At 44.7% G+C, this 253,824-nt stretch overlaps 8 protein-coding genes across 10 annotated transcripts in view; 5 read left to right on the top strand and 3 right to left on the bottom strand.

Annotated features, from left to right (window-relative positions):
• PLK1 (polo like kinase 1) overlaps window positions 1-5,300 on the bottom strand; it is an 11,861-nt gene extending 6,561 nt beyond the window's left edge. Inside the window, exons 1-4 of the mRNA XM_040257862.1 lie at window positions 3,713-5,300; window positions 2,884-3,052; window positions 1,341-1,485; window positions 288-381 (exon numbers count right to left, since the gene is read on the bottom strand). Of these exons, the coding sequence (XP_040113796.1) occupies window positions 288-381; window positions 1,341-1,485; window positions 2,884-3,052; window positions 3,713-4,114 (810 nt within the window). The 5' untranslated portion in view covers window positions 4,115-5,300. The remainder of the gene's footprint in view (window positions 1-287; window positions 382-1,340; window positions 1,486-2,883; window positions 3,053-3,712) is intronic.
• Window positions 5,301-16,266: 10,966 nt separating this feature from the next.
• DCTN5 (dynactin subunit 5) lies at window positions 16,267-45,051 on the bottom strand. The gene is made up of 6 exons (XM_040257871.1): window positions 44,861-45,051; window positions 44,039-44,107; window positions 29,162-29,280; window positions 26,083-26,194; window positions 20,727-20,829; window positions 16,267-17,638 (listed from the first exon to the last, which is right to left on the bottom strand). Exons 1-6 carry the CDS (start codon window positions 44,906-44,908, stop codon window positions 17,541-17,543), a joined length of 549 nt encoding a protein of 182 aa, XP_040113805.1. The 5' UTR covers window positions 44,909-45,051; the 3' UTR covers window positions 16,267-17,540.
• Window positions 45,052-45,137: 86 nt separating this feature from the next.
• PALB2 (partner and localizer of BRCA2) lies at window positions 45,138-69,775 on the top strand. Of its 3 annotated transcripts, XM_040257835.1 has the most exons (13): window positions 45,138-45,340; window positions 47,611-47,670; window positions 47,805-47,907; window positions 50,199-51,689; window positions 54,496-55,310; window positions 55,643-55,714; window positions 57,856-58,017; window positions 59,069-59,154; window positions 59,414-59,575; window positions 60,647-60,763; window positions 63,568-63,655; window positions 66,036-66,184; window positions 69,274-69,775. In XM_040257835.1, exons 1-13 carry the CDS (start codon window positions 45,293-45,295, stop codon window positions 69,479-69,481), a joined length of 3,561 nt encoding a protein of 1,186 aa, XP_040113769.1. In that variant the 5' UTR covers window positions 45,138-45,292; the 3' UTR covers window positions 69,482-69,775. The 3 variants fall into 3 exon arrangements, with proteins under 3 accessions (XP_040113769.1, XP_040113777.1, XP_040113786.1); XM_040257843.1 differs by lacking the exons at window positions 63,568-63,655; window positions 66,036-66,184; XM_040257852.1 differs by lacking the exons at window positions 63,568-63,655; window positions 69,274-69,775 and having other exon boundaries at window positions 66,036-66,124.
• An 8,117-nt stretch (window positions 69,776-77,892) lies between these two features.
• On the top strand, window positions 77,893-89,041 carry NDUFAB1 (NADH:ubiquinone oxidoreductase subunit AB1). The gene is made up of 5 exons (XM_040257829.1): window positions 77,893-78,128; window positions 86,133-86,255; window positions 86,989-87,076; window positions 87,999-88,098; window positions 88,877-89,041. Exons 1-4 carry the CDS (start codon window positions 77,961-77,963, stop codon window positions 88,088-88,090), a joined length of 471 nt encoding a protein of 156 aa, XP_040113763.1. The 5' UTR covers window positions 77,893-77,960; the 3' UTR covers window positions 88,091-88,098; window positions 88,877-89,041.
• Window positions 89,042-95,519: 6,478 nt separating this feature from the next.
• On the bottom strand, window positions 95,520-110,746 carry UBFD1 (ubiquitin family domain containing 1). Its single transcript, XM_040257815.1, has 7 exons — window positions 110,554-110,746; window positions 110,040-110,369; window positions 108,517-108,725; window positions 105,899-105,964; window positions 105,641-105,746; window positions 101,507-101,589; window positions 95,520-99,099 (listed from the first exon to the last, which is right to left on the bottom strand). The coding sequence occupies exons 1-7, from the start codon at window positions 110,576-110,578 to the stop codon at window positions 98,989-98,991; spliced, it is 930 nt and encodes a 309-aa protein (XP_040113749.1). The 5' UTR covers window positions 110,579-110,746; the 3' UTR covers window positions 95,520-98,988.
• A 179-nt stretch (window positions 110,747-110,925) lies between these two features.
• On the top strand, window positions 110,926-139,768 carry EARS2 (glutamyl-tRNA synthetase 2, mitochondrial). The gene is made up of 9 exons (XM_040257807.1): window positions 110,926-111,118; window positions 113,466-113,621; window positions 123,231-123,420; window positions 125,931-126,403; window positions 127,962-128,070; window positions 131,032-131,185; window positions 131,301-131,431; window positions 137,533-137,668; window positions 138,122-139,768. Exons 1-9 carry the CDS (start codon window positions 110,944-110,946, stop codon window positions 138,203-138,205), a joined length of 1,608 nt encoding a protein of 535 aa, XP_040113741.1. The 5' UTR covers window positions 110,926-110,943; the 3' UTR covers window positions 138,206-139,768.
• A 10,642-nt stretch (window positions 139,769-150,410) lies between these two features.
• GGA2 (golgi associated, gamma adaptin ear containing, ARF binding protein 2) lies at window positions 150,411-181,158 on the top strand. The gene is made up of 17 exons (XM_040266605.1): window positions 150,411-150,513; window positions 159,026-159,110; window positions 160,634-160,709; window positions 161,582-161,680; window positions 163,878-164,001; window positions 165,394-165,497; window positions 166,854-166,934; window positions 167,602-167,739; window positions 168,599-168,680; window positions 170,583-170,708; window positions 171,438-171,557; window positions 171,851-171,879; window positions 172,289-172,422; window positions 173,835-173,992; window positions 177,922-178,091; window positions 179,468-179,578; window positions 180,067-181,158. The coding sequence occupies exons 1-17, from the start codon at window positions 150,411-150,413 to the stop codon at window positions 180,175-180,177; spliced, it is 1,851 nt and encodes a 616-aa protein (XP_040122539.1). The 3' UTR covers window positions 180,178-181,158.
• A 14,043-nt stretch (window positions 181,159-195,201) lies between these two features.
• Window positions 195,202-253,824, top strand: part of COG7 (component of oligomeric golgi complex 7) — an 88,712-nt gene continuing 30,089 nt past the window's right edge. The window contains exons 1-11 of the mRNA XM_040257798.1: window positions 195,202-195,595; window positions 201,228-201,376; window positions 201,671-201,787; window positions 204,696-204,864; window positions 222,172-222,254; window positions 223,445-223,567; window positions 229,813-230,011; window positions 236,531-236,658; window positions 237,927-238,081; window positions 244,537-244,653; window positions 247,238-247,303. Coding sequence (XP_040113732.1) covers window positions 195,427-195,595; window positions 201,228-201,376; window positions 201,671-201,787; window positions 204,696-204,864; window positions 222,172-222,254; window positions 223,445-223,567; window positions 229,813-230,011; window positions 236,531-236,658; window positions 237,927-238,081; window positions 244,537-244,653; window positions 247,238-247,303 — 1,475 coding nt within the window. The 5' untranslated portion in view covers window positions 195,202-195,426. The remainder of the gene's footprint in view (window positions 195,596-201,227; window positions 201,377-201,670; window positions 201,788-204,695; window positions 204,865-222,171; window positions 222,255-223,444; window positions 223,568-229,812; window positions 230,012-236,530; window positions 236,659-237,926; window positions 238,082-244,536; window positions 244,654-247,237; window positions 247,304-253,824) is intronic.

Genomic DNA, 253,824 nt, shown 5'->3' with positions numbered 1-253,824 from the left:
AGCCAGGCTAAGCAGCACTTCTCCGTCTGCCCCTACTCTGGCTCCTTCTCTCTGGTTTTCACGTCTTTGGGGTTATCTGCTCAACCGATGAGAGCCTGCAAACTCTCATCCCAAGAAACGTCAGCCTCTGTATGCAATTTCAGACATGACCCTCCAAAGCTCTTACGCTTACCCTGGGGGTGGCACTGACCCATCTCTTTTCCCAAGAAATGGCTGGGCTCCGTAAATCACTTGGTGGGGGAGGGAATTAAATAAAACAAATGTAAACTTAAAGTGGTTTTAGTCACCTTGGGAATACTGTATTCATTGTTCTTGATCCGGAGGTAGGTCTCTTTTAGGCAAGAGGTCTCAAAAGGTGGCTTGCCCACTAACAAGGTATACCTGTAAGCACAAGGAGGGATTTGGCTCAAGGCTCCCAACCAAAACCCAGATGCAGGGAAGAATCCTCTCAGGGCCAGAAAGGAAGTCAGACATCTTTTGGGCATTCACTGTGACTCTGGGGGCCCAGAGGACAATTCACAAGTTCACTAAGCAGCCCCAGGAGCCACGACACTGGCAGGGAGGTGCCCTCGGTAGAATACAGGTGATGAAACTGGGTTCTAATGGATCAGTGACTTTTTAGCTATAGCCTGCGGTAATCTAGGGGCCAGAGGCTGCCAGCTAACATGGAACAGGGCCAAGCAGGGGCCACTTGCTCCTTCAGAGGCAGCCCCATAGTTAATAGTTCTATACTTTAGGCTGCAAGTTTTCATGTGGGAAATTCCAAGGCAAAGAAGTAGGAAAGCCATTTCTAACTCTCCAGTATCCAGGGAAACAACAAAAGGGGTAACATCTGAACAGGCCCAACTCTCTGCTCACCACCCACCTCTGATGGCCTTGACCCAGACAGACCACAGGACCTCCTCCTGCCAGCACCACTCCTGGCCTAATCCTTCCCACCCAATGCTGCTTTTTAGATCAGTGGTTCTAATACTTTATTGTGCATGGAAATCACTCATGGGTCTTAAAAATACAGATTGTGATCCAGTTAGCCTGGGTCTTGAGATTCTACGTAACAAGTTCCTAGGTGATGCTGCAGCTGGTCTGCCGTACTTTGAATAGCAAGGGATTAGAGCAAGTTTGTGGAGACATTCCCTCCCTCATTCCCTGAACCCACAGCCCAGGCTGCAGGAATCCTACAGGATATACCAATTCAGCAATGAGGCTTCCTTCAGAGTCCATCTGTCCTCTGGAGAAGCCTTTCCAAAGGCGGAAAGGTCTGCAGGATAAAGCCTGCCGAGTGAGACGTCCAGAAAGCCCCTTGCTGAGACTGGTGGGTCCTGAGACAACTCCCAACTTACATGATGCACCCAATGGACCATACGTCCACCTCGAAACTGTGCCCTTTCTTGCTCAGCACCTCAGGAGCTATGTAATTAGGAGTCCCGCACAGGGTCTTCTTCCGTTCCCCGTCATACTCCACTTTGGTTGCCAGTCCAAAATCCCCTGGGACAGAGGGAGGAAGAGGGAGGCTCAGATGCCAGCTTCTGTCGTCTGTCAATGCAGACAGCTGGTTCAGATGTAACCATCAAGAACCAGGGTCAAGCGATCTCTCAAAGCCTCTAGTCCTTGTGTACAGCAAAGACTAGATTCCTGTTACCCAGGAATCCTCCCACCATGCTGGCCCTAGGGAAGGGCCTCCCAAAAGACTCCCCTCACCCCTCCCCTTAGAAAGGGAACTGACAGGGATCTGCTAAGTTGCTTCAGTCGTGTCCGACTCCGTGTGACCCCATAGACGGCAGCCCTCTAGGCTCCTCCATCCCTGGGATTCTCCAGGCAAGAATACTGGAGTGGGTGGCCATTTCCTTCTCCAACACATGAAAGTGAAAAGTGAAAGTGAAGTCGCTCAGTTGTGTTGACTCTTCGAGATCCCATGGACTGCAGCCTACCAGGCTCTTCCATCCATGGGATTTTCTAGGCAAGAGTACTGGAGTGGGTTGCCATTGCCTTCTCCGACTGACAGGGATGGCAAAACTCAAACACCTTCAGGGATTAAGCAAGTAAATGTCAAGATGGCTACTTGGCAAGTTTGTGAGGAAGTGATATGGAGGGGTGGGGACTGTGGCAAACCATAGGGCATATAAAGAGAACAGCTGCTGTTTAGTACAGCAAAGAGCTGTCTTGAGGGAACGCTACCCCTGTGCTGCTGGAGCTCTCGAGTGTTTAAAAGGAACTCCAAATTCAAAATTTTACATCAAGGCTCTCAGTTTAAAAAAGTGAAAATGAGGGGCTTCCATGATGGCTCAGTGGTAAAGAATTCACCTGCCAATGCTGGAGAAACAGGTTCCATTCCTGGTCGGTGCGGATCCCACATGCCACAGAGCAACTAAGCCCATGTGCCACAACTACTGAACCTGTGCTCCAGAGCCCTGGAGCCACAACTGCTGAAGCCTGCACCCCTGGGGCCTGTGCTCCACAACAAGAGAAGCCACTGCAATGAGAAACCCGCACACTGCAACGCAGAGTAGCCCCCACTCACTGCACCAGAGAAAGGTATGCAGCAGCGGAGACCCAGTGCAGCCAAAATAAGTAAATTAAAAAAATATTTTAAAAAAGTGAAAGCAAATTCAAATTCTTAAAAACAACAACAACAACAACAAAAAACTGTATAGAAGAACACACCGCCCCCCTCCCCAAGTACATCTGCAGACAAGACACTGGTTTGTAGCTCTTTAAGTTCCTGTCCTAAAGAGAGGATTCTAGAGCCAGTCAACAGCCCAGACTTCCTACCATCCTCTTCCTCTCTCCCTTGTCTCTTTCCAAATTTCCTCTCCCTCACCCTCCCTCCCAGCTCCTCCTCATTCCCACTGCATGTCAAATGCACTTGCAGTCCCAGCTCCTTACCTATTTTCACCTCCAGATCCTCGTTCAGGAAGAGATTGCCCAGCTTGAGGTCTCTGTGAATAACGCGGTTTCCGTGCAGGTACTGGCAGCCCAGGACGATCTGCCGCAGGTAGTAGCGGGCCTCGGGCTCCGTGAGAGCTTTCCTCCGCTTGTGCAACTCCAGGAGAGACTGGGAGCAGGAGGGAAGGAGAAATGGGAGCCGGTGCTCAGACCCAAGGCAGGGAGGGGGTGTCATTAGGTAAAGGCAGCCAGGACCCTACTACCCATTTCTTCTTCAGGACAACTGCGATCCAGACTCCCCCCCAGACCAGACCGCAACAGTTCATAGCAACCCTCTCCCACTGGCTCCCTCCCAAAACCCTTACCTGGGACCCCTCTCTCAGAACACTCCGGAAGCTCAGAGACCCCAATATCCCGGTCCCGGAACTCTTGGCAGCAACAGGTCCCTTTGCTGCCCCTCCCCTCCCCCGGAAGCTCCGAAGTCTGGCTCCGACTACCCTCTGCCTGACCCAACCCTACTCGGGAAAGTGAGGGTCCGCAATATCCCTTACCTAGCAACTCCGGAAGCCCTGGCGTCCATAAGCAAGGTTCTCCCGCACCTCCCCCAATCCGCCCAACTCCTAGCGTCCAGAAGCCGCCTTCCCTAGAGGCCCCAAGTGCCGAGAACCTTCCCTCTCCCCAAGACTTTCTCTATTTCCAGTTCCAGGTTCCCAGCACCTCTTCCCTAGCAGCTCTGAGCCCCGGGGCGCCCCTTCCCCAGGAGCTCAGGTTCCCAGCGCCCCAACCCCTACCCCCAGGGCAGTTCCAGTTCCCCAGCAGCGACACTCACCCTCCGGCGGCAGAGCTCCAACACCACGAACACGAAGTCGTTGTCTTCGAAAAAGCCGTGGAAGCCGACGACGTGCTGGTGAGCGAGGCTGCGGTGAATGGATATCTCCATGGACATCTTCTCCTTTTGGTGCGGTTTGAGCAACAGCGACTTAGGCACGATCTTGCCCGCGAACACCTCCTTAGTGTCCGCATCTGAGATCTCAAAGCACTTGGCAAAGCCACCCTTCCCCAGAAAGCGACCCCGCAGATAGCGCCGCCGGCTGCGAGGGTCCACTAGGACCTCCGGAATCTCTTTCGCCGGCGGGGCGGCCGTCGGAGCCCCGGGAGCTGCAACTCCGGGCGCTTTCCCTGGGTCGGCTGGTGCCCGCCCCAGCTTCCCTGCAGTTGCCGCCGCACTCATGTTCCCGGAGTTGCTCAGCGGACCTAGCAGGGTCTAGGCAGAGGCTTGGCACGGCTCTGCCTCTCCTCGAATTCAAACGCGGCGCCGGGAACGTTACAAGAGCCTACGCGCTACTGATTGGCCGCGGGGATTTAAAATCCAAACCCGCCCGCCGCGCGGCACTCTGGGAGCGCTCGGCACCGCAGCCGCCTTTAAACTCTCACCCAGGCCCTGGGAGGAGCTTGATTGGCAGGGATGGCGGACAGAAGACACGTGGGATGCCTGGGAAACCATAGCTGGTGTGGGGTTGCTGAGACCCCGCCCCAGAAGAGGGGGAGTTCAGGGTTTCTCCTTTCTCGACGGCAGGGGAAGCTCCTGCAGTCCGCGAGGACCTCCTCCAGGAAGCTTTTCCCAGCAGCTTTCCTCCACCCCCAACTCGCCTTCTAGATTATAAACTCTGAGAATAGACACCTAGAATGAGAGACAGCATGGGGGAGCCCTAATATCCGCCCCGGAAGTCACCAGCTCTCTTCCAAATCACTCCATAAACTAAAATCGAAGTATAAAGAGGATGCTTGCCAGGCAAAAGCATCTTTGAGACAAACCCCCTACTCTTCTTCAAATAACAGCAGGGGCCACCAGCATCACCAACACCTGGGAGCTTGTTAGAAAGACAATGCTTCAGGCCTCAACGCAGACCCCCCCAATTCAGAATCTACCCAGTGATTCCCACACATATTGAAGTTCGAGAAGTACAGTACCAGAACCCCACCACCCCCACCAGGGTCATTCTGCAAGAAAATTGTCTGGCTGGCTCACTGCTCTATTTCCCAGTGCCTAAAATAGTGGACCCTCAATTGTTTTGTAAGAGGGAAAGATGACAGGTTGGCAGAATGCCTGGCAAACTGGTAAGCCAAGGTCAAATTTTGCTGTAGAGGTGTTTTGTTTGGTCTTTCACTTTTTAAAATTTGGATTCATATACAGGACTGAAAAATCAAGAGAGCTCACATAAAAATTCAGCTTTGTGGCTTCTCCTTAAGAAAAAACTATTAGCTGTCGCAACTCTAGGCTTACTTAACATACCTTCCCAGTTTGTCAGAGTTCCCTGCTAACCCTCCTTTGCCCCTTTGCCTGTCTGGCTTCCATAGATACTTAAGTGGCAACCCTGAGAATCACTCAAGTTGTAAGCCCAGCATCCTATGATGTCTTTGCTGCTGCTGCTAAGTCGCTTCAGTCGTGTCCGACTCTGTTCGACCCCACAGACGGCAGGCCACCAGGCTCCCCCGTCCCTGGGATTCTCCAAGCAAAAACACTGGAGTGGGTTGCCATTTCCTTCTCCAATGGAGTCAGCAAAAGTCATATCACAGTTATCTCTTTACATAACTCCCAATAAACTCAGAGGCAATGAAGACATCTTTCCTACCCCATGTCCCAAAGCTCTCAGCACAATGCTTGGCAAAAAGGAGTGACTAAAATGCTTTATAAATAAAAGGAAGTTGTTTTTTAAAATTATTATTTTTTAATCCCTGTGGTGTGTAATATTGTTTTATCTTTTTATAAACTTGAATCTATGTACCAAAAAAGTATACATCTGTTAACTGGACAGCTCAGTGAATTTTCACAAAATGAGTACACCTCATGTAAGCAGCACCCAGACTGAGAAAGAGTACATGACCAACAACCCCTAAGTCCCCCTTGTGCCCTGTGTTGGGGGGCCCCAAGACCATCCCCCTACAGGACTCAGCATATAGTCCTACTCATAGATGGCTAGGATTTATTACAGTGAAAGGTTATGAAGCAAAATCAGCCAAGGGAAAGGTGCATAGAGCAAAATCCAGAGGAAACCAGGCACAAGCTTCCCAGAGTCTTCTCCCAGTGGAGTCAGTCACACAGAACACACTTAATTCCTCCAGCAATGAGTGTGACAACATGTGTGAAATGTTATCTACCAGAGAAGCTCATCAGAGACTCCAGCCCAGGGCTTTTCTGGGGCTTGGTCACACAGGCACCCTCTGCCTGTTACACACCAAAATCCTACATTCCTAGAAGGAAAGCAGGCATGTAGCATAAACCACAGTTTACACAGTTTAAATTCAGTAAGCAACTCCTATCATTTAGGGAATGGTGAGAACTCTCCTGAAATTCAAGAACCCAGATGCCGACTGAGGGTCAGTCTTCCAGCTGATGGCACCGGGAGCTTTCCTTCAGGAAAAGGAGAAAGTTTCCAGAATATTTCTGAGAAATGAAGATCATAAATGCTCTCCCCACCCCCAAAGCTCCCTGGGTGCCAGGCTTTTGATCAGCAATACTAACCTGACATTTTTTCAATAATCTTTTATTCTCATCCAGGCCTTTCATCCAGAAGGGCTGTGTGCAAGAGACATGGGAATAATTTTGCAGATAAATATTTTAATATAATTTAACTGGAAGAATATTCAGGAATTGATCAGGGTATGTTATGGGCTGAACTGTGTTTTCCCCAAATTATATACTGAAGTCCTAACTTCCAGTACAGAAGGTGACTGTATTTGGAGATATGGCCTTCAAAGAGGTGATTAAAGTAAAATGGGTGGGCCCATCCAATATGACTGGTGTTCTTATAAGAAGAGATTAAGACACAGACATTCAGACAGAGGGGCAACCATGTGAAGATACAGTAAGAAGGCTGCCAGGTGCAGGCCTAGGAGACAGGCCTTAGGAGAAACGTGCCAACTGCTTGCTCTTGGACTTCTAGCCTCTAGGACTGTGAGAAAATACATTTCTATTTTTTAAGCCATCCAGTCTGTGCTATTTTGTTATTGCAGTCCTAGCACACTAATAGAGGATGAAGTCCTGAATGTAAAAATTTTTACAGTGGTTTTACATAACCTTCTTGGAGAATCCCAGGGACGGGGAAGCCTGGTGAGCTGCCGTCTATGGGGTCACACAGAGTCGGACACAACTGAAGCGACTTAGCAGCATATAACCTTCCACCTCTTTTCCCCAGAGACAGCCTAGAAAAGATCAGTCCTTTTCCAGAGACAGCTACACCAGAGTAGTCACTCTGCCTTACAAGGTGTGTGTACAGAGGGCAAAGTGAGGAGGCGGAGTAAGCCTATCAACCTGTGGTAGTAAAGTTACGGCTCACCCAGGAGGCTGAGCACACAAATCAAAAGCATCGAGCCACCCTCAGGGAAGGCCCAGAATCTGATATGTCAAAAGCAGGAGGCGGCCGGCGGTCAGAGTCCCTGTGATGTGCCCTCCTCCAACTTGCAGGTTTTGGCAGGGATCACAAGTCAGGATGCAATCAGCCTCTGCATCAGACATAAAAGAGCTGATTAGCAGCTTGATTTTAGATGGTCCCATCAAAGAATGGCTCTTTCCTGTGGGCATTTGTATGTGACCCAGTTGGTACAGCCAGCATCCACGATGTATGCTGTCATCATTTAGAGCTCCAGAGAGGGGCCCTAAATCTCCAGTGGTCCCAGAGTCTGACTGAACTCTGCCCATAGAGCCTGGGTCTGCTTTCAGTTCAGCACTACTCCTTGGGAAGCTGAAAGAGTGTACTGACAGCCAGTGTTAGGGTTCAGCTTAGAGTGAGGTCCAGGCAACGAGGGTCAGTGAACTGGGGATTCCAATCAAGCCAGGTACTTTTCTTCAGCAGTAGCAAAGGCGTGCTGCAGTACCAGACAGCATGGCACCCCTTTTGTCAGTCTCCGAGTCCAAACTGACCCACTCGAAAACATGCATATCAGACTGGACAATCATCAACCTCTAAGGGTCAGACATCTGATTTCAACAAGGGCCAATTAGAAACTTAACTAATTGCTTTTTCAAAATCCAAATGTGTATTTCTATTCAGAGAGTGCCTCTCTTCTTATGTTGTCACCCTCTTTCCAGAGGTTCCAACAGACACAAATCATAGCAAAAATCATCAGGTATGGAGACTTGTTCTGGTTCTAAAATCCAAAGAATTTAAATTCCAACCTACCTATGGATAGGAAAAGCAAGGAAGCTATACCTCACCAATACCTTCTTAATTTAAAATCTGCATGTTTGAGGTGGCTCCACTAGCATTTATGAAATTACAAGCATGTAACATCAGAAATCAATTTTATCATATCTCCAGATACAATGGCCACAAAATACAAAGCCGTTTCTTAAAAACTTCCCTTTTTTTCTCATTGCAAATGTACTCAAACCCCTAGTAGTAAATTCAGCATGTACAGGTTATCATCACAGGCCAGCAGTGTTCACTCTTTCCTGTACAGGCCCCCTTTCAGTAATAAACCCCCCAAGGGTATTCACTATCATACATTTTTAAGCAACAGATTCAACCAATTAAAAAAAAATTAGGGAATTCCCTGGCCGTCCAATGACTGGGACTCCCAGCTTTCACTGCCAAGGGCACAGGTTCAATCTCTGGTTGGGTTAGGATCCCACAAGCTTCAGGGCATGGTCAAAACATTTTTTTTTATTTAAAAAGTGTTTTTCATTCATACATGCAAAGGCCTGTTGAGCACCCATTGCATATATGTTTTATTTATTTCATTTAGGAACACTAAAAAATTTACAAAGCACTGAAGAAACTTTAATTCCCTTTCAGCCATCCTTTAACAACTGTTTTCATATTCCCTTCTAGTCCTTATCAACATGGAGATTCAAATTCATATAGCTGCAACAGTGCCATGTTAATACAATCTCTCTGCATGGTATCAGTAATAGTAACACTAACAGTGAGCCTTTATGGACTTACTATATTCCAGGCACAGGGCTAAGAGCTTTATAGAGATGATTTCATTTAATCCACACAAAGACCCTAGAAGAAAAGGATTACTTTTCCCACCTAAAGATAAGGAAATGAGCACTTCTACATCAGGTTACTTGCCTAAGGTCATGCAGCCAGGAGGTAGCAAGCTTGAATTCCAACTCAATTCTGCTGACTCCAAAGCACACCTGTTGGCACACTGCCTCTCAGGGCCTTGTTGTTCTGGCAAGAACCAAATCCCAGGGCTTCCCTGGTGGCTCAGCGGTAAAGAATCTGCCTGTCAATGCATGAGACACTGGCACTGAGACAACCCCTGGTCCAGGAAGATCCCACATGCCTCGGAGCAACTAAGCTTGTGTACCGCAGCTATTGAGCCGGTGCTCTAAAGCCCAGGAACTGGAACTACTGAGCACGTGTGCCCTAGAGACCATGCTCCGCAACGAGAGAAGCCACTGAAATGAGATGCCTGAGCACTGCAACAAAGAGTAGATACCCTGCTCTTCGCAACTAGAGAAAAGCCCATGCATAGTAACAAAGATACAGCACAGCTCAAAAATACATAAATAACTTTATTTTAAAAAGAACCAAATCCCAGTCTCCTTTGGTTCACTAGCTCACTCACTCACTCATTCACTCCTACCAAAAAGCAATATGACATGCTGGTTAAACTCACGGTCTGAAGAAATCCTGGGTTCAAAAACCATGTGATTTCAGCAAGTCACTGAACCTCTCTCTGCCTCAATTTCCAGGCCTATGAAACAGGGATGGTTACGGTGCCCTTCTCCCAGGATTTCACCTAGGAGAAGACATACCTATCTCCTAAGGTTTTCGTGGAGGAATTCTAAGAGGAATCCCTAATCCCAGGGAGCTCAGAGTCTTCAACAGGACTTTCCGGTTCCTGGGCCTCTCGAATTTCCATACTTCTCCCCTCCCCTCTGGTCATACTGTTTCCTCAGCCTCTTGCTACTTCCATCAAAAACCAGAAAGTCCAACCAGCAGATATGAAAGGCTGAGATGAATGTAGCTAAAGAAAAGTTGGCAAGGCCAAGAAAACCCACACGGGCTTCAGACTTAGGATCAAAGTCAGAGAGAAGTGAACTCCATTCCTGTGTCTCTTTCTTGAATGATTTTCATATGCACAACCATCTGCCTGATATCCAATGGCCTTGGAGGTACAGAACAAGCTATTCAGTCTCCTTGGGGAAGTAGGATGTCCTGGGCCACCTCTTCTTACCTCTTCAGGATCCAGGTCAGAGTGTATAACGAGAATGGGTGTGGCCAACATGCAGCAGAAACTTCAGGAAAGCAAGGGACTAACCAACAGAGCAGCAAGTGCAGTCCTCAGGGTAAGTGCTTTGCTGCATAAAACATGGACTTTGCAGCCAGATAAGACTTGGCTTTGATTCCAGCACAGCCATTTATTAGCTGTGTGACACTGGGCAAATTTACCTAACCTCTCTTAAGATTGGCCTCCTTGACACTGTATGATGGGTTGTAAAAATTCCTACTTTTTTTGACAGTTGGGAGGAGTAAAGGTTTTCTAATAAGTGCCTGACACCCCAGATACAAAGCAAGGAGGGGTGATTTCTTTGCCCCACCTTTTCTTTGTGATGAAGGGAAAGATGATATGGAAAGATGGTCTTAATTTCACTTTAAATTTTTAAAAAATATATAGGAATGCTGCACCTTATACTATAAAGGGTTCACTTCCTAATAATAGTGTAAGACATACAAAAGAGGCCAGGACATAAGATCACCGGGTCAGGAAGATCCCCCAGGGGAGGGGATGGCAACCCATTCCAGTATTCTTGCCTGGAGAATCCACGGACAGAGGAACCTGGCAGGCTGCAGTCCATGGAGTTGCAAAGAGTTGGACAGAACTAAAGTGACTAGCATGCTCACATGCATACATAATAGTATGGCACAACCATATACTATAAGATGTATCATTTCTAATAATACTAGTTATAACTATCATTTACTGAGTGCTCACCCTGAGTCCCTACGCATGCGTCACATGTATGAATGCATTTAATCATAATAACCCCTATGAATCGTCCCCATTTTAAGGATGAGAAATGTGAGTTTCCATAAGGTGAGATAACTAGCCCAAATTCACATGGCTAGAGAACAGCAGGGCTGGGAGTCAATCTGCTGCCCCCAACACCCACACTTCATCACTATGGTGACCCTCAAGGAGAGCCCCTCAGGCCTCTACTGGAGAATTGTTCTGTTTACCGGACTAAGCTGTTAGATCCCTACAGGCAGGGACTGGCTCTGTCTTATTCTTCACTAGGCCAGCGCCTGGCACTCAGCTGCGGCTCAGTATTTGTTAAATGAATAAATGAGTGTTGCAGCATGTGGTCAGGCCCCCCTCCCCCCAGGCCCCACCCCCAGCCCTAAAGGGCAGCAAAAGCACAAAAGCACAGCCCATCATTGGGGCTCTAGAAGCATTTCAGTGATCATGGACTTATGGGAACTGGTCCACGTTGGCAGGACATTTTGCCGACACCTGTTGTGAAATAACCACGCCTCTTAACACACTGTTCTAACACTGCCATTGCCATTACAGGGGCCTTACAGCCGTATAGCAGCTACCATTAGGAGACCAGCCAGCTTGATGTGACCACCCAGAACAACCACTCAGCTTTGTTAGATGCAATCTGTCCTGGCAAATGGCTGAGGGCGAGTCAAAACGAGACTGGAGCTCCGTGTTCTGGACACCCTGTGGGCTCACCAGCCAGATCCAGACACCAAGGAAAGCTTCCCGAGCCACCAAGATCCCTGCTTTATAGCTGAGAAATTTCCAAGGATGTGGAAAATAGCAGCAATGTTTGTCTGATTCATTTCCAAGTCTGTTATCACCCAGATGGGCCCAAGTGACTAAGAAAGTAACTGTGGTCTCAGCTCTGAGTGAACTGGCTCATGCAGAAGTGACTAACTCAGAACTCACCACAGACCCCAACAAACCACAAGGGCCTTGTGCAGCCATGTGAAACAGAATTGGCCAACAGAAGGCTCATAAGTCAATCATTCAACCTTGTTCCCTGCACCCAGGATCCAGCAACATGAGACTTATCTGGGGTGGGATGGGGACCAGAGGTAGGGGGACTCAAATCCAGGTAATCACCCCATGTGCTGGAAAATCACAGGCTCACGCCTGACTCCTCAGGAGTTCACAGATAGTGTGAGTTCAGACAAGAGCACAGGCATGTAATTAAAATTCCACCTAGACTCTGAAAAAGGCCCCTTCGTAAGGTGCACAGGGAAGCAGTTCTGGCAGAAGTACGTACACGCTCAGTCGCTAAGTCATGTCCGACTCTTGTAACCCCAGGCTCCTCTGTCCGTGGGATTTTCCAGGCAAGAATACTGGAGTGGGTTGTCATTTCCTCCTCTAGGGCATCTTCCTGACACAGAGATCAAACCCGTATCTCCTGCATTAGCAGGAGGATTCTTTACCACTGAGCCACCTGGGAAGCCCCTCCAGGCAGAGGAGCATCCTCCAAATGGCTCTTTCTTGAACACCCCACTTTGGCTAAGCAACTGTGCCCCCAATTCAGGCTCAGATACCCCTCAGGAGGTACTTCCCAAGACCAAGAGTAATGAGAGACTGGACAGGAGGTAAGGCTGGGCAAGAAAGAAATCTGGAGAAGCGGAAAAGGTCTGAACTAGACACCTCAGAATCTTTCCGGCCCAGACCCATTCATCTCCTGTTCTGATAAAATACAGCCACCAAGCACCAGCTCCCAATCCACATGGGTACGTGCCCTGGGTCCAGCCAATCAGTGAATTCCACCTTCCTGACCACAGTGGTTACTTGAGGCTGGACATTTCCATCCTGAGCTAGTGATAGTCAGGTCCACAGGCTTATCGGAGAAGGAGAGCTCTTTCTACCAATAACTGGAGCTGCAGGGTCACATTGTGAAGCCTGGAGAATGAAGCCAACTCAAAGGAAAGCAGAGTCAAGAGCTGAAGAGATTCAGGTCCCTGGTGACCCTGTGAGTTCTGAGTCCTGGAATCCAGCTCGATGGCCCCTCTAGACTTGGCCTCATCAGCTACATGAGCTGATAATCCCTTCTCTGCCCTAAGTCAAATGGAAAGCCTCCCAACCCATGTCTCTTACACCTGCTCGGTCTTCTGGGAGTATTCTGAGGACAAAGAGACTTTTTTCTCTGGGGTTAAAAAAGTAATTGTCTGGTGACACAGTGCCCCTGGGGTGAGAGCCACCATGGAGACAGAGTCCAGCTGGCTTTTCCTTGGATACACACGAGTGTCAACACCTTTAAAGCAGTATCAGTCCATAATTAAACACTCACTTACTATTTATAGTAGCTAGTGTTTTGTCTTGCCAGCACCTTGTTTTGGAAATACGCTTTGCTGTTTCTCTGTAATGGTGAGGAGGGGGGAAAGGTCATGACCCAGATCGGGTTAATTATAGGGCCATATACTCTTCACCACAGGTGGCTCACAACAGCCCAATGAGAAACTTTCTTTGGAACTGTCCAAATTAGAACTCGAGGAAAGAAACCCTTCTTTCAGGGCCACCAAGCTGGGAGGATGCAAGTCTGGGTCTGTCAGCTGCCACGTACCCTAATGTGTGGAGCAAGATCATCTGCAGCAGGTGAAAAGGAACCAACAGACAGGCCTGGAGAGTCTGCCTGCTGACTCTCAAGGTCCACTCTCTCCCTCCCCTACTACCAGAACCTTTTTCCTCCGAGTTTTGGCTGCCCAGCTAGACACTAAATTTACAGCCTCCTGAGCAGTTACACATGGTCATGTGACAAGAAAGTAGGAGCCTGGGTGCCTGACAACACCGTGGAGCCCAGGCACCTACCTCTGCTGGACCACTTGCTTATCCCTGCTCTGTTAGGTCAGCGAAGTTACCTTCTCTCTCATATTCAAATATGGTTTCTTTGTTACCACAGCGCAGTCTATACCTCCACTAATGTAAAGATGAAGAAGATATAAAAGCAAACAGCCCTGTATCTCTGGATAGGGTTGCCCTTACAATGATAGCTGATCACTTACAGAGTGCTTCTAAGCACCAGGAATTGCCCCTCCTGTTTACACGTAGTAAATACTACCTTCCAACTCTGTGGATCCCCACTGTATAGCCTATGATGAGAAAGCACAGAGAGATTAAGTAACTTACCCAGGGTTCACACTACATTGTTTCTCAAGCTGGTCCTTTCCATGATTTGTTGTGTAAGTAAATAAAACCCCCTTTTTGCTTAAATTGATTCAAGCTGGATTTCTTTCACTTGCAACAAAGCGTTCAAATTCGATTTTTGTCTAGTTTGTATATTCTTTTATAGCTTGCTAACTTGTGCTACAGAACTGTAAGACACCCTCTAATGGCAGCAAGCAGGACAATTCTTGCAAGAAACCAGCTCCCATTTAACTAGTCAGAACACAGTTGTAGCTACAATAGGGACTAGGGCCAGGAGACCATCTTCTCAGAGGGGGCACTAGGCTTCCTGCCTATGGCAAACATTGCCAGATGGGTCAACAATACCCAGTCCCAACCCTTTCTTCCTTGCCTGCCTGAAATGCTTTCTGTGCAACAAAGGCTGGCCAAATGATTCCATTTGGGGCAATGAAAGGTACTGGACTTCCTGATAGCTCAGTTGGTAAAGAATCTGCCTACAATGCAGGAGACCCCGGTTTGATTCCTGGATTAGGAAGATCCACTGGAGAAGGGATAGGCTACCCATTGCAGTGTTCTGGCCTGGAGAATTCCATGGACTGTATAGTCCATGGGGTGGCAAAGAGTTGGACACGACTGAGCAATGTTCACTTTCACTTGTAAAAGTTATTAGAACATGGAAGGATTCTGCATAATGATTAAAAGTATTAGCTCTAGGGCCAGAATGCCTAAATTCACCACTGTAGATGTAGAAATTCAGACAATTTATCTCTGCTCCTTAGGGAGAAAAACTAGACCTATCTCATTGATACTGTGAGGATTAAAGGCATAAATAAGGGTAAAGAACTCAAAAGAGGGAGATTTCCTGGGTGGTCCAGTGGCTAAGACTCCAAGCTTCCAATGCACGGTGCCTCAGTTCAATTCCTGGTCAGGGAACTACTAGATCCCACATGCCACAACTGAGAGTTCACATGCTGCAACTAAAAACCACACATGCTGCAACCGAGACTGAAGATCCCACACGCGTGCTGCAACTAAGGCCCGGCAGAGCCAAAAGCAAGAACTCAGAAGAGTACGTGATACATGGTAAACAACACATATGTTAACAATTGCTATTTTTATCACCTGTATGTGCCGAAATGGAACAATCTCTAAGACCTATTGTTAAGTAAAAGGAGAAAGATGTGGGATAGCGCATCCGCATGAATACAGAGGCTGGTGTGGACGTGTGTATCTGCTCATGTCAAGAACAGACTAATGGTACAACGGACTGAAAATTATTCTGAGTGGTTGCCTGTGGGAAGTAGAGCATAGGACTGGATTCTGGATTGGCAAAACCTATTACATTGTATGTCCTTTCTTTAGTAACTGGATAGGATTTTTGGAATTGTGTACTCAAATTACTTGAGCTTCCCTAGGGGCTCAGCAGTAAGGAATCCACCTGCAATGCAGGAGATCCGGGTTCAATCCCTGGGTCAGGAAGAGAAAGAAGGTCCGTTGGAGAAGGAAATGGTAACCCCCTCCACCTTGCCTGGGAAATCCCATGGACAAGAGAAGCCTGGTGGGCTACAGTCCATAGGGCTGCCAAGGAGTTGGACATAACTTAGCGACTTAACGACAACAGCTCAAATTACCTAAAGATCTTTAAAAGGCTCAGGAAAATAAACACCCCACTTTCTCTTAACTTTGGTTGTTCATCAAAAATGGATAGTCAAAAAATCATGTCAGTTATAAAATAAGTAAATAAAAGAAGAAAACGGACAGTTAGTCACATCAAGTGGCAAGCTTCCTTTTGGAGGTATTCAAACATGCACTGGAAGGGAATCTATCGGACACACCCTGGAAAATTTCTCTCAGGAGCAAGAGGTTAGCCAAGGGCACATCTAAGCTCTGCCAACTTCAAGATCCTTTTCGGTGGTCCAAAAAGAGAAGGGAGCTGGGGAATATGGCTCCCCAAAAAGCTGCAACCATCACAGACTGGTGGCATGAGACAGGATGCAGTGGACTGCCCCATCTCACCGGGCAGAGCTTAAGAGCGTGGGCTGTGGAGCCAAACACACGAGTGTGACTCCTTCACCATGCCAATCAGACCAAGTTATCTAACATTTTTGAGTTTTTATCCTCACCAGTAAAGTGGCGAAAACATCCAGCTTATAGGGCTGGTGTAAGCTCTAAGTAAGCAAGTGACCATAAAGTCTGTAGGAGGACACCAGGAACACAGTGAGGTGCCCAAGGAAGATAGGTCACCATTGCTGGAGGTGAACAGTGATCATCTTCAGATGACTTGTTTCATGTGTCACGTCTTTAATGTACAAACATAAAAAATAAGAAACCAGACAGCAGTTTTACATTGAACTAGCAAAGATGACTACATACAGTTCTTTTTGCAAACCCCAGACCGGATGTTAAATCACGACAGCTGCTGCTAGATTCTAACCTTTGCGGCTGAACTGTCCTACCCCATTCACAGCAGCACTAGAGCATTGAGCAAGGCCAAGCCTTTCAGGCCTTCACCTCTAAGTCTTCCTACTAGAGCAGAATGGGAAGGGCTAAGATACTACCTAGAACATATGGATAGCACTGGCAACTGTCTATTCCTCGGGGTTCCATGCCCCCAGAATGATTTTAAGAGGCCCCCATGTACATATGAGATTGGGCCCAAGTATAGATATTTTGGTCTGAACTGTGAGGTTTATGGCAAATGTAGTGTGGTTTGAATGGTTCCAGGCCAAAGAGCAAGTGTCACAAATGCTACATCTCCAGTGAAATAAGGCATACACTGCTGCTCCTAAATACCATGAGACAAGGAGTGGCTGCCAGTCTAGTCCATCCACATGGGAGACTTAAACCTGGGACTTTGCAAAAATAAAATCTGGATGCTAAGGGATGCTTTCTGGATGCTTTCACTAAGCTTTTAGTGAAAGCCAAGGCCCTAGACTAGAATGCTAGAAACTCTTTAATTATTCACCCCGAATTAAGATGATCAGGTTATTTTGGAAAGAAAAGAAATACTAACCACCCTCCCTTCAAGTTTTAGTAGCCAAGAGGAATCCGGGCTCTGAAAAGTGGCAAACGGTTTTTTTGCAGATGACAAGCAGCTGTGGCAACTGGCCAACTGCATGAGCAGCAGGGATGCCAACAGTGACCCCTGCGAGTGGTGCTCACTGTGGCAGCTCATGGCCACGGGCCACACACAACCTCCCCGCTGGGACAAAGTGCCCTGCTCCATCCAGCTGTCCACAGGGCCAAGGGGTGGGAGTGCTGGGAACAGATGAGTCTGTGCTCCCCACATCATGGTACAGAGTGACAGTGAATAGATACAGTTTAAGCACAGCATTTGGAGACAACCCTTCAGTTGTTCTGTTATTAAAGTCTTAAGAGCTTAGAGCCTGGGAGGACTGAGAAATTCTAAAGAATGAAACCAAAGAAAAAAAAAAGAGAAAGAGGGTGGGAGGTGTCAAAGACACAAGAGCTCTTCGTAGATGCTGTCTGGCTCACTTTGTCCCCAAGTTCATCTTAGCGCTCAAGCGAATTCGAGACACAAGGCAGAGACATTAGACCTGTGTCAAGGGCAAAAACTTCTGGTAGTAGCTCTTGGTGACGTCAATCATCAGCTCCTGGGTACATTCTGGGAGCTCCCCTGAGAAGAGTCCTGGGGAAAGAAAGACCTGGTCAACCACAAGGAGCCAGAGGAGGCCCACATGCAGCTCTGACTTCTGCTGAAACCTCTAGAAGCCTTCTTTAGCTGCAAATGTCTAAATACTAGGTTTTCCATCTTTAGTGCTAACAGAATATTTCCTGACCATATATTCAAGATAATATGAATCTGTGTGTGGAGGGAGGGGTGTGGGAATAATAATGTTCTCAAAATGTAGAAATATATTCCAAGTAAAAGAAGTTAGTACATTACTGAAGAGTTAAGGCAAATCTGACTACATCAGAGGCTGTTCCAGGCAAGGATTCATCTTTCCCCTGGATTCTGGGGTGATGCATGTGGGGCAAGCCAAGGTGAGCGCTCTTCAGGAGAGAAACTGCCCTGCTATTCATACAATGAACCTGAATCCAAGGCCTGAGCAGTTATATATATTTGAATCACAGATGGGAATAGAACAGAAATGCCCAAATAGACAAAAGATGGGGGAAACTTATGCAAGAAATTCCAGGAAAGAGGCACTCACACAGTATGGTATTAGTATAAACTCACACAGATGTTTGAAGAGCAATGTAGGAATAACTAGCATAACTTAAAAGTCCATACCCTGTGATCTGATAAGCCAACTTTTAAGAACTTATTCCACAGATAATCTTGCCCAATTGCACAATATAGATACAAAGGCATTAATGCAGCAAAATCTCTAATTATGAAAAACCAAGGATAACATTTTTTTGCTCCATTATACCAGAGGATGGTTGGTTATACCATGGGATAATTATGCAATGCAAACCCTGTAGCCATTAAAAGGAATGAGGTAAATTGCTCCATACTGACAAGAAAAGATGCCCAAGATATACTAAGGAAGCAAGTTTCCTAACAGAATAGACAGTGTGAGTCTATTTATACATATAAAAAGTTTCATATTATATACACAAATACATACACATATGCATATACTCATAAACATACAAAAACACACACATACACTCTTGAATACATACAGAGAGAAAACAGGAATGAAAAAATGGTCTTAAAAAAATACACAACTCTCGCAGGCACCTTCTACAAATTAGCAGTGCATTAAGATTTCCAAATATATATTGAATCTGTACAGTATTTAATCTACTAAAAAAAACTGGTATTCAACAATTAAAAATTCAGAAATATCACATAAACATTCAGATTTTTAGCTCCTCATGAAACACCAGAAGTTCACATAATATCATGCCTGTATGCTTGAACAGCTATGATAAGCAATTACTTCAACTATTTACATACTTTGGCTCCTGTGGGCATCTGAGTTTTTGGTTCCTAACTCAGAATCTTTCTGGATGCCTCGCCTTTCATTCTGGGGAGCCTTCCAAAAATATGCTAATTTTCCTGCCACCCCACACCTCTTGATTAAAGAGGGAGGTTGTCAACAGTAGTATCTAGATGGTTAGCATTTGTTTGTGAAACTACACAAATAAACATGAGAAGTACCCTGCTAGTGCAAAAAGTACTGGACTGTAAAAGAGTCTTGGGAGCTCCGCTGTGGTCTAGTGGATTTGCTGCTTTCACTGCCCTGGCCCAGGTTCAGTGCCTAGCTGGGGAACTGAGATTGCAAAAGCTGAGTAGTCAAATGAAAATAAATAAATAAAAGCCACCCCACTAACCAGCACTGATACCCTGGACAACTCAACCTCTCCAGGCCTCAGTTTTCTCACCTACACAATGATCTCTAAGATCCCAGGCAGAACCTCCACACACAGAATTTACTGGGATTTCAAATACCTAGAAGTGCTTTCCCGCAATCTGCCATCAATGTTCAAAGATCATAAATTGGTTCTAAGGGCATTGAATAAGTTAGAGGAGATTAAACTGTTTTTCCAACAACATACTTCTCACCTCAGATCAGATGCTTGTCTCACAACCACTCAAAACAATACAGACTGTTCTGATCTAGCACTTGCTAAGAACTCTTAAACTGTTTCACAGTGGGAACTCAGTATGGGGAGAATTACTAAATGAGTCTCTTCCTCCTCTGCAAATGCAGAGATGCATGAAAGTGCAAAATAGCTCATTTCCTCCCGAAAGAATCTTAGTGGATGATTTATGTATCTCTTTGAAATTCATATTCAATGATCTGAGTAATGAGATTTTTTTTACATTAGAAAAACAATTAAACCACCCAGTGGTTAGAGACCATATACTGTCAAATCTCTCTCTTCCTATCATCTTCTGTCTGTGAATCTGTCACGTACCTCTGTGTGTTCTATGAGGTTTCCACTGAGTAAAACAACAGGTAGAAGAGACGAGACTCTCTTGAGGTGGGGGTGGGGGAATGTGAGGTCTTTCTTTTTCTTTTTGCTTTTTGGTGTTTTCCAAGCTTTCTACAATGAGCATGGATTGCTTGTCTCCCCACATCTGTAATCCCCATCTCTTGAGTTCATAAGGACTTTGCCTGTGGGCATTCCATCGGCCAAGGTCAAATGACAATATATTTGCTTTTCTTGGGTATCCCAGAGCTCTCACTGGTCTTTGGGCATGTTTTATGGTAATATTTCAGTTAGGGCATTTCTGAGCAGGCCGGAAGTACAAGTTCAAACCCCCAACCACTGTGAGGGTAAGGCCATCATCTGGAGAGACTTTCTTTTTCCACCCAGAGCCCAGGCCAAGAGAGACACTTTTCTTTGTACTTTTCCTGTGTTGGGGGCAGATTCATCCTCCATCAACTTTTTACTGAGGGAAAGCCCCTTCAAAAGGATCTCGTTGTCCTGTGTGGATCCAAGGCTTTATCTCTCGTCCCACATGAGCATCAAATCCTAAACCATACTACTATAGAAATGGCATCACCTGAAGCATCCTTGAAAGTCTGCATTTAGTTTCCACTTTGCTTCTGATGCCTAATAATTTCCTTATGAATCCAATTATGCATGTAAAAAGATACAAGTTATATTTTGGATAGCATTTCTAGGTATTCTGTATCAGGAGAGTATTTCAGTTAGCTTACATACTAACATACTGTTAAGAGACAAAAAATGCATGCATGACTTTTGTGAAAGAAAATAAACTTTAGTTTTAATAATTAACACCCACGGATTACCTGGGCAGCCTGAGAAGATGGTGAACGGTGGGACCACAGTTTCTGGGGGTAATACTGTGTTGTCAAGAATTTTGCAACAGTCTTTCAACACACACCGGCGACCCTGAAAATAAAATCTTGTTAATAGGAAACAGACCAGGAAATGGGAGTAAAAGTTGTCTTGTCTGCTGTGTTATTATTGTTTAGTTTCTAGTCATGTCTGACTCTTTGCAACCCCATGGACTACAGCGACAGGTTCCTCTGTCCATGCACCTCTCTAGGAAAGAATACTGGAGTAGGTTGCGGTTTCCTTCTCCAGAGGATCTTCCAACCAGGGGATTGAACTCAGGTCTTCTGCATTGCAGGCAGATTCTTTACTGTCTGAGCCATCAGGGAAGCCTATAATCGTCATGGTCAGGGACAAAAGGGTTGCTCACAATTCCCTACTGCAGATGGTACCTGACAAGCATGAGGGAGAAACCTTAGTGTGTGTGTGTGTGTCCTGTGTGTGTTTAAATTTGAAGTGGGGGTTGTACACTAGGGACAGTTCAGGCTATCTTAGGCATTTCAGACTATATGAAATTTGATCTTCAAGAATTCTGTTTAATTTTGTTTGCTTTTACTTAGTGGCTATCTGTTGTTATGCTTGTCCGACATCCATTTCCCTTTCTTCTTGTAACAGAACTTATATTTTTGTTGGATACCACCCCATCCCTATCTCAGTTCATGTGCTTCATCTCTCATCCCAAACTCTAAACCCCAAGCCTGGCCGCAGCCCCTGGTTTAGGGAATCGGTGTATGAACCGTGATGAATCTCAACATCAGGGCTTCTGCCGGGACTACTGGGAAAAGAAGCTCTTTCCAGTAAGGATTCTAGAGGATAGGACAGAATCTTGGACCAGCCTCTGGTTTCTATCACTAAAGGACCTGCCTGAGAGGCTTCCAGAGGAAACTAAAAACAGGAAGGAGATTAATTCACATGACATCAACTGAGATGTCAGTTGGAGCCAGCTGTGTATGAAATTAGGATCTACTTCTGTGACTGTGGTCCATATTAGCCAGTATGTTTGTTTTGCACCTACCAGTTTAAGGTTTGTTTTTTCTTTCTTTTAAAGGTTTATTATTACTATCCTCTCTTTTTAAAATTCATCTATTGACTCATTCATGTTTGCCTGCACTGGTCTTGGGCTGCGTGGGGGCGTTCTCTAGCTGCGGCGCAGGGCTGCTTCCTGCAGGGGGCTCTCCTGTGCTGTGGAGCAGGGGCTCTGGTCACGTGGGCTTCAGTAGCTGCAGCTCTTGACTCCAGAGCACAGGCTCAGTAGCTGTGACCTGTGGGTTTAGTTGCCCTGCGGCCTGTGGGATCTTCCCAGACCAGGGATCGAATCTGTGTCTCCTGCATTGGCAGGTGGATTCTTTACCATTGGACCACCAGGGAAGCCCCTGTTTGTTCTTTTGTAAACTCCAACTGGACAAGTCTTGGGAAATTCTTCTGGATATGAAGTTAACAGTTCACTTATTCTGCCATGGGTAAATGGTAGTTATTAGGTAGTCATTCAATTCTGCCATCACCCACAGCATTTTGGGGGCAAGAAATAAGGTTTGGGAGAGTCATGTGTTTCATGACTTAAGGAAAAGGAGATGCTTCTGTATATGGTTAAAGTTATATCTCAGATGCCTTTCGCTTGGCATCTCCCTTAGCAAGAAAAACCACAGATATGCAGATGATACCACTCTAATGGCAGAAAGCGAAGAGGAACTAAAGAGCCTCTTGATGAGAGTGAAGGAGGAGAGTGAAAAACCTGGCCTAAAACCCAATATTAAAAAACTAAGATCATGGCATCTGGTCCCGATACTTCATGGCAAACAGAAGGGGAAAGGTGGAAGCAGTGACAGATTTCCTCTTCTTGGGCTCTAAAATCATGCGGTTGGTGACTGCAGCCATGAAATTAGAAAAAGACTGCTTCTTGGCAGCAAAGCTATAACAAACCTAGACAGTGTGTTTAAAAAGCAAAGACATCACTTTGCTGACAAAGGTCCATTTAGTCAAGGCTATGGTCTTTACAGCAGTCATGTACGGATGTGAGAGCTTGACAATGAAGAAGGCAGAGCGCCGAAGAATTGATGCTTTTGAACTGTGGTGCTAGAGAAGACTCTTGAGAGTCCCTTGGAAAGCAAGGAAATCAAACCAGTCAATCTTAAAGGAAATCATTCCTGAATATTCACTGGAAGGACTGATGCTGAAGCTGAAGCTCCAATATTTCAGCCACCTGATGTGAACAGCTGACTCATTGGAAAAGACTCTGATGCTGGGAAAGATTGAAGGCAGAAAGAGAAGAGGGTGACAGACAGTGAGATTGTTGGATGGCATCACTGATTCAACGGACATGAACTTGGGCAAACTCAGATGGTGAGGGACAGGGAAGCCTGGCGTACTGCAGTCCATGGTTTTGGTAAGAGTCAGACACATCTTGGCAACTGAACAACAACGTGTCTCAGACGACTTGCTGAGTAAATTAAAGTCTTGGTCTTTACCAGTTGCATTTACATCATCCAAGCCTATAGTTCACTCGTGTTCTGGTCAGAATATCAGATAAAACATACTGGGCTGAGGATGTGGAACAGATATAACAAATACCAAGATAATGCTAACCCATCTAGATCTCAGACTTTACCAAAGCATAGGAAACATACTTTGATTTCACGGTGTTCAAAGTTTCCCCCAATATTAAACACCTAAATCGTATGTATGTCCAAGAGCTCCTGGGTAGATCGCCCAATGAATTTTTTAAAAAGCTTATACCTCTAAGGTCTGAATTTCTTCAGGGGCTAACTAAGTTGTCTCCAGCTGGGTGGATAACAGCCAAGCTGGGCAACATCTTTAGGTCAGAAGCAAGTTATGACTGCATATCTTCACTTTTCCTTAGAAAACTCTCTTCCATGAATCACCTGTTATTGGCAATATTAAAAATGGAGCAGATGGCCAGCTCCCCTGGTGACTCCCAGATTAACTCAAAGATTCCCTAAGATGCCGAGGCTCCTAAAAACCCAGACCAAGCAAGCGGGGCACTGAGCAAAAGGAAACAAGGTGCTGCATATGGCAGGATACATTCACAGACAGGGATCCCCAGACAAAGGGCCCTGGAAAAGAAGAGCAGTGGAAATGAGCTTTCCCACTGTCTACCCTGGTTACCAAACAGCCTGAGGGCACCTGCTTGTCTAGTTAGCCACTCTGCCCGCTCAGAGAAATGTGCTCATTTGGGTTTCAGAGAATTCTGGGTAAACTGATCAATTCCACAGCAGCACAATAAAAAATGCAGGTACTTCTTAGGCATGAATGAGTTGGCAATAGCTGAGGAGGTAAAGAGCTATAACTGCTTCTTTATTCTTTCCTGGAGAACTTTTCAAGAAGAAGTTAAGAACTACATGTTGCTGGTATTACACCTACCCTTATCTCCCTTTTTTTTGCTGTTTTCTTTTTTCTTCCTTTTTTTCTTTTTTTGGTTGCAATGCATGGCATATGGGATCTTGGTTTTCTGACCAGGGATCAAACTCGTGCCCCCTGCATTGGGAGTGTGGAGTCTTAACCACTGGACTATCAGGGAAGTCCCATATCTCTTTATCCAAGTTATTTAGCAAATTTCTTCCATCCTGTGAAACAGCATGTAAAACCAAGCCTGCCAGGATGCTATTAAGATTAAAGATAAATGTAAAGCTCAAGGCATGATAACAGTTGACCCATAATGCCTGTTAGGCTTTTCCTGAAGACTTTTGGGCAATTTTGATTAACACTCCTACCTTCCCATATCCAAGCAGAAGTTACAGTACTACATGAGATGCTACAGGAAAGATCTGTGTGTCATGGGGACAGCTGGACTCTAAAGAGTTCCTACTAGCTTTGAGATTCTCAAAGCATCTTTCTCCTGAGAATTTGTAAAGGCTCAGCAAATAAGTACAGCCAGTGCCAAACGATGACAATACCAGGAGTTGATGCACTGAAAAGTGATACAAAAAGCAGATGCTGAACAATAGGACTAGAATTTCCTAAGCATTGGGAATAGCACTTGGTCATTAACTATTCAGACATCTGGCTCTGGACCTAAAGGACTAGGCTACTATGCTGATGTCTTCATATCACTGAGGAAAATATCAGAAAAATTCAGCTGTGGCTTGGAAAGCTTGCTCTAATCAAGCAGTTAGTGAGAAAAGAGGATGGATTTCACTGTCTTCTCCCTCTCCTCAACATCAGGCTGAATCAAACACATTCTGTCTCTAATACATATTAAGGAACTCCTCCAGAGAATATTTGGCAGAACAACTGCTCCCCTTGATTCTGAGTAGCAAGTCAGACTGGAATGTCTTCTCAGCAACGTGGCTCTCTGCACTGTCCACCTCTGCTGCAGCCTCATGGCTCCTGGAAAATGACTGCATGGTTTCTGCAGATTTTCTGATACTTTAGGCTCTGAGTCTTATCCAGAGCAGAGAGCTGACTTTGTGTTAATAGGAGCAGCCATTTAAAAACAGGAAAGGGGTCTTGGCTTTCCCAGAATCTGAGGGACAAATATAAAATGTAGGAAATATTTTCCCTGAAAATTTAGGGAGTTTGCCTCTGATCATTCTCACTCAGGATGGACTCAGAAATCCTAACTGAAATCAACCTCTTCATCTAAGGAATGTCAAGAAATTCAGCCTTGGAAAGCTTTGGCTGGGTTAATGTTTGGCATTAACAAACTAATGCCGCAGTGCCTGTGGACCTGTGTCCTACAGGTTCTGCTGAGTGAGAGGCCCACTAGCACCTGGCAGGCCCAGCATCTTGAACTACGTGCAGCTCCTTTAAAGTCATGCCCTTGGTGAGTGTGACCCTTAAACACGTGCCAATCTCTCCCCTGAAACACTCTCTCCCCTCTTGTCTATGAGCCAGCTTTGACTTACCCTTCAAGATCCCCTCACCCCACCAGACTGTAAGATTCTTAAGGTGAGGTGACAGGTAGGCCACATAGTGGCATGGCTATTCACACCACCAGGGTTCAAATTCCAACTCTAGCATTTACTAGCCTTGTCAAATCCCCAGTATCAAAGGTCTTCAGTCTCCTCACCTGAAAATAGGGATAATTACAGTCTATCATCCTTGGATGGTTGTGACGATTAAATGAAATAACCAAAGGAAAGAGTTTAACATCATATAGAAAAGATTCCATAAAGGTTAGCCATGATTACTAGTGCCTAGGAAGAATTCCAAATTTAATAACAATTCTGGCAAACTACTAGACCAGAAAAAACTTCTACCCTGCTTGATGACAGAAGCAAAGGCCCACTGATGGGAGGGACAGGAGCGCAAAGGGGAGTGAGGCTGCTCAGCCAGCCAAGTCAGCATACTCACAATCACACAGTTCTTGCCAACGTGAACATAAGAGCCAATCTGAGCTGCGTTGACCACACAATCTTCCTCAATAAAGACGTGGTCCCCAATATGTAAAGGAAAAAATGCAACGCTATAAAAGAAAAAGAAGAGAACAAAAAACAGTCAAGGTGATGTACCTCCGGTCAAGGTTTATAAAACTAAAGATCACAACTGCAACACCATCTTGTCTTAATAAGACTGCTCCTAGCAAGGAAAGAATCCTCACATTTGAGGAATTCTGTAACATTGAAGAAGATGCATGTGACTATTAAACCAAAATCAGAAATATTAGACTATAGAAATGTGCAAGGAAATATCAAAAGAGCAAGGGCAAGACCTTCAAAGTTAGAATAGCTAGCATCAAATAAAAACAAATTAACGTTTTGCTCATTCCAGCCTCCTCTGAAAATGCCCACAGATCACATTTTCATTAATCTGCTCTATAAAGCTTCAGGGGACTGATGTAATGTTCATGGAATATAATTCCCAACATGCTGAAAATTTATATATTATCTGGTTTTACTGGGTGTCTGGTTTTACTGCCTGACTCTATGCTAGGAACTGGGGAATACAATAGCAAGCAAAAGGGACTTGACCCTGCCATGGGAGAAGAGAGATTAAATAAATGATTAAATAAGTAATTAGTTACAACTGTGATAAGTGCTACAAAGGAAAAATAACATATCATGAGGGCATGAGAAAGAGACTTTATTCAGACTGGTGGTTTGGTAAAAGCTTAACTGAAAGTGACATTTAAGCCAAGACTTAAGGAGTTAGTAGGGTTTCTCAAGACTTGTGGCATCATTCCCATTCTCCACGACTCCTCAAATATAACTGACAGTGGTCTGTGATCATACTTCCAAGAAATTTCAGTACTTGGGATGTAAAATATTTGGACTAGAACTAATACAAAGCAGCTGGATACTCACTGGCTCGTTCCAGTCCTGTGTTCTATTTTGTCAGGAATATTTTATCAGAGATGATACCTGTCTTCCACACACCTATAACTTATTTAAATCTTCCTTAATTTATTTGCATTTTTAGCCTAGACCCCTTGGGTAACAATGGATTCCTTAATTTTATCATAGTCTATAGCAGGCTGTCAACTCTTCAATTTTAAACTGAAAATTCAAAACTCTTTACTCTTATCTGGTTCTGGTATTGAGACATACAGGGGAGGAAATCGACATTCACCTTCTATGCATGTGTTGCTATTTACACTTTCATATTTCTGTATTTCTCATGAGGACTACTTTTAAACTTTTTATTTTATATTGGAATATAGACAATTAACGGTTTTGTGATAGTTTCAGGTGGACAACAAAGGGACTCCACCATACACATACATGTATTCATTCTTCCCCTAAACTCCCCTCCCATCCAGGCTGCTACATGTGTACTATTCTTATTTATACATCCCTCCATTCACTGAAAAGACTGTTCATTTTCAGTCTTCTTCTTGGATCATATCCAGCCCAATAATGCCTTTATCAGGAGGTGGAGTCACCAATTCTAGCAGAGCATCAGTTACTGTAAGAAGTCATGAAAAGGTTTTCTGGCTCCCCCTCAAGCACCTTCTGAACTAATGAGCAAATATTTTCATTCGAATTTCATATGATATACAATGACTCCCTGCTCCAATTCTTGTATGTAATGAAATCCTGGAGTCCAGCATCACTACAAGAAATGCAGACGATTCCTGCATGATATATACCCAAGTATTATTGTCTGAAATAACTGCCCTCTTCTGTTCCTCCCTAACCATGTTCATACCCCAGGGTCAGCAGTACTCCAGTACATAGTGGCTATCCTGTTGCAGCATTATAGTCTATAGTAGCTGTTTATTCAATCATTTTTACCACATGGTGGTGGTGATTGCTGTTGTTTTAACTGAGGTATAGCTAATTTTATATAAGTTTCAGGCATACAACATAGTAGTTCACAATTTTAGAGGTTTATAAAATATTAGCTATATTCCCTGAGCTGTCTAATATATCCTTGTTGCTTATTTATTTTATATGCAGTGGTCTGCACTTAATCCCCATCCCCTATCTCACCCCTCACCCTCCCACTGGTAACCACTAGATTGTTCTATACACCTGTGAATCTCTCTTTTTTGTTACATTCATTTGTTTGTTTCTAACACTAGGTTTTGAGACCCCATTTTATCCATATTTTATATGCCCAGATTATAACCTAGTGACTGGCATAAGGAAAACTCAATAAACGATTGTTGAATTATTGGATGGAAGCAGATGGTGACATGGGAAGGAGCCAGGAGGGCAAGCAGAGAGGGAAGCAAGGAGGATACTCCACATCAAGCATAGCGGGCAGTCTCCCTGCCCTGTCAGATGTTTCTCTGACAAGCCTTATTCCCACTGAGAGATCAGTCGGCCTGACTTGACCATACCCTCTGGGTCAAAGCTGTTTGTAGACTAGGGGTGGACACCTAATTGCAAACTAAGCCAATCAGATTCACTCTAACCAATCTAACCAAGATTTTGTTAATAGGACAATTTAAAATCTCTGATAGGTATTTAGGCTGGAAGCCTAAATGAAGACGTGATGTAATTAAAGGGTTGAGGCAGCAAAGTTGGCTCCAGGAGAAAAGTGGGAAGATACAGCAAAAAGAAAAAAGAGGGAAGAAGAAGTACAGAGAGAAGGACAGATAAAAACTGTCTCAGTGGCAGAGTAGCAGACAGAAAGAACAGTGGTCTTGATTTTGGCAAGCTGTCCAGCTCCAGGTTCCAGTCCCTTGTGAAACCTGGCCCCCTTTTTCTATCCTGAAATTCCATCAAATATGCCTGTGTCTGTTTAATCAGAATCCCCCCCAGCCCCCGCCCCTGGTTTTGCTAGCTTAAGTGAATTGTTTCTGGCAACTAACCACCAGTAACTAGACTAAGACAACCACCACCAATTGTGCTCATTATGGCGTGTTCTCACTCAGTGTTCCAAACAAAAGTACAGACCTGCTCCTTCTCCCACGACTCAACACATGAATTTCACCACCAGAAGCAGCATCTTGCCCAAGACTGAAACAAATGATTAAATTACATACCCTTTGCTGAATTTCTTGAATGGTGGCCTTATGACACTCCGACTTTTTACAACACAATGACGTCCAACTCTTACATTTGCCAGATCGCCTCGGATAATACAGTCATTCATCACAATGGTCTATAAAACAAAGCAGCACATTTTTAAATTTTATTTTAATTGGAGGATAATCACTTTATCATAATGTGTCGGTTTCTACTGTACAACAATGTGAATCAGCTGTAAGTATACATACATTCCTTCCCTCTTGAGCCTCCCTGCCATGCTCACAATCGTACCTTTCTAGGTCATCGTGGAGCACCGAGCTGAGCTCCCTGTGTTATAGAACAGTTTCCCGCTAGCCATTTATTTTACAGATCGTAGTGTATTGTATGTCGATGCTACTCTTCCAATTTATCTCACCCTCTCCTTCCCCCATGTCTACAAGTCTGTTCTCTACATCTGCATCTCTATTCCTACCCTGCAAATAGACTCATTAGTACCATTTTTCTAAAGTCCATATATATACGTTAATATATCTATTTGTTTTTCTCTTTCTGACTTACTTCACTCTGTATGACAGAATCTAGGTTCATCCATCTCACTACAACTGACTCAATTTTGCTCCTTTTTATAGCTGAGTAATATTCCTTTGTATAAGTATATACCACAACTTTTTTATCCATTCATCTGTTGATGGACATCCAGGTTGCTTCCATGTCCTGGCTATTGTAAACAGTGCTACAATGAAAACTGGGATACATGTGCCTTTTTGAACTATGGTTTTCTCAAGGTATATGCCCAAGTGGGATTGTTTGGTCATATGACAGTTTTATTCCTAGTTTTTAAAGGAACGTCCATGTTGTTCTCCATAGTGGCTGTATCATTTTATTTTCCCACCAACAGTGCAAGAGGGATTCCTTTTTCCCACATCCTTTCCAACATTTATTGTTTGTAGATTTTTGGATGATGGCCATTCTGACTGGTGTGAGGTGATACTTCAATGTTGTTTTGATCTGCAGTTCTCTAATAATGAATGGTTTGCTTGGAAATGAATAGAGATCATTCTGTCGTTTTTGAAACTGCCTCCAAGTACTGCATTTCAGACTCTTTTGTTGACTATGAGGGGGGTAATCCATTTCTTCTAAGGGATTCTTGCCCATAGTAGTAGATATAATGGTCATCTGAATTAAATTTGCCAATTCCTATTCATTTTAGTTCAGTGATTCCTAAAATGTCAGTGTTCACTCACCATCTCCCGCTTGACCAATTTACCTTGATTCATGGACCTAACATTCCAAGTTCCTATGCAATGTTTTCTTTACAGCATTGGACTTCACTTTCAGCACCAGGCCCATCCACATCTTAGCACTGTTTCCACTTTGGCCCAGCCCCTTCATTCTTTATAGAGCTGTTCCTCTGTTCTTCCCTAGAAGCACACTGGACATCTACCAACCTAGGGAGTTCATCTTCTGGTGTCATATCTTTTTGCCTTTTCATTGTGTTTACATTCAGCATCACAGTAATCCAAGTCTATGCTCCAATCACTAATGCCAAAGAAGCTGAAGTTGAACAGTTCTATGAAGATCTACAACATCTTCTAGAACTAACACCAAAAAAAGATGCCCTTTTCATTATAGAGGAGTGGAATGCAAAAGTAGAAAGCCAAGAGATACCTGGAGTAACAGGCAAGTTTGGCCTTGTAATACAAAATGAAGCAGGGCAACGGTTAACAGAGTTTTGCCAAGAGAATGCACTGCTCATAGCAAACACCCTCTTCCAACAATACAAGAAACGACTCTACACATGGACATCACAAGATGATGGTAAATACCAAAGTCAGACTGATTATATTCTTTGCAGCCGAAGATGGAGAAGCTCTGTACAGTCAGCAAAAACAAGACCTGGAGCTGACTGTGACTCGGATCATCAGCTCCTTACTACAAAATTCAGGCTCAAGTTGTGAAAACCACTAGGCCATTCAGGTCTAGTGGTTTGACCTTTATCAAATTCCTTATGATTATACAGTGGAGGTGATGAATAGATTCAGAGGATTAGATCTAGTAAACAGAGTGCCTGAAGAACTATGGATGGAGGGAGGTTTGTAACACTATACAGGAGGTGGTGACCAAAACCATCCCCAAGAAAAAGAAATGCAAGAAGGCAAAGTGGTTGTCTGAGGAGGTCTTACAAATAGCTGAGAAAAGAAGAGAGGCAAAAGGCAAAAGAGAAAAGGAAAAATATACCCAACTGAAGACAGAGTTCCAGAGAATAGCAAGGAGAGATGAGAAAGCTTTCTTAAGTGAACAGTGCAAAGAAATAGAGGAAAACAATAGAATGGAAAAGACTAGAGACCTCTGTAAGAAAACTGGAGATAACAATGGAACATTTCCTGGAAAGATGGGCACAATAAACAACAGAAATGGGAAAGACCTAACAAAAGCAGAAGAGATTAAGAACAAGGGGCAAGAATACACAGAAGAACTGTACAAAAAAGGCCTTAGTGACCTGGATAATCATGATAGTGTGGTCACTCACCTAGAGCCAAACATCCTGGAGTGTGAAGTCAGGTGGGCCTTAGGAAGCATTAACTACCAACAAAGCTAGTGGAGGTGATGGAATTCCAGTTGAGCTATTTAAAATTCTAAAAGATGATGCTGTTAAAGTACTGCACTCAATATGTTAGCAAATTTGGAAAACTCAGCAGTGGCCACAGGACTGGAAAAGGTCCGTTTTCATTCCAATCTCAAAGAAAGGCAATGCCAAAGAAAGTTCAAATTACCATACAATTGCATTCATTTTCACACGTCAGCAAGATTAGGTTCAAAATCCTTCAAGCTAGGCTTCAGCAGTATGCAAACTGAGAACTTCCAGATGTTCAAGCTGGATTTAGAAAACACAGGACCATCAGAGATTAAATTTTCAACATTCATGGCTCATAGAAAAAGCAAGGGAATTCCAAAGAGCATCTAATTCTGCTTTATTGACTACACTAAAGCCTCTATGTGGATCACAACAAACTCTGGAAAATTCTTCAAGAGATGGGAATATCAGACCACCTTACCTGCCTCCTGAGAAACCTGCATATAGGTCAAGAAGCAACAGTTGGATCTGGACATAGGACAACAGACTGGTCCCAAAGTAGGAAAGGAGTACGTAAAGGCTGTATACTGTCACCCTGCTTATTTAACTTATATGCAGAGTACATCATGCGAAATGCCAGGCTGGATTACTTACAAGCTGGAATCAAGATTGCTGGGAGTAATATTAACAACCTCAGATATGCACTTGATACCACTTTAATGGCAGAAAACGAAGAGAAACTAAAGCACCTCTTGATGAAGGTGAAAGAGGAGTGCAAAAGCTGGCTTAAAACACAACATTTAAAAAAAGAGGATCATAGCATCTGGTCCCATCACTTCATGGCAAATAGATGAGGGGAAAAGTGGCTTGGGCTCCAAAACTACTGTGGACAGTGAAACTAAAAGACACCTGCTCCTTGGAAGAAAATCTATGACAAACCTAGACAGTGTATTGAAAAGCAGAGACATTACTTTGCCGACAAGATCTGTATAGTCAAAGCTATGGTTTTTCTCGTAGTCATCTATGGACATGAGAGTTGGACCATAAAGAAGGCTGAGCACCAAAGAACTGATATTTTTCAACTGTGATGTTCCAGAAGACTCTTGAGATTCAATTGGACAGCAAGGAGATAAAATCAGTCAATCCTGAAGTAAATATATTCTGAGTATTTGTTGGAAGGACTGATACTGAAGCCCCAGTCCTCTGGCCACCTGATGTGAACAGCAGACTCATTAGAAAAGACCCTGATGCTGGGAAGGACTGACAGCAAGAGGAGAAGGTGGCGACAGAGGATGAGATGGCTGGATGGCATCACTGACTCAATGGACATGAGTTTGAGCAAATTGAGGGAGAGAGTGACGGACAAAGAAGCCTGGCATGTACAGTTCATGGGGTTGCAAAGAACTGGATACAACTTAGTGACTGAACAACAATAACAACAATAATAAGTGATGTTGAGCATCTTTCCTTCTGTTTGTTGGCCATCTGTGTGTCTTCTTTGCAGAAATGTCTGTTTAGGTCTTCCACCCCATTTTTTGATTGGGTTGTTTTTCTGATAGTGAGCTGCACGAGCTGGTTGTATATTTTGGAAATCAATCTTCTGTCAGTTGCTTTGGTTGCAACTATTTTCTCCCATTCTGAGGGTTGTCTTTTTATCTTGTTTATCGTTTCCTTTGCTGTGCAGAAGCTTTTAAGTGTAATTGCGTCTTATTGGCTTATTTTTGTTTTTATTTCCATTACTCTAGGAGGGGGGTCAAAGAGGAAACAAAGCATATTTTACATAGCCTAAAACATAACAAAAAACAGTAGGAAACAAGACACTGAGAGTTATGCTATACTCTACTGAATCACATGTTCTGTCAAAAGGGAAAGCTTTTTTAAGGTGAAGAGAATTGCTCTCATAATGTTGACTGTTTTTCCAAGATGTTCCCAGTACATCACAAGCTCTGCCCTTACAATTCCATGAATAGGAGTCAACGGATGGACAAACATTTGTTGAGAATACCTACAGCAGACCTGGTCTATGCACGTCCTCAGATGCACTCATTCCACCTGCCCTCCTGCCTTGGCTGGTTGCTCAGGGAGACTCACAGCTGCCCCCACCTTTGTCTAATCTCCTAATACTACTCATTGCCTCCAGCTTCACGTTCCCAGGGTGAATCCACTGACGTTCTTTTTTCCTTTCCCAATTTCTGGACTCCGATTAAATGCTTCACTTCAGGATGTGATACATGGCTTCCCTAGACATTGCCAGGAGGGGCTGAATAACATAATTAATTATGGGGGGATTATTAATTTCCCCCAGAAATTGGAGGGAATTAATGCTCCATACTTGGTAAAGAGTAGGCACTCTTGAAGTGTCTGTTGAATAAATGAGGTTAAAAAGTGCATGAGGGGCTTCCTGGTGGTCCAGTGGTTAAGAATCCACCTTGAAATACAAAGGACACCGGTTCATTCTCTGGTCCAGAAAGATCCCACATGCTGCAGAGCAACTAAGCCCATGTGACACAACTACTGAGCCAGCAGCACTCTAGAGTCCACAAGCCACAACCACTGAGCCCACATGCCTAGAGCCTGTGCTCTGCAACTAGAGAAGCCACTGAAATGAGAAGCCCGCGTACCACAACTAGAAAGTAGTCCCCACTCGTTACAACTAGAGAAAGCCCACGTCAGCAGAGAAGACTCACCACAACCAAAAAATAAAATGAATAAGTAAAATATATTAAAAAAGTGCATGTGGCTGGGGTTGCAGCTGAGAAAGTAAGAAGGACCAGATCATGAGGAGTTATATACGCTGATTATAGATGTTTAGACTTCTTTTCCATAGAGGATATAAGGAATCAATGAAAGATTTTAAATGAAGGATTAGCACAATGGAATCTTCATTAGAAATATTACTCTGGAAGCAGAGCCAACTCATTGGAAAAGACCCTGATGCTGGGAAAGATTGAAGGCAAAAGGAGAAGAGGGCGGGCGAGGATGAGATGGTTGGATGGCAGCACCGATTCAATGTACATAAACTTGGATGAACTTTGGGAGATGGTTAGGGATAGGGAGGCCTGGCGTGCTGCAGGCCATGGGGTCACAGGGTTGGACATGACTTAGCAACTGAACAACAACAACAAAATTATACTTGCAATTTGTTTTAAAATATTCCACTCCGAAACTGGTTTGAATTTGGCAGGTGTGTGTAGAGATGAAGGAAGAATGCCAGAATACTGCTAACTGTAGAAGCTGGTGAATAAATACACAGGGACTCATTCTGTGTTTTTTCTACTGTCCTAATGTTCCAAATAATACTGCTCATCTATACAAAGTAATGAAGGAGTTCCTTGGTGGACTAGTAGTTGGGATTCCAGGTTTTCATTGCCGTGGCAATGAAAACAAGCCATATGGCACAGCAAAAAAAAAGTTTAAAAAATAATGAACTATTGGGTTGGCCAGTAAGTTCATTTGGGTTTCCCCATAGGACGTAACAGAAAAACCCAAATGAACTTGTTGGCCAACCCAATACTAATCCATGAATATATCCAATGACATGGATAAATCTCAGAAACATTATGCTGAGTGAAAGAAGCCTGACTCTCAAAGTAGTATATGATTACAATTATAGGAAACTCTAGAAAATGCAAAACTAATCTATATTAGTTTTACACAGGTTACCCAGGTGGCTTGACTGCAGAGAGGCAGAAAAACTAGACTGATGGGAATATTTTATATCGTGGCTGTGGTACTAGTTGCAGAGAAGTCCACATCAGCCAAAACTCATCCAACTGCATATTTAAAATGGGTATATTTTATTGTACATAATATACCTAAATAAAAATTATTTTTAAATATTCCATTATAAAATATTTAAAAGGAACAAAAAGAGATTCTATATGACTTGGTCATTGTTTAGATGTTGGGCAAGAAAAAGAGAATCTAGGACGAGGTGAGCAATTCTGGGGATTTGATGATAAATTCAATTTTGAAATGTGGAGTTTGAGGGTCCTGTGGGATGACCAACAGGCAGCTGTGAATAAAGGTCTGGGGCCCAAGATAGAAGGTCAGGGTAGAGAGGCAGATGGTATATTCACCTCAAATATATGTGAATTTAGATAAATCACTGGCCAGACACCAGGCTCTGAGAAGATACTAAAAAAGAAGTGCACTCCCACCTGAAGAGCTAACCCATCTGACCTGCATATGTTCCGCCTATAAAACCCCTACCGGTAAAAAGAAACTTTCACATCTGCTGCTGATTGTAAAGTATTACAGTTCCTCTTGGTTTTTGTTTCTTTTTGGCCGAGCCTCACAGCTTGTGGGATATTAGTTCCCTGACCAGGTACTGAACCCTGGCCCCAGCAGTGAAAACAATGAGTCCTAACCACTGGTCCCCTCTTCATGGATCACTGCCTTGTCATGGTGAAGGGGCTTCTGTAACTCAATGAAGCTATGAGCCGTGCCATGTAGGGCCACCCAAGACAGAAGGGTCATAGAGGAGAGTTCTGACAAAATGTGATCCATCGGAGGGAATGGCAAACCATTCCAGTATACTTGCCGTTTATACCTCATGAACTGTCTAAAAAGACAAAAAGATGTAACATTCAAAGATGAGTCCCCCACATTGAAGGTGTCCAATTTGCTACTGGGGAAGAGTGGAAGACAACTACCAGAAATAATGAAGCCGCTGGGCCAAAGAGGAAACAATGCTCAGTTGTGGATGTGTCCGGTGATGAAAGCAATCCAATGCTGCAAAGAACAATACTGCATAGGAACCTGGAACATTAGGCCTATGAATCAAGGGAAATTGGACATGGTCAGGCAGGAGATGATGAGAATAAACATCGACATCTTAGGAATCAGTGAACTAAAATGGACTGGAAAGGGCGAATTTAATTCAGATAACCATTATATCTACTACTGTGGACAAGAATCCCTTAGAAAAAATGGAGTAGCCTTCATAATCAACAGAAGAGTCCAAAATGCAATACTTGGGTGCAACCTCAAAAATGACAGAATGATCTTGGTTCATTTCCAAGGCAAGTCATTCAACATCACAGTAATTCAAATCTATGCCCCTACCACCAATGCCAAAGAAACTTAAAAGTTAATCAGTTCTATGAAGACCTCCTAGAACTAACATAAAAAAAAAAAAAGATGTTCTATTCATCAATGGGAATTGGGATGCAAAAGTAGGAAGTCAAGAGATGCCCAGAGTAACAGGCAGGTTTGGTCTTGGAGAACAGAATGAAGCAGGGCAAAGGCTAATGAATTCTGCTAAGAGAACACACTGGTTATAGGAAGCAACCTTATCCAACAATACAAGAGATGACTTTACACATGGATATCATCAAATGGTCAATACCAAAATCAAACTGATTACGTTTTTTTGTAGCCAAAGATGGAGAAGCTATATAAAGTCAGCAAAAACAAGACCTAGAGCTGACTGTGGCTCAGATCATCAGCTTCTCACAGCAAAATTCAGGCTTAAACTAAAGAGAGAGGGGAAAACCACTAGGCCAGCCAATTATGACTTAAATCAAATCCCCTAGGAATATGCAGTGAAGGGGACAAACAGATTCAAGGGATTAGATCTAGGAAACAGTGTGCCTGAAGGACTATGGACAGAAGTCTGCAATATTGTACAGGAGGCAGCGAACAAAACCATCCCAAAGGAAAAAAAAGCAAGAAGGCAAAGAGGTTATCTGAGGAGGCTTTACAAATAGCTGAAGAAAGAAGTGAAAAGCAAGGGAGAAAGGGAAAGGCACATCCAATTAAACACAGAGTTCCAAAGAATAACAAGGAGAGACAAGAAGGCCTTCTTCAATGAACAGTGCATAAAAATAAGAGGAAAACAACTGAAAGGGAAAGACTAGCAATCTCCTCAGGAAAATCAGAAATATCAAGGGACTATTTTGCCCAAAGACGGACACAATAAAGGACAGAAATGGTAGAGACCTAGTAGATGCTGAAGAGATCAAGAACAGATGGAAAGAATACATGGAACAACTGTACAAAAAAGATCTTAATGAACCTGATAACTATGATGATGTGCTCAGTCACCCAGAGCCAGACATTCTAGAGAGTGAAGTCAAGCGGGCTTTAGGAAGCACTGCAGTTAATAAAGCTGTGGATGCGATGGAATTCCAGTAGAGCTATTCAAAACCCTAAAGGATGATGATATCAAAGTGTCGAACTCAGTTCAGTTCAGTCGCTCAGTCGTGTCCGACTCTGCAACCCCATAAACTGCAGTACGCCAGGCCTCCCTGTCCATCACCAACTCCCAGAGTCCACCCAAACCCATGTCCATCAAGTTGGTGATGCCATCCAATCATCTCATCCTCTGTCGTCCCCTTCTCCTCCTGCCCTCAATCTTTCCCAGTATCAGGGTCTTTTCAAATGAGTCAGCTCTTCACATCAGATGGCCAAAGTATTGGAGTTTCAGCTTCAGCATCAGTCCTTCCAATGAATACCCAGGACTGATCTCCTTTAGGATGGACTGGTTGGATCTCCTTGCAGTCCAAGGGACTCTCAAGAGTCCTCTCCAACACCACAGTTCAAAAGCATCAATTCTTTGGCACTCAGCTTTCTTTATAGTTCAACTCTCACACCCATACACGACCACTGGAAAAACCATAGCCTTGACTAGATGGACCTTTGTTAACAAAGTAATGTCTCTGCTTTACAATATGCCACCTAGGTTGGTCATAACTTTCCTTCCAAGTGCTGCACTCAATATGTCAGCAAATCTGGAAGACCCAGCAATGGCTACAGGACTGGAAAAGGTCAATCCTCATTCCAATTCCCAAAAAGGGCAGTACTAAAGAATGTTCTAACCATCGGACAACTGCACTCATCTCCTGCAACCTCCCTGGTGGCTCAGAGGGTAAAGCATCTGCCTACAACGTGGGAGACCCGGGTTCAATCCCTGGGTCAGGAAGATCTCCTGGAGAAAGAAATGGCAACCCACTCCAGTATCTTGCCTAGAAAATCCAGTGGACGGAGGAGTCTGGTAGGTTATAGTCCATGGGGTCGCAAAGAATCGGACATGACTGAGCAACTTCACTTTCACTTTCCCACAATAGTAAGGTCATACTTAAAACTGTGCCTGCCAGGCTTCAGCATCATGTGAACCAAGAACTTCCAGATGTTCAAACTGAGTTTAGAAAAGGCAGAGGAACCAGAGATCAAATTGCCAACACTCATTGGATCATTGAGAAAGCAAGGGAATTCCAGAGAAAACATCTACCTCTGTTTCATCAACTATGCTAAAGCCTTTAACTGTGCAGATCATAACAAACTGTGGAAAGCATGGGAATACCAGACCATCTTATCAGTCTCATGAAAAACCTGTATGCAGGTCAAGAAGCAACAATTAGAACCCAATAAGGAACAAGTGACTCGTTCAGGACTGAGAAATGAGTACGACAGGGCTGTCTGCTGTCACCCTGTTTCTTTAACCTATACGCTGAACACACCATGAGAAATGCTGGGTTGGATGAATAACAAGCTAGAAATAAGACTGCTGAGAGAAATATCAACAACCTCAGACATGTGGATGACACCACTCAATGGCAGAAAGTGAAGAGGCTAAAGAGCCTCTTGATGAGCGTGAAGGAGAAAAGTGAAAGAGCTGGCTTAAAGCTAAATATTAAAAAAAAACTAAGATCATGGCATCTGGCCCCATTACTGTCTGACAAATAGAAGGTGAAAGTAGTGACAGATTTCCTCTTCTTGGGCTCCAAAATCACTGAGGATGGTGACTGAAATCAGATGACCGCTTCTCAGCAGGAAAGCTATGACAAACCTAGACAGTGTGTTGAGAAGCAAAGGCATTACTCTGCCAACAAAGGTCCGTACAGTCAAGGCTATGGTCTTTTGCAGTGGTCACATATGGATGTGAGAGCTGGCCCGTAAAGAAGGCAGAGCACCAAAGAATTGATGCCTTTGAACTGTGGTGCTGGAGAAGACTCCTGAGAGTCCCCTGGATAGCAAGGAGATCAAACCAGTCAATCTTAAGGGTATTCAACCCTAAATACTCATGAGAAGGACTGAGGCCGAAGCTAAAGCTCCAGTATTTTTGCCACCTGATGTGAACGCTGACTCACTGGAAAAGTCCCTGATGCTGGGAAAGATTGAGGGCAGGAGAAGAAGGTGCCAGAGGATGAGATGGCTGGATGGCATCACTGATGCAATGGTCATGAACTTGGGCAAACTTCAGGAGACGGTGATGGACAGGGGGATCTGGAGTGCTACAGTCCAGGGGTCGCAAAGAGTCAGACACAATGGGGCGACTGAACAACAACCACCACCACCACTCGTCTGCTAGGAATTCCTCTCTTGGTTTTAAAAGCTATCTTCTTTTAAAAAAAATAAAAAAGCTATCTTCTTCAATGTCTATTTCTAGTACATAATTCTCTCATCTAAGATTTTTAATTTACTTCAATCATTGTTTTCTGCTTGTGTTTCCATCTACAATCAGAGAAAACGACTTCTTTTTCTTTTAGAAGAAAACAGAATATCAAGAGTTCTGAGTATCTGGTAATGGCTGTTATTGTTTCACTGCATTTTAAATAAAGACAACAATCTTAATTTGGAAATAAAGAAAATTCATATAAGACCCTCAGTCAGACTAAATTATGTTTGCAATGAAGAAGCAAACACAAAAAAACATAAGAAGGAAATGATATCACAGATGGTCAAAGAGATTAAGCAAGAGGAATTCAAATTCTGGTTCCTATCTCAGAAGAATGGAGCTAAAGAGAAGTCAGATGAAAAATAGGGGCAACAGCATGTTAACATGAAAGGAAGTGTTTTAAAAGACCTTAAAGGGAGGAAAACAGTGCTAAAGCAGAGTTCACTGAACTCAACAAGGACAAGGCAGAGGTGGCAAGTTGGAGATCTAAGGGTTGCACCTAGAAACCATTTTATTTAGCCCTTCAGTCATTTTTATCATTTAAGTTAGAGGCTATTTAAATAGTAGGGTATTTTACATTTAAAAAAAAATCCAGACTTCCAGTTTGGGACAGTTAGAAGCTCTGGAAGTATATGTCTGCATTCCCATGTGGCAACAACAATCCACTTGAGCTTAGCTAGGTCCTGTATTCTCCAATTCATCAGGCCCCATCACTCTCTCTGGTTTATACTAGTCCTCTTTACTCATATAAACCCTGTTTCTCCCTGCAGGCACTGTGACACCTGATATAAGGGCTTAGGAAAACAGAAAGTTCTGAAAGGGACAGGGGCTGAGGAAAAAACAAAACAAAACAGATTGTTCACAATAACAAAAAGCTGGAAACAAAATAACTATCCACCGATAGAAAAGGGGATAAATGGAATTGTACACAACAGTGAAAATGCATAAATCCCAATGAATCTTAGAAACAGGAGTTGAGAACAATGTTACTTAGTAAGTGTAATGTATGTCTCCTATTGTCATCATTATAATAATTGAGTGTAATAATAGAAAGTCACAGAAAACCAAGTAAAGCTGAACAAAATATATTATTTAGAAATACCTTTGTATATGGTGGGGCTTCCCAGGTGGTGCTAGTAGTAAAAGAACCCAGCTGCCAATGCAGGAGACATAAGAGATGCAGGTTTGATCCCTGGGTCAGGAAGATCCCGTGGAGGGATCACTCCAGTATTCTTGCCTGGAGAATCCCACGGACAGAGGCGCCAGGTGCGCTACAGTCCATAGTGTCACAAAGAGTTGGACACAACTAAAGTGACTTAGCACGCATGCATGCATGTATAAGGTAAAAAAAAAAAGTTTTTGAAAAATAAAGAATTTATAAGACAAAAAATTCAGAATAGCGGTATTCTTGAAAGGAGGAAAGAAATAAGAGAGAAACTTCAGGTTGTACTGTATTATTATGCATTGATTATGTTCCAGTTATTCAGCTGAGTGGTGGGTTCATGGTGTTGATGCAATTTTTATGCTTCGTAACATATGTATCGCACATTAGCCTCCTGTGTGCACCAAATATTGCCAAATGAAACACTTTTCAAAAAAGAAATAGAAGATCCCAGATAACCAAAACAATCCTGAAAGGAAGACTCATCTTTCCTGATTATAAAATTTTCTACAAGGCTCCAGTAATGATTACGTACAGATGATTTCCTATAAGGATGACTAGGCCATTCAAAGGGGAAAGAACAATCTCTTCAACAAATGGTGCTGGGACAAGTAAATTTCCTCACACCAAGACTTAATTAAATAGGATCCTAACTTCACATTATATGCAAAAATTAACTTAATTAAGTTTAATTCAAACAAAAAATTAGCTTAAAATGAATCGACGACTATTTCAATAAAAGTGTTAAAATCACAAACTCTTAGAAAAAAACCACAGGAGTAAATCTTCACGATCTTGGGTTTGGTAAGGATTTTTAGATATATGACATCAAAAACTTAAGCAACAAAAGAAAAAATAGGTAACTGGACTTCATCAAAATTAAAAACTCTTGTGCATCAAAGAACATTATCAAGAAAGTAAAGACAATCTACAGAATGGTAGAAAATATTTGCAATCATAAATCTGACAAAGATTTATTATGGAGAACATATAAAGAAATACAACTCAACAACAAAAAGGCAACACGGTTTTAAAATGGTCAAAGGACTGAACAGACTTTTGCCCTCAGACGTGCAAATGGCCAATCAGATGAAAGACGCACATCATCATTAGACATTAGGGAAACGCAAACCACACTACTGTATACAAAAGATAACTAATAAGAACCTGCTATATAGCACAGGGAACTCTATTCAGTGCTCTGTAATGACCTATACAGGAATGGAGTCTAGAAGAAAATGGATATATGTATACGTAGGCTGATTCACTTTGATGTACAGCATAAATTAATACATTGTAAATCAATGATACTCCAATAAAAAATGAATTTAAAAAAAACACAATGAAATACCTTTCATACTCACATTCAAGAAAAAGAGAAAATAACATGTTTGTGAGGATGTGGAGAAATTGGTACTCTCTTGCATTGCCATGGGACTGTAATATGGTGCAACTTGACAGTTCTTCAGAAAGCTAAAAAATGGAACTACCATATGACCCAGCCACCTCACCTCTAAGTATATACAAAAATAATTGAAAACAGCAACTCAAATAGATCTTTGCATGCCAATGTTCACGGCAGCATTACTCAAAAAAGCAGAATGGGAGAAACAATCCAAACGTTTATCAACAGATGAAAAGATAAAATGTACAGAGACACAATGGAATATTATTCAGTCATCAAAGGAATAAAATTCTTATACATGTTAAAACATGGATGCATCTTTAAAATATAGTACTAAGTGCAATAAGCCAGCCCAAAGAATGACAAGTATTATATAATTCCGCTTAAATGACATATCTAGATAGGCACATTCATAGAGACAGAAAGTGGGTTGAGGTTACCAGGGCCTGGGAGAAGGGACCAGGAGCTGTTCCTTACAGAGTTTTTCTTTGGGTGATGAAAAAATTCTAGAAATAGATGTAGTGGTGATGACTGCACAACACTGTGACTAATTAATGTCAATGAACTGTATACTTGAACTCCACATACTTGCTGATGAGTCAGAGGGAGTTGACTCAAGTTTCTAATTTGGTGCAGAAACAGTGCCTCTATAATTATTAATTATATTTAACTACCAATCTATATTTCCATTAGATCTCGTGGTATAGAGACAGTAATAGAGACAGTAACTGTGTCTCTACTGAAAATACCTGTGATCTTTTGACTACAGTGACATTATTTTACCTCTAGAAGTTAGAGATTTAATATTTCAAGGAAAATTGAGTGTTCCTAACAGCAGGGAGAAACTATGGCCTTCAGTTTGTGTCAAGATCAACTATACCTTGATATTTTTTCTGGTTCTTAAGTGTTCTAAGCCTTTCACATTCCATTTTTCAAACGGATTTCATATTTCAGTTATCTTTCCTAATTCTCACATTAAGAGTTTTGATTAATAATGAACCATTAATTAGTAAATGGATAATTATATCAGTATCACTTTAGTTTTTACACTAAAATTTATGTTTTGTGTCCTGTAACGTAGAACACACAATACTATATAATAATTTCAGTTCTGGGTGCCATTGTATTTTGTTCCTGGAATAACAGGAAAAAGGCTTTCTGCTGCCTCCCTTTACTGAATCATTTTTTGTATCCAATAAATCCAATTTGGAGAATTCCTTTTAAAACAGAATTTTAGAATGTACATCAATAAATAGGAGACATGGCAACATTTCATCTGCCTTGCTGATTTGATAATGAGTGGAAAGAAAACAAAAATGTGCATCTTGGAGCTGACTCTGTCCCTTACCTTGCCATTAAGAACAATGTTCTGACTTCCACACAATACAGACTGGCGACTAACTTTGTTCCCAGATGCCTGAAAGAAAACAGAGGTGAGCAAAATCAGTGGATTCTAGGCTACAAATTTCCACCAAGAAAGCTCGTATTGCAGAGAACAGGACTTGAGATGGGTGAGGTCTGCAATGGAATGAGTCCAGAATATCAAAAATGCAAGGATGAATCAGGAAACTAGGAATTCAAGGAACAGACCCAGAAGTTGTATGTGGTACATACATAGGCTAGCAGCAGCAGACGTGAATTGAGTCTCATTTCTATACTTCAGTTTTACAGACCTAAAACCGGGATAATGACTTTACCAATATCAGAGTTGTGAGAATTCAATGAAAAAATAAGAGTAATGCCAATTGAGCACTAAACCCGTTTCGAGCAATTTACATCCATCAGGTATTGACTATTTAAAAAAACGAATAACAGTCCTCAACACATAGTAATAAATCACCACACATTAGTTTAACAAAAAAACAAAAAAAAAAAATTTTTTTTTTTACAAGGCCTGAAGCCCAGAACTGTAATCAATATCAGAATGAATGAGACTTGTCCTGTTTTCTGGAAGGCATTTTATCTCTACGAGGAAATCAGGAATAGATTAAAAAAAAAAAAAAAAGGCCTAAAGTGGCCATGCAAGGAATAAATAACAAAACCAGGCTATACATGAACTCTCAGGTAATCTCGGACTAGCCGAAAGGACCAGGGGTGGGGCAGAGACAGGACGGAGGCCTCAGAGAACGCAGGCTTGGAGAGGGGAGGGCAGATGTCTGGACACGCGCACCGTTTCGATGTACTCGGACTTGTTGTAGAGCAGCTCGCCCAACTCCATGACCACCAACTCCTAGGCGCGGCTCTGGCTCCTGTCAAAGTCCGTCCGCCGGTATTTCTGACTGGAACTCAGGCAACTTCCGGGGGCTCCACCACTTCCGCTCTGGGCGGCCGGGGCTATCATCCATAGTTCGGTTCTCTGCTAGGCGGCCTCACTCCATTGCTCTGCCGTCTCCGGCTGCGCGTGCGCAGGCCGAGCGGCGGCTGTGATTGGCCAGGTTTGTTGGCGCGCCCGTCCAGCGTGGGCTATCTGGCCCTGTGTTGTGGTGCTCCCGGGCTCTACAAACCTTCCCCGGGGTGGCTTGGGGCCCAGGGCCAGCCGGGCTGTTTTTGTCCGCAGGCCTGGGGCCAGCGACGAGTGCTCTTTTTGTTGGCCGCCGGTCAGATGGAAGAGCCTCCTGGGAAGACCCTCAGCTGTGAAGAGAAGGAAAAGGTGCCCGGGATGCGGGAAGGATTGACTCAGATTTTGACCCCCTATCCCAGGATTTTAGGCTTGTCTTTGCTTCCTTCGACCGTCCAAGGGTGGCAGTGACCTCTAACCTACGCTTTTCTCTGGATTGAGGGGGCACAGGAAGTGAAAGTGTGGGAGAGCGCCGTGCTCCCTTGGTGGCGTTTAAAGAACAATTTTTCGTTACAGCAGAAATGAAAAAGTACAAAATGTAAAACTGTAGATAAAGCTAAGGTCCCCTTTGACATCTTCCCCACCCCACCCTGCACACTCTCAGTTTTGGCTTCTCCCACCCCGCCCCGTTTAGTAAATCTCTCAACCATCTGGACTTCAGATATTTTTGTGTGCCTGTGTGTGCCTGTTGGGCGGGTGGTGGAGGTGTGGAGGGGCGTGTTTGTATTCTCTAATCACCAAAGAGTAATTATGTATTTTGGGGGAAGGTGAATGTTCATAAATGGTATGATCTAGATGGTTCTGCAACTTCCGTTTTGCTTCTCCGTGTTTAAAATCCACGTTAGTCCTTGTTTGCTCCTGCTTCTGCTCAGCCGCTTCTGTCGTGTCCGACTCTTTGCCATCCCCTGGACTGTAGCCCTCCAGTCTCCTCTGTCCATGGAAATTTGCTGGCAATAATACTGGAGTAGGTTGCCATGCCCTCCTCCAGGAGAGATCTTCCCAACCGAGGGATGGAACCCACGTCATGTTTACTTACCTTTTTAAAAATTATTTCTTAAATTCTGTATGCTGCTGCTGCTAAGTCCCTTCAGTCGTGTCCGACTCTGTGTGACCCCATAGACTGCAGCCTACCAGGCTCCCCCGTCCCTGGGATTCTCCAGGCAAGAACACTGTAGTGGAGTGCCATTGCCTTCTCCAATATTCTGTATGGTATCCTACAAATGGAAGTGGCATCTTTTCTTTACATGTTTTCTGCTTAGAGCTTTGCAGGTTTTGTTTCTATGACAGTGCTGCTCTGACTCTCACCTTGTGCTTGTGCCAGCAGACGTTGTTGTGGTTTTTAAAAAATATTTATTTATTTGGCTGCCCCCCCTCTTAGTTGTGGCACATGGGATCTTCTATCTTCCTTGGGGCATGTGGGATCTAGTTACCTGACTGGGGATGGAACCCAGCCTACTGCATCGGGATGGCAAAGTCTTTGCCTCTGAGCCATCAGGGAACTGACAGATATTGTTAACTTGAATGTATCTTGCACTGGGTCTTCCAAGCATGGTGCTAAAACTCTTCATTCACCATAACTCATCAGTCCTCTCATCCCAGCTTGCCTTGCAGTGGTGGTGGAAAAGTTCATTTACAAATCAACAAGGTAATTCTCAGATGTTGATAAGGGTGGTGATAAGTACGAAGCTGTGAGAAGAGGTTACAAGCACAGACCCTAGAGCCAGACTGCATAGTTTGAGTTGTGCTGGTTTTAAATTGTGTGATCTTGGACAAATTGCCTTCCCTCTGATCTTTCCAAAGCTAGCTCTTTCTTCCAGCAGGTCGGAGCTCATATGGTTTTCCTCAGAAATGCTTCCCTGGCAACTGTCTCTAAGTATTCCATTCTCCTGTATCCCAGACATCCTCCTATCCCTCTGTTTGTCTAGGTATTGATTACCACATGAAATCATCGTATCTGTTTGTTTTCTTACTTACTATCTGTATCCCTCACTGTATGTAAGCTGCCCACGAGCAGTGGCCTTGACCCCTCTGCAGATATAGCACCTGGAACTATAACCGACATAGTGGGCAGCAGTTATTGTTTTTGGTGCTGGAGATACCTGGGTCAATAACTGACTCATAAGTAGAATGACTCTCTGAGGATCATAGCCCCTGCTACCTTCAAGGATCTCACAGTGAGGTAAGAGGAAACAGAGAAGTGAACAGACAGTGTGTATAGTAAGTACTGTGATAAAGCAAACAGAGAGGAGAGGTGGAATCCTAACTTGGATTTGGAGAAGGACTTAGAAGTTTCCCTCAGGGAAATAAAAATCTAAGCCGAGGCTTGAGGAATCAGTAGGAATTAGCAAAGTAAGTTGGGGAGAGTTGCTCCAGGTGATAGGAACAAGTTTTGCAGAGATGTGTTAGAGAACTTGATGTTTTGTGAGAACTGGAAGTAGAGTGAGGCAGTACCGCTTCCTCCCCACCTCAGGCTGAGGGACCTGCTGACCACTGCTCGCTGGTATCCAATAGGCCCTGCATCCCTTCTCTCTAATGCCTTCTTTCCACCTGCTCAGTTTTGTTTGCTGTTTTTCCTCTTCCAGTTGAAAGAAAAATTAGCATTCCTGAAAAGGGAATACACCAAGACATTGGCCCGCCTTCAAGTAAGTAAATCACGTTCTCTCAAGTTGCTGTTAATGCCACAAAGTATATAAAGACAGCTCTTTATTTAAGCTGTTAACAAAAGTTTATTTCTTTTTCATAAAGTTGTTTTTTGAGTTGCTTTTGTTTTCTCTAGCGTGCCCAAAGAGCCGAGAAGTTTAAAAATTCTCTTAGGAGAACAGTGGAAGAACAAGATTCCTCACTCCAGCAGGAAGTTTCAACCCAGCTAACCCACACAGGTAAGGCTAGCCATTCTCTTACGCTTTCTTCATTACTCATTTCCCATGTAAATTTGCCTGTGATTCTCTTTTTAAATATATTTATTTATTTGGCTGCGTCTTAGTTGTGGCACACGGGATTTTCGTTGGGCCACATGGACTTAGTTGTCTCCTGTCGTGGGGGAATCTTAGTTCCCCGACCAAGGAGCGAACCCCCATCCTCTGCCTTAGAAGGCAGATTCTTAACCACTGGACCACCAAGGAAATCTCCTAGCTGTGGTTCTTTTTGTCACAGTCAGAAGATAAGGAGTAACAGTAGACTCTTTAAAGTCTACAGTTCATTGCTTCTTTGTATAATCGTCATCAAGATTATATAACCATCATCACTGTCTTAATTTCAGAACATTTTTACCACCTGAAAAAGAAACCCTGTACCCATCCTACCCTTAACCCCTGGACAACTACTAATCTGCTTTTGGTTTCTGTGGATTTTCCTGTTCTGGACATTTCATATAGATGGAACCATACAATACGTGGCCTTTTGTGACTCTCTTCTTTCACTTGGCATAATGTTTTCAATCTTTATTCATCCATCTATATGTTCATCTAAGCGTGCATCAGTACTTCCTTCCTTTTTGCAGTTGAATAATGTTTCATTCCCCTTCATGGATCACAGCCTTGTCGTGGTGAAGGGCCTTGCGTAACTCAGTGAAGCTATGAGCCATAATATAATATGATATGATATAGTTTGTATATCTATTCATCAGTTAATGGACACTTGGGTTGTTTCTACTTTTTGGCTATTATAAATTTTGGCTTTTATGCTGCTGTGAAGATTCATGTACAAGTTGTTTGGGGGACATATATTTTCAGTTCTCTCTATATGTACCTAGGAGTGAAATTTCTGGGTTATATGATAATTCTGTGTTTAATATTGAGCAACTACCAATCTGTTTTCTACAGTGACTGTACCATTTTTCTTTCCTACCACAACGCACAAGAGTTTCAGTCTCTCCACATCCTTGTTAATACTTGTGAATTATAACCATTCTGATAGATAGAAGTAGTATCTAACTGTGGTTTTGACTTGCATTTCCTAGTGACTACTGATATTGAATATCTTTTTGTGTGCTTGTATATCTTCTTTGGAGAAATATCTATTTTTGTTAGGTTATTTGTCTTTTTATTGAGTTTTAAGTGTTCTTCATATATTCTAGCTATTGGACCCTTATCAGATACATGATTTGTAAATATTTTCTCTCATTCTGTGAGCAAGAAACTATACTTTATTTGGATTGCTTATTTAGTTGCTCTTTTTCTCTATTTTAACTTTTAGAAACTATATTTATTGCTTAAATATGGAAAGATGGTTTTTTTTTTAGTTAAGTGTTTATATGTGCACAAAGATGAAAGTCTGGGTAGAAATACTTTAATAAAAAACAATGGTCATTTCTCATGTTAAAAGTCAGCTAATTTATAATCATAAAATCGGAAGCTAATGAAATAGAAAAGTGGTATGAAAATTACTTGAGCCCAAAAAGGGACATGAAGTAATCAGGTGAGATATGGGATATGTTGGTCAAAGGGTCAAGAGTTACAGTTATGCAGAATGAATAAGTCCTAGAGAGCTAATGTACGGCGTGGTGACAGTAGTTAATAATACTATATTATATACTTGAAATTTGCTGAGAGAGCCGACTTTAAGTCTTCTCATCACACACAAAAAAATCATAGCTGTGTGAAGTGATGGATATGCTAGTTAGCTTGATTGTGCCAGCATTTCACAATGTATACATGTATCAAAACATCACTTTAACTATGTGCAATTTTTATCTGTCAGTTGTAGTTCAGTAAAGTTTTAAAGAAGAAAAAACTAAGAAAAGATGATTGCAATAAAGAATAATCTTTTTTTAATATTTATAATTTATGTGGCTGCAATGGGTCTTAGTTGTAGCATGTGGGATCTTTAGTGGCAGTGGTGGGATCTAGTTTGCTGACCAGGGATGAACCTGGGCCCCCTACATTGGGAGCACAGACTCTTAGCCACTGGACCACCAGAGAAGTCCCAAGAATAGATAATTGTTTAGTTTGAAAATAATTTTTCCAGCACAATTCCATTTTTGTTATATTCATTTCATATTACTATAGTTTGTAAGATTATTAAAAACTTACTTTGATCTGCCTAAATGATATACCATTGACTCTCTTTTAAATAAATGTTTGGTAATATTTGTATGTGACATTTAAAAGTAAATATGGAATAGTTTTTGTTTTATTTTTAAAATATTAACTATATAATTTTTCTTCTTCAGAACCTAAAAATACAGCATCTCCTCATGACACGTTGCAGATCAGTACCCATGTCGATGAAGAAACTGGAGAAAAGACAGCCAGCTCACTTGACATTGAGCCTGTGTCGTTTAGCTCTGGACGCGTCTCAGTGGAAGGATCACGCGCACAAGGATCAGATGATAATCAGCAACATTTCCCTTTCAGGGTCAGTCGCCCTGATGCTAAGAAAAGGCAGAGAAAGCTGCTGGGGAGAAGAAAGAAAGAGGAGAGAACATACATTTCACAGGAGAGAGAACCTCTCTCTGATACTGATGCACTCATACTCTCTGGAAAAAGACTAAAGAAACAGGAAAAAATCAATAGAGAAAATCTTAGAACACCTGTAACCGAACTAAGAACTTACCCCCTTTCAAGTCCTGAGTGTGCCATTCCAAATTCTCCAGCATCAGTTACAGAAACTAATGTAGGGAGTGTATTAATTCTACCAAGCACCAAACCACAGAGCGATGTTGATGCCTTCCTTAGAGGAAATGATTTCCCCAGGGCAACTACTCTTCCTCTGCCTACGCCATCAGACAGTAGTAGCGGTCAGCTCCTCGAACGCAAGCGTCCTCAAAGTAACTGCGAACTTAATACCCACAGCTTAAGAAACATTAGCTCTGCTTCACCTGTAAACTTAGAGGTACAGAAGAAAAAAATGACTGTCTCTACAGATAACCCAGAGGTAAACAGAGCTGGAAGTACAAGTGGCCAGGCAGCTAGACGTCCTAACTTAGAGGCAGATAATTCGTGTTTTATAAATGAGCTCAGTTGTGATAACTTAGTGGAAAATGAAAACCAAAACTTAAAAGAACAAAATCACACAGAGATGTCTCTTAAATCTCCCAATGATGCTCTCGGTGGTAGAAATGAAAGTCTTCTAGAAAAAGAAGTTTTAAGTCAGTCTAAGAATCTTAGCCTGGGAGTAATTTCTCCTGTTTCTACAGAAGATCAAATACATTCTTGCACAATGCTTGAAGGCCTTCTCTTTCCTGCAGAATATTACGTTAGGACAACACGGCATATGTCAAGCTGCCAGAGGAAAGTAGCACTGGAGGCTGTAATTCAGAGTCATTTAGGTGTCAGGAAAAAAGGCTTTCAAAATAAGAGTACAAAATCTGCTAAAAAAGTTAACCTTTGCAACGAAAAAACTAAGCAAACTGAAATTAAGGTGTCTGACACACACGCAGAACAACCAAGTTCAGGAAGTCCTCAGAAACTTCTCTCATTAACTGAAGTCAGCTTTTCCACTGACTCCACAGAAGATGACTTTTCTAGGAAGACAGTTACCAAGCCATCAGGTAAAAAATGCAGAGGAAAAAGAAAATCAGCGTGCACATCTCCGTTAGATCACCATGAACTACTTTTGCCAACTTCTGGCACATCAGGTGTTAAGAAGTCCAAGGAAGAAATTGCCTTGCACAAAGATCAGAATGAAAAGGCAATTATTCACAGTAAGAAGAGAGTTAAAGGTAAATCGAGATGTGGTTGATGGTGGTAGCTGATGATGGTGGTAGCTAATACTATATGCTCGTCACTTTCTAAATGTTATATAGATACTCACTGAATCATCACACCAGCTGTACATGAGGCAGAATCTTTTTTTTTTATTACTTATATATATATTTGGCAGCACATGGAATCTTGTTTAGTTGCAGCATGTGGGATCTAGTTCCTTGACCAGGGGTCAAAACCAGGCCCCCTGCATTGGGAGTGCAGAGGCTTAGCTACTAGACCACTAGAGAAGTTCCCAGAATCTATTTTTATCCTCACTTTATAGATCAGGAATCGAAAGCCAGGTGATCAAGTGTCTTTAAAGCCACAGGGTCAAGGTTCAAATCTGGCTGCATGGTGTCAGAGTTCACAAACATGGTTGAAAAAGTTGACACTGAGAGGGAAAATGTGTTGGATGTTTACCTAAAATTAGTGTTTATTCAACTACAATACAGTCTTTTATCCATGGGGAGAAATAACTAATACAGGGAAGTATATTTGAAATGAAATCAATGTCAGAGTAAGAATTCATTGACAAACTCCCTTAGGAATGATTGTGTAATAAAATGCAACAGGTCTAAGCCACTTTGGGAGGTAAACTGTCTAATAGTGTCTCTGAGGTTCATGGGACACAAGATTTTGGAGGATATCAAGTGACAAGTTATAATTTAACCTTTTTATTAATTTACTCGGGAGATGTATCTGATAAACTGAGCACAGAATTTAGATAATTCACTCCAGTTCTGTGTGAGAGCTCAGCAAACTTTCTATAAAGGGCAAATAGAAAATACAGTCTCTGTGCTCAGTCATAGCTATTCAAGTGTAATATGGAAGTAACCGTACATAATGTGTAAATGTGACTGTGTCTCAATAAAACTTTATTTACAGAAACAGGCAGCCAGCAGCTCTGTTCCATTGGACAGGCTTTGACTTATGAGCCACAATTATTAATTAATTTAAATAAAAATAATAATCATGGGGACTCCACTGGTGGTCCATTAGCTAAGACTCCATATTTCCTGGTTAGGGAACTAGATCCCACAGGTAAACTTAAAAGAGTTCACATGCAGCAACTAAGACCCAGTGCAGCCAAATAAATTTAAAATATTTTTTAAAAATAATAATCATTTATAAAACCTGACGATGGTGGTCCTTACCAGTTTCATTTCATACCACTCTCAGTGATGTGCTGAAGCCACTTACATCTGCTTCTGAGATGACTCTGTGCGTGGCTTTCCAACTTTGCATTTATTGATACCATGTTGGTAGCTTGAAATTGGCCATGATGGAAATATTGACACCTTGGAAATTGGTATATGACAAAACCCAAGAATTTTTGTTTTCTCTCAGAGGGTCTCCTCTTTCTCATGATGCTCCAGCCACACTGGCCTTCTAGCTTTTACTTGAACTCATCCATCAGGTTGCTGCCTTAGGGTCTTTATGCTTATATAAACGTATAGTTCTCTCTGTCTGGATTCTTCCTTTCCATGGTTAAAGAATCAGATAGTTTCTTTTAAAAAAAAAATAGTTTCAGGAGATTGGGATTGACGTATATTCACTACTGTACATAAAATAGATAACTAATAAGAGCCTAATTATAGCACAGGGAAACTATTCTGTAATGACCTGTAAATAGGATCTTAAAAAAGAGTGAATACATATGTATGTATAACTGATTCACTTTGCTGAACAGCAGAAACTAATGCAACCTTGTAAATAAACTATACTCCAATGAAAAGTTTTTTGGAAAAAAAATAATAATAACTTTTAAAATCATCTTTTATGCCATCAAGAAAGGAATTGGAAAACAGGACAATCTAGTAATAAGCTTGAAATGTTGTTTTGTATACTTTGAAATAATCTACTGTAATTTCAATAACCTACAGGTACATAGAAATTTTTTTTTCTTGAGGTGACCTTCATGTAACGTAGTTCACCGTTTTAAGTTAAGTGAACAATTCAGTGGCATTTAGTTACATTCACAGTGGTTTATCACCATGATCCCTGTGTAGTTCCAAAACATTTTCATCATCCCAAAGGGAAACCCTGTACCCGTTAAGCAGTTTCTGCCCATTTTTTCTCTTGACAGCCCTTGGCAAATACTAATCTGTATTCTGTCTCGGTAGATTTACTTATTTTGGTATTAACGGAAGTATACAATATGTGACCTTTCGTGTTTGGCTACTTTCACTTAGCTAGTTTTCGAGATTCATCTACATTATAGCATGTATCAGCACTTCATTCATATTCATGGCTGAGTAATAATTCCACTGTATACATGTAGCACAGCTGTCTTATCTGTTTATAAGGTATTGGATGCAGCTACATTTTGAATGATACAGAGCTCCTGTTGCTAGAAGTCTGATAAATTAATCTTTGAAAAGGGAACTATGTTTTCTTCAGTGTGAGGAGCCAGCATTTTGTAGACTCTACTCTGATAGCCTGTTGGAATGATAGTTGTGGATCAGAAAGGACTTTAGAGATTCTTAACCCAGCTCCCTCAGAAGGGACAAGGGGAAATGAAGTGAGTTTGACTTGCCCAGGATCACATAGCGAACCCGTGGCAGAGCTGGCACCAGACTGGTCCCAGGCAGCGCTGTCTGGTTTTGGTCCTACAGAGGGAGAGCTGTTCAGTATGCACTAACCTATATGTCTGATTGTTGAACTGTCCACAAACGTTTTAGAGTCCTGGGTGGGAAAACACTGCATGACGTTGGAGTTTAGAAACTCAATCTTTGTTGGGAATTGGTGAGTATCTGTTTTTGTTGTTGCTTTCTGTTTTAGGGAAGGAAGGTCATTGTCAAAAAGAGGACTCCCTTTCGTACAGTAATTACGCTTATTTCTCTTTGGATGATGATGCTTTCAGCACTCCATCTCATAAGAACAAAATGCTAAGTTTAAAGCATCTGTCATCTTTTCTCAAAATCACAGACTTTCAGTTACCTGACGAAGACTTTGGGTTTCTTAAGCTTGAAAAACTGAAGTCCTGCTCAGAAAAGCTGATGGAGCCTTTTGGATCAAAAGTACGTGGAGAGGGGCATCTTAAAGGGGAAAGTTACATTGTTGTGGAGGAACCAAGCCCTAAACAAAGCAATATAGCAAAGGAGGGCATGGAAGAGGAATTAATTACTCTACCAGGAAAGGCACATTCTAGAAAGCCAAGCCAAAGAAGCCAGCCTCGGGGAAAGGACCTTTCTTCGTCCATTTTACTTTTCACTCCTTTGAATTCTGTTGCCTCTGATGATAGTGACAGACTGACTGCAGACCTGTGCTCACCTGCTTTCCCCATATTAGGCGCTACTCCAGCTTTTGGCTCCCAAGCCCACAAGGAAAAGGTGTCTGCAGAGGCGAGTGGACAAACCTGCTCGCCACCCCATCTTTCTCACTTAAAAGCCACAGTCAGCCTGCCTAGCAGTCGTAAACAGTGCAACAGCTGGAGCAGCCCCCCAAGATTAGATGGCAGCCAGCATGTGGCAGGAAGAGCAGGCCAACCTTCCTGCGACCCTGACTCTGGTCCCCAAGCAACAACTCTGCCCACTGAGTCTTTCACCTACGCAGCAAGTCAGCTCCAGGGATCACAGAGACCTTCTGCTGAGCAGGTACAGACTGCATCCTTCATGAAATTTTCTCTGAAGGAATAAAGTGTCTTAGTGAACGTGGACTCAGTTTCTCAGTGTTTTAAAACGTTTTACCATGTTTCTTTGATATGACTTCACTGTAAATATTAAGTTCATTCTGGGGAAATCAGGATTAATTAAAATATGTGTATTTTTAAGGGATGCTGTTCTCTTTGTTATTCATGAAGCAGTTGCATTTGGAACTTTGCTGCTGTTATAGAAAATAAAACATAGGAAATAGTTTGAAGAATGAGTGATACAGACAGATACCATGTATAATATATACATTAATGATGTGACTTTTGTTTCCACAGACTGAAATAGCAGAGGTTCCTGCTTGGGATAGCTTAAACCCGGGCACCCTACAGCTGGTTTCAAAGTTAAAGGTCGGAAGACTTATCTCTTGTGTCTTACATGCAAAAAATGCAATGAACTGGTTGGAAAATTCAGAAGAATTTGATCCTTGATAAAATAGATTCAGAAAAACATTTAAATTCTTTTTCACAATATTTACCTGTTACATATACTCTCAGATCTTCTAAAGAAGTTTTTATGTCAAGCTAGTGCCAAGAAAAACTTAAGCTAGGGAGCTCGACTTTGTATCTAAGTTTAAATCAGGCATTTTGACCAGAGAGGGGTCATTCATGACTCTCCTACCCAAATAATATAGTACTTCTAGAAGAATCACTTACTTTATAAGAAAATGGGTAATAGTTCTCGATTATAACATAGTGAATGGTTAATTTTCATAGGCTGTGTGATGTATATGGTTCTGAGAAATATAAATAATATTCTGGTAAATCCTGTGAAGTGAATTGGACCCATGTCCTGGTTAACTTTTTATACTTGAAATAGGATGGTACACAGCAGGGGCCCTCAGTCTTACTGCTGTTAACGTTTGGGGCTGGATTATTCTCTATTGTTAGGGACTGGCCTGTGCATTGCGTGGTATTTAGCAACAGCTGTGGTCTCTACCAATCACACCCCCCCACCCCCACCCCAGCAGTGATGACAGCAGTGTCTCCAGATATTGCTAACTGTACCCCCCTGGGGAGGGTTGCAAAATGACCACACCTAATTGAGAACAACTGGTGTTGAAAAAAAGAGATTTAAATCCACATGAACTGTTTCTCCGGATCACTGGCTCTGTGACCTGGCACAAACTGTTTAGCCTCTGGGTCCCAGATTCCTTTTCTGTAAAAGATACACTTAGATTGTTTCGAAACTATTCTTAAATCAATTTTAATAACAGTTTCTGAAAGGAATCAGCCATTTCATTCATATTTTCAAATTTGTAGGTAAAAAGTTACTTGTTCTTATAGTTTTTGGTCTGTGTATGTACAGTTAAGCCTCTCCTCACTCTCCATTTCTAAATGTTTTTATTTTTTTTTTAATTTACTTGCTTTTTTTTTTTTACTTTACAGTGCTGTAGTGGTTTTGCCACACATCAGCATGCATACTTGCTTTATTTTTTTTTATTTTACTTTACAGTACTGAAGTGGTTTTGCCACACATCAGCATGCATACCTGCTTTATTTTTTTTCATTTTACTTTACAGTACTGTAGTGGTTTTGCCACACATCAGCATGCATACTTGCTTTATTTTTGACTGTGCTGGGGCTTTGTTGCTATGCACAGGCTTTTCTTTAGTGGCACTCAGCAGGGGGCTGCTCTCTAGCTGTGGGACATGGGCTCTCATTGTAGTGACTTCTCTTATTGTGGAGCCTGGGCTTTGGGGTGCATGGGCTTAGTTGACCTGCAGCATGTGGGATCTTCCTGGACCTGGGATCAAACTGGTGTCCCTTGCATTGCAAGATGTATTCTTAACCAGTGGATCACCAGGGAAGCCCTCTGAAAGCATTTTTTTTCCTACATCAGACTTAAGAGGTTTGTCCATTCTGTAAGTCTTCCCCAAAACCTAGTTTTTTGTTGTGTTGATTGTTAATTGAGTTTTTGGTTTCCTCTTTCTTTTTTTTTTTTTTTCCTGTTTTTATTGTTAGTAAGTCCTTCTGTTTTTCATTGTGCCTATTTCATTATTCTTTTACTAACTTCTTGAGCTGCTTGCTTACTTTATTTTTATCTGTATTAATTTCTTTATAAATATTAATACCTTTATAGGAGTTTTTTTAAGTACTGCTTTGGCCACCACATTCTGCATCTTCATTTAGAAATAGTATGTTGTTTCAGTTTTATTCCCTCTTCAACCTATGGGTGTTTCATTAGAATGTTTCATTTCCAAAGGTTCTTAAGGAACTAATGTTTCCATTAGTTCTTATGCCCTTATGGTCTGTTTTGATGGTTAAATCTGACCGTTCCAGTCTGGAGCTACACGTTTTAAAATCTATCACTCTGAGTGTGTATGGGCAACTTTTGTAATTACATAAGACCCACAAGTCTCTTTGACCTGCATGAAAGTTTAATTACATTCAGTTGGTATTTCATCTAATCCTTGTAATCCATCACTGTTCATGTTTATTCTGCCCGCAAGAATCCCTTTAACGTCGTTGTTGTTGCCGTTCTGTGTCAGAATCCTTCAGGTTCTTGTTCTGTGGATGTGAGTGCCACGTGGTGGGAAATAGCTGGTTTCAAAGAGCCGTGTATCGTAACTGCTTGTGAATACGTCGTTTCTCTTTGGAAACCTCTGGATGCTTGGCAGTGGGAAAAAATTTATTCCTGGCACTTTACAGAGGTAAATCAAAATCTTATAGCTGAAAGAGATCTTTGCAATCAGTTGCATGGTAATACAGATGGGCAGCTTACCAAAAATATGGGGTCTGTGACTATGCAAGACAGAGCAGAAAAATGATGTTTTTTCTTCCCCAGTATTTAATTATGAAAATTTCCAAATATAGGAAAGTGATATAGGGAGCACCCATATGCCCGGCATGTAGATTGTAAAGTCAATACCATGCTTTATCATATGTTTTTCCAGAGGTGGATTTTTACACTGTACCTGCTGGAGAAGCTTGAAATTTCATGTCTATTCTGACTTTTAAACTTGCTGCGAGCTCTCACCAAAACATTATTTCTGCTTTTTTTCTAGCTGTAGTTTCTTCTGTCCTTGTCTACCTTTGTATATATTTTACATGGTTGCAGTCTGAATATGCTTAAAATTTTTAAGCCTGTCTTTTCTTACCATATAAATATGTTTGCTTGTTTCTACATATTCTTCCTACTTACTTATTTTGAATTTTATTTTTCCAGCTTTATTGAGGTGTAATTGACAAATGTCATATATTTAAAGTGCATAGTGTGATGATTTGATGTACATACACACTGTGAAAGGGTTTCCATAATCAAGTTAATCAGCATATCACCTCATGGTTTCCTTTTTTTCCCTTGGTGAGAATGCTTAAGATCGACTGTCAGCAAATTTCATTCTTGTTCTCCAGTATACCCACAGCCAGTAGCAGTGTGTTTGCTAGAGTGCTGCTCATAAATATTTGTTCAGTGCATAAACTTGTCTTAAATGGTTGCGTATTGTTCCATTCGTCCACATACCAGAATTTAATTATTCTCCCATTGCTAGAAGCATTTATTATGTTAAATAAACGCCACAGTAAATACTATCATGCACTTAGCTTATTTGAGTTTACATCTTATAAAAAGAGGCTGAATGTTTCAAGTGTTTGAAACTAGATACGGTGACACTAGAAAGAAATGTGGCAAATTTTGGAAAATTTAGAATGATTACAAATGAAATAACCAAATATAATTTGGGCGTGCTTTGTTTTATTTAGGTTCCGGTATTACAGATAGTTGCAGTGCCTGATGTTTGCAATCTTGTGTGTGTGGCTTTGGGAAATTTGGAAATCAGAGAAATCAGGTAAGTAATTCTCAAGGTGTGGGTTTTTTTCTTTATCTGGATCTTTGTCAGCTTGTTTTGAGTTTTGAGTGCAAATTATAACCTAGGCTTGGGTCTTGAAAGACTCTAAATTTAGGTCCAAAGAGAGACTCATTTTGAAAAAACGCTATCAATAGAGTGACATCCCTGACTGAAATTTCCTTTGAAAGTTTGAGCCTAGTCTTCTCATATTAAAGGCTTGCTCCTGACTGCTCTGCATTTTCCCTTCTATGTGGTTTAGGGCACTACTTTGTTCTCCCGATGGTAAAAGTGAAAAGCAAGTGCTCCTGAGTTCTGGAAATATAAAAGCTGTGCTTGGCCTGCCAAAGAGGAGGCTTGTCAGTAGCAGTGGGACCCTTTGTGATCAGCAAGTCGAAATTATGACATTTGCCGAAGATGGAGGGTAAGCATTGGTTGAAGAAAAGCATTGGTTGATTCTACTATTAGATCAAAAATGATTTCATCACAGGGCTTCAGAGAAAGTTGAATCAGTAGCATCTTGTTTTCTCCACTGTATGTGTAGTTCAGCAGGTTCTGCCTCTGTCCTGGGCTGTTACACAGAAGCAATGTAGGGAGGTGGAGCCAGACGGCAGGGAAGAGGGCAGGGAGCAGAGGGGCTCAGCAAGCGTAGTCTGTTCTTCCTTCAGTCTCCTTTGACCTCTCTGAGTGTCCTTTAAGTGTTACAGATACCTCAAGATCCTATACACTTACCTGGTTCCACATACTTGGTTTCCATTGCTTCAGGTACCATCTGAATCCTGGCTGCTTGCAAACATATATTTCTAACTCTGAGCTCTTTCCAACCTCTGGACGTACATGCCTGTTTATTAGATATCTCATGGTTACCTCAAATTCAACATGCTAAAAACAGAACTCATAGCATCTTCTATGTCTGTCATATACTCATTACACTTTATTGGATTTATTTGTCTTTCCTAATAACAGAGGGTATGAACCTCATTAGTCTTATTTATCCATGACCTGTTGTAGTAAATTGTTCGTTCGCTAAGTCATGTCCAACTCTTTGTGACTGCATGAACTGCGTTGCAATAAAACAGGTACAAAATAAATAATTGTTTGCTTAAATTAGGAAAATGTTAGTGGAGGTGGGGAGAAGCAGTGGATTTGAGAGTGGTGAGATAATAAAGTCATTAGGACCTGGTGATTGAGTAAATAGAGAGGAAAGAGATAAGAATACAGTCCAAGTTTCTGTGTTGCTCATCTGGGTAGTGGTGGAACAGTCAGTTGAGACAGCAATGCTGAAAGAAACAGGTTTAAAGAGAGAGCTGGTAAGTTTAATTTTGGAGATGATGAATATGAGGTGCTTACTATATATCCAGATAGATAATGTGAAAGTATATGTTCATTGTAGAATGTTTAGAATACACGTTTTCTGGGTGAATTTTTTTTTTCTGTCTGCTTAGAAACTGCTTTGGTAGAAAAGACTTGATTTTTTATACTGTTTTTAATACAGAAGCAAAGAAAAACAGCTTTTGATGCCCCCTGAAGAGACCATACTAACTTTTGCTGAGGTTCAAGGGATGCAGGAAGCTCTGCTTGGTACCACTATAATGAACAACATTGTTATTTGGTAAGCTTCCCCTTGAGAGCCCTATTTTTCTCATCTGTAATATAAGGATATATCTCTTAATTTTACAGGGTTATTAAGATTAAATAAGAAACTGTGTAAATATGATTGTGTTATTGTTTGTTTACTGTCAGTTGCTGTATACTTATCTTAACAAGAACATCGTATTAATTCAAATAGTCCAAGCAGACTACTTTAAAATAAGTGAAATTTTATTGTTGTCAAAAATGTACTCTTTCTGGTTAATGGCTGAGTAGCTTTCTGAGATTAACTCTTCTGCTTCAAATACCTATGAATTCTGTGCAAAAGAGAACAAATATCTGAAAGCACTAAAGAGGGAGAAAAAAATATATACTGGAGGAAATTCAATATGTAGAGGAAGGAAATGTCACTGGGCAAGTTTCCTGTTCGAAGGTGAGGCCCCAGTCTGCACACTTGGTTACAGAAAAACTTCTGTCCTACTGCCTTAAAGGACCAAAGAATAGAAATCAAGGTGATTGCGGCAGCTAGAAAGCAAGAAAGAAAAATCCTGAAAAATAGACAGCCAGAGAAGGAGCCCTGCTGCTGCTGCTGCCGCTGCTAAGTCGCTTCAGTCGTGTCCTATTCTGTGCGACCCCATAGACGGCAGCCCACCAGGCTCCGCCCTCCCTGGGATTCTCCAGGCAAGAACACTGGAGTGGGTTGCCATTTCCTGCTCCAGTGCATGAAAGTGAAAAGTGAAACTGAAGTCGCTCAGTTGTGTCCGACTCTTAGCGACCCCATGGACTACAGCCCACCAGCCTCCTCCGTCCATGGGATTTTCCAGGCAAGAGTACTGGAGTGGGGTGCCATTGTCTTCTCTGGAAGGAGCCCTGAACTCTAGTTAAATATCTGGCTGACCTTTAAACTGCATACATGCATTATTCAATAATATGCAGAAGGGCTGCTTGGAAACTGCTTTGGTAGAAAAGGCTTGATTTTTAGTACTGTTTTTAATGCAGAAGCAAAGAAAAGATAAAGCAAAGAGAACTGAACTGGGTTTTCAGCATTCAGAATTTGAGTTTAGCCAATTTAACTGTTGACTAGAGTTAAAAACAAAATCAGTATTCTTCAGAGGAGCAGAATGCAGATTTTACATGATGTGTCGTTGTGTCTACAATCCAAAATTACTGGATGTGTAAAACTTACTAGATTAGATGATTCACATGAACAAATTTGTGATAGGGAAATGACAGTGGAAGTCCCCAGCCACCTCTTTCCTGATCACAGGGGAGAGCCACACCAGGCCTTTTTTCACTTGCAAGGTTAATTTGTGGTAGGAGAAGAGATTGTTTTTTTTTCTCAGAAGACTCTCCAGTAATTACTTCCTTGAGGCCAGAATGGGTCTTGGTGAGAGAAAGTTATGAGTGTCATTCCTATGTGCCCGTTCTGCATTGTTCAACCCTAACCCTCTAGGAATAAACTAGGCAAGTGTGGCCCCGAGAGAAACTTTGTCTCTCCCGACCAGGGAGCCTCTGGAGTTTGACTCTGACTTAACCTACCAGGTTTCCACGTTTGGCACTTGCCTCGGGGCTTCTGCACATAGGTCTTATTTCAGACAACGTTCTTTGTAAATGTTGTCTTTTCTGTTCTGTCTGCTGTTTCTGTAGTCTGGCCCTTCATTGTTTGGCTCCTAAACTATTAATGTAATCTAGTGATTAGTCTCAATACTCAACCTCCAGATTATATTTTATACTATCACTTTATAAATACTCATTCTCCCACCCACCCACCCCCCGCCAACCAAATAAAACCTTCAGTGGGGTCCATGTTTGCATTCTCCACCTTCCATTTCCCTAATGTTTCATTACAAAAATTCTTTTTCAGCTGTTGCCTATTCTTTCCCTTTTTTCATTCCATCCTTCAGTTTCCCTCTTTTTCTAATAATATCCTTTTGGCATTTTGTCATAAGGGATCACAGTAGAATTCGAGGCTGGGAAGGGACTATTCTTAGAGCTTCTAAGTATCAGTTTAAGTTCTAAGTTTAAGGGGGTATATTCAGCCCCACAGTTGCCTTAAGTTCTGTTGCAGCACCTCAGCACTTCCCTGGTGGTCCAGTGGTTAAGACTCTGGGCTTCCATTGCAGGGGGTGTGGGTTCTATCTCTGACTGAGGAACTAAGATCCCATATGCCATGTGGGACGGCCAAAACACCAAGGGTTTCTCATAAGTGGAGTCACATGGTAGAACAGTAAATCAGTGTCACACATCCTCAGTAGAACTAAGGAGTGGTTCCAACAAACTTTTTTTTCTTTATATTCACCCTCTTCTGTCTTCCTTTTTCCATTTTTTATTCCATCTCCCTCTTCCCTTCTCTCTGTGTTATCTTAGTCTAGCTCTAGTATTAACATATTATAGAGACATAGTTATAAGTCTATTCTGGATGTAGTTTCTCTCCTAACCAGATTTGGTTTCCTGACCGTTGACTTACGTGGAAAATTTAGACATATAGAAGTGTAATAAGATCATAATGATAGAGCTATGCCCTGTGCCTAATTTCAATACAAGTGAAATGAGATCCCGGAAAACTTTTCTCCTGGAATTTGAAAAGATTTATCCCTAATGGCATAGCAGGTTCAGTCTAAAGCTAAACTATCAAATTACACTATTGGCAAAGTTAAACTGTAGTTCTGTTTTTAGCTATCAGTGGCTAATCAGAACTAAGGTCCTGTGTCCCTTAGTTTTTCCCTTGGTCACCTCCTGAGGGATGCTTTGATACATAAGAGAATATTATGTGAAAACCAGTTTGTCGGAAGAATGATATGAGCTTATTTATTTTTGGTGTCCAAGGAACTTAAAAACTGGTCAGCTCCTGAAAAAGATGCACATCAATGATTCCTACCAAGCTTCAGTCTGTCACAAAGCTTACTCTGAAATGGTAAGTCTTGATCTGCTGGGACCACTTTATGTCTAGTCTGTGTGTTACTATTGGTGTCACTGAATGAGAGCGGTAACTTAGTAAGTCATAACTACTGGGCCCTCTCTGGTGCCTGTTTTTTTTTCCAAAATTGGATAGCACTCGTTGCTCTTGCTTGAAATTTATGAGTGCATATAAGTGATCGTACAATATGACTGGGTAAAATTTCTGACTGTATGACTTAAGGGCAAACCTTGATTTCTAGACTGTACCTAGAAACAATATGCTGATTTTCAGGTTTGGCTCCCAACCACATTGCCATAAATGATTTATGATATGAATGAATCCCCTTAGGAAGGGTGATTAAAGGGTCCTCGACATGTTTTTCTCTCAGGCTTTAGTATTACTGTATAGAAACAAACACAGCTTCTTAGGTGCTGTGTCAGTAGACTTGGCTTACAGTCCAGTTTTAACATCTGAACAGGCTGGAGGTGCTTGCCAAGGAGTCAGAGGTAACTGCCTGAGTAACAGGGACAGCTGAGCCACAAGCAGGCAGAAGCAGCCGGCTCAGTGCTGGGCGGAGACTGACTTGCCCAGTGCAGTGGCAGCCCTGCACTCATCAGCACCCACAGGCTCTGAACACAAAGGGTGCATCTCCCTCTAGCCTAGCAACTTCTGTGGAAATGAACTCAACGGTTGTGTGATCTTAGGTAGCCTGTCACATCATCTTGGGGCTAACTTTCTTTATTCTAAAATAAGAGGGTTAAGTTCATCTCTGGAATGCACCTACTAAGCATTTAAATAATTTTACATTTTTGTTATTACATTGATACCTGTTTGATATTAAAACATTTAATGCAGAAATGTATGATATAGGAAGTAAAATGTTACCATGAAGCCAACCTCCAGAAATAACAGTTAATAGTTCAGTATGCTGCTAAGTCACTTCAGTCGTGTCTGACTCTGTGTGACCCCATAGACAGCAGCCCACCAGGCTCCCCTGTCCCTGGGATTCTCCAGGCAAGAACACTGGAGTGGGTTGCCATTTCCTTCTCCAATGCAGGAAAGTGAAAAGTGAAAGTGAAGTCACTCAGTCATGTCCAACTCTTAGCAACCCCATGGACTGCAGCCTACCAGGCTCCTCCGTCTATGGGATTTTCCAGGCAAGAGTACTGGAGTGGGGTGCCATTGCCTTCTCCGAATAGTTCAGTATAGGAATCGGCAAACTTTTTCTGTGAAGGGCCAGTTAGTAAATATTTTCAGTTTTGCAGGCCATGTGGTCTCTGTCACAACTCCTCTACCACTACAGCCCCAGGTCAGCCAGAGGTAACATATAAACAAATCATGTGACTATGTGCCAATAAAGCTTTTTGGACAATAAAGCTTTCTGAAACTTGAGTTTCATATATAATTTTCATATGACACAGAACGGTCTTCCTCTTTTTTCTAACTGTTTCAAAATGCAGAAACCATTTTAGCTCATGAACCATACGAAGATAAGCGTTGAGCCAGATTTGACCTGTAGGTCAGAGTTTGCCACCCCTAGTTAAATGTATAGCATTTAACATTTTTTGACTTTCAGTTGTTTTTTTAACAACCAATGAATTATAATGGTAATTAATTATCCTTATAAGAATTCAGTCATTATAGAAATGTATGAATTAGAAATGAATGTTATTAATCCTAAGATGACCTAGTAATTAATTTTTCCCATTTTACCCCCCAAATAATTACTTTCCCATTTTACCCCTGAAATAATTACTTTCAACAATACACATGTGTGTTTACACATATATGTGACACAGATTTTCATACACAAAGATGTTATTATTAGAACATGTAATTTTAAAGTCATGGGAGGTCTGTAACCCATTTTCCCACAGAAATAACCATAGGTGATGGTGCCTTTTTGGGGTCATTTTTAGTCTTTAAGTAAATAGGCTTTTGCAAACTGGCTTAAAAATCCTGTCACTACTGAAAAGATTGTTTTTATGGGAAAATGTGCTCCAAATTTTCAAAAACCAACTCACAGGTGAACATTTCTGGTTTGAAGACTCCCTCCAGGTATTTCTGTGCCCTCTTTTCTTAACACCAGCATTTCCCCAGGTAGATGGCATGAATGTTAGTAGGCTCTAAAGTTGAGGAAGCTGGTAAGTCAGCTAGATTCACACCTGCAAAGACTGGCTGTAAAGTCGTGGGGAGCCCTGTGCTGGAGAAGCCCAAAGTCCAGCTCAGTGGTCCCCTCAGGCCTGAAAAAGAGTGATCCAGGGATTAAATCCTCGAGACTTAAGAGTCTGTTGGCCATTCCTGTGATTCTATAGTTTTGTCTCTGCCAATGCTTTATTTTCCCCCCACATACTCTTGATAATTTATTTGGTCGTTAATTTTTCTCCTACATCAGGGGCTCCTGTTTGTTGTTCTGAGTCACCCTTGCGCCAAAGAGAACGAGTTATTGGGAAGCCCTGTGTTTCAGCTGATTGTGATTAACCCGAAGACAGCCCTGAGTATGGGTGTGATGCTCTACTGCCTTCCTCACGGGCACGCTGGAAGGCAAGTGTGTGATTGCCGTCCAGTGAGTGTGACGTTGTGAGAAACATCTGTGCATATATAGAAACCAAATATTTTTCTGTGACTGACGTGAATGGAAACATGAAATACTACAGCTCATGGTAAAGAATACTAAGAAGAAGATTGAAGTGTGAAGTTTACTAGATCTGAGTCAAAGTTCAGATTCCCGCCATCCAATGATTGCCCACCAGTATGGCCCTAGATAGGTATTTTATGTATAGTCAAGCCTTGTTTTTCCCCACACCAAAACACTTCAGAGTAATTAATATTCCCTACAAGAAACTTATCGTTTATGTTCTTTCCATAAAAGTTAAATTAAGGAAGTTTTAAATGCACTTAAGAAGATCTGTTAGACTTCCCTAGTGGTACAGTGGATAGGAATCCACCTGCCCATACAGAAGACCCAAGTTCAATCTGGGACAGTTCCACATGCCATGGAGCAGTGAAGCCTGTGCTACAACTACTGAGACTGTTTCCTAGAGCCTGTGCTCTGCAACAAGAGAAGCCCCACAATAAGAAACTCACGCACCACAACTAAGAGAAGCCCCTGCTGCCGCAACTGCAGAAAGCCTGCATGTAGCAACAGAAAGACCCAGCACAGCCAAAAATAAAATAAATAATTTTTTTTTAAAAGAAGATATATGTACTTTGAAATATTGACTGTACCTCTGTCATGTAGGCAGTTGATATTTATCTTGTGATAATTGACTGATAAGAAGATCTATTTACCAATGTCACAGTTATGGGCATCCCAACAGTCTTCTGAGCTATATAAAGCTCTGAAGTAGTGCTAGTATTCTTAGGTGAAGTGAGCACCATCAAAGGTATCATTTCTAAATACTCCTTTCATTAATGTTTGAAAATAGACCTAGTAAATCAGGATTACAAAGTTTGGCTTTAGTAACTCACAAGGGTAAGCAGCCTTGATGGTTCTATGTGTACTTCTTTTTCTTTGGATCTTGTGCAAAGCTTGCTAGGTGGTACATGTTCTAGAAGTCCCTCTCCTTGTGCATGTAGCCAGCTGTGGCATTTCTGCAAGTGTTCTTAGTGCAACAAGAACCTCAGAACTCTCATTTATAATATGTGCTTACGTAAAACTTGTTTTCTTGAATATAAAGAGAGAAGCATAGTCATAGGCCCAGAAATTGAAGACACATGGAACTACTAGGTCAAGCATTTCTTTTGTCCCTTTTCAAACCTATTTGTTTAGCAAATCTTGAAAGCCTATTTGGTACCAGTCCTGTAGGAAGCACTACTGTTTCTAATCTCATGGAAGTTAGAAAATAATGAGCTCAGGTGTTTGAGCATAAGTCACCTATTCTCCTTGTTTGCTTGGCCCTTACAGTAAATCCTTCTCTGCTCCAAAAAGAAAAGAAAAAAAACAATTTTTTTTTGCTGTTTGGTGTGCAAATGCCAGAAGGCTTGCACTGTTTGGGATGGAAGGGCACTTTAATCGGCAGTGGAGAGTTGGGGAGAGACTGTCAAGGAAAATGTTATGGATTTTCAAAAGATGAGCTAAGAGACAGCTACACAAAGTTGAATGCAAAACAAAAAAGTTGGGTGTGAGCCAGAGATAAAATATATCATTCAGTTCACTCAGAATATTCACTTAAACTTGACTGTACCAGGCGCTCTGCAAGACACTGGTGATGTGGCAGTGAGGAATAATTAATTTTTATTAAGGATTTCTTAAATCACTATGGACAATGACTGCAGCCATGAAATTAAAAGGCGCTTACTCCTTGGAAGAAAAGCATATTAAAAAGCAGAGACATTACTTTGCCAACAAAGGTCCATCTAGTCAAAGCTGTGGTTTTTCCAGTAGTCATGTATGGACCATAAAGAAGGCTGAGTGCCAAAGAATTGATGCTTTCGAACTGTGGTGTGGAGAAGACTCTAGAAAGTCCCTTGGACAGCAAGGAGATCAAGCAAGTCGATCCTAAAGGAAATCAGTCCTGCATATTCATTGGAAGGACTGATGCTGGAGCTGAAGCTCCAATATTTTGGCCACCTGAGGCAAAGAGCTGACTCATTTAAAAGACCCTGATGCTGGGAGAGACTGAGGGCAGGAGGAGAAGGGGACGAAAGAGGACAGGATGGTTGGATGGCATCACCGACTCAATGAACATGAGTTTGAGCAAGCTCCGGGAGATGGTGAAGGACAGGGAAACCTGGCGTGCTGCAGTCCCTGCGGTCGCAAAGAGTCGGACACAGCTGAGCGACTGAACAACAAAGCAGTTCTTATGTGTTAGGTACTGCACTAAAGCTTTTTATATCAACTGTTTTATTAAACTTCAAAGCAATCCTATGAAGTAGATACTCGTATCATCTATCGCTATTTTACTGATGAAGTTAAATAACTTGCCAGGGTCACACATCTCTTTAATTTGTTAGAATTCAAACCTCAGTACCATCCCTGGTGGTCTAGTGGTTAGAATTTGGCACTCTTTCAAACCCCAGTAGCTGACTGCAGAGCCCCGTCTTATTTAAAAAGACAGCCAGATTTATTTCATGATGTTTACATTTTCTGTGGGACAGACAGCCCCCCAAATATGGAAACAAGAGAATCTCAAATTCATATTCTCAGAGATACAGAGGCAAACAGTCTCACATTGCTGTGAAGGTAAAAAGAAGGTGCTGCGATAGACAAGGAGCAGAGTGTATATGTGTGTGCACGCTCAGATTGCTGAATAGGTGTGACTTTATGCGGGCAACAAGCCTGAACAATGACCAAAACCCAGCCAGGCTATGCCCTGGGGGGAGACCTGTCAAAGAGAGGGACAAGCAAAAGCAAAGACATCACAGCGAGGCCAGGCTCGGCTGGTTTGGCGGGTGGGAAGCAGGCCACTGTGAGCTGTTGTGAGGAGATGCAGAGGTGCATCAGAGAGACAGGCAGGGCCGCTAGCGACCGTGGCCAGCAGCCCTAGGACTTCACACGGACGCATGCGTGTTCCCACGTGTCTTTGTTCTTGTTGCTTTAGAGACCATGGTTTGGGCCCGTTTTTGTTTTAATGTCTTTTTTGTTTGTTTTTGATTGTGATTTGAATTGTCTCTCCTCTGCTTGCTGCTAGGTTCCTGGAAGGCGACGTGAAAGACCATTTCGCAGCAGCAATATTGACTTCTGGAACCATTGCCGTTTGGGACTTACTCTTGGGTCACTGCACTGCTCTCCTTCCTCCTGTCTCTGGCCAGAATTGGTCTTTTGTTAAATGGTCAGGTACAGATTCTCATTTGTTGGCTGGACAAAAAGATGGAAATATATTTGTATACCGCTACTAAAAAGTTAGGGTAGCCTGGAAAACACAGTGTTCTGGGTATTTTTGGCCTCTTAGTACTCTTTGGAGTTGCTCCTTTAAAGGAGACTATTTAAAAGAGTTTTAAAACACTTACCTGTGTTCATTCTGACAGACTGTTCTGATGGTGGGGCACTACTGATTTTGAATGCTCATTTGTACTTACTTTGGGAGAGAGGGTATATAAGTGGATTTTTGTGATTCCTCACATTTGCACATTTCCTTTTAAAGGTTATGTACATAAAGCTTGAAATGTTAATAAATATTCATTTTGATACATCCTGTTTGGCATATTTTTTCCTATCCTGTAAAGATGATTTTCAGAAACAAGAACTAATTATTTTACAGCTAGAATATTTACTCAGTGATGCTTACACAGTAAATCTCAGTTAACTTAGTGTACTAATACGCAATATACTTTTGTTTTTCACTGCACTAAGTCTTCGTTGCTACACACGGGTTTTCTTTAGTTGTGGCAAGCAAGGGCTGCTCTCTAGTTATGGCGCTGGGCTTTTCATCCATCTGGTTTCTCTTTTTGTAGAGCACAAGCTCTAGGGCGCTCAGCCTTCACTAGTTGTGGTGCATGGGCTTAGTTGCCCCACAGCAGGTGAAATCTCAGATCAGGGATCAGACGCGTTTCCCCTGCATTGGCACATGGATTCTTAACGACTGGACTGCCAGGGAACAAACTGAAAGTCACTCAGTTGTGTCCAGCTCTTTGTAACCCTATGGACTATACAGTCCATGGAATTCTCCAGGCCAGAATACTAGCATGGGTAGCCTTTCCCTTCTGCAGGGGATCTTCCCAACCCAGGGATCGAACCCAGGTCTCCCACATTGCAGGCAGATTCTTTACCAGCTGAGTCACAAAGGAAGCCCAAGGATACTGGAGTGGGTAGCCTATCCCTTCTCTAGGTGGATCTTCCCAACCCAGGAATCAAACCTCAGTCTCTTGCATTGCAGGCGGATTCTTTACCAACTGAGCTATCAGGGAAGTCCTGCAACATACTTTTATGAAATTTGTAATATTTTCACATGCCTACTAAAAGTAACGCAAAGCCTATTTCAAATGCTAATTTAGAAATGCTGTTGTTCATTTGCATTCTCACATGCATCCTTGATACCAGTACCTGCATTTTCACAAGAGTCAGTCAACAGCACACCTGTACTGAGGATATCATCTTCACCTTTCCCTAAGTGGTTTGAGAGACAGCAGTTTTTTTTTCCAGATTATTTATTGGCTGTGATGAGTCTTTGTTGCTGTGCAGGCTTTCTGTAGTTGCAATGAGCAGGGGCCACTCTTCATTTCAGAGCGTGGGCTTCTCATCGTGGTGACTTCTCTCCTGGAACACAGGATCTAGGGCGTGTGGGTTTAACTAGTTGCAGCTAGTAAGCTCAGTAATTGTGCCACTTGGGCTTAGTTGCTTCTGGGCATGTGGGGTTTTCCCAGACCAAGGATCGAACCAATGTCCCTTGCATTGCAAGGTGGATTCTTAACCACTAGACCAGCAGGGAAGCCCTAGAGATGGCAATTTTTAAAGCCCTAATCTGCACTCAATATGCCAGCAAATTTGGAAAACTCAGCAGTGGCCACAGGACTGGAAAAGATCAGTTTTCATTCCAATCCCAAAGAAAGGCAATGCCAAAGAATGTTCAAACTACTGCACAATTGCACTCACCTCACATGCTAGTAAAGTGATGCTCAAAATTCTCGAAGCCAGGCTTCAGCAATATGTGATCCATGAACTTCCGATGTTCAAGCTGGTTTTAGAAAAGGCAGAGGAACCAGAGATCAAATTGCCAACATCTGCTGGATCATCGAAAAAGCATGAGAGTTCCAGAAAACATCTTTTTCTGCTTTATTGACTATGCCAAAGCCTTTGACTGTGTGGATCACAATCAACTGTGGAAAATTCTGAAAGAGATGGGAATACCAGACCACCTGACCTGCCTCTTGAGAAACCTATATGCAGGTCAGGAAGCAACAGTTAGAACTGGACATGGAACAACAGACTGGTTCCAAGTAGGAAAAGGAGTACATCAAGGCTGTATATTGTCACCCTGCTTATTTAACTTCTATGCAGAGTACATCATGAGAAATGCTGGGCTGGAAGAAGCACAAGCTGGAATCAAGATTGCCAGGAGAAATATCAATAACCTCAGATATGCAGATGACACCACCCTTATGGCAGAAAGTGAAGAGGAATCAAAAGCCTCTTGATGAAAGTGAAAGTGGAGAGTGAAAAAGTTGACTTAAAGCTCAACATTCAGAAAACGAAGATCATGGCATCTGGTCCCATCACTTCATGGCAAATAGATGGGGAAACAGTGGCTGATTTTATTTTTCTGGGCTCCAAAATCACTGCAGATGGTGATTGCAGCCATGAAATGAAAAGACACTCCTTGGAAGGAAAGTTATGACCAACCTAGATAGCATATTAAAAAGCACAGAAATTACTTTGTCAACAAAGGTCTGTCTAGTCAAGGCTATTGTTATTCCAGTGGTCATGTATGGATGTGAGAGTTGGACTATAAAGAAAGCTGAGCACCGAGAATTGATGCTTTTCAAGTGTGGTATTGGAGAAGACTCTTGAGAATCCCTTGGACTGCAAGGAGATCTAACCAGTCCATCCTAAAGGAGATCAGTCCTGGGTGTTCATTGGAAGGACTGATGTTGAAGTTGAAACTCCAATACTTTGGCCACTTGATGCGAAGAGCTGACTCATTTGAAAAGACCCTGATGCTGGGAAAGATTGAGGGCAGGAGGAGAAGAGGATGAGATGGTTGGATGGCATCACCAACTCGATGGACATGGGTTTGGGTGGACTCTGGGAGTTGGTGATGGACAGGGAGGCCTGGCGTGCTGCGTTTCATGGGGTCCAAAGCGTTGGACACAATGGAGTGACTGAACTGAACTGAACTGAATCTGATAGTATCACTGGAAACTTCATCCCAGTCTACGAGTATTTATTTGCCTAATGAGTATTATAGGGGACTGGAATGCAAAAGTAGGAAGTCAAGAAACACCTGGGGTAACAGGCAAATTTGGCCTTGGAATACGGAATGAAGCAGGGCAAAGGCTAATAGAGTTTTGCCAAGAGAACACAATGGTCATAGCAAACACCCTCTTCCAACAACACAAGAGAAGACCCTACACATGGACATCACCAGATGGTCAACACCGAAATCAGATTGATTATATTCCATGCAGCCAAAGATGGAGAAGCTCTATACAGTCAGCAAAAACAAGACCGGGAGCTGACAGTGGCTCAGATCACAAACTCCTTATTGCCAAACTCAGACTTGAAGAAAGTAGGGAAAACCACTGGACCATTCAGGTATAACCTAAATCAAATCCCTTATGATTATACAGTGGAAGTGAGAAATAGATTTAAGGGACTAGATCTGATAGATAGAGTGCCTGATGAACTATGGACGGAGGTTCCTGACGTTGTACAGGAGACAGGGATCAAGACCATCCCCATGGAAAAGAAATGCAAAATAGAAAAATGGCTGTCTGAGGAGGCCTTCAAATAGCTGTGAAAAGAAGAGAAGCGAAAAACAAAAGAGAAAAGGAAAGATATAAGCATCTGAATGCAGAGTCCCAAAGAACAGCAAGGAGAAATAAGAAAGTCTTCCTCAGTGATCAATGCAAAGAAGTAGAGAAAAACAACAGAATGGGAAAGACTAGAGATCTCTTCAAGAAAATTAGAGATACCAAGGGAACATTTCATGCAAAGATGGGCTCAATAAAGGACAGAAATGGTATGGACCTAACACAAGCAGAAGATCTTAAGAAGAGGTGGCAAGAATACACAGAAGCACTGTACAAAAAACATCTTCACGACCCAGATCCTCACAATGGTGTGATCATTCACCTAGAGCCAGACATCCTGGAATGTGAAGTCAAGTGGGCCTTAGAAAACATCACTACGAACAAAGCTAGTGGAGGTGATGGAATTTCAGTGGAGCTATTTCAAATCCTGAAAGATGATGCTGTGAAAGTGCTGCACTCAATATGCCAGCAAATTTGGAAAACTCAGCAGTAGCCACAGGACTGGAAAAGGTCAGTTTTCATTCCATTCCCAAAGAAAGGCAATCCCAAAGAATGCTCAAACTACTGCACAGTTGCACTCATAATGGCAATCCACTCCAGTACTCTTGCCTAGAAAATCCCATGGATGGAGGGGCCTGGTGGGCTGCACTCCATGGGGTCTCTAGGAGTTGGACACGACTGAGCGACTTCACTTTCACTTTTCACTTTCATGCATTGGAGAAGGAAATGGCAACCCACTCCAGTGTTCTTGCCTGGAGAATCCCAGGAACGGCGGAGCCTGGTGGGCTGCCGTCTGTGGGGTCGCACAGAGTCGGACACGACTGAAGTGACTTGGCAGCAGTAGCAGCACATGCTAGTAAAGTAATGCTCAAAATTCTCCAAGCCGGACTTTAGCAATGAAGAACTGTGAACTTCCCGATGTTCAAGCTGGTTTTAGAAAAGGCAGAGGAACCAGAGATCAAATTGCCAACATCTGCTGGATCATGGGAAAAACAAGAGAGTTCCAGAAAAACATCTATTTCTGCTTTATTGGCTATGCCAAAGCCTTTGACTGTGGATCACAATAAACTGGAAAATTCTGAAAGAGATGGGAATACCAGACCACCTGACCTGCCGAGATGGGAATACCAGACCACCTAACCTGCCTCTTGAGAAACCTATATGCAGGTCAGGAAGCAACAGTTAGAACTGGACATGGAACAACAGACTGGATCCAAGTAGGAAAAGGAGTGCATCAAGGATATATATTGTCATCCTGCTTATTTAACTTCTATGCAGAGTACATCATGAGAAACGCTGGGCTGGAAGAAGCACAAGCTGGAATCAAGATTGCAGGGAGAAATATCAGTAACCTCAGATATGCAGATGACACCACCCTTATGGCAGAAAGTGAAGAGGAACTCAAAAGCTTCTTGATGAAAGTGAAAGTGGAGAGTGAAAAAGTTGACTTAAAGCTCAACATTCAGAAAACTAAGATTATGGCTTCTGGTCCCATCACTTCATGGCAAATAGATGGGGAAACAGTGGCTGATTTTATTTTTCTGGGCTCCAAAATCACTGCAGATGGTGACTGCAGCCATGAAATTAAAAGACACTTACTCCCTGGAAGGAAAGTTATGACCAACCTAGATAGCATATTCAAAAGCAGAGACATTACTTTGCCGACTAAGGTCCGTCTAGTCAAGGCTATGGTTTTTCCTGTGGTCATGTATGGATGTGAGAGTTGGGCTGTGAAGAAGGCAGAGTGCTGAAGAATTGATGGTTTTGAAGTGTAGTATTGGAGAAGACTCTTGAGAGTCCCTTGGACTGCAAGGAGATCCAACCAGTCCATCCTAAAGGAGATCAGCCCTGGGATTTCTTTGGAAGGAATGATGCTAAAGCTGAAACTCCAGTACTTTGACCACCTCGTGCGAAGAGTTGACTCATTGGAAAAGACTCTGATGCTGGGAGGGATTGGGGGCAGGAGGAGAAGGGGACGACCGAGGATGAGATAGCTGGATGGCATCACGGACTCGATAGATGTGAGTCTGAGTGAACTCCGGGAGATGGTGATGGACAGGGAGGCCTGGCGTGCTGCGATTCATGGGGTCGCAAAGAGTTGGACACAACTGAGTGACTGAACTGAACTGAACTGAAAGGTCACTGGAGGAAGCCTCTGGCCTTGTTTTTAGGTGGGGAGGAACTGTGGCATGTTTAGGGGCTCACGAGAAAGAGCTAGAAGGGAAGGAAAGGTTGAAGATAGCGGGGAGAAGAGAGAATTGGTGGTATAAGTTGCCAGGGGATCCAGGAGGGGATGTGACGGTAGTACAGATGTGTGGAGCAGAGGGAGGGCTGACTGGTGGGCCGGGTGGGTGATGTGTGCAGGAAGCTGACAGTCTGTGTTCATACCTCTTTGATGGAAGTGCTCCTGAAGAACACTGGTGCTCTCTTAAGTCTTCCCCAGCTGCTAAGGATTCAGTCTCAATAATGAACCCCTTACCCTATGGACTGTCTTGGTGGACATTTTTCTCTTTGTTTGCTGAAGGAAAAGTAGCTCTCCCAAAATATGTCATTTAAATAAGAGGTGATTCTGCTATATTTAAAATGGATAACCAACAAGGACCTACTGTATAGCACGTGGAACTCCACTCAATGTTATTGGGCAGTCTGGATGGGAGGGGAGTTTGGGAGAGAATGGATACATCTATGTATATGGCTGAGTTCCTTTGCTGTGCACCTGAAACTATCACAACACTGTTAATTGGCTATACCCCAATAGAAAATAAAAAGTTAAAAACATAAATGAGGTAATTTGTTGTGTTTGACCAGAAGAATCAAATGTAACACAGAAATACAGAGAGGTTATGGGAAGAGAGGGTCTTATATGTGGACTTGGTAGGAATAGAGGTCTTCACGACTGCTCCCTCTTCTGAGACCATCATAGGTCTGTCCCGTGGGTCTGCCACAGAGCATGGCCAGGAAGGCACAATAAGAGGCTAGGGTGTCACTGGTGACTTAAGCAGATCTTATTGGCCCTAGTCCTAGGACTCCAGTCAGGTGCCTGTCAGTTTTCTGCATAAATGAAAGTCTGCTACTCGATATGGAGCTTGGCCGTTTATTCACTGACAATTCCAAAGAGGTGATACTATTGCTTAATAAGCAGTGAAGTGGTGGTGTTGAAAACAGGATGCAGGAGAAGCCTGGGGTGGACCACGAGCACAGCCACAGGGACTGATTGGCATCAGCAACAGCAGGGTGACTCCCAAGGGTTTCTTTTCCATCCTCCTGACTGATGAAAGTCTTGGCTCAAGTGTCACCTCCAAAGAGAGGCCTTCAAGGACCACCCTATCGAAAACAGCACACCTCTCATAGCCCCCACTACCCCCTTCTCTGCTTTATTGGTCTTCATTGTACTTATCACTACTTCCTGGAGGGTTTTTTTTTTTGGGGGGGGGTGTTATATTTTTTTCTTGTTTATTCTATATCTGTCCAATCTATCTGAAAATAGATTGGCAGTCTGGTTTGCTCACTGATGTAGCCTCAACAACTAGCACATAACAGATTATTGATATTTTCATGAATACATAAATAGAAATTACAAGGCAGGGCATTTTATTTTACTTGGATTTAATGAAAGTAAAATGAAACAAGTAAACTGAAGGCATGATTGGAGTGTTCATCCAGGCAGTATTCTGAGTTTGAAGCCATTGTTCAAAGGCTTCGATTTCCCTGCTGAAAAAATATGAATGAATTAGCACTCTCCAGCTTACTCCCATGTTCCCATTTCTGTGAGCTATATAATTTACACACTGTCAAGTTTTTAAATATGTATATGATTTTTATTGTCCCACATTTATTAGTCTTATTTATACATTTACATGACTCACATTCTTCTTTTATGCTGAGTTTGACCTATTCAATAAACTTAATATGGAAGAATTGGAACCATTTGGTGTCGTTTCAGGTGGCTCCATAAAGGTATAACAGTCCTTTATGTCTCTGCTCAGAAAGACTCCAGTGAGAGGCAAAGTGATAGATAAGTGATTTATTAGACTAGGACGCTAGTGAGGCTTACAATCCAGCAGGTGAGAGATGCCGCACCCTGAGAACTTAGTGGGCTACAGTTTTATAATCAAAGGGAAAATCGGGGCTGGGTAAGAGACCACTTTCTTCCTCATTCTTGGGTAGACATCATGCTTCTATCATCAGCTCCTCCAGGTTGGGCAAGGGAGTTTTCTTCCCTACAGGGTCAAGCCAGGACTGTTAAGGCACTATGGGAATATTTCAGATCTCAGTACAATGAGGGTCTTTACTTTGACATGTTAGCTTTCTGTAAATTATTGTTTTTAACCTGGGCAGAGAGCATGACCGAGGGGTCATTAACTTGCTGAACTCAATGGGCAGGAGGTAGGTCTCATGCACCCATTATTTTATTGTTTCGGGGTATGTCTGCTGCTGCTTCTGCATGGTTTTGTTGCTAAGCAAGCCTGTTTGGTTTTGCTGTTGAGAAAGCCTGCTTTTTTGAGTGATCATTAACTTACAGGGGTTTACCATATTTTTCTACTTAGAATCCTCTAGTGGGATTAACTATTTAATCACCTACTTTGTCCCTTTGCCCCTATCAGAATCACCGACATCAAAACTTTAACTTTCAGAGAATAAGTAAAAATAAGTTCCTTTCTTGTGTCAGTGATGAGTGTTTGGGGAAAGACAATATTTACACCATGTTAGCTCTGGCTCTAGCATCTATTCGCCTCTGGACCTGGACTGCAGGGCCGCCCGCCCCGATGGCGCAGTGCAGCCAGGAGCCGCCAGGGGCCGCCACTGCCAGCCGCTCCCCACAGCCGCCGCTCTGTGCGTCGCCTGCGCAGATCGCAAGGGGATACTGAACCCGAGGGCGCGGCGCAGTGCATCCTGGGTCGGCGTAGCCATGGCGGCTCGTGTCCTTTGCGCCTGTGTCCGCCGACTTCCCACGGCCTTCGCGCCGCTGCCCAGGCTCCCCACGCTAGCCTCGGCCCGGCCGCTCAGCACTACCCTCTTCGCCGCGGAGACCCGGACGAGGCCTGGGGCTCCGCTGCCGGCCTTGGTGCTCGCGCAGGTGACTGGCGGTGACTTTGTGGGGGGCCTTGGCTGGGGTCCGGCGTCGGGCCCACTCGGGGTGGGAGGGAGGGGCCAGGCAGCGGGGCCGCGGCCACTGTGGCTCCTGTTGGTGGGGATGACCAGGGGACACCTGCTCGCTCCCTCTCCCACTGCCTAATGGTGCTTGGTTGACCCCTGCCGGCACTCGGGTGACCTAGAGATTGTGAACAAGAGCACAGAGCTGGAGTCAAACACCCCTGGGTTCGAATGCAGCTTGCCTCTGACCAGAACTTTGGACAAACCAGGTACCGTCGCCCACCCTTAGTCTGAATCGTAAAACTCTACCTTGTGCAGTTCCAACGAGGTGTAGAGGAGATCATACTGGTGGAATGCCGAGCGCCGTGCTTGGTAAGCTCTCAAAAATACCGGTCGCCGTTAGTCGTAATGATAATGATAAATACCGTGATGGCTTTCTAGGGAAAAACTAATGACTGGATGCAAAGAGGAAGACACGCCGCCCTACAGCCTTCTCCACAGCAGTTCTCTCCCCAGGTTTCTCTCTGTGGCACCTTTTGCCTGTTTTGGGGTCTCCTGCAAATAAGGATAGGAAGCAAGTTAGTTTTTAAGTTTTTTTAAAATCTGATGAAACCTTTTAGAGACTGAATTTCTCCTTATGTTAATGACTCTCAACCTTAGTTGCACATTCAAATCACCTGGGTAGCTTAAAAATAAGTATGTTCCTCGTGGGCCCCCCACCCATCTGATTTACCTCTGTGATGAGGCACTGATGTGTGCTCTGTAAATTCCCCCGGTGACTCTGAAGTGCAACAGGGTTAAGAACTATTGTCTTAAGGGTAGATAGATTCCCAAAGTTAAGTAGAGAATGCCCTTTTCAAACTCTAGGACTTCATGTAATTGTGGTTTCAACCTCCACTAAGGTATTAGAATAAAACCTAAGAATGCCCAGGCCAAATCAATTAAAATCTCTAGCAGTCCAACGTGGTCATCTATTTTCAAAAGTTGTCAGTGATTCTTATGTGCAGCCAGTGTTAAGATTTACTGACAGTGTAGTAAATTCATCCATGGGGATTGTCCTGTCAGTGAATCAAAAAGTTAAAAGTGTCACCTTGAAGTTAAAAGAGTAGTGTATATAGTTACCGTTTTGTTCCTGAGACCAACTTCAGTGTCAGGCTAAGAGGCAAAGTGATAATTCCTTATTCTTGGAGCATTGCTCTTCAAACTTGATTGTGCGTTCTGCTCACTTGTGTTAAAATATAGGTTCTGGAAAGGGGCCTGAGAGTCTTCATTTCCAGTGGCCTTCCAGAAGATCCTGCTGCTGCTTCTTGGACCGTGCCTTGAATTGCAAGGTTCTCAGAGAGGTTCCACTACCTCTGCTGGGTTTACATACACAGCAGAGCAGCCATTTTCTTTATGCTTACAGAGTGATTTTGACTAAGTGCTCCCATTTACCTACCTTGTATCCTTTTTGGATTAAACTGGAGAGTAAATACTTGTTCCTTCAAAGATATTGAGGGACTGTGTGCCAGGCCTTATGCTAGCAGTTGAGAAATACAGAGATGCATACAAAAGAAAGACATCAATTCATGTCTTCATTGGACACGTGGCAGCTATGTTAACCTTGCCAGCTTAGTCCCTGCTGTGCGGTTTTCCCTAGGTGGTTTCTGACATTATTTTCCCTTGGTTCATCTCTGGTTCCACCTTGTTGGGAACTTTCTCTACCAAATCATTAAATGTTGGTAAGGTGAAGAGATCACTTGCCACACAGTCTCCCTCACCCATCTCTTTGCTCTCTTGGTTTCTCTTACCGCTCGTATGCCAGTCACCCCAAACTTCTGCCTCCAGCCTTTGTTCATTTCATCTGAACCTTTGCTCATTCTACCTATTCTGTTTTGTCAGCTTTTCCCTCCTCAAATCCATCCACTGTGCAGACCCTGGAACAACTAGTTATTCATTTATATTCTAATTTTTTTCCCCTGAAAAAAGGAGCCGAAGCAGCTTTCCTGGGTATAAAAATAACAACAATATAAAATAGAATGTACCAAAAAAAAAAGATGTAGTGGCCTAAAATGGGACCCTGAAGTCTTATACTTGACCCAGAGCCCTGAATCTAGACAGGCAGCCAGAGTACAGAGAATTTCCAAAAAGTTCTTGTGCAGGGAAAGCTCAGCTGTTCCTGGTACTGGAACCAGACTGACACGTGTGGTGGTGATGGACTTGGGGCTGTGATCTGACAACGTCATTCATTCCCAAGTCTCGTATCTCTACCCTCATTGGCTCTCAAGGATTGAATGACAACTTCTGTTACTGAAGCAACCTACAAATACCTGTCATGGCCCTTGCCACATTTTTGTTATAATTGAAATGATCTGTTTGGATTAGTGTTTTCCATTAGACCATAGGCTTCTCCAAGGGTAGGTGTCTTTATTTATCTTTGTGGATCCAGCCCACTGCACCGTGCTTGGCACATAAGGTAAAGCTCAAAGGCTGCTGAGCCAGGCAGGTAATAGGTAAAGGCAGGGCATTGCCGTTTGAGGACAGGTGTGTGTGCAGTGCAGAAGAAGAGTGGATCGATGGAAACCCCACTGAGGATGGTCCTGAAGGCAGCGGCTTCTCATGCAGTGGGGGTGGATGTAGTGGCACATGCAGAGGCCAGGATGAGCCCAGCAATTACTTAGTGTTGCCCTTCCTGTGCCTGTGAAAGGGAGAGACCTAAATTGAGGTGGGAAGACAGGTACATTGAAGGGTGCTGTATGTGCTCATTCACCCACTGAGGAATATGGATGTTCTCTGTCTGGGTCACAGGGAGTAATTAACGCAATTTGTTGAAGGAACATTTGAGACCTTCCCCCCCACTTAGGTGGGTGACCCAGTAAACATGATGGTGAGAGCATGGGGAGAGTGGAGGCTGGCTTTGAGGTTTCCGGCTAGAGCCCCAGGGGCGGAGAAGGAATGGAGGTCTGCAAGCACGTGTTTTGGAGACAGGTAAGGAATTTATAACCAAACTGAGGGTGGGATGTCTGCTACCTGGGTAGAGCCGTCCAGGGGGTAATTTGCAGAGATGGTCTTTAAAGCCACCTAGGTTCCTCTGAGTTCCCCTCAGAGATGGACCCAGTTCAGGGTAAGATGGATATTAATAGAAACTACTCAGGTTTATTCGTGCTGGTTCACAGGGTTGGGTCCTCATTCTTTTCCTACAGACAGTGGCTTCTCTGATGTCTGAGGGAGGTGATTTTGTTACATATAATTGTTAAATGTAGACCTTGGGGAAGAATAATTAACACCAGAAACAATGTTGGCCGTTGGGGACACTTTTCAGAAGTGCTTGTCCACTCTGTTTTTAATGGCTGAGATCCAGCAGAAAAGAGGCAGTAAGACCCTTGAGGAGGCCATTCTGGGAGACCTGGGGCAAGATAACTAAGCTTTTGTCTCAGTTTCCTCACCTGCAAAACAGGGTTATTAATTAGCTCTAAAGGAGATGGCATATGTAAAGTGCTCTTGGCAGTACTGTAACCCGATAGGAGATCAGTGAAGAGGCTAGGAAGGGAAGGACTCAATCAAGTGCTTTGGGCTACACTACTGCCTCACTCTCAAACTGGCAGGTCACTGCCATCCTGAGCCTGCTGCTGCTGCTGCTAAGTCGCTTCAGTTGGATCCAACTCTGTGCGACCCCATAGACAGCAGCCCACCAGGCTACCCCATCCTGGCATTCTCCAGGCAGGAACACTGGAGTGGGTTGCCATTTCCTTCTCCAATGCATGAAAGTGCAAGTGCAAGTGAAGTCGCTCAGTCATGTCCGACTCTTCATGACCCCATAGACTGCAGCCCACCAGGCTCCTCCATCCATGGGATTTTCCAGGTGAGAGTACTGGAGTGGGGTGCCATTGCCTTCTCTGCCTGAGCCTACTAGACAGCCCTGAATAACACTTACTCTGTATGTGCCAGGCAGTGTTCTAAGCCCCTCTACGTTTCATTATCTCCTTGATACCTCAACAATCCTGTGAACTTGGGTACTGTTGTTTCAGTTCAGTTCAGTTGGTCAGTCGCGTCCGACTCTTTGCGACCCCATGAGCTGCAGCACACCAGGCCTCCCTGTCCATCACCAACTCCTGGAGTTCACTCAAACTCATGTCCATCAAGTCAGTGATGCCATCCAACCATCTCATCCTCTGTCGTCCCCTTCTCCTCCTGCCCTCAATCTTTCCTAGCATCAGGGTCTTTTCAAATGAGTCAGCTCTTCGCATCAGGTGGCCAAAGTATTGGAGTTTCAGCTTTAGCATCAGTCCTTCCAATGAGCATACCAGGACTGATTTCCTTTAGGATGGACTGGTTGGATCTCCTTGCAGTCCCAGGGACTCTCAAGAGTCTTCTCCAACACCACAGTTCAAATGCATCAATTCTTTGGCTCTCAGCTTTCATTTTAGTCCAACTCTCACATCCATGTGTGACTACTGGAAAAACCATAGCCTTGACTAGACAGACCTTTGTTGTTTATGGTCACTTAGCAGATAAGGAAAACTAGGGCATAGCAAGATTAAATAACTTGCCCAAGGCCAAACAGCTAGTAACAAAGAGCTAACACTGGGATACTTTCTCCTTCCAGAGCCTGAGTTCCCCTGTGATACACCCTCCTGTTTCCTGCACAGCCCACTGCAGCCACCTTTTGAGACTGGCCTGTGCTTTCCAGGTGGGGCCCTGCTTAGTCTCATTTATGCAGGTCAGGAAGCAACAGTTAGAACTGGACATGGAATAACAGACTGGTTCCAGATAGGAAAAGGAATACGTCAAGGCTGTATATTGTCACTCTGCTTATTTAACTTATATTCAGAGTACATCACGAGAAACACTGGGCTGGATGAAGCACAAGCTGGAATCAAGATTGCTGGGAGAAAAATCAATAACCTCAGATATGCAGATGACACCACCCTTATGGCAGAAAGTGAAGAGGAACTAAAAAGTCTGTTGATAAAAGTGAAAGAGAAGAGTGAAAAAGTTGGCTTAAAGCTCAACATCCGGAAAACGAAGATCATGGCATCTGGTCCCATCACTTCATGGCAAATAGATGGGGAAACTGGAAACAGTGTCAGACTTTTATTTTTTGGGCTCCACAATCACTGCAGATAGTGACTGCAGCCATGAAATTAAAAGACGCTTACTCCTTGGAAGGAAAGTTATAACCAACCTAGATAGCATATTAAAAAGCAGAGACATTACTTTGCCAACAAAGGTCCATCTAGTCAAGGCTATGGTTTTTCCTGTGGTCATGTATGGATGTGAGAGTTGGACTGTGAAGAAAGCTGAGCGCCGAAGAATTGATGCTTTTGAACTGTGGTGTTGGAGAAGACTCTTGAGAGTCCCTTGGAGTGCACTTAGATCCAACCAGTCCATTCTGAAGGAGATCAGCCCTGGGTGTTCATTGGAAGGACTGATGCTGAAGCTGAAACTCCAATACTTTGGCCTCCTCATGTGAAGAGCTGACTGATTGGAAAAGACCCTGATGCTGGGAAAGATTGAGGGCAGGAGAAGGGGACGACAGAGGATGAGATGGTTGGATGGCATCACCAACTCGATGGACATGGGTTTGGGTGGACTCCGGGAGTTGATGGACAGGGTGGCCTGGTGTGCTGCGGTTCCTGGGGTCGCTAAGAGTTGGATACAACTGAGCGACTGAACTGAACCGAACTGACTGAATCACAGGGAACCCACCTGGCCCCTGCAGGCAGTTGCCAGTGCTGCTGGGGTCGATGCTGACACCTAGTGGGCCACTTGGGTAGCTGCATGTGAAAGTGCCCTCACCAGCCTCTTCCCTTGGGTGCCGGGCATGTCAGCCTCCTGTCTCTCACCCTTTCCCAGCGGTAATTCACCTCATACCACTTCTTGCTGTGCTGCACACATACGAGGCCTCTGTTAGATCCTCCCACCTCAGATTTCTTTTCTGTCATTACCAGTATTAACTCATGTCTTCTCCCTCTTTCTCTTTGGTCCTTTTTGCTTCTTCCCTTTTTTTTGTGGTTTGGAAACCTTTTCTAGTCATTGTTGATAAGTTGGCCTGTGGCATCCCCAGATCAGAGGTCTCCTTTTTTTTTTTTTTTTTTTTAGAGGTCTCCTTAATTTAACATGCTGTAATCGGAAAGGAAAGGAGACCATAAATGGAAACAAAAAGAACAAGTGCTCTGATCTCTTTAGCTTGCTGATTAAACCTGATTCAAATACTTGATTTTCCTTTTTTGCAAGATAAGTGTTTCTTAAACAGATAGTACTGATTTGGTTAACTGGAAGTTTTTTTTGTTTTTCAATCATTCATTTTTATGGTTGTGCTGGGTCTCCGTTGCTGCGAGGGCTTTCCTTTAGCTGCAGAGAGCAGGGACTGCTCTTCAGTTGCAGTGCGTGGGCTTCTCATTGCGGTGATTTCTCTTGCTGCTCTGGGGCACTCGGGCGTCAGTAGTTGTGGCACGTGGGCTCAGGAAGTGTGGCTCTCCGGCTCTAGAGCACAGGCTCAGTAGTTGATGCGCACAGGCTTAGTTGCTTGGTGCATGTGGGATCCTCCCGCATCAGGAATCAAACTGATGACGCCTGCATTGGCAGGCGGATTCTTTACCACTGAGCCATCAGGGAAGCTCCGGCAGTTTTTTAAAATACATTAATTTTATTTTGGTTGCACTGGGTCTTTACTGCTGTGCAGAGGCTTCTAGTTGTGGTAGGCAAGGGCTATTCTCTAGTTGAAATGCATTCTCACTGAGGTGGCTTCTTGTTGCAGAGCTCAAGCTCTAGGGCAAAGGCTCGGTAATTGTGGCACACAGGCTTCGTGGCCCTCAGGCATGTGGGATCTTCCTGGACCAGGAATCGAATCTGTGTCCCCTGCACTGGCAGGTGGATTCTTAACCGCTGGGCCAGCAGGGAAGTCCTGGCAGCGTTGTTTGGTTTTGGGTTTTTTGTTTGTTTGTTTGTTTTAACAGTTTTTCATAGACCTTTGTGACTGGAGGACCTTAATCCCAAAAAGGAAACCCACTTCCTATGGATTTCTATCCCCTAAGAACTCCAAACTGCAGACCTAAAATCAACTTCAGAAGGTGAACACACCAGTTGAGGTTAAAGACTTCTGTACTACAAACTGCCAGACGGCTGTCTCATTTTCCCCTCTTGGCCCCATGCCTTCCATGGCGTTAAGTCTGCTGATCTGTGACTTGGACTCCCTTTCACATTCTGTGAAGGAATCCAGTCAAGACTGTCATACCTAGTTGAATTCCAACTGGGCTAAGATCAGAAATTTGAGATATTACACAATGATGGCAAAGATCAGAATGTCTCATTATTTAGTGGGTGGCAACAAGGCAAGCCCACTTGGAAGGGAAACAGATTGGGAACTAATGCGTGCGAACTCATCATCCTCTTCTTTGGGTTCATAGCTGGCTTCATTTGTCTTGGCCAAAGTTTATAATTACCATCAGGGCCGAATTAGACACTTCTGGTGTGTGATTCTCAGTGTCAGTTCACCCTGACAGCTCTTTTGAGGAGTTATTTTGCCTTGGGTATTAAAAGGGTAGTGGGCTGCTTGAGATGTGAGAAGCTTTAGGGTCCTCTGCAGACCCTAGATGATTTTAGTGGCAGTTTCACTGAGTGGGGCAAATGTCCCAAAGCCTGGAGGCTGACCAGAGGAGAGAAGAGTGCCTGTCCTGACTTAGAGGAAAGGAGATCTTTTTTTTGGCCACACCGTGTGGGATCCTAGTTCCCTGACCCAGGATGGAACTCGAGGACCTTGCATTGGAAACATGGAGTTCCAACCACTGAACTGCCAGGGAAGTCCCAAGAAATCCATTTTTATGCTGTTGAACTGCTATGGCTTCTGACTCTACCCTGCATTAGGCCTCTGTGCATCCTGGTGGCCACAGTGAGCCTCCCTGGAGGTGGATTTGCTAGCCCTGTGAAAGCTCTGTGAAAGACATCTGTAGCCGGTGCCTTCTCTAGAGGCATTTTGGGCTCCACAGCAGCGCTTCCCTTGCTCTAGGTTCCAGGCAGAGTTACACCGCTGTGCCGCCAGTATAGCGACGCACCGCCTTTGACATTGGAGGGAATCAAGGACCGTGTTCTTTACGTCTTGAAACTCTATGACAAGATTGACCCAGAAAAGGTAATTGATGTGGTTTAAATGGTTTTTCTTTAAATGTGTATTTAATCACATGGTACAATATCCCAAGTGTCTAAAGCAAAAAATCGCTCCCAGGAACCCTGTTCTTCTGGGAGGTGCCAGCTGACCTGGCTTCTTGGGTGTGTTTCTGGAGACTTCTCAGTGCGTGTGGAAGGGCATATATACACAAGTACATGTATTTATATTACACGTACTATGTGATCTGTTATTGCCCACCATCTTAAAAAAACCACAACTGATCGTATACTGTGAATACTGTTTGAAGGATTCGTCTAGTGATAGTGAGGTCTGGATTAAAGACAAGGTGATAATAGACACTGTGCCATTCCTGAGCAGGACGTCACTTCTAAGGTGTGGCGTCTTGGTGGTCAGTAAGGCAGCAAGGAAAAACAGACTCTCAGATGTCATTCAGAACAGTGATCAAAGATCACTGTAAAATGTACAAAGTCAGTTCATCATTAGCTTTATATATATTGCTAACTATTTCAAAATTAAGGTTGAATAAGTTAACATGTAAAGCACACCAAGTGTATGTTGTCACAGGTTAAAAGTATATTGTTATTAATTGTTATGGATCTTGATATTTAAAATATGACCTCTTTATAATAAAAAAAAACTTCTTGGTAATGATTAAGTGACATTTCACCATTCAGTTATTTTGAGAAGCAAGTGTTCTCACAGACTGAATTTTGCATTTGGTGTTCTTTTCTTGCAGCTTTCAGTAAATTCCCATTTTATGAAAGACCTGGGCTTAGACAGTTTGGACCAAGTGGAGATTATCATGGCCATGGAGGACGAATTTGGTAACGCACAGGCTGGGTCTTGGTTCTTGATTTAGGTGGATTAAATGCAGAGAAATGCTGGGAGTCTGATGGGGATTTGCAATTGTAGTGCGCTACCCCCCACCTCCACCTGCTTACTATCAGATGAAGTAAACGTCAGGGACAGTGTACTTAATAATATTTGGGAAGCAGGTCTGCAGAGCGCCCAGTGCAGTACCAAGGGCTCAGTGACAAGAAGAGGCCTGGGGGAGCATGGCCCTGAGATTCTTGGGGTGGGGCTCCTAGATGAAGGGCGTAGCCTTCACCTGATGGCTGATGACAGCTTGGAGCACCTCCCCACCAGTGAGCTAGACCTAAGTGTCCATGTCTAGAAAAGCGCCAGGTGTGCCTAGGTTAGGATGTGTGCCTGTACACACACCCATACACACGTCTTGGTTTCCTGCAGCGGTTTCCATGCACATTCCCAAGTTATCCTTGTCTGGGATGGTTAGTTATACAAATGAGACTGTTACGAGGTTCCACGGCTCATTTAGGAGGTGAACTGCCTGAATGGAAGCCAAGGGACTTGTATGCCATCCCACAGAGAAGAACTTAATTACAGTTCCTCAGAGATCACCCTAACTAGAGGGGTGGTACCGGGAAGGGCTGCGGGGTTTCTTTCTGGGGTAGTGAAAATATTCTAGAGTTAGATAGTGGTGATGGTGCACAACCTTGTGAATATACTAAAAACCATTGAATGCTGCCCTTGAAACGGGGGCGTTTTCTAGTATGCAAATTATGTCTGAAAAATACATCATCTGGTACATAACAGGCTCACAAATGGGATTCAAGATTGCTGGACATTTCTGATGTGCTTATGCATGTTGTTGAAGGGTTAGATGCTTTCGGTTCTAAAGGATTTGCTTTTTCTACACTCATGCATTGTCGTAAATTTCACTTTCAGGGTTTGAGATTCCTGATATAGATGCGGAGAAGTTAATGTGCCCACAAGAAATTGTAGATTACATTGCAGATAAGAAGGATGTATATGAATAAGATATCAGGTAAACAATTTGGCTTATTGTTCTCCCATAGAGTTAATCTCTCCATGGTTCTTCGATAAAAACTTCGGAAGAAATGGAAAAATGGAAGTGCTTGACAAGATTTTCAGGAGTTATAAAATGCAGGTACCTTCTGGTTATCTGCCACTCCAAGGGGGCCAACCCTAGTGTTCATCTTTCTCCTCCAGAGGGATTGACAGCAGTTCATTCCTAGTCAGGACTGTCAGCCCTCCTCATAAAAGCAGACTTGTACGAAAAAACTGAGCAGGGTCACCCCGAAGTGGAGGCCTTTGCCTCCCTCAGTTACCCCCCAACCCCAAGGCCTGTCCAGCCTGCTGTCCAGGAAACTGAGATGGCCTGGCTCCTAAGTAGGCAGGAGAGGCCTTCTGGGTAGGAGCATGAACTCCGGCGACAGACGCCTGAGCTGACCCAGCACTGCCGCGTCCTGTGAGCCTGGGATCTTGGGCAGACTGTGCAGCCTCCGTAGCCTCAGTTTCCTCATATGTAAAATGGGGGTATGACAGGGCCTGCCTGGGGCTTTTGTGAAGGTAAAACTGTAGTGTGTGTCAGTCATCTAATACAGTGCCTGAAGTAAAGAAGCCTCTTAATATTAGCTGTTGTTCTTTAGGCTGTAGAATAAGTGATCAGACTTTAAAAATAAAACATTCTCTTTGTGTCTGTAACTTTAGTTACCCTGGATTTAGCACCTCAGAGATTATTACTTAAAGTTAGTAACACCAGAATTTACTTTGTCTTTTGAATTTACTTTGTCTTTTGCCAGACCCTTTTTCCTCACTGAGAGAAGGCTCAGAAGATGCTGGCAAGTGTCTGGCAGTGAGAACACATTTCTGCATCATTGCTGACTTTGAGAGTAATTCTGTCTAGACTTGTATTTAAATTGTCTTAAGTGTTTTTGCCCTTTGAAAATAAATCTGTGAAACCAAGATTTTTCTGAGTCTTCAGTTTTTTATGTCCAGAGTGCTTTTTTTAATAGATTGACATTGCTTAGCATTTTTAAAGATTAGTCTGTCATTGGTATTCATGGATATCAGAAATATAACTTTTTCAGCAGAGTGCCTGAAATAAGTTTCTCTCTGACCGCCTTCAGTATGAGGAATGAATTAGTGATAAGATGATGTTTTGCCTCAAAATACTTTGTGCCCCCGTTAGTTTACTGATTATTCCTCGTATCAGCTGACACCAGTGTGTGGGACTAATTTTTCATCCCTGTCCTGAGGATCCATTTCTGAATTAATAGCATTTAGTAATTTTGGTAATTTAGTAATTTGGGGAAGATAAAAGGTTCTCTTTCCCCCTAGGTTACTTTGACTTTGTGTCTGTCTGTCATATATCAGTAACAACCCTGTTCCTTTTATTCCTAGCACTGTGTTAGGTCTTTGGAGTTGATGTAGGCAGCTGCTCAGCTCTTAGAGACTTAACTTCAGAGACCTATCCTAAAATACTTGGTTTACTTTTAGTGGAACTTCTAGTATGCAGGAGGAAGGAGATCAGTCTTGTACTTAAGTAGGAAGTAGCATCGTTGCAGAGGTGGAGGGACTGGCTGTATGATCCTCAGCTGGCAGAGAATCTCGTGGCTGAGGGACGAGGTGACAGGACTCTGCAGTCTGGTGTGGGGTTTGGGCCACACACCTGCTTCTCCTGGAGGTACCCGGTGTTGCCAGTTCCTCCTGTGTCACTTTAGAACTACTATAGACAAGAAAGCAGTCACATTTCCCTCCTTTTTAAGTAAACAGGAAGCATTCATTGCTATGCTACATTTTTAAGCACTTAAGATATTCTTGGAAAACTGCAAAATTGGAACATAAGGGACTGCCTCTTTCTTTTTCAACAAATAGTTTGAGTGCTTATTAGGCACTAGAGATCCAACAGGCAAAAAAATAGGCTGCACAGGACTCCTGATTGGAACGTACCTTAATTTAATATCTGGGGTAAATGTTCTGTTTTATTTCCCTCAGCAACTACACATTTTGCCAAAAATTGCAAATGTGTTTGTTGCTGCCTAAAATGCTGAAGTCAGCAGTACTGCCACTAAAGAGATTGCTAAAATCTTAACCACATACCTGCCGTGAAATGGCCCACTCATAACCATTCTGTGGTGGTTCTAAGTCTTAAAGGAGCCAGAATGAGGCAGTGGGAGAGGTGCGGGGAACACCCACACATTATTTGGTGACAGTGGTATTTAGGATCTGGGTGCATGTTCAAACAGCAAAGGCCTTTCTGGTCTAAAAACTTGCTGTGAAGTTCTTTGAGAAACCGGTGTGCCCCTATACATAGGCAGCAAACTGGCCAAATACAGCATTCCAAAGTGTGTCAATCAGAACAAACAGGAGGATCAGTGTGTCTGCTGCAGGCAGGTCCCTTGGGGAAGGGGCGGCTGGGAGGCCTGTCACGACCTACGTCTGGGCCCAGTGCTGTTCTGTCTCCTCCGAACAGCCAGGGCACTCATGCACCCAATGTAACTACGGTGTGCCGGCCACTGCGGAGCACTCCTCCAGGCTGGGCCTTGGGTCACAAGCGTAAAGTCTGCTCACTGGAAGCTCACCATCTGGTAAAGGAGACCGTGAAAATCCATGTGATGTTTCATATTTGGCATCACCAATGATACCAAGCATTGACTGAGCTGCTCCTGAAGTCATGAGAGGACATGTCACCTTTGTGGTATTCTTCATCCAACTGATCATGAAACAAATCCAGAAGGTAGGACTTTAAAAAAAAAAAAGTGACGTGGAACAGAAAGGACAAGGTAACTAAATTAAGGAGACCAGAGACACGTTAACTTCATGGGAAATGTGAAGCTTGAAAGGTTTGGGGAAAAAAACAGGACATTTTGAGGACAACTGGACTCTACATAGGTGATAATGTTAAATTTCTTACATATAATTAGTATTGTGTAATAAACTAACCTTATGCTCAGGAGAACTTAGAAGTGAAGCAGCAAGATGTCTGCAGGTGACTTTATTTATCTGGCTGCTCCGGGTGTTAGTTGTGGCATGTGGGATGTAGTTCCCTGATCAGGTATTGAACCTGGGCCCCCAGCATGGGGAGCTTGAAGTCTTAGCCACTAGACCACCAGGGAAGTCCCTGTAGGTAACTTTTGAATGGTTCAGGATAAAGAAAAAAGAAACGGTAGCAGTGTTAACAGATGGTGACTAGGTGACAGCCCGTCAACTATCCTGTTTGAAATTTGTTAAGACAACATGATAGAGTGTAACAAAGTATATGGACGGCATTCAGCTGGATATCCCACAGTGTGGGGTCGGTTCAATGGGGACAGTTTTACACGACGAAAAATTGGTATTTTATTTTAAAAGTGAAAGTGAGTCACCCAGTCGTATCCAACTCTTTGCAAACCTATGGACTATACAGTCCAGGGAATTCTCCAGGCCAGAATACTGGAGTGGGTAGCCTTTTTCCTTCTCCAGGGGATCTTCCCAACCCAGGGATCAAACCCAGGTCTCCCACATTGCTGGCAGATTCTTTACCAGCTGAGCCACAGAACAGACTATAAACAGCAAGATTCTATTTCCATACGACACATACCAAAATGCTAGATTACCACGGGGTAGAAATACCTTGGCTTATTTTTGTTAGTGTTTTCTAAATATAAACACGTTGTGTAAAAAGTAAGAAATCTGTGAAAACTGGGAGGTCATTAGGAGCCGAGGCTTGGGAAAGGCATTCCCAAGCAGTGAAGCCTCAGCTGTATTCCTAAGGCTCCACCGGGGTCAGCCCCATGGCATGGGCAGGAGCCACGGCAGCACCACGTGAGCACAGGAGGTGAAATGCCATTGGTTCGGGCCGGGGTTATGACTGGAGGATGAAATCCTGGGTGGGGTGGCCTCTGGTTAAAGCTGTGGCTGGGATCAGGTCACGAAGCAGGGCCTCATTTGTCTTTTAAGGAACTTGTAGGCAGCAGGTGCAGGATTTCCCAGAGCAGACGCAGTCAGCCATACTCGAGCTAAGTGGTTGGCAGCTGGCTGTGCAAAGGGTAAACTGAAGGGTATGAAAGTGCTGGGCACTAGAAGAACCCAAGAGAAAGATGCAGATTTGGAGGTTGGGATAAAGAGAAGAGAGATTGCAAAAATACTCTGGGGATAAAAATAGCAGGTGGTCAGATGACAGAGGAAGTGAGAGTCTAGGGTATCTCTCAAGTTCACGGCTTGGGGCTATTGGTCCTGGGTGAACTGCTATCTGTAAGAGGGAAGAGAGGAGCGTCAGACTGAAGAGGGATACAGGGGCTTCCCTGGTGGCCTAGCCAGTTAAGACTCCATCCTTCCATTGCACTGGGACGTGGGTTCAGTTCCTGATCGGAACTAAAATCTGGCATGCCACATGGAGTGGCCAAAAAGGAAAAAGGGATATCATTTCAGTTTGGGATGTTGGATTTACTTGTGGGATACCCAAACAGATGACAGATAATGATCTAGAACTCTAGGCTGGAGTATGTTTGTGAGGTGCCTCCTCTGGACCTGCTCCCTCCTGCTTTGACGTTCCTCTGTGGATACCCCAACTCTAATAAGGGATTTACGTGGGAATGACTGACCCTCTGCTCATGAGATGGCCTCTTGGTGCTTAAGCCTAAAGTGAACTTGGCTTCCTTCCGGGATGGAATACAGCTGGTGTGGAGAGCTAGAACTACGTGAGACTTACCTACCATTTGAGATTTCTCTATCAAGCCCACGTACTATTTACTGTCTCGATTTTTTAAATGGTGGCCAAGCAATAAATATCAAGGTTCAAAGTTAAAAAAAAAACTCACAAACATATGTTAGTACCCTTAAGATAAATAAACCAGGGAGAAAAAAGAAAAAAATTATGAAAGCAAAACAAAGTAGCCAAGCTCTTTCCTAAATTCTCAAAAATAAGACTGGCATCTCGGAGCAGAGACTCTGGGGTCAGGCACATCTGGATTCTGAATCACAGCCTCAGTCTGTGACAGGCATGTGACCTTGGCTAGGTCTCTTCTCAAAGTTTCCTCCGATGGGTAAAGGGGTGGACAAGAGGTGATGGAGTGGTGACCATGGAATGCACATACTTTATCTGTCCCGGTGCCTGGCAGTGGACAGACTCAATGCAAGAGCTGATGTTAAACAACGTGCCCACCCTGGAGAGAGGGTTCAGGAGCACCCATTCTTCACCGAGGCTGGAGCCCTGCAGAAGGTCCTTTCCCAGCAACTGGCCTGACGCAGAGCATGAGGCCCAAAGCCTGCCAGGTGGCCTGCCACAGCTGCGGTCTTCTACAGTCTGGAGTGTTCATCTGAAAGCCCCAGACTCACAGTGAACTGAAGTCACCGGGAACAACACGTCTCGGATGCTAAGGTTATTGTGTCTCTGGGTAACACGCCAGTAAGAGCCCTGTCTGGTATTTCTACTCTGGAATTCTTGGGCAAGAAAACACTTCTCTTTCCCTCGGGGTTGCATCTGCTAGAAGCTGAGTCAACAGAGAACAAAGTAGAGCTGAGAGCTGGAGGGTCAGGCGCCCGATGTGACTTGGGGGCCCACACAGGCCTAGGTCTGACACTGGACTTTCTGGTTACAATCCCCTTGCGTAATTCACATGAACTGGGTTTGTCACCAATAACCGAGTCCTCAGTCGCGGATCCCTGCAGTCAGCAAGTCTCACATGTGGGAGGGAGGGCAGGGCAGAGAACAAGGTGACTCTGCCAGGTGGGGGCGCCAGTTTGCGACCCCCACCGGAACCACAGCTCCAGAAGCCTTGGTAACAGGGTAACACTCAAAGACAGGAAGGGAAGGAGAGCAGGGGGTCAGGATACAAATGCTCATTAGAGACACATGGAGGGGAGGTTTCTTTAAAGGGAGAGCACTAGCAACGACAAAGTTAAAAGGATATTTAAAACAAAAGACAGGACTCAGAAACGTAAGAATTATTGATTGCGAAGAATCATTCCAGAAGATGTATTAACTAGTATTACTAATTTCACATCGTCTATATATTAGGTGATATTACTGAACTGATATTCGTTTTTTCTTAGGTGAGGTACCCGTGTGGTGCTAAGGTGTAATAATGGCCTTACCCTTTGGAGATGCTGCTTACGTATCCACACGAAACATGTCATGGCATCTGTAAGGCGGTCAAATGATTCAGCAAAATAAAGTATGCATGTGAAGAGAAGGCAAATGGAGTTAACGTTTTAACAACCGGTGAACCCACGTGAAAGCACGAAGTGGTCACTAGCATTTTTCAACTTTCTGTAGGTTTGAAAATGTACAAAAAAGGGAAGACAGCAAGTGATTACAATGAGATAGAGAGGAAAGTGGTAAAAATAGAAGAAACTTGAAAGTTAGGAGTTATAAAATGAGGTGAAGAGTAGGGAGGGGTCTATCAGTAGAATAAGACAGGCTAAGAAGGCTTCAGAACAAAAACAGCCTCGAGAAACTGGGAAAGGCAGAGGTTAATCCCAGCTGAAAACGGCCCAGCGGTGTCGGCAGAGGCCTCCGGGGTGGGAAGCACAGCAACTTCCTACAAGCAGGATGAGTTAGGCCACTTCGGGCAAAAGCAGGAAGTCCTTGCCTCTTGCCCTCATGACCGTGTTTTGTGGGGTCCCTGCTGTCGAGTGTTCTGATAGCTACCCACAGTTAAGAAAATGCCAAGGTGTCTCCCCCTAAAATATGGTATGATATTCAGAGTGGAGTTCATCTCATTCTCTGTCTGAGGAGGCTCAATCACCCTACCCGGTTTAAGGTGCCTCCAGTAACAGTTCAGAAGTGCCCTTTATGCAGACAGAAGATTCCCCAGGGGCATCAGGCCACAGACAGCATGGAGCACAGCCCCACCCGCAAACAGTCAGAACCTTAAGAATATGTGTGTGGTTCAAGGATTGTGAGGCAATGGGAAACCGCCCAGGAAGGGGCAGTGAGACCAGAACCTTCAGGAACATTTACCAAGTAGGGCGAAGAGGAGAGAGGGTCCAATGGGAGCAGTGCTGGGTCAAAACCAGTTCTGCCAACCTCAGTCACTGCTCATGCCCAGGTCTCTGCTTTCGTCCCGCTGTTGGTAACAGACATCCCTCCCTCCTCCTGGGTCTTTGTGGCTTGCGGCTGAAGCTGCAGCTCCGTCTCAGTGTTTGATCAAACGTGTCCTGGCAGAGTGAGGACTGCGTGGCGGCCTGCCCTCCAACCCCTGGGGGCCAGGCAGAGGAAGGCCCAGACAGGGACATGGCTGACTGCCAAGCTGGGAGCTGGACTCACACGGAGCACATCAAGTCGGATCCCTTTATCAGCTGTTTTCAGCAGGAACAAACGTGGATGTACCCAAGAGCCAAACAAGGAAGATGGTAACATGGTACCCAACAACTGGACAAAAAATGACTCCGGGCCCAGTTTCAATGCTTGTCAATTCCCAGTACAGATCAGGCGCATGAAGAATTTGAAGGAAAAGGAGACGCAATTAATTATCAAACTTTAATTGTAGACTAATCTTACAGGATAAACAATAATAAGACAGCTAGTCAAGGTTACACTTTAAAAAAAAAATTTTCCAGCAGCGCAAATCTAATAGACTAAATACGTTCATCTCCTCCCAAACAGGCATTTGATTAAAAACAAAAACCAGAACAGAGCGTACACCACAAGGAAAACATGGTACTTACGTACATTGTCAAATAAATCTGCAGAACTCGTTAGGAAAGAAAAAGAGATTTTTAGAAACTCAGAAAGCAGTAGAACCACCCAGCCTGGCAGGTCAACTGACCAGATGTCACGTGCACTGGAGGGCTCCTGACCACCTGCGACTTCAGAAAGGCCATGACTTGATCACAAAGCCTGAAGACAAAGGACTATCCTTTCCAAGATAACAGGCAAGGAGAGAGAGGCGCCCTCAGAGGACAGGTGGAAAGCAAGCCGCCCTTGGCACACAGGGTCCTGCCTCTGGCAAAGAGGGCGGGCCAAGTGTGAGCGCCCGGACTGTTCCTCCAGGCACGGTGAAAGGGAGGGTAAGAAGCAAGGCAGCCCGTTCCAGCTGAGATCCGGCAACTGAGCGGTGAAGGGAGTCTCCCTGGCCCTCGTCGTGGAAAGCAGGAGCCTACAGAGGCCTCACCTGGCCCACCACGTCCACGATATAGCAAAGTGCACCCTTAGCTCAGCTTGGCTTTCTTTTTAAAAAGAGCTGACGCTACTTGCAAAAGGCCCATCATCATCGATTAAAACTGAATACCAAATAGTTGAATACTGAATACCAAAGACTTGGAGCAAGTCTTGAGACTATCTCTCTGTTTTCTGAAAAGGCTGACTGAAACAGAGCTGACGGCAGGGATACCTCGTCACTACTCTGCCAGTGGCGGAGGGGAGGGAAGGAAAGGCTTGTTGTCCTGCGAAAGGGCTGCCAGCTCCACGAGAGAAGGCAGCCTCACGCCCCTGCCCGCCCTCAGAGCCCCGCGAGGGCTCCTGCCCCCGCCGCAGCGAGGACTCCGCGCGGAGAGAAGCCTGAGGGAGAATGAACACCGATGCTACCGAAGGGGAAGGGGTGTCTGAATTTGCTGACACAGATTCAGTCAGTACATCCTGGACCGTAGGAAGATGACGACGAGCCCGCTCACGGGCCAAGTGACAGACTAGTGAGCGCTGCTGGGACCCAGGCGCGGCTCTCACCAGACGCTGCCCCGGCGGCTCCTCTGCTCGCCGGGGCTTCCCGCAAGGGCTCCACACGGACGGGGCAGCCAGAGCCCACGATCGGGCCAGCACAGTTCGTGGGCTCTGGAAAGCAACGCTCGAACAGGTCCATACGAAAAGATGTCATTTACAGTATTTATATAGAAGATCTCCAAGTAAGGAAAAAAGCACCATTTTTACTTCAAATAAAAAGGCTCACACAGACTTTGGTCCTGTTTTGAGACGACACCGGCCTGAGCGAGAAGCGGTTTGGCCCTTGGGGAGCAGGGAGGAAGGGGCATCAGGTGGCGGGGGGCAGCCGCCCTGGGGAACCTGGTGGGAAGGGCCTTGGGGAGCAGCCCCGCGAAACGGGGACAGGACGCCTGCTTTAAGAGCGGGCGTGTGGCACTGTCAGGACAAGCCTCTGGGACAGGCAGGCTGGCCAACGGCAAGAGCAGCATTCAAACCGCGACACCACTCCGTGAGTTCGCGAGGCCTGTCAACTGCAGAGCGAGGCTTCCACAAGTGGCAAAGACATGCTCTTTCCTCCAGGGACTGCGGGCTGACAAGGACAGAGGAGCTACAGGTACTGCTCCTTTTGCAAGGGGTGGAAAACAGGCCGTCTCCTGGATGCTACACTTCCCAGACGAACTTGTGCCCCCCAGAAAAGCAAGAGGAGATTTTCCTGCCTAGATCCGTAACCTGGCATGGACGACACCACGAAAAGCAAGAGTCGGTCTGGATGGGCTGGATTCTTGAACTACGGCTTAGAAGGGAAGGGCGCGGAAGATCACCATGAACTGGCTCACAAGGAATAGTCATCTTAGGCGAACACATGCTAATACATCTCACAGAAAGAAGGCTAACAGTCTAGAATCCAGAATGTGAAGTTTGGGACATCTCTTGCCAAACCTTACTATGAGGGCCTGCACCAGTGAGAGGAGAATCGCAAAGACAGCAGCAGAGCAACAGCAAACAGCACAAAGGGTATCATTCACCAAGAGACTGTCCCTCGTTCCAGAGTCAACCAAACCACTGGGAGACGACAGAACTTCACGTGGACAAAGGACATTAAGGGCTAAACCCGGAAGAGGGAGAGCTAATCACGAAAGCCGTTTATCCCATTTTCGATGTTGAAATACACTGGCCAACCCACTAGGTCATGTAACTTCTTCTTGAGAAAGGCAGCATCTCTAAACCTGGGATGAAGGACACTTGAACATAATGCATGAGGAGAAGGACCAAATGCAGACGCGTCACTGAAAGAATCATTGGACTGCTGAAGGATTTCTCAAAAATTCTAAAGAAAGGAGGAAGGATCTGGGTCTGTGGCTGTATGGCTGTATAACTGGCTTCCACCTGGCTCCTCTCAGAGGGGCCTGTCGGCACATCCATGCCAGGCTGGGCCTCAAAGCCGAATCAGCAAGGGCTATAGGCAACTGTCAAAGCAGCAGTGCCGTCTCCCCAGATTGGGGCCCAAAGGGCAAGATGTTCAGACCAGAGTTGCTGGGACACACTCTGCTGCTCAGCGTATACCAGAGCCTGTGTGAGCATCCCAACCAGACCCCTGGCTCTTCCTCTCCTGCCATGCATTCACGAGCAGCAGCGTGGCGGGAGGGAGGCCGGGCAAGGAAGTGGTGATGAGGTACAAAAGGAGGAACTGACATCTTTGGGTTTTCAGAAACAAAAATTCCCATCTAGGAAGTGAGAAAGTAAAAAGGGAAAGAATTCATTCTGAACCAGTGGACAGAGAAATATGGCTTACTAACCCCCACATTTTGCATACAATTTTATATGAAAAAGGAAAAAAAAAACCCACCCACAACTCATCACAACGCAGTCCAAATGTTTGCAACAAAAGAGATGAAAATATTTCAGGTGAAATCACTTAAAAAAAAAAACAACCAAAAAACCAGAAAGCTTTTGATCATTCCTTTCTAAACACAATTGGTAGATCTACTCTCAAACACACTTAAGAGTATTCCACACAACATGTTCAGAATTCAGATTTATTGATTTCCACTGTATTGACTTTTAAAAATGGTATGAAGCTGACTGCAAGAAAGGGAACCGGTGATTTTAAGTTAAAATTAAGCTAATGGTGAAAGTACATCACCTCTGGCTTCAGTCACCACATCACCTCAGATTGGATATAGATATTTTTGAACAAAGTTCCAGAACTCTGAAATCCAGGGATGCTGCAGGCCTCTCCCAGCAATGTCCTTCACTTTGGGTCAGTCTCCTGGGCCAGAGGTGAAAGTGCTTTCAAAAATACTGCCATTTCCCCAGCACAGTGTCTTTGATTGCATCCACATATTGAGTTGGAACCCAGTACACCCAGTAGTAAGAGGCTTCCGTGGGGCCCAACTGAAACGCCTGGAAGGGAAAAAGGAAAACCAAGCGGTACTTCAGAGGTCAGGAGACTGAGCAGGCAGCACAACAAACAAGGGGAGGGCTGAGAGGTGAGTTCATTAAAATGGGAAGGGGAAAAAAACCAAAAACAACTGTGCACATGGGGAGCATTCTCCTGTCAAAAATAAATGAATAAATAAAACATAAAAAGGTGTGGGAGCGTTAGGCATAGCCAATCCTAAAGCGGTGGTTCCCGAACTCGCGTGTGCAGCAGGGCCAGCTGGGGGCTTGTTAGATCAGACTGGGGGCTCCAGCCCTGAGACTTCCTGATTACAGAGAGTCGGGGTGGGGCCTGAGGATCTGCACGTCTAACAAGTTCCCAGGTGAGCTAATACTGCCGACCCAGACACCAGTTTGAGAACCACTGCCCTAGGCAAACCGCCACACATGCATGAGGAGACAGGAGTGTTGAAAGCAGCACTGTCAGAAATGATAAAAACCTGGAAACCACCTACATATCCATCGTAAGGGAACGCAAAATTAAAAGTGACCTACTCAGATGAACACTGGATTTACTTTTACAAGGTATGAACTGGATCTAGAGTGAATACAGACAGATCATAATGTCGAGCCAAAAAAAAGCAAGCTGCAGAACGATACATACCATGATACCATTTATGAAAACTGAAAAAACACAAAACAATACTGTATCTTGGTCATGGATACACGTGAAAATAAGCGCAGAGATGGGAAGGATCCACGTGATAAATCATGACAAGGGCAAAGGGGGAGGGGAAGACAGTGGGGACATATTCACTGCTGGTGGATTTTCTTTTATTTAAAGCAAGACTGAAAGCAAGTTGCAAGATATTTACAACAGTCATTTCCTGGTTGATGGATATATGGGTTTTAGTACTCTCGGTTCTTTTCGGTACTCTTTTAACATTTCTCTAAAAATGAAAAAGCACAGCCACCCTTTTCTAAGGTGAACTGTGAATCTAGTGGAGTGGCACCTGCAAAGATGGAATAGATATCTTCATTAAGACAAAGGCCAAGGCACTCAATGGTGCTTAGAAAAGGGGCAATTAGAACCCATCTCTGCCAGCAACAGCTCCAGAGAGAAATCGGCATTTAAACTAAATGCGAAGGCATTAGCCATCCACACCACCTCCTTAAAATATGTCCAAAATGGTCCATGCTACTTGTTGGAAATTCCTCTCCCCAGACTGTTTGAAAACTGTGGCTGTAAACCTTATGGGGTCAAACTGGTGGGACAAACCTTTCAAAAGAAGTGAAGGGAGGGGCCCAGATGACAATGTTAAAGGCCAACTTTTAAAACAGAAAAAATACCTGAGCAAAAAAATAACAAATCACCTGTAAGCCTTTAAGGACTACACAGAAACTAGAGGGCCTGGGAGGAGCCTGAGCCATCACCACCTCTACCAGGAGGAGGACCGGTGAGCTGGGCACCCAGGGCGGCACTGCCAACCACGGCCTGGGGCAACCCTGCGCTGCCAGAGCGCCACAGGGCAGCACAGGGGCCACAACTGGCTGACTTCCTAGAGCCAGGGGCCCCGCCATCTGCCACGAGAAGGCTCACAGCTGCATACGCCCTCTTCCCGGACTTTCCGATGCCTCCCTCTACTGCAAACTCTGTACGCCAGCCGCGTGCGGCCGTTCCTCCCTGGGACAGGCTGACTCAGCTACCGCACAGTCACCTCCTCAGACTGAGCAGGGCAAGGTGGCCCCACTTGCACTCTATCACTGCTCAGGTCCCGTCCCTGCCACAGCGACTTTGGAGCGAGGCGGCTCAACTTCATTTTTAAAGCAGCCCCTTCAACAGTGCTGGGAGAGCGGAAGGGCTCTGCCTCGCTGCTCAGGGTTGCTCGTCCCTGCTCTGCTCTGCAGACTCGGAGAACATCTCCAGAGGCTCTGTCTGCAGAGGAGCAGCCGCTCTCCTGAGCGCAACTCCAGGCAGAACCAGGTAAAGGCCCCACCTCCCCACAGGGTCCTCGGCCACTCGAGGGCAGCCCCCCGGGGTAAGCACTTCACAGCAGAAGGGGGCAGCCTGGTGCCCTCACAGGCGCCAAGGCTAGTGGGAGGCTCTGTTTCATACACGAGACAAAACTTAAAATGAAGACCCACAAGCCATTAACCTCCTCTTTGCATTTATTTTCCTGGTCTAAAAACAAAATATTACAGATATGAGAGACTCGCAAGAGATAAAAATGTATCCCCTTTAAACTGCGTGAAGGTGGTGGGTGGAGCAGGGGGAGGGGGTCGGCTGCAAAATCAACAGAACCAGGAGTACATCATGGATTAAGCTCTAAGAACTGAAGACAACAGGAGGGTCTTAAGACTGCTGTCTTCTCAACCCTGCGCTCTGCCCTCCCTGCCGGAGGCGGTGCAGGCGAGGCCGCCGGCCACTTACCATCATGTGATAGTCCTCGTGCCCTTCGATGGGCTCGCTGACCACGTTTTTAATGGAACCCATGGGCAGCTTCTCAGTCCGCTCTAAGTTGAGAGGGATCAGAGAGATCATTAAAGGCCCCCCCACCCCTCCTCAGGGCTGGCGGCTGGGGGGTCCACCCCAACCCTCGCCTTCTGGCCAGTGCACCTCAAGCCCTGTTTGGGAGGTGGGGACTTCCTAGGAGCAAGTGGGGAAGAGCACTTGGCAGGTGTGCATTACAGGCTTCCGAGGGCATAGATAGAGCCATCCTGGCGTTTCTCTGTGGAGCCTGACGACTGACAAATACCCAGGAAACTCCTCTGCACCCTTGTCGCCAAGCCCAGCCCTGGCTGAGGTCTTTGGTGCCTAGGATAGTCAAGGGACCAGGAGGAGGCAGCTGTACCCCCTGCTACTTGTACAGGAAGGGGGCTGCTTGGGGTTTTACGACCAGTTTCTATCCCTTGATCCCGCCCACTCCCCCTCCCAGAACCACCTCACTCCCCCTCCCAGCCCCTCTCCTTCCCCCTCCCCAGCCTCCCACCCTGATCCCGCCCACTCCTCCTCCCAGCCCCTTCCCTCCCCAGTTTCCCACCCCTCCAAACACACACACTTGAACAAGCTCTCTGAGAACATCCATAACCTCTTTGGTTAACCCTCAGGATGTACTCATCACATCGGGTCAGAAGCCCTTCTGCAGCAAGTCTAAGGATGGCAGGTGAGAAAGAGGCGGCAGCGAGGCATGCCTGGAGTGAGAGGAGACTGGAGACAAGCAGCACAAAAGGGGGCGGTGGCGCCGGTGTGGCAAAAACACCGCCCGGAAGCCACAGACACCTCGGGACAGGGAGCTCTCGGCAAAAGGTGAACCGTGCTAGGAAAAGCTCACTACGGGCTTTGCACCAAGCAAAAATCCAAAAAAGAGGTAAGCTGACAAAACCCCAGGAACTTAGAGCCCTGGACCATCACCTAGCTGCTGGTGGCTTGACACACGTAACTTCTATCCTATGGGCCCTGGTCTCTGAAAAGGAGGGTGGGGAGATGGGGCCTGAATATGCTCATTCAGATTTTGACTTTCTGAGTGGCTCTAACAGTCACCCACAGGCAGGATCTGACCAGCACTGGTCTTTTATGATGGAAACTGTTTTAAACATCAGCCATTTTGAACTGTCCAGAGATTTCACACAAAGACATGGACTTCTGGCTTCTCCTGAAAACACAGAAGATTCACCAATCCTGAGCCCACATTCCTAAGTGACAGCAATCAGCTAGATTAGAGACCTGAGCACCCTACACACATACTCCCCGTGGCAGCTTCACGAGGTCGCGTCCCGTCTCCTGCCTGGAGCTCATTCTTCTTGCTCCACCGGGCCTGAGGCTGTCGGGACTGCCTCCCACGCAAGCTAGCAAGGACAGTTTAAGCCACAAGCAGGAGCCATTGCATGCCGCTCCATAAAGCACCCCGTTGAGAAAGACATCAACCAACTGCTGGGACGGTCACTTCAGCAGAAAGATGAAGCCAGTGGCTGGAAGCCAACTCCCAGAACAAGCCGTCCTCCTAGGGACAGTGCTTAGGAAACTCAGGGGCAGGACTCCCGGGCCCACAGTGAGAACAAAGCCTGAGGGACACCGACACCGCTGCCTGGGTGGGAATGGGAATCCCGGCCCTGGTCCCCCTTTGAAGGTGTGCATGTTCACAGCCAGGCTCTGTAATGAGGCTGGTGAGCCACAAGGCTCTCAACAGCTCTGAACCCTGATCCACCAAGATTCCTCCAGAGCTCTGCCTCAGGCCATAGCAAAAAGGTGGCAGCTTCTATGAGCTCAAGCAAAACCTCTAACATACGGAAGGGAGGCTGTCATTAGCCCCAGCAGTTATGCCATTGTTTCCTACAGAACTTCACCACCCGGAAACATTCCCTAGGAACCAACGAAGGCTTACACACTCAGTCCTCATCCAGTTCCCCTACCTGCACCCACCCTCCCGGCCAGCAGCCTTGATCCCGGCCTCCCAGTAGGCTGCATGAGTGAAAGTGCAGGCCAAGGAAGAGGCAGGGTCTGCGTATGATGGAAAAGTAGGCCAACTCCCCTGCAAGGTCATGAGTAAGTGAGGATCTGGCCGAGATGGGGCAGCCCATGACCGAAGAAAACTGATGTGCCAGGCTCTGTGGAAGAGAATGACCCACTACAGAGTTCAAACGCCCCTGGGGAGACTGGGAAAGCCCGTAAGTTTCATGCACAACTTGCCTTGCCCATGCAGTGAGAGTCAAAAAGTGAAAAAGAAGGCTGGGGCAAGGAATCACAAAATTGTTAGAAAACTCAAGTATCTTGCTGGTTTAGGTCTTTGTTCATTTTAAGAATCAAGATTGGGTTAAAAACGAGAAACCTACTTTCACATTTTAAGATGATTACAAGCTCATTCCCCATCACTCCTGCTCCAATTATTTTCCCTAAAACTATGGTCCCATTTTGGGATTCCCTGGTGACTCAGATGGTAAAGAATCTGCCTACAATGTGGGAGACCTGGGTTCAATCCCTGGCTCTGGAAGATCCCCTGGAGAAGGGAATGGTAACCCACTCCAGTATTCTTATCTGTGGGAATCCGTGGATATAGAAGCCTGTTGGGCCACAGTCTGGGGGGGGTGGAAAGAGTCAGACACAACTGAGCAATTAACACCTCCTTGGTCCCATTTTAAGCAGAATCATACTAAATGGCCTGTCCCTGAAACCAGCTAACCTTATACAATGCGCACCACTATACTTCTCTTTACATCTACCTCGAACTCTGAATACCTGCAGTGCTAGCCAGAAACAGGGGAACTGGGCATGTTTGGTTCCCTCCAGGAGTCTGATGGGGGACAGATAAGTCTGAGGGTAATGAGTGCTCCAGGGATAAAGCGGGGTGCTCTGTGGACAGAAGCAGCAGCAGCTCATTTCCAGGATGGAGAGATATCAGGGAAGCCTTCCTTAGAAGGGCATGTTTAAATAGGACTTTGGAAGATTTTTGTTAATAACAGGAACAGGAAGTAGGCATCCTGGGCAAAGGCACAGCATGACCGAAACATGAGCTGTGCAAAGCATGGTGGGAACCTCATGGAGTGATGCAGCTCAAGTATGCAGGGCACAACAGGGCAAGTGGGGCAGGAAGCTGGTTCAAAAATCTGAAAGCGAACCCCACGGTTGAGAATACTGGACACTAGGTTGAGGCATCTGAACTTGGCCTTAAAGAGCCCAAGGTTTTTGAGGACAGGAACCAGTGAGGAAAAAGCAGTGTGGAAGATGGGCAGGACAGAAGAGATCGCAGATGGGGTTGGCACAGAGGTTAACTTGCTTTAACAAACTTCACAGATGCCAAGAATCAACAGGCACAACAGAGGGGAAAAGAAAGAGACGCAGATAAATCCGGAATGTAACTGACAAGGCTTGAACCATCTGGGAGAAGGGAGAGGGACATCAGTCAGAGACACTTCCCAGCAAACAGCATGCCTGACTCCCGGCCACAGCCAGGGAAAGTGGGGGGCAGCAGGGGGCAACCAGGCAAGGAGGGAAGGCAGGTCCTGAGCCCAGGCAGCCTCTGGCCTACAGGGGCCAGGCAGGTGACACACGTGAGCAAAGCTGGCTACAGTAAAAGGTGAACGGGACAGTGAGGGCTACAGCACGGCCCACCGGAAACGGCTACTTGGCGCCAGCTGATCTCCATGTGCCGCGTGAAAATGGGAGGTCCTGAATGGCTAGATCTTTTGCTTCTTTTCAAGAGAAGCCAAAACAAAAAATGAACAAACAAAAAAAACTCTGATCCAGTGAAATCTCCTGATTTTCACAGACTGTGTGTAAACTCAGAAAACCCTTGTCCACAGACAGGACCTGGCCCGCACGCCACACAGTTTGGAACCTCTGGTTCTGGCTGCAACTGAAGAGCCAATGTTTGATGGATTGGCTCTGAGATCAGACTGAAAAGAATGAGGGAAGAGGGCCCAAATAGAGGCAAGCATCAAAAAGCAAAATCTAAAGCACGCAAAGCACGGTGGAGAGAGATTCCAGACTGAGGAGCAGAGATGAGCCCGAGCCCAAGCCCTGCTGGGTACCAGAGGCAGCGAGCCAGGAAAAGGCGAGGCCAGCCCGTACCTTTAGTGCCGATCCACAGCTGGTCTTGTTCTAGCTTAAAGGTAAGCCTCACTTTTCCTCCAGACTTGTTGTACATGCCAGATAATGGTACAGCTGGCAGGCGCTCCTGGGGGCACAAGAGCATGGTAAGAGAGAGGAACCAGTAAAAAAGGCGAGGCAGGAGAAGACAGGAGTCGAGGACATGACTGCAGGAACCTCAAGAAGGCAGAGGTGGAGGCTGGTTCCTTTTCAGAATGCTCACAAAGGAGTTTGGCTTACCTGAGCACCCTTAACAGATGGCATCACGTCTTCAGGTTTTCCTTTATCCAACACTTTTCTGTGTTGCTATAAGTCAGAAAAAGATAATTATATGAAACAGCTGACTGCATTTCTGTCTTTTACTACCTCTCTGAAAAACAGGATGAAGCAAGCCTTAATATTTTGGTTCAAAAGCTTGTCCGGACTACAGATTATGGGTCCCTGACACTACAGGGCAGTCCTGTCCAGCAGAAATTTCTGTGATGGGAATATTCTGTACCTGTACTGTCCAAAACAGTAGCTGAGAGCCACTTGTGGTTGTTTAGCACTTGAAATGTCGCCAGCATAAGAACTGAATTCTTAATATTACTGAATTTTAATCAGCCACATGTGGCTACCATAGGAGACATCAAAGCTTTAGAGCAATCAGGATTTCCAGATTGCTAATTCACATAAACTTGACTTCCTTCTCTCCCTTCCCCGAAATCACCACTGAAAAGACTACACAGCTAGCTTAAAGAGAGCCACAAAGGGTGCTTGCTCTCCTGGCAGGTACAAAATGGGGACAGCCATTTCCATCAACTCAAACTCCCACAGAAACCTCTAAGGATGTGACAGTTAGCTTCGCTCCCTAGAAGGGACATTTCTTCAACAAATGGAGATTCAGCCCACTGCAGAAATCTTCCCCACTACCCCACCCTCAACCATGCTAACCAGAAAGCTCAAGAGCCACTTTTCCAAAGAGGAATGTTAACTACTCTGTAGCCTGACAGTAAGCCTAATTCCACTCCCTCCTCAGGAGTTTGAAGCAGCTCATAAAGGGTTCTAATTAGGCACACGGCCCCCAAAAACTGCTCTGGTCTGGCCCAAATGCCTGAATCTTGTTTCCTCTCCATCTTTGGCTTTAGAGGTACACTCGCTGTCTGGTCAAGCTAGAATTGTGGGTAATGGGTGGGTAAAGAGTAAACATTTCATTGAATGTAAGTACCAGGTGGCCACAAGCCAGTTCAAACCCTCACTGGCATGGCAGAAACCCTCTGGTTAGGAATAACTTAAAAAGTGCCAGACTACGAGCAAAAGGTCACTCTACATATCAGCCCCAGATTCTTGAACAAGCTGATGAAAAGCTAGGAGAATGGGTCCCTCTCATTAGGCCACCTTATGCCTCATAACCGGCATCAATGGAACAAAGCTGTGTGGATTACAAGTTTAATTTGACTCATACATCCCAAGTACCTTTTGAAGAATTTTCCCTTCACTATGGAGAACAGTTCTAAGCCTGTTAAGCTACCATTAGTAACTCAAAACCTATATTTAAGAAGCATGTTATGCTCCAAAGGCGTGACCAGGGGAAAGACTCATGTTTGACATGTTCCTGTTTGACAGTTTCATATGTCGTGGCAAAGGAAGATAGGAAAATGGAAATGAACTCAACTGGTTCATATCACCCCATATCTGGAGGGGAAAATGTCCAAATAAACACCTTTTAGATGTGAACAGAGGTTTACAACCCCTTATCTGAAACCCTATGGACAAATGTTTTGTATAAACATAATACAGTTTTAAAACACATTACATGATATTCTTTGTGGGGGTCTTGGGAAGCACCTGTCACCAAACATGTTAACATTTCTAGGGTAAAACATGACTATCAATGCTAATTCTGGTCGGGTGTTGCTGCCTAATCTGTAAGAACACTTTTGGTTTTCAGACTTGGGGTTCTGGTAGCACATATAAGGGATTATAAACCTGTAACACAAAATTGTGTGCCACACTGCTGGCCGTCTGCCTTGATGCCTAAGGTCACTGAAATTAATGTCGGTCAAGGTCGGTCTACTCTCCGCAGGATACAAGTTGAGTTGAGAATATCTATTATCCTGGAACACACTAAGAGTGGCCGGGAGGCTCTGTAACTACAAGCGGGGTTGGCTGGGTGATAAGATTGCAAGTGACCATTCTTTCAACCAGTTCCCTCCACAGTGAAACACTCTTACTTTTCCTAGTTGCAAAAAAGAATCTGAATGGCTACAGTGATCACAAAACAAGACTGGATATCTTCCATCTGAAACAAGCAACAGAGCATGTGAAAAATCAGACCCCCATTTCATGATCAGGAAGGAGGGAAGAAGAAAAAAATCAGTGTCGTTATCTTCCAAGTCAGCTTCATTTGGCTTCCTAAAACAGCCAGTTTCAGAGGGACCGCTGAAAGCTACTGATTTCCCTACCTATACAGAAACAGGCTTGTTGACTTGGGGGAAGCCACAAGCCAAAAAAACAAATGTAATCATTTGTGTGAAATGGAGGGTCAATTCTAATAGGGGCACTTTTCTCTGGTGCTAAATAGGAGAGAAACCCACATCTGTTTCCTTTCAATACCTAGTCTGAAGCCTGCCTTTACAAAGGCCTCATCCTAAAGTAGATAGACTTGAGACACACTGACCCGCCAGATGAGACAAAGATGCAAATCTCAGGTAGTTGTCACCTCCACTCAACAGCCAGCCGCACCCAACTGCTGCCATAAATTTCCATCATGGGCCCTGTCCGAAAAGGAGCTTATTCTAGAAAGGAGACAACCAGCCTAGGCTCGAGAAGACAAAGCCTCACTCTTCCTAGGACCAACAATCACACAAGAGACTCACTTTCTGCCTGCAGAGGGGCTCCTTCTTGCTCTCTTCGGCCTTTGCGTCCTGCTGGGCAGCATCTTTGGGTGTGTTTACTGCTAAAACATCATTTATCGTGGAGCCAACCACCATGATCTTGGCCCCGCTGGTCACTTTTATTTCTCTCAATGTCTTATCCTCAGGGACAAGTCCCTTATACATGACTTTCTGCATGGCAGGCGGGAGACCTGGGGAAAAGGCAGAGGACAGTAAAAAGAAGAAATGAAAAATATTCTTTGTACAACAGACCTGTAAGTGAATACTGCTTTATCGCTAATCACTGTTGTGCACTTAGGCAATTTACAACCTCTCTGAGCCTCCAGAATGTCCTAAGGGTGATGACAATAGTTCCTTATATATGGATTTGCTTTAAGGACTAAGAGATGGGACAAATATAGAACATTTAGAGCAGCACAAGCTATTAAGTAACCCATCAATGTGTGTGCTCAGTCGTGTCCAACTCTTTGCGACCCCATGGACTGTAGTCCACCAGGCTCCTCTGTCCTTGGAATTTTTCAGGCAAGAACCCACTGGAGTGGGCTGCCATTTCCTCCTCCAGGAGATCTTCCCAACCCAGGGACTGAACCTACATCTCTTACGTCTCCTGCACTGGCAGGTGGGTTCTTTACCACTAGCGTCCTATCAGGGCTGCCCTGGTGGCTCTGTCGGTAAAGAGTCTGCCTGCAGTGCAGGAGACCTGGGTTCGATCCCTGGGTTGGAAAGATCCCCTGGAGGAGGGCATGGCAACCCACTCCAGGATTCTTGCCTGGGAAATCCCATGGACAGAGGAGCCTGGCAGGCTACAGCCCACAGGGTTACAGAGAGTTGGATACAAGTGAGCGACTAAACCTACCTACCTAGTGCCATATCAGGTATTATTCCTTCCAAGTCGTTCCTCAACAACCCTGTGACTCAAATATTAAGTGAATGTCCACAAATATCACAGATATAAGAAACCAATAAGCTTTCTGTTTTTATGGAGTTTACAGCCTACGCAGAAAGTTTAAAAAGGAAATCATTTCAGATGGCAAAGTGCTGTAAATAAGATAAATCTACGTAATAGGAGCTTCTGTGAAGGGGCCAGCATGATAGCCACCAGCAGTGTTTCCCAAAGTTCCCTTATTAGAATTACCTGAAACATTCGCTAAAAATAATTCCTGGCCACATTCCAGACCCACTGAATCAAATTCTCCAGGGGGAAGGGCTTAGAAGCTGTAAACTTAACAAATGCCTTAGGTAACTTTATTACAGACGTTAGACACAGGAGTTAGAAACTTGGGCCTAAGACAGCGCTGGGCCTGAAACCCAGCTGAGCCGATTGGCTCTGATTTTGGATCTCATTTTCTCCATCTGAATTACGGGCACATTACTACTTACTTCGGCAGGCTGTTGGTAGCATTGAGAAAACTGATGTAAGAACACAGGCAACGCGATACCTACCTAGCACAGCGTATACAGTAGGCAGGTGCGGGGGGGAAGGCTGTCAGCGACACGGGGATTACCTGTAATCGAGTGAATCTTCTGTTTCAGCTCGGAGCCCGTGCTGTCCAGGGGAAACTTGACGTCGTGCTTAGTCTTGTTCCAGATGATCTTCAGGTCCACCAGCTCCCTGCCCGCGCCGCCGCCCGCGTCCTCGCCGTTGCTGACCGAGGCCTGGGCCGCGGGGTCCCCAGGGGGCTGGGCCGGGGCCGGCTGAAGGCTGCCTCGCGCTGCGCAGGAGTCCTCGGCCGCAGCCCCCGCCGCGGCTTCGGCCTCCACGCAGTTGAGGGGCCGCGCGGGCGCCTCGGTCGCCACGGTCTCGGCCTCCGTGTCCATGCCAGGCTCCTCCATGCCTGCAAGGGGGTTAGGGGGAGGACGCTCGCCGCGGACTGGGCCTGGAACCAGACTCTGCGCGGGGGCCGCCGGACCAATGCGCCCAAGCCAGGTTACTGGCCCCCCAGCGCCGGGCCACGTCCCCTAGGAGCGCCCGCTTCATCCCTGCCCGACCCGGGCGCCCGCCACCCCCTCCAGACTCACCATCCGGGGCTCCGGCCGCCGCCATGATGATTGTGTACAACACCCACCGCTCCCGCAGAGGCCGCCGGGAAAAGGAGAGCTGGCTGAGATTGGCCCCCGCAGCAGCCCCTAATCTTGCACAGCCTGGCCGGAAACAGGTGGAGGTTTCTATGGAGACCCGCCTCCTCCGCTTCCCCGGCCCGGCCCCTGCCACGCTCTAGCTTTCGAGAACCGAGGGGGGCGGGCCCGGGAAATCGCCGGTTTGCTAGGCTCTGCCCCCTTGAGGCCGAGTGGGGCCGCAGTCTAGGGAGGGGGGCGTGGGCTTGCAGGCTAGGAGGCTGGCGCCTTTAAGCGGCGGGGTTGCGCCTTCTGTGGCGGAAGCGGATTGGCTGGGAGGAGTCCCCGGAAGTGATGCACGGAGGCCCACGTGTGCCTATGCCACCCCACATGGCGGTGCTTCTGAAGAGGTTGCTGCATCGCGGGAGGTCCCCAGCTGCCTTGGGCCGCCTGATGGGGCGGCGCGAAGCCAGCCTGGGCACTGATCCCGGGGCTGCGGTGCGAGTGCGGTTCGCCCCCAGCCCCACAGGTAACCTTGGCGGACGTGACGCTGCAGGCCGAGGCCCACCGTCTCTTGCCCGCCCCCCGAACATTGCGAACGAATCCCTTCCGGTGGAGTCAGACTGGCGGGGCAGTGAGACCTCATTATACGGAAATGGAAATATGTTTACGAGCGAAAATTATTCGCGTTGCCAGGAATTTCGTGCTTATCGTACTGTACCATTACTTTGGGTTCCTTGTTTCTTGGGTATTCAACAAATGTTTAGTGAGTACAGCCTGTTCTAGGCACTGAGATGCAACGGCCTTGGAGAAAGTAGGGCCCCCACTCCCAGGAAGCCTACACTGGTAGTGACTGCTACAAACATGTAAGAAAATAGCTGTAGTTTTAAACAGTCATATGTGTCATGCAGGAGGTGAAGCATTGTAGGGGACAAGGGGTTAGGTAGGATGCTCAGGAATGCGTTGCTGAGGAGGTGCCATGAGAGTTGAGAACGAAGTAACAAGGAACTAGGCCCCTGAAGCCAATAGAAGGAACCTTCTGGGCAGAGGAAATTGGAGGTAGAACGGTCCTGTGGTTAGTGTTGGAGCTTAGCAAGCCAGAGTGGGGCAGGGACCCATTGTGTAGCCTAGTAGCCTCCCCACTAGTTCCTCAAGTTCTTTTCCATCTGAGGCAACCTCCTACCCTCTTCACAAAAAGCACACCTCTTGTTCTAAACTCCTGGGTCCCAAGGCTACCATTGTAAAAGGTCCTACCTGCACAGGATGACCAGGATATTACTTGCCAGGCACTATAGTGTAGAGCCTGCTCCTCAAACCACCCCTGGGGTTGACTGGCTTCTGATTTCCAGTGAATTACAGATTAATACTTTTATAAAATCCATATGAAGAAATTACTAGAAAATTGAAACTCTGGGAAGCATACAAAGTATGAGACTTTCTATTGAATTCAACAGATGTAAAATTCTTCTGTCAAAATGCTCTCAATTTCTAAGCGTTTACTTGCTATTTCTGTACCTACTTGGTTGTGAACTGCCAACAGTTTTCAGACAAGCTCTGGTTTGGGTGCAAAGGCCTGGGATTGTCTGGGTGCAGATTTCTGGCTTTGCCACTTGAGCAAAGCATTGAACCTCTGAATGTTAACATCTGCCAAATAGAGCTGATAATAGTACCTTCCTCATCATTTGAGGTAATCCAGTTGAGGCACTGGAAAGGTGTGTTACCTCATGGAAAGCACTTAACAAGCAGAAGCCTTCTTTATGCTGATCTTAAGTCTTGTTTCCTTGATGATTTGCTGGAAAAGCCTATGTTGGCAAGGCGGTTGACTGCAGACAGAAGAATATAGATCATTGTAGTAGCTAAAATTAATGGTATATTCTGATCAGCATTTATGCCTCACAGCAATCTTGCAAGGAAGGTTTCTATTTTTTGTTGCTAATCTCTCTCAACAAATTAGGAAATTGAAGCTCACAAAAATCAAGTAGAATGTCCAAGGGGAGCAGAATTTGAATCAAGATCTGTAAGACGTCTTGGTTTCAACTACCCGACCCATGGCTTCTATCTTGGGGAACTCTGGTTTTGTGGTGTCCTTGCAATAACTAGCTGAAGGTCACCCATATAATCAGTGTTGAGCTAGAGTCTGCCTGATCCCAGAGGAGCGTTTCCTGTCTCATGCAGGTGCTAGTACCTGAAGATGCAAATGAGCTCAGTGTGAAGACAGGGCCACGACCTTGTCCAAAGAAGGCAGAGTAAGGGGGGAAATGACAGCCCTGGGAAAACTTTAACTGTTCAGTCAGGAATGATGAATAAAGTCTTTTAAGAGTTTAAACTTGGGTGGAGAAATACAGTGGAATCGAATATTTTCATTAGTATCTAAAGGCAGCACTTAGACCATCAAGTAGTCAAAATTCAAAATGTGTGATGTGGTTAGTCCGTACAGTGCATAGAGGGTGTGTGCAAAATGTGACTATACAGTATTTTCAATTGGCAAAGTGTTTCTTCGCCCAGGGACCTCATTGAATTTGCATAAATGAAATGCATGTGTGAAGTGGCTTCAGTGACTAACCATCTGTTTCCCCTTTGGGTGAAACTTGGTCTCAAGGCAAATCTCAGAGTAGAACGATGGGTGCAGGTGGGGAGAGCTGGAGCCGTTTCACAAAATGATATGCTCCAAAATCTGGGTGTTCTTCCACTTCTAGGACGAGGGTAAATGAGTCAGCCGCCCCAGTCCTCTGCTGTGACAGTCTGACTGCTGGAGAGATGGGACAGGGAGAGCCATTTCCTGGGCTTTGATGTTCCTTGGGCCCTTTTATCACAAGCAGAATTGACTTGCCCTTCATCTTCCCCATCTCATCTGGGCTGTCCCCTTCTTCCATCAGGCTTCTTGCACCTGGGTGGCCTCCGCACTGCTTTGTACAACTACATCTTTGCCAAGAAGCACCAAGGGAGCTTCATCCTGAGGCTGGAGGACACAGATCAGACCCGTCTTGTGCCTGGGGCAGCGGAGAATATTGAGGACATGCTCGAGTGGGCAGGTGAGGCTGGCAGGGAAAGGACCCTTCTCCAGGGGAGGAGCAAGGTTCTCCCAGGTGGCGCTAGTGGTAAAGAACCCATCTGCCAATGCTGGAATCACAAGAGACTCAGGTTCGATCCCTGGGTGGGGAAGATCCCCTGGAGGAAGGCCTGGCAACCCACTCCAGTATTCTTACCTGGAGAATCTCATGGACCGAGGAGCCTGGCCAGTTACAGTCCACTGGGTTGCAAAGGGTCGGACACGACTGAGCAATTTAGCGAGCCAGAGAAGGAGCAGGAGAAAGAGCCTGAAAGTCTCATGGGGCCCAGGGTGGAGAACTTGGGAGTCCCCAGAAGAATGGGTACATTTGTGTTGTCTGGGGGGCAGGTACCACCCAGAAAGATACTGAAGCTCCCTGGGGCGGGGGAGGGGAGGCATCAAGGCACTTCTGAGATTCTTGTTTTTATCTCGGAATCTCATCTCCTCCTGGGATCAGGCAGGAAACAGGCCAAGTGGAAGATGGACTGGGAGGCTCCAGGGCTGTGAAGAGCCTGAGGAAGTGCCAGCTCTTTTTGGCCATGTGGGAATCCTGGCCCAGCTCCTCAGATCTTCCGATTTCCAGGAGGAGCCAGATGGCCAAGGTTTTTTGTTTTTGTTTCGGTTTTGATGAGTGCTTCCCATTGTCAAATCTGAACTCAGATGACACATTGTATGAGTCAGACAAAATATGTGCAGCCTCTTAAGTCAGCCTCCCTGTGGGAAGTTTAATTCTGAAGCCAGCTAAGCTCGAGGAGGACAAAGAGGAGTGTATGTTCCCCAGGTCAGTTGCTGCCTACCTGTCAGAACAGGTATGACTACTTAAGCTCCCTACGGGAAAATGCCCAAAACTCCAAGACTCTCTCGACAACGTGTGCTCTAATCTCAGGTAAATCATTAACTACACTCTGGGTTACTGAAGAGCAAAAACTGATTTCATTTCTGTCCTCGACTGTAGAAGATTTAGCAGAAACAGTCGAGATTAGCTGAGTGAAAGAATTCATGCACCAAGGTCACTTACTGTGGTCCAGGTAGTATTCAAGCATAAAACCAAGACCCTGCCCTCAGTAAATAGGGGAAGACAGACTTAAAAAAAAACAAACTGAATTCTAGGGACTTCCCTGGTGGTCCAGTGGTTAAGACTCCAAGCTTCCAGTGCTAGGGGCATTGGTTCTATCCCTGGTCAGGGAACTAAGATGCTATATGCCAGGTGGTAGGGAAAAAAAAAAACCCACAGGTGAGCTCATCCTTACTCTGATATGAAGCAGTGATAAGTGCTGTAGAGAAAGGGGTAGCAGGTGAGCAAACCAGCAGGGAGGGGTGGGTGCTCTTTGAGATAGGACAGACTTCCCCAAGGGGGTGGACAGGAGCACAGAGACCTGCACAAAGTGAGAAGTTGGCGCTGTGGTTGCCTAGGGGGAGCAAGCTCAAAGCCCAGGGAGTAGCAGATGTACAGGCCCTACAGAAGCTTAGTGCTGGGCATATTTGAAGAGCAGCAAGGAAGCCAGCGTGGCCCCAGCACAGCGAGGAGACCAGCAAAAGTGAAAGTCGCTCAGTCATGTCTGACTCTTTGCGATTCCATATATTGTACAGTCCATGGACTTCTCCAGGCCAGAATACTGGAGTGGGTAGCCTTTCCCTTCTCCAGGGGATCTTCCCAACCCAGGGATCGAACCCGGATCTCCTGCATTCCAGGCGGCTTCTTTACCAGCTGAGCCACAAGGGAAGCCCCAGAATACAGGAGTGGGTAGCCTATCCCTTCTCTAGTGGATCTTCCCGACCCAAGAATCGAGCTAGAGTCTCCTGCATTGCAGACGGATTCTTTACCCACTGAGCTATCAGGGAAGCCCAAGGAGACCAGAGGACTTGGAATTGTGACGTGAGGACACAGTGATGGGCAAGAGATCGTGACTGGCTGTGTGTGGAGCACGTGCTCCATGTCCCACAGACTGTGCTAGCACAAGGGCCCTGGGATGAGCAAGACTGATGCGCCCAGCCTCTTAGAGCCCTCGGCTTGGCCCAGGGGTATGACCGAAGCGGGCTGGGATCCACACCCCAGGTGGGTAATTTCTGGCTGTTCTTGCTTCAGCAGTCAACCTGTAATTTATATAAAATGAAATTCACCATTTCAAAGTGGCCTTCAGTATATTCACTGTATTGTGCATCCATCACCCCTCTAATTCTAGAACATTTCCATCAACTCAAAACTGCAAACCAGTTAGCAGGCACTCCCTGTCCCTCCTTCCCTCCTGCCAGTGGCAACCAGTAACGTCAGTCTGTATGGTTTGCCCATTTGAGACGTTTCATTTTATGACTGGCTTATACTTAGCATAAGGCCCATGTACGTTGTTGCTGTTCAGTCACTAAGTCGTCGTGACTACATGAACTGCAGCACTCCAGGTTCCCCTACCCTCCGTTATCTCCCAGAGTTGCTCAAATTCAGGTGCATCAAGTCAGTGACTCTAGCTAACCGTCTCAGCCTCTGCCACCCGCTTCTGCTTTGGTCTTCAGTCTTCCCAGCTTCTGGGTCTTTTCGAGTGAGTCACCTTTTCACCTAAGGTGGCCAAAGTATTGGAGCTTCACCTTTAGCATCAGTCCTTCCAGTGAGTATTCTGGGATGATGTCCTTTAGAATTGACTGGTTTGATCTCCTTGCAGTCCAAGGGACTCTAATGAGTCTTCTCTAGCACCACAGTTCAAAAGCATCAATTCTTTGTCATTCAGCCTTCTGGGCTTCCCTAGTGGCTTAGTAAAGAATCTGCCTGCAGTGCAGGAGACCCAGGTTTGGCCCCTGAGTCAGGAAGATCCCTTGGAGAAGTAAATGCCAACCCACTCCAGGCAAGAATACTGGACAGAGGAGCCTGGCAGGCAAGAGTTGGACTCAAGTGAGTGACTAAACCACAATCACCAGCCTTCTTTAGAGTCCAGTTCTCACAACCATACATGACTACTGGAAAACCATAGCTTTGACTCTATGGACCTTTGTTGGCAAAGTGACGTCTCTGCTTTTTGATACACTATCTAGGTTTGTCATAACTTTCCTTCCAAGGAGCAAGTGTCTTTTAATTTCATGGCTGCAGTCACCATCCGCTGTGATTTGGGGGCCCAAGAAAATAAAAACCTTCAGTACTTTCACTTTTTCCCCTTCTGTTTGCTGTGACGTGATGGCCATCTGGTCCAGATGGCATGATGTTAGTTTTGTGAATGCTGAGTTTCCAGCTGGCTTTTTCACTCTCCTCTTTCATGCTCATTAAGAGACTCTCTAGTTCCTTCTCACTTTCCGCCATTAGAGTGGTATCTGTGTATCTGAGGTTGTCGATATTTCTCCCGGCAATCTTGATTCCAGCTTTTGATTCATCCAGCCTGGCATTTTGCATGATGTACTCTGCATATAAGTTAAACAAGCAGGGTGACAATATACAGCCTTGACGGACTCCTTTCCCAATTTGCAACCAGTCTGTTTTTCCATGTCCCGTTTTAACTGCTGGCTCTTGACGCCCATACAGGTTTCTCAGGAGACGGGAAGGTGGTCAGGTACTCCCATCCCTTTAAGAATTTTCTATAGTTTGTTGTGATCCACACAGTCAAAGGCTTTAGCATAGTCAGTGAAGCTGAAGAAGATGTTTTTCTGGAATTCCCTTGCTATCTCTATGATCTAATGAGTGCTGGCAATTTGATCTCTGGTTCCTTTGCCTTTTCTAAACCCAGCTTGTATTAATACATCTGGAAGTTCTTGTTTCACATACTGCTGAAGCCTGCTGTTGCTTATTCACTCAGTTGTGTCCAACTCTTTGTGACCCCGTGGACTGTAGCTTGTCAGGCTTCTCTGTCCATGGAATTCTCCAGGCAAGAATATTGAAGTGGGTTGCCAGTTTTTTCTCTAGGGAATCTTCACAACCCAGCGATTGAACCTGGGTCTCCTGCATTGTAGGCAGATTCTTTACCGTCTTAGCTACCAGATGGTAAAGCTAGGCTGAAGCCTAGCTTGAAGGATTTTCAGCATAACCTTGCTAGCACATGAAATGACCACAATTGTGTGGTAGTGTGACTATTCTTTGGGATTGCCTTTTTTTGGCATTGGAATGAAAACTGACCTTTTCCAGTCCTGTGGCCACTGCTGAGTTTTCCAAATTTGCTGTCATATTGAGTATAGCATTTTAATGGCATCATTTTTTAGGATTCTAAATAGCTCAGCTGAAATTCTGTCACCTCCAGAAGCTTTATTTGTAGTAATGCTTCCTAAGGCCCACTTGACTTCACACTCGAGGATGTCTGGCTCTAGGTGAGTGACCTAGATACCATCGTGGTTATCCGGATCATTAAGACCTTTTTTGTATAATTCTCCTGTGTGTTCTTACCACCTCTTCTTAATCTCTACTCCTTCTGTTAGGTCCTTACTGTGTCTGTCCTTCATTGTCCCCATCCTTCATGAAACGTTCTCTTGATATCTCCAATTTTCTTGAAGAGATCTCTAGTCTTTCCCATTCTAGTGTTTTCCTCTATTTCTTTGCATCATTCATTTAAGAAGGCCTCCTTATCTCTCCTTGCTCTTCTCTGGAATTCTGCATTCAGTTGGATTTATCTTCCCTTTCTCCCTTGCCTTTTGCTTGTCTTCTTTCCTCAGGTATTTGTAAAACCTCCTCAGAAAACCACTTTGCCTTCTTACGTTTCTTTTTCTTTGGGATGGTTTTGGTCACTGCCTCCTGTGCCTTGTTAGGAACATCCATCCCTAGTTCTTCAAGCACTCTGTCTACTAGATCTAATGCTTTGAATCTATTCATCACCTCCACTGTATGATCATAAGGGATTTGATTTAGGTCATACCTAAATCATCCCAAGATAAGCACAATAAAGGACGGAAATGGTAAAGACGTAATAGAAGCAGAAGCAATCAAGAAAAGATGGAAAGAATACACAGAACTCTACAAAAAAGATCTTAATGACCCAGATAACCATAATGGTGTATTCCCTCACTCACCTAGAGCCAGACATCCTGGAGTGTGAAGTCAAGTGGGTCTTTGGAAGCACTGCTGCCAATAAAGCTAGTGGAGGTGATGGAATTTCTGCAAAGCTATTTAACTTCCTAAAACATGATGCTATTTAAGTGCTACAATGAATATGTCAACAAATTTGGAAAACCCAGCAATGGCCACAGGACTGGAAAAGGTCACTGCTCATCCCAGTTCCCAAGAAGTAGTAAAGCATGTTCAGACCACCAGACAGTTACACTCATCTCCCATGCTAGTAAGGTTATCCTCAAAATCCTCAAGCTAGACTTCAGCATCATGTGAACCGAGAACTTGTAGATGTTCAAGCTGGGTTCAGAAAAGGCACAGGAACCAGAGATCAAATTGCCAGCATTCGCTGGATCATAGAGAAAGCAAGGGAATTCCAGAAAAACATCTACCTCTGTTTCATTGACTATGCTAAAGCCTTTGACTGTGTGGACTATCACAAAGTGTGGAAAACTCTTAAGGAGATGGGAATACCAGATTTTCTTACATGTCTCCTGAGAAGTCTCTGTGTGGGTCAGGAAGCAAGTTAGAACCCTGTAAGGAACAACTGACTGGTTCAGGATTGAGAAAGAAGTATGACAAAGCTGTTTATTGTCACCCTGTTTAATAAAACTATACACAGAGCATATGATGCAAAATGTTGAACCGGATGAGTTAACACACTAGAATCAAGATTGCTGGGAGAAATATTAACAACCTCAGCGTGAGGATAATGTCACTCTAATGGCAGAAAGTGAAGAGGAACTAAACAGCCTCTTGATGAGGGTGAAGGAGAAGAGTGAAAAAGCCAGCTTAAAACTAAATATTATATTGAAAAAGCTAAGATCATGGCATCCGGTCTCATTACTGCATGGCAGATAGGTGGGGAAACGTGGAAGTAGTGACAGATTTCCTCTTCTTGGGCTCCAAAATCCCTGCAGATGGTGGCAGCAGCCATGAAGTTAGAAGACAGTTGCTTCGTGGCAGAAAAGCTGTGACAAACCTAGACAGTCTGTTAAAAAGGAAAGACATCACTTTGCTCACAAAGACCATATAGTCAAGGCTGTGTCTTTCCAGTTGTCATGTACAGATGTGACAGCTTTACCATAAAGAAGGCAGAGTGCCAAAGCATCAATACATTTGGACTGTGGTGTGGAGAAGACTCTTGAGAGTCTCTTGGAAAGCAAGGAGATCAGACCAGTCGATCTTAAAGGAAATCAACCCTGAATACTCTTTGGAAGGGCTGATGCTGAAGCTGAAGCTCCCATACTCTGGCCGCCTGATACGAACAGCTGACTTATTGGGAAAGACCCTGATGGTGGGAACGATAGCAGGCAGAAGCAGGAGAGGGCAACAGAGGATGAGATGGTTGAATGGGATCACCGATGCAATGACATGGTGAGATGGTGAGGGACAGGGAAGCCTTGCATGCTGCAGTCGCAAAGAGTCAGACAGCTTGGCGACTGAACAACAGCAACAAAAAGCCTCGAGGTTTTTCCTGTTTTCTTCAATTTAAGCGTGAATTTTGCAATAAGGAGCTCATGATCTGAGCCACAGTCAGCTCCAGGTCTTGTTTTTATCTGATGTATAGAGCTTTTCCATCCTCGGCTGCAAAGAACATAATCAATCTGGTTTCGGTATTGACCATCTGGTGGTATCCATGTGTAAAGTCGTCTCTTGGGTTGGAAGAGGGTGTTTGCTGTAATCAGCATGTTCTCTTGACAAAACTCTGTTGGTGTTAGCCCTGATTCATTTTTGTACTCTGAAAGCAAACTTGCCTGTTATTCTGGATATCTCCTTAATTCCTACTTTCGCCTTCCAATCTCCTGTGATGAAAAGGACATCTTTTTTTGGTGTTCGTCCTAGAAGATGTTGTAGGTCTTCATAGAACTGATCAGCTTCTTCAGCATCAGTGGTTGGGGCATACACTTGGATTTACTGTATGTTGCATGGTTTGCCTTGGAAACAAACCAAGACCATTCTGGCATTTCTGAGATTATACTTAAGTACTCCATTTCTTTTTTGTTGACTATGAGGGCTACACCATTTCTTTTAAGGGATTCTTGCCCACAGTAGTAGATAAAATGGTTATCTAAATTAAATTCACCCATTCCCATCCATTTTCTTCACTGATTCCTAAAGATGCTGGTGTTCACTCTTGACATCTCTTGCTTGACCACATCCAATTTACCTTGATTCATGGACCTAACATTCCAGGTTCCTCTGCAATATTGTTCTTTACAACATCAGACTTTATTTTCACCACCAGACACATCCACAGCTGAGCGTCGTTTCCGCTTTGGCCCAGCTGCTTCCTTCTTTCTGGAGCTGTTAGTAATTGCCCTCCACTCTTCTCCAGTAGCATATCAGACACTTACCGACTTGGGGGTGGGGTGGAGCTTATATTCTGGTATCATTTTTTTTGACTTTTCATACCGCTCATGGGGTTCTCACAGCAAGAACCCTGGAGTGGATTGCCATTTCCTCTTCCTGTAGCCCACGTTTTGTCAGAATTCTCCACTGTGACCTGTCTGTCTTGTGTGGTCCTGCATGGCCTGGCTCAGAGCTTCATTGAGGTACACATGCCCCTTCTCCAGGACAAGGCTGTGATCCCTGAAGGGGACGTTGCAGCATGTATGTTGTAGCGTGAATGAATTCTTTCTTTTTTATGACCAAGCAATATTCATTATGTGGAGATACCACTTTTTGCTTATTCATCAGTGGTTGGGCATTTAGATTATTTCTACATTTTGGATATGATGAGTCAAATTTCTATGAACATTTACATACTATTTCTTACGTGTATCTAGTGGAGTCTCTCTTAAACCCTGGAGCATATACCAGATGTTGGACATGCTGACATTAGATCAAGAAGGAACCCCAGATGCACGTAACCCATCCCCCCTTCTCTGACAAATGAAGCAATATCACTATCAACAGAACCAATGATACTGGCAGCCAGGACCTACTGAGAGCTGAGATATGCCAGCCAGGGCGCCGAGCCTTCCCATAGGCTGTCTTATTCCAGCTTCATGATGACCCTCAGGAGAAAGTAAATGTGTGTTACGTGTTTGTCAGTCAGTCCTGTCTGACTCTTTGTGACCCCATGGACTGTAGCCGGCTCCTCCATCTGTGGGATTCTCCAGGCAAGAATACTGGAGTGGGTTGCCATTTCCTTTTCCAGGGGATCTTCCCAACTCAGGGATCGAACCCAGGTCTCCTCCATTGCAGGCAGACTCTTTATGGTTTGAGCCACCAGGGAAGCCTAAGTAAATGTTTGTTTCCTTCTTTTAAAAGAGGAAACCGAGGCTCTGCAAGGTGTCTTGCCTGGCCTTAGAGCTGGCCAGTGCCTTTGAGCCCAGGCCCCTCTACCTCCAGAGACTGTGGGACATCGGGTGTGCAGGATTAACCCTGTCCTTAGCTTCCTAATTCATTTGACAGCCCTCTGAGGGCAGAAACACCATCATCTAGCTCTTCTGTGGCCCCTCTGCCTCTCCTGGAAGCATTTACAAGTGAAATCTATCCTTTGTGACCTGTGGAAACCAGACCTTGGGTTGGGGTTTGGGCTTATAATGGATCACGTTTGATCTAACAGCATATGTTGTAGCTTCCATGTTCTACACGGAAGCCATTGGGCTAAGCACTTTGTGAGCACTGATGCATTTAAGTCTTAGTCACTCTGCACAGTAGACTCTTAGCTCCACTTTTCAGAGGAGGAAACCAAGGCTTAGGAGAGCTAAGGAATGCAAGAGGCAGACCACGGAGTGGTTAAGAGCATGGGCCTGGGACCAGCTAGCCTGGCTTTGAATGTTGTTGTACCCACTTGTCCTTGGCCAGGTGACATGACACAGCCTCTTGGTGCTCCTGTGTCCTCCTTTCTGAATGGGGTTCACAACAGCACCTACCAGGTTGGGTGGTTTGGAGCCTTAACAGTGATCACAGAATATAAAAGCAGCCTCGCAGGTTCATGGCACCACCCTTTGTCACAGTAGTCAAGGGCCAAGCCAGGAGCCCAGCTGGCCTGGATGGGCTGTCCCTGAACCACACTGCTTCTCCTGAGTCCGCTGTGCCAGGGCAGGGCTGGTTTGTCACTCTTCGGGGCAAGGATAGAGGGAGAGGATATGCCAAAGAGGGTGTGGATCGTGGAGCGGGTGCTCCTCCATCCAACTGCTTACCCACCAGCCTTGTGACCTTAAGCGTTAATCCCTCTGTGCTTTACCTCTTCATCTGGAAAAGAGAAATGATAAGAGTGACAGCCTCATGGATTGTTGGGAGGATTAAAAGCTCTGCAATGTGTGTGAATTGCTTCTCTGGTGGCTCGGATGGTAAAGAATCCGCCTGCAACGCAGGAGACCCAGGTTTGATCTCTGGGTCGGGAAGATCCCCCTGGAGAAGGGACCAACTCTGGTATTCTTGCCTGGAGAATCCCATGGACAGAAGAGCCTGGCGGGTTACAGCCCGTGGGATCGCAGAGTCGGACATGACTGAGAAACTAACACCACCGCCACTGGGGTGTGTGGAACGCTTGTAGCAGTCCTGGGAACCTGTGCTGTGTCTTCGGGGTCATTATTGTTTGGTGATTGCCCTCTGCCTGTGTTCCAGGCGTTCCCCCAGACGAGAGTCCCCGGCGCGGAGGGCCTGCTGGGCCCTACCTTCAGTCTCAGCGGCTTGCGCTCTACGCCCAGGCTGCTGAAGCCCTGCTGAAGAGTGGTGCTGCGTACCTGTGTTTCTGCTCACCCCAGCGGCTGGAGCTCCTGAAGAAGGAGGCCCTGAGGAACCGCCAGACGCCCCGGTGAGAGCCCCAGCCTGTCACCGTGCCTCCCTAGGGGCGGCTGCATTTGTTCGCTCCTGCTGCGTAACAAATGACACCCAACCCACCTACCTCAGGGTTCTTGCAGGTCAGGAGTCTGGGCACAGCTTAGCTGGCTCCTTCCGCTCAGGGTTTCTCAAAGCCGCCATCAGGGTCTAGGCCAGCCTTGCCTTTGTCTCGATTGCTGGGCTTGCGGAGGATTTACTTCCATCCCTCTTGGAGGCTGTTTCCTGGAGACAACAGTCCCGGCCCAGTGGGCCTCTCTCCACTGGGCAGCTTACCACTTGGTAGTTGGCGTTCCTTCAGGTGAGCCGGGGAGAAGGTGGTGGGCAGGAACTGGAGCGAGCAGGGTGGAAGCCAAAGCCTCTGCGTCACCCAATCGAGGAAGTGACGTCTCCTGGCTGCGTTGTGCTCTGGTCACCAGAAGGAAGTCAGGAGGGCCAGCCCACACTCGAGGGCGGGGAGGACACAGGGCAAAAACACCGGGAAGGGTATCTCTGGGGCTGGGTCAGCTCTGCCTGCCGCCCTGGGCCTCAGGTGTGTAAGGTCATTTAAAGTCTTTCTTATTTGGGGACTTCCTGGTGGTCCGGTGGCTGAGACGCCGCACTCCCAGTCCAGGGGCCTGGGTTCAGTCCCTGGTCAGGGAGCTGGATCCCACGTGACGCAACTTCAGAGTTCACATTGTTGTTTAGTCGCTCAGTCGCATCCAACTGTTTTGCGACCCCATGACTGTAGCCTGCCAGGTTCCTCTGTCCATGCAGTTTCCCAGGAAAAAATACTGGAGTGGATTGCCATTTCCTTCTCCAGGGGATCTTCCCGAACCAGGGATCAAACCTGCGCTTCTGTATCTCCTGCATCACGGGTGGATTTTTTTTATACCTAGGAAGAGCAAGAGTTCACACACCACAACTGAAAAAAAGATCCTGCTTGCTGGCACAGCCAAATAAATGTTTTAAAATAATTCTTTTTAGATTAGTAAAATCTGTCTCATGTTCAGGAAGGTGTATATGCAAAGATCTGTGCCAGCCCTGACTCTGGCTCTCCGATTCCTTCTCCAGAGACAATCCAAAGGTGTCTCCTCCAGAGACATGCAGTGAAGACCCTGATGAATGCATGCTATTTCCCCTCCTTATTATGTAGCTTATAGATGCCACTGACTATGATGAGGATCAGTCTGTGTGAGTCCATAAATTTCCTTACACTTGCAAACTATTCTGTCACAGGGCTGAGTCCTCACTCACTTCATCAGTTCCTTACTGATGAACATTCATGTTACTTCTAATCTTTTGTATTAAAAATTGAGGGTGCTGAGGAGCAATATTGATGTCCATCATTTTGCATGTCTGTAGAATGTGTGTGTTGGGTTACCTCCCTAGATTTGGAGTTGCAGGGTCAGTTTGGGGCTTTGATAGATACTGTCTAGTGGCTCTTTATTAGCTTGTACTCCCATCAGCATAGCATTCAAGTTCCAGTGTCAGTGAACTCTGGACACGGGCTTGGATATTCATACAAGGTCACGACATTCACTGCAGCATTGCTTTTTAAATCATAAACAGTCTATTTGCCTGTTGACGTGTTATTTTTTTTAAATTACCATCATACTCTGTCTTGGAATCCATGAAGCCATTTATGATTGAACATTTAGGTCAGTGTCGAGGACAGTGCTTTCAAGTGTTATATTTGTGTGTCAGGACACTTTGGGGAGCAAGTAACAAATACTCTGTTTAAAACGGACAAACTGGAGCTTCTCATACTTTAATGTGCAGAAGAATCACCTGAAGATCTAGTTAACGGGCAGCTTCTGATGTAGCAGTTCTGGGGAGGGGCTGAGATGCTGCATATCTGACGAGCTCCCAAGTGAGGCTGATGCTAGCAGTCCACAGACCACATTTGCGTAGTCAGAGCATAGACCACGCAGACATTTGTCTTCTCATTCTGCAGCAGCCGGAGGTGTGGGACTCCAGGACGAAACCAGCAGCTCTGAGAAGGCGGGACTCTCTTTTGTTCTCTTTCTGCCTCCCTTGCTGCCTCCCTCCCTCAGTCAGTTCCAAGTGGCTGCAGCAGCTTGTGACTCACTCTCAGGCTCACTTGGAGAGAAAAATCTTTCCCAGAATCTTCATCATCCTCTACCTGCCAGGCATACATCTCTTTGAATCTCAGTGACTAGAATGGTCCAGTGTGGACGGGTCAGTTGTATAGAGGAATGGGATCGCACACTTAGCAACACCCATCGTGATTCACCCGCTTGGGTGACATTTGACCAGGAAGAATGTCAACCAAGGAAGAAAGGAAACAGACTTGAGTCTGCTGTGCTATGTTATTACACTTAGTTCTCCCACACAACAACCTTATTATCCCCGTTCAAGACTGAAGAAACTGCTGAGAGAGGTAAATGACCTGCCCAGGGTCACGGTTATCAGACACACGGCTACAGCTCACGCCCATCACCAATGCTCTTAGTAACTCTCAGCTCCCACTCTGCTTCCCAACAGGTATGACAATCGGTGCCGGAGCCTGAGCCAGGCGCAGGTGGCCCAGAAGCTGGCCACAGACCCGAAGCCTGCCATCCGCTTCCGCCTGGACGGGGAGGCGCCAGCCTTCCAGGACTTGGTATATGGCTGGAATCGGCACGAGGTGGCCAGCGTGGAGGGGGACCCGGTCATCCTGAAGAGCGATGGCTTCCCCACGTACCACCTGGCCTCCGTGGTGGATGACCACCACATGGGCATCAGCCACGTGCTGCGGGGCTCCGAGTGGCTGGTCTCCACCTCCAAGCACCTGCTCCTCTACCAGGCTCTGGGCTGGCAGCCCCCACACTTTGCCCACCTGCCCCTGCTCCTCAACAAGGATGGCAGCAAGCTGTCCAAGAGGCAAGGAGACATCTTCTTGGAGCATTTTGCTGCCACTGGCTTCCTGCCAGACGCCTTGCTCGACATCATCACCAACTGCGGTTCAGGGTTTGCAGGTACCCACTCCCCTGAGAGGTCCTGGAGAGACCATAGTGGTGAGGAGCTGGGGCCCTGGGTCAGGCTACCTGGCCTTCAGTCCCAGCTGTGCTGTCCAAAGGCTCTGTGATTTTCTTTTAGTTTATTGATCTTATTTTACTGTGGTTTGCGGGCTTCTCATTGTGGTGGCTTCTGTTGAGGAGCACAGGCTCTCGGTGCACGGGCCCAGTTGCTCCGAGGCCTGTGGGATCATCCTAGATCAGGGGTCAAACTGGCGTCCCCGTGCTGCAAGGTGAATGCTTAGCCACTGAACCACCAGGGAAGCCGTGGCTGTGTGATCTTATGTGAGTTCTTTCTTTGTCCACCATTTATTGAGCCAGGCACCATGTTAAGTTCTGGGGCTACAACAGTGAGCAAGGTGTAATCTCTGGCCTCAAAGGAGCTTATGATCTGTGAGCCTTGGTTGCCTCGTCTGTAAAGTGGAGCTAAGCATCTTCCTCTCTGAGTTAAGTTCGGATTCACTAAGCTACTATGGGGCGCCAGCACAGTATCTGCTACACGATAAGTACAAAAATACAGATCCTGTGATTATTGTGGTTATATTATTAGAGTAGAGTAAGTATGTACTCTGGGAGTATAACTAGTATTACTGTGACCCTGGCTTCCCTGGTGGCTCAGACGGTAAAGCGTCTGCCTGCAGTGCGGGAGACCTGGGTTTGATCCCCTGGAGAAGGAAATAGTGACCCACTCCAGTACTCTTGCCTGGAAAATTCCATGATGAGAGGCTTCTCAGGGCCAGGTAGGCTACAGTCCATGGGGTCACAAAGAGTCAGACATGACTGAGTGACTTCACTTCACTGTGACCCTAGTTTATTCCAAGCTGACCCAAGACGTCAGGCCCACATCTTGATGATGTGCAAAGTAGAATGATCTCTTTGGTCAAGGATGGTTTCTGAAAACATGGCCATAAATAGTCTGCCTACTGCTTTTTCTGCTCTTGTCTTATTTAAGCCTTAAAATACCCATGAGAGGGATGTATTCTCAACACTCTTTGTTAGAAGCTTACGAGGCCCAGGGAGGTTGAGTAGCTCAACAAAGTCTCACAGCTAGTGAAGGATGTGGCAGAGACGCAAGGCTGGCCAGGATGCCACTGACTGCGTGGGGTGGAGCTGCGGCTCGAGGGAAGCAGCTCCTGGCTCAGCTTTCTCACTCTGGCTGCAGCTTGAAATCCCCCAGGAAGCTCATAAAGTACACTTCTGCTCGGACCCCATCTAAAACCAGTCAATCGGGATCCCTGGCCCACAGTCAGACTGTTGAGCAGGCTGTTCTTGCAGCCCATGTCTTTGAGGGCAGTGAGGGTTGATTTGGGCAGATTTTATTTTCAAGATTTTTTTTTCCCCTTAGTGACAGAACCCTTTCTGCAAATGAAAGCTCATCTGGACCCCTTGATGTGTAAAATGACTAGAAATCAAATCTGTTTGGTCATCCTTCCTTGTGACTGAAAATGCAATGGTGATGGGTGATTTACAAGGGAGTGGGGTGTTGAAACGCTGAGCAGCTGGGCCTCTTCACTTGCAGAGAACCAGATGGGCCGGACCTTGCCAGAGCTGATCACACAGTTTGACCTGAGCCGGGTCACCTGCCACTCAGCCCTGCTGGACCTGGAGAAACTTCCGGAATTCAACAGGTGAGCGGGGAATCTGGAGCACTCGCCCCTGGGAGGAGAGGGCTCACCTGCTGATGCTGGGTCCCCATGGCGGATGTTTTAGTGGGGTCTGGAGTCACACTTGATTTTGACTGTGGTCTTAGGCTTCTCGTTCTGTGTGACCGCAGGTAAGTCACCTAATCTCTTCGAGCCTCTGTTTCCTCTTCTCTAAAATGGGACTATTACCTTGAAACAACTCCTTCTGCACAGTCTCTCCCTCCATTGGGCCAGATCCATGGTGCCCGACCCTAGCAGGCTCCTCCAGTACTGGAGGTATAGAGGCGGCCTCAGAACTGAGAGCTCAGGGATCGTGAGGCTGCCTGCCCTGGCCTCGGAGCGCTGTCGGTGTGATGGGGCAGAGGCCAAAGGGGTGGCCCCGCTGTCAGCTGCTCTGGGGAGCAGGGATCCAGCAAAGGGAGGTGTCAGGTACCCGGGTTTGTTTGCTGTCCTGTCCTCCGTGACCAGCCCCAGGTTCTGGGCTCATGTGAAGGCTGGAATGGTAATACATCTTTTTAACTTGCTGAGAAATTTTTTAAGAATGCGGCCAGTAACAGTACTGGCCTTATGCCACTGTTCAGTTAAATTAAACCTCAAGCTGTTTTGCACGGAGAAAGTGCTCAGTAAAATGGCAGGTTTGTTCTTTGTCATCAGTGTTATGCTAGATCAACCTCTCCCCAGCCCAGCCAATACAGTGAGTGAGTGCTGTCTCTTGCCATGCTTTTCACATCTCAAGTAGTTTTTCCCTCTGAAGTTTTCCCTGGTGAATCAGTGACAAAGAAACCGCCTGCCAATTCAGCAGACACAGTTCGATCCCTGGGTTGGGAAGATCCCCTGGAGAGGGAAATGGCAACCCATTCCAGTATTCTTGCCTGGGAAATCCCATGGACAGAAGAACCTGGCGGGCTATAGTCCATGGGGTTGCAAAAGAATCAGACACGACTTAGAGACTGAACACCACCACCCCAACTTCTCTCTGAAACCTCCAGCCACAGTTACAGCTTGGATCCCTGTTGCCACATCTCGGGCTAAGGGCATTAGTGGGAAAGCCAATGGACAGGTCTGTAGTTAGGGGCACTGGGACTCCTAGATGCCTCCTCTTGAGCTGGTTTGGTGACAGGCTGTCAGTATTTTACTTGTGTGAGCCCAGGGGGTTCACATCAACTGCATTTGCCTCAAGGATGTTACTTCCCCCATCAGATGGGGTCACTTGTGTGATTTTGCCCTGTTGTGCATTTAACGAGAGCAAGATGTCAAGAAGTTAAATAACGAGGCAGATTCAAGTTCATACTGTAGTGGTGGGTATTCCTGTTTTTGTTTATTTGAGGAGGGATGCTGCAAGGCTTGTGGTTGTGGGATCACAGTTCCCCGACCAGGGATTGAACCTGGGCCGTGGCAGTGAAAAAGCATCGAGTCCTATAACCACTGGTCCACCACGGAACTCCCACTGGGCATCTCTTGCAAGGGACATTCAGGAACAAGTGCAACATGCACGTTGAATGCAGCTTGTATACCACCTTTCTTATCATGGAGAAAGTGACATCCTGGAGAGAAATGGGGTCAGAACAGGGACGATACTTGGTGACCCATTCCAGTCCTCCCCAAAGCACGAGGGGAGTCAGAGGAAGATGGCCGTGGCTTTTGCTTGCAATTGATGCCTGCAGGTTTCATACAGCTGAACCTGTTCGCTTTAGTTAGTTCTGTAATCAAGCCACTGCTATGACTATTCCAGTAGCAGTACTAAAGATAGTAGTTGTTATAGCAGTGCTGGTGGCTTAGTGAAGGTAGTAGTAATAACTGACATTTGTCTAGCATGTGCTATGTTGCAGGTGTGGATCCTTGGACCTTATGTGGATTATCTCAAGCATGGCCACTAGGGTCTCTTGATTTCTTTCTTCCCGCTGCCTTATCTAGCTACAGAGGTCCTAGAAACAGCTTTAGTACAATTTCATGTGATTTCTCTTCATTTGTTTTTTTAATTTATTTTGCTGTGCCTGGCAGGCAGTATGTGGGATCTTAGTTCCTTGACCAGGGATGGAACCTGTGCCCCCTGCAGTGAAAGCATGGAGTCCTAACCACTGGACCACCACCAGGGAATTCCCTTCATTCATTCTAGAAAATGATGTTTTGGGGCCATGGCATGCTCTGGATTTGCTTCCCAGAGGATCTTGTCCTTCCACCCTCTGCCTCACTTAAGCCTCTGCTCAGACTCCCAGCCCGTCTCCAGCTCCCAGACGTGGCGGCCACGCTGGCCTTGTGCTCTGTGCACAGACAGCCCCTCCTTTACTCCGCCCAGCGCCCTGTGAGAGAGGCTCCGTTGTCCCCCTGGTAGCAGATGAGCATCCTGAGCTCTGAGTGCTTGTGTCACTGGCTACAGATGTCTGGCAAGGCTGGCTTCACTCACAGGCCTGCCTGATCTCAGAGCTCATGAGATGGTCACCTGTCCCTTGCTGCCTGCCTTTCTTCTACACCAGGGACAGGAGGGCACGCTCCTCCAGAACAGCCCTCGGCCCTGTGCTGTTCACGCCCTGGGGTCCCTCCAGTCCTGCCAGGGACAGGGTGAGGGCAGCCCGGGGACTGAGGACTGACAAGGCCTGGTTTGAGGCTTGGAGTCTTAGAGGCTCTGCTGCTTCTGAAGGAGGAAACAAGGCGGTTAGAAGAATTCTGAAAAGGAGAAAATTTTACCTGACAGCAAAACTTGAGCTTTTTAACTGAGTCCTGAATTCAAATGGTAGCTCAGGGGAGGGCAGCAGGCCAGGTGAGAGGCGCTGGGGAGCTGAGTCATGGGCAGACCGTCGGGAGTCTCCCCGCTGCTCCATCCCGGCTGGAGGGAGAGCATCCCCTGGAAGGAGTCATTCTGCAAAGCCCACCCGCTCCCCTGGGGAGGAGGGTTTTGGCAGGGCTGGGGATGGCCGCAGCAGCACAGTCCCTTGGCTTCTCCTGCAGGCTGCATCTCCGCCGGCTGGTAGGCGACGGGACCCAGAGATGCCAGCTGGTGGGCCAACTGCAGGCACTCGTGGAGGAGGCGTTTGGGAGCCAGCTGCAGGACAGAGAGGTGCTAGACCCAGCCTATGTGGAGAGGATCATCTTGCTGAGACAGGTGGGTCAGGAGCCTGGAGACCCAGGGAGCGGGTGGCGTCCCACTCCTCCCCCTTCCCATGTCAGGATTCCCCCCCCCGACCCCTGGTGCATTCAGTGACCACCTCTCTCCCCAGGGTCACATTTGCCGCCTGCAAGATCTGGTCTCCCCAGCCTATTCCTACCTGTGGACCCGCCCTGCGGTGGGTCGAGTGCAGCTGGGTGCCATCTCGGAAAAGGTGGACATCATTGCCAAGCGTGTGCTGGGGTGAGTTCCCACAGGCGGAGCTCGGGGTCTGCACCTGCCTCCCCTGGCTCCCTCCCAGGGCCCTCTCCACTCCAGGGCTTGGCAGTCAGGCCTGCAGTCCGGCCCCAGAGCTAGCGAGAGGTTCTCAGTGAGAGGGTCACTCATGGTCCTGAGAAGCCGGGGCTCCCCCGGAAGATGCAGTGGTTCTGGCTCCAGGGTTGGACCCACCTGGTGCCGCTGCAGCCCAGCCACTCACTGACCCAGTTATTAGGTTGGTGCAAAAGTAATTATGGTTTCAGACTCTGAAGTCATTATACCTAGCCTCAAACACATCTTCATTCATCAAAATTGGAACCATATAATCAACGCATTTTTGCCAACGAGAAATAAGTTTGCTTATTCCTAGAGCATAAAAATCTGTGCTTCGGGATAGAAAGTGATGTATAACAAAACCACATTTATTTAAGAATCTATTCCAATACAAAAAAGCCAAACCGTTAATTACTTTCACGCCAACCTAATAGTTCACCTGCCAGGTGACTTCAGTTTGTCCAGGTTCCTGCACGTCCTTGAGCTTCCCTTCCCTCCCCTGTAGGGTGGGGATGATACTAGGTCTCATTGTTCACAGTCACAGGGCTCTTTAGATTGTGAGGGCACAAAGTGCAACCAAAACTGGCTTAAGCAAGGGGGGAGTGATTCGTGTACATCATTGCAGAGGCCAGAAGGGCCAACTTGAGGCCCAGGTTAACGCAGGGGCCGAAAATCATGGCACTGACAGCTCGTTGCTCCTTCTGCCCTTTTGGACTTTCTGCCGCACACTCTCCCAGGCCAGCCGCTCCTTCTGCAGAGGTTCTGTATTAGATGGGTACGTGCATGTCTCCCTTTCCTGCATTCGGATCAGGTAGTTCAAGGCTGAACAGCTTCTGTCCACGTCTCTAGGGTCCTGCTGTCTTTAGGTGTTGCCTATGCTCCCCCCCCCATCTCTCTTTTTTTGAGCGGAGGGGTGGGGGGCTACACTGGGTCTTGGTGCAGCAGGAGGACCTATTGCAGAGCACAAGCTCAGTAGTGGTGGCATGTGGGCCAGGTTTTGCTCTTGTCCCCATGGTCCGTGGTGGCTCACGGTTCAGCCAGAGGAGGAAGGAGGAAAGGGAGAGGGGATGGGGTGCTCCTTCCCCTCGAGGCCCTGGCTTAAAAGTTATACATGTTTCCACTCACATCCTGCTGGCCTTAACACCTGCCTTGTGACCACGCCAAGCTACAAGGGAGTCGAGAAAATGTAGTTTTTACCTTGGTAGCCACATGCCCAGCTGAAGATTGTCTTAGTATACATGAGAGGGAGAAAGGATCCTGAGGATCAAAAGCTGCCTCTCTCACAGTCCCCACTGTGGGGGTAAGAGGGCTGAACCGCAGCCCCCGACTCCAGCCGTGTCTTGAAATTCACTCTGATGGGGCCTGATTGGCCTGGTTTTTCTGCCTCCGAACCAGTCACAGAGGCCTGGAGAATGTGATACATTGACCAACTTAGGTTAGGTTGTATGCGGGGCTTTGAGTGGACCCCCAGCCAGAGCTCGTGGGCTGAGGATGGAGCCAAGTCATTCCACAGGGAGTGTTAGGGCCCTGGTATCAGGAGGAAGGGGAATGTGGGCTGAGCAGCAGACCCCACAGATGTCCATTTTACTTAACTTCCCAGTTTTGTTGTGAAGATTATGTTTGATAGGAATAGTAAACACTTGTTTGTATACTTGCTTACACACGTGTGTGCAATATGTTATATATCATATACATTAAATATGTAGATAGCTAGTGGGAAGCTGCTGTATAGCACAGGGAGCTCAGTTCAGTGCTCTGATGACCTAGAGGGGTGAGATGGGGAGTGGAGGGAGGCTCAAGAGGGAGAGGATATATGTATACATATGGTTGATTCATTCTGTTGTACAGCAGAAAGTAACACAACATTACAAAGCAATTATGCTCCAATAAAAACATAATACACACAAGATATGTGCACATGTATATATGCTAGTGGCAAAGAGCTCGCCTGCCAAGGCAGCAGACGAGAGACACAGGTTCCATCCCTGGGTCAGGAAGATTCCCTGGAGAAGGAAATGGCAGCCCACTCCAGTATTCTTGCCTGGGAAATCCCACGGACAGAGGAGCCTGGCGGGCTACAGTCAGTGGGGTCGCAGAGAGTGGGACACAACTGAGCACCTGTGCACGTGCCATGGTGCACGCTGTGCATTCACGTATACCCTTAAGTTCTCGGCAACCTAATAAAGGAACTGCTATTGTTATCCCCACTCTACAGATGAGAAAGTTGAAGCCCAAAGTGGCTAAGTAACTTGTTTAAAATCATGCAGCTGGTAAGTTGGAGGAGCAGGGATTGAAAGTCCAGCCGGCTGGGGTGAGAGAGTGGATGTAGTGTCGTGTTCTCTTGCTTCTTGGTGTGAAATGCTTGAATAGCACCTGATAACAAGAAACCACCACTATACCATTAAAACATACATTTTGAAAAGATAAGAATATAATTAACGTGGCAAAAATACAAACAGTCCAAGAAGGTTTATAGCCAAAATTGTCTTCCCTCTTACTCAGCCCCCAACAGAAAGACAGTCCCAAATAGCAGTTTCCTTTGTGAAAGGTCTGCATAGTCAAGGAAATGTGTATATAACTCCATTCTTGCAGACTTTTAATTTAAAATTTAATTGTTATTCGTTCATTCAAACCTCTTGAATGTGGGTTTAAAACCTAGAAATTATTTTTAAATGTATATATCAGGAATCCTATTGTTTAAAAATTATGTTATTTATTTATTGATGTCATTTTGGCTGTGCTGGGTCTTCACTGCTGTGCAGGCTTTTCTCTAGTCGAGGCAAGCAGGGGCTACTCTCGAGCTGCAGGTGCATAGACTTCTTACTGCATTGACTTCTCTTGTGGAACTGAGGCTCTCGGGCGCGTGCGCTCAGTAGTTGTGGCTCCCGGGCTCTAGAGCGCAGACTCAGTAGTTGTGGCTCCCGGGCTCTCGGGCGCAGACTCAGTAGCTCTAGAGCGCAGGCTCTGTAGTTGTGGCTCTTGGGCGCAGGCTCAGCGGTTGTGGCTTCCGGGCTCTAGAGCGCAGGCTCAGTAGTTGTGGCTCTCGGGCGCAGGCTTAGCGGTTGTGGCTTCCGGGCTCTAGAGCGCAGGCTCAGTAGTTGTGGCTCTTGGGCGCAGGCTCAGCGGTTGTGGCTCCCGCGCTCTCGGGCGCAGACTCAGTAGTTGTGACACATGGGCTTTTTTGCTCCTTGGCACGTGGGATCTTCCTGAGTCAGGGATTGAACCTCTGTCTCCTATATTGGCAGGTGGAATCTTTACCACTGAGCCACCAGGGAAAACCCGTGAGTCCCATTTTTAATCCTTACCCCTCATCTGCCCCATTCCAGAACCCTCTCTGGATTTACTACTCTTTTTAATTATATCTAGATAATCTTTATTTTCCACCTCTTCACACAAAAGATACCATATAGTACAATCACACTGGCATCTTTTGGGGTTTTTTGGTTTAATTTAATTTTTTTTTAATTGAAATACAGTTGATTTACAATATTGTTAGTTTCAGATGTACAACATAGTGATTCAATATTTTTATGGATTGTACTCCATCTAAAGTTTACGAAATAATGGCTATACTTCCCTGTCTTTTGTGGTTTTTTTGCTTGTCTGTCTGTTTTTCACTTAACAGCATATCTTTAGATCTGTCCAGGCTTAGAGGGTATCCTCCTCCTCTCAGCTACACCTCGTCCCTTATCATACCACTTCACCATGATTCATCTAACTCACCTCCTGCTGATGGACATTTGCTTCCAAATTTGCTGTTACAAACAGCGCCGCAGTGAATAACCTTGAATAGACACCATTAAGCACCCTTGCAAGCATATCTCCAGGCTAAATTTCCCTGAGGTATTATTAATAATACTCCGTTAATTTAGGACATTCCATATGAGGCTGTCCTAGTTTACCAAACTAATGTCTTCCCTCCCCACACCTGCCATGGGATTAGGTTTTAAGGACACTCTGGGGCTCCCACTCAAGGCAGGAAAGCTGACACCCACATGTTGAGCAGCAACCAGTTCTGTCAGAGGCCCTCTGCCCATGCCAAGTCCTGGGCCTGCTCTTATTAACATGTCCTGGCTGCCATCACAGGCCTCCTGGGGCCTGTCACTTTCACCAGCTCCTTGGCAGCCTGCTTCCCCGTAATGACATTGAGGAGCTTGTTGGTTTTTACCTCATACTACATTTTTTTTTTTTTTTAAGTATGGTTGATTTACGATGTTGTGTTAATTTCTATGGTACAGCAAAATGATTCAATTATACATATAGATACTCTTTCATATTCTTTTCCATTATGGTTTATCACGAGATATTGAATATAGTTCCCTGGGCTATACAGAAGGACCTTGTTGTTTATCCATTCTATATGTAATAGTTTGTATCTGCTCACACCACACTCTCAATTTTTCCCTCCCCCCACCACACCTTCCTTGGCAACCACAGGTCTTTTCCTTAAGTTTCGTGGACGTGTTCATTGTGTCGTATTTTAGATTGCCCATAGAAGTGATATCACATGGTATTTGTCTTTCTCTTTCTGACTTGCTTCACTTAGTATGATAATCTCTAGGTCCATGCATGGTGCTGCAAACTGTATTACGTTTTATTATATTTTCAACATTTCCTCTTCTCCATTTCATAAACAACAGCAGTCATGTGGTCTAGTTTTAAGATGCAATAAGAATGGTTACGTTTCTCAAACTGAAACTGAATTGCTCAAGTACTGGAGTGAGTCAGGAAATGTGCCCTGGAAGGCCATTGGTTCCAATTTCCTCATGAACCCTGTCCCTGAGCTGGAAGCCTGCCAGCTTCCCAGTAAGCCAGCGTGGGGGATGGAGTGTCTGGCCATTTCAGGAACGGTCAGTGTCAGAGCTGGCATCAAGGACTGTCTGCACCAGTGAAGGTCTCCAGCCTTGGCCCATCTTTAGTTCTGCTCCCATCTCTTGCTCTAATTCCGAATCAGGGCTGGGGCGAAGGTTTTGGAAGTCCAGCCCTGACTAATTAGGAACTTTCTCTTGAGCTCAAACATGCTTTTGCAAGAGGGTCTCAGCTGGACTGCCAGGAAAGTGGGGAATGATTGTTGGCCCATTGTACCTCCTGAACTGTTTCAGTTTGTGGGCAAAGAATGGTTATAGTAAGTGGTGGCAAGGCCATCACTGATGCTGGGTTCTCCTGATGTCTTTCTTTCTGCTCTTCTCTCCTATATCCCCTGGAAGTCTTTGTTTATTTATTTGGTTGCACTGGGTTTTCGTTGCTGCACGCAGGCTTTCTCTAGTTGCAGCAAGCGGGAGCTACTTTGTCATTGGAGTGTGCGGGCTTCTCATTGTGGTGGCGCTCTTGTGGAGCACGGGCTCTAGACTCACGGGTTTCAGCAGATGAAGCACTCAGACTCAGTAGTTGTGGTGCCTGGGCTATGATGCCCTGATGTATGTGGAATCTTCCTGGACCAGGGATCGACCCCAAGTCCCCTCCATTGGCAGGTGGATTCTTATCCACGGTACCACCAGGAAAATCCCAGAGGTCTTGAAGCCGTGTTTCAGGTCATTTCTCAGAGGGCTTCATTCTTCCGTCCTATATCTAACTCATCCGTAAGTTTCTTTTTATAAGATCTCATACTTTTGAGTTCTTACTGTCTGTTCAGCCAGGGCACTCTGTGCTTTTCAAGTTTTAACTCAGCCCCACCATAGCTCTGTGAGGTGCAGAGACTATTATTATCCCCACTTTACAGGTGAGAAAACTGAGGCATGAATATTGCATGACACAGGTAGTAATTAGTAAATCCTCTTACGGTATCCTCTGAGTTTCCCTTTTTTATGCACACTTGCTTGGAGTCTCTGTGTTTGTAGTCCCTTGGTTGCTGTTTCTTCACCAACTAGGATGGGAGTGGTAGATATCTCCCTCCACTTCCAAGCAGGCTTGAACATCGATTGTGCTATTCATTTATTAATATGTTGTAGCTGATGGATAAGCTTCTGAAGTCCTCCCTTCCACCCATTTGCCATGGGCCTGTGCTGGCCCCTCATAGACTGGCTCTCTTCTAGACTTTTAGAAGGACCTGGTACAAACTTAACTCAGGAGGTGCTGAATGGAGAGCTGAAGAAGCTGTCAGATGGTCTGGAAGGCATCAAACACAGTAATGTGATGAAGCTCCTCCGAGTGGCCCTCAGTGGACAGCAGGTGAGGCAGGCGGCTGGGCTGGACTGGGCTGGAGCCCTCTTTTACCCACTCAGCTGACATTGGCCAGTAGCCCTAAGTGTAGTTTGTGGGCTACAGAGATGAAGGAAACATGAGCACCTGCCCTCATTCAATCATTCAACAGATAGTACCCACTGAGTGCCTACATGTGCAAGCACCGTGCTAGGTGCAGTGGATCCAGTGATGAGTGAAGCACGCATGCTCCCCCTCGAGAGACCTGGCAGTTGATTGGGGGAAGGGACATACCAACCCAGGGAGACCAGGCCCTGGGACCCGTCCTCAGCCTCAGAAATTGAAGCTCATAAAGTGCACACCCGGCTCCTTGGGGTGCAGGCACCGGTGCCAGTGTTGGCTTGGGCGTAACTCCTGCAGCTGAGGCTGGGTGTGTGTTCCTCAGGCGGTTTAAGGCAACGTTTTTCTCTTGTTTGTCCTCAGCAAGGACCTCCGGTAGCTGAGATGATGGTGTCTTTGGGAGCAAAGGAAGTGCGGGAACGAATACAGAAGGTGCTCTGCAGCTAGAGAGAAGGTGGCAGGCCGCTGGAGGTGGCCGCAGGAGCTGTACTCGCAGGAGTTGCCCTTGGAGGAGAGGAGCAGGAGGCCTGGGCCCGGCAGAAGCTTGCGGAAAGAACCAGGAGTGGACACAGAGCCTCTGGGTGCACAGTGCATTTATGGCTCCATGCCAGGCCCATCCTTATCAGCTGGCCATGGACGCCCAGACCTGTCTCACCTCCCTGAGTCTGGAAAGGGAGGCCTCTCATCTGATTGTGACACCCCAGTACACAGCAGAGGTTAGGAGCTGCCTCAAAGAACAGTGGCAGCTCGAGCTTCAGTCTGCCTGGGCTGCCATGATGGAAGACCACAGACTGGTGGCCTAAACAACAGGAAGTGATTCTCTCACAGTTCTGGAGGCGGGCAGTCCATGATCAGGGTGTTGGCAGGTTTCGTTTCTCCCGAAGCCCCTCTCCTTGGCTTGCACGCAATTGACTTTTTGCTCTCCCCTTCCACAGTCTTGCCTCTGCCTATGCCCTCGTGTCTCTGCCTGTCCAAATGCCTTCTTCTCATGAGGACACCAGTCAGATCAGGTTAAGGCCCAGCCTTACAGCCCAGTTTGGACTTCATCACCTCTTTATCATCCCTGTCTGCAAATTCAGTCACATTCCGAGGTACTGGGAGGTTGGAGCTTCAACATGAGTGTTGTGGGGAACGTTTTGTCAGCCCATATGTAACAGCTTAGCAGTGGCCTGGACTCTTGGACTCCAGTTCTCAAACCCAGTTTGACTTTGGAGCAGTGATTGACAAGCAGGCCTGAACTGTCTGTCAAACCTTCTTTGAGGCTGCCCAGGGGGAACACTTAGGTTTTATACTACTCTTTGTCCTTGGACTTAGGGCAGCCTGTGTCTCCCTTCCCTAAAGGCTTTATCTTCCTCTTTTCCATTTCTCCAGAACAAGTCCTTAGACTGGAGACCTTCACTCTGACTATTTTGCATCTTCATATTCACCGCCTCCTTCTACCCATTGTTTGTAAATCACTTGTCTGAGGGTTTCTGAAATGAGATGTTCTTCTTGGGGTGAATAGGAATAACTCAGCGAAAGGAGGATGGTAGCCAGCTACAGAGGCCCCTACAGGGTTTCTAGGCTTCCCCTGTGTGGCCTCCAGTCATCTTCCTCGCTGCCTCCTGGCATTCACATTGAAGAGGACTGCCTCGTGTGATGTGTCGTGGCTTCTGTCTTGTTCCACATGGTGAAGACACTCAAACAGATAAGGATCAGAGGCCTTCTGACAACAGATGTATGAATGGGCCATCTTGGAAGTCAGTATTCCAGGCCTGGTCAAGCAGCCGGGGCTGACAGATGACAGCAACGCTGGGTGACATTTGACTACAGCCTTCCTGAAAGATCCTAAACCAGAACCACTAAGCAGAGTTGCTTCCAAATTTCAGGCACACAGTTATGAGTTAATAAATATGTTTTGTTTAAAGCCACCAGGCTTTAGGATTATTTGTCACCCAGCAGTAGATTGCTAATACACTCTCCTTGTCCAGAGGAAGAGGGAAAGGGGATTAAAGAATTTGCTGAGTTTCACAGAGACCTAATCATTCTTTGAAAAGTACATCACGTACTTTGATGACAAGCAGTGAAAACCAGTTCTGCCTAGCTTAGGTTTTTTGGAGACTTTATAAGAGTTTAAATTTCTGAGAAAGTCAAAGAATCTATGGGAAAACCAGAGAACCAGATCTTGGAAAAGACAGGAGCCAGGGAAGCTCTGATCATGTGGGCCACCACAGGAGCTCATGGCCAGTCTTGTCTGTGTTCTTCAATGGTAACACATTAACTCTTAAATATTTTCTGTTGTGATTCCTCTGTATTTTCCCCACTCAGTTTTGGATGTGACTCAGCTAAAGATTCAGATACTAAGAAGAGGGTTCTGGTTGGGCTAACTGAGTCCATGTTACCATTCCTCAGCCAGGAATAGGTGGTCCCTTGGAGATGATATCCAACAGAGGAAAAGTTCCCAAGGAGAAGTAGGATACTTTTTCCAGAAGAAGGGGTAATGGCAGAAACAAGTATTGCACTGAAAGGACATAGAATAACAATGCTTGCAATTTATTGTGCATTTACATGAGCCTCAAATACTTGTGGCTTAAATTATACTGGTAAACACTTTAGTCCATGTGTTTGAATCTTGAGTCCATTGAATCTTCACATTAGGCATTATTATTCTTGTTGTTTCTATGTTTCAGATAGGGAAACGGGCTCAGCAAAGTTGATCAACTCTGAGGGTTTAGCATGAGGCATTTGACAACCCAGAGTCCAACCTCAACTCTTGACTTGAGTGACATCAGAGCCTCCAGTTCTAAGATATCAAGTATGCTTATGAGAAACTCTAGCTCTCAGTGAGGGAATGTGGTTATTTTAACAAAATGGGTGATCAGACTGCTGAGTTGATAAAGATGTGGCCACTTCCTCATTTGGAGTGAGTTGTCTGAGAAGCAGCATGTATCTTCTGCTCTGGGGTTTTGCTCAGGATCAGAAGAAATGTGTCAGAGGACTTCACAGACTTTAAATAACCTCAGGTCCATCCCCCAGTGCTTTTTTGAGTGAAGTGAAGCAGTGAAGGTCGTGGAGGCCAGAAGCTTGTTCTGCTACTTACTGTGGCTTCTAAAGCTCAGTTTCCTCATGCACCATGGGGATAACAGTTGTGTCTGTCTCAACAATTTGTAAGAATCAAAATAGATGACCTATGTAAAGATCTTAAAACAAGGCCTGGCACTCAGCAAATGTTATCTCTTACCATCACCCTCATCACCAGTATTTTCATTCTTGGAAATGCTAGTTGCAAAACATAGAAACAGACCCAGCCTAACTTAAACCGTGAGAGGAATTTATTGAAAGAATTAGGACAAATCCAAAAGCAGGACTCCCAGCTGGATCTTACAAGAGACTTGATCTCTAACCAGTAACTCCTCAGAACCCAAGACACTCACCATTGTCCCTCTGAATCTGCAGTTTGTAACCATTTCTGTCTGGGTGTCTGCTTCCCTAATCTTCCTTCTGCAGGCTGGCCTTTTTCTTTTCTTTTTAATTTCTGCACTTGTCCAACAACTGCCCCAGCCCTAAAGCTGAGTCATCTCCCCTCTGATACCCTGGCAATTCAGTAACTAGTATTCTATGTCCAAAATCCTAGGAGAGAATCTGATTGGCCTAGCTTGGGTCAGCTGTCTACCTCTGGTCCAATCAGCTGGCCAGTGGGACAGAATCATGTAATGCAGTCATGGCTGCAGGAGATCCACTCTAGTAATCAAGATAGCTGTTCTGCCCCTGGTCATACTCTCTTAACATGGAGTTTACAGAGTACCCTTGCCAGAAAATTACTATTATTCTGTAGCCAACTTTAGAATCTCATTCATCATTGTCTTTATCTAGCTTATTTTTTTCTCATAATGCTTATTAATATATGAAATTACTGAGTTGTACATGTTTATTGTCAATCTTACTCTCAAGAGGATAAGACTGAGGCAGGCAGGCAGTTTTTCTTATTGGTTATAACCATAGTACCTGGCACGTTGCCTGACAAATAGGGAGTCAGGTAAGGTCTCAGGGTGGAACAACAACAACAAAAATGTTTGAGTCCTTTATCAGTTAGATCAGTTTCTTCAGAAGTGACAATCATCAGCTGGTCTAACCCTCCCAGATTCCATCAGTTTCCCAGAATGACTTTCATTGACACTGGGGAATCATATTTCTTTTGCAAGATTTGCAGTTGTAGTTTACCTGGTCCATTGCAGGTAAATTGCTTTGAATCCAGCTATCTGTGAGAAACCGACCTTTGACAAAGACTGATGTGAAGATTTAAGATGGAATAGTTCGATATAGAGGGCTGTTTAGTGGGAGCTAAATTAGAAATTGTCTAATTGATTAATATTTTTTTCATGATAAAATTCCCTAACTTTCCAGGGGCCAGGATAATAAATACTTAGAAAATGAGGGGACTTCCTTAGTGGTCCAGTGGCTAAGACTCCATGCTCCCAGTGCAGGGGGCTCAGGTTCGATCCCTGGTCAGGGAACTAGATCCCATATGCCCAGTTTATAGAGTTTGCATGCTACAACTGACACTCAGCATAGCCAAATAAGTAATTTTTTAAAATTTATTTTAATTCAGTTATTTGTAATTGAAGGATAGTTGCTTTACTGTATTGTGTTGGTTTCTACCAAACAATTTTTTTTTTTTAAATAAAAACTTTCTGGATTAGAGCAGAGCCCAGAGAAGGAAGTTCATGGTATGTTCATGGGTATCAGAGGACTTTATAGATGAACTTTGAACTGAGTTCTGAGGGACAGTAGGAGTTTCCAGGTCAGTGGGAATTGGAAGGGTATTGACTGGAGTCATGGGTAGCAGCTGAAGGAGTGAGGTAAGTGGCTGAAAACCCAGCCAGAGGGGAAATCCAAACAGCCTTGATGCCAGGTCAAAGGCATCAAGGTACCATTCACTACAAATAGCAAAACATCCAGATTCAAACAAGCTTAAACAAGATTCAGTGTCCCACAAAGCAGGAAGTGCAGGGGTACGGCAGGCTCTGGGGTTGGTTAACTAAGCGTTCAGTGACCTCACGGAGGTCTGAGAGGCTTCTGATCTCTTTGCTTGATGGCCCCAGCATTGGCAATAGCCTCTGGTTGGTTCTCTCCGCTCACGATTGGCCGCCTGAAGCGTTCAGGACCCTCTGCACTTCCTTCTTCATGCTGTTAGAGCATGGCTTTCTGTGGCTCTCTCCCTAAAAGCATGGAAACCTCTCCAGTACCTTCCCCTACATGACTTCTCCATTCTTGAATGCATCCCTTCTGGGGAGGTGGGTGGGGAGGCCTCATAGGTCAGCTAGACCCAGAGCTGGGGCTGGAGCCAGCTCTTCTCTGGGTTTCTGGACAAAAGGGAGGGTCCATTAGAGAAGACATGAATTGGGTCTTCATGACGTGGAAGGTGAAGAACCACAGACATGCTTCAAGTAAGGAAGTGACAAGATCAGATTTGTGTGTGTGTGTTTTCCAGATTTGTGTTTTTTTGATTGATCATTCCAGCAGCTTTGCTGAACTGAGATTTGAGTGGGGCTGGCCCAGGAGCTGGGAGCCCTGATAGGAAAATGAGGCACAAGGGACTTCCCTGGTGGTCCAGTGGTTAAGAATCCGCCTTCTAATGCAGGGGACACCGGTTCAATCCCTGGGCGGGGACCTAAGATTCCACATGCTGCAGAGCAACTAGAGAGCCCTCCGTTACTACGGAGCCGCCATGCTCTAGAGCCCGTGATCTGCAGCAAGAGAAGCCCAAGAGCCACAACTAGAGAAAGCCTGAGCACTGCAGTGAAGAGACCTTTCACAGTCAAAATTTTAAAAGAGAGTAAAAAAAAAAAGAAAACGAAGCACGGAAGGGGGAAACATGATAAAGCCATTTTTTGTCTTCACAGCCCGGCACTTCCTCCTCTAACTCTGCTGCTTCACTTCACTCTCCTTGCCTCATGAGCCCCTTTCGCTGTTCCCCAGCCATGTAAGCCTGCCTTCTAGCCACATTCTGGCTGGAATACTTTTGTTTATCTGCTCTTTGTCCTTTCGCCTGGTGTCTCAGTGTTCAGATCTCCGCTTCACTATCCCCTCTTCAGGAAGGCCTCTGACTCCCACTAGAAGCTCTCCTTCCTCTGCCGTTAATCATCAACTTCCTATTCTTTTCCAGGGAACCCAATCGAATTGATTGTGTAAGTATTGGGTAAATAGTTCAGCAGTTATTTGTTAGTGTAGATTATAACGTCCATAAGAGCAGAGACGTGATCTCTTGCTCACCACTAGACCGCCCCGTGCTGAGAATGGTGCCTGTTCACGTAGTCGGTGCTCAGTAAATACTGAGTAGACAGGCCAGACACACACCTGGTTGGATGGATAGTCAGGGTGAGCGCTCAAGTTCACTGTGCTCAGTCGCTGTCATGTCTGACTCTGCGACCCCATGGACTGACTAGCCCGCCAGGCTCCTCTGGATTCTCTAGGTAAGAATATAGAGTGAGTTGTCATGCCCTCCTCCAGGGGATCTTCCCAACCCACGGATCAAACCCAGGCCTCCTGCATTGCAGGCGGATTCTTTGCCGTCTGAGCCACAGGAGAAGTGAAGGAATACTGGAGTGAGTAGCCTAGCCCTTCTCCAGGGGATCTCCCTGACCCAGGGGTCAAACCAGGGTCTCGTGCATGGCAGGTGGATTCTTTTAACAGCTGAGCCACCAAGTGCACAGTCATATGTTTAGCCTGGGTACTGTCTGCAGTATTCAGAAACTTCACATCATTTGTGGTTACTATTTTCACGTGAATTACAGGATGTGCATTATTTTAAATATAGAAGGCATAGAAGCTTAACTTGGCACTCAATAAACTCATTTTCACACCCTGGGGATCTCTAGCTTAGTCTTCATATATGGGCAAAATGTTGGGGTCCCAGGCCTACATGCTGTCTCCTCTGCCCCCTACCACCCCTCCCGCAACCCTGATTGCCATAGGACAGCCCAGGCAAGGAGGGGCAGCCTCTTGTCTGAGTCCATTCTGTCCTGTCTTCATTCATTCCACAGTTACCTACTGTGTGCCAGGCCCTGTTAAGCCTAGGGGTGTGAGAGGAATTAGACAAAGCCTTGTTGATTGTGGGGGTAAGACTCCACAGATTTGTGTTCATTCCTTTCCTTAAGCTTTTAAAAATAAAACACAAAAGATAAGGCTCCTGCCTCAGAGAGATCACCATCTCATAGGTGACTGACAGTTACAAAATTGCAAGTGTGGATGTGGTGGAGGAGGGGCAAGCAAAGTGATACAGGGATGTGAGTATCCTTGGGTGTCGGGAGCCAGACAGGAAGGAGAGCCAGACAGGAAATGCTTTCTTTTTTAATTGATTTTTTAATTAAAAATTTTTTAATTTTAAAAAATATTTTTAAATTTATTTTAATTGGAGGCTAATTATAATATTGTAGTGGTTTTTGCCATACATTGACATTAATCAGCCATGGGTGTACATGTGTTCCCCATCCTGAACCCCTCTCCCACCTCCCTCCTCATCCCATCTCTCAGGCCTGAGCACCCTGTTTTTTTTAATTAAAATTTTAGTTTATTATATTTTATTTTATTTGTTTTTTAAAGCCACACCATGGGGCTTGTGGGATCTCAGATCCCAGACCAGGAATCAAACACGGGCCCTCTGCAGGGAAGTGTGGAGTCCTAACAGTGGATTGCCAGGGAAGTCCCAGAAAATGCTTTCTTGACAAGGAGTTGGATTGTTGCTTTTTATTTTTAATTTCAGATAAACAGTTAATAATTTTTAAAGTATGTCCCAAGCAATATTTGTGACATACTTATGCTAAAAATTATTTGTAATTGTATGCTATGCTTAGTCTCCCAGTCGTGTCCGGATTCTGTACGACCCTATGGACTGTAGCGCACCAGGCTTCTCTGACCATGGAGATTCTCCAGGCAAGAATACTGGAGTGGGTTGCCATGTCCTCCTCCAGGGGATCTTACCAACCCAGGTCTCCCACATTTGCAGGCAGATTCTTTACCGTCTGAGCCACCAGGGAAGCCCAAGAATACTGGAGTGGGTAGCCTATCCCTTCTCCAGGGTACCTTCCCGACCCAAGGATCGAACCGGGGTCTCCTGCATTGCAGGCAGATTCTTTACCAGCTGAGTTACCCAGGAAGCCCCTTGTAATTGTATCAGTTCAGTTCAGTTCAGTTCAGTCGCTCAGTCTTGTCCGACTCTTTGCGACCCCATGAATCGCAGCACGCCAGGCCTCCCTGTCCATCACCAACTCCCGGAATTCACTCAGACTCACGTCCATCGAGTCAGTGATGCCATCCAGCCATTTCATCCTCTGTGGTCCCCTTCTCCTCCTGCCCCCAATCCCTCCCAGCATCAGAATCTTTTCCAATGAGTCAACTCTTCGCAGGAGGTGGCCAAAGTACTGGAGTTTCAGCTTTAGCATCATTCCTTCCAAAGAAATCCCAGGGCTGATCTCCTTCAGATGGACTGGTTGGATAGGGGTGGGCAAAATGGGTGAAGGTGATCAGAAGGTACAAACAGCAAGTTATAAAGTAGCTAAGTCCTGAGGATGCAATGTACAGCATGGTGACACTAGTTAATACTGCATGGTATATTTGAAAGTTTCTAAGAGTAGATTTTACAAGATTTTATAAGCCTTCTCATCACAAAAGAAAAACATTTGAAATGATGTGTGGTATTGAATACTAACTAGACATATTATGGTGATTGTTTTGCAAGGTATACGAATATCAAATCATGTTGTATACCTGAAACTACTACAATATTATATGTGTATGTCGTTATACATCAAAATATAATAATAATAGAAATACAGTGCACAATAAATGTAATGCACTTGAAAGTGAAAATGTGAGTTGCTCTGTCATGTCCAACTATTTGTGACCCTTTGGACTGTAGTCTGCCAGGCTCCTCTGACCATGGAATTCTCCAGGCAAGAATACTGGAATGGGTTGCCATGCCCTCCTCCAGGGGATCTTCCTGACCCAGGGATCGAACCCGGGTCTCCCACATTGCAGGCAAATTCTTTACAGTCTGAGTCACCAGGGAAGCCTCACGCCCAAAACCGTCCTCACCCCTGCCCCGCCCAGGTCCATGGAAAAATTGTTTTTCATGAAACTGGTCCCTGGTGCCAAAAAGGTTGGGGAATTAGATAGACATGGCCCCTGCTTATGAAAGTTCTTTGCCCAGAAAGAAGAGACAGACCACAGACCATGTATATGACATAGGAAAGGAAATGGAAAACAGAAGAGAGCTTGGGCAGGAAGGGCTACACAGACACTCAAGAGGGGTCCTAGGAAGGCTGGTGAGGGTAACAACGTTGTTTGGTCTGAAACCAAAGCTTCGGCACCCAACCACTACACAGAACTCCCAAACCACTTCCTGACCGCCCACTTACCCTTTAACCTTTCAGTTGTGGTCTCTCAAGCATTGACTAGAGGAAGAATGATTAGATTCTTGTACTTCACCCCACTTCCTAGGTTCAGAGAATCTGCCTTCGAATGCAGGAGACACAGGAGATGTGGGTTCAATCCCTGGGCTGGGAAGATCCCCTGGAGGGAGGAAACTAACTCATTCCAGTATTCTTGCCTGGAGAATCCCATGGACAGAGGAGCCTGGCAGCTACAGTCCATAGGGTCACTCGGCTGGAGTCTTTGTGAATGGCTGAAGTGACTTAAAGTGAAAGTGTTAGTTGCTCAGTCGTGTCCGACTTTTTTCAACCCCAAGGACTATAGTCCACCAGGCTCCTCTGTCCATGGGATTCTCCAGGCAAGAATACTGGAGTGAGTTGCCATTTTCTTCTCCAGGGGATCTTCCCAACTGAGGGATTGAACCCAGGTCTTGAGCATTGCAGACAGATTCTTTACCACTGAGCCACCAAGGAAGCCCAGAAATGACTTCAGTTCAGTTCAGTAGCTCAGTTGTGTCCAACACTTTGCGACCTCGTGGACTGCAGCACACCAGGCTTTCCTGTCCATCACCAACTCCCGGAGTTTACTCAAACTCATGTCCATTGAGTCGGTGATGCCATCCAACCATCTCATCATCTGTCGTCCCCATCTTCTGCCTTCAATCTTTCCCAACATCAAGGTCTTTTCAAATGAGTCAGTTCTTCTCATCAGGTGGCCAAAGTATTGGAGCTTCAGCCTCAGCATCAGTCCTTCCAATGAATATTCAGGACTGATTTCCTTTAGGATGTACTGGTTGGATCTCCTTGCAGTCCAAGGGACTCTCAAGAGTCTTCTCCAGCACCACAGTTCAAAAGCATCAATTCTTTGGTGCTCAGCTTTCTTTACAGTCCACTTCTCACATCCATACATGACTACTGGAAAAACCATAGCTTTTACTAGATGGACCTTTGTTGGCAAAGTAATGTCTCTGCTTTTTAATATACTGTCTTGCTGAGAAGCAACTTACCACACATGCAAAATAATTCCCAGGCCCAAAATCAGGTAACACAGAGGGTGTGCTGTGGACAACGTGTTGTTGTTCAATTGCTCAGTTGTGTCTGACCCTTTGTAACCCCATGGACTGCACTCACCAGGCTCCTTGTCCTTCACCATCTCCCAGAGCTTGCTCATGTCCTTTGAGTCAGTGATGCCATCCAACCATCTTGTCCTCTGTTCTTCTCTTCTCCTTCTGCCTTCAGTCTTTTCCAGCATCAGGGTCTTTTCCAATGAGTTGTCCCTTTGCATCAGGTAGCCAAAGTATTGTAGCTCAGCATCAGTCCTTCTATTGAATATTCAGGGTTGGTTTCCTTTAAAATTGACTGGTTTGATCTTGCAGTCCAAAGGACAACGTGTATTTTCATTAATTTCATACAGAATTTCCCTGATATGAATAATGGTATAGATTGAATCAAATTGGCCTGCTGAAATGCTAATGTCCATGTGATGGTATTTGAAGTTGGTGCTGTGGGAGGTAATTAGGCTTAACTGTGGTCCTGGGGTGCATCCCTCATGATGGGATTAGTGCTCTAAGAGGAAGTGATCAGAGTGTGCTGTCTCTCCACTCTGTGAGGACAAGAAAGCAGCACTCTGCAAACTTGGAAGCAGGTTGTCAACAACACCTTGATCTTGGACTTGCCAGCCTCCAGTGGGAAATAACCATCTGTTGTTTAGGCCACTCAACCTTTAGCATTTTGTTGTATCAGTCCAAGTTTACTAAGACAGGTAACGACTATATAATTTTCATATAGAAAAGTGCTATAGGCAACAATCTGTGAGATGGAGATGTGTGTGGCTGGATCTATTTTGAAGCTAACATACCGCAGCAAATGTACTTTGAAACTTATATTGTGTGTTTATTTGGGGCAGGGATGGGACCTAAATTCCTATGGATGCATGCATGCTAAGTCGCTTCCGTCATGTCCGACTCTTTGTGACACTATGGACTGTAGCGTGCCAGGCTCCTTTATCCACGGGGTTTTCCAGACAAGAATACTGGAGTGGGTTGCCATGCCCTCATCCAGGGGATCTTCCCAATCCAGTGATCGAACCTGCATCTCATGTCTCCTGCATTCGCAGGTGGATTCTTTTAGCGCCACCTGAGAAGACCCTAAATTCCTATAACGACCTCTTATTGCTTCCACTGTTCATCTGGCCATTCAACAAGTATTTATCAGTACTGGTGTGCCAGGCACGACCCTAGGTAAGTGGAGACATAGAAGTGCACAGAGTTCCTGCCTGTATTAGTGGGATGAAGCAGGTAATGGAGTACAGAGCACTTGAGCTTCAGAGGAAAATTACCCATTATCTAAAGAGCACACATTTCCAGTGCCTAGCCTTTCCTTCACTGTCCTAGAGATGTCTTACAACTATGACAGCAATGCAAATAATTCTTGCCTATAAACATGCAAATTGGGGAATTCCCTGGTGGCTCAGTGGTTAAGACTTCGGGCTGGCATTAGATCTCTGGTCAGGGAACTAAGATCCTTGTAAATCTCACCGAGAAGCCTTAAATTAAAAGGTAAAAAGCAAATGAATAAATATATAAAATGCAAATTAACTCTGAGCTTCTTTTGTGTCTATTTGCATATCTGTTGCAACACTCCTTTATTCTGTATAAATTTGCCCTTTTCCTGACTTCTCTTGAACAGATTATAACATCTGCTTGGTTCCCTCATTTAATTAGTGTTAAATACTTAATATTTTATAATGTATGAGAATCATGACTTTTTTGTTGTTGGGGGGGTGGCGATTATCCTTTGACACAATGAGTAAGCGCCTAGCACGCTCATAGTGTAATGTATTATGGAGAAAATAAAGCAGAGAATAGAGGTGGGTGGTGGTGGTCCGGAAAGACCGTCCGGAATAAAAATGCTAGAGAATTCATTATCTGAGACTCAAATTAACGGGGCGTCGTCTATTTTATCTGGCAAGCCTTGTGAGGTTGACTTGACGAATGCTGATCTGGTTGCGGGTCTGGATAACCAGCCGCGAGGCCGCCTAGCGCTGAGTGGAAGGCTCTCGGCGAGGCTGAGCCCACCTGCCCGGGCCTGCGCGGAGGCGGGACCTGGTCGATGGGCGTGGTCACACCGGCCCCGCCCCGTCACGTGCTGGCCCTCGCCTGCCGCGTCGGCAGCCCAGGAACGCTGCAGACGCCGGCGGCTGAAGCGCAGGGGCGGCCGCGGCCTCGGCGGCGGGGGCTGGGCCCATGGCGACGGCGACGGCGGTGGCGGCGGGGGCCGGCGCCGCGGCGGGAGCTGAGTCGGCCGAGGGGCCCCGGGTGCCGGCAGCGGCGCTGGAGCTGTGGCTCAGTGAGTAGCCGGGGCTGCCTCTCGGCTCGGGCGCAGCGCTCCACGTGAGGCCTCGCTTCCCGCCTCCCCGGGCCTTTCTTCTGAGGCTGGCGGGTGGGCAGGTGGCCGCGGGAAGGCTGGCGCCCGAGGAAGCAGGCAGGGCCCGGCACGGGTGGGAGGATCTCCTCGGCGGGCCTGGAGAGGAACCCCAGGAATCTGCCGCGGCTGCGGGCCCGAGGCTAGGCGCTCTGCGCCCCCCTGCCCCCATCGCGGTGCATAAACAGTGTTAGCAACATAATGGCTACGGTTTATTGAGCTCCGTTTATATGCCAAACACTGCTAAAGGGCATTTCAGCCGTTAATCCTTATTACGACCCCTAGAGACAGCTTCGGTTACTAACCTCGTTCTGGAGAAGGGCACTTTTAGACTTAGCTGTGCAACACACCCATCCTCTGGGAAAGAACTCTTTCTGGTTCCCGACTTTAATGTCAGAAGAAGCCCTTTAAATCTTTTGTGCGAGTTCCTTCTATTGTCTCATGTAAGACTCATGGCAGTCCTAGGGGTAGTTACTGTCCCTGCGTTACCGATTGGGGTCTTGAAATTCCAAGAGAACAAAGCATATACTCCTTGTATTGGGTTCTGTTGGGTGCTGGGAGTACTAAGATGCTCACAAAGATATATTTAAGTAGGTGATAGGAGCAGCACTTTGCTACATTAAGGCAAATGGGAGGGATACTGGGCTTGTTTAAGGTGCAGTGGTGGGAGTTGGTTTGTTTACGAGGGGGTTGTCTTCAGGGGACATAGCATTTGAGTGGACAATGGAGGCGACAACATGTCAAATGCAGGAAACTGCAAGTGCAAAAGCTGGGGGAAAGGAGAGTGTGGAGCATTCTGGGAGGAAGGAAGTCTGCCGCAGGAGTGCAAAGACTAAAGAGACTGTATGGCTAACTGGGGCGAGATCTTACAGGGTCTCGTGGGCTGCAGAAAGGAGTTCAGAGTTTATCCTTGATGTATTCGGGGAGACGTCAGGGCCTGGAACTCTGATCAAGTGTGCATGCGTGCTGTCTTGTCTCACTCTTTAGCGGCCCGGTGGACTGTAGCCCGCCAGGCTCGTCTGTCCATGGGATTTCCCGGGCAAGAATACTGGAATGTTTTGCTATTTCCTACTCCAGGGGATCTTCCTGACTGCCTCCTGCACAAGCAGGTGGATTCTTTACCGCTGTGCCCCCTGGGAAGCCACTCTGATCAAGTACCTCTGTTAAAAGCATCACCTGCAGCTGTGTGAAGAGCTGAATTGGTTAGGGATGGGAGAGTCCAGGCAGAGAGCAGATGAAAAGCTCTTCTGGTAGTGTGTTGGGACTGAAGTACAAAGGTATTGGGATGAAGAGTAGAAATAATTAGCTAGTTCAATCAGCAGCCTTACTGCATTAGAATAGAGGCAGGGGACCAGAGGTATCAAGGTTGGATTGCTGGTTTCAGGTTCAGGTAACTGATTGGTTACAGATGCTTCACTTGTGGAGTTTGAGGTGCTTGTGGCACAAAGAGAAGCTCTCTGGGCAGTTGGTTGACTCCAGAGGGTAACAACTGGAGGTCAACTTGAGACCTTCAGTTCATTAGCAGTGAGCTTGTCTGTGCACATTAGGAAGAACAGAGTTTGCGCATGGAGCATCTCAACATGGAAGAAGCAGGGTTGGGGGGCGTGGGTGCTGGGGTGGGAAAGCAGTGCTGAGAGAGAAGGTGGAGCCTACAGGCTGCTGGGAGGGGGCGAGTGCAGGTCTGTAAGGACGGTGTAGTTGGTAGGTGGTTTTGCTGCTGAGAAAGAGAGAAGGAGGATGGGGGAACTTTGCATTTGGCAACTGAAAGATTACTGAGTTATCTCAGTGTCAAATGGTGGGGACAGAAAGAAGGTGGTTGACTAGGAGGCAGTGGAGTTGCAAAAGTCAAGTGGGCTGGGTTAGAGACCAGCCGAACGCTGACCCAGGTGGGGGAGAAAAAGGGAACCAAGACTGTTTAGGAGGGCATCCTTAAAGCTCCAGCTGTTTTAGGCCATTGGGGTCCTAAAGTTCTGAGATCTTCCAGTCATTCGGGTAGGGCTAGAACCTATCCCAACAGTACAGACCCCCTTCCCAGTCCAGCAACCAAAAATGCCTCCAGATGTGCCCTGGGACAGAGGGCCCACCTCTTCCCCTCTGCACCTGAGATCCTCTGAGTTTGGGCTTTGGAGTGTTGAGTGGACTGCAGAAATGTATCTTGTAGTCTTTGTGGTTGTGCGGTTTCCACCTCCCTGCCCCTGCCTGCCATAGGAGCAGAGAAAGTAACTGTTGAACCAGACTTGTGGGGGTTGGGGCCCAGTGGAGGTGGTACGTGGATGGACGTGCGCTGGAGAGGCTGGTGGTGGGGAAGGACTGGAGTGTAGTTGAAGAAAGTCCCTGAGTCTAGGCTGGATGGAGAAGGAAGTCACTCCAGGGGCACGTGAAGACCCCAGAGCTCATCTCACTGACGGATCTTACCTCAGCAAGCAAGGCAGCTGTGTCCCTAAGGCTGGAATGTAATAGCCCCACTGGGGTTCAGATGGTAAAGAATCTGCCTGCAACGCATAAGACCCAGGTTCGACCCCTGGGTCAGAAAGATCCCCTGGAAAAGGAAATGGCAACCCACTCCGGTATTCTTGCCTAGAGAATCCCATGGAGAGAGGACCCCGATGGGCTACAGTTCATGGGGTCCTAAAGAGTCAGACTCGACTGAGCGACTGGCGCCTTGGGGTTGTGAGGATCAGGGGAGTTCGTGCGTCTCAAGCACACGGAACAGTGCCTGTGTGCAGTGCTAGCTATTATCATCACTAGTCTTCTTAGTAGAGAGTGGAAGAAACAAACTCATACTGTTTGCCAGAAAAGGAAAAACACTGGACCTAGAATTGGGAAGGAGTAGTTCCCGAAAGGAACGCCAGGAACCTGTTTCACCAGAAGCTCAAGCTTTAAAAATACAAGTAGCAGCTTCTGGGCGTTTTGCAGCCCCCACCCCCCACCACTTAGGTTATTTTGGGTGTTGTTCCACATGACCGCATTTAGAGCTGCCTTCTCCTTGTTAATGAAAAGCCTCCTGTGCCTGGCGGCATGGGGTGCTATGCTCGATTTAACCAGCGGAGTCTTGACTGTTAACAGCAGCGCTGGGGCCTCATGGTCTCAGCTCTGCTAGTGCTGCCAGGGAGGCATTAGCTTAGTTGGATGCTCTGTAATCTTTCTTCTTCCATCTGCTTGGACCTACTCCCAGGTGATAAGTCCTGTCCTCCAGCTTCACTTTTCTGCCTCCCTTGGGGATGAGAGTGGTCTGGATTTCGAGCTATTTATATTCTCCCAGCTTCTCTAGAACTGAGCTGATTCTTTATCTCGGACCCATCATTCCTATGGTGGATCTGGGCCATTCAGCACTGCTTGCTGTCCGGGTTGGTGTGTATCTGCCCCACGCAGTGCATACTCACTGCCGCAGGATTGAGTTCCAAGTGTTCTCAAGGTGACTGCTTCCCCACAGCCCCAGGGCTCCCCTGACTAGCACTGGCTGCTCTAAACGCCAGGGTCATGGCTCTGGGGGTGGGGGGGTGGCTGATGTGAGATGATTTGACTTTTGAATTAGTCACTGTTAGATGAACCATTCAGGGAATTCCCTGGCGGTCCAGTGGTTGGGATTTAGTGCTTTCTCTGCTGTGACCTGGGTTCAGTTCCTGGTCGGGGAACTAAGATTCTGCAGACTTGCAGCAGGCCCCCTAAACACCCCCCACCGTCCCGGGGCGGGGGGAAGCCATTTCACTCACAGCTGGAGGGCTCGACTTTCTTTTTTTTTTTTTAATTTAAAAAAATTAAAAAAATTTTTTAAATCCTCTGGGAATTACCGTCTCTGGACCTGCTCAAGGCCACTGAAATAGCTTGGCAGGATGGGATTAGGTGTTTGGAGACCCGGTTATTTCAGAACTGGAGTAGCCATCTCCTGGTGTCAGCAGTATGTCCAGCCAGCTGGTCAGACTTTGAATAGTGAAAGATGAATCATTCATTCATCAGTAGGTATCCTTGCTGATGACTGTCTAGGTGCTGGAGGGTGGGAAGGTGAATGAGACAGGCCTCCTTCCTGCCTTAGGGAGCTGATAACTTAGTGGTAAAAAGGTCAAAGAACCTAGTTCCCGAAAGAGGCCCTGTCTTTGTCAGAGATCTGAAGACTGACATTTGGGCCGCGGAATTGGGCAGACCTGAGATTTTTTTTTTTTTGTCATTTTCCAGTTTTGTGACTGGGCAGATTTCTTCATCTATAAAATGCTGAGCTAACATTAGTACCAGCTTCAGTTTTCTGAGGATTACAGGAAAGGAATGCTAGGAAAGCACTCAGCGTCATGTCTGACACAAAGCAAGTTCTTAAAAAACAAAGTTGGGGGGCGGGCAGCAGCTATGACTATTATTGCAGTTATTTGGGAGCTGTGAAAAACCTTGAGGGAATCCTTATGATATAGCAAATTTTAAAACTTACTTTTTAGATCTTTTTGCTGCTTTGCCCTGGTTATGGGTTTAGAACATTATTTAAGCTTGTAGAGTTTTTTTTTTTTTTCCCCCCTTCCTTTCTTTGGAAAACCTGGTGACTTGGTGGTAGGGGAGGAGGGAGAGAGCTGGATTCTGCTTGATGAACAGGGTCCTACCTGCTCTTCTCTGCCTCTGGGTCATAGAGCACCGCTCCCCAAACCCCCAGGCCACAAACTGGTACTGGTCAGGTTGCGGCAAGTAAGCAATCGGGCTGCACAACAGGAGGTGAGCGGCGGGTGAGTGAGTGAAGCTTCATCTGTTAATATATTTACAGCTGCTCCCCATCATTATTACTGCTTGAGCTCCACCTCCTGTTGGATTAGTGGTGGCATTAGATTCTCATATGAGAGCCAACGGTAAATGTAATGTGTTTGAATTATCCTGAAACCACCTCCCCCACCCCACCCCCTCCGCGTCTGTGGAAAAATTATTTTCCATGAAACTGGCCCCTGGTGTCCAAAAGGTTGGGGAACTGCTGCCACACAGTCACGTGTTGAGGTCTGAAAGTCTTTTAGGTGTCAAGCTTGACCCTGTCGTGAACTGAAGCTTTGTGAAGTTTTAATGATACAGAAAGAAGTAGTTCAAGCGAGTCAGATCTCCTTTTTTCATTAATTTCTATTGGAGTATCGTTGCTTTGTAGTGTCGTGTTAGTTTCTGCTCTACAGCAAAGTGAATGAGTTATGCATATACATATATCCACTTCTTTTTAGATTTCCTTCCCCTTTAGGTCACCACAGAGCATTGAGTAGAGGTCCCTGTACAGTGGAGTCAGATCTCCTTAATCAGACTCTCTCGAGTATCACTGCTTTCAGTTTATTTCCTGAGTAATTATTTTGTGCCTATGCCTAAGGCACTGTACCAAGCATTATAGGGAACATAGTGTTTCTGCCTTAGTTTTGAACAGACTTTTGAAGTTTAAGTGTACTAAGTCGTGTACATATTTTTAAAGGAAAACACAAAGACTGTTACAAGATTGTCTGTCTTTTATTGATTACTGTTTGCTGCTATACTGAGTATTTCAGACACTGTCTTCTTTTAAGATTCATTTATTTGTTTGCACTGGGTCTTCGTTGCCGCTTGCAGGCTTTCTCTAGTTGTGGCAAGTGGGAGCTACTCTGGTCGCGGTGCATGGACCTCTCATTGCAGTGGGTTCTCTTGTTGCGGGGCATGGGCTCGAGGTGCACAGGCTTTGGTGGTTGCAGGATGTGGACTCTGTAGTTGTAGTTCACAGGCAGATGGAGTCCTAACCAGTAGACCACTAGGGAAGCCTTAGACAGTATCTTTTGAGAATCTCATGATATCCCACAAGGAAGGTACTGTTTTCCTTATTTAACAGTTGAGGAAACTAGGGCTCTGAGAGTCCAATGACATGTTACTAATAAAGGATGGAGCTGGAGATCCCTGTCCTAGAAGAGCAGGTAGGATGTGGGTCTTCTGAGATGGAAGAGATGGCTTCTGTTTTGTGGGGGTCAGTGATAGATTAAGAAAGTCCTTATGAAGGGGCATTTGAATTGGGATTCGAAGGGTGAAGAGCGTTTTGAAAGGTAGGACATAGAGAAAGAACTTTGAGGAGGAAAAAGGTGAGGAGCATGGGGAAACTGATAACCTGATTGCTTTGCTCTTCTTTGTTGTCTCTGTTCACTTGGGATGGGGCTGACGGGTGGGAAGGTGGAGGATTGAGTACCTGTCCTTTGAATCTCATTGTTGAGCTAGGGGCACGCGACTTCCACGTGACAAAAAAGCGACTGCCATCTGGAAAGTTAAGTTCTAGTTGACTGTGGAGTCTTTTTTGTTTTTAATTATTTATTAATTTTTGGCTGCGCTGGGTCTTCATTGCTGCATGAGCGCTTTGACTAGTTGCAGTGAGTGGGGGCTACTCTTCAGTTGCAGCGTGCAGACTTCTCATTGCGGTGACTTCTCTTGTTGCGGAGAACAGGCTTTAAGTACGTGGGCTTCAGTAGCTGTGGTTCCTGGGCTCTAGAGCACAGGCTCAGTAGTTGCTAAGGCTTAGTTGCTTTGCAGCATGCGGGATCTTCCTGGACCAGGGATCGAACCTGTTTCCCCTGCACTGGGAGGTGGATTCTTAACCACTGGACCACCAGGAAAGCCCCTGTAGACTTTTAAGTAATCAGAAGGGAGGAGAATTCATTGGGGCTGGAGCAGTGGAGGAGGCTTTTGGGAGCAGATGGAAATTCAGAATGACCTTGAGAATGAATAGAGAAGTGGACATTCAGGCAAAAGGAATAGGGTCAGAAGTATGACCATAAGAATTACTTACTTGCAGAGTTTGAAAGAGCTTCTCTGTCAGGACCAATAAGAAGTTTCATTGGAGAGCCGGCTAGTCCAGGATAAGCTGGACAGAGGGGAGTAGGGGAAATGTTATGAAAAGGCAGGACAAAGACAGTCTCGGCAACTACTTCATGAGAATGTGGCTTGTTGCAGTTGGAAAGCCGGGCCTGTGGAATGGGCATCCTTGCTGGGACAGGGATTCTAGGCGGCAGCAGTGGGAGGGGAAGAAGCTGCTACCATCTAGCACCAGGAAGGAGTCACACAAAGATTCCGGGAAGTCAGGGATTGCCCCACCCCTCAGTGGAGCGTGGGCTTACATTAGGCCTTCTGATAAGCCCCCTTTCTCCAGGTGTTTCCTGCTGTGGGCTGTGCCCTGGTCCCTTCATGCTGCATGTCCTCAGATTACATACAAATAAGAATGTTCTGGCGGGGAGACCCTAGTGTGACTGGAAGTGGGTTCCTTGGGCATATGTGTATGGTAGCAGAGAGAAACAGCATTCTGCGGAGTGAAGGCAAGAAGGTCCTCTTGTCAGAAAGGATAAGCCACTGATGTGGAGAAGCTGCTTAGGTAGGACAGAGGATTTCAATAAGCGGAGGCTCAGGTTTCGGCCTGTTACTTCGGGGACATGCTGGGAGCTGCTCAGGGCTTCACTGTAAGCTCTAGTCTTCCTGTCACATGGCTGAGGAGCTTCCAGGTTCTTGGTGTGTTATGCTCAAGTCGCGAAATCTCCCAGTGACCACCAGGGAGCCGATATCCGATGCAAAAGCAAGAGAGTTTTTATTACCAAGTTCGAGCTGGGGCCCCACTGTTACTGACGCAGCGGCTATAGGGAGGAGCCCTGGGTTTTGGATGACATTGCTTATATAGGGAGTGTTCATGAAAAAAAGGATTTCTAGGTAGGGGGACGTCTGATTGGCCACTTTCTTTCGAAGGGTTGTGTGTTGGTTTTTGATCGGTCCCTATCACCTAGGTAGACCACAAATTCCTGAATGTTAAGTCAGGAGATTCTGGTCTGGGGTCCTATTGGCTCGTGGGTGGTGGGGTGAGGTCAGGGGATTTCCAAAGGCTCTTTTCCCGGAACCTTACAAAATGGAGTTTTTCTGTTAACAAAATGGAGTAGCTTAGATACTTCAGGTGGTCCCTGGTGGTCCAGTGATTAAGAATCCGCCTGCCAGTACAGGGCACATGAGTTCAGTCCTTGCTCCAGAAAGATTCCACATGCTGTGGAGCAACCAAGCCCACACGCTGCAACTTGAGAAAGCCCAGTGCAGCCAAAAAATGAAAATAAAAAATAAAAAAGAAGCTTGCAGGTTGTGGCCTATGCGTAGATGCTGGCCTGTACCCATCCTTGTTGCAGGGCCACAGTGGGGGGTCAGCATGGGGATGAAGAAGGTGCACATAAGCCAACCCCTGCACTGGGAATGGAGCCCCTTTCAGGATAGCAGCTGGGTAACCAATTTGCTTGTTCATGCAGTCAGCAGTCCCTGAGTCATGGGCCATTCCCGTGCCTGAGTGATGAGTATGGTCGACCCCTCAGCTGTCTGCTTGCTGGGTCCCATCCTCAGGAGGTGTGATATACACAGTCCTTGGCTGTTGTCTTATTTTGAGGGGTGGAGATGTGGAGTGGTGTGTATGTTTCCCTTTATTATACTTCAGTTTTACTTTTTATTTCCTTGACAGATAAAGCCACGGACCCAAGCATGTCAGAACAGGATTGGTCAGCTATCCAGAATTTCTGTGACCAAGTGAACACTGATCCCAGTGGGTAAGGTGACGTCACACCCATGCCCGACTTCTACAGGCACCTCAGACTATGCGTGCCTGCCTGTGTTTCTCAGGATTGTTTTACGTAGCTTGGGCTTTGTTTCCTTTTTTCCTCCCTCCATGATCTACTGAGTATGTTATTTTTCTAGAAATAGCAAATTCATGTAGTTTTCTTTAAAAAAAAAAGTTTGTAACTGGCAATTATTTTAAAAATTTTAAATAGTTTTTATGAAACACTGCTGTTGAGGAGCTCTCTGAATGTTAGGGATAGACTGTAACTAGGGTACATAGTAATGTGAAAGATCAGTGTGCTCCTATTAAAAAAATTTTTTTTATTTGCAGATTATACTATATTTAGCAGCATATTTCTGAATGTCCATTTCAGAGCCGCAGTAGATGCTTTTGTTGTTGTTTAGTCACTAAGTTGTATCTGACTCTTTTTCGACCCCATGTAGCCCACCAGGCTCCTCTGTCTATAGGATTTCCCAGGCAAGAATACTGGAGTGGATTGCCATTTTTTTTCCTCCAGGGGATCTTCCCGACCCACAGATTAAACCTGGGTCTCCTTCATTGGCACCCCACTCCAGTACTCTTGCCTGGAAAATCCCATGGGCGGAGGAGCCTGGTAGGCTGCAGTCCATAGGGTCGCTAAGAGTCAGACACAACTGAGCGGCTTCACTTTCACTTTCCTGCATTGGAGAAGGAAATGGCAACCCACTCCAGTGTTCTTGCCTGGAGAATCCCAGGGACGGGGGAGCCTGGTGGGCTGCCGTCTATGGGGTCGCACAGAGTCGGACACGACTGAAGCGACATAGCAGCAGCAGCAGCTCCTGCATTGCACGCGAGTTCTTTACTACTGAGCCACCAGGGAAGCTTGTTAAGCTAATTTAAATACAGTCTTTTTTTTTTTTTTTTAAGAAAAAGCAGAGGAAGAGAGGTTAAGATTTTATTGAATTTGATTTCTGAAGTGTCTGAATGGGAACTTTTTTTCCCACCTAATTTTCGGCCATGAAGCACGGCCTGCAGGATCTCAGTTCCCCAACCAGGTATCAAACTGCCTCCTGCAGTGGAGGTGTGGTGTCTTAACCATTGGACCGCCAGGGAAGTCCCCTGGATAGGAACTTGAGGAGTGAGTCCGTTATCCAGATATTTTATCTCCATGTTGCTGAATATTCATTTTGAAGGGAACAAGAAGTTTGATCACGTTTTCTGCTCCAGGGTTGACTGAGCAGTTCTCAAATAACAAATAAGGTCTGTGCTGCTCTAGACCAAGTTACATACAGGTCTGAGAGCTGTAGGGGTGGGTGGACTGGGGAGAGGATGGCGTGTTCTGGAAGCGTAGCTGTGAGACGTGGGGGTGGCTGGGGGCCGACCTCCTTCGGGGGCTCCTGCGTGGTCGTGTGCAGTCACATCCTGCCTCTGCTCTGGGACCCAAGCTCCTGGGGGAGAGGGGACTTGACCGAGCATGCTCAGCCAGACCAGTTGGTGTGTTCCTCTCCACCCAGAGTCTTTTTTTTCCCTTAGCTCAACCCATGCGCCCTGGCTGCTGGCCCACAAGATCCAGTCTCCGCAAGAGAAAGAAGCTCTTTATGCCTTAACGGTGAGTTTGGCTTACCCCTTAGCCTTAGCTCTCCTGTCCCAAGGCTAGCATTTCAGTGTGGGAAAGAGCCTCTGAGAGGTTCACCTTCTCTGGCCTTCAGAACGCAGGCTAGAGGGAGTTCTGGGCTCAGATTGCCCCATTGTAGATCTGTTCCTGGAGAGTAGCATTGAGGCTGCCTTGCAGGAAGGAAAGGAAGGCTTTATTTCCTTTTGCCCTTGTTAGACCAGGACTGGCAAGGTCAAGTGTCCACAGGGCCAGACTGGTAACATAAGTGAGTGAGCCACCTACGGGCGGAACCAAAGAACCAGAGAGACCACGTCCAGTCTAAAGAGGGCAGCTACACAGCAGGACCCGCTGGCTATTGCCAGGGATGAGTTTGGGCCCAGTGTTGTTAGAACTTCCTGTTTAAGAGAAACTGGAAATCCAGATAAAGTCTCAGGATTTTTTAGTATCAGTGACTGATTTGAAATGTTAATGGTGTGTCGACCAAAGAAAACATTTACAGGCCCAGTTTGTCACTTGAATGCCAGCAGGTAACCCATAGTTTGACAGTTCTTGAATATTCCACGTCTGATTTCTGCCTCTGAGGAGAAAGAAGGAAGTGATTGTCTGACCAGTTTCACCTGCTCAGAGGGTCTCCATAAAAGGTGGGGTGACCTCAGAGTCCCCCACCGAGCGGTTTCCTGGACATACCTGTCAGTTACAACAAGAGCAAACAAGTGCTTTTTTACTTAATCTGAAAGTCTCACCCTTTCTCCCAAACTTTAGTGACCACAGTCTTGAGCTATGGTTCCAACCAATACTTAACAGGTTTGGAACGAGCTGTGGAGCCAATGGCTTCACCTTCTCGTGGGGGTCCTGTGTCTGTGCAGGTGCTGGAGACGTGTGTGAACCACTGTGGGGAGAAGTTCCACAATGAGGTGGCCAAGTTCCGCTTCCTGAACGAGCTCATCAAAGTGCTGTCCCCAAAGGTGAGCGCCCTGGGCCTGGCTCCTCTCTGTGCCACTCAATTGTGGGTGTCACTAAGACCTTACAGGTTAAGAGCTCAGCTCTACCTAGACTACGTCTACTTCAGACAACCGTCATAAGTCTTAGGGATCCCCAAGCTACATGCACTTCTGCCCGACCAGCTACTAGTTCAGAGGTTCCTCTGACCCCCTCTGCCAGGTTGCCCAGTTCACTGGATGGAGAGATTCACAGAACACAGAGAAGCACTATACTTCATAATATCCTTTTATTAAAGGGTGTAAATGAGATACATAGTTCCAGTCCTCTGATCACATGGTCAGCCCCTCCCTTGAAGCTAGGTGTCCACCAGGAATGTTCAGCATAAACTTGGGTATGGTCCCTAGGGAGGACTTGTAAATAACAAAGACCTTCCTGTCACTTAGGAAATTCCAAAGGTCTTTGAAGTTCTGTGCCATGAGGAACTGAGGAGAAAGGTCAAATATTTTGGAAATTATATTATAGTATTATAATTACATATATAGTATATATGTAATTTCCAGAATTCTTTTATTTATGAGGATTAATAAATCCTTTTATTTAAGAGGATCTTTTATTAGTAGTAGTAGTATTGATTTTTGACCATGCTGTGTCTTGGTTGCGGCGAGCAGGGCCTCCTCTCTACTTGGAGTGTGTGCACATCTCGTGGGGATTCTCTCACTGCACGGGCCCTAGGGCACACAGACTTCAGTAGTTGCATTGTGTGAGCTCAGTCATTGGCGGCTCACAGGCTTAGTTGCCCCACGGTATGTTGGATCTTCCCTGAGCAGGGATCAAACCCGTGTCCCTGCATTGGCAGGCGGATTCTTAACCACTGGACCACTAGGGATTTCCTAAGAGGATCTTTTAAGAAATAATGATTCAAAACATTTGAGTTTCAGCAATTCCTTTCACTTTCACTTATACTTTCCAAATATATTTTTATTCTACACTCAAAAAAAATGAGTGCCCCCCGTGGCTCTAACCTAGGCCAGTACATGGTGGGATTGAATTTTCATGGCTTTGGAGGTTGACTCCTTGAAACTCAGAAAGAGTGCTGGGATCTGGTGCCAGATAATTTGTTCCCTCGCTGTGCCTGCCCTCTCAACCAACCTTGAGCAGCCTGCTTCTCAGCTGCCATCTCTTCAGTGATACTGTGGGCTGGGCAGTCTACTAATGAAACTGCCCAACTTGGATTTGAACCTAGCCAAAACTTAGATTGAGACTTGAACCTGTGGGCTGGGATTAAAACCCACTATCTCTCTCTCTTTTTTTAATTTTTAAATTTGACTGCAGCAGGTCTTGGTTGTAGCATGTGGAATCTAGTTCCCTAACTAGGGATCAAACTCAGGCCCCTTGCACTGAGAGCATGGAGTCTTAACTGCTGGACCACCAAAGAAGTCCCCACTATGTTTTAATTAAAATCAGGACTTCCTGAAGCTCAGGTTCTTTCGTTTTGTGTTTTGTTTTAATACTCAGTTAACAATGTTGTGATAGTCTCAGGTGAATAGCAAAGGGACTCAGCTACACATAGACATGCATCCACTCTCCCCCAAAACTCCACTCTCATCCGAGCTGCCACATGACATTGTGAAGCTCACGTTCTTTATGTCTCAGCACAGAAGGGATTCAGCAAGAGGCAGAATATAGATAAGTAGATTTATTAATACAGAATGCTTGTGAGGGTTGCAAGTGGGTAGGCAAGGGGGCTCTGTCCTGAGAACTAAGTGGGAAAACAGATTTGTTTGTAGAGAGGTACATACCGTAGATAGAATGTAGGCTGCCTCAGAAGATGAGAGTGGCCCTGAAATATGGGGTAGTTAGTTTTTGTGGGCTCAGTAATTTCATAGGGTAACAAGCGGGAGGATTCGTCCAACTATTTTATGAAAGGCGGGGTGGAGATTTCCAGGAATCGGGCCACTATTCTCCTTTTGGCCTTTCACGGTCGGGCTTGGGACTGTCATGGCTGTGTGTCTTTAGCTGATGTATTGCAGTGAGTGTGTAATGAGGCTCAAGGTCTACTAGAAATCGATCGCACCACCATCTTGCACTTATTCGGTTCTGACTAGTTTATGTTGTATCCTCAACATCTGTGTCATTCTTTGAAGGTTATGTCCTCCAGCCCTTTCTCCTGTCTCGCTAAGGCCCTTCAGCTCCGTAATTCCCTTTCCTTTTTATCTTTAGTACCTAGGCTCCTGGAGTACAGAAAAAGTTAAGGGAAGAATCATTGAAATACTCTTCAGTTGGACGGTCTGGTTTCCAGAGGACATCAAGATCCGAGATGCTTATCAGATGCTAAAGAAACAAGGTCTGACTACATTGCATTCCCTTCCCACAGTGGTGGTTCCTTCTTGCTTTTCTGTATAGTTTGTCATTTTGGGGTGAAAGCTGGAGATCTTGTGTCCAGTAGACACAGTAATCGAGGCTGATGCAAGTAATTTCAATCCCTGAAAGTGGGCAGACCTTTCCTTCTGGTTAGCAGGAATTGGGGCTTCCCTAATAGCTCAGTTGGTAAAGAATCTGCCTGTAGTGCAGGAGATCCCGGTTTGATTCCTGGGTCAGGAAGATCTGCTGGAGAAGGATAGTTTACCCACTCCAGTGTCCTTGGGCTTCCCTTGTTGCTCAGCTGGTAAAGAATTCAGCAGGAGTTGAGCTGGGTTTGAGATGGTTGTTGCTATAGTTACCCTTACTATACCAGGTTTCAGATTCCTCTGGTGTTGGCTTGTGTTTGAGGTGGGGGCTGATCACCTAGGGAGTTTCTCGCAGTATCTACTCTGCTCTCAGCTTTGGGTCTTCCTCTTGCTCTACATCTTAGAAGAGTTCTTATTCCATTGCCTATGCTGACAGTAGACCCTATTACTTGTTCCCTGATGCCCTTCGCCTGGTGCTAGTGGTGGTTCTGTTCTGATTAAGCCTCGCTCTTAGGAAGGCATGTGTCCCTGGTCTTGGAGGGACCTGTTTGTGATCCTGTTCCACCCCATCTTGGGCTGGGGCCAGGACATGTTGCATGTTGCACCCAGGGGTGCAGGCTTTTCTGTTCTTTTTTTCCAGCTGCCTTAGATTTTCACCTTTCTTCTGAGGACTGCAGGTGCGTTGTCTTTCCCCCGGCAGTGTGAGGCTTCTCTCTGGGGAGAGAAGGATTTCGGTGGGCCATCGAGCCTTTCCCATCCTCTTTTTGTGAGGCCCTTGGAGAATGAGCTTGTTCCTCTTGTGAAACGAGCTCCAGAGTATGTCCTGTGTCGAAGCTGGGAGTCCACGTTCCTTTTCTCTCAGGCTCTGTGGGAGGAACCAGATTTAGGATGGGCTATTTTTTTTCGCTGTCACATGCACTCAGTATTTTTTATGAGTATCAAAGATCCTACACTAATTTCTGGGCCCTGAGAGGTTGTGTGCCTGCACAAAATGGTCAGTATTTGTATAGTGTAAGGACCGTAGACTGCTCTCAGCTTTGGGTCTCGTCTCTGGGCTAGTCCCAGGGACTGCCTCTGCTCTGATTTAGTTGGCTCTGACCATCCCCGACTTGGGATTCTCCCAAGGGAGGATACAGAGCCTTGATCACGCCCTGGGTGTTTCCCTTTAAGGTCGCTGACAGTGTCTTCCTGGTGGGAGATCGGGAACCAGGGGTTTCTGGACTTTATACTGGATCTTGCTGAAGTCAGCAGGTATTTATATCAGCATATCCATGAATTGCATTTTTTAGGTATAATAAAGCAAGACCCTAAACTTCCAGTGGATAAAATCTTGCCCCCACCTTCCCCTTGGCCCAAGAGCTCCATCTTTGATGCTGATGAAGAAAAGTCAAAGGTAAGGAGCTTCTCCCTGACCGTGGAGGCCAACCTGGAGTCTGAGCTGACCTCTTCTTTGAGGGACTCCCCTCCAGTACCCTCTGATCTGAACTGGCATGTGGGGAGGTGGGGTGAGTTCTCTCTGGAGCAGAGAGAGGTGTCTTAGGGTCTGTATGTTGTCTTCGTGGAGAGGTCAAATAAGTGACCTATTCTTTGGGTCTTCCACCTTATCTGTTCGGTGTTCCTGAGGGAAAGAAGGTACAAAAGGCCAACCCTAGTGGGTAGTGTGGGGCGTCAGTCGTATCCAGAGTGTGTGGTGTTTGGGGAGGGGGAGTGGGGAGGAAAGCATGGGTTGCATGTCGGCTCAGATCAAAAGAGAAAGGATCAGTAAGCCCGATCTCGCCCGTTTTCATTCCATTCCTGCCTCCAGTATCGCTGCTCCTCAGACATCATTAAGGAGAGGGGAGGGAAAAGCAAGGTGGTCCAAACCTAGGCCACAACTCGAGGATAAGTCCAGGGTACCTCTGAAAGGTGGCAGTGCTTTTGGTTATTACTGTTCTCGGTCGCTCACAAGGTCTGGTGAGTGTAGGACCAGGAAGACTCCAGTCCGAAGATGGGTCTCTTCTGGTGCCCTCTGCCTTCCAGCCGCACCTGTCAGCTGTCCTCCTCCCTTGGATCTGGGTGCTCGCTGTGGGCAGGATGACCAGAGCTGTGCTGGGCTCTGGGCGGCTTTCCCTCGGGTCCTCTCCTGCGTGGTCCTCAGGAGGAGCAGGGGAAGAGGTGTGGAGTGGACTCCTGAGAAAGTCAGTCTGGTGTCAGCTTAGGCCAGCTGCTTAGACACTGCGGTGCTCAGAAAGATGGCTCTCCATCTTTCTTGCCATCTGTCCAACGAAGAGTGAGTGACTCCACGTGTCGGGCATTCCACTAGGCATTGGGAACAAAGTGGATGAGATTCCTGAGGTCTCTCACATCAGAGTATGTGGTCTAAGACTGCCTCAGCACTATTGACATTTTGGGCCAGTTAACTTCCTTGTTGGGGGCTGTCATGCCCTGGGAGGTGGGGTGTATAGATGTCCCTGACCTCTACCCACTGGATGTCAGTACTGCCCCCAGCTGTGACCACCGACAGTGTCTCCAGACTTGGCCGGATGTCTCCTGGGACATCCATCTCCATTCCCTGTTGAAACACCAGTGTTCTATGGGGAATGTCACAATGGTCATGATCGTTAAATTATTGCATCATTGTGAGGATTTGGTAAGGTAATGCATTTAATGTGCGAGCTGTTGTGGTGGGTAATTCTGCTGTTGCTGGTGCTATTGCTCTGGGCCGCTTGACACAGGGAATTAGTTTCACTGAGTCGTGTTCCCTTTCCAGCTTCTGACAAGGCTTCTGAAAAGCAACCATCCTGAGGATCTTCAGGCTGCAAACCGGCTGATCAAGAATTTGGTCAAGGAGGTGGGCATTTTCCAGGGGGTTCTGCAGAACCAGCATTTGACAGGGGCTGGACAGTGTAGGGAGATCTCCTGGAGGAGAGCTTGGGAACCCACTCCAATATTCTTGCCTGGACAGTTTCATGCATGGACAGAGGAGCCTGGTGAGCTATAGTCCATGGGTTTGCAAAGAGTCGGACACGACTGAAGCAACTTGGCAGCAGGGACAGTGTGTGTGTGTGTGATTGAGGGTGGGGGTCACAGTTAGCTGGAAGAAGAGACAACCGCCTAGCCCTGAACCAGGGAACAGCTGTGAGCTCCCTGAAGGGTAGCAAGGTGGTGCCTAGAAGCAGAAACTTCTGTGTGCTTCCAAGTACTTCTGTCCAAGAGCTCAAAGCATCTCACAGACCCCGGTTTCTGTCTCAGTGACCAGTGTTGGTGTGGGAATCCAGGTGTGGGATTTTCCTTTCCAGAGGGATGGAGGCTGGTACTATAGTGGACACATGCTCCCCGTTGTCTGTCCCAGGAATTCCAGACCTTGAGCATCTTCTTGCCCGCTGAGTGAACACTCCACCCACTCAGTGTTTCGGTGGCTTCCCTGAGCTCTGCACAGCACAGCATGCCTCTCCCGGCGCACATTCAAGCTTTATCCAGAGCGTCTGTCCCTCACTTCATCGTCTTTCTCCCGAAAGGAACAAGAAAAATCGGAGAAGGTGTCCAAGAGGGTCAGTGCTGTGGAGGAAGTTCGGAGCCACGTGAAGGTGCTGCAGGAGATGCTGAGCACGTACCGCAAGCCGGGACAGGCCCCGCCAGATCAGGCGGCCTTGCAGGTACTCTTTTCAAAAACAAAGGCAGGAAGGACTCAGTATGACTGACATACTAAGAATATGCACAGATTTCAAGAGGCCCTCACACAGTCAAAATAACAAGCATGTTCCTCACCCCCTCAAACTTCTCGTTCTCCTCCTCCTGTTCCTCCCTCTCTCCCAAGCAACCACTGATGGGTGTTTCCCCTTCTAGTTAGTTTGGGGCTTCCCAGGCGGCACTAGTGGTGAAGACTCCACCTACCAATGCAAGAGATGCCAGGGACACATGCTCCGTCCCGAGGTCGGGAAGATCCCCTCGAGGAGGAAGTGGCAACCCACTCCAGTATTCTTGCCTGGAACATTCCACAGACAGTAGAACCTGGCAGGCTACAGTCTGTGGGGCTGCAAAGAGTTGGACATGACTGAGAAAGACTGCTGATTAATTTACATTTCTTAGACTCTTTTATAATGGGAATGATGCAGTATTCCACCCCTGCCCTTTTTGGGGGGATGGTTAGGCTTCTCTCCTTTGGAGAAACTGTGGTGTGCATGTACCACAATATGCGTATCCGTTCGTCTGTTGATGGATATTTGGGTTGCTTGCAGCTTCAGGTGATTATGAAATACGCTGCTCTGAACATTTGTGTTCAGGACCGTCTTGTGTGAACATATTTTCTCTTGGGTAAACGCCTCAATGTGGGATTGCTAGGTCATATGCTGGGTGTATAGTCAACTTTTTAAAAAGTGCCAGAGTGGTTGTATCATGTTATGTTTGTGATAGCAGTGTTTCAGAGTTCCCATTTCTCCACATTTACACATCTTGAGAGCTTTCTTTTTTTATAATGCACTTAGTGAGAATTTTATGTAACAAACTATTTTCTAGGTCGTGTATGAGAGGTGTGAAAAGCTGCGGCCCACGCTGTTCCGGCTGGCGAGTGACACCACCAACGACGATGAGGCACTCGGTACGGTCTTATTCTCCAGGCGTAGGCAGCGCACACCCCAGAGTGTAGGACCCGCGTGGGGCTCTCTGCCTGCCGTGGGGCTTCCTCTGTGCTGCTGACACAGAAACTCGATGGTGGCTTCTAGGTGTTCCAGTGGTTGCACTTGGGGATGGCATTGATTGAGTTGATTCTTATAATTTTCAGAGAAATCTGGGCTTGAACAAGAAATGAGCAGCAGGTCTGTAAGCATAGAAAAGGGTGGAGGTTTACCATGTGAGTTGGGTGTGAAGCAGGTAGAAGGAAGAGCAGCTCCCCCTGAAGACTTGCAGAAAAACTGAACCTCTGAGAGGTCTGAGAAGCAGCTGCAAGGGGCACGTCTGGGAGGTTTCACACCCAGAGTGCCTTCAGGGGCTGGGTTGGGGAGCCTCAGCGAGGTGGCCAATGTGGAGTGAAAGGCACGTGGGAGAACTGAAATCCTGTACACAAGTATAGAAATGGCTGAAGCTTTTTATCTTATGAAAGATCTCAAAACACGTAAAAGGGATTCTATCTCCATGTCCCCTTCACCTTCCGATCACAGTTACCAGCTCACAGTCAGTCTTGATTGTGTTTTACCTGTACTGCACAGTCCCTCTGCCCTCCCCCTCCCCACACTCCCGGTTCTGTTTTTAAGCAAATTCCAAACATTTCGGAGTAATCTATCAGTGTTCAGATTTCCTGGGCATTTCCCTCTCTAATCATCTCTTGCTGACGCTTTCTTTTTCTTTTTTAAAGTTTATAAATTAGAACCAGAAAGGAAAACCATGCTTGGTATTTAAGTCTCTTTCAGTGGCTAGCCTCCTGTTTGTTTGTTTTTTTTTTTTTTTAATTTCATTCATGAAAAACGTGTCCTTTTTCTTGGTCTCACTTTTCTGATGGCATCTCCCTTAGTGTTTAATGTTTCTCTGTTCTTGATGTTTCTGAAATTCTTGATTTCTTATAAATTGAATCAGGAAGGTTGTTCAGATTCAGGTTCAAATGAGGGTGTGTCGGGGAGGAACAAGAATACATCATAGGTGATGTTATGAGGCCCATGGTATCTGGTTTGCTGGTTTTTTTTTTTAATGATGTAATTATTCTAAGCCTGTTATTTTCTCTGGTTGCAGTGAAGTCAAAATGAATGAAATTTAAAACACGTTGCACATGCCAAATACAACATTCAACCTCTTGTTTGTTCACTTCCATTTAGTTTAAAAATTGACAGGAAATTAATAGTTGGTCGCTCTTGAAGGCTTCTCCTAGCAGAGTGGCCTGCAGTGTTACATACAGCCCCGGCCCCTGTTGCTATTCTCTCTCTCCCAGGAGAGATTTTCTCACAGGTAAACCAGACCGTGAGATACCCTTGAAATTTTTGAAATCCACTGCATTTTTTATTTGGATATTTCAATTTGGATGTCCAGTTTTCATCAGGAATGCTTGATCTGTATTTAGACTTTATGAAATTTATAGGTGAAAAAGTAGATTCATGTACCAAATTGTTCCTTACACACTTTCCAATGACTGAATAAAGTCCCAGAAATATCTCTTAATACTTGCATCCACATTGACAAAAAAGCTTTAAGTTTAAATTTTAATTAAAACTAAGTTAAAGATTTAGTTCCTCATTTGAAAGGACCATATTTCAAGTGTTGGCCATCATACTGGGCATTACAGACCAAGAGAGTGAAAAGATGTGTTTCCTCCTCCAACCTGAGAAGGTGGTGTTGGGGTTCAGCGATGGAGTGACTAGGTCTGCCAGGGGCCTGATCTCATGACCTGGGGGCAGGAGGCATGGCCATACTGAACGTGGTAGAGCTGTGTGGTTATTGCTTTGTGGATGGCTTTAAAAAGACTGAGAATGTTGGTTGCTAAACAGGGGATTCTGATTTTTCTCTCATTCTTCAGCGGAGATTCTCCAGGCAAATGACCTCCTCACCCAGGGAGTTCTGCTGTACAAACAGGTGATGGAGGGCCGCGTCACCTTTGGGAACACAGTGGCCAGCTCTGTGGGAGACATACCTGTGTCCAGAGGTATGTGCAGAGAGCATCTTCCACTCCCTGTCGTGGGGCAGCCTGCAAATCCTGGGAAAGAACTGACTCCTCAGAACATTCTGCGTTATGGTATAGAAATGAGAGCACACACTCTCCTTTCCCTTTCCCTTGAGAATTGGTTTTATGTAGCCAGCCTCTGCCCCACGTGCCATCACGGATTGACTGCTGGGCAGCAGCTAGCTTTGTAAACAGAAGTGTGTGGCTGTTCTGGTACCAGGTGCAGATTGTGCCTCTTGTGAGTGCTTACTTAGGGGAGCTACGCACCAAAGAAGATTGACCATCAGTTGTTCTAGTGCCAGGCTAGCTAAATCAGAATCTGTCTAAAATAGTGCTTGACATGCAGATTCTTAGACCTTTTTGGACCTAGATTACCTGGAGCTGGGCCCCAAATTTTTATCAAGCACTTGAGATGATTCTGAAAGGCTGTGGTCAGAACCTCAAAGGCCTCTGAGCTGGAGCAATCCGCTCTGCTACTGTCCTGGTTGGATGGAGTGTAAGAGGATTCTGCGATGGCAGGGATGGGAAGGCAGTTCCTCCGGCTGCCTCGTATTTCAGATACCACTCAAGGCTGTGAATCAAGCCAGGCAACGGCAGTGGAAGGTTCTTCAGGGCTGTGCTAAGGGGGGACCGTGTGATGTCTTTTGATTGGGAGGAGGCCTGAGGGAAGTGGAGCTGTCACTCATATTTATTTTCCTGTCTGTTTTCTAGTCTTTCAGAATCCAACAGGCTGCATGAAGAACTGCCCCCTGATTGACTTGGAGGACAGCGGGTCTGAGCAGGCTGGGGCTGTGACGCCATCTTCACTGCACCAGGACCTGGCAGCCTTAGGTAAGGGTGGTGTCTGGGGCCAGCCGGCACAGAGCGGTGCTGACTCCCAGGGAGAGAGTAAGCCCATTCCCCTTGCGGAGTGTGTGCCTGTTTTTGGAAAGAATCGGGTTATACTGGGAAGTTCGGAGAGGTCTTCCTTGTCCCCTGTCGCAGATTTGCCAGGACGGAGTTGAATGAGTTCCGGTGATTTGCTTTGTCTGGGCTTTCCGAGGGCTCTGGAAAGGGTGGCATCAGTCTCCGGCTTGTATCAGGTAGTTAGTGATGTGCACCTCCACTGTGTTCCTTCCTTGCAGGAATCAGTGATGCCCCAGTTCCCAGCAAGGTAAGGAGGCTCTTCCTGGGGGCTGGAGAGGAGAGGGGAGGTCCCTCAAAGCTGCCTTCCTGAAGGCAGCACTGCCCCGGGGAGGGTGGAGGGTGGCAGCATAGCCTGGTGGCTCTTGTGGACTCGGAGGTCCAAAGCCTCTTCTCTTCCACTGTCTGGCTTGAACCCCTGGAGGGAGATGTGGTTTTGCTCTTCTATCCCTGCCCTCTTCCGTTGTATCCAGACTCTTGCTGACTTACCAAAGGCCTGCTCAGGAGTCAGGCCCTCTCGCCCTTTCTCCACCTGCCCTAGGAGGCGTGGTTAGCCTGCTCTGCGCTGGCTTTGGGGTCAGGAGAGCTGTGCCCTGGTGTGACCGTGGCTCACAGTCATTCATACGCTGCCCTTACTTCAGCCATTCCTGCTTTGACAGATTGCAGGTCAGAATTGCTGTCAGGAAAAGAAGAACCCCACCACCAGCACGCTGCCAGCTGGCGGTACTCAGAGCCCTTCTGCAGAAGGGAACTTGCTGGACCTCCTCTCCCCACAGCCGCCTCCGGGATCTCGGTGAGTCTTGTGGGCAGGGAGCCGAGGAGAGTCGTTCCTGTGTGCAGTTGCCGGGCTGCCACTCTCCCTGAAGGGCTGCACTGCATGCCACCCCTTTAACTCCCCATCCACCCCAAGTCAGGAGAACACACGTTTTGGCCAGGACCTCTGGAAAGGGGTTTCAGGAGTAACATTAGTGGTAGCTGATGATGATGTTCTTGGTCTTTATAGGTTGGTTTTCTGTTTTCCTGATTTCACTGTAGTTTGCAGCAATGTTTGATTGCTAGAGAAATAGATTGTATAGAAAATCCTAAATACCGTTCCCTAAAGACGAGATTGAATGCTCCTCCTTTGCTTTTTTCCTGCACATATAGTAATATGTGGCTTGTTTTACACAAGTGAGGTTATAATTTACAGATTATACTATGCTGTGGGGTTTTTTTTTACTTTTTAAAAATAATTTTATTTTTGGCTATGCTAGGTCTTTGTTGCTGCTCTGGTTTTTCTCTAGCTGCGGTGCACAGGTGTCTTGTGGTACCTTCTCTTATTGCAGAGCATGGGCCCTAGGGCATGAAGGCAGGTAGATTCTTTTCCACTGAGCCACGAGGGGAACCCCATGTGGTTTTTTATATCACACATCTTTGATACACTTTCATCAGTTTATGTAAATTTGCCTCATTCTGATAGTTGAATAATAATTCATATACATAAAATGTATACTTAGTCATTTCCCTTGTGGATATTTATTAATTTCCAGTGTGGAGGCACCTGGAGAGTTTCTGTAGTACAGATTTATATAAAGAGAGGTGCTCTAAGTATGAATGTAAACACATTTTCATAGATCCTGTCCATTTTCTCTGGCAAGGCTGGAGCACTTTGCCTTCCCCAGACAGCTCCCTGAGAGCCTGTGTCCCTGGTGAAGACCTCTGAACGGGGTGGAGATGGAGCTGTGCTGGGAGGTCATTCTTGTTTGTATCTAACGGATTTCTTCCTAGTTTGCTGTTTATCACCACTTGACATTCTAATTTTGGTGGGTCACTTCTGTCTGGACTTAGGTTTTCCAAAAGTGTTTTTGATTTGTGTTCCAAAGGGACAAAATCATGAAATATGAATGATGTGGCCAGTGTAACATGACTGCCTGACAGCATTTATTTATTGGGTTCTCATTGTGTGCATGCAGATACACTTCATACACTTCCTCATTTAATTCTTCTTATAACCCTATGAGGTAAACATTAAAATGTCTCCATTTTGCAGATGAGAAAACTGAGGCATGGGTTAGATTACTTTTCTAAACTCATACACCCTGAAAATATGTACATACACACATCTGCACACACATTTATATTTATTTTTTCCCTTTTTCTTCAGAAAGTCTAATCAGAATCCCAGATTTCTCTACAGTTTTTTCCAGTCTTATTATTTCTTTGCAGGAATTATATTCCACAGAAAAGTATCCCCAAGGAAGTACCACCAGGTACCAAGTCCTCTCCAGGTTGGTCCTGGGAGGCTGGCCCGTTGGCTCCTTCCCCATCTTCCCAGAACACTCCTCTGGCTCAAGTGTTTGTCCCTTTGGAGTCTGTTAAGCCCAGTAAGTACAGTTTCACTCTTTTTTCCCTCTCTGTTAGACACCCAGTTTTATCCACTCTGGATTGATAGGAGTGGCTCCTAAACTGGGGAAGGCACATGGGGGTTTATACTGTTTTATATCCTGCTTTGTTTACTATTAAAAGCCATAGCATCGTTTCATGCCCTTAATCTTCAAAATCTTGCCTCCCGGCAAAGGATAAGGCAGGTGGCTTCATGGTCTCTTTGCTGATATTTTTCTTAGTTTTCTGTCATGGGGTTGACTCTGAAGCATATTGGCAGGCAGAATTTAATTAGGGATCTTGAGTCCACATAGGGACATGATCTTCATTTGGAATTCAGGAAGGGAATGTTCAGTGTGACCTGATATAAACCGGGAGAGCTAGAATTAGAAGGAAAGGAAGAATTTGACTGGTGAGCATCTTCTTCTAAGGATCCTCATTAAAGCAGGAAACATAGATATTAACCTCCTTTATTACAAAGGGAAGGAGACTGAAGGCCCAGCTAAGTAAGTAACTCCCTGCGGTCAGCACCCTGATATATGAGCAGGAAACATGTGAAATCTTCAGGTCTAGGGCCTGGGCCCCTTCCTGGGGCACAGACCCCCCTTGTGGCTCAGTGTGGTGAGCTCAGATTACAGAAGACCTTGGAGCCAGGCAGAGCAAGTAAAGTCAGCAGTGGGGTGCCTTTGTGTTCATAATTTTTATTTTAACCATAGTAAATGTTCAGTGTTAATTTCCTAGTTTTGATCATTGTACGGTGGTTATATATAATGTTAGTATTTATAGAAGCTAGGTGAAAGGTATATGGAAATTCTTTTATGTTTTTGTAAGTTTTTTAAAAAGTAATTTTTACTGGAGTATGGAGAAGGAAATGGCAACCCACTCCAGTACTTTTGCCTAGAAAATCCCATGGACAGAGGAGCCTGGTAGGCTGCAGTCCAGTCGGACATGTGACTTCACTTTCACTTTCACTTTTCACTTTCATGCATTGGAGATGGAAATGGTAACCCACTCCAATGTTCTTGCCTGGAGAATCCCAGGGACAGGGGAGCCTGGTGGGCTGCCATCTATGGGGTCGCACAGAGTTGGATACGACTGAAGCGACTTAGCAGCAGCAGCATAGTTGATTTACAGTATTATGTTAGTTTCTGCTATATAGCAAAATGGATCAGATATATATATATATATATATATATATATAGAGAGAGAGAGAGAGAGAGAGCTCCATTCTTCTTAGATTCTTTCCCCATATACCCTTTTTATAAATCTAAAATTATTCTCCAAAGAAGACATACAGATGGATAACAAACACATGAAAAGATGCTCAACATCACTCATTATCAGATAAATGCAAATCAAAACCACAGTGAGGTACCATTTCACACCTGTCAGAATGGCTGCTATCCAAAAGTCTACAAGCAATAAATGGTGGAGAGGGTGTGAAGAAAAGGGAACCCTCTTACACTGTTGGTGGGAATGCAAACTAGTACAGCCACTATGGAGAACAGTGTGGAGATTCCTTAAAAAACTGGAAATAGAACTGCCTTATGACCCAGCAATCCCACTGCTGGGCATACACACTGAGGAAACCAGAATTGAAAGAGTCACGTGTACCCCAATGTTCATTGCAGCACTGTGTATAATAGCCAGGACATGGAAACAACCTAGATGTCCATCAGCAGATGAATGGATAAGAAAGCTGTGGTACATATACACAATTACTCGGCCATTAAAAAGAATACATTTGAATCATTTCTAATGATGTGGATGAAACTGGAGCCTATTACACAGAGTGAAGTAAGCCAGAAAGAAAAACACCAATACAGTATACTAACACATATATATGGAATATAGAAAGGTGGTAATGATAACTCCACATGCGAGACGGCAAAAGAGACAGAGATGTATAGAACAGTCTTTTGGACTCTGTGGGAGAGGGCAAGGGTGGGATGATTTGGGAGAATGGCATTGAAACATGTATATTATCATATGTGAAATGAATCACCAGTCCAGGTTCAATGCATGAGACAGGGTGCTTGGGGCTGGTACACTGGGATGACCCAGAGGGATGGGATGGGGTGGGAGATGGGACGGGGGTTTCAGGATGGGGAACACATGTACACCCGTGGCTGATTCATGTCAATGTATGGCAGAACCACTAGAGTATTGTAACTAGCCTCCAATTAAAATAAATAAATTTATCTAAAAAAAATAAAATATTAACAAAATAAACTTAAAAAAAATTTTAAAATAAAGAATCCAGATTGAAGAGGTAAATTGCTTTCATAAGATATAAAATAATAATAAAAGCACATGGAAAGATAAAAAAATTAAAAAATGTTCAATATAGTTTAGAAAAAATAGAAGAGAATGGAAAATTAAAATCATCTGTATCATTACCACCCAGAGATGAAAGTTTTGTTAATATCTTGATGTATTTTATTATCTTATCCATGTACATATATTTAAAAAATTGGTGCCATAGTATATATAGTTTTATATCTTGCTTTATTTACTATTATAAGCCACAGCATTATTTTATGCCCTAATTCTTCAAAACCTTGATTTTTAAAAAAAATAAATTCATACTTATGCCACTAACATGTACTGTAATTCATTTATTCAGTTTCTTTCTGAAGGATAATTTGTTTCCAGTTGTTTACTGTTGTAAACAGCATTACAGTGAACAACTTGTTGCAATAAATGGAGACCCATTTTTAAAACTTCCCTGATTATTTCATTAGGAAATATACTTAAAAGAGGAAATGCTGGGTGTAGACTTTTAAAATTTTGACCTTCACTACCAAGTTGCCTTCTAGAAAGGTTGCCTTTTGCCCATAACCTCACCACCATACCTCCTGAATATTTTCAGTCTTTTAAATCTTTGGCAGTTTCATTGTTAAAGTATGTTTTTATAATGTGCATTTTGATAAGTGATATTTGGCATGAGATAAGGATCTTCATTAAAGTTTTTTAACAGATGGTTAGCCATTTGTCTACCACTTACTGAATTAGCCAATGATTTTCAAAAATACTTTCTTGACATGTTAAATTCTCAAGTTTGGGTCTGTTTTAGTTGCTGTTTTGAGTTGCAGTTTTGTCTGTATCTGAGTATTTGTGCACGCAGATAGCCCTACTCCCCCCTCCTTTTCTTATAGTTAGCCTCATGTATCTTTCTCCCCAAATTAACTTTGAAATTATTTCTTAGCTAAATTAGTACAATCCCTTTAGTATTTCCAATACCTGATTAATTTGGAAAGCTCTGCTGTCTTTACTGCTTTGTCAAATTAAATATAAGAGATGTGTATGTGTATATAGTCAGTCATACAAAGAGACCAGAAGGATAGAGGCCCGGATGTTAGCGGTGCTTATTTCTGGGGAGCAGTAAAGGTGTTTTCTGTTTCATCATTTATGATATCCTGTATTTTTTGTGGTGTTCACACATTATTTTTTAATATTTATTTACTTGGCTCTTCTGGTTCTTAGTTTTGGCATGTGGCATAAGGATCTTTTTTCTTTTGATTAAGTTGCACCATGTGAGATCTAGATCTCTTGACTAGGGATCGAACCCACACCTCCTGCATTGGGAGCATGGGATTGTTAGCCACTGGACCACCAGGGACGTCCCCATATGCTATTTTAATCATAATCATTTCTTGCTCAAAAAAAGTTATTTTCTAAATTTTTTATTGTTATTTTTTAAACCGGTAATGGATGGTTGGATGGTGGGGAGAGATCAGTTTGGAATGTCACAGGAGTCCCCTGGAGCTAATGAGGACTTGGGTTATGGTGGTGCAGAGGGTTGAGCCCAGGAGCCGTGCTGAGTGGAGAAGAGGACTTGGTGACAGGTGCGCGTCTCTTTCAAGCGTGGCTGCTCTTCAGGGGAGTTTGTAGTAGCGCTGATCCTCTTGGTTGGGTCCTTCTCTGCCAGGCAGCCTGCCGCCTCTTATCGTGTACGACCGGAATGGATTCAGAATTCTGCTCCACTTTTCTCAGACTGGGGCTCCCGGCCACCCCGAGGTGCAGGTGCTCCTGTTGACCATGATGAGCACGGCCACCCAGCCCGTCTGGGACATCATGTTTCAAGTGGCTGTGCCAAAGGTGAGTCAGCGGCTGGCCCGCTGCCCGGAGTTCTTCAATAAAGGCTGTCAGTTTTGAGCATCAGGTCCTTTGTGGAGACATTATCTATGAGATGGAAAGGTCAGAATCTTCACTTAAAGTAGATTAAGGTAAAACGGGAATTTTGTTGGCTCAGTTAACTGGGGATCCCTGAATGTGTGTCTTCACAGATGGCTGGATTCGGGTAGGTTCGTAAACAGTTCCTTAAGAGTCTGTCACTTTCCCTCCTCTTGACTTTGTTTTTCCCTTCTGGAGCCTGTTCTCTCACAGACAGTCTCCAACAAAGCAGGAAATGGCCGCCAGCAGCTCCAGAGTTACATGGGCCTTAACTCTTTTTATCTCAGAATAAACTGGCATGAGGCATTGCATATGTTACCGGTATACCTCGGGCCAGTAACTCGTGTTCAGGGATGTGAGGTACTCTGGCCAAGTAGGATATTACATCCCTTTCTCAAGGGAAGTCAGTTCCCACAGGTTAACAGCCAGACTAGAATCACAAGAAATGGGCAAGGGCCCTGTCCTGAAAGTAAGGCTTCAAGGCAGACAAAAATAAAACTGTGCATTTTCTTTTTTTTTTTTTTTAAAGGTTTATTTATTTTTAGTTTATTATTATTTTGTAATTTATTTATGGCTGCGCTGGGTCTTTGTTGCTCCATGCGGGCCTTCTCCAGTTGTGGCAAGTGGGGATTATTCTTTTTTTTAACTTTTTATTTTGTATCGGGGTATAGCAGCCTAACAATGTTGTGATAGTTTCAGGTGAACAGCGAAGGGGCTCAGCCATACATATACATGTATCCATTCTCCTCTAAACTGCCCTTCCATCCAGGCTGGCAGGGTCTACTCTCCAGCTGCAGTGTTGGGGCTTCTCATTACTGTGGCTTCTCTTGTGGAGCTGGGTCTCAGCAGTTGTGGCACACGGGCTTAGTTGTTCCCTGCGTTGGCACTGCAATGGCAGGTGGATTCTTTACCACCCAGCCACCAGGGCACCCCAAACCATGCACTTTCTAACACTGATGGTAATTTTGTAGGGCATGGACTCTCATTACCTCTGTCTTACAAATTATCAGTCCAGGGTTCAGAAAGGTTAAGTATTTTGCCCAGAGTCACGGACCTAGTGAGAGCCAGAGTTAGAATTCAGTGCAGGATGTGCTATCTTTCTTCATGTGCTGCCTCTCAGAAGCTGACCTTTGACCACACAACTACAGATACACTTTCTGTATGGGTGAGGTGGGAGGGTCTTCCAGATCCTTTCAGCCATTGGTGGGGTGGAGGCCAAGCTCTCCTGTTCACCAGATCTCCCTCATTAAAGCTGTAGTTTGTTAGGAATGAGTTATATGTTGCATTTCTCCCCCCGATAGTCAATGAGAGTGAAACTGCAGCCGGCGTCCAGCTCTAAGCTTCCTGCTTTCAGTCCTTTGACACCTCCAGCTGTGATCTCTCAGATGCTGCTGCTGGACAATCCACACAAAGTACGTTCTGGTACCGGTGCTAGCAGGGAAATGGGGGCCCTTGAACTCCAGGGAGGCAGCCTGGCAGGTGGAGAGAACTGTATTGAGGTCTTAGTTTGTTTGGGATGCTGGTGGAATGTCCCTTGCTGGAGTCTGTTTTCCTTTGGGGCTGATTGGAAGATCTCTGTCCAGATTGTCATAGCTGTGGACCAAGGGAGTGGTCCATACACTCTCTAGCTCCATGGAATCCTCTGGAAAGGTGAGGCCAGCCTGTCGTCTTAGCTGGTCTCCACCTCAGGGCTGCTAAAGTGTGGGAAGACACCCAGGGTGTCTTCCTGGCTCCCCTCGTGTTTGTAGTCCCAGAGGGTCGAGGCCAGGGTATGCCTCACTTGGGTGGAGTTAACATATGCATACTGTTACTTGGTGACTACTGGGTGGGTAAAGGCTTTGACTCTGGGCCCATCTCTCTGTCACTCCCCACTAATTTAAGGTCTTTTATTTTTGCCCAGGAGCCCATCCGGTTACGGTATAAGCTGACATTCAACCAGGGTGGACAGCCTTTCAGCGAAGTAGGAGAAGTGAAAGACTTTCCAGACCTGGCAGTCTTGGGTGCAGCCTGACTCCTCCCAGGACAGATCCTGCCATTCAAGCTTAGGCCAATGTTCCTTTCCTGTCTAGATAGGACTGATCATGGTGATTTAGTGCAGAGTGCCAAGAGTTCTGTCCTGACATCAGGCTCTGGATGCCAGCCTCTGACTTATTCTGCAGGTGTGTGTGTGTATGTGTGTGTGTTTGTGTGTGTGTAGGGGGAGGGATGAAGGCAGTGTGGGAAATGCTAAAACATTTCTGATAACCGTCTGCTACGGTCATGTCTCTTTTTGCATGTTGGTGGACACTGATGTCCCTGCCTCAGGTTGGAGGTTTTATAAGCCAAAGTTGTCACTGTTGTTTTCCATGTATTATTACCTTTTCATTCATCCACTCTGTGCCTTGTCAGCCTCTGAAAGTCTTGGTTGCTCCCAGGCTGCTATTCTCAGGGACGCGTAAGGGACCTGGTTGGTTCTTGGGGTGGAGTGTCTTCTGGGATGCTCTCTTCCAAGAGGGACCTCGTCTCCACTTCCATTGGCAAATGCTGCTTGCATGTGTCCAGGAAGATCTTCTGAATGGGATGCTTGTTGCACTGTGTCCTAGGCGAGGGGTTGCCACTGGACCAGAGGACCGCGCTTGGTGGGCCAGTCATGTCCTTTACCACTGTGCCTTAGAATCGCCCATAGATGGACCCTTCAGGGAAGAGGGGAAAGCAGATCCCAGGCCTTCTTCAGGCCTCAGGTTCCATGGGCTGGGCAGCCTGTCTGGACCCTTCCTCAGGACCCTCATCTCCATCCTCCTCTTTCTCTGCAACCATTTACCCGGAACTCTTTGATGGTGACACCATGCCAGTCGTTGTAAGTCATAACTGACAGGTTCACCCTGGCCTGTTGACTTCACAATCCACGGTGAAGAACTGTGATGCAAATGAGATACGAAAAGAGTTTAGCAATGATTCAAGTGGTGACTAAATCTAGAAAGTCATTATTGAATAAATACCTGTGTAACAAATATACGTTGTGGAGTTTTGAGTAAGTAGGAGATGCAGTGCCCGTTGGGACCTGGAGATGTTAGGCCTGAAGGGATCGCTCGTCTGTTGAAGTGAGGAAGACTTCCTGAGGAATGTGGAGCCTTAAGAACCGCTTCAGGGAAGAGAAGCCCTGAAGATCTGAATGAAGCTGAAAGAGATGGATTTTTGTTACAGTCATGGTGTGAAGGGAAAATTCCAGGCTTGTTATCAGTTACTTCTTAGCACCTACTGGGTGCTAGGCATTTGTGCATGTTTTCCAAGTCCTGCTTGGCCTGATGAGTGAAGAGAGCTCAGCCTGGCTGAGGTGGCCCGATGTAGGATATGAGATCTGAGCAGCTCACCTTTCTGGGCAGGAGACCACCTCAGAAATGGCATGGCTTTTGGAGGGGCTCTTTGTCACAAAATCGGGTACTTTGTAGTCTTATCTTTTACTTCCTGCATATAACTGAAAATCTGCCAAGACTATGTTGTGGATGGGAGCTGTAAAAAAAAAAAAAAAGGTATGCTTGATGTGAAAACTCAAAACAGGTAAGTGATGGGGTGATTTCTTCATTTGTCATAACTCATAAGATTCATTTGACTCTAAAGTCTTGTGTTCAGATATTCTTTAGAGCCTTTATAGGCTCAAGTTTATTTCATAAAGTCTTCTAGAGTGTCTATTGTAAAGACGATGCCTGGCTATGAAGAACTTCCATCCAAAATGGGTAAATGAGACTGACACATGAAAAAACCTTTATCCCATAGTTAAAAGGTACAGTCACTGTGTGTGACCATACATCTGTTGTCTAGGAGACAGCTTGCCAGTGGTTCTCTGCTTGGGTAGAGTTGGACAGGGCAAGGGGGTGGGGGATGGGTGTCCTGAAAGTGGCCAGCAGTGCCTTCTAATTCTGAAGTTCAGTGACTACTTAAGACATAGCCCTTATCCTTTATTCACTCAAGTAGTAATCGACTATCTGCTGTGAGCCAGCCATGCTGTAGGCGCTGCAGACAAAGCAGTGATAGAAGGTCCCTGCCCTTGTGGGTCTTCTGTTCTGATGGGAGACGCATCATGTGTCTGGCGGCGGTTTGGCACTGATGACCCCGCATTTCCCCTCTCCTGAATGCCTGCTCCAGGATCCTGCTCATCCCTGTCTCTCAGCCTACCTCTGACCGTTCCTTTTCGTCTTTCCTTTAAATGTGTTTCCAGAGGATTTAGTCCTGAGGGCTCTTCTAAGCGTTCTGGGCAGTTCACCACTAGGTGCGTGGTAGACGTCTTGCTGACCTCAGGTCAGTATTTTAAGCCGCCTAGTAGATGTCTTTATCTGGAGGTTCCCACTGTTGCCTCCAAGTGCGTAAAATGGAACACAGCCGCCTCCCTCTCTCTCTCTTCATTTATTTGAAAGCACCTTTCTAAGCCTTCATGGATCCTTGATTTCCTACTGCATCTCCGTTCCTTCAGTACTGTTTTCTCATCTAGTCCATTTCTTTCTTAAAACATTTGGCCACAGCATACAGCGTGCAGGGTCTTAGTCCCTGACCAGGGATCGAACCAGTGTCCAGTGCATTGGAGGGTGAAGTCTCAACCCCTGTGCCGCCAGGGACGTCCCCTCTAGTCTGTCTCTAAATAGTACCACATTCTGGCCTCCCTGCTGCATTGTCACTGCCTTGGTTTAGCCTTTTTTTTTTTTGGACAGTGCAGTAGGCTGCCTCTCAGTTCTCCTCTGAGCCATTATACATTATAGTTGGCCACCATCAGATTTCTGATCTGGGTACCTGATCCCTGATGAAAAATTCCAAATGGGTCATTAATGCTCTAAATGTGTACACAGCTGAAATCAAGTTGCTTGCTTGGGGCATTCAGTGCCCTCTGTAACTGTGTGCTTCCTACCCTTCTGGCATCATCTGTCAAGAATAGAGCACACTTTGCCAGAGCCACAAGAAAGTCCCTTCATAATGCCATGTTTTCTCATAATCCCTGGCTACCACCTGCAGTTAACTCCTTTTGTCTCCAATGAATTTAAATTTGGGCTAAAGTGCTGCTCCATCTGCAAGCCACTCTGGGAGGGTAGATGGGCTGTGGAGATAGTAAAAGTTGAAAGAAGGATAAAAAACTTAAGACCAAACACATGAATACTACTCATTAAAAATTAGATAGTGTAGATTGAGAGATCAAACATGAAAGGTTGAAAGCAAAGGTGATGTTCTTATACAAATAGTGTTTACTAAAGTGTTTGTAAATCACAAATTCTTTAAATATATCTAATACAGAAGATGCTTACTCAATCCCCAAATATAAAATTCCGTCAACTAGTTTATTTGGTTTTTACACTAAGAGCACGCACAATAGGGTGCTGGCCATGGTTTGTTTTGTGTTTTTTTAAGGTAACCCCTGACCTCTCACTGGGAAGAAGTGGAGTCAGATAGATGAAGTAGGGTGAGCCCGAAGTCCAGAGAGTTTGCCACACGTTTAATTTCAGCTGGCATGAAAAACTCCAGGCCTTTCTGCCCCTTGCCCAACGCATTCCCAGGTACACCCTGTTCCCTCTGAGAAAGCTTGCATCTAAAAATGTGTAAACATTCTGCTTCTTTGACTTTTATTTTTAAGTACATTATTCCATGACTAGAGGTAATACTTTTTATACTGTTGAAAATACATAACATATTACAAAATATATACATGTTGAAAATACATACATATATGCTGCATGGTGGCGTGCTGCAGTCCATGGAGTCGCAAAGATTCAGACACAGCTGAGTGACTGAACTAAACTCAGGGGTAATACTATTATTTTAGAAGTTGAAAAACCTACTACGGTGTTACAGGCTCCAGATAACATAGGTTTTTAAAGTTTGAGGTTCTCTGAAGCCCCAGCTGTTTAAAGTAATTTAATCAACCCTTAGTTGTAATTCTATTCTTCAGCTTCACGTACTGCCTCTAGCCATGTGACCTGGGACAAGTAATTTGTCCTCTTCCGCTTCCTTGCTTGAGCGAGTTATACGTGAAATGACTCCAGTCCTGCGTAGTAATAAGCTAAGACTCATTTCATTTACTGTATGTTTGTCCATGTTTCCAGTACATGAACTGACTTGACTTACCCATAACTTCTTGGTTTTTTTTGCTGCACTGTGGTATGTGGGATCTTAGTTCCCTAACCAGGGATTGAACCTGTGCTTCCTGCAGTGTAAGCTTGGAGTCAACCACTGGACTGCCAGTGAAGTTCCCATAACTGAAATTTACCTCATGAAATAAATGTAAGCAAATATTTAAAATTTTGGCAGGGTTCAAATTAATACTGAGATGCAGTAAATATCAAGGATAGATAAAAATATTGGAAACCACACACCTAAGTCTAGCCAAAAGCAGAAAGCCATAACAATAGACTCGGAAACTAATGAACACACTTCCTATAAAGTACTTAAATTTTGTAAACAGGCTATGTAATTCTAAAATTTACGACCCTGAGACAAAGAACAAAGTTATGATTGAAGGCAGGGGGTATGGGGGAAGGGATAGTTAGGGAGTTTAGGATGGACTTGTACATACTGTTAAAAAAAAAATTCCTTAAACTGTGCCTCATAAATTGTGCATGTTTCAATAAAAATTTCAAAAATTAGGGAAAATTAAAATTTATAATCCTGTCTCCAAAATCTGAAACAGATAATGGTTATTAGTTTATTCTTGTTCTTTGAGTGCATAACCAAAATACTATCTTTAAAGCTAGTGGCATATTGAAAGAATACACTCTGTAGAGCCTTTGGGAATGCACTTAGCCACGTTAATAACGCAAATGGACTGTTTGATCATCTGAGTAGATGAAGAAATGGCATTTTCTCTCATTCATTGTTTATTCCTAATAGAATCAAAGTACTAGCTATTCCTAATAGACTCAAACTACTAGCATCATGTTTAATAAGGAAATAACTACAGTGGCTTAAACACAGAGGCTTGTTTTCTTATTGAGGGCTTCCCTGGTGGTCCAGTGGTTAGGAATCATCCTTGCAATGTAGGGAAAACCAGATTGATCCCTGGTCTAGGAGGATCCCACATGCCCTGCAGCAACTAAGCCAGTGAGTGGCAACCCACATGCTGAGGGACTGTTGATAAGCTAAGAGCCAGGATATGTAGGAGTTTCTGCTGCAAAAACAAAAACACCCCTCCCCTCCATGTACATCAAGAGATTACTTCTAATCACAAAAGCAGACATCTCAAGTTAATGATTTTAGTGCTTTTCTATGTATGGGAAAGGTGCCAGAGTCTGGACTCTGAAATAATTCCTGATACACATCTTAAGTATCGAGGACCAGTATCCTGTGGTTTTTTTTTTTTTTTTTTCAACTCAGAATTCCCCTCAGGGTACACCATAGGGGCAGCTGCAATGGTTGATGGCTTTATCACTGCAACATTGTTTATGGAAGTGGCAAGTGACATCCTTAGTCCACAGTGGTATAAGCATCACAAAGTCATTAGGGACCTAAGCTCCAACCAGTGCTAAGTCACCATCCAAGGATGTACTCAGTGAGCTTTAGCTGCTGAAGTTGTAGGCAACAGAAAGGGTGTGGGGGGAGGAAGGAATAAAGGAAAGCTGCTGACCTTCTTAAGGTTTCCAGGAAGTTTTATGTGATATTTTAATTCACATTCTATTGGCTATTTAGTAACATGGGCACACCTAGGCCACACGTAGGTGCAATTTATTTTTAATTCTCAATATTTAATTCTCAACGGCTTCCCTGGTGGCTCAGAGGTTAAAGCGTCTGCCTGGAATGTGGGAGACCCGGGTTCGATCCCTGGGTCAGGAAGATCCCCTGGAGAAGGAAATGGCAACCCACTCTAGTACTCTTGCCTGGAGAATCCCGTGGAGGGAGGAGCCTGGTAGGCTACAGTCCATGGGGTCGCAGAGTTGGAGACGACTGAGCGACTTCACTTTCACTTTCTCAGTGTTAGCTTTTCAGAATTCAAACAGAAGGTGGAAAGTCTTCCAAGAGATACTACTACTAGTTCCTTGGAGATATTCTAGACATTTTTAAGCAAATGAACTGTCCATACTTTCCTTTTTTGTATAATGTAACTTGATGGCAAAAGGAGAAGTGGGTGACAGAGGATGAGATGGTTAGATAGCATCACTGACTCAAGGGACATGAATTTGAGCAAACTGGGAGATAGTGGAGGACAGAGCTAGTAAACAATAGATGACTTGGTGATAATGCCATTATCAGTATGAACTGCTGAACAGAAAAAAAAAATAGCCCCCATCGCCTCTCTTCTGACAGCGGATGGTATCAATCACATGTTGAAAGTGCTTTGTATTAAAACTGGCACGTGAACTTCCTGATCACTTCCATGTACCTCCAGCCTCTCCCTTCCACTGACCCCATTTCTGTGGGCAACAGAGGTTGAGATGGTTGGATGACATCACTGCCTCAATGGACATGAGTCTGAGCAAACTCTGGGAGATAGTGAAGGACAGGAAGCCTGGTGTGCTGCAATCCATGGGGTCGCAAATAGAGGCGACTGAACAACAGACAGCAACAAAGACTGCCAGAGTCTTCCCTGCAGCTCTCCCTTGCATGGGAGAGAGAAACAAGGATGGGTTTTGGAGTCAGGTTCAGTTTCTAGTTTCTTGCCATTTTGGGCAAGTTACTTAACAACTAGGCCTCAGTTTTTATGTTCTAAATGATAAAAATGTTAAAAATGTACTTCATAGTTTTTGGTGAGTATTTAATAAAGTCAACAAAATACCAGACCTGCTGGGTACCCTTTATATGTGTGTGTGTGCACGCTCAGTCGCATCCGACTCTTTGCGACCCCATGGACTGTAGCCCGCTAGGGTCCTCTGTTCATGGAATTTTCCAGTCAAAAATACTGGAGCAGGTTGCCATTTCCTACTTCCAAGGGATCTTCCCGACCCAGGGATCGAACTGAAGTCTCTAGTGTCTCCTGCATTTCACCTCAAATCGCCTCATCTAAGATTTCTCTTTTTTTACTACCTTAACTTGTGGTTACTTCCATTTTGTTACTATATTCATTTCAAAACCTCTCCTGCTCTTATGGAAACCAATGAAATTTTGCTAAGGATACTAATAACCTAATATTTCCAGAGACAGCAAAAAAATTGCATTTGATAAAAGCTGACCATCTCTATATTAAGATTAGGATCAGCTGCAGGAAATTGAAAAAACTCAAAGTAACAGTGGCTTAAGCAATATTTAGATCTCTATTAGCTTCCCGACATCCTTGAACAAGGTTGGATGACTTAACAGAAGTTTATTGTCTGGTGGTTCTGGAGGCTAGAAGTCTAAAAGGAGGACCATGCTGTTTCTGAAACCAGTAGGAGAACCCTGGGGGTCTGTGACAGTCTTTGGCCTTCCCTAGCTGGTAGCCACATCACTGCAGTCTCTGCCTTCATTGTCACTGTTCTCCCTGTGCGTGTCTCCCATGACCGTCCTGTAAGGATACCGATCTTACTGGATTAAGGACTCACCCTACTTCAGTATGATCTCATCTTAAACCTGTTACATCTGCAGTGATGCCATTGCCAATTAAAGTCACATTCAGAAGGACTAGGGGTTAGGATTTGTACCTCTCCTGGGGGGTGGGGGGTGGTGGGGAGACACAATTCAATCCATACCACTTGCAAATTCAAGAACCTGAAAGGTAGTGGACCTAGGACTGATGTGCAGTCCATGGTCATGTCCCTGCTGCTGCTAAGTCGCTTCAGTCGTGTCCGACTCTGTGCCACCCCAAGACGGCAGCCCACCAGGCTCCCCCGTCCCTGGGATTCCCCAGGCAAGAATACTGGAGTGGGTTGCCATTTCCTTCTGCAATGCATGAAAGTGAAAAGTGAAAGTGAAGTTGCTCAGTCGTGTCCGACTCTTAGTGACCCCATGGACCGCAGCCTACCAGGCTCCTCTGTCCATGGGATTTTCCAGGCAAGAGTACTGGAGTGGGGTGCCATTGCCTTCTCCGGGTCAGGTACCTAGATGTCTTCATTCTTGTCCTGCCATGAGTGACTTCATTCCTAAGAACACTCAGTGAGCCTCAAGATAGGTCAATAGAAGTTACCCAATCTGAATAACAGAAAAGAAAGATACAAACCTGCCGAGATCTGTGAGACACAATTAGGTGTATGGTGACCAAACACACACCAACATATACATAATGGGAGTCCCCAAAGGACAAGTGAAAAAAAAGGGGCAGAAAAGTTGGTTGAAGAAATAATATCCAAAGCCTTCCCAAATTTGCTGAAAAACATTAATCTACACATCCATAAAGAGTCGGACACAACTGAGCAATTTCACTTTCACTTTCACACATCCATAAAACTCAACAAACTTCAAGTAGGATAAAGTCAAAGAAACCCAGACCTAGACACATTGTAGCCAGACTTAAAAGCCAAAGATAAAATTGTGAAAGCCTTTAGAGAAAAATGACTTACATACAATAAGCTCATAATACATTAAGAGCTGACTTCTCACTGGAAACAATAGAGAAGGCAGTGGAATGACATTCAGTGGTCTGAGTAGGAAAGAATTCTCTATCCAGCATTACTGTCTTTCAAAAACCAATACAGAATTGTAAAGTAAAATAAAAAATAAAACAAAAAAAAAGAAGGTATAATAAAGTTATCCCCAACTAAAGGCAGATAATTTGATGCAAGCAGATCTGTCTTGTGAAAAAAGCTCTCTTAAATTTCTTCAGGTTGAAATGAAGTAAACAATAAGTCTACATGAAGAAGCAAAAAATACTGGTGAAGTTACTTTTAATTAAAAGAAAATTGCACAAAACAATAAAAATGTCGTGTTTATAACAGAGAAACATACCATATGGTAACAGGAGCTCAACAGAGAGGGCAGGGAGTAGAACTATACTGAAGCAGGGTGGTGGTGGCTCATGCCGCTCACTAAGTCATGTCCAACTCTGTGACCCCATGAACTGCCACATGCCAGGCTTCCCTGTCCTTCACTATCTCCCGGAATTTGCTCAAACTCATCTCCATCGAGTCCATGATGCCATCTAACCATCTCATCCTGTCGCCCTTCTACCCTCAATTTTTCCCAGCATCAGAGTCTTTTCCAATGAGTCGGCTCTTCCCATCAGGTGGCCAAAGTACTGGAGCTTCAGCATCAGTCCTTCCAGTGAATATTCAGTGTTGATTTCCTTTAGGATTGACTAGTTTGATCTCCTTGCAGTCCAAGGGACTCTCAACAGTCTTTAACAGCATCACATTTGAAAGCATCAATTCTTCAGCACTCAGCCTTCATCATGGTCCAACTCTCACATTCACTACATGACTACTGGAAAAACCATAGCTTTGACTATATGGACCTTTTCTGGCAAAGTGGTGTCTCTGCTTTTTAATACTGTCTAGGTTTTTCATAGCTATTCTTCCAAGGAGCAATCGTCTTTTAATTTCATGACTGTAGTCACTATCTGCATTGATTTTGAAGCCCAAGAAAATAAAATCTGTCACTGTTTCCATTTTTTCCCCCATATGTTTGCCATGAAGTAATGGGACTGGATGCCATGATCTTAGATTTTTAAATGCTGAGTTTTAAGCCAGCTTTTTCACTCTCCTCTTTCACCCTCATCAAGAGGGTCTTTAGTTTCTCCTTGATTTCTGGAAAAATAAAATTAACAAACTTTAATAAAATCAACAAACTTTAGCTAGACAGACCACCAAGGGAAAAAAAGACAAATATTGCCAAAGTCAAGAAATAAAGAGGGGCAATTACTACCAATTCTACAGATGTTAAAAAGGATTTATAAGCGACTGTTATAATTTTTTGCCAACAAATTTCACAGATTAGATGAAATGGACAAATTTGTAGAATTTCTCAACATACCAACTAATTTAAGAAGAAACAAAATCTTAACAGATCTATAACAAGTAAAGAAGTTCTTAATAGATCTATAACAAGTAAAGAAGTTGAGTTAATTTAAAATCTTCCTGCAAAGAAAAGTCCAGGCCCAGATGGCTTCACTTTGAATTCTGTCAGCTATTTAAAGAAGAGACGTTACAATCTTTACAAACTCAGAAAATGGAGAAGGAAGGATCACATCCCAGACCATTCTATGATACCAGTGATATCCTTAAACCAAAATCAGACAAAGATCACAAAACGATATTACAGGCCAATTTCCCCCATGAACATAGACATGAAAATCCTCAACAAAATATTAGCAAAGCAAATCTGGTAATATATAAAATTGTAATACCCCATGACCAAGTAGAATGTATCCCAGGAATGCAAGATTAGTTTACCATCCAAAAACCTACTGCTGTATACTTACACATCATATGAATAAAACCATACAATTTATAAAATACAATATTTTAACATACTGATGAAAAAATAGGAACAGAATGAAACTTCCTTGACTTAAAAAAAGGGCAACTATGAAAAACATACAACTAGCATTGTACTTCATGGTTAAAGACTTGATGCTAAAGACAGATCCTTAGAAGGATGTCTGTTGCCACTTCTATTCAACACTGCACTGAAGATTCTAACCAGCACATTTAGTAGATGGAAAAAAGAAAGACATCCAACCTTGAGAGGAAAAGAAGATTTTTCATTTTTTTCATGATTCTGTATGTAGACAAATCACACACACACATACAGAAAGACAAAAGAAAGACAGTGCCAAGTCATGTCCGACTCATGCCACCCCCCTGGACTGTAGCCTGCCAGGCTCCTCTGTCCATGGGATTCTTTAGGCAAGAATACTGCAGTGGGTTGCCATTTCCTTCTCCAGGGGATCTTCCCAACCCAGGAATCAGACTCAGTTCTCCAGCATACATATAGACACACACATACCGACACACACAAACTAGAACTGAATTTAGATCTTCAAGAGGTACAAGAGAATCATACAAAAATCAACTGTGTTTCTAACACAAGAAACAATATGAAAATCAAATTAAGAAAATTTCACAATAGTATTAAAATGAATACTTCGGAATACATTTAGCAAAAGAAGTAGAAGACATTTACAATGTACAAGGTTTAACTACTACTGTTCTTACTAGGGGACAGCTGTAATGTGGAGACATTTTTGGTTGTCACAGTTTGGGGGAGGGGATGCTATTGGCATCTAGTGAGTAAAGGCCAGGAATGCAGTTAAATATTTTACAATGCATCGGACAGCCCTCCACAACAAAAATTATCTGGTGCCAAATGTCAATAGCACCAAGGTTGAAAATTCTGCTCTAAATAAAGGGAGAGGCATTTCACGTTCATGGATTTGAAGACTCAACCCTGTCAAGATGCCAGTTCTCAAATGGATCTATAAATTCAATATGATCTCTATTCCAGCAACTTCTGCAGTAGAAATTGATAAGCTGACTATAAGATGTATATGGAAGTGCAAAGGGCATAAGAATAAAATGAGAGGACTTACATTACCAGATTTCAAAACTTACTGTAAACTACAGAATCAAGACAGTTTGGTATTGGTACAAGAATAGGAGTATAGATGATGGAACAGAATTAAAGTGCAGAAACCCTTATATTTATGTCATTTTATTTTTGATCAAGATCTAAAGGCAATTCAGAGGAGAAAGAAAAGTCTATTCAACAAATGGTCCTGAGAGAGTTGGAGTGGTATCTGTGTGTCAGTCACTCAGTTGTGTCCAACTCTTCTCGAACCTGTGGACTATAGTCCACCAGGCTCCTCTGTCCATGGGATTTTCCAGGCAAGAATACTGGAGTGGATTGCCATTTCCTTCTCCAGGGGATCTTCCCAACCCAGGGATCAAACCTGGGTCTCCTGCATTGCAGGCAGGGAGAACTGTATATCTGCATGCAAAAAAAAAAAGAAAAGAAAAAAGAACTTAGACCTTTACCTCATATCATACACAAAAAATGAATTCAAACTGGATCATAGATCTAAACGTAAGAGCTAAAATTTTTAAACTTCTAGAGAAAAATATAAAAGTTTATGATTTCTGGTTAAGTGAAGATTTCTTACATATAATATCAAAAGTATAATTCATAAAATAGAAAAAGATAATAGAATTTATCAAAATTAAAAATGTATGCCCCTCAAAAGACATCATTAAGAAAACGAAAAGACAAGCTATAGATTGAGAAAAAATATTTGCAAACCACACCTCTAATTCAGGAATTACATAGAGAATACATAAATAGCTTTGCAGTTCAATAATATGAAGACAGACCTTCCCCAGTGGCTCAGAGGTGAAGAATCTGCCTACAGTGCAGGAGACTCAGGAAGACAGGTTTCAATCCCCTGGTTGGGAAGACCTTCTGGAGGAGGACATGGCAATCCCTCCAGTAGTCTTGCCGGGAAAAGCCCACGGACAGAGGAGCCTGGCGGGCTACTGTCCATGGGGTCACACAGAGTTGGACACGACTGAAGCGACTGAGGATGCACGCAATATGAAGATGCTGCTGTGCTGCTGCTGCTAAGTCGCTTCAGTCGTGTCCGACTCTGTGTGACCCCACAGATGGCAGCCCACCAGGCTCCCCTGTCCCTGGGATTCTCCAGGCAAGAACACTGGAGTGGGCTGCCATTTCCTTCTCCAGTGCATGAAAGTGAAAAGTGAAAGTGAAGTCGCTCAGTCATGTCCGACTCTTAGTGACCCTATGGACTGCAGCCTACCAGGCTCCACCGTCCATGGGATTTTCCAGGCAAGAGTACTCGAGTGGGGTGCCATTGCCTTCTCTGAATATGAAGATAAGCAATGCCAATTGAAAATGGGCCAAAATTTTGAAAAGACAGTTCATCAAAGAGGAGGTAAGAACCGCTAATAAGCACATGAAAATGTGTTCAATATCATCAGCTGTTAGGGAAATGCAAATCAAGGCAACAATGACTTACCACTACATACCAAATGGAACTGGAACCCTCATACCTCATTGACTGTAATGTAAAGTGGTATGGGGGATAAGTTTGGCAGTTTCTTTAAAAATTAAACATAAATCTGTCTTATCACTTAGCAGTTCCACACCTAGGAATCTATTCAAAAGAAATGAAAACATGTCCACACAAAGACATGTAGTGAACATTCACAGCAGCATTATTTCTAATAGCCTTATTTCATTGGCTGCCAGGTCTTAGTTGTCATATATGGGATCTAGTTCCCTGACCAGGGATTGAACCCAGACCCGCTGCATTGGGAGCACAAAGTCTTAGCCACTGGACTGCCAGGAAAACCCCTCTAATAGCCTTAAACTAGAAACAGCATAAATGTCCCTCTACTAGTGCATGAATAAGCAAAACATGTCATACCCAATGAAATACAACTCAGCAACATAAGGGAACAAACTTTATGCTTGGCAAAAGAAGCCAGATGCAGAAGACTACATTGTGCATGATTTCATGTGTCTGAAATGTCCAGAGAAGGTGAAAATATAAAGATAGAAAGCACATCAGTGGCTTCCTAGGGCTTGGGGTGGGAGCAGAGATTAAGTGCAAACAAGCAGGGAGGAATTTTTTGACTGATGGAAATGTCATTGTGAAGGTAGCACACCTTGTTCAATTTGCTAAAAATCGTTGGATTGTATATTTGAAGTGAGTGAACTGTATGCCCTGCAAGTTATTAAGCAATAAAGCTGTTTGGTTTTTGTTTTTTTTTTAAACTTCATCTCTCTGGGAAGGAGAGGGGCATATGGCAGTTACAGGCACCCAAGGCTTCTGAGCATGCCGCGGGACTAGATCAGTTTGCTTCTACCAGGCGAGCGTATCACCTTTCCTATTAAAAATTTGCGGATTTAGGTTCTTAGCTATATAGTCTTCAGGAACTACTGTATGCACTGAATTGGAGTATGCCTAGGTGAGAACAGATAAATGGCAAAATTAAGTACAGTGTAACCAAAGGATGCTTCTGTTTGTTCGCTTTTTAAATTTTGAATCCTATGACAAAGGAGGCCTTCCCAGATATCTCTTTTCCGAGGTATCACATTGCTTTAAGCTAGAGGAAACAGTACCGAATGGGAAATTCCAGACCTTTGTGTCTCAGGCCACGGACAGGAGGCCAGCGTAGCTAGAACAGTGAGACAGGAGCTGGAAGCGTGGTGGGCAGAGACCAGGTCATGTAAATTCGTCTGCCCGCTTTGGGAAGACACTGAAGGACGGCAAAGAATTCAGGTTTCAGTAGCAGGCTTCGGTTCGGTTCGGTTCAGTCGCTCAGTCGTGCCCGACTCTTTGCGACCCCATGAATCGCAGCACGCCAAGGCTCTCTGTCCATCACCAACTCCCGGAGTTCACTCAGACTCGCGTTCATCGAGTCAGTGAAGCCATCCAGCCATCTCATCCTCTGTCATCCCCTTCTCCTGCCCCCAATCCCTCCCAGCATCAAAGTCTTTTCCAATGAGTCAACTCTTCGCATGAGGTGGCCAAAGTACTGGAGTTTCAGCTTTAGCATCATTCCTTCCAAAGAAATCCCACGGTTGATCTCCTTCAGAATGGACTGGTTGGATTTCCTTGCAGTCCAAGGGACTCTCAAGTCTTCTCCAATACCGCAGTTCAAAAGCATCAATTCTTCGGCGCTCAGCCTTCTTCACAGTCCAACTCTCACATCCATACATGACTACCGGAAAAACCACAGCCTTGACTTAAGTGAAGTGAAGTCACTCAGTCGTGTCCGACTCTTTGCGACTCCATGGACACCAGGCTCCTCCATCCATGGTATTTTCTAGGCAAGAGTACTGGAGTGGGTTGCCATTTCCTTCTCCAGGGAACTTCCCGACCCAGGGATCGAACCCAGGTCTCCCATATTATAGACAGACGCTTTACAGTCTGAGCCACCAGGGAAGCCTTGACTTGCCTGAATTCAAATCCCACTGTGCTACATTCTAGCTAGGTGATATTGAACAACTTGCTTAAACTGCCTCAGTTCTTCCACTTTAAGTTGGGGGAGAACAATAGCACTGAAAGGATTGTGAGGACTAAGTGTGCTAATAAAAGTAAGGGCTTTAGAGTAAGCACGTATTTAAGCGCCCAGTCGGCATTTAAATTAGCTTCTGTTGGACGCTCGCAGCTCGCCACATTTCCCGGAAGGCCTGCAATCACTATAGTAACGGCTACCTACTTCCGGAAGAGGTACGGCGCGCGGCGAGGGTCAATCCCGGGCGTACACATCAGCGCGCTGACCCAGGGGCTGTGGAGGGGTCTGTCTCCGGCGCCGTCGATCCCCGCCCGCTGCTTCCCAGGCTGCCGCGGGTGCTCTCGCAGGGCCACCCGCTTCTGCAGCCGAGTGGCCGTCCGGAGCCAGGTCTTCAGGCTTGGACGCCGAGCTGCGACGGTGCAGCCATGGACTTCTCCAAGTTCCTGGCGGAAGACTTCGACGTGAAGGAGTGGATCAATGCGGCCTTCAGGGCTGGCCCCAAGGAGGCGGCGGCCGGGAAGGCGGACAGCCACGCAGCCACCCTGGTGATGAAGCTGCAGCTGTTCATCCAAGAGGTGAACCACGCCGTGGAGGGTGAGCGGCCGGGCAGAGCTCCCAGACGGGCCCGGGGTCCGCGGGGGTGCACGTAGTGGGCAGTAAATGTCAGCGCCTCGCGTGGAGAGCGAGCGAGCCCGGGTCCGGTTCCCGCGCAGTCCTCTTGGGGACATCCAGGTCTCAGCCCGCTGCTCGTCTCTCTGCAACACTTGCAGATTTGGGATCTTGCTTTCCACTTCCGGCAGTTTAAAACTTACTGGAGTGATTTTTAAAAATATGAAATAACTAGTCAACTGATTCTTACATTTGGCAAAAAGCGTATAGAAGATGTATAGGAAAGACAGAAATAGGGAAGACATTGTTTTAATGGATTTTAAAAAAATGGTCTTGTTACCTGCAGTTGATTTACAATGTTGTGTTAATTTCTACTGTACAGTAAAGTGATTCAGTTATATATGTTATATATATGTATTCAGTAAGTTGAAACTCCAATCCTTTGGCCACCTGATGCGAAGAGCTGACTCATTTGAAAAGACCCTGATGAAAAGATTGAAGGCTGGAGGAGAAGGGGCGACAGAGGATGAGATGGTTGGATGGCATCACCGACTCAGTGGACATGAGTTAGAGCAAACTCTAGGAGTTGGTGATGGACAGGGAGGCCTGGCTTATTGCAGTCAATGGGGTTGCAAAGAGTTGGACACGACTGAGCGACTGAACTGACTGACTGACTGTATATACTTATATATATACATTCTTTACCACATTCTTTTCCATTATGGTTTGTCACAGCATATTGAATATAGATCATTTCCTGTGCTGTACACCAAGTAGGAACTTGTTTATCCATTCCATATATAATAGTCCGCACTCCATCCTTCCGCCACACCGCTCTTATAGTGGATCTCTATGTCAGTGAGGAAGATGGGCTGTCCTGATTGAAGACTTTTATTCCCCACTTTTGTCTGTGCTGGGTCTTTGTTGCTGCACTTGGACTTTCTCTAGTTGTAGAGAGTGGAGGGCTACTGTCTAGTTGCTGTTCGTGGTCTCATTGTGGTATTTCTCTTGCTTTAGAGCACAGAGTCTAGGATTCATGGGCTCAGTAGTTGTGACGTACGAGCTTAGTTGCTCTGCAGCATGTGGGGATTTTCCTGGACCAGGGATTGAACCAGTATCCTGTGCATTGGCAGGTGGATTCTTAACCACTGGACCACCAGGGAAGTCCTAATGGGAGACTTTAAAGTATCAAATTAACTAACCAGAATAGTGAATTATAAAAAAAATACACACCAGAGTTAATAATAATTTAATGTATCTACTGTGCACCTGTCAAGAAATGAGCAGTGAAAAGTTTATCTTTCTGGAGTTTGCTGCCTTGTGGGGAAGACACGTGAACAATTTAATTATAATGAAGGGTAGATTTGCTGAGAACAGAACTGGAAGCTGAGACCTAGATGAAGGCAGCAATTGTCTCTTGTCTGGGACGTTCATAAAGGGCTTTCCCTGTGTTAGGCCTTGAATGAAAGCTTCACAGGGCAAAGATGAGGAAGACATTGTGCTTAGTCTCTCAGTTGTGTCTGACTCTTTGCGAGCCCATGGACTGTTATCACCCACCAGGCTCCTCTGTCCATGGGATTCTCCAGGGAAGAATACTGGAGTGGGTTGCCATTCCTTTCTCCAGAGGATCTGGAGTCTCATCTAGGTCTCAGCTTCCAGTTCTGTTCTCAGCAAATCTACCCTTCATTGTAATTAAATTGTTCACGTGTCTTCCCCACAAGGCAGCAAACTCCTGACCCAGGGATCAAAGCCAGGTCTGCATTGCAAGCAGATTCTTTACTGTATGAGCTACAGGGAAGTTCAGGGAGGATTTTAATAATAATGATATGATGGCAAATATCTGAGTCCTTGGTATACATCAGACACTGTTTTAAGGGCTTTGTGTGTACTTTTGTAAAAAGAGCTACTTAATACTTAGTAATCCGTGGTCTTTTTAAAACAAATTATTTTAATTACTTTATTTGGCTGCACCGGGTGTTTAGCTGTGGCATGAGGGGTCTTCAGTCTTCGTTAGGGCCTGTGGGATCTTTAGCTGTGACATTCAAACTCTTTGTTGCAGCATGCAGGATCTAGTTACCTGACCAGGGATTGAACCTGGGCCCTGTGCATTGGGAGCACAGAGTCTTAGCAACTGAACCACCAGGGTATTCCCTTGGAAAGCCTTACACTACCATAGACACAGCATAAATATCCATCAGCTGGTGAGTGGATAAACAAAATATGGAATACAACTCAGTAACATAAGGGAACAAGCTTTATCCTTGGTGAAAGAAGCGAGATGCAGAAGACTACATAGTGCATGATTTCCTGTGTCTGAAATGTCCAGAAAAGGTAAATTTTTAGAGACAGAAAGCAGATTAGTGGTTTCCCAGGGCTTGGGGTGGAAGCAGAGATTAAGTGCAAAGTGGCAGGAAGGAGTTTTTTGGTTGATGTCAGTGTTCTTGTGGAGATAACACAGCTTGTTAAATTTGCTAAAAATCATTGAGTTGTATATTTGAAGTGAGTGAATTGTATGCCAGGTAAGTTATTCATCAATAAAGCTGTTTTTAAAAAGCTTCAGCTTGTTGGGGAGGAGAGGGACATATCATAGAGGCTCCCAGACTTGATGTCCCACAGTTCTTGGGACAGCCCTGTGCAATGAAGAAGTGTCCTGGAGAAAATGTTAATAGTGCCGCCCCCTCCCCCAGCATGATTATCTTATTTAAATATGGCAGTAATCCTTAGAGGTAGGCACAGTTAATTCCCACTTTATAGTTGTAGAAACTGCAGCCGAAGGTAGTAACTTGCCCAGCATCGTGTTGCTAATGAATGGGGAGACTGGATTTGAACCCAAGCGACTGGTCCCAGATCCCAGGCTCTTATCCATTATACTTTACTACCTTTCTGGTATTAAAGGGAGAGGGAACACTTGTAGAGGTAGGTGGGTATAAAGAGACCTACCTAGTCCAGAAGAAAAGTGAGAAGTTCAAATAGAGCTTCATCAATAGCATCAATACATATTAGTCCTTATTATTATTGGAGGATTACACTTCCATGAGGGGGAATTTCTGCTGGAAATAAGGTAGAAAAGTAGATTAGGATCAGACTGTGAAAGGCTTTTGTGGCCATCCTAAAGTTTTGATTTTCATTCTATAAGCCAGGGGTTCCCAAGCTCTGGGAACTATTAGGAACTCGGCCACAGTAGGTGAGCGGTGGGCAAGAGAGGGAAGTTTCATCTGTAATTTACAGCCACCTCCCATTGCTCACTTTTACAGGAAGCTCCACTTCTTGCTCAAGGAACTCAATAAATTCAATGCTTTTGAGTCATCCCCAAACCATCCCCTGCCCCGCCCCTTTCCAGCTTCCCAGGTCCGTGGAAATTTTGGTCCCTGGTGCCAAAAATGTTGGGGATCGCTTCTGTAGGTAGTGAGAAGCCATAGAAGGTTTAAAGCTTTATTTTTAGGGACAATGAGACAAGGTCCCAAGTCTGTGGTGAGAAGAAGTTACTGCAGAGGTTGAAACTGGAGTTGTTGAGGATCCCTAATAGGGCGGATTGATTCATTACTCATTCAGTGAGCAAATATTTTTTGGGCACAAACTATTCTTCAGGGTGCAGAGATGCAGTGTTAAACAAGATCTGTTCTTCGGTGGGAAATGTTGGCACGGTCCAGATCATGCAGGGAGGGATTTTACTGTCACATTAAAAGAGTCTGGATTTGATTTAAAATGTGTGTAGTGGGAAGGTACTGGAGGATTTTTAAGCAGGACAATGAGATGATTTAAGTCGCCATTCAGGAGACCATTGCTCTAGTCCAGAAGAGAGGTGACCATGGCTTCACTTGGGTTTCTGGCAGTAGAGATGGGGAGAGAAGCGTAGCTTTAAGGTATTCTCAGGAGAAAGGGGAGAATTTGCTGATGGATTGGAATGAGGGATAAGGGGAGGAAATCAAGAATGATGGCAGATCCTTGTTCTGAGCAACCGTGAATAGAGGTGCCAAACGTGCCACAATGCTGCGGGAATTTGTAGTGAAATTCCAAACAGCCATTTTCTAGATTCTACAGCGAGCAGTGGCCAGTCTTGCTTTATTGCAAGTCTGTCCATCCCTCTATCCATCCATCCATCTTATTTTTTGATGTATTTAAAAATAAATCGCAGATAACAGTACACTTCGCCCTTTAAACATTTCATTTAGAACTCTAAACATTATAGAGTTCAGTTCTTGTTTATAGCTCTTTTTTTTTTCACTAGATAAAATTTATGTAAGGTGGAATGGAGGGACCTTATCTGATCCGTTTGACGGGTTTTGACAGGTGTGTACGGCTAATGCATCTCACCCGCCATCAAGACGTAGAAGGTTACCATCACCTCAGGCGGTCCCTTAGTCCCCCTTCCCATGGAGATTTGGCCCTTACCCTTCCAGAGGCATCCACGGGAGGTGACAGTTTTAAAATAGATTCTAGAAAGAACTAAATTTGAGGGTGCTGTGGAGCAGGGGGCGGAAGAAGTTCACAAGGAACCAACCAGACCTGAAGAGTGACTCTGAGGTTTAGCAGACAAGGGACCCAGCCAGGGCCATAACAGCCTGTTAAAAATCAGGAAGTCTCTGTGCTTTGAAGAAATCTTTGTGTGTTCTGCCTTTGTTTCGTTAGTCATAAAACTTGACTTAAGGTCGGTGCTGGAGACAGAATGTTGTTTTATGGCAGAGCAGGGTGAACAGATTCTTGAAGTGTGTTTTCAATGTTAAAGTTCCATTCAATGTACTGGTACCAGGAGCAGAAGGCTCTGAACTTCTTTGGTTGATTCCCCGGTGAATTGCTCTTTAAAGGATGAAAGGATTATGCCTTTTCCAGATAACACCTCCTGATCTGCGAGGATTTTCAGATTTTATTCTACACTTGTGGTGTCTGTTAAAAAAATAAAAATACAGGTTCCTTGATCTCCTCCCAGGATTCCTAAATAAGAATCTCTGGCAGGTGACCTGGAGACCTGCATTTTAACTGCATTCCAGCTGATACCAGTGGTCTGTGGACTGCATTTTGAAAAGACGATGAAAGCAGAGGTTGGGTCCAGACACTCCTTGGCTTCAGCTCTGTGAGATCTCGGGCAACTTACTTAACCTTTCGGAGCATTAGTTTTCTCATCTGGAAGAGGCAGCTGCTCATGACTGCTGTGTGTGTTAAGTGATGTTTGGAAAGCTTGGGGTGCAGAGCTGGCATTTCCCAGTGTCAGATTCCTCCCTTCTCCTTCCTGGAAAAGGGAGTTTCATGTGAATTCCCTGCCTGTCCAGTGGTTAGGACTCTTTGCTTTCACTACTAGGGGGGCCTGGGTTCGTCAGGGAACTAAGATCTTGCAAGCAGATCCAAAAAAAAAAAAAAAAAAGAAGTTGCATTTAAACTCAGTGGTGGTGGGTCAGGTTGATAGTTTATCAGGGCTTTCACCATCATCCTGGGGAAGACAGGGTCCCAGCAGAGACCAGCTCCCCCTCCCGCCGCCCGCAGCCCTGCCCAACACAGGCTCAGAAAACTGCGTGGCTCATAGAGCCTTAGGGAAGATTTGCTTCCTGTCGTCTGATTTATTCATATTGTTCACTGGTGCGTGGTCCAGTGTTCACCTTTGGTTCTTGGGTTCTCGCTGCAGAAACAAGTCACCAGGCCCTCCAGAACATGCCCAAAGTGCTCCGTGATGTCGAAGCCCTTAAACAGGAGGCGTCTTTTCTGAAAGAACAAATGATTCTTGTCAAGGAGGACATTAAAAAGTTTGAACAGGACACATCTCAGTCGATGCAGGTATTTTGGTTCCTAATTGTTGACTCTTGTTTTTGGAAGATGTTTACCTTCCCAGCAGGAGGCCACCCCTCAGAATTCTGCCAAACACTCAAACTACTCTTTTGTTTAGTACTTTTAGCTTATTCATCTCTTCAGCATCACTGAACGTTTAACCATGTGATCAGTGTTGTACCGGGTACAGAGTTCCCTAAGGCAGGACCATATCATGATACTTATGTTTTGAGTTACTTGCAGAAGGCAGAGAAAATGGAACTGCTGCTTCCTTAGTGTCTGAGACCCTCATTTCTCTTCTAGGTGTTGGTAGAAATCGACCAGGTCAAGTCCAGAATGCAGCTTGCTGCAGAATCTCTTCAAGAAGCCGACAAATGGAGCACGTTGAGTGCTGATATCGAGGAAACTTTTAAGACTCAGGTAGGTTTCTTGTTTAGGGGATGGTGTATTGGTTTGTTGTTAGGCTTCCCTGGTGGCTCAGATGGTAAAGAATCTGCCTGCCAAGCAGGAGAGTTGGGTTCGATCCCTGGGTTAGGAAGATCCCCTGGAGAAGGGAATGGCAACCCACTCCAGTACTCTTGCCTGGAGAACTCCATGGACAGAGGAGCCTGGTGGGCTACGATCCACGAAGTTGCAAAGAGTCAGACAGGATTTAGCAATTGAACAGCAGCAACAAAGCTAAAAGTTACATCTTGTTTTTTCTTTTCCCGACCCTCTTGATATTCAGAAATCACTGCCTACAAGACCCAAAGCATCTAGCTGAACTCTTCCAGGCTCATAAAAAACAGAATTAACTATTTCTGACCAAAGCCACTCTCCATTTGCTCCACTGCCCCCTCTCGTGGGTTAACGCGTCCTTTTCCGTATAGGTTTACCTACCTGGAAACCTCAGCGGCCCTTCAGTGCCCCCTTCTCCCTGCCCCTCCCCTCTTTCTCTTCTGTTGTCTGTTCTTTCTGTCCCTCTGCCGCCCCCTGATCTGGCTTTGTAGTCATTTTGCTCCTAGACCGTTTCAGCAACCGTCCACTCGCCTCCTTGCCATCAAGGCCCTCCCCCATCCCAGGTTATCCCCACCCCCCACGTGTCCAGGGCATCTTCTAAAGCACAGACTGGCATGTGGCATTTCCCTGTCCCTCACACTCCCAACCCAACCCCATCTTAACCTCTACCAGCTTCCCATTTTCCGTCTGATAAATTCTATGCTCCTTACAAGCCACAACCTGTCCTTCCGCACAGGGCTCTGGGCAGCCTGTGTTTACAGCTGTTCCTCCAGCCACTCCCTCTGTGTGATTTCAGCCTCTGTCTGCTCCAGACTGTGAACACCCCTTCCCTTTCATACCTGTTCCCCGCCTGAGCTGTCCCCACTCTACTTTTCTTTGTAGGACAGTAGCCTCCACTTGTCCCTCGAGGCAGTTAAGTGTCACCTCCTTTTACATCTCTCCTTGCTGGCTCCTGGCCTCTCCAGTGAGTGGAACTCATGGGCCCCTCCCCTGTGCTCCTGTGACCCTCGAGCCAACCTCTTTTTATTTTATCTAGTGGCCGCCCCACATGTGATGTGCGGTCTTAGTTCCCTGACCAAGGGTCAGACTCACACCCCCTGCATTGGGAGTATGGAGTCTTAACCACAGGACCACCGGGGAAGCCCATGAGCCATCCTCTTAGAGTGTCTCATAATCTTTCTCCCCAAGTCATTCATGCACTGTGACCTTCGTCATCTTTTTGTCTCAACTATCTTTCAAACGGTGTCTGAGGCATCGTGGGCACCTGTCGAATACTGCAATGAAATACATTTCCTTACTCTCTTGGTTCTTTTTTTAAATAGCGTTTAGTTTTTTTCTATTTAAACATAACTTATGTGTGTCTTACAAGATTTGGAAAATTGAGAAAAATGCAAGGAAGAAAACAAAATGATCCTATTCCTGTGCCCTAATAGTATTTTTTTTTTATGTCTGTTAGGTATTTTTCTAGGTTTTTGTAAAAATTTATACTTTTGTATTATCTTATATGGATGCAGATATTGTAGGCATATGTTGGGTTGGCCAGAAAGTTCATTTGGGTTTCCCATAAGATATTATGGGATATTATTGGGATATTATGGAATAACCCAAATGCGCTTTTTGGCCAACCCAGTGTATACATGTCTCTGTATATTCTAATGTTTGTGTGTCCTTTTTGTTATTTATTTCACCTAATGATAAGTTGTAGATATTGTGCTATGTAATTAATACTTTTCAAAACGTGCTTTTTAAAAACATTTAAATTTATTTACCTACTTTTGGCTGTGCTGGGTCTTTGTTGCTGCTTGGACTTTTCCCTAGTTGCGATGAGCAGGGGCTCCTCTCTAGTTGCGGTGCACGGGCTTCTCATTGCAGTGGCTTCTCTTGTTGCAGAGCACGGGCTCGAGGGTATTCATGCTTCAGTAGTTGTGTCTCTTGGGCTCTAGAGCGCTGGCTCGGTAGTTGTGGCGCCTGGGCCAAGCTGCTCTATGGCATGTGGGATCTTCCCAGACCGGAAATCGAACCCTTGTCTCCTGCATTGGCAGGTGGATTCTTTACCACTGAGCCAGCAAGGAAAACCCCAAACGTGATTTTTAACAAATGTACAATATTTCACATGCCATTATGAGTCTCATAATCTATATTTTATTTGTTATTATGGAAGATTTAGGTTCCTTCCGGGTCTTTGTTATTACAGCACTAAAATCACATTAATCAATTTTAATGCAGTAATAGTTCTTTGTCCCTCTGATTTTTTCTTTAGATTTCTAGAACAGAAAATACCAAGTTCTAAGGATGTGAATATTTTTAAGGCTCTTGTTGCATATTGCTAATTTTCCCCCCAGAAAAAATATAATAAATTTAGACAAACTTTTTCTTTGCACCCTTCCCAAAGATAGCTGTTATAATTTTTCACAAGTTTTTCCAGTTTGTTAGGAGGAAAATGGCACTTCCTTGTTTTAATTTGCTTTTATTTGAAGACTAGTAATGCTGAACATGGAGAAGGCAATGGCAACCCACTCCAGTACTCTTGCCTGGAAAATCCCACGGACGGAGGAGCCTGGTAGGCTGTAGTCCATGGGGTCGCTGAGGGTCAGACACGACTGAGCAACTTCACTTTCACGCATTGGAGAAGGAAATGACAACCCACTCCAGTGTTCTTGCTTGGAGAATCCCAGGGATGGGGGAGCCTGGTGGGCTGCCGTCTTGGGGTTGCACAGAGTCAGACACGACTGAAGTGACTTAGCAATACTGAACATGAAGAGTTTATGAGCCATGGTCTCTTAATTGGAGTGTCTTAACCTAAATATCCTCTTTTCTGGTCTTCTTATAGGACATAGCTGTGATTTCAGCCAAGCTCACAGGTATGCAGAACAGCCTAATGATGCTCGTTGATACACCAGACTACTCAGAAAAATGTGTTCACTTGGAGGCATTGAAGAACCGGCTGGAGGCCTTGGCCAGCCCCCAGATTGTAGCAGCATTCACATCTCAGTCTATAGGTGAGTGCTGGCTGCCTCCCATTTCTCTGTACACCTCTTTAAACAGATAAGACTTTCCACATCTTCAGTCTTGAGAATGTCTTAATTTTGATTAAATTATGTAGATTGGAAGCCAGTCTGTAACTTCATGGTGGTTGCTTTTTCTTCAACATTCTATATGAACTTTTTCAAAGTACAGACAGGTTGTAGTAACCCACCAGTGAACATATCATCTAGACCCTAGCATTAGCATTTGCCACATTTGCTTTATCACCTATCTGTTCACCTACCCACCTCTATATCCATCCGTCTTATTTTTATCATGCAAGTCAAAGTAAGTTGCAGACATCAGTATGCTTCACTCCTAAACACTTCAGCATTCATATCAATAGCTAGAGTTCAGTGTTAGTTAGGATCCTTTCCTTTTGAGAGGTGAAATTTACATTTAGTGTCAGTTGCTCAGTCACGTCTGGCTCTTTGTGACCCCGTGGTCTGTACCCCACCAGGCCCCTCTGTCCATGGAGTTCTCCAGGCAAGAATACTGGAGTAAGTAGCCATTCCCTTCTCCATGGCATCTTCCTGACCCAGGGATTGAACCTGGGTCCCTTACATTGCAGGTGGATTCCTCACCACCTGAGCCACCAGGGAAACCATTTAGAAAAATGTACAAATCGTAAGCCATTTAGAAAAATGTGCAAATCTTGAGTTTTGAGCCTGATCAAGACCATTATAATGCTATGTTATTTTCCAGTGATTTTTTTCAACACATAAGTTTACCTAGCTCTCCCTCTCCATTTCATCCACAAAACTATTGGTTAAACAGGAAGCAGCAGCCACAGTAAAGCTGCTTTCTTACCTTGTTGTTGTTGTTCAGTCTCCCAGTTGTGTTCGACTCTTTGCGACCCCACGGACCAAGGTACACCAGACCTCCCTGTCCCTCACCATCTCCTGGAGCTTGCCCAAGTTCATGTTCATTGCATCGGTGATGCCGTCCAGCCATCTCATCCTCTGTTGCCTTCTTCTGCCCTTGATCTTTCCCAGCTTCAAGGACTTTTCCCATGAGTCATCTGGTCACATCAGATGACCAAAATACTGGAGCTTCACCTTCAGCATTAGTCCTTCCAGTGAATATTCAGGGTTGATCTCCCTTAAGATTGACTGGTTTGACCTCCTTGCTGTCCAAGGGACTTTCAGGATTCTTCTCCAGCACCACCAGTTCGAAAGCATCAGTTCTTTGGTGTTCTGCCTTCTTTACAGTCCAGCTCTTACAACTGTACATGATCACTGGGAAGACCATAGCTTTGACTATATTACCTTTGTTGGCAGAGTAATGTCTCTGCTTTTCAACACACTCTCTAGGTTTGTCATAGCTTTCCTGCCAAGAAGCAGTTGTCTTCTGATTTCATGGATATAGTCACCATTCGCAGTGATTTTAGAGCCCAAGAAGAGGAAATCTGTCACTACTTCCACCTTTTCCCCTTCTGTTTGCATGTGGTAATGGGGTTGGATGCCATGATCTTAGTTTTTTTAATATTTAGTCTTAAGCCGGCTCTTTCACTCTATTTCTATACCCTCATCAAGAGGTTCTTTAGTTTCCTCCTCGCTTTCTGCCATTATAGTAGTATCGTCTGCGTGTCTGAAGTTGTTGATGTTTCTCCTGCCTATCCTGATTCCAGCTTTGTAACTCATCCAGCTGGGCATTTCTCATGATGTGCTCAGCATATAGGTTAAGCAGGGTGACAGAAGACAGCCCTGTCATACTCCTTTCTCAAGCTTGAACCAGTCTGTTGTTCCACACAGGGTTCTGCTGTTCTTACCCGAGCATCTGTTTATTGATATACTGGCAGAATGGAGTCTCTATCCACTGCCCTGCTTCCTGCACTCTTGATCATACATCACGCAAGCCCTTCTGCTCTGGGGTTAGTGTTCTCCTAAACCTGTTCTGTTGAAGGTCACCAACAACCATGTCATTAGCAAACCTGAAATCCTAATACCATTTTATACTTTTCTGTTTCTCATTGTCAACAACACTTAATGATGTTTTCTACTCCCTCCTGTTGTGAAAATGCTTTCTTCTTTTGACTCCGGAGATGTAGCACCAGTTTTATGTATGTGAAGTCTCTCAGTCGTGTCTGACTCTTTGTGACCCCATGGACTGTAGCTTGCCAGGCTCCTCCATCCATGGGATTTTCCAGGCAAGAATACTGGAGTGGGTTGCCATTGCCTTCTCCAGGGCATCTTCCCCACCCAGGGATCAAACCTTGGTCTCCCGCACTGCAGGCAGACTCTACCATCTGAGCCATCAGGGAGGTTTTATGTATATGATGGTACATTTTCAATGATGAAATGAAACCATAAATAGTTCTGATAGATTTTTTTCTGTTTTTTTTTTTTTTTTAAGTTTATTTAATTTTTGGCTTCACTGGGTCATCATTGCTGCATGTGGGCTTTCTCTAGTTGTGGTGAGTGGGGTCTACCCTTCGCTGCACTCTGCAGACTTCTCATTGCGATGGCTTCTCTTGTTGCAAATACAGTCTCTAGGCACTAGGGCTCAGTACTTGTGGCATATGGACTTAGTTGCCCAGTGGCATGTGGAATCTTCCTGGAACAGGGATTGAACAAGTGTCCCCTGCATTGACAGGTCAATTCTTAACTACTGGACCACCAGGGAAGTTCAAAATGTACTCTCTTTAAAAAAATATATTTTTTAAAAAATTTCAAATTTAAATCCAAGGTCATGAGGCTTTCCCCCTATATATATTTTTTTCCTAAGAGTTTTATAGTTTTAGCTCTTACATGTAGGTCTTTGATACATTATAAGTTAATTTTTATATATGGTACAAGGTAAGCGTCCAGTTTCTTTCTTTTGCCTGTGGACATCCTGTTTTCTGAGCATCGTTGTTTCTGAGTGTAGTTGTTAAAGGACTTTCCTTTCCCCCAGTGAATGATCATGACTTCTTTGTTGAAAATCTTTTGACCATGTGTGCGAAGGTTTATTTCTGGGCTCTCTATTCTCTCTATATACAGAAGCATATCTTAGTCCTTATGCCAGTACCACATTGCTTTGATTATTGTAGCTTTGTGGTAACTTTTGAAATCATGGATTGTGAACCCACCAGTTGTCCTTCTTTCTCCAGATTGTTTTGGCTTTTTGGAGGTCCCTTGAAATTCCATATGAATTTTAGGGTGAATTTTTTCTGTTTTTCCAGAGAACACCTTTGAACACCATTTTGGAAGGGATAACTTTGAATCTGCAGGTGGTTTGGGTAGTATTATCATCTTTTAAAACATTTTTATTTATTTTTTAATTGGTGGAAAATTGCTTTACAATTTTGTGTTGGTTTCTGCTGTACAACACAAATCAGTCATAATTTTAATTTTATATATCAGTCATAATCAGAGATATATATATCTCCCTCCCTTCCCTCCCCCCGTCCCGCCCTCTAGGTCATCACAGAGCACTAGGCTGGGCTTCCTGTGTTATTTAGCAACTTCCCACTAACCATCTGTTTCACACATGATAGTGGATATGTGTTAATGCTGCTTTCTCCATGCGTCTTACCCTCACCTTCTCCTGTTGGAAATTTTCTAATTCATGAGCGCAGTATACCTTTTCATTTATTTATATCTTTTAAAATTTCTTTCAGTGGTGTTTTTTGACTTTCAGTGTACAAGATTATTCATTGTTACTGTATAGAAATGCAGGTGAGTTTTGGTGTGTTGATTTTGTATCCTGCTGCATTAACATAATAGTTCTAACAGGTTTTTGTGTGTGTGTGTGTGGAATCTTTAGCACTTTCTATATATGAGATCATATTATCTGCAAACAAAGATATTTTTACTTCTTCCTTCCCTTTTGGATGCTTTTTATATCTTCGTCTTACATAATTGTTCTGACTGTAACTTCTAGTAGTGAATTGAATAGAAGTTGCAAAAGTGGGCATCCTTGTCTCATTCCTGATCTCAGAGGAAAAGTTTGAAATGGTCTTTCATATCAAGTATTATGTTAGTTGGGGGCTTTTCATATATGACCTTTATTATGTTGAGGTTGTTTGCTTCTATTCCTAGTTTTTTGAGTGTTTTTAATCATGAAAAAGTCTTAAATTTTATCACATGGCTTTTTTGCATCAGTTGAAATGATCATGTGAACATTTTCCCTTTGTTAATGTGGTGTGTTACATTTATTGATTTTCATGTGTTGAGCCTTCTTTGCATCCCAGAGTAAATCCCACGTGGTCAAGGTATATGATCCTTTTAATATGCTGTTGAATTCGGCTTGCTGGTATTTTGTTGATGATTTTTGCATCTATATTTATCAGGGATATTGATCTGTAGGTTTCTTTTCTTGCGGTGTCTTTGTTGGCTTCGGGATTAAGGTAATGCTGACCTCATAAAACAGGCTGGGAAGTCTTCAGCGCTCTTCAGTTTGGAGGAGAGTCTGAGAAGTATTAGTATTAATTAAACTTTTTTTTTTTCCTTTTGTGCTGGGTCTTTGTTGCTGCACGTGGGCCTCCTCTAGTTGTGGTGTGGGCTTCCTCACTGAGGTGGCTTCCTGGTTGCCGAGCATGGACTCTAGATCATGTAGGCTTCAGTAGTTGCAGTACCGGGTTTGGTTGCCCTGAGGCATGTGGAATCTTCCCGGACCGGAGATTGAACTTGTGTCTCCTTGCATTCGCAGGTGAATTCTTAATCACTGGGCCATCAGGGAAGTCCAAGTATTAATTCTTAATTAATCACGGAAGCCATCTGATGTACTTTTCTTTGTTGAGAGGCTTTTGATTACAGATTCAGTAAATAGTTTTATGTCTATTCAGAGTTTCCATTTCTTCGTGATTTAGTCTTGGTACACTGAATATTTCTAACAACTTGTTCATTTTACCTAGTGTATCCAATTTGTTAGCATATAATTATCCATAGTACTTTCTTATAATTCTGTTACCTTTAGTAAAATTGGTAGTGATGTCCTCCCTTTCATTTCTGATTTTATTTATTTGATCCTCTTCCTTTTCCTTAGTGAACCTAAGTAAAGGTATATCAGTTTTGTTCACTTTTTCAAAGACTTTTTTCAACCCTTCGTTTTGTTGATTTTAATGTTTTGTTTCTGATATTCTCTGTTTTACTTATTTTTGCTCTTTATTATTTCTTCCTTTCTACTAACTTTGGGTTTAGCTTTCTTCCCCCTAGTTTTGTAAGATGTAGAGTTTAGGTTGTTGATTTGAGATCTTTCTTCTTTTTTAACGTAAGCATGTATAGCTATAAACTAGCCCTTAGGATTGCTTTTGTAGCATCTCGTAAGTTCTGGTCTGTTAGGTTTTTGTTTTCATTTGTCATTTTTAAAATTTCTCTTGTATCTTTTTGACTCATTTGTTGTTTTGGAGTCCACATTATTTGTGAATTTTTCAGTTTTCTTTTTTTAGTTGATTTTCAGTTTTATTCCATGGTGATTGGAAAAGATATTATATGATTTATATGACCGTAGTCTTTAGAAATTTAGCAAGACTTGTTTTGTGGCCTATGATATGGTCTATCCTGGAGAGTGTTTTATGAGTACTTCAGAATGTGTATTCTGCCATTGTTGGATGGAGGGTTCTGTGTTGTTTGTTAGATCTAACTGGCCTGTGATATTTGCTTAAGTCCCTGCTTCTTTATTATCTTCTCTCTGGTTATCTTGATGTGCTCTCTGAATGTACCTTCTACAGGCTCTGTTCCTTTTCTTTTTTTACCCCCTGTGGTACTTTTGCAAAGGTCACATGGTAGAATTTTTTTTGTTTGTATTTATTTCTATTTATTCGTATTTGTATGTGGGTGCTTTTTTTCTGGGTCCACTGTTTACTGAAAAATAATGAGCATGGGATCTCCATGGAAACCCCTCTGTGTTTTGCTGTTGTTTGGTCGCTTGGTTGTGTCCAGCTCTTTGCAACCCTATGGACTATAGTACGCCAGGCTTCCCTGTCCTTCACTATCTCCCAGAGTTTGTTTAAACTCATGTCCATTGAATCGGTGATGCCATCCAGCCATCTCATCCTCTTTCACACCCTTCTCCTCCTGCCGTCAGTGTTTCCCAGCATCAGGGTCTTTTCCAATGAGTCAGCTGTTTGTATCAGGTGGCCAAAGTATTGGAGCTTCAGCTTCAGTATCAGTTCTTCCAATGAATATGCAGGGTTAATTTCCTTTGGGATTGACTAGTTTGATCTCAGAGTCTAAGCAACTCTCAAGAGTCTTTTAGGCCACCACAGTTCAAAAGCATCCATTCTTTGGCATTCAGCCTTCTTTATGATCCAACTCTCACATCTGTACATGATTACTGGAAAAACCATAGGTTTGACTAGGTGGACCTTTGTTGGCAAAGTGATGTCTCTGCTTTTTAATACACTGTCTAGGTTTGTCATAGCTTTTCTTCCAAGGATCAAGCCTCCTTGTTTACCTGGACTTAATTGAAAGCTTTCTTCTTGCCCTTGATTTAAAGGCTGCATTCTTTGATGTGCTCTTCAGTTGCCCAGAGAATGGATTCAGGACTCTTCTCCAGCCTCTTCATTCCATGTCCTCCCCATTTGTCAATTCTTTATTTTGCATCTTCTCTTCATTAGCATGATTCCAGGACGAGAGCTGGACCTTTGGAAAATCACCGTCTGGCAGTTTTATTCCTCATGTTTTCTAGTAAATTTGTTGCAGCTGTAGACCATGGAGCTCACTTGTGTGGTTGGGGTATGCATCCATTTGATAGGGGATTAGGGAAGTAGCAGGACTGGGGCTCCATGAATTTTAAGTTTTTTTCCTTTCCTTCTGTGTGAATTGGCTACTTGGTGCTGGAAACAGGTTTGAAGAATGCCCTGTGGGTCAGGATCGCAGGCTTTGGTTTTAGAGCAAGCTGTATTTGACAGCTTTCATGCACAAATTTGAATCAGGCTTGATTCTAGATTCTGCTCTTTGTAGGCAGGATGCTGATTCAGAAGGCAGAAATGGGTCCTGCGGCTGTCCCACGGCCGAGCCGGGGTGGAAGCAGACCCTCCCCTGCCTGCCCAGGCCTCCTTGGCCCCTGGTTCTCCATGCTAATGTCCAGTTTCTCCCAGCATATCCACTCATTGGCCAAAATGATTATCTGATTGGTATTCTCTGAAGTGTGTAGTATGGATGTTTTCCTGGCGTCAAAACAGATGAATGAAACTGTGTTTTTCTTTGGTGGTTAATTTTGGTGAGCATCGGGAAGGGCTTTTTTTCTGCCACAAAAGTAATATGCTGTTTAATCAATTATCTTTCCAAGAAGGCTAAGGTGCTTCTTTATCTAACAGTTTTTAAAGGGAAATCTGATAAATTAGTACATCCCCGACACAATACCCACAATCTTCAAGTATACATGCCTCATTCATTTTATAAACTAGTGGATTCAGTTCATAAATTGAAGCAACTTTTTGGAGCCCAATTTTACATATGGCAGGGATATTCATTTATCTAAGTGATCTTATGAAAATAATAAGCATTTTAAAAGCATGTAGTCATTTTTAAACTCACGGAGTCCTGCCCATTACAATGAGAACCACTGTCTAGTTTCTGGAGTTTAGCTGAGTTATATCCGCAGTGGTTGCTATTACAGCTTTTCCTTCTCAGCAGCTTATTGGACTTACAAGAAATGGAAGAAAACAGAACAAGTATAAAGAGGTTTTGCACCTGATAGCTCAGGGTTTTTCCCCCCATTCTTTCTTTTACATTTTATTCTAAGGCTGTGGCATCTGTGTTTTGACCAGAAGGGGGCAGATGGGAGCCAGAGATGCTGCATGCATGGGAGGCCGCTGAAACTGTATCTCTGTTTTTTTAATCAGTAGACCTGGAACCAAGTGTTGTGTTTAGCACTTCCTCTGCCCTTAGGGAAAAATATAAGAAAGTACTTGATATTAGACCCATAGAGTCCATTGCTGTCTGTTGAATGCTGGTGTTTACCAGATAATTTTCTTATTCCTCAAACCATTAAATATATGAAGTTCTAGGAGTTTAGTTTGTTTGCTTAGTTCCCATCTGATATAATCAGAGTAGGAATTTTCAAAGGGATTACTAACTTGTAAATAGTGTTTAAAATATTAATTACATGAGGAATGGCAGGGAATACAAAAATGAAAAAGACTGCTGTCCTTCAAGGACTTTATACCTTGGCTGAGGGTGAGGCTGGGAGAAAACAAGTACACAGATAATTTTATTACATAATGGAATGTGAAAACTGCCTTAGGCCTCCCCAGGATGAAGGAAAATCGAGGAAGCTTTTATGAAAGGGCTAGTATATGCACAGAACCTTGAAAGAGATGAATTTAAAAAAATTTAAATTGCTTCTGATTATAAAATAATACATAAAAGGAGTTATGTATGTTATTAAAGTTATGCAAGTTATTAAAATTTGAAAAAATGGAGAAAAGTATAAAAAAGAAAATGATGTACCAGTAAACTCACCACCCAGAAATGACTGCTAGTATTTTTCTTTAATTAAAAAAAATTTTTTAAATTAATTTATTTTTTGGCTGTGCCCTGTGGCATGTGGGATCTTATCGCCTCCTGCAGTGGAAACACAGAGTCTTAACCACTGGACCACCAGGGAAGTCCCTATATTATTATTACTTTAAAAATTTTTGACCGTTAGTATTTTTTTCAGTTTTTTCCTTTGTGTATATATATCTTTTAAGGAAAGTACATACATTGAGTATAGGCAGTTTTGTATCTTTTTTGCTCCCTTAAGCAATATAGCATGAGTGTTTTCTCAGGGATATAGGGATTTGATAGGTGAGGAAAAGCATTTAGGGCAGAAGGAATAATGTATATTTGGATGGTATAGAAAGGAGAAAATTCAGGGTCTGTTTTGGGAATAGCAAACGCATTTTAGTGGAATGAACATTGGGAAATGGTCAAAGGTGAGGCTGGAAAGGAAGGTGGGGACAGAGCATAGTTTGCCTTGAACAAATTAAGGAGTTTCTATTGAGGGAATGACTTCATTGCTGCTGACAATTTATTAGTCTGCTGAGGAATGTGGCAAGAATGGAAGGACTAATAAATTGTCAGCAGCAATGAAATCATTCCCTCAATAGAAACTCCTTAATTTGGAGATGGGCAAACCTAGTTTCAAATCTTTGGGCCGCCGCATATTAGCAGAGACCTCCACTTCCTGCTCAGTGAAATGAGTGTAGAATACGCACTATGTTCTTGGGAGGATTAAACAAGACAGGCGTGCAGCTCCTGATCCAGAGGAGGCCTCCAGGGAATATTGCTTCCTCTTTCTCTGGAACCTCTCATTCAAGACTTGTAGCCCTTATAGCAGCCTAAAGGGAATAATTCCTAAGAGGCCAGTAAAGGACTCCTGAACACTCTCCTGGAATAAGAGCTGCATCATTTCCAAAAAGCTGTGCAGCTCAGCAGATTTAAGTAAACTGTCAATACATTTTGGAAGCCCAGACCCACACATAAGTTAGTTGGGTTTTTTCCTTGAATTTGGGCTTCCCTGGTGGCTTGGACAGTAAAGAATGTGCCTGCAGTGCCAGAAACCTGGCTTCAACCCCTGGGTCAGGAAGATCCCCTGGAGAAGGGAATGGCAACCCACTCTAGTATTCTTGCCTGGAGAATTCCATGGACAGAGGAGCCTGGCAGGCTCCATGGGGTTGCAAAGAGTTAGACACGACTGAGTGACTAACACTTTCTCTTCTACTTTCTTGAATTTAGTTAAATGTTTTTCCATCACCTACAGTGCTGAAAAGTTAAGTAGTACTGAAAGGTCTAAAAGGGAAAAGTAACATCTTCTTTCTCTACCTAGTCCTTATCCAAGAAGCCCACCACTTTTAGAGCTGTTTTTCTGTGGTCTTTTACTTTATCTTTCTGCATGATAAATGTATTAGTTTATTTCTTCATGTTTAAATTTTAGGCATTGTCTGTTGACTTCTGTTTTTCCAGCTAAGGATTTAGGTTTCATACCACTCTTCTTTCTCTTTCCCATTATCCTCCTGTCTCCTTATTTTAATTGAATCAGTAAATAATATTTATATTATCACAACTTTATAAATTATTAATTTTTGCTGAGTCAAGCCCAGGTACTATGATTTCATTCCCTTTCCTGTTCAGCTTCATGTTTATCCTGAAATTTCTGATCACCTCTTTATCCCCTTCTCATTCTTCCAGCTCTCCATACTCCCTGTTTTTTTTCCAAATGGGTTCTTGGGCATAATGCTTTGTTCCGAGTACCCCCTGTTCCCCAGAAACTCTCCTTTTGGAATGCTGCCTCTGCTCTGGACATGCAGATCCCAGGATTCTTTACTGTTGCTCAGATTTAAACTCTTGTTTCTGTCAGTTGTCAATCTGGACAAGTCATAGGAGTTAGATGATGTCTCAGGAACCTGGCCAAGACATATCTGGGCCCTTCTAGTTGTGTGATCTCGACGAACTTATTTATTTCAGTGTCTTCTTACCTCATACGGTTGCCTTGAGATTATAAGTGAGCTTGCATAAATGGAGAAGCTTGGGAAGTTCTGTAAATGAAAAGTAGACTAGCTTATCCACAGTGACTTTGTTTCATTGTTACTACCTACTCTGCATTTCAAAGGGCTTAGATATTATCCTTGCTGCTGTTTATATTTGCCTGTACATTCAACCAGTTATCCTTTTTCTCCAGGAAAAATGAGCATCAGAGAGTGGGAGAAGTGAAGGACAGCTCTCAGCACATGCCTAGAAGGGTGGTGCTTGCTGTCTACACCTAGGCAGAAATGGGGGTGGGGTGGGGTAAGTTCTGCAGACTGATATAGTGGGGGAACTATTTTAGGAAGAGATTTAAGAGCATATTTTCTATATATTTATTTTATTTAACATGTAATTATGACATATAGGCTATGTGAAAAGTACTTTCTTATGTTTAAATAGCATGCAAAATCATTTGCAGAAGCAACAATAAATGAATTTTGGGGAACTCTTTATTTTTTAATGTCAGTGTCCAGGTTGCTTCCTATTGGTGCCATAAGGTTTTTATACTGTTTGTTTATAATTAAAAGTCAATTACTGATTTGAAATGATAACCCATTTACCATATATTATTACACTTTGGGTACGTGAGGTAGAGACTTGGGGACTGCGTGAATATTTTATTCACATGATACCTGCATCAGTTTGAGATTCTCTTGGTATCAAGTGATGAAAACCTATTTCAAAGTGGCTTAAAGGAAAAAGAGATTGTATTGGTTTATGGAACTGAGAAGTTCAGGGATAAACTTGCTGCAGGCCTGGCTTGATTCAGGAGCACAAACTATGTCTTTAGAACTCAGAGTCTCTCTCTTGCCATTTCTTGGCTCTGTCTTCCTATGTGTTGGCTTTACTTGCAGGCACATTCTTTAGGTGGTGGCCATTGCAGTTCTAGGCATCCTTTCAGGCAGTTCAAGAAGGGGTGTCAGGATTAATCTTGATCTTGTTTCACATGCAGCTTTGGCACCTCTGAGTCAGTTACTTTGATTATGTGGACTCAAGGCCCTGGTTGGCCAGGCCTGGGTATCATCCCAGAGCTGCGGGTGGAGTTGTTCCACTGGAAACATTTAGATCTTAGGAGAATGGGAGGCAGAAATATGGTTCCCCAGAGGAAGACCATAGTTCTTTCTTTTTTAAAAATTTTATTTATTTATTTTAATTGGAGGCTAATTACTTTACAATATTGTAGTGGTTTTTGCCATACATTGGCATGAATCAGCCATGGGTGTACATGTGTCCCCATCCTGACCCCCCTCCCCCCTCCCTCCTCATCCCATCCCTCAGGGTCATCCCAGGTGCACCAGCCCTGAGTGCCCTGCCTTGTGCATTGAACCTGGACTGGTGGTCTGTTTCACATATGGTAATATACATGTTTCAATGCTATTCTCTCCAATCATCCCACCCTCACCTTCTCCCACAGAGTCCAAAAGTCTGTTCTTTGTCTCTGGGTCTCTTTTGCTGTGTCAGGTATAGGGTCATTCATTACCATCTTTCTAAATTCCATATAAATGTGTTAATGTACTGTATTGGTGTTTTTCTTTCTGACTTACTTCACTCTGTATAATAGGCTCTGGTTCCATCTACCTTATTAGAACTGATTCAAATGCATTCTTTTTAGTAGCTGAGTAATATTCCACTGTGTATATGTACCACAGCTTTCTTATCCATTCATCTGCCGATGGACATCTAGGTTGTTTCCATGTCCTAGCTATTGTAAACAGTGCTGTGATGAACATTGGGGTACACGTGTGTCTTTCAATTCTGGTTTCTTCCATGTGTGTGCGCAGCAGTGGGATTGCTGGGTTGTATGGCAGTTCTATTTCCAGTTTTTTAAGGAATCTCCACACTGTCCTCCATAGTGGCTGTCAAAATATGCATAGAAACAAATGAAAATGAAAACACAACAATTCAAAACCTATGGGATTCAGTAAAAGCAGTGCTAAGGGGAGGGTTCATAGCAGTACAAGCTTACCTCAAGAAACAGAAAAATAAATAACCTAACTTTATACCTAAAACAACTAGAAAAAGAAGAAATGAAGAACCCTAGGGCTAATAGAAGGAAAGAAATCATAAAAACTAGGGCAGAAATAAATGAAAAAGAAACAAAGGAGACTATAGCAAAAGTCAACAAAACTAAAAGCTGGTTCTTTGAGAAGATAGACAAACCATTAGCCAGACTCATCAAGAAAAAAAGGGAGAAGAATCAAATCAACAAAATTAGAAATGAAAATGGAGAAATCACAACAGATAACACAGAAATGCAAAGGATCATAAGAGACTACTATCAGCAACTATATGACAATAAAATGAACAACTTGGAAGAAATGGATGAATTATTAGAAAAGTATAACCTTCCAAAACTGAACCAGGAAGAAATAGAAAATCATAACAGACCCATCACAAGCCCAGAAATCGAAACTGTAATAAAAAATCTTCCAACAAACAAAAGCCCAGGACCAGATGGCTTCACAGGTGAATTCTACCAAAAATTTAGAGAAGAGCTATTGAGTTGAACACCTATTCAACTTAAACTCTTCCAGAAAATTCAGAGGAAGGTAAACTGCCAAACTCATTCTATGAGGCCACCATCACCCTAATTCCAAAACCAGACAAAGATGCCACAAAAAAAGAAAACTACAGGCCAATATCACTGATGAACATAGATTATAAAATCCTCAACAAAATACTAGCAAACAGAATCCAACAATTTATTTAAAAGATCATACATCATGATCAAGTGGGCTTTAGCCCAGGATGCAAGGATTCTTCAATTCTTCTATATTTGCAAATCAATCAATGTGATACAACACGTTAACAAATTGAAAGATAAAAACCATATGATTATCTCAATAGATGCAGAGAAAGCGTTTAACAAAATTCAGCATCCATTTATGATAAAAAAAACCCTCCAGAAAGCAGGCATAGAAGGAACATACCTCAACATAATAAAAGCCATATATGATAAACCCACAGCAAACATTATCCTCAATGATGAAAAATTGAAAGCATTTCCTCTAAAGTCAGGAACAAGACAAGGGTGCCCGCTCTCACCACTACTGTTCAACATAGTTTTGAAAGTTTTAGCCACAACAATCAGAGAAGAAAAAGAAAAAGAATCCAGATTGGAAAAGAGGAAGTAAAACTATCACTGTTTGCAGATGACATGATCCTCTACATAGAAAACCCTAAAGACACCACCAGAAAATTACTAGAGCTAATCAATGAATATAGTAAAGTTGCAGGATATAAAATTAATATACAGATATCCCTTGCATTCCTATACACTAACAATGAGAAAACAGAAAGAGAAATTAAGGAAACAATTCCATTCACTATTGCAACAAAAGAATAAAATACTTAGGAATAAATCTACCTAAAGAAACAAAATACCTATATATAGAAAACTATAAGACACTGATGAAAGAAATCAAAGAGGACACAAATAGATGGAGAAATATACCATGTTCATGGATTGGAAGAGTCAATATAGTGAAAATGAGGGTACTACCCAAAACAATCTATAGATTCAGTGCAATCCCTATCAAGCTACCAACAGTATTTTTCACAGAACCAGAACAAATAATTTCACAATTTGTATGGAAATACAAAAAACCTCAAATAGCCAAAGCAATCTTGAGAAAGAAGAGTGGAACTGGAGGAATCAACCTGCCTGACTTCAGACTATACTACAAAGCTACAGTCATCAAGACAGTATGGTACTGGCACAAAGACAGAAATATAGATCAATGGAACAAAATAGAAAGCCCAGAGATAAATCCACACACCTATGGACACCTTATCTTTGACAAAGGAGGCAAGAATATACAATGAAGGAAAGACAATCTCTTTAACAAGTGGTGCCGGGAAAACTGGTCAACCGCTTTTTGTAAAAGAAGGAAACTAGAACACTTTCTAACACGATACCCAAAAAGAAACTCAAAATGGATTGAAGATCTAAATGTAAGACTAGAAACTATAAAACTCCTAGGGGAAAACACTCTCTGACAGAAATCACAGCAGGATCCTCTATGACCCACCTCCTTGAGTAATGGAAATGAAAGCAAAAATAAACAAATGGGACCTAATTAAACTTAAAAGCTTTTGCACAATGAAGGAAACTATAAGCAAGCTGAAAAGAGCCTTCAGAATGGGAGAAAATAATAGCAAATGAAGCAACTGACAAAGAATTAATCTCAAAAATATACAAGCAGCTCATATAGCTCAATACCAGAAAAATAAACAACCCAATCAAAAAAATGGGCCAAAGAACAAAACAGACATTTCTCCGAAAAAGACATACAGATGGCTAACAAACACATGAAAAGATGCTCAACATCACTCATTATCAGAGAAATGCAAATCAAAACTACAGTGAGGTACCATTTCACGCCAGTCAGAATGGCTGCTATCAAAAAGTCTACAAACAATAAATGCTGGAGAGGGTGCAGAGAAAAGGGAATCTTGTTACACTGTTGATGGGAGTGCAAACTAGTCCAGCTGCTATGAAGACTATGGTTCTTTTAGAAGAAGGACAGTAGATGTGGGGTGGCCAGAATATCAGGTCCACAAAGAGACCTGGCAGGGGGCCCTGCCCAGCAGGTGCTCACTGGTCTTTTTGAATTGAATTGGTTATGTGCTAAGAGCCTAGAATTCCTCTGGTTGCCAAAGTAGACTTTCTTTTTCTCTCTGTTGTTCAAATCAGGAACTTGTTAAACTCAGGTTTACAAATTTGTCTACTTAATGTATTGATCTTGAAAACTCAGATTCCTCTATAAGGGCAAAGAAAGAAAGTGAAGTCGTGAAGTCACTCAGTCGTGTCTAGCTCTTTGCCACCTTGTGGACTTGTAGCCCGCCAGGCTCCTCCGTCCATGGGATTTCTCAGGCAAGAATACTGAAATGGGTTGCCATTTCCTTCTCCAGGGGATCTTCCCAACTCAGGGATTGAACCCAGGTTTCCTGCAATGCAGAGCCATGGGCTTCCCCTTTATAAGGGCAAAAGACCCACATATTGTTACTTCTAAGGTTTTACAGTGCTTTTGCTAAATGGATTTGCTGTTGGCCAATTCTGCCTTATTATTTGTTTGAAGAAATAACAAATTCTACTCTGTTGGGTAGAAATTTCTTAACATTGGGTTATATATTTAGACCAGTGCTCACTGTAGCATTTTCTTTCTAAAAATATTTTTTTGACAGTACACTAAAATGATGACAGTGTTTAACAGGAGTGATAGGCTTGTGGGCAGTTTCTCCTTCATACTTACAGTCAGTTGGGGCTCCTGGGTGGCTCTAGTGGTAAGGAACCCACCTGCCAATGCAGGGGACACAAGAGACGTGGGTTTGATCCCTGGGTTGGAAAGATCCCCTGGAGGACGGCGTGGCAACCCTCTCCAGTATTCTTGTCTGGAGAACTCCGTGGACGGGGGAGCCTGGTGGGCTACAGTCCACGGGGCCACAAGAGTCAGACACGACTGAAGCAACGTAGCACAGATGGATGCACACACACCGTCAGTTGCTAACAGTGTTCTCAACAAGCCAGGGCTTGTGGTATCCGATTGAGTCACATGTTCTACCCTTAACTTGACTTGTTTTTCACGTGTGTGATCTCCACATGAGCTGATTCATTGTCTGGGTAGGAGCTTCTGAATATCAGCTCACAATTGATCCAGATTTATCCTGCTGAATTCTTGCTCTTGGCTGCAACAGAAAGCCTGGTAACAGTATGTACGGATTTTCTGTTGTTCCCTTGGGAGGGAGAGCCAGCAGAGCATCCAGACACAGGACGTACAAAGGCCCTGGAGCAGCAAAGAGCATGATTTCTTCTTGGCACCGGTCAGAAGGTCTGCTCGTGCCAGTAATTTTTAGATCCTGTGAATACTAGCTTGGGTCCCCATGAAATGCCTGTTTTTGTAGGTCGGAAGTGGTTAAGTAGCAACAGCAGCGTACGGTTCAGCCTGCCCCTCCGTCAGCGGTCCTGCTGTTGACCTGCAGGCAACTGAAGTTCTCTGGGCTGCAGTTTCCTCACCCCGATGTGGTTGGTCAATGGTTATTTTAGACACCTTTTTACCCCTGACATTTTATGACTCTAGTCAGGGCCAGGACGAGGTGAGGCAGGTGAGATGCCAAAAACACCAAGTTGAAGGAGATGCTCATCCTGCCCTTGTACAACCTGCAGAGTGAGAGCCCAGCCCCAGCCTCTAGTCCCAGCCCTGATTCTAATTCATTTTTCCATTCACATGTGAGGTTTGCTTTGCTGTTGTATAACCTGAGCTCTATCAATGATGCCCTTTTTTTTTGTTTCTTTAAATGAGCAAGTGTGTTTTTTTTTTTTTAATTTTTAATCTCTGTATTTTTGACTCCAGTGGGTCTTCATTGCTGAGCCTGGGCTTTCTCTAGGTGCGGCAAGTGGGAGCTATCCTCTAGTTGCGGCGTGCAGGCTTCTCATTGCGGTGACTTCTCTAGTCGCAGAGCATGGGCTCTAAGGTACACAGGCTTAGTTGCCCCATGGCATGTGGAATCCTCCCAGACCAGGGATGGAACCCATGTCCTCTGCATTGGCAGGTGGATTCTTAGCCACCAGACCATCAGAAAAGCTCAGTGATGCTTACTGATGCACTGTTCTCAACAAACCAGGGCTTGTGGTATCTCGTTGAGTCACGTGTCCTACCCTTAATTTTACTTGTTTTTCACGTTTTTGATCTCAACGCGTGAGTTAATTCATTGTCTAGGTAGAAACTTCTGAATAGTAGCTCACAATTAATCTACATTTATCCTGCTGAATTCTTGCTCTTGGCTGCAACTGAAAACTTAGAAACAGTATGTACACATTTTCCATTTTCCGTTGTTTTTCTTTAGATCAGTCCAAAATGTTTGTGAAGGTTTTTAGTGAAATTGACCGGATGCCCCAACTTCTTGCATACTACTACAAGTGCCACAAGGTGAGAAGCTGTGAGTGATTGCCCCTGTGGAATGTTTGTAGAACCGGGCCGTGGAGTCCCAGTTTCAAATCTCAGTTTCTTACTTAAAGGTAAAAATGTTTGCCTCCATGCTCTCTGGCTTTTTTCTTTTAATTAGCCAGTAGGGGGTGCCCTTGGTCCAGCCTCTGGATTCATTTAATTTTAAGTTGGGAAAAAGAGTCATTGGTTTTCAGCCTTTGTTTCCTTTATAATGGGTTTCCTTTATAATGGAAGAGTTTTTAATTTTTCCCATTTTTGTGTTTTGGGATTCCCTTAAAGCTCAATCGCTAAAGAATCTGCCTGCAATGCTGGAGATCCAGGTTTGATTCCTGGGTGGGAGAGAGGCCCTGGAGAAGGAAATGGGAACCCACTGCAGTATTCTTGCCTGGAGAATCCCATGGACAGAGGAGCCTGGCAGGCTATACAGTCCATAGGGTTGCAAGAGTCAGACATGACTTAACGACTAAGCCGCCACATTTTTGTCTTTTAAGGGAGATTCTCATCATAAGGTTTATTATGCTTTCAGTAAACCTTGAGAATTTTATCTGCTGTCTAGGTTTGTTGAGATTAGTTTGCTGAAAATCTTGACAGCTTCCTGGGCTAACTTAATTCCTGCAAATCCAGTGCTCACATGTCTTTTAAGCAGTGGAGTTAGGACATGAAGCTAAAGTACGTCGTCATGGCCACCCCTGAGGTCTATTCAGAAGAATGGGGCATGCTGAGTACATTGGCATGCTTTGGGAGAAAGATAAAAGGAGAAGGGATCACTGAGAGGGCAACAGATTCAAGCTCTAGATGACAACAGAGCAGGTGTTTTTCCTGCCTTTTGAAAAAATTATTTATTTATTTATTTGGCTGCATTGGATGTTGGTTGCAGCATGTGGGGTCTTCATTATGACCCATGGGCTTAGTTGTCCCATGGCACGTGGGATCTAAGTTCCCCAACCAAGGACTGAACCCACATCCCCTCCATTGGAAGGTGGATTCCTAACTACTGGACCACCAGGGAAGTCCCTTTTCTGCCTTTTGTTAAGCCAGCGGTCATCTGTGGGTACCTGCTTGCCTGGGAGAGTGGGCAGTGGTGGATCTCTTGCTGAGGTCGGGGGGCAGGAGGGCAGCAGGCAGCGTATCCTGGCGGACCCAGTAAGGCCTCATTTGTTCTGCCTCCACAGGTGCAGCTTTTAGCGGCCTGGCAGGAGCTGTGCCAAACCGACCTGCCCTTGGACCGGCAGCTCACTGGACTCTACGACGCCTTGCTCGGTGCTTGGCACACACAAATTCAGTGGGCTTCGCAGGTAACAGCTCATCTGGGTTTTCAGGAGGACAGAGCCCGTGGTGCCAAGGGAGAGGCTGATGACCTTGACACCCTCAGCTCCGCTTGAACCTTATGCTGCCATCACCAGAAGGGTTAAAAGATAAGCTTCGAAACCCAAGGCAGGCAAAGCTTCAGGTCTCCATTCAAACTCTTCTTATCGCTCTTATCTGTATCTTAAATAGGATCTAATGTGACAGTGTTGCTTGTTGTTCAGCCAGGCAGCCCATGGAATTCCTGGAGGCCGTTATCTTCTGATCTAAAAGCAGGAGGCCCTTAGTCAGGTTGTGCTTGAGTGAACCAGACCTTTTTATCTTAACTTGGGGTAAAATTTACCTGGTCTAAAGTGAGTTTCCCTTGTTTTCACAATACACCAGGAGTTAGAGGAGCAGTATAGAGTTTTAAAGGTGCCCTCTGACTTAGGGCAGAGGTGAGGCAGAGGAACTGCATTTCGTTGACTTTCAGGAACCTTCCATCCTTTACCTTCTCCAATATTCAGCCTTAAAGGGTATAAATCACTGGTCCCACGTCTTCGTGCCAGGAAGTGCCCTGGATCTTCTTTTTTCGTCTGAGTAATGACTGACTGGGCCTGTTCACGGTGTGGCTTATTATATTTTTTTCAAAATTCATTGTGAATCACCCTTCAAGTGCTGGTCAGTCATTCACAGGCATGAACTTGACGGTGGTTGGAGATGATTGCTCATACGGGGTCACGTCACTCAAGATCGTTGAAGTAGTTTTCTCCATCCTTCTTTCTTCTTGAACCATTCAGTCTAAAAAAACAAACAAACAAACAAACAAGCAAAACAAAAAACAACCCTGTGTGGGAGTTTCGTGGTTTTTATGTTATTGTCAGTTGTCAGTGACCCTGTCCATCCACACTCATTTCTGCGTCCTTGTCTGCTGCTTCTGTCAGGAGGATAACAACAGTTCATGCGCACATGTACTGATGCCCCTCAGTGTCTGAGTAAAAGGATTTCGACTTCTCACACTTCTGTTCAGGCCTCACCCCAAGTTTTGTAAGATGTGATGTGTGTCCTTGTGTGCATGCTCAGTCCTGCCTGACTCTTGGCGACTGTATGGACTATAGCCCGCCAGGCTTCTCTGTCCATGGAAAATTCCAGGTAAGAATACTGGAGTGGGTTGCCACTTCCTCCTCCAAGGGATCTTTCCAACCCAGGGATCGAACCCTTGTCTCTTGGTCTCTTGTGTCTCCTACATTGGCAGGCGGGTTCTTTACCACTGAGCCAGCTGGGAAGACCCTGTAAGATACAAGTTTATGCTAATTTACGCTTTTCTCCCATGGCCCATTTTCTTTTCACAATGTGAGCATGATACGTGACTGTCATCTCCTAAAGCTCAGTATAGCGCAGAAGAAAACCAAAGGTGCCGGGGTGAATATGTCTCTGAAGACTTTTTATCCTCAGTATTTTAATATGAAAATTTCCCAATGTACAAAGGATTTGAAAGAATTGTACAGTGAACACCCAGGTACCCATACCGCCTATGTTCTACAATGAACATTTTGCTGTTTGCTTTACCACAGATCTTTCCATCTCTCCATGTGTCTATCTGTTCACCAACTCATCTTAGTTTTTGACTCATTTCAAAGTAAGTTGCAAACATCATTCACTTCCAAACATACATATCATTGACTAGAGTTCAATATTTGTTTACTGAGATTTTTTTTAGGTAAATTGTGAACTGTGATCTTAAATATGCCATTTGATTAGTTTTGACAAATGCAGTTTAACCTAGTCGCCTACCAAGGTACAGAATGCAACTATCATCCTAGAAAGTTCTCTTGCATTCCTTCTCAGTTGGTCTTTGTGCCACCATCACCGAGGGCAACTGCTGTGCTATTTTTTTCCACCATAAATCAGGTCAGCCCATTGTAGAATTTCGAATTGGAATTTTACGGTGTATGTTCTTTTGTTGAGGATTCTTTTATTCAGCCTGTTTTTGAAGATCTATTCGTGTTGTCGTGTGTATTGGTAGTTCCTTTTCGTTACTGAAAGCTCTTACATGGTATGAATATATCTCAGTTTTGTTTATTCAGCCTTTTCTTGATGGACACTTGGACTGTTTCTAGTTTGGTGTGATTATAAGTGAAGCTGCTCTGAACATTGTTCTGTAAGTCTTTTTGTTGACACCACATGTTCATATCTCTTGGGTAAACACATAGGAGAGGTACTGCTGGGTTATAGAGTAGATCTATATTTAGATATGTAAGAAATCAGCACTTTTCCAAAGTGGTTGTGCTTTTTTACGCTCCCACACACAAGTACGCGAGAGTTCCGATTGCTCCACATCCTTGCCATCATTAGATGTTGTCAGTCTTTTTAATCTTAGCCATTCTGGTGGGTGTGTTGTAGTATCTCACTGTGGCTTTAATTTGCATTTCCCTGATGACTAAGGGTGTTGAACTCCTTTTCTCATGCTTATTGGCCACTTGTATATCTTCCTTTGTGAAGTATCTGTGCTGGTGTTCTGCCTATTTAGAAAAAAATGGGTAACTTGGTTTTTTAATTATTGAGTTATGGAAGTTCTTTGTATTTTATGGATATAAGTTCTTGATCAGATATATTTTGTAGATACTTTCTTCCAGTCTGAGCAGAAGTGTTGATTTTGATTAACTTAATTTTATCATAGTTTTCTTATATGGTTATTCTTTCTTTGTCCTCAGAAACTATCACCAACCCCCAAGTTGCAAAGACATTCTTCTGTGTTTTCTTCTAGATGCTTGTTGAACTTTTACATTTAGTTCTATGGCCCATCTAGAATCAATTTTTGTATGTAGTGTAAGGTGGGGCTTCCCTGGTGGCTCAGACAGTAAAGAAGAAAGAAGCTGCCTGCGATGCAGGAGACCTGGGTTCGATCCCTGGGTTGGGACGATCCCTTGGAGAAGGGAGTGGCTGCCCACTCCAGTATTCTTGCCTGGAGAATTCCAGTGTAAGGTAATGCCACATTGTTTCTGCATGTGTTGTTTGGGTTAATTCCATGCCCCTACTTGTTAAGTTTGATCTTGTAGTCTTGAACCTTTTGGTTGTTCTTTAACCAATGGCCATCCCTTGTGCCAGATCACTTTAAAGGAAAAGGGACACCTTTGAACATGAGAGACCTCTTGGTTGGTCAGCTGAAACTGTCAGCTGTAAACATTATAGTTTCAGCTGCCCAACCAATTAGGCTTTGGTTTACAGTTGTTTAGTTTAATTCTTCCCCCGCCTCAAGTCATTTAAGTAGGAGATAAAAGTGAAGTAGATATTCATTGCCTAGTCCTTTCTCACAATATGAGGAGAAGAGTCAAGATTTCTTTTTCTGGATAAGAATACTTTTCATTGTCTCCATTGGTTCCATCCTTCTCTTGTAGTGAAATGTTTCTTTTGTCAAATCAGGAAGTTGGACTGGGTGATATCTAAAGATCTCTGTGATTCTCTTATGTTTGGGGGATTGTGGAGGGAATATTAATACTTTGGATAGAGACAGAGAAGGGTGTGTATTGGTGCAATTTTGTGTGGAGGGAGTGGGAATATATGATGGAGAAATACTGAATGCAAGACAGGAGTTTGGCTTTCTCTAGAAGGCAGTGAGTATCTGGAGTAGTAGTGTGAATGATGTTACTGTTTTAAGAATCACTTCGGTGTTAGACCATCACCTATGTAAGTTCCTCTGCCAAAAAGCCTCACCAAGAGGAAGCATGTAGATAAATCGAAGACCATTTTTTGAAACAACTGTCCTGGACTCTTCAAAAATGTCAGTATCACGAAAGAAAAACAGTCAGGGAGTTATTAAGATCAAAGGAGACAAAAAGGCAACTGAATGTAATTTCACGATCGTGGATGGGATTCTGCACGATGGCAAAAAAAGCTATTCAAAAGAACATGAAAAGGACAATCGAGGAGATCTGAACATATGGACCATAGCAGGTATAAGTATTACATCAAAGTTAAGTTTGATTAGTTGCAGTGTTGTAGTGATAAGACTGGCCTTATTCTTAGGCGATATATGCTGAAGTATATAGCAGTAACATGTCATGATACCTGTGATTACCTTTCCAATGGTTTAGGAAATAATGCATTTGTGGCAAAATATTAATTGTTGAATCTTGCAATATTTAGACATTTAAAGCATAAAAAAATTCTAAATAACCTTTAAAAATAGTGAATTTGGTAATGGTAAATAGGGTGAATTGATGAAGAAAGACTGAAGACAGGTAGGAAGCTATGTTTGGTCTAGGATAGTGATGGTAACGTAACAAAGGCATCCAGTTAAAAAATGGGCAATTGTTAGAACCTGGTAAGTAAGTGACAAAGGACCTGGAAGAAAGGAAAGTGGAGAGAGATTTTTATTCTGGTCGAATGGAGATGCTACTGACAGAAATAAGGAAGTTGAGAGAAACAGGTCTGAGGAGGTCAGCAGGAACAGAATGAATTCCAATCTGGGACACTTTAAAATTCCAAGAGAGAGTGGCTCAGCTCAATGGTGATACCTAGTAGATGGCTGGAAGCTGTCATTCAGGAAATATAAATTGGTTGTTTCAGTATTGGTTGGGTTAAATGCAAATTTCCTCTGTCTCTTTCTCTCAGACTCCAGCAGTGATATTTATTAAACTAAATAGGTGCTCATTGAATTCGCTATGAGAATTAAAAAATTTGGTCTTCTCTTTTCATAATAATCTAAGAAAAGATATTAGCATATTTTGGACCGTGTGCCTGACCACCTTATAACCGGCTGTGGCCGTATGATTTCAGTGGGTGCATTCATGTTGGTAGTCACATTGGTACCCGTCTTCTCTTGGGGGCGAATGAAAAAAGAGGCAATACTTACATGATATGAGTGCTGGTGTCAAGTGAGTGCTGCTTTATGTACATTGCATAATGTTTTCTAGGATCCTTCCCTTTTTATGGCTGAATAATCTGTTGTGTGTATTTATCGCATTTTGTGTATCCATTCATTTGTAGGTAAACACTTGAATTGCTTCTGACTTTTGGCTATTCGGAATAATGATGCTGTGAACAGGGGTGTACAAACATCTGTTTGGGTCCCTGTTTTCAATTTTTGGGGGTGTATACCTACAAGTGGAATTGCTGGATCATATAATCCTATGTTTAACATTTTGAGGAACTGCCAAATGTTTTCCATAGCAACTGCAACATTTTACATTCCCATCAGCCATGCATAAGAATCCAAGATCATGAGAAATTTGCCCTATGTTTTCTTCTAAGAATTTAATAGTTCACTCTTCAACTTAACATTTGAGTTAATTTTTATATATGGTATAAGGTAAGGATCCAACTTTTTTTTTTTTTTTGTCATGTGGATTTCCAGTTTTCTGAGCGCCATTTGTCAAAAAGACTGTCCTTTTTCGATTGAATGATTTTTGGCACCCTTGTTGAAAATCATTTAACCATGCATGTGTTTTTCTGGGCTCTCTATTCTATGCCATTGGGCTATTTGTCTATTCTTACTCAGATGCCACACTGTTTTGACTATTATAACTTTGTTGTAAATTTTGAAAATAGGAAGCATGAGATAGTCAATGTTCTTCTTTTTCAATATTGTTTTTGCTATTTGAGGTTCCCTGAAATTCCATATGAATTTTAGAATGAGTTTTCCTGTTTCTCCAGAAAATACTTTGGGGATTTTAATGGCGAGTACACTGAATATATAGATGGCCTTGGGTAGTATTATTATCTAGCTCAGTGGGTAAAGAATCTGCCTGCAATGCAGGAGATCCAGGTTTGATCCCTGGGTTGGGAAGATCCCCTATAAAAGGAAATGACAACCCACTCCAGTATTCTTGCCTGGAGAATCCCATGGACAGAGGATTTGCAGGCTGGTCTACAAATGTGCTTCCAGATCCTCTAACTGATTCAGTGAATTGCTCTTCTTTAGTTCTGTTTGTTCCCTGCCACCCACACCCTCCCCATTTCTGCATTTCATTTTCACAGTCCTGTCTCTAGCCAGTATCTAAATACTACATGTGATAGATTTGAAAATAGTTAGGCAGACATGAAGTAGCCAGTTGTCTTGGAGGCAAGGCACAAGTCTTGCTAGTTTACTTGGCTTCTGAGCACATCTGCATGGGTGCTGAGCAAAGCCTGGACCCTGTAGCTCTTGATTGGACCACTTCCTGGCTCAGAGGGATTCCTGCAGGCCATCCAGGAGTCTGCTTCATTGGAAGGTTTGCTCCCATGTGATAACACGGACGCCTCTCTCCCCCTGCAGGTCTTCAAGAACCCCCACGACGTAGTAACTGTTCTGCTGATTCAGACCCTGGGGGCCTTGGTGCCCTCTCTGCCCGTGTGCCTCAGTTCCGGCGTGGAGCGGGCAGGACCTGAGCTGGAGCTCGTCAAGCTGCTGGAGTTCTATGATGCCACCGCCCACTTCGCCAAGGGGTTGGAGATGGCCCTGCTCCCCCACGCACGTAAACATGCTTCCTCCCAGTTCTCTGACTTGCCTTCACTCACTTTTTTTGGGTGGGTCGGGGGGCCTGGGTTTGTTTACCTTTTCCAGTGACTGATTTTACAGACATGGAAAGGAGCAGTGTTTTCCTTCTCAACAGAGAGGGAAACCTTTTCCATGAAAACATTGCCATTATGGAAATAATTGTTGCCTGATATATTTGCCTAGCTCCAGTGCTGCCTAGGCGCTTCACACATGCTGGGGAAGTGACAGGCACTTCTGCAGGGGCTTAGAGTGTAATAGGCAGGTGGACGTCAGTGGCAGCGAGTGGGCAGCGAGTTAGCCTGGGAGGGTGGTGTCTTCTTCCTCTTAAGTCATCACAGAACCTCGGGCAAGTCAACCTAAAAAAGTAAGTTCAACAGAACAAGTGGATTAGAGGAGGCTTTTGCAAGGGCAACAGCATATTTTTAAGGGCAAGGGTGCAGTATTAGGACCAAGGGCGGCTATAAGGTACCTGGGCTTTCCCCAGATGCCGTGTGAGAGCACAGTGCTTTTTATTCCCATTTGGGCAAACAGTGCGTGGTGTGCTGCATTTCCCCAGCTGTTTCCCATCTATATTAAAAGCATCATAAAGCTTTAAGTCACACAGACCTCGTGAGGAATGCTGCTGTCAAATCAGGAAGTCGCCTCAGGAAGGCCTGCTTCTGCCATTGGGCTGCTGCCTGTCACTAACTTGGTTTATTTACTAGTTATTCTCTTTAATTACCTTCATGTGTAATTACCTCGTACATTCCAGGGAGTGTGTTTGTTGTTCGAGTTCCTGATGACTCATCGGGGGTTTTTGGCACACTTGCTGGTCAGGCCTCGGCTGTGGGAGAGGCACGGTGGATGTGGACAGCTTCCAGGGATCTGGACTTCGTTGTCCTAGTGGTTGGAGAGTGTTTAGGCTAAGTGTCCTGCAGGGGCAGAGTGGAATGAAGGCAGGGCCAGAAGCAGGTTGCTTTCCTCCTACTGGTGATGGATATTGCTGAAGAAGAGAGAACCACCCTCTAAAGAACCAGATACAGAAAGTACTTTGTTAGTCAGCCATGAAAGTTTAGATTTTTCATGATTCCTATTGAGATTAAAAAAAAAATTATGTGTATTTTGTAGTTTAAAAATACTTTGGAAACAGACATAAAAATAAAAGAGAATAAAAATGATCCATAATCTCTTCACTCAGAGAGGCATGGGAACATTTTATTTCCTCCCAGTAGTTCATATATAAATATACATGTTTATAAATGTATATGAAATAAAGGGCTTCCCAGGTAACTCAGTGGTAAAGAATCCACCTGCCAGTGCTCTAGATGTGGGTTCAGTCTCTGGGTTGGGAAGATCCCCTGGAGGAGGAAATTGGCAACCCAGTATTCTTGCCTGGGATATCCCATGGACAGAGGAGCCTGGCGGGCTTTAGTCCATGGGGTCGCAGAAGAGTTGGACATGAGTTAGTGACTAAATAACAACAACGTATGAAATAGGTGCATATATAAATATATACATATGCATGTATCTTGAAAAATACTAGTTTATATGATCTTATGCTCTCTTTTTTGCTCACATTAATATAATGAGCATTTTTATGTCATGAAGTATCTTCCTAAGACATGGTTTTTAATGACCATTTGATAATGATGGCTTACTTTAATTTTTTAATCCACTATTTAGAAATCAAACTATTATAAACAATCTTGCACATTAATTTTGGAGCCCACCTCTGATTATTCCTTGGAAGAAGTTTGACAGTTACAGTTGCTAATAAATGAAAAATTTAAAGATTTTGTCCCATTTTGTTCTGCAGAAGGTTTCTGCCTCTTCATGGAGTCATCTGTAGTAAATAAGACTCCTCATTCCCCCATGCCCTAACCCGCACTGGGCGCTATTGTTTTCCCCCTTGCCAGTTTCTTAGACAGTTAACAATATATTGTTTCACTTTTCATTTCTTTGATTACTAGCCAGTTTGAAAATTATAAAAAGTTATATTTTTTTCTCTTAAACTGCTTATTCTTTTGCCTCTTTCTGTTTGAGAGTTTAATCTATTTCTGGTTAATTTATAAGGGCAATTTATTTAAAACAATGTTTTATCAGATATGTTATCAACAAAGCACTGTTATAAAAATTCATGATACAGTTATATCTATAACATAAGATGAAACTCTCCTATAATCCCACTAGCTGGAAATAACCACTGTTAAAAATTTGGTGTGTATTCCCAAAATATCTTACATAGTATGGATTTTTTTCTCATTATCAGCTATGTTGCAGATATGTTTTCTAACTTTCTAGTTTACCTTTAAGACTTCTATTTTAGTGTATATAGTGTAACTCTCTAAAGGGTTATGCAGTAGAAAGTATAAAAAAAAAAAATTAGTTGACTTTATAGTTAACAAGCAATATGTTTGGAGTAGGAAATGACAACCTACTCCAGGATTCTTGCCTGGAGAATTCTGTGGACAGATGAGCCTGGTGGTACAGTCCATGGGGTCATAAAGAGTTGGACATCACTGAACACATACACACATGTATTGGGTTTAGAAAAACCCAGAAAATACAAGGAAGGAAAAAGAGCAAGCTCAATCAGCTGTCCAGAAACAATATTTTGCATTATATACACATGCATATTTTGTGTATGAGTGTGTGTGTGTGTACTTAAATGCTTTTTATTTTTTATTAGTTTTTATTGGAGTATAATTGCTTTACAATGTTACCTTTTTTTTTTTTAAAGAACTACTGTCTTTTAAAAATTTTATTTATTTATTTATTTTTTATGGAGCTGGGTCTTTGTTGCTATGTGCAGACTTTCTCTACTTGCAGCAAGTGGGAGCTACTCTTCCTTGTGGTGGGTGTGTGGGCTTATTTATTGTGGCAGCTTCTCTTGTTGCAGAGAATGGGCTCTAGGGTGTGGAGGCTTCAAGAGTTGCAATGTGTGGGCTCAGTAACTGTGGCACTTGGGCTTAGCTGCCACGCAGCATATGGGATTTTCTTGGGCCAGGAATCAAACCTGTGTCCCCTGCACTGGCAGGTGGATTCCTAACCACTGGACCACCAAGGAAGTCCTTGTTAAATATTTTTAATACAATATTTTATTATCACCGTCACCCTCCCAGTTTTATATTGATGCAGTACTGTCATCCAGTATACAAATTTTCCTAGTTCCACAACAGTCTTTATAGCCATTTCCCTATCTCTTATTAAAGTCCGCTCAGTGTACATGCATTATTTTTGGTTGTCCTTTCTCTTTAATCCCTTTTAAACTAAAAACAGTCATCTCATCTCTGGTCTTTCATGACACTGATGTCTTTGTCGAATACAGGGTAGTTTTCCTGTAGAATGTCCTATTGCCTGGAATTATCTAGTTATTTCCTTGTGTTTAGATTTAGATGAAACATTTTTAATAAGAATACCACACTGTTGATGATGTATACTTCTATGGCATCACATCAGGAGACACATAATGTCCAATTATTGGTGGTGGGTTGGATTAATCACTTGGTAGTTATACCTGCCAGGTCACTCCATTGTGAAGCTACCTTTTCCTCTTTGTAATTAATAATTATCTATGGGGTGATATTTTAGCCCATAGGAATATTCCGTTCCTTAAGAAACATTTACCTAATGACTTTAGCATCCATTTGTAATTCCTGCCTGAATAAACCTTTACATAGCTGATTATAAAAGGGTGATATTCTAGTTCTCTCATTTCTTTTACATACATTTGCAGGCATTCTTTTGTGAGATTTTTCTTCCTTTGTCTCTCTTTAATGTCACTATAAACTTATGGATTTTTTAATTCATTGTATTATAATTATTTTCATTATTCATTTTGATGCTTAAGTTATTTCAAATTTGGTCAGTGATTGACCCTTCAGGCTGGCACCTGCCTCATTTTGACACGTCCCTATCAGCCTTAGAGTGTTTTATTGCTTTTTGGCACACACAGATCCAGGAACATTTTGTATTGCCTCAGACCTAGAATCAGCTGTTTTCTCAAGGAGCTTGGTTTCTTCTAGTGGGAAATGGTATTTAGGAACTAAGACCTGGTACCATGGGTGCTTATTGTTGCTGGGCTATTATTACTTCCTAGGCCCTTTGTGAACAGAGCTAGGAAATACATTTATTTTGTTTATTTTTTTAAAATTGTAAAAAAAAATAATTTATTTTTTAATTGAAGGATAAATGCTTTACAGGATTGTGTTGATTTCTGCCAAGCATCGACATGAATCAGCCAGAGGTGTATGACTCAGGGAACTCAAACCCGGGCTCTGTAACAACCTAGAGGGGTGGGATGAGGAAGGAGGTGGGAAGGAGGTTCAAGAGGGAGGGGACATTTGTGTGCCTATTTATTTATCTTTGGTTGTGCTGAGTCTGTTGCTGCCTGGGCTTTTCTCTAGTTGTGGTGAGCAGGGGCTCCTCTCTAGTTGTGGTGTGCAGGCTTCTCATTGCAGTGGCTTCTCTTGTTGCAGAGCACGGGCTCGAGGGCACTCAGCCATCAGTAGTTGTGGGACTAGAGCTCAGTAGTTATGGCTTCCGGCCTCTGGAGCACAGACTCAGTAGTTGTAGTACATAGCTTATTGCTCTGCGGCATGTGGGATCCTTCCAGATCAGGGATTGAACCCATGTCTCCTGTATTGGCAGGCAGATTCTTTACAACTAAGCCACCAGGGAAACCCCATATTTTTAAAAATTACCAGTTTATACAGCACTTCCAAATCAAATCCAACACCAGTAGATTTTTGCCTCTTGCCATTCTCTATTGCATCTTTTCTCTCCTACAAAGAGAATCATGGTTTCCATCAGCAGTGTGTGTGTGTGTGTGCGTGTGCATATATGTGTCTCTGTGTTTTTTGTATACACATACAATTACTTTTCATGACCCTCTTACAGATAGGTCAAAAGGTACTTACTTTACTTATTCAACTATAAATGGGCTAGTTCTAGAGTGCTGTATGCTGAGGATGCCATGCTAAGCAAAACCAGACAGAGTCCCTGCTCTCATACAATGTATATTCCAGTGGGGAATAGCCAGATAATCATACTGATGAGTGTATAATTACAAAGCGAGATGAGTACTTTGAATAGCAAAATGGCTCTAGGAGAAAAGTAGAATGGTCCTAAGCAGATAAAGATGATCGAGACCCTCAGACATGAACTGAGTGAGTCATGAAGGAAGAATAGGCGTTAACCAGATGAAGAGGGTTAGGGAAGAACAAGGTCTTTCCAAACAGAAGTAGTAGCCGGTGGCCAGAGGGGAGCTTTTGAGAAACCGAGAGAAGGCTGGAGGCTAGGGGACTTGTGAAAGAGGCCAAGGCTGTAGAAGTAGTAACAAAAATCGGTCCAGTTCGGTCACTCAGTCGTGTCCGACTCTTTGCAACCCCATGGACCGTAGCATGCCAGGCTGAGTACAACAAAAGTCGCTGGCATTATTGAGTGCTTACATGTGTTAGACACATACTATTTCACCTAATTTCCAGTTAAGCTTATAAAATTGATGCCTTTATTAACCTCATTTTACAGTTGAGGCAAGAGACATTGAAAAGTTAAGTCATTTGTACCTAGTCCCCTAACAGAAAGCAAGAGATCTTCAGTTAGAAAGAAGAGCCTTCATCCTTAACTACCCCCTCTTTCACCTCCTGAGGTCAAGCAATGGTAGAACTTTGCAGGCTATGGAAAAGATTTTGGATCCCAGCTGAAGAGAGAATTCTTAGCAGTTGAATTACTGTGTCACAGAATATGCATGTTAAAATTTTCATGTAGTTGAATATACGAATTTTGGTGCATATCCCCTTTCTGTAAAATCCTAGGAATGCTCCAAATGAAAATGTTCTTTTGCAGAGCCTTTTCTCTGTAGCAGTTCTTGAACTTGACCCTGGGGAGGGTTATCATTTGAAGAGGTTCTCAATTATGATGGGTTATAGGATTAAGGGGATCTATATCTTTATTATTATTTTAAAATTTTTTGTTTATTTATTTTTGGCTGCCTTGGGTCTTTGTTGCTGCCCAAGGGCTTTCTCTAGTTGCGGCAAGCCTGGAGTGCGGGTCTACTCTCTAGTTGCCCTAGATGGGCTTCTCACTGTGGTGGGATTCTCTTCCTGCAGAGCATGGACTCCAGAGCACAGGCTCAGTAGTTGTGGCCCACAGGCTTAGTTGCTCCGAGGCACATGGGATCTTCCCGGACCAGTGATCAAACCCGTGACCCCTGCATTGGCAGGCCGATTCTTAACCACTGGACCACCTTGTCATTCCAGAAATTCAGGGAAGCTCCCTGAATCAGTGTCTTTAATAGCACTTTAGGCAAATAGTACACAAAGCTCAAATTTATTGAAGTATTTACTGACATGATTGTTATAGGTTCCATGAATGGTAAAAGCAGATGAACAGATAGTAGTCACCCCAAAGATGAAATAGGAAAAGTTCCAGTAGAGTTCCTTCCACCTATCGTTTTTCACCAGTTAATTTCCAGTTCCTTGTTCACTATTGCTTTTAATTTCCTATTTCCTTGAAGATGAGCAAAACCTGGTGAAAGTCATGGAACTGGTGGATGCTGTGTATGGTCCATACAAGCCCTACCAGCTGAAGTATGGCGACATGGAAGAGAAGTACCTCCTCATCCAGTTCAGCGAGGTGCCTCTGGTAAGGTCACAGCACTGCCGGGGCCAACTGGGCATCGCTGTATCTGCCAGGCTAGGGTCCGGGTGGCTGGGATGCTTCGGAGAACGTGGGAGCCAGCATATGGGATGCAGAGAGTGGGAACAGGTGTGTCAAACATGGGCTCTCAGCGCTTCCTGGGCTCTCGTAATCCAAACGAGACCACAGATCTGCTACCTGGTTTTTATTTAAAATCCCCAGTAAGGACCTAGCACCCCTCAGAGGCTTAAATCTTCTCAAGATTAAGTTGGTTATCTCCCTGAGTCAGTCATGATTACGCAGTCTTTTGTTCAAGGCAGATATGCAAACAGACACGAGCGGAGCACTCAAGCACAGTGCTCTCAGGCCAGGTTCACCAGGTGGACGCACCAGAGGAGAATTTCCATTGCAAATAATTAAGTCTGTCTAGCGGGAGAGGCGGACACAACTGAAGCGACTTAGCAGCAGCAGCAGCAGCAGCGGGAGGTGAGTTAACATTGAAGAATAGATCTTAACAGTAGTTCAAGCTAGCTGCCTCCTGCCATTTTTTTTCTGTTTTCTAAGGATGTCCCTAGAAAGTCTGTTCCACTCAGTTATGTTCTTGCCCCTAAAGGAAGCATGTTTTTTTTTCACTGCATTCTTTTGGAGTGTGTGATACGAAGAATTCAGACCCGCACTTGAGAGCCAGAGGGAGAGCTGCTGCTGCTGCTGCTAAGTCGCTTCAGTCGTGTCCGACTCTGTGGGACCCCATAGACGGCAGCCCACCAGGCTCCCCCATCCCTGGGATTCTCCAGGCAAGAACACTGGAGTGGGTTGTCATTTCCTTTTCCAATGCGTGAAAGTGAAATGTGAAAGGGAAGTCTCTCAGTCGTGTCTGACTCTTCTCGACCCCATGGACTGCAGCCCACCAGGCTCCTCTATCCATGGGACTTTCCAGGCAAGAATACTGGAGTGGGGTGCCACTGCCTTCTCCACAGAGGGAGAGATACCATGTTAATCACAGAAAAAGAGGAAAGAGATAAAAAAAATATATATATAAGGATGACTATACGGATTTGATCCAGGAGTTTATTTCTGTGATCTCACTGGCCGCTTAGACTGTTCTTCGCTCAGTCAGGCTTTTAAAGAGCTCTCATAGTTTGGGACTGCATTTCTGATGTTCGTAGTAAGTGGTTTGACCATGAAGGAGGAGGTCTGGCGCTCCTCCCATCTGGATGTTGTCTATTCGTTTGTTCTTCAGTCTGAGGCAGCTTTTTATTGTCTCTGCTGACCAGGAGCATGGGGAAGTCATTGACTGTGTGCAGGAGCTGAGCCACTCTGTGAACAAGCTCTTTGGCCTGTCTTCTGCAGCTGTTGACAGATGCATCAGATTCACCAGTGGCCTGGGGACCTGTGGCCTGCTGACAGCCCTGAAGTCTCTCTTTGCCAAGTAAGGCTGGGGAAGTGGGATCAGGGCCAGCTGCAGGGAGATAATGGCCTGCTGATGGCCCTGAAGTCCCTCTTTGCCGAGTAAGGCTAGGAGAGTGGAGTCAGGGCCAGCCTCATGGGAGAGTGGTGTCTCCCAGTTAAAAATGCGAATGTCCATATTCCTGCCATGAATCGCTTGCACCTAAGCCTAAGGGGACATCCTTAATGATGCTAAGAACATCACAGCACATTCATTATGGTGGAGCATTTAAAGCAAGCAGAATGTCCATCAATTTGGAAATGGCCAAATAAGATATACTAAGGGAGTTCCTTATGAGGCAGTTAAGGTGTTAATTCTGTCTACACATAACAGCAGGGATAGATGTCAAAACATACTGTTGAAGTGAATGAAAAGTTGCAGGATACTATGTAGAGTACATTTTCTGTAGCAGGGTTCAGCAAAGCTTTTCTGCCAAGGACCAGATGATAAGTATGGTGGGCCTTGAGGACTTTGCAGTCAATAGAGACATTCATGGAGAGTGCTTCCGCAGGAGCACAAAAGCAGCCAGAGACAGCACATACCTGGGTGGATGTGGCCTTGTTCCAGTAAAACTTTGTTTACAAGAAGCCAGGAGTGCCAATTCCTGTTCTGGATCCTTTTTGAAACTATAAGTGCGTTATATATTCCTATAGAATACAGGTCACCAAACTCTCGCTCATGAGCCAAGTCTGTTTTTGTAAAAGTTTTTGTAAAAGTGTTATTGGAATTCCACTAAGCCCATTCACTTATCTGTGGCCTCTAAATCCTTCCAATGAAGTCAGAGTTGAGTAGTTAGAACAGAGACCTTGTGACTTGCAAAGCTTAATACCTGGACCTTAACAGACAAAGTTTGCTAAGCCCTGATGTGGAAGGTTAGGCAAAACTCAAAACACTGATTATATTTGAGGAGAGGGAAGACTAAGTTAGTAGTCATAGGAGACTTAGCTTTGTTATTTTCTGATTCTTAAAAAGGAGAATAAATTAACACATTTCTTGTGTAATTAAAAATATAAAATAAAAAAATATATAAACATCATGCTCAGTAGAAGAAGCCAGTCAGACAGGACCTCACGTTATATGATTCCATCTATACAAAATGTCCAGAACAGGCAAATCTATAGAGACAGACAATAGGCTAGTGGCTGCCTAGGCAGGGCATGCAGGTTCCATCCTGGGTTGGGAAGATCTCCTGGAGGAGGAAATGGCAACCCACTCCAGTATTCTTGCCTGGGAAATCCCATAGACAGAGGAACCTGGCAGGCTGCAGTCCATGGGGTCGCGAAAGAGTCAGACGTGACTGAGCAACTAAAGGAAAGGGCTGGGGAGGGGGGGCATTTGGAGAAGATGCAGGATGACTGCTAAAAGGCAACAGGGTTTCCTTTAAGGCTGATGAAGCTTGTTTTAAAGTTGATTGTGGTGATGGTTGCACAACTCTGTGACTGCATAAAAACCTTTGGCTTGTGTGATTTGTGAATTGCAAAGGCGATAAAGCCATTAGAACAAAGAAACAGGGAAGACCAAAATTAAATTTACTTAGAGAAAAGAAGAGGTAAGAAATTTCAGTATAAGGCTGGATTCTCTGACCTGTGTGATTGAGGTGAAAGGGCCCTTGGAAGGTTAGATGCTTCAATGTTTAGCTTATAGACGGATACATTCTCAGGCTCTGCAAGAGACTGTATTCTGGAATAAAGTTGCCTTGAGTCTCAAGAAACTCCTCGTACTGAACTGAATGCTCTTCTGCTGCCGTAAGTTTAGGGAGCCCTTGTCATTCCAGAAATACTGAACATGCCCCTGTGAGCTCTGAGGGCCCAGTGCTGTTGGTCACTGCCGTGGACGGTCTGCACCTCCGAGGGCGGCTCACAGGAAGATACTGAGGGGACAGGGGCCCTGTTCGCAGAGGGAATGGGAGCAGGTGAGCCCAGATGGCACCTCCAGAGAGAGAAACATCAGCAACAGGTTTAATCAAATAAAATTCACCTCTTTCTCTGCCACCAACCAGGATTTTGTGGATGAAATAATTCTGTTTGAGACCTAAAATTTTTATTATAACAAAAGTAAAACGCTTTCAAAAATATATATATATTTAAATACAAAAAGGGGTAAAAAAAAAATAAAAGTCTTCCTTCTTTCCTGCCCATGTCCTTCTCCTCAGAAGTCACAAGTTTTAGTCTTTTATTTAAATATATTTAGCTGCGCTGGGCCTCAGTTTCGGCACGCGGGATCTTGGTTCACTGACCAGGGATCGAACCCAGGCCCCCTGTATTGCGCTCAAGGAGTCTTAGCCTTCTCACTCTTCTCTCCAGACTTTAAAGAAAATTTGTTCGTTTATCACCTTTACCTGTTATGTCTTGCCTCTCAGTCCTGAAAGGTGAGGAACTGGGCCTCTTTGAGTCTGGTCCTCTCGTATCCTCTCTCCTCCCAGTTCTCGTTGGTGATGTTTTCATTTTTGGTTCTTCTGTTGGTTACTTCTTCAGTTCCTTCATTTTAAAAAGTAATGCAAATCCATATTAAAAATTCAAACTGGACCAAAGGATGTAGGATGAAGCCAGATCACCTTCTCTAGAAGGGGAGGATTTGAAGGTACCAAAATAGCTGATATTTGTTTATGAAATTAGTCAGGGAAATAAGGGTGATACTGACTTACCCAGGGTTCAAGTGGGACCTTGTTCAGTAGTAGGGAGGGCATGGGATGGTGTTCAGGAAGGAGGGGTAGGGAGGATGAAGGATGCAGGCAGGGCAGGAGGGTAGCCTAACCTGGATTTGGCCAAGGCTGTAGAATCCATAGTTAAAGATGGCGTGGTACAGAGTCAGGGGCATTCTGGCTGTGAGGGAGCTTGGGCCCTGGAGGTGGAGCCCCCTGAGCTGAGATCCTGGCTCAGGCACTTAACTAGCTGGGACCGTGGGTGGGTTCATGCACCTTTCTGAGTATTGTTATCTTTTAGTTGGGGAAACTGATAGTGATAATATCACCTTTCTGTGTGGTTGTGAATATTGAGTGAGAAGTGAATGTGCTTAGTCGCTCAGTCAGTCTTTGCAACCCCATGGACTGTAGCCCGCCAGGCTCCTCTGTCAATGGAATTCTCCAGGCAAGAATACTACTGGAGTGGGGAGCCTTTCCCTTCTCCAGGGGATCTTCCCAACCCAGGGATCAAACCCAGATCTCCTGCGTTGCAGGCAGATTCTTTACCATCTGAGCTAGCAGGGAAGCCCAGGGTATATTGAGTGAAAGCACATAATTACAGCACCTTGCATGGTAGAGACACTTGGAAGCATTTATTGTGAGAGAGTTGGAGTGTTTTGGTACAAATGCCATAAAAATGTGGTGTGATGCACACATCACCTGCGAGCCCCACTGGGGCTAAGCAGTCACCCACCTCCCCCTACTTCACCCCCCTGCCATGCTCCATAGCTGCTCACCATCCCAGGGACTCTGTCAGGAGCTTCTGCAGCGCACTGGCACTGTTGGGCGGGGTGCTCTTCACGTACTTGTCATGGTTGCAGGGTGGTGACAGGTGTTTAACCTTCTTCAGCTGAAGCGCAATTATGTCCTCCAAGAGCCCCCTCTCAGTGTGTCCTGAGGCCCCTGCCCCTCCCCCAGGGGAAGCTGTCACGTCTCTGGGTGGGGTCCGTGGCGTTTTGGTTTCATAGCTTTTCAGCGCTACAGTTTGAGGCCTCCGTGAAGGCAGCAGCACCGGCGCTTGTCCTCAGCGCAGTGGCCTGCTGCAGTTCTGTCCACTTGCTTCTCTGAATGGCCTTTCTTTCCACCACACAGACTTATTCTTCAGGGCGGTGCCTGGGGTCCTCACAATCCACCGTCCTCCCTAGAGTGTATGGTTTGGGAAGGGAGAGGAGCAAGATTTCCTGTGATGTGTGCAGGTGTTGTGGGTTTTAGGGAGCCTCTTGGCTTCCAGAGCACGTGACCATCCACCCCAGTCCTCCTTACCGTACTCTCCCAAAGGCATATGTTTATTGTTTACCTTCCAAGAACTGTGCAGCCAGCCATCTGTAGCCAGCATCCCTTATCTGTGGCTTCAACTAACTGTGGATCGAAAATACTTGGGGAAAAAATGTGCAGAAAGTATCAAAAGGCAAAACTTGAATTTACCTGTGAGTTTGCCACATGCTGGCAACTATTTACATAGCATTTATATTGTATTTACAGTTTACATAGTATTTACCTTGTATTAGGTATTATAAGTAATCTAGAGATGATTTAAAGTATATGGGAGAATGTGCCTAAGTGAAGTCGCTCAGTCGTGCCCGACTCTTTGAGACCCCATGGACAGTAGCCTGTACCACGCTTCTCCATCCGTGGGATTTTCTAGGCAAGAGTACTGGAGTGGGTTGCCGTTTCCTTCTCCAGGGAATCTTCCCTACCCAGGGATCGAACCTGGGTCTCCCGCATTGTAGACAAACGTTTTACCGTCTGAGCTACCAGGAAAGTCCATATGCCTAATTATTATTTTTAATTCTCTCAGTCGTGTCTGACTCTTTGCTACCCCATGGACTGTAGCCTATCAGGCTCCTCTGTCGATGGGATTTTCCAGGCAAGAGTGCTCGAATGGATTGCCATTTCCTTCTCCAGGGGATCTTCCCAACCCAGGAATCGAACCCGGGTCTCCCACATTGCAGGCAGATGCTTTACTGTCTGAGCCACCATGGAAGCCCTTCGTATGCCTAGGTTATATGCAAATACTATATACCATTTTGTATTTTTTTTAAAATTTGAACATCCATGGATTTTGGTACTTTGGCTGGGGGCAGGATCCTGAAATCAGTCCCTCACGGATACCAAGGGAGCTACAATATATAAAAACAGTACCACTGCACATCAGCTTTCATTTTATACTTTTCAGGGAACTTTTGTGTGTCCTGTTTCATTCATTTCATTTTGTCATCATGACAACACTGTGGGGCAGTACAGAAGGTAAAACTCGCTCAGTCATGTCTGACTCTTTGTGACCCATGGACTGTACAGTCCATGGAATTCTCCAGGCCAGAATACTGGAGTGGGTAGCCTTTCCCTTTTCCAGGGGATCCTCCCAACCCAGGGATCAAATCCAGGTCTCCCGCATGGCAGGCAGATTCCTTCCCAGCTAAGCCACAGTGGAAGCCCAGGAACACTGGAGTGGGTAGCCTATCCCTTCTCCAGCCGATCTCCCCCACCCAGGAATCGAACCAGGGTCTCCTGCATGGCAGGCGGATTCTTTACCAACTAAGCTATCAGGGAAGGCAGTGCAGAAGACATCATCAAGTCCACTTTGAAGATGAGGAAACTGAGGCCCAGACACCTCGGTACTTGCCTAGATACTGCAGTGCAGGTCTGTCATTGCCTCACAGCCTGTTTCTGGATGTCTCCCTAATGCCCAGGCCTGTGCTAATTCCTGGGGATACAGTTATGAGCCACACAGGGATAGTCCCTGTTCTCTCCCAGAGCTTCTAGTCTAGTGACAGCAATAATCATGAAACACATACATTAAATAAGCTATTTAGTGATACCTGGGGTTTCGTGATAAGTGGGATGTGATAAGCCATTTAGTGATAAATGGGATGAAGAAAAGTAAGTGGTATAGGTGCGAGCAAACAGCACAGTCTGCGAGGGAGGGTTTTCAGTTTGGAATCCAGCTTCATGCTTCGCTAAGGTTGGGCCCAAGCCATGGGGCTTGGCTGTTTACTCTGAATTCAAGGATTGGAGTGGGCTTCCCTGGTAGCTCAGCTGGTAAAGAACCCGGCTGCAATGCAGGAGACCCTGGTTCGATTCCTGTGCCGGGAAGATCCCCTGGAGGAGGGATAGGCTACCCACTCCAGTATTCTTGGGCTTCCCTTGTGGCTCAGTTGGTAAAGAATCTGCCTGCAATGCGGAGACCTGGGTGCGATCCCTGGGTTGGGAATATCCCCTGGAGAAGAGAATGGATATCCACTCCAGTATTCTGGCTTGGAGAATTCCATGGACTGACTGTATAGTCCATGGGGTCGCAAAGAGTTGGATACAACTGAGCGACTTTCACTTTCAAGGATTTCAATGCTGCAGAAGTACCTTGTGGTATCTCCTAGGTATCTGTCAGGTATTATAGTGGGGCCGTGATGTTTTAAAACAGTCCTTTAAATTAGCTTCCAAAGAAATGCCTCTGTTAGGATGAAGGAGTGATTTGCCAGCATCATCTGTCAGCTGGTGGGTCACAGAGTTGTGGTCTTAGTGGCCGTCCCCTTCCCCTTCATCGTGAACATCTCTTAAAGCTGCTCTGCAAGATGAAAAAGACCGTCTTGTTACATAGAGATTTGTTTGTGGTCAGAGCTTTATGAGTCTTGACAACCCTTTGCAGGATAGCCTCTGAAGATGCTCTCATTAGCGGTTTGTCCAAAGCTTTGTAATTCCGGGTGTCTCTAGGTCTGGAGAGTTTATGATGACACCACTGTTAATTTTTCTTTCCCCATAGGTATGTGTCTGACTTCACTAGTACTCTTCACTCAATACGAAAGAAGTACAGACTGGATGACATTCCTCTCAACTCTCTTTTTCAAGAAGATTGGACGGCTTTTCAGAATTCCATTAGGTAAAATGGGAGTAAACATATATAAACATATATATATATATAATAGTGTATAAAAATGATAAATGTGGGGTTTTTTCTCTTTCACTGTCTCCTCCACCCCCCCACCCCTTTTAAAGCAAATACTCTAGACGCTGCAAACAAGCCAATAAACAAAAAAACAAGCAAAAAACAAACATCAAAAAGACCTGTCTTGCTCTTAAAATATTTTCAGAAATTCTTTAGGAGCTCATCTCCTTTGGTGATTTAAGTTTTTTGTCTGGCTTGAGATTTTTTTCCCCCCTTAGCCTATAGTTTTTACAGTAAGTTAGAGCTTTTATATTTTAGAAAATGCACAGCTGATTATATCCTGTTTCTGGATCTAAGTGCCATAGTACTAAATGGTAAGGCAGTACTCTTTGGCCTGCAAAGAGCCGTATAAGAGTTCCGTGAAAGGACTTGAGGTGACCCTCCTGAATTGTTGTTGACAGGCTCCAGGGTAGCCTCTTTGACCTGTGGGCTGCTTGGTAGACACCCTGTTGCCCTAAACCGTGAGGTCTGATCTGAGTGTGACTGGCAGTGGCCTGAGGCATTTGGCCCTTGATATGTACAGCCAGGGAATGCAAATGCTGGCCAGTGGCCAGATCTGACCTATGGACAAGTTTTGTTCGATCACAGGATTTAAAAAAATTTTTTTAGATTATTTGCCAGCATGTAAAACCAGATATAACATAATCCAGCTTTCCAACATCATGTCAAAACTGGTCTCTCTGGAAGCACTGGGTCTATGTCGCCCCGAGGCCTTGACCTCTGCCTGGGGCTGGAAGCCGAAACCCCTGGTTGACGAGGTGAATGTCCTCTGTTCTGTTCTCCCACTCCTATGAGGCCTATCAGCCGTACTATTGGCCTGAGATAAAAAGCAATCCAGAAATTTCTTTTCCTTACAACCATTCTTCACATACATGTGTTCTGGAAAGGCAAGCTGCTCTCCCCCGACTTACATTCCTTGCCTGACCCCCTGGGCTAAGTAGCATGTACAGGGTACCCATGGTGCACATGGGTCCAAAGACCATCTTATCAGGGTAAACCCAGGACCTCCCAAGACCATCTGGAATATCTCCTCACGGGCTCTGATCTGAACTTTTATTTTTTGATGAAGTTTAATGTTCTAGATGTTAATATCCCTTATCAGCTGTGGCAGCTTGGTACACCAGAAAATATTATGCACGAAGTTGTTCTGTTGTACCTGATGTGAATGTAATATTTCACTTTCTCATAAACCTTTCTTATGATGGAATGCCTAGATATCTTGGTGATGATAGGCACTTTTAGAGAAAGTTAAAAGTTAACTAGCTCTAAGATGTTTTTAATCCTTGGATTTGTCCTGACATTATAGTTTGGTGTTGAAGGACTCAGTGGCTGGAGTTTGAGGCTTAGCATAAAATTACTCGGAAATTAAACGAATATTAAATTCAGACATCATGGCCATTCAGGCTTATCTCTCAGAAACAAATGGATTAAACTCATCTGCCTTTCATGTGATCAGAATGGAACATAATTCTAATATTAAAACAGTTTTCTCTTCTATGCCTGGCAAATAGCAGGCATCTCACAAACATTAAATAATGACTTTTGGTTTTTAAATTTTAGAGACAAAAGATTTCCAACCCATTTTTGTTTGTTTCTGTGTTTTTTTTTTTTTTTTTTTTGGTCACACTATGAAACTTGTGGGATCCTAGTTCCCTGACCAGGGATGGAACCCAGGCCCTCAGCAGTGGAAACTTGAGTCCTAACCACTGAGCCACCAGGGAATTCCCTCCAACCCATTTTCTCAAAGACAAAAACCAAGAACAACTTCAGTATTTTGTGTGCGTGCTAAGTTGCTTCAGTTGTGTCCAACTCTTTACAACCCTATGGACTGTAGCTGGCCAGACTCCTCTGTCCACGGGATTCTTCCCGTTTCCCATAAGAATACTGGAGTGGGTTGCCATGCCCGCCTCCAGGGGATCTTCCTGATCCAGGGATCAAACCTGGATCAGATCTTTGAGGTCCCCTGCATTGGCAGGTGGGCTCTTTACCTCTAGCACCACCTTGTATTCTGGGACATGTTAAATTATTTCAGATCACGTTGGATAGAGTTGTGATTCATAGGAGGGAGACCCATGACAGAGGAATATCAGAAAGGACCAGAATTTCCCCTTTTACGTGAACTGCTAATGAATGAAACATTTCAGATCAGCCCTCTAAGTGGGCTTCCCTAGTGACTCAGACGGTAAGGTAAAGAATCTGCCTGCAGTGCAGGAGACCCAGGTTTGATCCCTGAGTTGGGAAGATCCCCTGGAGAAGGAAATGGCAACCGAGTCCAGTATCCTTGCCTGGGAAATCCCATGGACAGAGGAGTCTGGCAGGCCTCCAATCCATGGGGTTGTGAGGAGTCTGACACGACTGAGCTCAAAGGATTAACTGCTGTCCCGTAACTGCTGTCCCACAACGCAGCACACAACCAAAAGGGTTGAATAGGTAGAATTTTTATGAATGAGACAATGTTTGTCCTGTAAATGTCAGCATTCCAGATGCTTAAACTTGAAGTGCTTTTTGTTTTGTTTAGGATAATAGCCACCTGTGGAGAGCTCTTAAGGCAATGTGGGGACTTTGAGCAGCAGCTGGCAAACAGGTAGGAGGGGCCTGGGGGTGGGTCCCTGGGCCCAGGTTTAGGGAAGAACTTGATTGAGTACACAGCACAGTCTGACGCCTCAGCGCTCCAGGGCTCTCTGTACCTAGGATACGAGGCGTCAGTATTGTCACCATTCAGCGTTTATTGAGCATCTAAAAGGAGCAAGGCCTGCTTGGCAGTGGGCACGTAATTTTAGTTAGATATGAAAGTCTCAGCCTAATTGAGGAAAACAGTACATGCTATCTCCAAATTATCAGTGGGCTGGGTTCCTGCTGCAATTGTGAGTCAGTTATTGGAAATCGAAATAAATTTCGCCATAGAAATGGTGTTCAAAGCAGTGGTGAAGTCCCCTGGGCCAACCTACAGAATCGGGCTGAACCGGGCCAGCCTGCCGTCTGGGTTCTGCCCCAGGGTTATGTGTTGCAAAGTGGGTGTGTGGCAATGAGGATTTCTGGGCTGGGGTCTGGAAGGTCCCTTCTGTCCCTTTCTCTATTCTGATACCTGCCCCGAAGGGACCCCTCAGAGGGCTCTAGCTGCCCAGATGCTCTTGTTTCTTTCAGCAGAATCTCATTGCCTCAGTGCAGCTGGGTTCTCTCTTCTGTAGGAGTTCAGGGGAAGAAGTCTGAACTCAGGTGGTGTGAGGGCCTAGCATCTGTCCCTTGCCCTCTTTCTGGGATAATTCTTCATTGTCTTAAAGTCATCTCTGCAAGAGGGAAAGAGGGACTTTCTGGCAGTGGTACAAAGTGAAAAGCAAGCCGAGACCTCGGACCGGGTGGACGGTAGGGGCGAACTGCTGGGGAAGGAGGTCAGACAGCCCTTGGGGTCAGGGGCCTGAGCTGGTCATTTCTTCTTCTCACGACTTTTGATCTTTCATTTCTGACCCCATGGATTGCCTTCAAGTCACAAGACTTTTCATGATGGTTCTCATTATGGGGAAAGTCTTGCTAGGGGTGAGGGGTGGGGTGGGGTGGAATGAGCAGCTATTGCGGTTCATGACTCCCAGACAGCCCAGCACAGAGGTTATGTGGCTTCCTGGAACAAATAAAACCAGGACATCACAGGCATACAATGGAGTGTGTGTAAATAGTATAAATGATGAAGTGAACGCGCCCTTCCTCGCTACTCCCACGCACACTTAAACGCTCATATTCATATGCAGGTCTATACACACACACACACACACACAGTGAAGGGAGCCTATGGTGGAGGGTAATTAGGTCTGGGTTCACAAAGGGTCTGCACAAAAATATGAACATTTTATATTTACATGTTTAAAAGAAAAACATGTAGCTTATTATTTTCTTAATTACAGTAGTAATTACATCCTGGGTCCAACTCATTGCACAAATTAAAAGTTCACAAGTATACAAAGTAAAAACTGAAAATCTCACCTTAAAAATTCTTCAGAAGAAAACAATTACAGCCCTCCACCCGTCACATTTGTTGAGCTTCTGACATTAAGAACCTCATTGCGTTAACTCATCAGTCATCCCCGGGGCCCAAAAAGATAGGTACTCTTCTTATCCCCATTTTTACACATGAAGAGACATTGAGGCATAGAATTTGGCACAGGTAATAGCTTCTTTTAGAAAAAGTTACTTGTTTTTGTCTGTGCTGGGTCTTCGTGACTGTGCGGGTTTTTCTCTAGTTGTGGCAAGTGGGGGCTCCTCCCTAGTTGCAGAGCTCAGGCTTCTCATTGCAGTGGTTTATTTTGTTGCGGGGCATGGGCTCTAGAGCACAGGCTTAATAGTTGTGGCGAATGGGCTTAGTTTTTCTGTCGTATATGGGATCTTCTTGAATCAGGGATCAAATCCGTGTCTCCTGCATTGGTGGGTGGATTCTTTACCCCTGAGCCACCAGGGAAGCCGCAGAAATAGCTTTTTAAGTAAAAGAAATTATTTGTGGAAAGAGCTGTGTCTGAGGTGATGCAAGTAAGAAGCAGTGTTTGAACAGGGATATCAGCTGAGTCATCCTGAGTACATGTCACACCCACACCATCCTTCCTCAGAGATGGGTGTCCATCCTTAGACTTGTGTTTCTCTGTGTGCATATCAGAAGTCTTACCATATCAGAACATACAGGCTTGCCTTAATCTTTTAATGAAGATGAATATTACATTCTAAAGGGGAAGGAAGGATCTGGTTAAGAAGATGCATGGGGCATTCATAGATAGGTAAAGAGCAAGCTCTTGTAACTGCACCCCAGCGAGGCTGAGTGCCTGGCCCGAGCTCTCTGGTGTGATGAGAACAGATTGAGTGTATCCAGGGGAACCTTTTTAAGATGTGGCGTCATTCTGGAAGCACTGAGCCTGGAAAGGGAAACGAGTAACAGTCACCATCTGTATTCCAATCAGGGAGCCCAACTGTTTGGCCGCTGCCTGTAAAACTTATCTTATCTCCCCATCAATTTCACCTGCAGAGCCCAGACTATGACTTAGGACCACTCCCCCGGGGTGGCAGCTATGGTAGCTCGAAACACTCCAGATTACTTGAGCGACAAGAGTGACATTGGCTACTGGGTTTTAGAGATCACCTAGGCAGGTGATCATTTTGACAAAGATCATTTTGTGACTTTATGGGCTGAGTGAAGCAAGGCCAAGTTGGGTGTCACCCGAGGGATTTCTCTTGAACTCGGGCGACACGGAGGAAGGTTGCCGTGGCTCCTCTATACTTTTATGGTGCCCACTACCGATTTTTGGCACAGTGGCATTTTCACTGGGACACAGCTTTAGTAGGGCAGTTCAGTGGGGCGATGAGGTTTGGAGAATCCAGAATAAATGTACACATTTCCCTGGCTGAGGCGTGGGCAGCAGCTTTTCCAGAAAAGGAGATGCGTTGACGAAGTAGGTGGAATTGGGATGTTCGACCCTCCCTCCTTATCATGTGTGGACTTAACTGCCTTCTCCTGGCACGGCAGGTAGCCCAGCACTGGCACATATTGGGCTTTCCTGTTAATCTCTGAGCTTCTGGGCAGGCTCTGTTGTATTTAATCATCTGAAAGCACCGAAGCCTAGCTTAGAGCCTATCACAACATGAGAAAATGTTTCTTTTTTTAAAAAATGTATTTGCTTTTGGCTTCACTGGGTCTTTGTTGCTGTGCAAGGTCTTTCTCCAGTTGTGGAGAACGTGGGGCTTCTCTTGTTGCAGAGCATGGACTCTAGGGCACATGGGCTCTGTAATTATGGCCAGCAGGCTTCTACTCCATGGCATGTCGAATCTTCCTGAATCAGGGATTAAACCTGTCTCCTACACTGGCAGGTAGATTCTTAACCACTGGACCACCAGGGAAGTCTGAAAATGTTTCTTAATGAATAAGGAAATCAAGTTTTCATTTTTGCATTGTTTAGTTCACAATACTGGGAAATACAGATAACAGGACATCAGAGTCTAATGATGAGATCATCTCATGGTGACTGGTTGAAGTGGAGGCTAGGGAAGAATGCTATTATTGCCTTAGGGCTGGAGCTGTGTTTATTCCAACAGTTAAAAATATTGGATTTGAAAAAAAAAAAAAAAATATTGGATTTGGTTTTTATTGTAGAGCACACTATTCAGACATTTTAAACTGTTATCTGTAATATTCGAAACATTCCCGGTGTAACTGCTTTTCTTCAACTGGAATGGCAGAATGATGCCACTCGCTAGCTGCCTGAGACTGAAGCATGAGCTGCAGTAACCCTGAGAAGGAGAGCTGACTTCCTGGAGGGAAGAGATGAAAGCTCAGCTCTCAGCTCCCTGCTCACCAAATCCAGGGCCACCTGGCATTCACAGAGTAATTATGGAACGCCTGTTCTGTGCCCAGCACTGTGCTTTTGTGGTTCAGTTGCTCAGCCGTGTCCTACTCTTTGCAACCCCATGGACTGCAGCATGCCAGGCTCCCCTGTCCTTCACCGTCTCCCAGAGCTTGCTCAAACTCAGGTCCATTGAGTCGGTGATGCCATCCAACCATCTCATCCTCTGTCGTTCCCTTCTCCTCCTGCCGTCAATCTTTCCCAGCACCAGGGAAAGATTTCTAATGAATCGGCTCTTCCCATCAGGTGGCCAAAGAATTGGAGCTTCAGCTTCAGCATCAGTCCTTCCAATGAATATTCAGGACTGATTTCCTTTAGGATTGACTGATTTGTTCTCTTTGTAGCCAAGGGACTCTCAAGAGTCTTCTCCAACACTACAGTTCAAAAGCATCAATTCTTTGATGCTCAGCCTTCTTTGTTGATATATGACTACTGGAAAACTCATAGCGTTGACTCTACGGACCTTTGTCGGTAAAGTAATATCTCTGCTTTTTAATATGCTAAGTTTGTCATAGTTTTTCTTCTTTTAATTTCATGGCTGCAGTCACCATTTGCAGTGTCTTTGGAGCCAAAGAAAAATAAGTCTATCACTGTTTCCATTGTTCCCACATCTGTTTGCCATGAAGTGATGACGGGTGCCATGATCTTAGTTTTTTGAAAGTTGAGTTTTAAGCCAGCTTTTTCACTGTGCTCTTTCACTTTCATCAAGAGGCTCCTCAGTTCCTCTTCAGTTCAGTTCAGTTCAGTCGCTCAGTCGTGTCTGACTCTTTGCAACCCCGTGAATCGTAGCACGCCAGGCCTCCCTGTCCATCACCATCTCCTGGAGTTCACTCAGACTCACGTCCATCGAGTCCATGATGCCATCCAGCCATCTCATCCTCGGTCATCCCCTTCTCCTCCTGCCCCCAATCCCTCCCAGCATCAGAGTCTTTTCCAATGAGGCAACTCTTCGCATGAGGTGGTCAAAGTACTGGAGTTTCAGCTTTAGCATCATTCCCCTCAAAGAAATCCCAGGGCTGATCTCCTTCAGAATGGACTGGTTGGATCTCCTTGCAGTCCAAGGGACTCTCAAGAGTCTTCTCCAACACCACAGTTCAAAAGCATCAATTCTTTGGCACTCAGCCTTCTTCACAGTCCAACTCTCCCATCCATACATGACTACTGGAAAAACCATAGCCTTGACTAGATGGACCTTAGTCGGCAAAGTAATGTCTCTGCTTTTGAGTATGCTATCTATGTTGGTCATAACTTTTCTTCCAAGGAGTAAGTGTCTTTTAATTTCATGGCTGCAGTCACCATCTGCAGTGATTTTGGAGCCCAAAAAAATAAAGTCTGACACTGTTTCCACTGTTTCCCCATCTATTTCCCATGAAGTGATGGGACCGGATGTCATGATCTTCGTTTTCTGAATGTTGAGCTTTAAGCCAACTTTTTCACTCTCCTCTTTCACTTTCATCAAGAGGCTCTTTAGTTCCTCTTCAATTTCTGCCATAAGAGTGGTGTCATCTGTGTATCTGGGTTATTGATATTTCTCCCTGCAATCTTGTTTCTAGCTTGTGCCTCATCCAGCCTGGCATCTTGCATGATGTACTCTGCATAGAAGTTAAATAAACAAGGTGACAATATATAGCTTTGACGTACTCCTTTCCCAGTTTAGAACAGGTCCATTGTTCCATGTCCGGTTCTAACTGTTGCTTCTTGACCTGCATACACATTTGGCAGGAGACAGGTAAGGTGGTCTGGTATTCCCAGCTCTTTAAGAATTTTCCAGTTTGTTGTGATCCACACAGTCAAAGGTTTTAGTGTTGTCGATGAAACATAAGTAAATGTTTTTCTGGAATTCTCTTGCTTTTTCTATGATCCAGTAGATGTTGGCAATTTGATCTCTGGTTCTTCTGCCTTTTCTAAATCCAGCTTGAACATCTATCTGAAAGTTCTTGGTTCACATACCGTTGAAGCCTCGCTTGGAGAATTTTGAGCATTATTTTGCTAGTGTGTGAGATGAGTGCAATTGTGTGGTAGTTTGAACATTCTTTGGCATTGCCTTTGTTTGGGATTGGAATGAAAACTGACCTTTTCCAGTCCTGTGGCCATTGCTGAGTTTTCCAAATTTGCTGGCATATTGAGTGCAGCACTTTCACAGCATCATCTTTTACGATTTGAAGTAGCTTAGCTGGAATTTCATCACCTCCACTAGTTTGTTTGTAGTGATACTTTCTAAGGCCCACTTGACTTCACATTCCAGGATGTCTGACTCTAGGTGTGTGATCACACCATCATGATTATCTGGGTCATGAAACTCTTTTTTGTACAGTTCTTCTGTGTATTTTTGCCACCTCTTCTTAATATCTTCTGCTTCTGTTAGGTCCCTACCGTTTCTGTCCTTTGTCAAGCTCATCTTTGCATGAATTGTTCCCTTGGTATCTCTAATTTTCTTGAAGAGATCTCTAGTCTTTCGCATTCTGTTGTTTTCCTCCATTTCTTTGCATTGATCTGAGGAAGGCTTTCTTATCTCTCCTTGCTGTTCTTTGGAACTCTGCATTCAGATGGGTATATCTTTCCTTTTTTCCTTTGCTTTTCGCTTCTCTTCTTTTCACAGCCATTTGTAAGGCCTCCTCAGACAGCCATTTTGCTTTTCTTCATTCTTTTTCTTGGGGATGGTCTTGATCCCTGTCTCCTGTACAGTGTCACAAACCTCCGTCCATAGTTCATCAGGCACTCTATCCATCAG

This window comes from Oryx dammah, unplaced genomic scaffold (genome assembly GCF_014754425.2).
Source record: "Oryx dammah isolate SB20612 unplaced genomic scaffold, SCBI_Odam_1.1 HiC_scaffold_2, whole genome shotgun sequence".
NCBI classification, from domain to species: domain Eukaryota; kingdom Metazoa; phylum Chordata; class Mammalia; order Artiodactyla; family Bovidae; genus Oryx; species Oryx dammah.
This window is presented reverse-complemented; position numbering and strand designations above follow the sequence as displayed.

What these genes read in the sequence shown, in the direction of transcription:
- DCTN5 (XM_040257871.1), bottom strand. Translation starts at nt 44,908, where the DNA reads ATGGAGTTGGGCGAGCTGCTCTACAACAAGTCCGAGTACATCGAAACG. An exon ending in TTGGCAAGAACTGTGTGATT is followed by an intron (nt 20,830 to 26,082) that starts GTGAGTATGCTG and finishes TTTTATTTTCAG; the next exon opens with GGTCGCCGGTGTGTGTTGAA. An exon ending in CATCTTCTCAGGCTGCCCAG is followed by an intron (nt 17,639 to 20,726) that starts GTAATCCGTGGG and finishes TTCTTTCCCCAG; the next exon opens with GACTCTTCTCAGGGGAGCTC.
- PALB2 (XM_040257835.1), top strand. Translation starts at nt 45,293, where the DNA reads ATGGAAGAGCCTCCTGGGAAGACCCTCAGCTGTGAAGAGAAGGAAAAG. An exon ending in GCTGTGAAGAGAAGGAAAAG is followed by an intron (nt 45,341 to 47,610) that starts GTGCCCGGGATG and finishes TTCCTCTTCCAG; the next exon opens with TTGAAAGAAAAATTAGCATT. An exon ending in AGCTGGTTTCAAAGTTAAAG is followed by an intron (nt 55,715 to 57,855) that starts GTCGGAAGACTT and finishes GTTCTGTGTCAG; the next exon opens with AATCCTTCAGGTTCTTGTTC.
- NDUFAB1 (XM_040257829.1), top strand. Translation starts at nt 77,961, where the DNA reads ATGGCGGCTCGTGTCCTTTGCGCCTGTGTCCGCCGACTTCCCACGGCC. An exon ending in ACAAGATTGACCCAGAAAAG is followed by an intron (nt 86,256 to 86,988) that starts GTAATTGATGTG and finishes CTTTTCTTGCAG; the next exon opens with CTTTCAGTAAATTCCCATTT. An exon ending in GGCCATGGAGGACGAATTTG is followed by an intron (nt 87,077 to 87,998) that starts GTAACGCACAGG and finishes TTTCACTTTCAG; the next exon opens with GGTTTGAGATTCCTGATATA.
- UBFD1 (XM_040257815.1), bottom strand. Translation starts at nt 110,578, where the DNA reads ATGGCGGCGGCCGGAGCCCCGGATG. An exon ending in GGCGGCCGGAGCCCCGGATG is followed by an intron (nt 110,370 to 110,553) that starts GTGAGTCTGGAG and finishes ACCCCCTTGCAG; the next exon opens with GCATGGAGGAGCCTGGCATG. An exon ending in AGCCCCTCTGCAGGCAGAAA is followed by an intron (nt 105,965 to 108,516) that starts GTGAGTCTCTTG and finishes TCTGACTTATAG; the next exon opens with CAACACAGAAAAGTGTTGGA.
- EARS2 (XM_040257807.1), top strand. Translation starts at nt 110,944, where the DNA reads ATGCACGGAGGCCCACGTGTGCCTATGCCACCCCACATGGCGGTGCTT. An exon ending in CTGCGGTTCAGGGTTTGCAG is followed by an intron (nt 126,404 to 127,961) that starts GTACCCACTCCC and finishes CTTCACTTGCAG; the next exon opens with AGAACCAGATGGGCCGGACC. An exon ending in GGATCATCTTGCTGAGACAG is followed by an intron (nt 131,186 to 131,300) that starts GTGGGTCAGGAG and finishes CTCTCTCCCCAG; the next exon opens with GGTCACATTTGCCGCCTGCA.
- GGA2 (XM_040266605.1), top strand. Translation starts at nt 150,411, where the DNA reads ATGGCGACGGCGACGGCGGTGGCGGCGGGGGCCGGCGCCGCGGCGGGA. An exon ending in CAGATCAGGCGGCCTTGCAG is followed by an intron (nt 167,740 to 168,598) that starts GTACTCTTTTCA and finishes ACTATTTTCTAG; the next exon opens with GTCGTGTATGAGAGGTGTGA. An exon ending in CAGCCGCCTCCGGGATCTCG is followed by an intron (nt 172,423 to 173,834) that starts GTGAGTCTTGTG and finishes ATTTCTTTGCAG; the next exon opens with GAATTATATTCCACAGAAAA.